The sequence below is a fragment of the Phoca vitulina genome, unplaced genomic scaffold (assembly GCF_004348235.1).
Source record: "Phoca vitulina isolate PV1807 unplaced genomic scaffold, GSC_HSeal_1.0 scaffold8, whole genome shotgun sequence".
Classification (NCBI taxonomy): domain Eukaryota; kingdom Metazoa; phylum Chordata; class Mammalia; order Carnivora; family Phocidae; genus Phoca; species Phoca vitulina.
In genome coordinates, this window is record NW_022589711.1 from 71153738 (window position 1) to 71426097 (window position 272360).

General features: G+C 39.1%; 4 protein-coding genes and 2 pseudogenes across 15 annotated transcripts; 2 read left to right on the forward strand and 4 right to left on the reverse strand.

Moving 5' to 3' along the window:
• The first annotated feature begins 1212 nt into the window (after nt 1-1212).
• On the forward strand, nt 1213-2265 carry LOC116633587 (annotated as a pseudogene).
• A 4038-nt stretch (nt 2266-6303) lies between these two features.
• On the forward strand, nt 6304-74313 carry PHC3 (polyhomeotic homolog 3). Of its 8 annotated transcripts, XR_004299836.1 has the most exons (18): nt 6304-6366; nt 9282-9447; nt 13634-13789; nt 14905-14982; nt 27399-27557; nt 29595-29693; nt 37603-37849; nt 43970-44841; nt 45131-45178; nt 49260-49410; nt 53979-54229; nt 57457-57616; nt 64002-64116; nt 67131-67263; nt 67355-67586; nt 67762-67889; nt 71178-71307; nt 72853-72940. XR_004299836.1 is itself a non-coding variant. In XM_032407232.1 (16 exons), the coding sequence occupies exons 1-16, from the start codon at nt 6353-6355 to the stop codon at nt 73005-73007; spliced, it is 3036 nt and encodes a 1011-aa protein (XP_032263123.1). In that variant the 5' UTR covers nt 6304-6352; the 3' UTR covers nt 73008-74313. The 8 variants fall into 8 exon arrangements, 6 of the variants coding, with proteins under 6 accessions (XP_032263123.1, XP_032263125.1, XP_032263127.1 ...); XR_004299837.1 differs by lacking the exon at nt 71178-71307 and having other exon boundaries at nt 72853-72939; XM_032407232.1 differs by lacking the exons at nt 67762-67889; nt 71178-71307 and having other exon boundaries at nt 72853-74313.
• Nucleotides 74314-82554: 8241 nt separating this feature from the next.
• GPR160 (G protein-coupled receptor 160) lies at nt 82555-129660 on the reverse strand. 5 transcript variants are annotated; one of them, XM_032407240.1, is made up of 6 exons: nt 129455-129660; nt 128622-128753; nt 127636-127686; nt 122485-122571; nt 87980-88084; nt 82555-84055 (listed from the first exon to the last, which is right to left on the reverse strand). In XM_032407240.1, exon 6 carries the CDS (start codon nt 83981-83983, stop codon nt 82967-82969), a length of 1017 nt encoding a protein of 338 aa, XP_032263131.1. In that variant the 5' UTR covers nt 83984-84055; nt 87980-88084; nt 122485-122571; nt 127636-127686; nt 128622-128753; nt 129455-129660; the 3' UTR covers nt 82555-82966. The 5 variants fall into 5 exon arrangements, with proteins under 5 accessions (XP_032263131.1, XP_032263132.1, XP_032263130.1 ...); XM_032407241.1 differs by lacking the exon at nt 122485-122571; XM_032407239.1 differs by lacking the exons at nt 122485-122571; nt 127636-127686.
• A 21101-nt stretch (nt 129661-150761) lies between these two features.
• LOC116634127 lies at nt 150762-156355 on the reverse strand (annotated as a pseudogene).
• Nucleotides 156356-159091: 2736 nt separating this feature from the next.
• Nucleotides 159092-185980, reverse strand: SEC62 (SEC62 homolog, preprotein translocation factor). Its single transcript, XM_032407245.1, is given in 9 exon segments — nt 159092-162725; nt 166521-166640; nt 169107-169167; nt 171541-171633; nt 172095-172130; nt 172132-172300; nt 176741-176846; nt 178073-178181; nt 185909-185980. Coding segments are annotated over 9 exon segments (1200 nt in total). The 5' UTR covers nt 185945-185980; the 3' UTR covers nt 159092-162255.
• A 20785-nt stretch (nt 185981-206765) lies between these two features.
• On the reverse strand, nt 206766-224685 carry SAMD7 (sterile alpha motif domain containing 7). Its single transcript, XM_032406622.1, has 7 exons — nt 224600-224685; nt 223190-223314; nt 219796-219874; nt 218007-218638; nt 216887-217008; nt 210683-210793; nt 206766-206963 (listed from the first exon to the last, which is right to left on the reverse strand). The coding sequence occupies exons 1-7, from the start codon at nt 224683-224685 to the stop codon at nt 206766-206768; spliced, it is 1353 nt and encodes a 450-aa protein (XP_032262513.1).
• Nucleotides 224686-272360: the final 47675 nt, after the last annotated feature.

A 272360-nucleotide genomic window follows, 5' to 3' on the forward strand; every position in this document is an offset into this window, starting at 1 on the left:
GCCAGAGGAGGGGCTTACAGAGGTCAGGTGACTGGTGGAATTTGGTCTCAGCGCTGTCTCACTGTGCGCCCAGTTGGTCTTCAACTCTATCTTATGGTTCTTTCTTCAGTTCTGGAATACATACTTGGAATAGATATATTTAGCAGCCCGCAGAATCCCCACATTGGTTCCCTGACCTGTGGAGTGAGGGCTATTATGGTGGAAAAGGGCAAGTGGTAGGCCCTGAAACTGCTTCTACCTAGAAAAATAGTAAGCCAAAAATCAATAGCCCTTTCCTGGAGGGATTGCAGAGATTACTGCTACCGCAGACCTATTCAACTCCCCTAGTTGGCCTGGGCTGAAGACAGAAGGAACCTGGAAAATGACAGTGAACTATCATGAGCTTAACCAGGTGGTGACTCCAGTTGCAGATGTAGTACCAGATGTGGTTTCCTTGCTCGAGCAAATTAACACATACCCTGCTACCTGTTGCATAGCTATTGATCTGGCAAATGCTTTTTTTTCTTGATACCTGTTAGTAAAGACCACCAGAAGCAACTTACTTTCAGCTGGCAAAGCCATCAGTACACCTTCACTGTCCTACCTTGGGGGTATACCAACTCTCCAGCCCTATGCCATAATTTAGCTCCCAGAGATCTTGATCACTTTTCCCTTCCACAAGGTATCACACTGGTTCATTACATTGATGATATTATGCTGATTGGACTTAGTAAGCAAGGAGTAGTAACTACTCTAGACTTGTTAGGAAGGCATTTGCATGTTACAGGGTGGGAAATAAATCCAAAAAGACTGTGGGGCTTCTACCTCAGTGACATTTCTAGGGACCCAATGGTATGGGGCATGTCAAGATATCCCTTCTTAAGGGAAGGATGAATTGTTGCATCTGGCCTCCTACAAACAAAAACAAGGCACAATGCCTAGCGGGCCTCTTGGATTTTGGAGGCAACATAATCCTCATTTGGGTGTTTTACTCCAACCCATTTACTGAGTGACCGACAAAGCTGCTAGTTTTGTGGGGTTCCAGAACAAGAGAAGGCTCGGTGACAGGTCCAGGCTGCTGTGCAAGCTGCATTGCCACTTAGGTCTTATGATCCAGCAGATCCAATGGTGCTTGAAGTGTATGTTGCAGATGGGGATGCTGTTTGAGGCTTTTGATAGGCCCCTATAGGTGAATCACCGTGCAGACCCTTAGAAATTTGGGGACTCTAGTCTGTCAGAGAGTGTTACTCGGTGGCCCAGAAATCCAGGGAAGTCGTTGTCGTTTAATTTTTGCAGGCTCTCAAGTGCTTCCCCCCTGGCGGGTGGGAGTGCAGAGAGGAAAGTGCGAGATGAGCACCATGTTCGCGGACACACTGCTCATCGTTTTTATCTCCGTGTGCACAGCTCTTCTTGCTGAGGGTATAACCTGGGTCTTGGTTTACAGGACAGACAAGTGCAAGAGACTGAAAGCGGAGGTGGAAAAACAGAGTAAAAAACTGGAAAAGAAGAAGGAAACAATAACAGAGTCAGCTGGTCGACAACAAAAAAAGAAAATAGGCAAGAAGAGAAACTGAAAAATAACAACAGAGACCTATCCATGGTCCGAATGAAATCCATGTTTGCAATTGGCTTTTGTTTTACTGCCCTAATGGGAATGTTCAATTCCATATTTGATGGTAGAGTGGTGGCAAAGCTCCCTTTCACCCCCTTTCCTATATCCAAGGACTGTCTCATCAAAACCTGCTAGGGGATGACACCACAGACTGTTCCTTCATTTTTCTGTATATTCTCTGTACCATGTCAATTCGACAGAACATCCAGAAGATTCTTGGTCTTGCTCCTTCACGAGCTGCCACCAAGCAGGCAGGTGGATTTCTTGGTCCTCCACCTCCTTCTGGGAAGTTCTCTTGAAATCAAGAAGAACCCTGTAATTCCTGTCATTCTTTTTAAACATTCAAATTAGACTGGCAACTATTTTGTAGCAAGAGCCATAGACAGCCTTAGCACTTGGGCCACTTTCTAGTTCTGAGTTATTTGTAGACTTTTTGGATTTGATTCAAATGAGAATGGCACCCAGCAAACATGATAGTACTTTCAGTCACAGATTAATTTTTAGAAAAATAAGTTTGTTGGTTAGATAAGTTCAGGCAATGTTTATGTAATGAGAAGCAAATAGCATCTTTCTTGTTTGGCTTACATGGATATTTTCTGTGGGCCAGACTCTCAAGTCTGTGCTGTGTGCCATGTACCATGGAAGTTGGCTCTCCATGAGCATTTAGAGATCTGGAAGAAAAATTTAGTTTGTGATATATATATATTTTTTAAAGATTTTATTCATTTGACGAATAGAGACACAGCGAGAGAGGGAACACAAGCAGGGGGAGTGGGAGAGGGAGAAGCAGGCTTCCCACTGAGCAGGGAGCCCGATGCGGGGCTTGATCCCAGGACCCCGGGACCATGATCTGAGCTGAAGGCAGACACCCAACAACTGAGCCACCCAGGCGCCCCTAGTTTGTGATATCTTAATTGGAACTATTTGTTGTACATTGTTTCCAAGCCAAATATATGACCCAAGATCAATAAAGAGGCCAGAATTTTAGCTACAAAAAAAAAAAAAAGAATTTTGGGGAAAAAAAGCCCTACCATCCTCTGCAGATAACTTCTTTTCTTTTCTTTTTTAAAGATTTTATTTATTTATTTGACAGAGAGAAAGATAGCGAGAGCAGGAACATAAGCAGGAGGAGTGGGAGAGGGAGAAGCAGGCTTCCCACCGAGCAGGGAGCTGGATGGGGGACTCCATCCCAGGACCCTGGGATCATGACCTGAGCCAGAGGCAGACGCTTAACGACTGAGCCACCCAGGTGCCCCAATAACTACTTTTCTTTTGAGAACCAGCTCTTGGCCTGCTCCTGGGCCTCAGTAGAGACTGAATGGGTTACCCAGTTACCATGAGACCTGAGCTATCATAAACTGAGTATTATCTGACTTTCTAAGCCATAAAGTTGGGGGTGCGTAGAAGAATTCCATCATCAAATGGAAAGGGCCCAGCAGGCCGTGAAGGCACAAGTGGGTTACATGAAGAAGTAGCCCAAATGTCTATGGTCCCCATGTCTGATACACTGTGAGGATACAACAAGGAGGCAGCTGTCTGCAAACTAGGAAGAGGGTTCTCACTAGACACTGAATCTGCTGGCACCTTGATCTTGGACTTCCCAGCCTCCAAAACTGTAAGAAATAACTGTTTGGTGTTTAAGCCACCCAATCGATGGTATTTGTTACAAGAAGTGGCACCAACTGACTAAGGCAGAAATAGTGGTTTGCTAGTAGAGTCCAAACTGGCACTGTCCAGTAGAATTCTCTGTAATGATGAAAATGTTCTATATCTGCACTGCACAATATAGTTGTCACTATTGAGCACTTGATGTGTGACTCATGCAACTAAGGAACTAAAATTTTAATCTAGCCCTTTCTTCCACTCCTGTAGCCTTTACCATTTCTCTTAGGATTCATACAGTGTCTCAGTTAGTTGCCATGTGTCCATTTTCATTTTCTTCCAATCCATTCTTCACAAAGCTAGAGGGGTTTTTCTAAAATCAAATAGGATCCTAGCACTTCTCCAAGGTAATGGTTCCTGGAAACTTTAGAAAGAAGTTCAACCTGCTAGCACACCATACACATCCTTTCCTTAGGAAATCACAAAGAAGTAAAACACCTTCCTCTGTCTGATCAGGTAAGTGACGATAAATTTCTCAAGAGTAGTCCCTTATCATACGTTTTCAATTCTAACATATCTCACAGTGGCTTGCTGAATGCTGCTGTGAGAAAAAAAAAAAAACAATAACTTGGCTTTGGAGATGGGAAGCTTAAATTAGAACCCTGCATCTGGTACATTCGAGCACAGACACCATGGGTACTTAATCACCTCACTATACTTCTGTGCTAAATGGGAATGATGATAATTACATCACAGGGTTGTTGCGAAGAGTAAATGAGTTTGTGAAAATCCTCTGCACTTAGTAAAACGCTGTAGAAATGGTTGATGTTATAATAACTATTGAGTTTGGAAATGTTCTAAAAAGCAATACTGGTCTGACTTTACCTAACATCCATCTGGAGTTTTAAAGCCGATCTTCACTAGGTGACAATATAGACATAGGCCTTAGATGTTCAAGGAAAAGACGGATGAAAGGAACAATTTTGCCCCATTTATTCCGAACACTCCTTTGAATTATGCATTTTCCATCTTTAGGTTTAAGGCTGTGCTTTCTTGGGGCCCCTGGGTGGCTCAGTTGGTTAAGCGTCTGCCTTTGGCTCAGGTCATGATCCTGGGGTCCTGGGATCGAGTCCCACATCAGGCCCCTCGCTCAGTGGGGAGCCTGCTTCTCCCCTGACTGCCATTCCCCCTGCTTGTGTGTGCGCGCTCTCTCTCTCTGTGTCAAATAAATAAATAAAAATCTTTAAAAAAAAAAAAAGACTGTGCTTTCTTCACTTTTGTTTCTCTAAACAAAAATTTCAGCAATACCAATGGACAGTTGATTCTTGAGAGTCAAACGACAATGACATACGGGCAGGTCAGAAAAGAAAGAAAAAGTGGTAATATCTTATTTTTAAGTATCTACAGGGACTTTTCAAAGGGGACTTTCTCAGGGAGTTCTCCTAGGAGTAGTAGGAAAGGCACTGCTCTCAGAGAGGAAAATAAGGTAAAGAAGCCACATTTTCAGGGGTGCCTGGCTGGTTTCGTCGGTATAGTGTGCAACTCTTGATCTAGGGGTTGTGAGTTCGAGTCCCACGTTAGGTGTGGCGATTACTTAAAAAATAAAGTCTTTTAAAAAAATAAAACAAGGGGGGGTGCCTGGGTGGCTCAGATGGTTAAGCGTCTGCCTTCGGCTCGGGTCATGATCCTGGGGTCCTGGGATCGAGCCCCACATTGGGCTCCTAGCTTGGCGGGGAGTCTGCTTCTCCCTCTCCCTCTGCCTCCCCCCGCTCATGCTCTCTCTCTCTCTGTATCTCTCTGTTTCAAATGAATAGATAAAACCTTTGAAAAAAACAAAACAAAAACAAAACAAGGGGCGCCTGGCTGGCTCAGTCAGTGAAGCGTCTGCCTTCAGCTCAGGTCACGATCCCAGGGTCCTGGGATGGAGTCCCCCATCCAGCTCCCTGCGCAGCAGGAAGCCTGCTTCTCCCTCTCCCTCTGCCCCTCCCCACTGCTGTGCTCTCTCTGTCTCTCTCTCTAATAAATAATTAAAACAAAACAAAACAAAACAAAAAACCCATGTTCTCAGAGTGGGGGAAAAGATGTAAACTGACAATTAAGTTTACATTGGAAGTATTCTTTTCCCTACCCTAGGGAGAGCTGAAACACAAGATTTCTAAGATTAAGTATACTTTTCATTAGACCACATTACACTTTATGATGGATTTATATCAATATTTCCTTTCTCAGGTCTTGAAATTAGCGCAGTTCCACTATCTTAAGAAATACCAAAAGAAGACATTGCTTGTGATCAGTACACTTTTTTTTTTTTTTTTCTGTTAAGGGTAGTAAAGATTGATTATTCTGTGAACTTAAGGTTGCCAAAGCACTTAATGGATCTGTTTCAGAACACTTACGTTGCACGGATATTTCTACAAACCTCTCTCCACTCTCCAGATTAAGACTTCCTGGAAGACAGGGACTTTTTGTACTCATCTTTATCTCATTCTGCCTCAGAGTACTTGCCATATATACTGTGCCGTAAAACATATTAGCAAACTGGTGGCCTTTCCTGCTTATTCTCTCTGATATTCAAGTTTGCAATCCCTACCGAATGCTCAGTAAATTCGTGTCCTAGACACGAATGGTATTCATAGGGTAATCAGGGTGATTCCTTAACCTCGCCAGCGTCTGGAACACTATCTTCGAGCCTGAGACAGGAACCGCTGGTTTGGACCCACAACTCCACTGAGCCCCAGGTAACAAGCCCTGCAGCCACCACAGCATTTCCTTTCCCACTGAAACTTCAAGCTTCCAATCTTCGTTGTATTTTCTTTTCATCTCACTCTCTGCAATTTACATAGGCTTTCGTATATTTGAGATGTCCTTTAAATTTGTAATTTAACAGTCTAAACAGAACTTTTTATATCTTGGTTACAGACCCCACCTCAAGAGTAAGACCTTAGGCAGGAGAAATCGAGGGGCTGGAAGGGAGACACTGGTGTCTAAATTGGGGAAACCTGCTCACTTCGCAGACCGAGCAAGGCCTCACGTGGGAGGGGGGATTGGAAACCGAGGACGCCACGTGACCTCGGGGGCCCCAGGGCTGAGTCGACCCCGCCCCTCCGCTCGCCGCCGGGGGGCGCATGCGCAGCCCGTGTTAGTGATGGAGGAGAGAAGATGGCGGAAGCGGAGTGAGTGACTTGCTGGTGACTGATGTCGTAACCGGGGGGCGAGTGGGGCAGCGACATGTCCCCTAAGGGGAAAGCGCAAGGCTCTTTAGCGGGCAGTGCAGGGAAAGGGATACCCAAGAGCTTCCTTAGCGTTGAGGATCCCGCTTGGCCCAAATCGGGGGGCGGAGGCCAACTGTAAGGGTCTAGTTACCTCCAGGCGGGAGCGCCCCTTCCGCCGTCTGATCCCACATCGGCGGGGCTCTGCGTGCAGAGTCACCCCAGGGACCCCGATTGCTGCGGTCTTCCGAGAGCTGAGCCCCGGTGGGTTCCTCAGGCGCTGTCATCCCTGCAAGTGGGCCCCGCGGGCAGCCTTGTCACGGATGCCCGCGCTGGGGGCCCGCGGAGGCTGGGGAGGGTTGGGCGGGCACTGCCAGGCCTCCTTCGCGCTTCCCTCCTTCCCGCCCCGGCGTCACCCCACTCCTCCTCGGTGGGAGAACCGGAGACGAGGCTGCTCACCGCCCTCCCCCGGGAGGCGTGGAGAAGGTGTCCCAGCGCGGGCCTTGGAGTGGAGGGGGTGGGGGGGTCGTGTTCCTGCGGGTCTGGCCAGGAAGAAAACACCCCAGATAGAAGGACCTTGTTTCCCTTGGGTCTCTGGCTGCAGTGTCGATGCCTCCTTAGAGGGCCATATTCTTGTGTGGCGGTGTGGTGTGATGGTATCCGTAGCTAGCTACTCAAACTTAAGTGTTTCCTGGGTAGGCCTCTTGTGTACCAGGACCGCCAGCTCTATTTTGCAGACTGTACTACGCACAGACGGTGGAGTTAGCAAAATTGTTCTTTTGTGCTAGGTCTCCAAATACAATACAATGGTTTGGCCAGTTCTACTCATTGATATTTAGACTTGTGCCTAGAATTTGGATTATCTGTGACCATTTTTGGTTTGTTACTGAACAAATCTACCCAGGGGTTTGAGTTTGAGGACATGGTTGCATAGAATAGCACTCTAAAAGGACCAGAATTTAAACTGGCTTTTTGCATATCACAGCTACTGCTACGTGTTTCAGAAGTGTTAAGACGTTCAGTAATTTGGTAAAAAGTTTACCTTATCTACCACTAAATCTGAATGATGTTGAACAGTTACCATATGATGCTGTGATTTGATGATTGGAAGGCAGTTTGAAAAACTATAAAAAAAATAAACCCCAGAGAAGCATAAAGATGTGTGAGTCATTTACTAATCAGAAAAGTGAAGTCACCTGTTTTCCTCCACTGTTTTCCTTTCACTTTTCCTTTTATTGAGTTTTTTCTTTACTTCCTTGAAGAACATATAAGTACTATTTACATAAATGATGTAAAGAACAAAGAATATTTGTACATAAAAGGACACCATATGGGAATAGCGTATGTATGCACAATTAGTGCCAAATTCCTTTGTCTTTTCATGAAGTAGAAAGTGTTCTTGTTACATTCTTGTCAATGATGCTGATGTGATGTGTGTCAGATTTTGTTTCTCAGAAGAAAAGAGGGGTTAAGAAAGGCAGATAAAACTGGTGTATTCTCAAGTGTGCATTTCACCATTCTGGTGCATTTCTAACCCTACAAAAGCTATTGTAGTTCTAACAATATTGAGGCCTTCAGAATTGACTTAAAATACAATGTTGTTTGAATATATTCAAGTAGATTCAGTGTTAAGTGGAAGTTTATACCCAATAATGAAGTGAGTTTGCAATATTAGAGGGGAAGGAATCAGAAAGCCTGGTACAAAAATATACTTTATGAACTTTACTGTTCACACATGAGGAAAGTGACATAATTATGCTGTTTTCAGAATTTGGAGCAAATTTTTGTGAAAAGAGGTTTTTGTAAAGAAGTGTAAAGAAATTGTTATCAGCTGCTTCTCTGATTTCCCAGCGTAATATGCTGATAAGTATAACCAGAGTTATTAGATGTAGTAAGGACAATGTTGTAGACTAATTAGGGAAAAGCCAGTGTGAGTTAATAAAAAATTACTATTTTTACTTTTTTTTTTTTTTTACGTAAGTTCTGTGCCCAACGTTGGGCTTAAATTCAGGATGACCCTGAGATCAAGAGTCGGATGCCCTACCCACTGAGCCAGCCAGGTGCCCTTTAGAGCCCCATGTTGGATGTGGAGATTACTTAAAAAATAAAACCTTAAAAGAATTATTTTTTAAATTAACTTATTTAATAAGAGAACATATTTTTATTTTTTATTTTATTTTTTTAAAGATCTTATTTATTTATTTGACAGAGACACAGCGAGAGAGGGCACACAAGCAGGGGGAGTGGGAGAGGGAGAAGCAGGCTTCCCAGCCAGCAGGGAGCCTGATGCGGGGCTTGATCCCAGGACTCTGGGATCATGACCTGAGCCGAAGGCAGATGCTTAACGACTGAGCCACCCAGGCGCCCTGAGAACATATTTTTAAAGCAGAGTGCATATGGTAACCAGAAATAAGCCAATTAACAAGTCCTTAGGCATCCTATTTTAATGTGTAGATAAGAATTACTTTAATTTGTAATTAATATGGGCAAAAGAATGTAAAGAAATATTTTAAAGTACTCTGATGCTGCTTAAGTATTTATTTTTTAGGTAGTTTAGTATTCTCTTATAAACCTGTTTTGGTTTCACTTATCTTTCAATAATGGAAAGATAAAGTTTAGGCCAGGATTTATTTAAGCTGCATATCCTGAATCAATTGAACGCAAATTTAGTGGATATTAATTTTCAAATGTGCTACATATTTGTGAAGTACTTTTCCTTTCTAAGTGTTTATGGTGACTGTGTGTGATCCATGCCATTTTAGGAGGGTCTTCTTAAAAATTTAGATTGTTGCTGATTATTTCTTTGAAATAATTAAATATTCTTTAAAGCTCATGAAATAATGCTTTTGCCAATGCAAATCCTGTGTGTTATCTGACAGATTCAAGGACCACAATACAGCTATGGATAGTGAGCCAAACCCTGGCCCATCTTCTGTGTCGACAACAACCAGCAGCACTACCACCACCACCATCACCACCTCCTCCTCTCGAATGCAGCAGCCACAGATCTCTGTCTACAGTGGCTCGGACCGCCATGCTGTGCAGGTATTTCAGTTAGAATGAGGGGTAGGCTGGGACTTAGCATGTCATTACTTTTCTCTGAAGCCGGATGAAGCTATTGTTTCACACCCTCAGATGAGTCACATGATATTCTCTAAATGAGTACAGTTAGGGTTGTTAACGTTTGAAATAATCAAAAAGTTATTTAATAATCATTCTATTGAGAGGGCTTATATTTGTCAGCATGTGGCTTATAAAATGATAGGTCAGGACAATTATAATTGGAAGATCTCTAGGTGCTGCTGCAATGTGGAGACACTCAACCTACAGCCTTAATGTGCAGAATGGCTCTAGGTTTTTCTGGGTTCTTTTGTATTTGAACCCAAAATAGAGACTTAGGAAGATCTATTCAGGTCTGTAGATGTGTTAAGAGGTTCATTTTAAACTCAAGTGGCCTAAGAACCTAAGTAGGAGGATCCATTTAAAAGCTCCTAGGGGCAGAGGGGGAAGGAATATTTAGGAAAAGTTTTAGGTCTTCACTTGGTTGAGAAAATTAATCTTTATAATAACGGAGGTTGAGACAATACAGTATTGCATAAAAAGGGCATGGGCATTGCAGTCTGATATGCTCTGTGTTCGAATTCCATTTTCTTAATCATTAGTAGCCATGTAGTGTTGGCTAAGGGGCATGATCTCTTTGCGCATCAGGAAACTATAAAATGAGGATGAGACCACCTAGTTCCTTAGTTATGAGGATTTTTAAAAAATACTTTATTAATTTTATTTATTTATTTTAGGGAGAGAGCAAGTGCATGAGCTCAAGCGAGGGGAGGGGCAAAGGGGGAGGTAGAGAGAGAGAGAAAATATCCCAAGCGGAACTCCCAGCTGCGTGCGAACTGGTCGTGGGGGGCTTAATCTCATGACCCTGAGATCATGATATGAGTCCAAACCAAGAATCAGAGCCTTAATTGACTGAGCCACCCAGGTGCCCCAGTTATGGGGATAAAAGGAAGCATTAGAACTGTGTGGAGCACAATATATATGCCCAGTCAATAATAATAGCTAATATTTATTGAACAGTTGGTATGTGCCAAGCATTTGATGAATGCTTTATGTGGATTATCTCTTTTAATCCTCACCAGACCTCTATGAAATAGATACTATTATTATCTCCATTTTACAAGTGGGAAAACCGGTGTTTTAAATGGGTTAAATAACTTTTCCTAAATTCATATAGCTAGTAGATTGTCTGGTTTTAGAGTTGTGCTTTTAACCACTCTGAGTTTTTATTTTTTTCGTTATACCTGCTTACTCTCTCTACGATCTCCATAATTTCATTCTACTCTGAAAATAACTTATTGTTTGCAACATATTCCTCTCTCCACTCCATTGCTATTTAACTGTTCTGTTGTTTAGGATTCTGAAGTTACCATGGGGTGGAATCAGAATTGTTGGAGACTGAGTCAGTTCAGCAAAAGTTCAAACTGGAATGAGGAATGTGTTTTTAATGTTCTTCAGCTTTCTTTGAGGAAAAGGACATAGGAAAGAGTATCTAGATCTTTGAGCATACAGATAATGTGGTATTTTAATGTGCCATTTTGATCTCTAGTTTTTATCTAAGCTGGATATGTTAATAAAAAATGAAGTGTTACTGGAAATGTGTAGATATACATGTATCTCACAAATAGCACTAACACTAGTTCTAATGAGGTCATATAAATGCTTCCCCTAAAATGTAATCAAATCAGTATTTATTGAATTACCTAAGGAGTTCTTTAATACCTTCCAGCATTCTTTTTCAGCCCTGTGAATTCTGTTTGCCCTCTTCATTTCTTTAGAGGAATAATAAATGAACAGTGTGTTGTACCTTTAACTTGTATTTAAAGAGTCTCTCCCATGAGTGTATGGTTGAATGGTAATGAAAGACTATGCTGACAATAGAAGAAATAACTACACTCTGCCAAAAATGTGTCAAATAGATTATTCATTTCATCAAACTGAAATGTTTGATTTTAGTTTTGTTATGTAATTTAAAGAGCATATATAGATTTACCTGACCAAAAAGACATACTGTTGTAATTCTAAATCACTTAATGCTGGTCTATAGTCTTCTGCAACTAGGGGTCAAAAGCCTACATTGATTTTGTGACAAGAGTCTGTGCAGGTTTAGTAATCTGTAGTTGGAGAGATGAGATATGAATACATGAAAGTAAACACAGGGAAATATGTTTTCTTGGAATTTGGAGGAAAAGATTCATTTCTTTGTGGTTCATGGTGTCCTGACTCAGACCTCAAGCTGTAGGATTATGGCTCTATTACTCCCTTAGCTCTGAAAACTGTGGTTTGGTGCTCAGATTAGGGTTCTGTGCTGTTTCATAGTCACTGTGGGCATGATATGACTTTGGGACGTGGTTGCAGAGGACTGGCGTAGTCTGACTTATGGGTTTGGACAGATAAAGGATTTTTCTCTGTTTTTAGAATACTTGACTTTTTTACATTTATTTATGAAGTTTTAGGCTCAGATTTTATATTTCATTAACAAATATTGACAGTAATTTACACTTTTTCAGGAATTCTTTTTAGTTAGAATAGTTTTAATCTATGTTGAAAGGAATCTGACATTTAAAAAACATCTAAAAAAGTCATTATTTAGTAATTTAAAACATGAAACAGCGTTATAATTTTATGTGATTATTAATATAATACTACTCAGATGTTTTTCAGACATTTAAAGAAAAGTACAAATGAGAAGGTAAAAATCACCTTGAATCTAGTTATCTGTTGGTAGTCTTTTAATGTTTTTCTGAATATTCTTTCAAATATTTTAATATAAAAATGGTATCTTATACACTATTTAGTAATCTGCTTTTTTCACCTAATGATATATTTGGGAATTTTTGTTCTTGTTGATAAATGTAGATATGTCTGTATTCCATACACAGTAGCTCCTAGGTACGTGTGGCTCTTTATATTAAAATTTAGTAAAATTAAAAACTGATTTTCTTAGTTGCATTAGCTACATTTGTAAGTACTCAGGAGACACATGTGTCTAGTGGCTGCTATATTGGGCAGCATTGATCTACATTACTATTTTTTTTTTTTGAGAGAGAGAGAGAGTTGGGGAGGATGGGGGAGAGGGAGAGAGAATCTTAAGCAGGCTCAGTGCCCAGTGCAGAGCCTGACACGGGGCTCAATCTCATGAGCCTGAGATCATGCATGACCTGAGTTGAAATCAAGAGTCAGAATCACAGACCTGTACCCCTGAAACAAATAATACATTATCTGTTTAAAAAAAAAAAAAAAGACCCTCAACTGACTGAGCCACCCAGGCACCTCTATGTTACTATTTGTAACGACTGCAGGGTTATGCATATTCCTCTCTACACCCAAGCCCCAAATTCAACTAAGTTTTATCTAAAATAGTTACACCAGGGGCGCTTGGGTGGCTTAGTCGTTAAGCGTCTGCCTTCGGCTCAGGTCATGATCCCGGGGTCCTGGGATCGAGCCCCGCATCAGGCTCTCTGCTCAGTGGAGAGTCTGCTTCTCCCTCTCCCTCTGCTGTTCCCCCTGCTTGTTCTCTCTCTCTCTCTCAAATAAATAAAAAATCTAAAAAAAAAAAAAAAATTAAAATAGTTATACCAATTTACATTCTTACTAACACTGTATGGGAGTATCTGTTTTCCCATTTAGTGGTAATACTCTTTTAAATCTTTACTCATCTGGGGCACCTGGGTGGCTCAGTCGTTAAGCGTCTGCCTTCGGCTCAGGTCATGATCCCAGGGTCCTGGGATCGAGCGCCGCATCGGGCTCCCTGCTCAGCGGGAAGCCTCCTTCTCCCTCTCCCACTCCCCCTGCTTGTGTTCCTGCTTTCTCTGTGTCTCTCTATCAAATAAATCAAATCTTTAAAAAAAAAAAATCTTTATTCATCTGAAAGTTGGAAAATAGTATCTTGTTTTAATTTGTAAATTTTGACTACTAATGAGATTGAAGATCTTTTCAAGTGCTTGTTTGGCTCTTTTTTTCTTTTGTGAATTGCCTCTTTGGGTGGTTTTAATTTGTATAGAATAGTGAATCTCAGTGATATGTAACTAGGAGAGAACTGTGTTAATAAACTTGACATTGACTATTACAGTAGTGGGGTTTTCAGCTGCCAGTTTTGTTATACTTTATTTTATGATTAAGATTAATGTTAAGATCATGGTTTGACCTTCGTGCAATTGGCTCATCACAGGTGATCCAGCAGGCCTTGCATCGCCCCCCTAGCTCAGCTGCTCAGTACCTTCAGCAGATGTACGCGGCTCAGCAGCAGCACTTGATGCTACACACTGCAGCTCTTCAGCAGCAGCACTTAAGCAGCTCCCAGCTTCAGAGCCTTGCTGCTGTTCAGGTGAGACTGAAATAAATTAAGAATTTGTGAGACTAAAGTTGACATTATTTGCAGATAATTACTGAAAATAAATACATTGGGTATTATTTCACAATTCTCAAATGTGCTGTGATTATTTTTTCTTAAAGAAATTAAATTAATAGGTGGCCAAGTAGCAGTTAATTTAAAAAATATGCCTGTTTTATATGGTACTCTGTCACTAGCTTTTACGCCACTGCTTTTTATCGGCATTGCAGAAATACTATGCGAGTGTCATGAATTTGTGTATAAAATTCTAGGTACAACAGTGAATACTTTGGGTTACATGATTTGTATTTACATTTCAATGAAAAAAGGTTTTTTTTAATGTAAGTAATTTACATTCATTAAAAAAAATCAAACTGTATAAAATTGTTTATAAGAGGTAAAGTGGAGGTGTTCCTTTTCCAGACTCACTACTGTTTTTCATTCTTCAGTCGTGGCCACTGTTTAATATGTATCAGTCCAGAAATTTTCTTTCTAAAATATGTATCCATGCACCTTTCTAATGTCCACACATACTTTTCCTACTGATAACAGGATAATTTTGATTAAATGCTTTTTTTAAAAAAGATTTTCATTATTCTGTTTATTTAAATAAAACTATATGTGAGATTTAATCTTAAATCTTCTTACTAGAGAAGGATCTCAGTTGACTAAACCTGAAAAAGAGTTATTTCTGTTAGAAACACATCCCCAGCTGTTGCTGCTTTTTCGTAGTGTAATTTTAAATAACCTCATGCTCATGATACAAGTTAGGAAACTGAAACCAACTGGCACTTCATGTAGCTCCAATTTCTTTTTCATAATGTTGGAATGGTGGTTCCACTTCAAAGAAGACAGAGAATTGATGAGTAAAACTGATGATGAGTGCAGCTATTAAAATAAGATTAGCCTTTGGATCCTCTGTTTTTATCATTCAGCTTTTTATTTTCTTCTTAATCTGTTTGGCCAAAGCTTAATCTATGTTGACTGTGAAATGGATTGGTTTATAATGTAGACATTTTGACTTTTATCGTGGTTTTGTGGTATCCTGGTACCAAAAGCTTTTAACTTCAGATTCTTATAGATCTATTATAAAGATCTTATTATTTTAGGCAAGTTTATCCAGTGGAAGACCATCTACATCCCCCACAGGAAGTGTCACACAACAGTCAAGTATGTCTCAGACATCTGTAAGTGCCCTAATTTTTTTCCTGGATTTAAAAATTTTAATTACTTAAGTTTTCCAAAAGTAAACTGTTACTATTTACAAAGTTGCTGTTGTGATTTGTTGATTGCTACTTAAGTAATAAGTGCCTAGAAATAGAAATGGTAAGTTTCAAGAATTCAGAACTAATGTTAAGCTTCTGAAAATCTGAGTCTTAAAAAAAATGTTTTCGTATTATTTCTTATACATGTTTTCCTACTGATTTTGTTCAGATCTGATGTGATTCAAAATGATTGCAGTTTTCAGTGTGTATTGAAAGCCTGAAATACACATTGCAAGGGGTATTAGGCCATGCATTTACTATGATATACTAAAGAATGTTAACCCTTGGTAGACATCTAAATGTTTCTAGCTTTTTCTGGGCACCTCACATTTTAGAAATTATTACTTTTCAGCTTATGTACTTATTTTGACCAAATTTACAAGTATGCATCCACGATAATGTAATTTATTTTGAGAAAGGAGTAAATCTGATTTGACATATATACTGGGAAATTGTGCAAAGTTTTCCAGTTAAAAGAAATTTGCAGGCATGGTAATACTTGCTTAACTTTTTATTTTGATGTAATTTCAAATTGGAGGGTGAGAGAAAGGCAAGGGAGGGGCGGGGAGAGGGAGAGAGAGACTCTTAAGCAGGCTCCACGCCCATTGCTGAGCCTGTTTTGGGGCTCGATCTCACAACCCTGAGATCATGACCTGAGCCGAAATCAAAAGTTGGACACTTAACTGAGCCATGACTTTTTTTTTTATTTATTCATTTGAGACAGAGAGATAGAGAGCATGAGCAGGGGGATAAGGGCAGAGGGAGAGGGAGAAACAGACTCCCCTCTGAGCGGGGATCCCAATGTGGGGCTCTATCCCAGGACCCCAGGATCATGACCTAAGCCGGAGGCAGACGCTCAAACATCTGAGCCACCCAGGTGCCCCGAGCCATGATATTTTTAATTAAAAAATTCTGTTCTTTTTTAGCATGATAGTATCCTGGAACATAAATAAAATTAGTTAAGAAATTATTTATGACTTGAAAATGTTAGACTGAAGAAAATGAAAAATTTAAGTAGTGTAATCTAGCCCTAAGCATTAATACTATAATTATGGTTATTGATGTCATGTCTGTCTTTAATACGTTGGTAGTTAAGGCAAGCACTGATAAACATTTGTGGTCTGGTTAAAAAAATTATAGGGGTGCCTGGGTGGCTCAGTTGGTTAAGCGACTGCCTTTGGCTCAGGTCATGATCCTGGGGTCCTGGGATCAAGCCCCGCATCGGGCTCCCTGCTCCTGGGGGAGCTTGCTTCTCCCTTTCCTTCTGCCTGCTGCTTCCCCTGCTTGTGCTCTCTCTCTCTCTCTCTCTGTGTCAAATAAATAAATAAAATAAAAAAATCTTTAAAAAAAATTATAGACAATTTTTTTATTCTATGAAATACTGGAATAACATTAGAGTATGTATGTATAAAGAGAGGTGTTTTCGAATTTTTTCAAATTATTAAAAGGTATCCTTTTAAACTTTTTTTTTCTCATTATGATTTATGTATTTGACTTTCACAGAAATTATAATTCCAGTGATTGTGTTTATTTTTTATGATGATGTTAGTGCTGCTTGTCATAAACCAGGCAGCCTTGTATGATAAAGTATGCCAGAACCTGTGACTGGTTGGTGGGGGAAAAGAAGTAAGCAGGGAGAACAGATGTCCAGGAAAAAAAAAAAGAAATGCATTGCATTTGCTTCATTTTCTATCCCAGCTGAATAATAATAGCTCAAGTGAGTTGACTAGCTGTCCAAATTATGATACCAAGGTAGCTTAGTGGATATGGGTCAGTCTCCAAAAGAGGAGCAGAACATGGTAGCAGAAATCTCTAGGTAATGATACTAATTACCCATGTTAGGTGGCAGTCTAGTAGTTTTCAGAGTTTTGGTTATTTCGAGGTAGGGTTCCAGATAAACAGTGAAAGCCCATGGGGAAGGGTCCAGCCTCCAGTAGAAAAAGGACTAGAAGGTAGGTTGTCGCGTCATCAGCTAGATAGACTTGGGTTTAGAGTAGGAGTGGGATCCCAGTGGGGAAATGGAATATTATTAAACAGTGGAGTCAGAAGTCCAATCATTATGACCTGGGGAAATTGGAGAAGGCTATTGTTAATTGAATATATAGGTAAATAGTGGATGCCAGCATCCTCTTCTTTCCTCTCATTAAAACAGAGAGACTAATTCTAGACACTGATCAGTAGTGAGAGGGGTGGTTTTATGATTGTTTGGCTCTAAAACTAGTTGGGACTGTGTGTTTAGGTTGATGTCTCTGTATTTTAACTGAACAGGACTTAGATTTAGTTCAATTTGATTTGTCAAAATGAAATCTAAACCAATTAAAGCATCAACAAAGTTAAAAAACACAAAATGGTTGAAAATATTTTTGTACCTTGTAGGTCAACCAGTTATATTTGTGAAATAACAAGGAATCTTTTATAGTGGTGAGATAAACAATGAGAATTCACAAAAGACCTGCACTGGTAATTTTCAAAAGAAAGACTATTTCTGGCTTTTAAACATGTGAAAATGTATTTACCATATTAGTAATAAAGAAATGTATGTAAAAATAACAATGATATCTCTCAAATTAGAAAACAAGGAAAAACATTGACCCAATATCCATTTTTGGCAAGGATGTGAAAAAGTAGATACACTCATACACTATCAGTGGGAATGTATTTGGTGCAACTTTTCTGGAGGATTATTTGACAACGTGTATGAAAATTTAAATTGTGCATTCCCTTTCACTTACCACTGTTATTTTTAGTGACGTCATTTACTAAAAATGATAGATAATTATGACAGATAATCATGTAAAAATGACATAATTATGCAAATATGTATGGTTTGTAATAGTGAAGAATTATAAGCAATATAAATAGGTGCCCATTAATTGAAGATTATAGTTAATTCATACAGAGGAATACTATAGCTAATAAAAATGCTCTATGTGTGTATACAGAGAGACTTAAATTTTCATTAGGTATTAAGTGAAAAAAGCAAAAATGTATAGTATGATCTCATTAAGTTATTTATTTAGGTTATTCTATATTTCAGTTCTAAAATTTCCATTTGGTTCTTATTTATATCTTCTGTTTGCTGAGGGATTTTGCTTTTTCATTCAAGTGGGCTCATGTTGCTTGTTCAAAGCATTTTTATGATGACTGCTTTAAAATCTATCCAATTATCATATCTCTTTCATCTTGGTGTTGGCATCTACTTATTATCTTTTTTTTTTTTAAAGATTTTATTTATTTATTTGGCAGAGAGAGACACAGTGAGAGAGGGAACAAGCAGGGGCAGAGGGAGAGGGAGAAACAGGCCCCCCACCAAGCAGGGAGCCCGATGCGGGGCTCGATTCAGGACGCTGGGATCATGACCTGAGCCGAAGGCAGACGCTTAACCACTGAGCCACCCAGTCGCCCCATTGATTGTCTTTTTTATTCAGCTTTGGTCTTTCTGGTTCTTGGTATAAGTGATTTCTGAAACCTCAACATTTTGAGTATTATGTTATGAGACTATGGATCATATTTAAACTTCGTGTTTTGGCTGGCTTCTGAAAGGGAATGTGTGCCAACTCCTTAATACTGTCTGAGGGTAGAAGTCCAGGTTATCCATTTGGTCTCCATTGACATCTGAGAGGGTGCTTCTCATAATTGCTGAGTGGGTGTGAAAGTTCTGGCTCCTCACTAGACCTCCATGGATGCGTCCCTGGCTGAACGGGGCGGGGGAGGGAATAAGAGTGCCATGTTATGGCTCCCCACTTGGTCTCCACTGATAAACCTTAGGGGTGGGGTGGGTTGGTCGTGGTGGTCTACTCCTGCATGACTGGGACAAAAGTCCTGTCTCTCTTTTCACCTTCTCTGATGCTTATCCACTGGAGGGATTAGGGGAGTTGGGTATAGGTGGAAGTCTTTGCTGGTGTGGGTGGGGCCACAGTGTTTTCTGTGGTATTTGGCTGGAGTAGAGCAATTGTCTAAAAGTTCTCTATGTTGCTAGGAAGTCTCTTTCTTGTTCCTTTGGCTAGAAAGAGCAGGCTTCTTTTGGGGCTTTTGTTTGTTTGTTTGCACCCATTTGTGTTTCTGAGTTACAGACTTTTTCAGCTCTAAGTTTGGCTTATATAAGACAAAAGGAAAACCCAGGGAGCTCACAACCACATGGTTCTGTGTGTTCTGAGGTCCCTAGCCAGTCTGCTTTTCTCCACCTTTCGGGATCTTATGCTTATTATATATGTTACATCCAGGGTTTTTAGTTGTATTTAGAGGAAGGAATAGGGAAAAGTATGTCTGTTCCATCTTTCTGGAAACAGAATTCCTGTCATTTAACTTACTTTTTAAAAAATTATATATCTGCCTGATTATTCAAGAAGAAAATCTATAATACACACAAATTGTTAATCAGTGATTATCTCTGAGGAAGCAAGTTGAAGAGCTTTATTTTGTTAATTTTAAGATTTTATTTGAGAGAGAGAGAGAGTGCGCGTGCGTGTGCAGGCGAGCGGGGGTGGGGGGGTGGGTGGAGAGGGAGAAGCAGGCTCCCTGCTCAGCAGGGAGCCCAACTCGAGGCTCAATCCCAGGACACTGGGATCATGACCTGAGCCAAAGGCAGGCACTCAACTGACTGAGCCACCCAGGTGCCCCTATTTTGTTAATTTTTATATTGCCTAAATAAAACGTGAATATACTCTTGTTGTCTAAGGGAGAGACACTACAAATGTGTGGAGTAAAAGGGACATCCCTTTTCAGTAGTCCCTTTTGCCATGAAAAAGTTTTGTGTGAAGCTTTCCTATTTTATTACTGTGTGTTTCTACACATAAATGTAAATAGATAGGCCTATGGTTAATTTTATTTGTTTTAATGTAGGTGAAGTGCTGTCATTCTCTATATGCTTTTACATCATTGGGCATTTTCAGCTGGAAAGGATTATATAGCTGAAAATTGCAATCATAAGTCTCTAAATGACTCAAGGGCTGTTTGTATCTCATTCCCTTTCTCTTTCTTTGTTGTTTTTTGGTCCTGGAGTCTACATTAATCCCAGATGTTTTGAGTTTAATTCACTGTACTATTTAGTCAAAAAGGGAAAGACCTTGTTTGTGATAGCTTTCTAGTTATGGTGCTAGACAAGATGAGCTTTTGAAGTCCAGTTAGTTTTATGATTTTTTTCATTCATACATTCAGTCATTCATACAACATATATTTATTGAGCATTTAATATGTGCCAAAACCCTTTAGGTACTGGGAACACAGCAGCACAACAAACTCTCTGTTCTTATGGAGCTAGGGATAGACAGATGGTAAACTGGTATATGTCAGATGATAAGTGCTATAAAGAAGAATAAAGCAAGAAAAGGGAATGGGATGAGGGAATTTCCTGTTTTAACTAGGGTGGTCAGGGAAGGCATTGCTAATAAAGATGGTATTTGAAGGAGGGTGAGGGAGGCAAACATGCTGAAGGAGCAGAAAGGAGGGTATTGTGGTTGGAGTAGAATGAGAGAGTGGGAGTATGGTTAGAGATGACAGAGAGGTAATTGTAATCCAATCATGAGGAGATTATAAAACTCTTTTACTCGAGTTGGGAAGCTATTAGAAAGCTATTTCAGTAGGGAAGTCACATGATCTCAGGTTTTAACTTAGTGACAGTGTTAGGTTCTAGGGGGCAAAGATAGAAGCAGGGAGACCAGTTAAATGATTCTTGTAGTAATCCAAGAGAGATTGGTGGCTTGCACCATGATGGTGACAGTAGGTGTGGTGAAAAGTGGTTGGCCAGATTCTAGATTTTTTTTTTAACAATATTTTATTATAGAAATTTATATGTTTTAAAAGTAGAGCTAATAGGGTATGCTGATGGATTGAATCAAAGATGTGAGGAAGGGTGACGAGTAAAGGATAACTGTAGTATTTTGGCCTGAACATCTGGAAGGACCTGACAAAGCAGGTGTTGGAGAAGAAAATCAGGAGTTCAGTTTTGGACATTCTGACTTTGTGGTGGATGTTGAGTAAACATTGGATATATGAGTTTGGAGTTCATGTGGAGGTCTGGTGATTAGTGATGTCTTGTGCATCTCATTGAAAACTCAAGTCCTAAGAAAAATTACATGATTACTTTACTACCAATTCTGGGTTATCATGAGAGATTGGTAGAACGGAGGAGATAAGGGACATGGATTCTAGTCCTCATTCTGTGATTGACTGGTAGCATGACTTAGGGCAAGTCATTTAGCCTCCTTAGTCATTTATACCCCAGTTTTCTTCTGTGTAAAATTCAGTTGTCTAATTACATGGTTTTTATTACTCTTTTCACCCAGATAACCCTGGGTCTAGATCAAGGAGAAGGTTCAATAGAGGGTGTTACACACTGAATTGCATCTCCGCAAAGTTCATGTGTTGAAGCCCTAACCCCCACGTGACTGTATTAGAAATTTTGCTATTATAAGTAAACCTGCATTGGATATTCTGTTATATATTTTTGTATACATATGTAGTTACTTGTTTTTAAAAAATTTCTTAAGAGTACACTTACTGGGTCAGTGAGATTGTTTTTTAGATCAAGAACCTTAAAAATGTTTGCTTTTCTCTAAAAATGTCTCAATCAGATCCACATATCAAATGAACCCATTATAAGTTTTTTCTGAGAGAAGATTACTTGCTTATAACTAGTCATTCTCAGTGGTCTATTGCTAATGTCCTCATCCTCTTACCTATTTTAGGAGGTACTTTAATCAAGCATTTTTAAAAATGTAATTTTTTTTTTTTTTTAAGATTTTATTTATTTATTCATGAGAGACAGAGGCAGAGGGAGGAGCAGGCTGTCTGCTGAGCAGGGAGCCCGACGCAGGGCTCGATCCCAGAGCCCTGGGATCATGACCCGAGCCGAAGGCAGACGCTCAACCGACTGAGCCAGTCAGGCACCCTGCTTTAGTGCATTCTTGTAAAATACTCCAATAGTACAGGAAAAGTGAAAAAGTGTTAAGTCCCCTTCAGCCTTCTTCCAGTCCTCTTCAGTCCTTCTGACTCCTCAGTTTGCTGGATATCCCTCCATATCTTTACCTATGTGTTATGGACATATATAGCATAAAGAAATGTGTGTATATGTGTTAACACTTTTTTTTTATACACTGGAAACACAGTATTCTGCATTTTGTTTTTTACACTCAACAGTTTTGAAATCTTTCTGTGTTAGCACACAAAGCTCAATCTCACTCAAGTTGTTGCATAGTGTCGCATGGTATGGATGCACTTTATTTTATGTAACCATCCCTATTGCTGAACACTTTATTTCCAGTATTTTAATTGTTTCAGCATTGCAACTTTTTTAAGATATCGAAATCTGAAAGCAAATGGGAAATTATGAGGCTTCTTGTTTTGCTGTTGTGTTTTTTTTTTTTTTAAGATTTTATTTGTCAGAAAGGGGGAGAGGGAGAGCACAGCAGGGGGAACGGCAGGCAGAGGGAGAAGCAGGCTCCCCACTGAGCAAGGAGCCCGATGTGGGACTTGATCCCAGGACCCTGGGATCATGACCTGAGCTGAAGATAGATGCTTAACTGACTGAGCCACCCAGGCATTGCTGCTGTTGTGTTTATAGCTTGTATTGCAAATAGTAGAAATAATGGTTTTCTATAATAAATAGGATTCACATTTTATTTCATATTATTATTAAAAGAGTACAGTCTCTTAAAGGAAATCTTTCATGGGTAGATATTACTATTTGAAATTTTAATATAGCATTTTATACTTCTGGATGCTTGAATTACTCATATACAAATCCCCACTGAATAATGAGGCAAGAAAATGTATACACTGCTTTAAAGTGGTAAAAACAATGTATTAAAGTAAACATTAAAAAAAAAAAAAAGAAAATAGCATTTCCTCTCTGATTCTAAAGTTCATACCTACACAGAAAAGACAAAAAAGATAAAAGAAAACACACATTATCCCAAATTTTACCCCTCGTAGACATTATTCACCTTTACATTTTGGTGATGATTCTTCCAGAATGGTGTATGTATGCCTATATGTCTATATCAAATTTAATCATATACAGTTTTATGAGTGTGCATTATTGTGTGTATATACAATACATTTGTTTTTCTCTCGACATGTTTTTCATATGTGATATGTATTTTTACATGGACACATTTTTATGTGATTATATAAATGGGATTGTACTGTATATGTTATTCTGTAGTTTTTTTCATTCAGCAGTGGGTTATAAAGATATTTTCATGTCACTGAATAATACAGGTATACGTTATCCTTTTAATGTCTGTGTACTATGTTTCTATAGATATACCTGATTGATTTTGATCAGTCAAATGGCAGCAATGGTTCTCAAATGGGCTTTGGTTCTAGGGAGTACTCTGGGCCAGAAACCCTATGTAATCTCGTTTTGGAGGGACACCAAGATGTGGTTGTGAGTTAAATGGCTTTTCTTTGTAGACATGGTTTTCTCTGGTGACTCTTGGAATTAGTGCTTCCAACTGGGGAGAGAGCTTCCAGTAATAAGGGCTCAAAGAGTGAGTTCCTTTATGGAGTGTGGGGCTTCAGGTATGAAGTGACAGGATTGGCCAAGGGTTTAAAGTGAAAAGGAATTAGGAATGTTGGGATGGAGACAGAGAATATAATGCAAACAATTAAGGCCTCCGGTCCAGGTCAGCAGAACAAAGCAGAAAGTAGAGGAGAGACGTATCAGTTGTGGAAAGGAAGGGAAGTTTTGTTTTTTTTTTTCGTTAGGCCAGTTGTGGAGATGGACTTCTTGCAGAGATATAATTGCCCTCATTCATGGGTTGGGCATTTGTGAGTAGACACTGCCTGAAATGTTACTTGCTATATGGAACTTAAAAATAAACATGATATTGGTTTTTTGATCTCACAACTTACACAAAATGGAATGCAGGTGGAAGTTACTATTTCGTTTTCTTACTTCCTTTTTTTCTTTTTTAAGAAAAAGAAAAGCGTTCTGTTCGTACTTTGTGTTCTGCTTCCTTAAAGAGCACTCTCAGGCATTTTAGCTACCAGCCAGTCATTTTTTAAAAACACTTTTATTGTGTTTCTGTTTAAAGACTGTGTGGTCTATCCTGACTAGAGTTCCTTCCTTCTTTCCCTCCCTTCCATCCTCTCTTCCTTCCACTGTCTGAAAAAAAGTGCCATGGCACTATTATTGCAGTGACCCAAATTCGCAAGCTATCAGGGTGTAGGAAACCACTCTGAATGCCAAAATATATGAGCCAGAAAACCTGGGTCCAGTTTTATCCTGCTAAGTGATTTGATCTTTGTAGCAAGGCTTTATCCAAAGTGTCCATTTGTAGAGGTGTAGGAAAATAGTAAGTTTTGGGGGGGCTTACTAATGATTTATTATGTAGCACATCAAAAATAGAATTGAATTAATATCACCACACTGTCTCTGCATTTTTACTCTGCTTTGTTAGGGACTATCCTAAATTGGGTTTTTTTCTCATACACACTCACACTCTTTATGATGAGCTTATATATTACATTAAAACTATGAAACATGCTTTAAAATAACGTGGCATTCATTAACTTAATAAACTTATTGAATGAAAGTACTTTTGTAGATACTGGGTATATGAAGATGTAAATAGTTCATGATCCCTACCCTTACAGAAATTATTGTTTAGAAGGGTGAGATAGAAGTATATGAATGATAACAAGCAAAAAGGAAGGGAAATAGTTCTGTGGGATGTAGGGATGCCTGAAAAAGCTTATTAGAGCAGATGATTTTTGAGAGAGGGTTGTTCACTACGTAGGTACAGATGGGGTGGGGCATGGGGCTAGGGGGATGCTCAGACCTGTCCAGAGCATTTTTACTCGGACCACAGAGACCTTGGACGTTACGATATTGCAAATAGCTTCATATAACTAATGTGAAAGGTGTGTATGGAGGAGTGGGAGGAGATGATGCTAGAGCGCTAGTCAGGGGAGGTCAAATGTGATCCAGATTTTTAAATGGTTAATTAATTAAATCAGGGAAAGATTATCTGGCAAGTATAAGGAAACAAGATTTCAGGCAGGGAGGTCAGTTTGCAGCTGTTAAAGTAATCTAGCTGGAAGTGCCATAGGCCCAGACTCTCAAACTAAGTGATTAAAATGAAAATGAAGAAAATAAAGGTGTATAAACAGTAAGATGTGACTGATTTTGTATGTGTGGTAAAGGAGAAGGAAGGATCAAGATGACTTACAAAACAAAATCTGTTTTGTAGGATTTTAGGAGATGCCAGTGACTGATTATTCGAGGAGAAGCTGGTTTAAGAAGGAATAATAATGAGTTTGGTGTTTGAACATGTTGAATATGAGTTGATAAGGGATATCCAGAAAGATATGTTCTGTAGGTATGTGGATCTGGAGCTCAGAATGAGTTTATAATTAAGGATTCAGAGTCATGAGGTTTGGTTTTTTGACACTAGGAGTGTGGATGTGCTAATCTAGCAGTTCAAGAAGGAAAGTGTTGGGGGCAAACATTTTGGGGATGGGCCTGAAAGAAGAGCTGGTAAAAAAGATTGAGAGGGAATGGTCTGAAAAGGTCCATTGAATTTGTCGGATGGAAGGCGTTGGTGATTATTGCTAATGTGACTTTACTGGTGTGCTAGGAGTAAAAACCATATTGCAGAATAAGTCTGTGTATTGTATTCATTGCCTTTATGCACTGAATTATAGATTTAAGTACAATGTATTTTATTAAAATTAAAAATACTTATGTAGATAAGTTTAGAGAATTAGTTAACCAACTCTTGTGTACCCCATACAGTTTTTTTCAGTTTTTAAAAAACTTCAATTTTTAAATAATTATAGACTCATAGGAAGTTAATGCAAAACCAGCACAGAGAGGTCCTCCAGTATTGCCTTCACTTAGCTTCCTCCAGGCACTTGTTCAGTTTAACAGATTGTCTTACTTGTTCAGTTTAACAAATGTCCTGGACTGGTTTAAATGCTAATGTTTTGGATAGGATATGAAATTGCAGGTAGGGTACATTTGGATTTTGTACCCCCCACATGGCGCAAGCCTGGCATTTTGATTCTCATAGGAGGCTTTCTCCTTCCATTGCGGGCAAGGCAGATGGCAAGCTTCCTTGCTGGTTCTTAGGGCCAATGAGTGGAGCTTTTCCTTTTCCCTTCTCACATACTGAGTACCCCTTTTAAAGATCTTGGCTCAAAATAGGGGTTTTTACCTCCAGCTCTTGCCTGAAATAGGCTCAAAATCAGGTCTTCTATCCCAGTGTCCCCTGAGATTGCCTTGCTGCTTCTTGTCAGCTAGAGTTTCTTCCTTTCTGCAACCTGGGAATTTCCCTTTCCCCTCCCCTTTTAGGAGTTCAGTTGTGTTCTAGTATTTCATGTTGATTTGGCATTTCAGTGAGTGTATTTGGGCATGGATGTATTAGTCCTGTCTACCTTGTTGCTTGAATCAAAAGTCTAATAAACTATTTTATAAATTCTTATTTCTTAATTTTATTCTTTGTCCACAAAAGTACTTGAGGTCAGATTATATTACGCATTAAAATATTTATTTTTAAAATGGATAACACATAAAAATGAAAAAAAAAACCCAAATAGAGAAATGAAACACAAACAAAAGAAGAAAAAAAGGATAATATGCATGTGGTGTGAAATTGGAAAGATAAAGGGTATACTTATCTCCCTTTGCCCTCTTCCCTACCTGCCTCAGCTAGTTTGCCTTCACAGATAAGAACCATTTATGAGGTTCTCATGTATCCTAGAGATAGACTCTGAACTGGTTTTCTTTTTTCTAACAGCAGTTTTAACTTTAGAGTAGTGCTTATAATTTAATTTTGTAACCAGAATTCAGGATTTTTCCATCTGTTTGACAAGTAGCAATTGTATTTTCTTCTTTGAGAGCTTTTGAGAGAGAACGTTATTCTAATTATATGTTACATGTATGTTTATATATATGTGAATGGATTATCTGTGTTTTAATTTTTGTTCACTTGAGAAACCCCTCAAAATGTGACAGAATCTGACAAAATAGTATAAACTCTTGATTCAGATGTTTTAAGTTAGTATGTGGAATATTTAAATAGTGGAACATTAACCCTAATTTTTGGGAGGTAGTGGAAATGATATTTTAAGATAGTGGAATCTTACTGAATGAAACACCTTGAGGATATCCTTAAAAATTATCCTAATTCCTAATCAGTACATACTGTTGTTTGCATATGTGCAAATAATTGCCCAAAGAAGTGAGGGGGGCTCTGTCAAAGATGAAGCCCCCTCTTTTAGGTTCCTTAGCCATAGTTTATACCATTGATAGCCTAACTGCAGCTTGGTGAAATTCACTGGCATGGAAGCAAGAAATGGAAGCCTATGACCTAATATGTTTTCTTCCTTAGATCAACCTCTCCACTTCTCCTACACCTGCACAGTTAATAAGCCGTTCCCAGGCTTCCAGTTCTACCAGCGGCAGTATTACCCAACAGACTATGTTACTAGGGAGTACCTCCCCTACCCTAACGGCAAGCCAAGCTCAAATGTATCTCCGAGCTCAAATGGTAAGATATGAGCTACCAAATTTTTTCAGTGTTTAAGGACTTGAGAGAGATCGAAATGTTTCTTGATTTGATGCAATAAGAGGCATTTTTAATATTTCAGAAATGTTTAACAAATTTTTTATATGTGTGTGCTTAGCTCTTATACATTTATGTCATGAAAAATTTTACTTTTAATTGGTAGGCCTTCTTGGTGTATCAAATAGTAGCAACATTGGGAAGCTAACAGATTCTGTAACATGGAGTGACTATTTTTTAAATATCAAATTTTATGGATTTCAAACCTTTTTCACATCTTAACATCTCTGAAATTGAGATGCATTTATAATTGATAACATCTTACAGTTATAATTAATATTTGCAGTGAGATATATATATGTAAAATCATTGTATATCTTGGGCATCTTAAATTTGATGAAATAGTTAGCAATGTTAAAAAGTTAGTGGTTAACTATAAGTTAGAATTTATACTGTGGGATCTTCTTAAATCTGGATTGGAGTTCCTGGTAATTTACCAGATGATTTTTAGCTTTGGTTATTCCCATCTCAAAATTATTAGTAAGGTATTTGTGTTCTTATGTTCACTTTGATCTTTTGTTAATACAGGAATGTTAATTTGGCTGGTCTATATTTGAGTACCTACTGATTTCCTAATTTACCTGTTGAGCTTCTTTAAGGAATTGGTTGGCATTTATTTGATGTCTTTACAGGTAGCTAGACAAGAGCTTTGGTGTAGTATATATTTACTTGTATTCTTTTTTGTCCAATGTACTGAATATATATCTGGATCCCCAGTTCTCCACTAAAATTACAAAGAAAGTTTTCCATCATATTTCTGGCAGGAAACAGTGACATGACCCACCTTTTATTTATAGATTATTCAGTGGACATTACCGTATTTTTGTTTTTTTTTTTCCTACAGGAGATCTTATTTAATTAATAATATGCTTTAAAATTAGGCTGAATCATTTGAAATGACCACTTTTGACCTCTTTATAAAACTTGCAGTTACCTATGGTTCAAGCTAAATAGAACAAACATCATCTCTTTATTTTTAGTGCTTTCAGCTGTTTGTTCTGGCAGTTACCTTCTTGTGAAAGTTATACTTTGTTGTTTAATTCACTTAAATTTAGTATTATAAAGAACTGAAATTTAAAAGATCCTTTAGTCAGTAATTTTAATTTAAACAGGAATGGCTAGAGGAACTAAGTAACTCCTATTGCAGTTTTGAAATAGAGTATTTACACATTGTGTGAAACAACTGTCATAATTTACTAAATTGGATAATCTCTGAGTGGATTGTAGTGCCTTTTTAAACTAATGGCATTCTGTTTCAATATTGAAAAATAACATTTGAAGAGATGGTATTAAGTAAATAAATCGAGTATGTCTTTTCTTCCTTATTTATTTGTTGTGAAGCTTTTTTGCGGGCTGTTTTGTTGTTGCATTTTGACATGTTGTGGCATTTACATTTGGAATGAATATTTCTTTATGAATAGTTTTAAAATCAAGAGCAACTTAGGTTTGTACTATAGATCCCATGTAGCTGAGTGAAATAGTATAGTATGGGGCATAGTTATCTTTTGTGATAAAGAAGACTGAAAAGACTTGTGTTTCTTTTCAGGTTTCTCACTGAAATTTGTATACATGAGTGGTTGTCTATTAAAAATAACTTCCATTTTAGGAATCCTGCCATAGTAGTTTTTGAACTGGGAAAAGTTTGAGTATAATAATAGCTTATTTGGGGCAAAATTTGGTATGAGGATTTCATATTACCAAAATACATTTTCTTTTTTGAGCACTGATTTATTTTTCTACTCATCAGAATCATGAGCTGTTTCAAAATGTTTATGCTTTTTTTTTTTTTTGAGTTCTCTATTAGAAACTTTTCTTTGTCACGTAAAACCTTTTGCTTAGGAGATAATCCTAAACTGCATTGTCTTTCTGTCACAAATTTCAGTCTCTCTTGCCTGCTATACATTGTGTGTGGGACACGTTCTTTTGTCTTAGGGTATTTTTTTGGTTTTTCTGTCTGTACAGCTGATTTTCACACCCGCTACCACTGTGGCTGCTGTACAGTCTGACATTCCTGTTGTCTCGTCGTCATCGTCATCTTCCTGTCAGTCTGCAGCTACTCAGGTGAGCTTGTCTGCTTCGTAATGTGGTACTTGAGGTCTGGATCTTCAGGTTAAAGATAAACGTACATTGTGTTTAAGTTACCGATGATTTTAGTGCTCTTTGTCCTACATATCGGATTGGAATTTAATGAAATACTGTGAATGAAATACTTCAAGAAAGTTTTTTGGTTATATAGAAATTATATTATCATTAAGCACAGATATTTAGGTTATTTGACATTAGTGAAAGTTAATGAGTTTTTGCTATCACATGGTATGTTTAGTTTTATTATAAAGCAGGCTTATTGTTCTTACTATGAGAGTTGTATTCTTTTGTGTAGATTCCTTTGCAAGCAAAGGAAGTCAAGATAGATTTTAAGTTTAAAAATGAATTGGGGAAATCTTTAACTTGAAAAATGGAATAGAGTATTATTTTGTTTGGTACTATGAAAGAAACAAACATTAATTTTCTCCTCACACCATTCACAAAAATGAGCTAGAAGTAAAATACAGACTTAAAGGTAAAAGCCTAAACTATAAAACCTCTAGAAGAGAAGATAAGGATTATCTTTACAACTCTAGGGTAGGCAAAGCTTTCTGACGAGATTGGGCACGTTCAGGGTGGTATGGCCCCTAGACTAGGCAAAGTTTTCTTAGGACACAAAAAGCGCTAACCATAAAAGAAAATAATAACACATCAGAATTTATCAAAATTAAAATCTTCTTCAAAAAACAGTTACAGAAGTGAAGAGGCAAGCCACAGACTGAGGGAAAATATTCATAATACATATATCTGAAAAAAGACTTGCATCCAGAATATACAACGTAATGCTTACAACTCAGTAAGATCATGAGCAATTCAGTTAAAAATGGGCCAAAGATTTAACATTTCACAAAGGAAGATATACAAAGGGCCAATAAGCTCAGGAAAACATGTTCAACCTCATTAACCCTTACAGAAATTAAAATCAAAACCACAATGAATATCGCTGCACACTCACTAAAATGGCTGAAATGAAGGAGACTTACAGTACCACATGTTGGTGAGAACTTGGAGCAGCCATAATTTCATAATATTGCTGGTGAGAGTGTAAAATGGTGCAACAACTTTGGAAAAGAGTTTGTCAATTCCTTATAAAGTTAAACATATACTTAACATGTGACCTATCATATCTGCTTATAGTTGTTCACTCTGAGTGGTTTGGAAACATATATCCATATAAAGATGTGTAAAAACAAATATTCATAGAAGCTCTATTCAGAATAGCCCCAAACTGGAAACAGCCAATGTCTTTTAACTGGTGAATGGATAAACAAATTTAAGAAATAAAAAAGGACATGCTCCTGATGCATCTTAGAAACATTATAATAGCAAAAGAAGGCAGACACCAGAGAGTACCTACCCTGTGATTTTTTTTTTTTTTTAAAGATTTTATTTATTTGAGAGAGAGAACGAGAAAGCATGAGCAGGGCAGAGGGGCAGAGAGAGAGGGAGAAGCCAACTCCTGGCTGAGCAGGGAGCCTGATGCAGGGCTTGATCCCAGGACCCTGGGATCATGACCTGAACCGATGCTTAACCAACTGAGCCACCCAGGTGCCCCTGATTTTTTTTTTTTTAAGATTTATTTATTTACTTGAGAGAGAGAGCGCACAAGTAGGAGGGGCAGAGAGAGAGTGAGAGAGAATCCCAAGCAGACTCCACGTTGAGCGTGGAGCCTGAGGCGGGGCTGTATCTTACAACCCTGAGATTACAACCTGAGCTGAAACCAAGAGTCGGGCACTCACTGACTGTACCACCCACGTGCCACTCCTGTGATTCTTTTTATATGAAATTCCAGAACAGGCATAGCTAATTTATAGTGAAAAAAATTGGATTGGTGGTACCTGGGTCAGAAGGTGGGAGAGATTGGGGACGGGCATGGGTGAACTTTTATAGTGATGGAAATGTTCCATATTTTCATTAAGGTGGTGGTTAACATGGTGTTTACATATATCAGAACTCATTGAACTGGTTCATTTTACTGTATGTAAGTTACACCTTAGTAAAGTTGATTAAAATGAATTAAATTGAATAAGTTTTATTTTTTAAAATTTATTTTTTTTAAGATTTTATTTTTTTCAAGTAATCTCTATACCCAATGTGGGGCTCAAACTCAGAACCCTGAGATCAAGAGTTGCACGCTCTACTGACTGAGCCAGCCAGGCAACCTGAATAAATTTGAAATTAAAGCAAGTAGAAGGGGCGCCTGGGTGGTGCACTCAGTTGAGCATCTGACCCTTGATTTTGGCTCAGGTCATGATCTCAGTGTCATGGAATCGAGCCCCACTTCAGGCTCTGTGCTCAGTACGGAGTCTGCTTAAGATTCTCTCTCCCTCTCCCTCTGCTACTATCCCACACACACTCTCTCTCTCAAATAAATAAATCTTTAAAAAAAAAAAAATCTTAAAAACCCAATTGAGTAGGATATTACTTTGTATGATACTATTTTGGTATTTTTTCCATAGCTAATGTTTTAGACTACATATGGCAGACATAGGTATAACTTAGAGTCATCCTTGGCTTTTTATTTTTAATTTAATCTCGATTTTTTTTTTAAAGGTAAAAAATGAGAGAGTAGTAATATTCTTTGGTACTTTTCATAGAACCTCTTTACTATTTTATTGAATAATAAAGGCCAGTTTTCATATATCAGCATATAAAGATGGTGATTAAACTCAGGTTTCTCCTAATGTGCTCTCTGACTATCCACAATTCCTTAACTTTTTTGTATTTTAGTTTCCATATTTACAAAATGAGACCTTTCTTACCTTTAAGGTTCTTTGAGCTCTAAACCTTTATGATATCTCTTTGTGGAGTGATTTGTTAAAGTAATGATCTTCCTGTTTTCTTTTGGTTTTATAAAACCTAATAAAGATAGACCATTATCAACCTTCAGAACATGTTAAATTTTATTTATTTTTTTATTCTTGACTTTGTTCCAACTAAGATTTTAATTGATTTACAAGATGTATACAATAAAACAAGATAAAAGAAATTGAAAACATGCATAAAAAAAGCAGAAATAAAAATAGAAAAGTAGCATAGAGTTAGGAGTGAGGTTCCTTTTCAAATTACATGCATGAACTCCTCCATGGATTTGATTTCAGCTTCCACTTCAATTATTAGTTGTATGACTTTAGCCAAGTTATCAAACATTTTTATCATATATATATATACATATAGTCATATATACTTGTAGGGTAAATTGAAGAATGAATAATAGATGTATTTAGTGTCTAGAACATTATAGGTACTCAGTACTTTTTTTGCAAAGGGAGGAATTGAAAGACTTGGGTTGAAATTCTGACTTCAACTGCCAGCTCTGTCACTTGCCAGTTGATTGATTTTGGACAAGGTCATAGTGTAGCATACTGTTACAAGTTTGGGCTCTAGAGGCAGACTCTCCTGTTCAAGTACATGCTCTGCCACTTTTTCATTGTATGTCATTGACCTCTCCCCTCAGTTTCAACAATATAAAATAAATATTTATAAAATGCTTCATAGGGTCGTAGTGAGGATTAACTATGTTAATAATTGAAAAATAAGGGGCGCTTGGGTGGCACAGTCAGTTAAGCATCTGACTGTTGGTTTCAGCTCAGGTGGTGATTGATCTCAGGGGTTGGGCTCCACGCTCAGCAGGGAGTCTGCTTGAGATTCTCCTTCTCTCTGCTCCTCCGTCTCTCTCTCTCTCAAATAAATGAATACATCTTTAAAAAATAATTGAAAAATAGAACAGTATCTGATACTTAGCACTCACTAGGTGTTAGTTGTTGTTATTATCTATGCTGAGCCTCAATTTTTCTTTTTTTAAAGTAAGCTCTACACCCAGTGTGGGGCTTGAATGCATGACCCTGAGATCAAGAGTCAGCATGCTCTAGCGACTGAGCCAGCCAGGTGCCCCGAGCCTCAGTTTCTTTTTTCTTTTTTTTTTGGACATTTTAAAGCTTTTATTAAAACATAATATATATCCAGAACATATTTTAAGTGTTCAATAATCTGTACCAGAATACACTTATATCCCAAGCCACCCAGTCAAGAGGGAGAACCTTACTAGGACCCAGAGAAGCCTCCCTGATGGCCCATTTTGATCCTGCCATTACTGCCCCTCAAGGATCACACTATCCTGACCTATGTTAGTTTTGCCTGTTTTTAAACTGCATTTAAATGAAATTATGTTGGATATAATTTCTTAAGCCTCAGTTTCTTCACTGTGAACTAGAATAGCTCAGAGCTGTGAAAAGGAGTAAATGAGACCATACTCAAAGTATTTAGCATAGTGCCTGGCACATATCACAAGCCACTAATCACTATTTTTGTTATATATTGTCTAAAGATAAGTCATGAATTCAGTTCTTAGCTTTCAAGTAGCTAATGGTGAAGAGAGAAAGACAGCCATTTAAATGATTCACAGTTTCCAAGGTAAAATAAACCAGTTGTTAGAAAAACAACTAACATGCTCTCTAGAGAGTGCTCTAGAGTCTGTCTTCTGGGTTCTCATGGAGAAAACATCTTAGCGGTCTTTAGCAGTACCTTTAATGTGAGCATAGTCAAAGTAATTTTATAAAAGTGGCTCTTTGGGGTATAGTTTGATGTGGTACAGGTATGTGGCTCTGTGATAATCTGACTACAAATTTTTTTCTTTGCTGTGCTTTTTGAAATGGCAGTGAATGAAGCTGGCAGTGGTAAAGGATGCTAATACTTCGCATATTCTAGTGGTAACTCCTCAAATTCGGGGCTGTTAGTTTTGAAAAAATTTGTGCTCCACTTTGTTAATTTTTAAACTTATATGAAATTTTTAAAACAATGAATTTGTAATTGAGAGATGCCAATTTTATTTTAATGCTCTTTTACATAAGTCAGTATTATAACAGTTAATTTTTCCTTAGTATTAAAATTCATTTGTAGCATACTGTCCAAAAATAAGAAATTTGGAATATCTTACCCTTATTTACTATTTTAAATGCTCCATTCCTTCTCCCCACCATGACCAAGAAAATAAAAATAAGCAAAAAATCTGACTTTCAGAAAGATACAGGACTAAAAGTAACAAATCTTACTTACCAAGGCTATCTGGGGAATGCTTTTAGCATTGAGAAGAAAATAGCCCTTTGGATTTAAAAACTAGAAACTCAGCTCTACTCCTGGCAATATGACATTAAATCTTAGTTTCCTCATCTGCAAAGAAGGGATGCTACACAGTAATTTACACAGTATTTGTTAGAACCAAATTAGATAATAGCTGTGAGAGTATTTGAGTAATCCACTATAAAAATGTAATGTGTGAAATTAGCAGAAATGTCATGTGCCACCAAAGTTAGAATGTTTCCATAGTTTGATCATAGGAAAAGTTCAGATGAAATGAAACTTGGACATTAGAGAACTATTCTGTATCTAGAAAAGGGTGGGTTCTTCTCAAAAGGCAGGGTCTGTCAAGGACATCTGAATATGTGATCTTTCTGTTAACAGCTAAATTAACTCTAATATACTTCAGGAGTATGGTTGACATGTTTTGAAATTTATTTTAAATATGTAAGCCAAGATGACCATAGCTATTACGGCCATATTCCAAAATTTATTCATATAAATAATGTATATAATATATATAATAAGCACACACATACATTTTCTTTCAGAATTCTGGAGAACAAAATTAGAAGAAAAAGTATATTATTCTATAGAAATGGACTGCTTCAGGTTTAGGGTTCATTGTGTGAAATCCTCATTTACTGTGAATATGCTTTTTATTTGAAAGAAAGTTTTCAAGTTTTTCAGATTATAATTTAGCCTTTGGATATCATTATGATTTGGTTCATTTTATAGATCATTTATGGCAGATGTTAAATTTTATGCTGTTTTTTCCCTTGCTTCCTGAAAGATTTTAATGTGCCTCCACTAGAAATTTGTTGAGATTTTTTTGGTTGAATATGAACAGATTTTACTGCTTGCCTAAAAAGAACCATAAATAGAACTAAACACTTAGCAAAAAAAAAAGTTAATATATATTTTAAAATCAGAAATAGGAGAATATCTCAGACTTGTGGAGTTTCTGTTATGTCTGTAGCGCTCAACGGTGGGGAGTACAAAAATGAATGTCAGGGATGAGAGTCTGCCAGCGAGTGTCTCAGCATTTCACAGACACATTAGTAATTCTAAAATAAGCTAGACATTTGTCAGTGCTGTAGGCCAGTATGATCCAAATTCTGTGGGAAAGGCATTGTAGAGGGGAGGAGAAATTATTTCTAACCAGGGACTTTGGAGAGGTTTCTCTGGGAGAGAGTGGGATTTTTACTGGGCCTTGAAGAAAGGATTGGGCTTCAGGAGACAGCTATAAGGAAAAATGGCATTTTAGGCAAGAGAAACTTGAGCAAAGGCTCTAAATGGAGGAAGTATAAGTTGTGTTTGGAGAAGGGTGAGCAGAACAGTTTGGTTAGAATGTGAATATTGTGGATTGAAGTAGTGGAAGATACGGCTTGAGGTGGTTTGGGCCTTGACTGTGGAGGGCTTTGAGTGGCTAGCTGAGAAACCTGGATTTTAGCACATTTTATTTTTGTATTAAATTTCAGTAATACAACTATTATTAGTCCACTTACATTGCTATGAAATATTTGACAAAAATCCGAGAAGACGCTCCATATGGTCTCAGAAAATTCTTTCAGTAGCTTAGAATAGTCTGATCAAGCCTCAACTGATCTGAAGTGAAAATTTGTTTAGCATCTGCTGTTGGCTACCCACTGCATTTGGCACTTGGGAAGAGAAGGTTTAGCCTGTGAGTATCAGTTAATGATAACAGGTGTAGAGGCAGAACACACATGAAAACTGAAGAATGTTTATTAAGCAGCAGTATCTCATTTGCTTTGTCACTTTAGAATCTTTTGCTTCAGTTTCCTTCTCAGGGTCAGTGCTAGCATAAATGTATTTAATACATTCATTTCCAGATAGGTAAAAGGTCAGGCAGCTATTGGAGAGGCATTTTCTGCCTTGCCATTTGGGAATGTTATAAACCTCAGGTGAAAGTCATTGGGATGATCTTGCCACCACCCGGACTGGTGGTATGTTTAGAATAGCCCCAGGTGTAGACAGGAGCCATGACGTAAGCCATTTCAAGGCCATGCACAGTCTTTTCAGTTCATCAGATCTAGTTCTCAAAGCCAAGTGAGTATTCCATAACAACAACAGGATTTTAAAAAGGAGTTGATAGGAAATGCTTTTCATAATTATCATAATGGGTAGGTGATTTGATGAATGAGTTTTCTAATTTACAAGATGAGTGTTCCCTTATAATCTCTGTAGAATGGGTAGCTTTTTTTTTTTGCAGTCCTCTTTCTGATCTTTATGAGAATGACAGTATTGTATATGCATACTCCTAACTGTATGTAGTAACTTCTCACAAGAGTATAAAGCACTTGTAACCTTCAATGTTTCACAGTCCTGGCCTGGAGAAGTCAGAGCGGAGTTGAAGGAATTGCTCCTTCCCTAATGCATCCTGGGCTCTTCTGCCTCTGAGGCTTTGCTCAGGTTTTCCTTTTATCTGGAGTACCCTTTTCTCTCCTTCCCTTTGGCTATCTCTGAGCTGGTAACTTCAAAATGCAGTATGTTGCAGAGTGATTTCCTCATATTCATAGTTCATTTGATATATATGTATATATACTGTTTTCATTTTGTTCTTAATGATTCCCTTAATGTCTTTTTAAAAAATTTTTACTTAATATGATTACTTAGAATAATAACTCCCCTTTCTTTTGGAATGAATCAGTCGTTTCAAGTGCTTGGAACTTGATGTGTAAAAAAACATAATATAAATGTATTGTCATTGTTGTTATAATGGTAATGATTATCACATCTCAGTTAATACCATCTGTTTCATCCTTATTTTTTGTTGTGTGGTTCTTAGGTTCAGAATTTAACATTACGCAGCCAGAAGTTGGGTGTATTATCTAGCTCACAGAATGGTCCACCAAAAAGCACTAGTCAAACTCAGTCATTGACAATTTGTCATAACAAAACAACAGTGACCAGTTCTAAAATCAGCCAACGAGATCCTTCTCCAGAAAGTAATAAGAAGGGAGAAAGTCCAAGTCTGGAATCACGAAGCACAGCTGTCACCCGGACATCAAGTATTCACCAGTTAATAGCACCAGGTGGGATAAACTTGTTGAAAATAGTTGCATTCACTTTATTAGCAGGCAGAGCAAAACAAAAGATGTTTATTACTTGAACAAGAACAATACTTCTAAAACATTTTTTAATGTGAGTTTCATGAGTTTAAAAAAAATCAGTATTGTAGCTTGAAAAAAGAGAAATCAAAAGAGCCCAACAGCTAAAACAGATAATAATAATATAATTTTTTTTGGTTAATTGACATTTGATTAACATCTTCATTATGTGCTGGTCTTCCATTGTATTGGTAAAACCAATAGCTTTTATTTTTTATTTATTAATTAAAAAAAAGTTTAACTCCTGTATAGTTAACGTACAATGTTATATTAGTTTCAGGTGTACAGTATAGTGATTCAACACTTCTGTATATTACTCCCTGCTTATCAAGAAAAGTGCACTCTTAATCCCCATCACCTATTTCACCTGTTCCCCCTAATCCAGTCCCCTCTGGTAACCATCTGCTTGTTCTCTATAGTTGAGAGTCTGTTTTTTAGTTTGTCTCTATTTTTTTTTCTTTGTTCATTTGTTTGTTAAATTCCACATGAGTGAAGTCGTATGGTATTTATCTTTCTCTGACATATTTCACTTAGCATTGTACTCTCTAGCTCCATCTATATTGTTGCAAATAGCAGGATTTCATTCTTTTGTATGGCTGAATAATATTTCTGTGTGTGTGTGTGTGTGTGTATCACATCTTCTTTATCCATTCATCTGTTGATGGACATGGCTGCTTCCATAATTTGGCTGTTGTAAATAATGCTGCAGTAAACAGTGATGCATGTATCCTTTCAAATTAGTGTTTTCATATTCTTTGGGTAAATACCCAGTAGTGTGATTACTGGATTGTAGGATAGTTCTATTTTTAATTTGTTGAGGAATCTCTATACTATTTCCCGCAGTGGCTGCACCAGTTTGCATTCCCACCAACTGTGCCATAGGGTTCCTTTTTCTCCACATCCTCGTCAACACTTGTTTCTTGTAAAACCTTTTAGTTTAAAAAAAAAAAAAAAAAGATTTGACTGTAGTTTATTTAATATGCTTTAGTGGAACAGAACTAAAAGCTCTTAAGAAAAACATGTATATTTTTGTTGTCATTAATGAGTGGAGTTTACCACTTTCCAAAAATAAGGATTTTGTATAATTATTTTTCTTACCATGTTGCTTTTTTTCCCATCTCTGATTTCATCTCTGAGAGAAAGATGTCAGGCAATCAGCTGAGTCATTTTCATTCACCTCCACCTTTGATTCCCACATGTGCTCCCTCTGCTATACACAAGATCCTCTGCTTCATGGTTTTCATGCTGAAAATGTTGGGGCCATTCAGAGTGAGTTTCCTTACCACCCATTCTGTTCATCTCAGAATTACTCAGTGTTGAGCTTTCTTTACTTCTAATAAGATAAGGAGTTACTCGTTTTCTGCTTTAAAGTTTACACTGCTTGTGTCATTGATTGCATCTTTTTTTTACCAGCTCCTAACCTTCTGTAGTTGTTATAGCATCTTTTGTCTCCCTCATGCTGAATCTTTTCCTTTGCTTCTCAAGCATACTTGGATCTCTTCTATTTGTAATATATTTGCCTATGTTTTTATTCCAGTCCAACTGTTGTTTATTGAAAGTATGTGTGTGTGTGTCATGCACTGGGCTGGACACCACATATGTTTCATTAAAAAAAAAAAAATCCTCCCTTGATTCAACTTTATCAAGTAAGCACCTTCTTTCTGTCTTTTTATAACTCTGTATTGCTTTTTAAAGATTCATTTTATACTACTGAAGTCTGTTTTTTGTCCACCTAAACCTGTTTCTCTTGCATGTTTCCTCTGTGCTGATATTGCTTGCATTCTCTGTAGTACCCAATCTCAGTGTCTTGGAATTGTTTGAGTCCCCTAGTTAGAAATCTCTCATCACTTTGAACTTGTATAGCGTTTTTATACTTTGTGGTTCTTTTTCTTTTGTAGTTATTTATATACTTAGTGATCTTAGCTTTTCTACTGTATAGTAAGCTCTTTGAGAGTAGGATAATAATAATGAACACTTACGTGTCAGGTACTTTACAGTTATTAACTCCTTTAATCCTTTTTCACTTTCACCTTTTCATCCTTTTATCTTGACAGCACTAAGTTGTGTCTTATATGTACTTATCTGCAACAAGTGGCCAGTAAATATTTGGTGGATTAATAGTTGATCTATTTTTCCATTTGAATTTTGGAAATTACAGCACAATTTTTTTCATTCAAACTCATTGGGTATCACTGCTTGGAGTTTTTAAATCTGAATCTTTAGATAAGTTCAGGCTTTGTTGTAATGTATAAATTAATAAATCCATTCATAGTGTAGTGTGATGTGAATTCTTTTTTATAAACATCTGTGTGCCTAGGTCCTGCTCTCTGTATGGCTTCATAACAGGATTTTTGTACTGTACTGTCCAGAGTATTTTCAGCCTCAAACCAGCCTCTGGCCAGTTTTGATAGGAGTCATTGTGGAGCAGTAATGACCCACTGCACTTGACATGACTGCTTGGGACAATTTTTACTTCTTCTTATAGTTTTGATAGATTATAATGGAGGGTACGTTAATTTCCTTCCAAAGAGAATGCTACCTTCAGATAAAGCTAGGACGTCTTGCAGGGTTAGTTCAAGCAAGGAGATCTACTTTTAGATTTTCAGTTCTCCTGAACTCCCAATACCTGGTTCTAAGTTGACAATTACTCTTCCCCTTTTCTTTCATTGATAGTGTGATAGGATCTCTATTGTTGCCTTCCTCTGATGGCCAATATTTTATGTAGGTATGGAGGAGACCAGTAAGCTAAAACTATCAGACTCTAAGGATGATTGCAATTCCAGATTTAGATCTCTTAAGTGTATTAACCAAACTCCGGTTTCCCATGTGGTGTTGATTAGAAATAAAACCAGATGAAATACCCTAAGCCACAAAAACCATTGCAGTTACCAAACTTATAAATTCACTCAAGCTTTACACTGCAGTTATTCAAAGCAATTTGTATCTTCTGGCTAGGCAATAGCTGGATTTCTCTACTCTTAGTTTTTCTGCTCTTGTTGAGAGCAGAAAAAGCCTGAAGCTAAATTGTTTTTCTTCTTCTTCTTTCTTTCTTTTTTTTTTTTTTTTTTTGAGATTCTTGGTAATTTATCCTGTTCCTTAGTTAGAAAAATGCCTATGTATATAGGTCGCTTTCAAATATGAAAAAATTTACTGGTGTTCTGTAGTAGAGACTAATAATTATTATAATGGATATGGTTATTGTTTCCTTAAATTTATTTCTAAGGTGCTAAAATCATTTGGTTTTCTTCATTTCTTCTTGAATGTGTAGCTCTCACTTGATAGTTAATCTATTTTTAATATATAAAATAAAGGTGAGTTTTAACCATATGACTGGAAATTATCATGAACTGTATTCGAGTTCAAGTTTTTATAGTAGTTTTTAGAGCTTTTATGACATTAGTTGGAAAAAAATATGTACCACTTTTTGTAGACATTAATATGTAGTGAAAAGCCTATGCTAGTCTGCTCAGGCTGCCATAAAGGATATCATAGATAGGTGGCTTAAACAGTAGAACATTATTTTCTCACAGTTCTGGAGGCTGAAAAACCCAAGATCAAGGTCTGGCAGTGTTTGGTTTTTGGTGGGAGCTCTTTTCGAGGCTTGCAGATGGCTGCCTTCTTGCTGTGTCCTCACATGGCCTTTTATCTGAGTGCCAGGAGGGAGAGGATAGCGAGCTTTCTGATATGTCTTCTTTTAAGGGCCCCACCCTTCTGACCTCATTTCACCTTAATTACTTCCATAGAGGCCCCATTACCGTATAGTCACGTTAGGGTTAGGGTTTCAACATATGCATTTTTGGGGACTCAAACATTCAGTCCATAATAGGAACCCAGACTCATCTAGTACTTTGGGTTCTTTTAGACCCAGGGCTGCCCCTCAAAAGCCAGGTGATTTCAGGCAATGCACTTAACTGCCCAGTTTCTTCTCCAATGATATATTGGATTAATGTAGTACCCTGTCTACCTCATGGGGTTGTTGTAACTACTTAGTAAAATAATATGTTTAATAATTTATAATATATTTAATTGTAAGTAATTATATAAAGAGTTCTATATATGTGAGAGATGATACCAATCATTAATTCTCCAGATAAAGGCCATCCTGACAAAAATAAAGGGTTTATTAAAATCAGAGAAATTAACAAACATGGTATCATTCTCCAGAGCACTAGGGCTTTTCTTATACAGAAGTATCGTTTCAGATATCCTTACAGTTATTCTCTAATAGATATGATTGTCAGTTGGGCTTAGGGACTAATATAAAATATATAGACTCACTCTGATTTCTCATCAAAGAAAAATTTAATTTAGGTGAAAGTATTAATTGAATACTATTGAATTATCAGCTCTAGCATATAAAAAAAGATTGCTTACTAACTAGAGCTGAGAAAGAATTTTTATTACTATAAATATGATGTACATTGTACATCAAGAATATGGTATTTTAATTATAACTTAAAAAACCGAATTAAAGTGGGCTTGAACAAATGAGAGAGAAATGTGAAAGCACCTTGAGCTCTTTGGAGGAAAGGCACTCTAGGATTCTGGGATTTTGTTGAATGCTCTATAATATAGAGAGAGTCTTTATTAACACATTTACAAAGTGCTGGCATAAAATTTTCAGTCTGAGTTTGAAGTGCTAGTCTAGTTATGTGAAAATTACTTTGTTAGGTGGAATTTTAGACCTATCTCTGTTTTTTTTTAAAAAAATACAATTTGTGGGTATTTTTTGAACCTTTTAAATGCCTGTCTTTTGAGATGTTAATCAGATGTTAATTTCCTTAAAGGATCTCCAAAATTTTAAATGATAACCAACCAAATGGAAGAATGTTAAAAAAAAAAAAGTTGTTACAAGTTTTTATAAGGCCTTTGTCACAAATGTGGTTAACTGGTTAAGTATAAAAATAGATGCAAGGTGTTATAGCCTTTATCTTAACGTTCTGAGATTAAGAAAAAAGTTTTGCCCTCTCTTTAGACCTATTTTAAATGCATATAGCCTTTGTAGGATATTAAGCAATTTTTTCAGTTTATCTTCTAGTGAAGCCCGTTTTCCATTTTTCATTAGACAGGATTTCACCAGCATCTCCCTCTGTGTAAACGTACGCACTAGTATGCAGAAGAGGCATAATAATGGAACAACTATTTACTACTTGATTTTGCTAATTCTTATATATATTATCCCTATTGTGAGTGACTCTTCTGTGGAAAAAACGGATACTGTCATTTATAGATTACTGTAGGGTTTTTTGTTGTTTTTGTTGGCTTTTTTGGGTGGGGGCAGGGGAAGAGTAAAACAGGATCCTTTATTTAGACAGCATGGACTTCTGATTGCCTCATTCTCTCTGCAAGCAAAACTAGTGCTCTCCTGGATTTGGAATGGCCCCTGAAATTTTATTTCTTAGTTACAGTGCTATAGAATTCACACATGTGTTTTGCTTAGCTGAATTAACTTGTTATACAAAACATTTTCTCTTCCTGGGTCAAGTAATACCAACTTTTCATCTTGGCTCAAATTTGGAAACATATTTGGGAAGCTTTATAAATAATTACATTGACTGTTAGTTGGAAGACTATTTAGACATAGATTAGAAAGTTATGAGACCTTTATGAATTTTGATATTGCATTTTTATGATTTTGAAGTTATTTTTATAGATCTTATATTTGTTCAGGGATACTCCTCTTCTCCCCAAAGAAGGAATTCAGATGGATAAACTTCGTTAAAAGTTAATGCAGATATTCTGATGACCTCTAAAATTTAATAAGAATAAATCATGTGTATATTTCAGATTTATGAATACATTGTTTTAGGCAGTTTTTTCTTTTGGAGCTTATCACAGTACAGTTTATTTCATGAAATTTTTATAGTTTTCCATGGAAAGGTTGTTGTCATTACATTTTCAAATCACTCTTGTCGGGAAGACTTGTAATAGATTTCTGGTGATTGTGACCTTCTGATGTGAAAACTTTTCCTCTTTTAGATTTATTTATAAATTTCTAGGATATTTTTGGAAAAAAATACTAATTGTCATTTTTTTCTCTCACAGCTTCATATCCTCCAATTCAGCCTCATCCTCTAATAAAACATCAGCAGATTCCTCTTCATTCTCCACCTCCCAAGGTTTCCCATCATCAGCTGATATTACAGCAGCAGCAACAGCAAATTCAGCCAATCACACTTCAAAATCCAACTCAAGACCCACCCCCATCCCAGCACTGTATGCCACTCCAGAACCATGGCCTTCCTCCAACTCCTAGTAATGCCCAGTCACAGCATTGCTCACCAATTCAGAGCCATCCCCCTCCTTTACCGGTGTCTCCTAGCCAGTCCCAGTCAGCACAGCAGTCTGTAGTGGTGTCTCCCCCACCGCCTCATTCACCCAGTCAGTCTCCTACTATAATTATCCATCCACAGGCACTTATTCAGCCACACCCTCTTGTGTCATCAGCTCTCCAGCCAGGGCCAAACCTGCAGCAATCCACTGCTAATCAGGTGCAGTCTACAGCACAGCTGAATCTTCCATCCCATCTTCCACTTCCAGCTTCCCCTGTTGTACACATTGGCCCAGTTCAGCAGTCCGCTTTGGTGTCCCCAGGTCAGCAGATTGTGTCTCCAACATCACACCAGCAGTATTCAACCCTGCAGTCCTCTCCAATCCCAATTGCAACCCCTCCGCAGATGTCGGCATCTCCTCCAGCTCAGATTCCACCACTGCCCTTGCAGTCTATGCAGTCTTTACAAGTGCAGCCTGAAATTCTATCCCAGGGCCAGGTTTTGGTGCAGAATGCTTTGGTGTCAGAAGAGGAGCTTCCAGCTGCAGAAGCTTTGGTCCAGTTGCCATTTCAGACTCTTCCTCCTCCACAGACTGTTGCGGTAAACCTACAAGTACAACCAGCAGCACCTGTTGATCCACCAGTGGTAAGCCCTTGGAAGCTCTTTGACTTTCTTACTGAACTGAGAGTAAATACTGCTTTCTCCCACATTATGTTATATTGCTAGATCTAAATGCCTATGAATTTAAAAAGCTTGCAATTTCCATCTGTCAGTGTCTGACAAACATGCTGTATGGGAAAAAAAAAATGCCATTTGTTGTAGTATGGTTGCATGCTTGATAATTTGTGATGGTTATTAAAGTCCCTCGTTAATTTTATTACTATTTAAACAAATCCATCTGCTATCTTTACAGAGTTGATTTTTTTTCCCCAAGGGAATGCATTTGAACCAGTGTCATCTGCACAAAGTTTTTTCTCTTAAGGTGATTATCCTTCATAGATCCCTTCTGTTGGCTTGTATGTTCTTAAACGTATGGTTTATCTACCTAACCTTTTTGGTTGTGTGCATTTTGAAGTCCTGGGCCTTTAGGGGCTTTGGTTTCATGGTGGAGGTATGCTTGTATGATGTAATTTTGGGGTAAAATTATATTTTGTAAGCAAATTTTGTAAGAAAGACATTTACTCTAGGAAATAATCCAACTTTGCAAAAAACATTAACTGTAACCCATCTTTTAGAATTATTAAACTTCTGATTTTTAAATTTCTGTATGTAGAGAAAATATATACTTTACATATTTCTTATTTAAAAAGCTAAAAAAACTGAGTGGATGAATTGAATAATGAGGATGGAAAAATCTATTGGGAGGAATAAAAGTTTTGAATAATTGAGATTGTGGTGAAATTTATCAGAATAAACCTCTAGCAATGGTACATGTTGCCTAGGAAAGAAAATTAGCTTGAGGAATGTTTTTCTTTAAAACATTCTCTAAAAGACTTCTTAAATTTGTAAAATAATTTACAATAAAAATTGAAATAAGGTCTCTAAATGTTTAGGCAGAAGGATCAAATTAATAATTTATAACTGAGGAAAACAGTCTTCCCAAAGGAGGTTTCATATCAGATTTCACTGAAGAGATTTTATCACTTAAAAATTAATAACCATTAACTCAGGAAAGGAGTTTCAAAGTCTGTTCCTTAATGGTTTTCAGGATGCAAATTTATAGATTCTTTATTCTTGTCATCCTCATTGATGTTAATAGGCAAGAGATTGAGTTCCACTTCTAATTTTTTATAAAAAACAACTCAATAGAAACAACAATGGGCATCTAGAAATAAGTTTGTCATTCAGTTCTCATGTCTATATTTTCTTTTAGATTTTTGAAGAATTTACAATGGATATTACAAAACACAGGCTTCAAAGTGTATAGTAATTTCAAAGAAATCAAATTTAAATTTATATTCTTTCTAGTTCAGTGAATTGGGTTTTAATAAGTAAAAAGTAAAATTTCTTTGTATGCCTTCTAATTTTCTAATTGTTTTTGTTAGGGGAAACTTTGGAGGAACATATTTGGGATAGAAATATCAACATAATAAGACATGAAAGCTAAAAAATTTAAGGTCTTGTTCTTGCTGTCCTCTCTTAAAAAAAATTTTTTTTTTAATTTATGTTATCTCATATTTTGAAGTTTTTGTTTTCCCCCATGAAAATAGTAACTTTATCTGCTGTCACTGGTGTGGTCATACTTGCTATAGATGTTCCTATGTTATTTTTCTTATCTTTTATCTTTCTTTGAGTACCATAGCCTATTTATTAAGTTACTATGTTTTTCTTTTATTATCTTTGATCACATCTTACTTTTTTTATCAAATCATGTTTCTTCATGAATTACACATTTCTTCACAATTACCTGGTTGTTTCAAATATTTAAAGATAGTAATATCTATTTACTTCTTAAGAGATTTGAAGTTTAAAAGATTAACTATGAATTGTCAAAGTAAAAGTAGATTTTTAAAAAATATATAAAAGATACATTTATAAAACTAAAATTTGTCATTGACATTTGAGTATAATAAACAGTTTGTTTAGGAAAGGGATACAGATGGGACTAATGTATTTTATTGAGGTAAGTTTGGCAGTCATTGCTAGTTTTAGAATAGTTATGAACTAAACAAATTGCGTTGCACAGTCTCCTAATGATCTTGTGAGTAAAACCTCTATTTCTTTGCTTTATTCAGTATTTTAGTTGTTGCACTTAGATTTTTTTATGTTGATGGTACCAGATGTCTGTGACAGATCTGTTTTTGCCTACTTCTTTTATTAACTTATTTTGCCTTTACATAGCAGATTTGAAAGAAAGTTTGTGTAGTTAGGCTTACCTATAAAGAATGACAAGTATTTTATAATATTCTTTGATGGATTATTTCAGAATATGCTGTTTATGTTATGACTCTTACCCTTTAAAACTTTTTCATTATTTTTTAAAAACCAGAGTTCTATGCATGATCAAACTTTGATTCCTTAAAAGGTACTGTAGTAGGTGTTTGAAAAACTTGTGACAGCATTAATATTAAAGAGAGGATTTCGACATTTTAAGAAAAGATAATATCTAATAAAGGAATGTTACACAGATACAATTGAACTTGTTGGTAAAACCATACTTGTCTAATTACCTCTGAATCAACATCCCTACCACTGCCAAATTAAGGTAATCACCACAACAGCAGATGCTCCTCACTAGAAGATTGTTTTTGTTTTTGTTTTTTTTCCCCTTAAACCCCCAGGACATTTCTTTTGGATGACTTTCCCTGTAGTGGACATTATCGTCGTTTAAAAAAAATTATGTGAACAGATACTAGCAGCTATCGTTGTACTGTAAGGATCCAGACATGAGGCAGGGAATCTCTTGGTGAAACAGGTTTCCAGATGCAGGGTTGGGAGCAAATAACTTTTAAAAATGTAGCCTACTTAGTTGAATCAGATCACAGTTCTGGATATTATATTTGGTATAAAATCATCAGTAACTGGACGATTCCTAATTTTTTTTTTTTTAGGATTTCTAAATTTTTAAAAAGAGTTTTTTTTTTAAGAAATTTTATTTATTTATTTTTTTTTTAAAGATTTTATTTATTTATTTGACAGAGACACAGCGAGAGAGGGAACACAAGCAGGGGGAGTGGGAGAGGGAGAAGCAGGCTTCCTGCGGAGCAGGGAGCCAGATGCGGGGCTCGATCCCAGGACCCCGGGATCATGACCTGAGCCGAAGGCAGACGCTTAACAACGGAGCCACCCAGGCGCCCCAAGATATTTTATTCTTAATGGAGGCTTGGAGAATTAGGTGTTTTTTTTTTTAAACTCTGTCACTGTTGCTGGATTTATGCCTTTGTAGGTGAAACTTGATAGTCCTTTCTATAACACATGGTTTATGCTGATTTTAATAATCTTGACCATTTTTATATTTAACTTTATATACTTCAAATCATCAAACTTTTTCAGTAGTTTGATTAAAAATATATACAGTATTAGATATCACAAAGTTTTTTGTGAATGTTGAGAGATTTTTGTTTTCATGTTTGTTAGAAATATAAGTAATCTTAAAAACTCATGACTTTTGAAAATTTAATAAGCTTTCTATATAAAAGAAAGGAACTGCTTTGTGGCTTTGTTTTTAGTAAAATGATGACAAAATAGTCTAAAAGTGGCCTTTGAAAACAGCCTTAAGTTTAATGAAAAATTAATAAGTTATTTTTAGTTACATAGTACCTTCTCAGATTGAGTCCATGTTTTCTTCTTACAGTATGCTCTTTAGCATTAGATAACAAGGTTGTTAAAAACTTAAAAACTTTAGAAGTATGGAGTAGTATTAAAGAACTAAAAATAATGTGTCAAATGGCTTAGGAGGGGGGTGTGTGTGTGTATGTGTATTACTTCAAGGACATATATTTTCTGTTTACCTGGTACTAGCTTATAAAAATTCATTAGATTCTTGAGTAGATCAGAAGATTAAAGAATTAAAGATATAATTGCATACCTTTTTTGTATGTTTTCAGACATTACTTTTCATAATTTAATCTTCAGTTCACATAAATATAACAAAGAAGAGAGCCTGGGGTGTCATCCTTTAAGCAGTTCCTGATACACGTCATTTTGGAGATTTACTTAGTGTGCTTGTGAAAAATACTAGTATTTATTTTGATTTATGACAGTTGAAGTTAATAGAAACAATAGTAAATTCCCCAAATAGTTACTTTGTATAAAATCAAAACTTTTTTTTTAATTCTCAAAATTAAAAATATGTTCTGACTTGACTTTCACCTTTTTGAAACTTTAGTAATTTGTAGCTTAGATACTGATCCACAACTTGCTTTTAGTGAAATATTGTCAAGCATTATGGAAAACCTCATTTGAGCTGTTTTAAAGTTTTCCTTTCAGCCTATCAAATAATCATTTTGCCTTTTTAAAATTTAAAACACTTAGAATTTATTATTTTTTTTTCAGTTAAGTTAGAAACACCTAGTAAATGTATTTTTAGAAACATTTTAAGGCAGTGTGGTTTGTCGTTGCAGGTTTATCAAGTAGAAGATGTGTGTGAAGAAGAAATGCGAGAAGAGTCAGATGAATGTGTCCGGATGGACAGAACCCCACCACCACCCACACTGTCTCCAGCAGCTATAACTGTGGGGAGAGAAGATTTGACTTCTGAACATCCTTTGTTAGGTAAGGAAATATCTAAATTTGGGGGAATTTTCTATTAGGTAAATGTTAGTAATAAAGTTTAGTAAAGTTAGTGAAGTTTAATAACTGGAGATGGTATTAAGCTATTATGTAATTGCAGCAAAATATAAGTAGAATTCAAGATTTTTTTTAAATGAGGAACAATTAAAACAGTTGATGAGGAACCACCCAAGTAAAAAACATTCTTTAGCTTTCTAATTTTTAGTGGTTTGCACAGATATATTTTATATGCCCATTCAGATTCATCTGTCAAGCTATTTCTAAGCTTAAAAATTAGAATAAATCAGAGTTCTATTAAAAGATTTCAGTTACGCTTTCCAGAAATCACAAAGCATTCTGAGTCATATCTGACATTCCTCATAATTGCTTGTGATCTAGGCTGAGTATGTTTTTAAAAGTGTTCTTTCCCAGACAATTCTTAAATTAAACCTCACTAATTCTTACTAGAGACATGGATTAAAAAATCCTTGGCCTTAAGCATTTAAATTTTTATTCACTACTTTAGTGCTACTCATGAGATGAAGTAAATCTTCTTTATGCTCCTCCTCACAATATTAAAGTGATTGTGAATCCTAGGTGTTTTACTAAAACATTAGTATGACCTAGAGCCCAGTGTCTAAGTCTTTTTTTTAAGGACCATGTAGATTTTTAGTTTTATTTATTTAATAAAAGCTTTTCTTTTTTTTCCCCTTTAAACGTGGGGCTCGAACTCATGACCCCGAGATCAAGAGCTGCATGCTCTACTGACTGTTAGATTTTTTAAAAATTTATGAATAATTTATTTAGATTGGGGTTGGCAGACTATAGCTCATCCTTTAAATCTTTCCTGCTGCCTGTTTTTGCATGGCCCACAAGCTGAGGATGGTTTTAAAATTTTTAAATTGTTGAAAAAAAAAAATCAAAAGAAGAGTAATATTTCATGCCATGTGAAAATTATACCAAATTCAAATTTTATTGTCCATAAATAAAATTCTGTATAACACAGCTGCCTTTCTTTACTTGTTCAAATATTATCTTTACTTTTGTATTACTGTGGCAAAGAAGAGCAGTTGCAGAGCCCGTATGGCTCTTTATAGAAAGCTTGCTGACCCTTGACCCAGATAATCCTAATCTTGATTCAGTCTTCCTTATAAGAATTCAGTTTTCTTGAACTTCTCATGGCCCTGGTGATTATTTACAGTAAACAAGACCCACTGTCACCTACATGGAAACCAATTGTAATAGGACACTGACTTTGCTACCAAAGCTACCCTTGCCCTCCCTCTCTTTTCAAGTGTGCCAGCACTCTAACCCTTTCTTCTAAGGGTTGACTCTTGGTTTTGGCTCAGATCATGAGCCTTCTCTCTGATTTTGTCCCTTACTCTCATTATGAATCTCTGGAAAGCACAGAAGGGGGAAAATCAGTTTTCTTCCAATATTTTCTCCCTCTTGAGAAATAGAAAATGTTTAGTCAATAAAATGATATAAAATATTTAAGACAAGTTTAATAGTATTGCCTGTGTTTATTCATAATAATACCACAAAAGATAGATTTAGGAACATCTATCGTATTAAATCTTTGTAGTTTCTCTGAACTGAAATGTATTTAATGTTGCTGCAGATTTCCTGGAGTTTGATTTAAAGGCAGAAATAAAAGTTTAATTGGATACTAACCTTGCATTGTGACTGTGATTTAATTTACCTAAAAAGCATTACTAATGGTAACGCAAAGAAAATTTAAACACTTCTGAAATATTGGAACACAAGAACATCTTCACGTTTTTTTCCTCAAGGATGCAGGGCAAGATCCTATCAAGCAAATCCCTCTGGCTAAATTGTCTGAGTGCAATGTAGAGTTCTGAATCTTCCTATAATCTACTTCATACTTATTACTGTGTGTATGAGGGGGAAAGCAAGCACAAGTTGATTTTTAGAATAACTCTTATCACATCATGAAATAAACTGACCTGCAAAAATACAGGGATTTGTTTCCATCCAGTATTCAGTTTTCCTAAATCTTTAAAAATTCTTTAAAAGTGAAAAGCATCCATAAAAAAGGTGGAAAAGCTCATAGATCTTGCTCAGAAAATGAGACTGAATAGGCAGAGAGTACCCTGTGGCAAAGTTCTGTCAGTTTTGTTTTCTCTCACAGTTGTCTTAAATCTAGAGAGTGTAATAATTGTGTTTTTGTTCTACTGTAATACATCAGTGTTTCTCAGTTTTATTTTAACAGCTGATTATACACTGGCAAGTAATAGCTATTAGCTTCTTCAAAAAGTCACTAACTTACAGCTCTAGTTTTAAAACACTTAGGATGTTAAAAAATGGGCACATACGATATAAAAATTAATTAGAACATGTACCAAGCAGTATTTTCTTAACAAACCATATTATACTTAATGCAACTTTATATATATATATATACACACACACACATATATATATATATATACACACACACATATATATATATATACACACATATATATATATACACACACACACACACACACACACACACATATATATTTTAAAGCTTTTATTTATTTTAGAGAGAGAGCACGAGCCAGGTGGGGGGGAGGGGCCGAGGGAAAGGGAATAATCTCAAGCAGACTGCCCTGAGCTCGGAGCCTGACATGGGGCTAGATCTCACAACCCTGAGATCATGATCTGAGCCAAAACCAAGAGTCAAATGCTAACCAGTTGAGCCACCCAGGTGCCCCAAGGCAGCTTTATATTTCTTTTTTTTTTTTTTTTTTTAAGATTTTATTTATTTATTTGAGAGAGAGAGAGAGAGAGCACAAGCAGGGGAAGAAGCAGGCAGAGGGAGAGGGAGAAGCAGGCTCCCCGCTGAACAGAGAACCCAATGCGGGGCTCTATCCCAGGACCTGGGATCATGACCTGAGCCGAAGGCAGATGCTTAACCGACTGAGCCACCCAGGCGCCCCAGCTTTATATTTCTAAAGTAACAAAGTATCTATAAATCTGTAAGGGACATTAAAATTTTATTTTTCAGTACCCCATAGATTTATATTTTCCTTCAAACAGGAAAAAAACCTTTCAGTCCCACTTTAGAGTTTTATAATTTTTATCCCTTTTCCTCTAGGAGTAAATGTGAAGATTTGGTATGTAGGATAGGATTTTCCTGGAGTTCCTCAGTTTGGTAATGCATGTGTACAATACTGTGTTCCCGAAATCAAACTAGCATTTTCTGTTGACTTGTTTAATTTTTAATAAGGGATTGTGTAATTTTAAACTGTTTTTCCAGTGCAGTTTATCTTGGTGGATTATTTGATGGAACTAGGTTAATAAATGCCTTATAATAGTGCTGTGATAAGCTCTATTATATTAATCACAATTCCTGAGAGTGAATTGTTAGAGCTTTTCCATTTCTGAGATTATACAGATGATCAGTACACTATTTTCTTAGCTGAAATTTTTATTCTTTAGGGATTCCTATTCTTTATCCAGCTGGGCTGTATTTTGAGCATCTTTGATAGTGGTGTCAACCCTTTTCTTACTAGTGGAGAGGAGTTACCACAGTAATTAAGAGCACTGTCTGAAGAATTGACTCCCTGGGTTAGTATCCCAGCTCCATTACTTAATTAGTTGTGTGCCCTCGGGCAAGTTACTTTATAAAGCTTTCTGTTTCCACACTATGAAATGGAGAACAACAGCAGTACCTACTCTTGGGCTAGTTTTGAGGGTTAAATGAGTTACAGCATGTGAGGCATTTACACAGTACTTGGCATGTAAGTGCTCAGTAAGTTGTAGTATTATCTTTACACATGTGCTCTTTTTTTGTTACTTTTCTTAGACATCTGTACTCACTGATATTTTTAGCTGCCAACCGGTTCCATCTTTCCACTTTAGTACAGTCATACAGGTTTGGTGCGATCATATGGGTAGGTAAAGTCTATCATAGGCTGTGGGGTCTCTCTTATTGTGGTCTTCAGAGTTTGAAGGGGAGGGATCACAGTGATCCAACCCAGTATTTTGCAGTTGCCTGGTACTAAAGTGTTCCCCCAAATTGACATACACAGTGTCACTGAAGAGTTGTTTAAAAAAAAAAATTGTGCATGGATTTGGATTAGCCTTACTACTTGAAATAAAGGTGATGCTGTGTAATCCTTTAAAAATCTCTACTTATTCTGTGGATTTTATGATCCTTTTTTATTTAAGTATACTTTCAAAGTACTTTTTCCCCCATGCCATCTGGAATATATAAACAGGAACATAGGGAATTTAATATTTGTGTAGCTTGAAATTTTTTTAAAAAGTAACAGTTTTCATAATTCTTAAATTGACATTCTGAAACACTTTTCATATCTTATGGAATAGTTCTTTTTAACCAGGGTTGGAATGATCACTTTGAGCAAGTTATCCCCTTCTGTAAAGTGGGGATAATAGTAGCTTCTATCTCATAAGATTAAATGAGATTAAATATAAAGTTCTTAGAATGGTGTTTTAAAGCACCAGGTGTGGACGGTTATTGTTATTAATGTTTATTCTTGGTTTTCTTATTTGCCTGCACAGAATGCTAAAGATAAAAAAATGACTTTTTTTTCCAGAGCAAGTGGAATTACCTGCTGTGGCATCAGTCAGTGCTTCAGTAATTAAATCTCCATCAGATCCTTCACATGTTTCTGTTCCTCCACCTCCACTCTTACTTCCCGCTGCTACCACGAGGAGTAATAGTACATCCGTGCCCAGTAGCATTCCCAGTATAGAAAACAAACCTCCACAGGCTATTGTTAAACCACAGATCTTAACCCATGTTATTGAAGGCTTTGTGATTCAGGAGGGATTGGAGCCATTTCCTGTAAGTAGTAAGCAAATTTGTATTTTTAAAATTATTCATGTAGCATTATGTTTAATTGTAGTGTATTGTTCTCTAATAAAATGCTTATAATTTTATTTCAAAAAAGTTGTTGATCCCTTATCTAGAATTTCTCTACATATTATTTATATATTTCCAAATATGTTTCTAGAATTTTTATGCTAGCTATATATAAACTAAGGAAAAAATTTCAGGCTATTAAGGATATCAATTTTATAATTTTTAGACAAAGATAATGGGAAGATTACTCCAGTGAAATAAATTTTTTCTTTTTTTTTTTAAAGATTTTATTTATTTATTTGAGAGAGAGAGCGAGAGTGTGAGCGGGGGTAGGAGCAGAGGGAGAAGCGGGCCCCCAGCTGAGCAGGGAGCCCGATGCGGGGCTCGTTCCCAGGGCCCTGGGATCATGACCTGAGCCCAAGGCAGACGCTTCACCGACTAAGCCATCCAGGTGCCCCTCTTATTTCTTTTTAAGGGGACTGAAATGACACCTAAAGTGCATTATTTTTTTTAAAACGGTGTTTCTTATATAACGTAATACTTTGTGAACTTGAGTGCCTAAGATAATAACTTCCCAACCTGATAATTCTGAAGTTACTCAGTTGATGGTTTATAATTAGCAAATAGATTTTCTCATCCTTACATCTCAGCCTTCAGTCAGATTTTTAAAATGCCTTAAAATCTTCACTTAACATTGGAGGTGCTATTTTTCTATCACTGAAAGTCTTATAAGTTGAGACTAGCAGTACATAATTTCTATGCTAATATCTAGAGATGGACATTTTTCCTTAGAAAATAAAAGACAAGTGGCTGAAATCAAAGCCAAAATCTAAGACAAGAAAACAAAAGAATTCATTTCAAGAGCCTTTGAATTATACCTGGTATTTTAGATTCCTGGGTGGGGAAAATCTTGCATTGTGATAGTGGGTTGCCTCATCATTTGCCTTTGGCTTCAGTTAACTGTGTGTTTTAAATTTGGATCTCCTGGGGCGCCTGGGTGCCTCAGTCTTAAGCGTCTGCCTTCTGCTCGGGTCGGCTCGGGTTATGATCCCGGGGTCCTAGGATCGAGCCCTGCATCGGGCTCCCTGCTCTGCGGGAGGCCTGCTTCTCCCTCTTCCACTCCCCCTGCTTGTGTTCCTTCTCTTGCTGTGTCTTTCTCTGTCAAATAAATAAACAAAATCTTAAAAATAAATAAATAACTTTGGATCTCCTGTAAGAATTCTGATAGTGGAGCAATAGTCTCTTTTCCCTGCTCCTCAGGGTTTGGATCTTGGCTGTGCTGCATACCGTAACCTTTGTTAAGTCACTCAGCCTTTTTGATCTTAATTTTTGCTCATCTGGCAGGTGGAGATGACACTTGGCTCTGAGGGTTGTGGTGGGGATTAAATGTGCAGTTCCTGGCACGTAGTACCCATCGCTGCTATTACTCAATCACTTGTGACAATTACACCTTTTTTTTCTGATTATAAAATTAATAATGTATTATTTTAAATGGAAAATATGGGAAATGTACAGAGCAAATCATCCCCAGTAATACCACAATGTGTATTTTTTACATATATGTTTCATATGATCAAGATTATTATATATATAGTTCTGTTTTTGTCACTTAGTATACTTAGAGCTTTTGTTTTCTCGTATGATTAATAGTACTTTGGAAACATTTTGAAAGGTTACATAGTACTCCACTTTATGGACAACCATAATTTATGTAATCCTTGCATTATTGTTGGACATTTTAGGTTTCCATATTTAGTAATTTCTTTAGCACGAATTCCTTGAAGTACAGATATTGAATCACATTACATATGTATTCATAAGGCTCATGATATATATTGCCAAATTATTTTCTGGAAAGATTATTTATTTGCTTTATTTTTATTTTTAAAGATTTTATTTTTAAGTAATCTCTACACCCAGTGTGGGACTCAAACTCACAACCCCAATATCAGGAGTCACATGCTCTTCTGACTGAGCCAGCCAAGCGCTTCTGGAAAGATTATTTAAATATATTCACACAACAGAAGTGTAAACTCTCAGCAGCACTGAGTATTACAGTTCTTCAGCAATACCTTTTGTAAATTTTACATGAGGTATATTAAATATACTAACTGAAATGAACACAATTTAAAAGTTCATGAGTGATTCTTCTCTGAAGTTAAATGTAGAAATTTACAATAAGCTGACGTTCACCATCTGTGGCAGATATCGGAGACTTAACCGGCATTCTTAAAGGAGGTTCTGTTTCAGATTAGCTAAAGGTTCACTCGCAAATCAGTAAATATTTTTGGTCTGGATTGTTTTTGCTGAAAACATTTCTAAAATAAGTAGTATTTATGCCTTAACCAAGTATATTGAATATAAGCAAATATTTTGTTGTTGATTTTCATGTTAATGTTTGAGGATTTTTCCATTTGTTTTTGTGATTATAGTGGATTAGGTTGCCGGACTAGGAGTCAGGAGATCCAGTTCTAATCCTCATTCTGCTTTTGTAAAGAAATCACCTAAACACTTAGAACATTAGTTCACTTATCTTTAAAATACATACAATAGTGATCTATCCTGAGGAGACAACCCTACGAGTAAAAAGCTTTGTACATGAAAACTAAATCTTAAAAGTTGTTGCAGAAAAAAAATAAGGATACTGGCTAATCAAAATTTATTACTGATTTTTATTATTTTTTTATTTTTAAAAAGACTTATTTTAACGAGGAAGAGAGCATGAGCTAGCACAGGGGGTGGGGAGAAGGGGTCGAGGGAGAGGGAGAGAGAGTCATAGGCAGACTCTGTGCTGAGCGTGGAGCCCAATGCAGGGCTTGATCTGATCTCATGACCCTGAGATCACAACCTGAGCCAAAACCAAGAATCAGATGCCTAACTGACTGTGCCACCCAGGTGCCCCATTACTGCTTTTTAAAGACATTTTTTAACTACTTGCCTAAACTAGGAAAAGGTTCCATTTGACAGAGACTTTGAAGCATCTGCACTGCTGAAGACTTGAAATACAACTGTTGATGACTTGAAATACAACTGTTGATGTCCAGATTGCCTAAAATTTTCTTAAGGAATAAAGCACTTAGTGAATCAGTTCAACTGATCAGTTGAACAAGTAAATTAGTACAGATATTATTCATTCCAAGAGGTTTTTTAACCAAGTTATTTCTGAAAAGCCTTTTAAAAGATTATTTTATTCTCTATCTCTTTTGAAGGTGAGTCGTTCATCTTTGCTAATAGAACAGCCTGTGAAAAAAAGGCCTCTTTTGGATAATCAGGTGATAAATTCTGTATGTGTTCAGCCAGAGCTACAGAATAATACAAAGCATGCAGATAATTCATCTGACACAGAGATGGAAGACATGATTGCTGAAGGTATGTGGATTTTATTTAAGATACTGTTTAAATTAACTTTGACTTTTACCATTTGAAACAGGATACGGATTTTTATTCTACACATTTTCACACACTAGGAAGCTATTCACTTTTATTCTTATATAATGCATTATTTAACTGAGGTAAATGGAAAGCTAATCAGACCTTTAATGGCCAAATAATTCCAATAGAAAGATTGATGTTTAATTGCATAATGTCAGTTTGACTTTTGAAGGAGTGTGGGAGGGAAAGTTCCACTATATATGAAAGTAATTTAGAATTTTAGCACCAAAGCAACCAGTTCTGTCTTTTTTTCCTAAGCAGACTTAACTAAGTGACTGTTTTACTGAGTTTGCTTAAAAATTTAAAGCTTCTGGGTTGTTTGGTTTTAGACTTTCCACATCCTGATGTTTGATGTCAGGTAGGTATTACAGTTGTATTAAGGATGTACTTGTCAATCAAGAGGTGATTAAATTTGTTCAAAGAGGAAAATATCACTAAATCTTCTTAATGTCAGAGATTCCTTTTTTATAGACTTAAGTCTAATAGTGAAATATTCCAGAAAAGTCAGTTGTACACAAAATGACTATAGGAAAACGAACACAAATAAATGCAGAAGTGATTTATTTTTTATTGATTCTGATCATGGCCCTGTAATTGTGATACAGTTTAATCAGATAGCATTTCGTGTAGTCAGGGCTCTACAGTAGTGTTTTAGTTAACATCTGTGTCTAAGTAATTATCCTTAATATCTTAGTATATTTTATCTAAAATTAATTAACTTTCACATGTTTATTGAGCATATACTGTATGTGCCTGAACTTTGGTAAGTTAAGCAAAACAGCATGCTGGTAAACAAAATAGTCTTTGCCCACGGTTTTCCTGTTTGTTCAAAGGAAGGCATCTCTGTTTGTTAGTAAGTTATAAATTGTTGAAATCTATTCCTGGTTTACCTTTTATTTGAACAGCAAAGAGTATGACAGTAGTATAAAATTGGGTTTTTGCTGCTAACTTATATTGAGATCAGTTTGATTTTTTTCACTTTAAAAGAATGTTAACAGTGAAAAATTTCAAACATACATAAATTAGAATTGTATAATGAATCTTCACTCACCCAGACTCAACACTGCCCAATATCAAACATCATTTTTGCCATACTAGCTTCATCTATCCCTTTTGTTTTCCTTCCTCCAATTCCCCGTCTCTCTTTCTCTTCTTTTCTTCCCTCCTTCTTTCTGTTTTTTAAAAAAATCATAGTCCTCATTTCATTTCACTGGTATATAATTCATTGTGCATTTCTAAAAAATATACATTTTCTTATGTAAGTATAATGCTATATCACACAAAACAATAGTAATTCTTTGGGGTCATCTAGTACCTGGTTCATATTGAGATTTCCTCAATTGTATTATAATTGTATAAATTGTTATAAATATCCTTTTATAGTTATTTTTCAAATCAGAATCGAGGCAGTGCCTACATTTTGCCTTTTGTTATGAACTTAATTTCATTTAATTCCTAAATACTTTTAGTTATGCTTATTACTATTTTATCTGAGAAAATGTTTCATTTGAGATGAAGAGTAGTAAAGTTGAATATGCAGGGATTTTTCTTTCTTTCTTTTTCTTTTCTTTTCTTTTTTTTGGGGGGGAGTGGGGCAGAGGGAGAGGGAGAGAGAGAATCTCAAGCAGGCTCCAGGCCTGGCGTGGGGCCCGATGCGCGGCTCAATCTCACAATCCCAAGAACATGACCTGAGCCAAAACCAAGAGTCGGATGTTTAACCGACTGAGCCACCCACGTGCCCTGCAGGGATTTTTTTTCTTGCCTATAACTACAAGAAGTGTATAAATGGAAGTTCTAGGCTAAAAAGCACATAATGTGCCCTATTGTGTGTAATGTGCCCTATTGTGTGTACACATTGGAGAAAAATGGAAAACCGCTTAGGAAGCTTCACAGCATATGTCATGATACTCGTGGTTTATAATATAATAGACATACAGCATATGTTAGACTGTAGTAGAACCTGAGAGGAGCTTTCGATCTAGTAGGAACTAGCGAATTTAAGATAACTAAGGAGTAACATGTGGTAAGTTTTAAATGAATTGTACAGACGGTAAGAACTTGGGACTTTAAAACTGATTTTAAAACCAGTTGAGATAAACCACACTGTGGTTTTAAAACCACAATGAGGTATCACCTCACACCGGTCAGAATGGGTAGTAGCAAAAAGACAAGAAATAGCAAGTGTTGGAGAGGATGCGGAGGAAAGGGAACTCTCATGCACAGTTGGTGGGAATGTAAATTGGTGCAGCCACTCTGGAGAATAGTGTGGTGGTTCCTCAGAAAACTAAAAAAAGATGTACCATATGATCCAGTAATTCCACTTCTGGGTATTTATCCAAAGAAAATGAAAACACTGATTTAAAAAGATACATATATATGTACTCCTATGTTTACTGCAGCATTATTTACAATAGCCAAGATATGGAAGCAACCTAAGTGTCCATCATCAATAGATGAATGAATAAAGATGTGGTGTGTATGTGTGTGTATGTATATATATATACATACACACACACAAAATGGACTATTTCTCAGCCATAAAAAAGGATGAAATCTTGCCATCTATGACAACATGGATGGACCTAAAGGGTATTATGCTAAATGAGATAAGCCAGACTGAGAAAGACAAATACCCTATGATTTCACTCATATGTGGAATCTAAAAAATAAGACAAGCAAACAAATAACAGTAGAAAGAAACAGACTTATAAATATGGAGAACAAACTGGTGGTTGCCGAAGGAGAGAGGGTGGGAGGATAGGTGAAATTGGTGAAGGAGATTAAAAGGTACAAACTTCCAGTTATAAAATAAATTGTACAGGATAGGGAATATAGTGACTAATATTGTAATACACTTGTAGCAAGTATTTCATAATGAATATAACTGCTGAATGACTACATTGTGCACCTGAAACTAATTTAATATTACATGTCAATTATATTTCAATTTAAAAAAACCTGGTTGATGGAATGTTCTGAATATGTCTGTTAAATCCATCTGGTCCAGTGTGTCATTCAAAACCATTGTTTTCTTGTTGATTTTCTGTTTGGATGATCTGTCCATAGTGGAAGTGGGGTGTTAAAGTCCCTTACTATTATTGTATCACTGTCGATTATATCCTTTATGTTTGTTATTAACTATTTTATGTATTTGGGTGCTCCATGTTGGGTGCATAAATAATTACAACTGTTATATTTTCTTGTTGAATTGTCCCTTTTATTATATAGTGTCTTCTGTCTCTTCTTAGTCTTTGTTTTAAAGTCTCTTTTGTCTGATTGCTGTCCCAGCTTTCTTTTGACATCCATTTGCATGATAAATGTTTCTCCATCCCCTCACTTTCAATCTACAGGTGTCTTTCTGTCTGAAATGAGTCTGCTGTAGGCAGCATATAAATGGATCTTGTTTTTTTTATCCACTCTATCACCCTGTGTCTTTTGATTGCAGCGTTTAGTCCAGTTACATTCAAAGTAATTATTAATAGATAGTACTTATTGCCGTTTTGTTACTGTTTTATGGTTGTTTCTGTAGAACACTTGAAAAGAATGCAAACTGGTACAGCCACCATGGAAAACTGTATGGAGGTTCCTCAAAAAATTAAAAATAGGGGCGCCTGGGTGGCTCAGATGGTTAAGCCTCTGCCTTTGGCTCAGGTCGTGATCCCAGGGTCCTGGGATTGAGTCCCACATCCGACTCCCTGCTCAGTGGAGAGCCTGCTTCTCCCTCTCCCTCTGTACCTCCCCCTGCTCATGCGCTCTCTCTGTCTCTGTATCTCTGACTCAAATGAATAAGTAAAAAAAATCTTTAAAAAAAAATTTAAAATAGAACTACTTTATAATCCAGCACTATTAGGTATTTACCCCCCAAAAAACAAAACCACTAATTCAGAGGGATACATGCACCCCTGTATTTATTGCATCGTTATTTACAATAGCCAAACTGTGAAAGCAGCCCAAGTGTCCATCGATGGATGAATGGATAAAGAAGATGTGGTATATACATATAGTGGAATATTACTCAGCCATAAAAAAGAATGAAATCTTGCCATTACAACATGGATAGAGCTAGGGAATATAATGCTAAGTAAAATAAGTCAGAGAAAGAGAGATACCACATGATCTCATTCATGTGGAATTTAAGAAACAAACGAGCAAAGGAGAAAAAGAGAGAGACCAAGAAGCAGACTCTTTTTTTTTTTTTTTTTTAAAGATTTTATTTATTTATTTGAGAGAGAGAGAATGAGAGAGAGAGCACATGAGAGGGGGGAGAGTCAGAGGGAGGAGCAGACCCCCCGCAGAGCAGGGAGCCCGATGCGGGACTCGATCCCGGGACTCCAGGATCATGACCTGAGCCGAAGGCAGTCGCTTAACCAACTGAGCCACCCAGGCGCCCAAGAAGCAGACTCTTAACTATAGAGAACAAACTGGCTACCAGAGGGGAGGTGGGTGAAATAGGTGATGGGGATTAAAGAATATGCTTATCATGATGGAAAACAACAACAAACCTGGCTGAGATTATTGCCAGTTTGGTAAGTTTTCTGTAGAGATGGGATTTGACCTGGGTCTTGGATGATAAAACATAGATAACAAACAGGAAGAACCTTTCAGGTTGGAACCATGAATAAATGTACAAAGGATGTTCACATAACTTCAGGAGGGGACAGTGAGGAGTAGACTGTGGGCTTAGAGAAATAGTGAGAAGTAAGACTGACACAATCAGTGAACTCTTGCTAGTTCATGATTTGATCAGTCATGTTGATAATATTTGGCTGTCCCTTGAGACTGCAGATATTTCACAGTATGTTTTTTAGTAGTTCTTGCTGTCTTGTCTTGATTTAGCACTTTGCCATTTGCTTCTTCAGTAACACTAGGATAATGTGACTGCCTAAATTTTCTGAGTACATGTCATCCATGTTTACATTTCAGAGTCCCCTCTTTATCTTAATAAGCCTTTGGTTAAATGAGTAACATAGAAAAGCACACAGGGGACTCATAGCTAAAAGCTTTAGTTAGTAAAGTATGCTTTTTTACGTATTCTACATGACTTGGCATAGGAATTATCGTGATGCAAGAACATGGCAGAATATGATGGATTTAAGAATTTAACAGTTAAAAAAAAAAAAGAATTTAGGCTACCTGGGTGGCTCATTTGGTTAAACGTCTGCCTTCAGCTCGGGTCATGATTCCAGGGTCCTGGGATCAAGTCCCGCATCAGGCTCCCTGCTCTACGGGGAGTCTGCTTCTCCCTCTGCCTCTCTCTCTCTTTCTCTCTCTCTCGTGAATAAATATAATCTTTAAAAAAAAAAAAAAAAGAATTTAACCATTTTTATTTCTTAAGTACTTATTACAGGTCTTGGTACTCATAATTCTTATGTGGAAAATAGGAAACGGAACTGTCACTTTTTTATGCCTACTATCTACTGGGTACTCATGAAGTCTTCATTGCAGTTCTTTGGGAAAGGTATTATAAACCTCATTTTACAGATGAAGATACTGTGGGTCATGAAAATAAAATTTCTTGCTTATAGGTGATTGCTGCTGGATACTTGAGGATTTAGGTAGAAAGTTTCCTTGGGTCTAATAATATGGCTTGAAGAAAATTATGGCTATGGAGGTGGAGGGAAGGACATTCTAACTTAATAGAGAACACTCTGACAAAAAGGAGCAGAGGTTAGAAATTACAAAATTACTTGTGATTTTTAAGATTAAACTGTTTTTGTTTTAATATGATATACCTCAAAGGGACTGCTTTACAATTAGATATGTGTATCTATATTTTCTACTGTACACTGCAGACCTTTGAAAATGTTCTCTTACATGCTCCTCTAAAATCAAGCATATCAAAAGTTCAGCTTCTTTTTGAAGTCATCCTCATTCTCTCCAGTTACATTAAGTGTTCTCTGCTATGTATCTTCGTAGCACCATGCACCAAAATTCATATCCTACGCAGTGCTTTTGAGAGTGTTCCTCCTGAAGGTTGTTACTTTGTCTTATTCATCTTCATTTCTTTTACACTGCTCAATAAAGTTATTTGCCCATTTTAGGTGTGTTGGATTCTTAGCAAAATGAACCTTTAAAAATGCATTGCTTATTTATACAGAGAAAACTCCATAAAATGTTTATGGAGGAGTAAGAGGGAATTGGTGGTTGCAGTTGTTTTTGGAGTATTTTCCCTGCCACAGTGGCTATGGATTGAAAAGTTAAAAGACCATTCCTTTAAGTTTCCTGGAGGGACTGAACTAGCTGTATCCAGCTGAAGTAGATGCTAAAAGAAAATCTACCACAATTAAATTTTTGGAAGTTTTTTCCTTTGTTTCTTTTTTAGAGACATTAGAAGAAATGGACAGTGAATTGCTCAAGTGTGAATTCTGTGGGAAGATGGGATATGCTAATGAATTTCTTCGGTCAAAACGATTCTGCACTATGTCCTGTGCCAAAAGGTATTTCTATTCCCTTGACTTTCCTGAAGCAGAAACCAACAACCATTGTAAGAAACCCAAAAACTTGTAGAGGTTACTAGTAGCCCAAACTAGATACTATAATATACAGGAAGAATATCAAATAGGCATTTTCTGGAGCTACTTTGATATTTAGTTATTAAATTTTGCTCTGTGAGAGTTACATATTCATAACGTTTACAGTGAGTTTTACCACATATTCTAACATTGAAGTAGCAATCTCCTGGCAAGAATATGCTTAGGAGAATGTCTCCTGTGAATAGACCTACTAGTCCTTAAGGTATCAAAACAGTATTTGTTTTATCACCTTATTGTTTGATCAGTATGAAAATACCAGGATTTACTTTGTTTTGTTGTAACTTGTTTTCATTATATCCTGTTTATCCTAGGTTTTTAAGTGGGACAGCTGCAGCACAAGTTCCCCACATTGTTAAATCATGAGAGAGGAAAATAGGTCTTTTCTAAATCTATTATCAATAGTAATATTATAGGTAAACCGTGTTCATAACTAAAGGAATGTTCAGTATCTTCATTGTTCTCATCACAGGTTTAGTATACATAAAAAAAACCCACAAAACTCCTCTGATTCTGATAATAAATCCTAATATAGGTATTTACCACTAGAGGTGAAGTGTATGCACAGGTTATTTTGAAGTTTGTTCTCTGTTCCAAAAGGTGATATTCTCTCAAAGAATATAAGGTCTTAATTGTTTGTATCTAGGGATTTTTCTTGCATGAATATATTATTTTGTATGGTGCCACTACAATATACTTAGTAAATCTTTTTTTTTTAAGATTTTATTTATTAGAGAAAGAGAAAGAGAGTGCACGAGAAGGAGTAGGGTCAGAGGAAGAAGCAGACTCCCCATTGAGCAGGGAGCCTGATGTGGGACTCCATCCTGGGACTCCAGGATCATGACCTGAGCTGAAGGCAGTTGCTTAACCAACTGAGCCACCCAGGCGCCCTATACTCAGTAAATCTTAAGTTAAATAAATAATAGGAGTATTTTCCTCCAAAAATGGCTTCATTTGGTTTCTCAGTTGTTAGTCTTCTATTCACATATTATCTCGTGTTATTGATAGCCCTAACCAAATTATGTAACTCCTGTTTTAACTTGGGAGTTTTCCAGTTTGCATACACCACAAAAAAGATGAGTAGCTCTCTGATTCTAAGGATTAACAACTCTGAGGGAAAAGGATGGCCTTTCAGAGTATTTTAAATGTCTTGACTATTAAATATTTCAGAACATTTAACACTACCACCACTCCTCCCAGGGATGATTGCTGAGTTGTCAAGTTATTATACCTTTAGGTGAACCTCTTTCAGGGGGTGAGGGATCCTAATATAAGGGAAATGCAGATGAGAGAGCAAGGAGGAAAGGATAAGTTAGGTTGGGGAAGAACTGCTATCTACATGTCTGCCTTGGAGATCTAAATATTTAGGGACTAAATAGCAAGTGTAAGGTTAGTCTCTCTGTTCTCTAGTCAGTGGGGAAGGAAGTTTTGTAGGTTGCTGTGAATGGAAATCAGAAACGTATAGAGGTGAGCGCACAGATCAGCATATTGAACACAGCAGGAGCTTGTTGAGTCGTTTAGGGTAAAATGAAATGGCCATCTGGGCACTTTTTAAAAAATCTATTTTTAGGGAAAAAGCCTATTCATTTTCATAGTACTCCTTACTTCCATTTCCTGATATTTTCATAAAACATAGATGAGGAAAATTTGTTTTGGTATCTGTATATTGGTCCTAGAATAGTTAATCAATAGCAAAGTTCATTGGGATTTATTCTTGTCTTTTTCCTGAGAAATCTTCTTAGAGCAAAAGAGTTTTGAAAATAAGAAATTACAGTGGCAGCTTTATGTGTTTAAGAAAGGAACTATATGTATTTTTCTATGCCTTTGTTTAGCTTTTCAGAAATTTGTTTCTTAAATTATTTCTTTTCACTCTTCTTTCTAAGGAAGGGGTTGGCAAACTGTACCCAGGCCAAGTCCTTCATGTAGCCTATTTGTGGATGATGCCTGAGCTAAGGATGGTTCTTGAATTTTTAGATGGTTAGGAAAAAAATGAAAAGAATAATATTTCATAACATGAAAATTATGTGAAATCCAAATTTTGGTCTAAGTAAAATTTTATTGGAACATGGCCATGCTCATTCATTATTGTTTATGGCTGCTTTCATGTTACAGTTGCAGAGTTGAGTAGTTGTGACAGACACTTGTATTGTCCACAAAGCTTAAAATATTTACTGTGTGGCCCTTCGTAGAAAAAGTCTGCCAGCCCTATTCTAGGCCTTGAAACCCAGTAAACAGCATAGGACTCTTTTAAACTGTCATCATGCCTTATACAGGTCTATATTAAAAAAATACTAGTCTATTTTGATAAAATGAAAATAATCTTTCAGCTAATTTTAAAGAATTACGTGTATTTGAATTTCCTCAATAGTGAGAACTATGAATTCCTTGTGTAACTCTGAAATCTCAACTTTACATGTTCACTCTTTGATTTCAGTAATATTTGAAAAATCCTTTACTAGCCATTTGAGATTTCCCCTTCTCTACTCCCTTAACTTCTTTATATTAATCTCTCTTTAGAAATTATTACTTGGGAAAACATCAGTGTGAACATCTACATAATTCATAACTTGGTTTTCTCCTGAACCTTGAATTATTTTGCAAAAAATCAGTTATCCTCTGTATTTTGCATGAAGTTTCCCACTGTCATACTGTTATTAGGAGAAAATATCAGTACCTTGTTATAGGTGTCCAGTAATGTATATTACTATATTGTGCAATATTATGAAATATACAGAGGCCATTTTTTGACTGTCAGCATAAGTAAATCCACTGAACACTATGGTTTACTTTCTGAGGTATTACAGTCCTTAATGAAGTATTTGGCACTTACTGATTCACAAGTGCACTTTAAAGTCATAATTAAATACTAAATGGAGTGTTCCACATATCTCTTAATATTTTTTCTTACTTGAATTTCTTAGGTACAATGTTAGCTGTTCTAAAAAATTTGCACTTAGTCGTTGGAATCGTAAGCCTGATAATCAAAGTCTTGGGCATCGTGGCCGTCGTCCAAGTGGCCCTGATGGGGCAGCAAGAGAACATATCCTTAGGCAGGTCTGTAGAAACCTTGCTTCAATGTACTATACCCTTTTCCGAAATGCAAGGAAAGTGCAATGCTGTATTTTACTTGTACTACATTTTCCAGCTTCCAATTACTTATCCATCTGCAGAAGAAGACTTGGCTTCTCATGAAGATTCTGTTCCATCTGCTATGACAACACGCCTGCGCAGGCAGAGTGAGCGGGAAAGAGAACGTGAGCTTCGGGATGTGAGAATTAGGAAAATGCCTGAGAACAGTGACTTGCTACCAGTTGCACAAACAGAGCCATCTATCTGGACAGTTGATGATGTCTGGGCCTTCATCCACTCTTTGCCTGGTATGTAATTCACCACTTTGGCCTTATATTTTTCTTGTGCATTCACACACAGGAATGATATTAGATCCATCCACACCTATTGCACAAAAGGGCTAGAGAAGTACTATGTATATGTATTAATTAAATGGCATTTGCTATTGAAATGTGATCTGTTTCCTCTTGCTTATTCCCTCAGCACAACTGGGTATTTTCTCATACCCCCCAAGTCGATAAAAACTGACTAGTCCTGCTTCTGCTGTGACACCTCAGCCGGTGAAGATATTAAAGGTGCTCTCTTCTCTTCAGTCTGATTTCTCTCGAGAGGTCAGTAGAGAGATTGAGTCAGACACTTCTTCCCTTCTGCTCTTCTATTTTTCTATTCTATTTCCTCTTTATTTCCTAATTTAACCTTTTTTAAATAAAATAAGAGAGACTATATATATATAAATTTTTGCATTTTTGAAAGCTAATCAAGACCTTTTAGAATATGATAACATTTTGGTTTCTTTTTAAAAAATCAAGCTGGTTCTTTTAAAGGAAGCTGCATTCCTTGATTCTTTTCAATAAGTAGCCATCAAGAACACTTCTAAAATTTGATTTTTTTAAGTAGACAACTAAAATTCAGTTATGATATTCCATTCCAATATTGAGGGTAACTTTCTTATTTATGTTTTCCTGCTCTCATTTTGGTACTCTTTCCATCAGCTTAATTCTTTATGTTCTTTATCTTTTTTCTTTAATGCAGCAGTCTTTTATTAAATCTACTTTCTCCATGGGGCTGGTTACTAAAGATAACTGCACCATTGCTCATGATGAGACCCACACTGATTATGTATGTTAAGACTTTTTTTTTTTTAATCAAATCTTACTCATTTTAACCTTACGAATGTGGAAAACAAGGAGATTTTTTAAATGTTTGCTCTGTTTTGATTTTATTGTGAATCACATTATTTCTCTTGATACAAGCCTTCCAGAAAAATATATCCCCTTTGAACTCTACAGACTTATTAAAATTAATCCAGCTATTTTTGCTGATTAATCTTTCTGTGAAGGTAACCACTACCTCAGAAGCAAACTTACAGTTAATGTGCTGAATGAAGAAAGTATATTCAGAACTATTACTGCTTTAAAAAAAAAAAAACTGCCATTTTACCTTATATAAACAGAATTCTATGACATTTTATTATTTTTTCAGTAGCTTGTTTCAGAAATGCTAAATAAGTTTTTTTTTTTTTTTTTTTAAACAAGATATGGTCACTTTTAAAGAAAGATTGCAGTTGTTTAAATAAAGAGAGGATACATTTTTCATGGAAGATTTTTTAAACACGCACCTAAGGAAACTTAGGTATGAGTTAAGTGCTAACCATATAGGTTTTGAATCTGCTTTAAAACTGATATGTTAGAAGATTGTGAGTCTTCACTGGTTGTGGTTTTAATATTTAATGACATAAATTTTAGTTTTTAGACCAGTCTAGATATCTTGAGAATTAACACCGGACTCTCTACTGATTCCTTGGGGTTGGACTTTGATTCTGTCATCTTCAGAAGTAGTCTTCATCTTCCACATGGGGTGTGTAAGCTGTTAGCCTGATTTCTCATTTGGGGAAACTATTTCCTTTCCTTTGGGGAGGAGCATTGGTTCATATCCTGAGGAAAGTAATTGGTCAAATAATTAACAAATAATAGGTATCCGATTCTTCTATCATTTCATATACTTTTGTTAGGGCTAATTTTCAAACTTTCCCCAATACCCATTTGCTGTGAGGTTATTCTTGGCTGCTATATTAGAACAAAGGCTAAACTCCTTTGTCTCATTCTTGCTTCATTTCAGTTAAAAAAAAAAAAAAAAAGTGATTGCTTATATTTGAGATGCTTGTCTTAGTTCATCAAGACAATTTTGTTGCCAGTTGTTTAGAGAACATTACTTATCATTAAAGGGAAACTGCTTTATAATTTAGAATTGTTTGGTGCTGTGTAAGAGTCTGCTTTCCTTTAACTGATTAAATGGGAGTCCTTCCGAACTGCTTTGACAGGCTAACAGGCTTATTTGTGTGATCAGTTATAGCTTCTTTCTCAGTGTTTCTGAATAATCCCTGTGGCCTAAAGTAAATCTCATATCAGAAAATGCTTTTGTCTTCATTTCTCTATGCTCCTCTGGCCTTTGTAAACATCTTTTGAGCCTCTTTCAGGCTCATTCGGGACTGCATTGTTTTTCTTCCAGGCAGTCTACTTCCAACCTTTTCTTATAGAATGAACAAGCTTATAAATTTTGTAATCTCTGTATTTTCTTTCTTTCCAGTTGAGATAGGCTTCCCTCTTTCATCAGGGCACCGGTATTTACTCCTGGAGTTTTCTCTTTGTATAACGTCATCTTATAAACCATCCTGGTGGGACCATATTAAAGCTGTATGCTGTATATCCAATCTCAGAGCTGCTACACAGTGAAAAATTTTCTTCTGGGGTGCCTGGGTGACTCAGTCAGTTGAGTGTCTGACTCTTGGTTTTGGCTCAAGTTATGATCTCAGGGTCTTGAGATTGGCGCCTGCTTAAGATTCTCTCACACACTCTCTGTCCACGCCACCCCCCCCACTCGTGTGCGCACTCTCTCTAAATTAAAAAATATCTATTTTCTTCTAATTTTTGTGCATTAAAAAGTTCTCTATGGGAATGATTCTTCTTTTCAATTAACTGTAGTATCTTAACTCGATCAGTGCAAAGGTCAGTTTATTCTGTATTTACTAATTTGTGAATCTGTAGTAGATTTGGTTTCTCTGTAGGCATATAAAGTAGGAATTAGCCTAAAAACATATGACTATTGGTTTTCATAATACTAATATTGGGACTTGTTTATTATGTAATATTAAGTGGCAGGTGATATATTTTCACTAGCCTTACTGAGATCATTTTTGTGCAGTGTTTTGTTTTGGGTTTAGCTGGAAAAGTGACTGGACTGAAAAGTTCAGTTGGGACTCGTCCAGTTGCAGAGGTCCATGCCCATCCTGATAGCTGCTTCTGGTGACATAAAGCCAGCAAGGCTGACTGGGTGCTGCAGTTGGGATATATTTTGTACGAGTCCCTGGGGCACCAGTCATTTTACAGAAGTAGATTCTAATGTCAGAAACTCATTGAACTTTTAGCTCAGTATACCTTGAGCATCTAAACATTTTTTGAAAATTCATTTTTCTTTAGTGAGTTTCGGAAAAATATTTGCTTCTGCCTTTTTTTTTCTTTTTTAAGTAATTTTATTTTTTCATTTCTATACTCATGTATAGTATAACTGCTCTTTGTTGTGGTTGGCTTATGGAAGTTGTGATCTAAAATTCTGAAGATAATGCATTCCTACACGATCATGGTGTTTCCCGAAACATTTTTTGTTCTTTATTATTTTGCTGATACATTTAACTTACTACAAGAAGACATCTGAAGAGAGATCTCCCAGTACAGAGGAACAACACGTGCTATGTATTTCTTCATGGAGAACTCCTTGTTTCTATTCCCAAATGTAGCTCTTACCATCCTCATTACTTCTCATTGCTCCTGTTTTCTGAATCTAAGTAAGTCCCGCCCTGTCTTTCTCTCTCTTCTTTTCTTTCCTGTGTTCTTGTAAGTAAGACTGAAGAGAGAAGAACATTAGTTCTTTCATAAAAAGAAGGATGAAGTCACAACTAGATGCAAGATTAGTCAGTTTTGTCTGCCCAGTTTTGAGAGCTACCTCTGGGAAAAGAAAGGGAGCTTTTCTATGGTGAGTAATCCCGTTTTAACTGTATAATTTCTTTTATATGGTAAATGGGCAAAACCATCACATTCTGCTTAGGGTACTTTTGAAATGTCAGTTTTTTAGTCTGAGAAATTAAAATAGAGAAATTGAAAAGCTGGCTGCTATATATGAAACAGGAAAGAAACAACAGAGAAGATGGGAAAAGAAATAACCAAGAGAAAAGATGCCCATACAGCTGAATACAGAAGAAAGTGTATTACTCTTACAAATAGCTCTTCCGTAGCAGATCCTGTTTTTGTTTATTGTTTGTTTATTCACTCATCCATTCATTCCTTCACTTATACAGAAATGTATGTATTTAGCACCTAACAATGCTTTGTGCTTGGTACCGGGGTTATAGGGATGACATCATTATCTTATGTAAACAAGTGGATGACACATTTGAAGTAGAAAGGATAATCATTCCAGCAAAGTTGTGCTCTCCAGCGGTGTAATGTAACCATTTCCATTATTCGTTATCTTTGTGTTTTCTCTTAGAATGCTGATTTGAATAAAATAGACTTGAAGCTGTTAGTTTTTACTCTTAAATTCATTTTTATAATTTCACTGTCTCTTATAAGGAAGCTTCCACATTATTGCATTCTCTCCTTTCTTGGTACCTTCCCTGGTTGTTTCTTTACCCTTAGTGGGGAAGTTTATTGAGTAACCTGGCTGTGCAAAATTTGGTAGATAATAAAAACGTTTGAGGTTCAAGTATATGTTAGCATTGTTACCTGCTAAAGCACCTGGTTTACACTGAGAGATAAAATATTTGGCAAGAGATTAGGGGGCAAGTTCATAATTTCAATGGGAATTTATGTTTTCTTATCAAAAGTAGAGACATATCCAGTGATACTAAGATTTGAAGTTGAAATTACAAGTCAAGCAGTGTAATACATTTCAGCAGCATTGCAATAGATTGATACTACAATCTTGTTGGTTTGGTTCTTTCCTGAGTAAAAAATAAAAATGTTTTACATGTGCTTGGTAATTGAAGGTTGTAAATTAGAATAAGGTACAAATGATAATGAAAGTGGTACTCTGGTACTTGAGAAAATATTTCTAAATTGTTACTCAAATGACAGAACATTGTATTTTATTTCCCTACACCTGTATGTGAAGGGTATATTATACAAAGAAAAGTTCATGAGGTATAATAACTAGTTAATCCAAACTTGTTCTATGTGTGGCATGCTTTGAGGTAATACCATTGTCTTTTTTGTCAAGGTATGTTATATCTGAACTGATGAACCTACATTTTTCCTGACTCTAATTATTTCTATAATATTTTTAGAACAAGAATTCCAAGTAAATTGCTTTACCTGATTTTGAATTAATTCTTATTTTCAGAATTCCAAGAAATACTCTCTTCTTCAGGAGTGAACCCAGGACTACCATAAATAAATTTCATTTGTTTCTCAGCCTGTATTTCAGATACTCAGACCCACTGAGAACATAACTGTGACTGTTAGAAGTAACATCTAATTATTTTGTATTAATGCTAACTTCCGTCCTCTGCTCAAATTCCAGGCTGCCAAGATATCGCAGATGAGTTCAGAGCACAGGAGATTGATGGACAGGCCCTTCTTTTGCTAAAAGAAGACCATCTTATGAGTGCAATGAATATCAAATTAGGCCCGGCCCTAAAGATCTGTGCACGCATCAACTCTCTGAAGGAATCTTAACAGGATCATGAGGCTGTGAGAAAACAGCAGTTTTTACTTTTCTTAAACAGACTTGTAAGGTAAAGGCTCAAGTTGGCCTAGAATATTATCATATATTGTGGTGGATAGCCAAGCACATTGGGATCTCCACATCAAAAGCTGACATTTCTTCTACAGATATAATTCATCATACATTTTCATAAGTAGCCAACATTGGTAAAATTAATTTTACAGGTTACATGCAACAACGAAAGACTGATATAGAGGGCCATGATATTTTTCAAAGAAACGTGTTATACTAGATAATTTTTTAAAGGTGATGTTTATCATTAATATAAAGAATCCTTTTAAAAGTAATTTAATGATTTACATTTCTCCTCTTTTGATTCGGTTTTCTTACACATTTTTCTACCTTGTAAGTTTTCTATAGGTTGTCATGAGAGATATAATTTAGGAGTAATTTAGGAATAGTTTAGGAGTCCAGTGACTGGAATTGTATGCAATGAGATATCAGTGTGCATTTAAAAAAATGTCTGTCAGACGATTGCTTTGTCTATAAAAAAAGGATTGCATTCTAGCATGAATAATACTGATCTGGAAGTCAGAAGAGTTGGTTTCTGTTCCAAACTTGACTAAGAATTTGGTGCGGCTGAGAAAGTTTTCCTCTTAGTTTTTGTACATTTAGATTAGTGGTTCTCAACAGAAGGTCAGTGTTGCTGCCCAGGGGACATTTGACAATGTCTAGAGACATTTTGGTTGTCATAGCTTGAAGGGGCTGGGTGGGGTTGTTATTGGCATCTAGACCATGGAGGACAGGGATGTTGCTAAATATCCCACAGTGCACAGGACGGTCCTCCAAAACAAAGATTTATCGGGTCCAAAATATCAAGTAGTGTCAAAGTTCAGAAACCCTGGTGTAGGAGTGATAAATGTTGCTCTTTTTTACCCAAAGGGATAATTTGAAAAGATGGAGCACAATAAGGAATACATGATACAGTGGATGTATTTCAGATAGTATTAATGTTCTGCTGAAGTATTTTTCCCAGTTTTATGCATCCTAGAAAAAAGGGAAAAGTCCACTAAATTGACCTGTAAAATAAGGACTAGCATACAAATAATTTGACTCTCCGAAAGTACAGATTCCTATTAATTATCTTTCATATCTGCTTTTCTGCACTGATGAAGGCATAATGTGATTATACCTTATGAACCAGTGCATAGCCTTACAAGGAGTCCAAGCTTACCTGGCATGACAGTAGTTTGTAGTGGATATGTGGTTGGTCTTTGGATTTTTTTCTAACCTTGAACATGCTGGGTCTAGCTAGAATGCACATTCCTTTTTCTTGACTAAACCCTTGCATGCTTCCTACAAAGTACCCACCTTGGATTATCAGACCTAATTTTGTAAGTACATGTTTTAGGGAAAAAAATTTTAAAGCAAAATTTTTCACCGAATAGTGTCCTATCAGAATTAGGACAATAAAACAAAATTGTTGTGGGAGCCGTGAGAGCCTGATAGTCCTGGACATAAAAAATTTATTTTAATCTTTTTTTTTTTTTATCTTTGCCACACGATGGAAATGTTTTAAAATAGAAGGAACATACGTAGATATTTGGCAGGAGTTCAGTAAGTGGGGAAGGAAGAGTCCATGGGTTTCAGTCATTGTCACTGCTCTTTTCAAAAAGATTGTGTTGAGCTAGTAGAGGACTAAAGATGTCATTAAAGACATCACAGATATTTATCTTTTGGCTTTGTGTACATTAGAGAATGTTGATTATTTTTATACAAAAATACAGCGGGTAATTTTTTTAATCTTTAGATGCCTCTTGTTTGAATGTATGCTTTGTGGGATTCTTTTGTGTAGTAATGTTTTAAAAGAAGATGTTTACTGACAGTTATGTGTAGGATTAGAATGTGTAATATAGTGTAAGGCTCATTTTCCAGACCTACAATAGCTTGTAGTCTATGTTACATATTTCTTTATATCACATTTTTAATTATTGGATTAAAGTTTCAAGGTAAGGTAGGTACTCTGTAGTCAATTTTCATTTGTTAGCAAGTTAATCGTTATGACAGAGTTGTCATATGCTTGACTTTCCCCCCCCTCATCTTGCGGTTTCAGAACACAAGTATAGGCTGAGCATTAGTAGGAGATGGTCCACTGTAGGGGTAGGGAGGGCGTGGAGGGCACAAAGGAAAATCTCCCCTGGAATTAAAACTTTTTCGTAGATAATCCACAGGCAGTTGATTATTTGGGGATAGACTCCCCTAGCAATAATGATTACCTCCCATAACTATATTATCTATAGCCTTTAAGGTATTAACTTTGAACTATGTACAGGTTCTCCTTTTATTTACTCCCTTTTCTAATTATCAGTCATTATATACTAACTGAAAGCCCCCGTGCCTAGCACTGTGTTAAATATCCAAGAAAGCTTATAAGAACAGCGGGGTGGGGGGGGGCTCCATTTGATGAGAGCACCTTATAATCTTAAATCTTGTAATAATCTCAAAAGTAGTCCAGATCTTCTCTTGTGCTCACTCAAAACATACCTAGAAAATATACTTGGTTTTTCAAATGAGCTATTTTATTCAGAAATGGCTCATTTGCTCAACTGGTAGTTTTCCCTGTTGATGCATCTGTTTCTTTCTAGAGAATTAACCATCTTAAAATCAGAGCTTCAGTTATATATGATGGATATGGACGATAACACTGGGCATCCACCTCTCTCCTAAGTTCTGAGCACAGTTTTGGTATGATGTAGGTGGGGAGAGTGTTGTTTTCTTTTTTCTTCATGCTAATAATTGTTTTAGGAGGAGAAAGAATGACAAAAAGGGGGCATGGGAAGTTCTTTCTACTTTTGCTACCTGAGTTTGCATCTTCTGACTTCTTTAAACTGTTGCACTCTTTTCCCATTGAGGGAAATAAAACCTATATGTTTCAGATTTTATTTGCTTTAAGCCATGTGTTCCTAAGAAAATAAACACACTCAGAGAGCTGGTTTGTAAACATTTTTACATGATATGGATTTTCATCAAGCCTTGTGTCTGACAAGCTATGCAGCTTTGATATAATCACTATTGTATAAGGCAGAGTGCTGTCCCCAAACCTGTCACTTTTTAATGGCATATAACTATTTCCAGGATGCTGTGGCATCGCTAAACAGATGCTTTTCTTAGTACCAGCTTAAGGGCTGTCACATAGGAGTAGAGAATGTGGAATGGGGAGAAGACATATTAGCGAAGAAGCTTGAGAATGGGAGAGAGGCAGAAAGAGACCTGCCACTTTGCTTATCCCACTTCAACACTGAACAAATTCCTGCACTTTTGAAGAAGTTAATATTCATGATTTACCTAGTTTTAAATAGAAATGATTTTTTTAGGTAGCCCATTGTTTGTTTTTGTTTCCTAGTGTGTTTAAACACTTAATTAGAACTGTATGAAGTATTGTTGTGCCCATACCTTTGAATAATTTTTGACCTAGCTAATCTTCATATATCAAGTGTGAAATTATAGTCAGACATTTATTCAAATACCGGTCTGATACTGAAACCTGTCACAGTGTCCCATATTAGAGACTTGTTCAGTTAAATGTTATAAAGTCCTGTTATTTGCATTCGGAGGGTTCTGGTACCATCACGGCGTAAGTATGGTAGGAAGGCAATATATAGATTGCATACTCTTAGGTTGTGTTTACATATGTGTAAGCCGTTTTGGAAAGAATAAACTATTATAGATGGATGTGAATGATGCTGTCCTCACAGCTGTACTGAGTAGCTGAAATCCTGATTGGACACACTGTTAAAAAGTTGTAAAGACATTTTGAACTAGAACCTTGTGATTATATTTTGTGGTTTGAAGATCCTCACCCCTAATGACTGGCAGGAATGCATGCTGCCTGTGTGCGGCTGGCCCTGAGCCTGAGCCGACAGCCTCAGAGGGCCTCCCCTACTGCTTCCCTCCCCTACTGCTTTCCTCCCCTACTGCTTCGCTTCCCTCAAGCCTGTTCTAGCCCCGCGGGAACCATGGGAAAACTTCTTAGAGACCTTTGCCTGAAAATCCTTAGAGAGGATTTTGTAGTAGAGTTAATTTTAGGAAGGCAGTTGGGGCAGGACTTTCTAAGACCTAACAGTCACGTTTCAATGAAACCTTTGGGCAGTGGGAACTGGCCCATCGACACACAATGTTCAGTCTGTTTCCTGTGCACCGTCTATGTAGCTGGGCCTCAAGGAAGGTTTTCCAGGGGGAAGGACAGGGAAGTGGAGGAAGAGACAAACAGGAGGAAAAGCATTCCAGACCCAAGGGGATAGTACAGTTAACGGAGTAAGGGTGTGTAGTATAGATATGACCTTCAGTAGTTCAAAATAATACAGTGTAATGGTTGGGTCCGTTACAGCAGTAAGATTCACCTGTAATCATACTCATTCTTTCACTATCAAATGATCCTGCCCTAGGAGGACTTCCTGCCCCTAAAAGGACTATTAATAAATAGTTCCAGTGATATATAAGTTAGTGATTTTTTACTTCAAAAAGTGACAACCATTGTACTTGGAGAGTATCTGTCAAAAACTCAAAAGGTTAATTGTTATAATTGAGTTATTGGAATTATAGAGGACAGTATCCATTTTCAGATACCACAGTTGAATCAACCTTACAAGGCTGATTGTTATAAAGGCATTTTAAGATAGTATTTTATTTGTTAGGTTGTATCTAAGAATTGGATGACTAGAGAGCTATAGCTTTCTTGTTATTAGTATGGATTTCAACAGAAGCCTACCTCTATTTCTTTGATGCACAGTAGTGTGGATCATGAAATGAACTGTTTAATTCACATTCATCAATATTGGTATTTTATGAGTCTATTTAAGAGCATTTGATTTAATCTTAAAGATTGTGATTCAATTTAGATAAGCACAAATACAGTATTAGAAAAATAAATATGCAATCTTACTAAAGTTTAATTTCAACCTATTATAAACTGTACATCTTAAAAAAATTCTTTGGGAAGATATTCCTTTTTTGTTAGTTCATAATATGTACCACTATATAGTTTCCTTCATAGCAGCAATACAAGCCATTTCTTCAATAATAATAAAAAAAAGTTGAAAATTATATTATCTTCTTTGGAAAAAGTTTCCTAAATTTTTAAGAATTTAAAGTTTTACATATTATTTTTTAGAGCTTATTTAATCTATTTTAAAATAATACTATGAGAAAGCTTTTTTTGAAAGTTGTAAAGCACTAATACAAATTAGCGTCATTTTCCAGAGCACCATGTTTGGCTTTTTCTGAACTTTCACTTGAGCTCACAGACATTAAAAGGGCGCGGTCTCCCTCCTCTTCAGCTCTGAAGCCCAGCTTCTCTTCTAATGAAAACCCCATTCTGCTCGAACTCATGAACACACACCTCCTTCAGTGCCATGTTTATGGGTCCTTTTAGGAAAGGTTTTCCATGAATGTTTCATTTTTTTCTTTTTTTATAGCTTGTGAACATTTAATTTTATTTAAAGATGACAATTTTAATCTCAGATGTTGGAGAAGAGGGTACATTAGAGAAGTATTTGTTCCCACTGCTTTTGTGAAAAGTATAATTGCTCTCTGATATTGATGTCAGTATGAATCCATAGAAAGAAAACCTTTACAAGGGTTTTAAAATGTATTGTTGAAAAGAAGTCTAGTGATGAATTTTAAGTCAGAAAAAAGAACTTAATATAAATTTAACATACTGTTCTGCTAACATGGCATAGTTTTAAATATAAGCAGAAGTCAGTAAGTCCTTTGAGACCGCCTACTTCAACTGACTCCAGTCATCATCTTAAGAATTGATAGTAGCCATCAGTTATTGGCTGAAAAGTTATGCTCTAGGGAATATTATCAGTGTTAAACCCATGTTTTGTGGAGCTTTAATTAATGGAGGTGAAGAAGTTGGTGTTTATAGGATAGTGGTGGGGCTGGTAGTGAAATAAACGTGAATCTGTTCTAGAAAGAAGGAACTTTTTTTAGTCTTGCCTCAAGCAAACCAGAAGTGTCCATTGCTTAAAATCTTTATTTAGAATGTGTTGTTAAAGTCTTAATTCTTTTTGTTTTAGGTAGTACTAAATAGTCTACTTCAGTAGTAAATAAGAGATGAACATAATCATTAAATGAAAGAAGATAAAACGCTGGTTGGGGGGGTGGGAGTTTTACTTGCAGTTGGTGACTTAGCAGCGTGTGACACCTTCAGCCCTTCCTTTGCTTTTAATCTGTTCCATCTTCTGAATACACAGTATGGAGCCTCTACTACTCAAAAGGCTGATTTTGGTTTAAATCATCTTTAAGGTACCTCCCAGCTCTAAAACTATGATTCTAGGCCACATAATGGGGTATTTCTAAAGTTGCTTCTACTTAATTCTCTTTCCCTTTGGAATGGTTCATTTCATACTAAGAGCTTTTGCTAAAAGATAAATGTTAAGCATCCACTTCCTGGGCCACCTGCAGTTTTTGTTCTCTTACGGATTAAAGTAGAGAAGGAAAATTGTACAGACAAGCAAATGAGGGCATTTTTGTAAATGCTTCCTACTAGTTAACCACTGAACATACAAATACATATGAACATTGTCATTCATGCATTTATCCATTCATTTAGTAAACCATTTGAACACTTACTATGTGCAATGTGTGGTATACATGACTTAAGGAACTGGTAATAAGTACACAGAATCTTCCCAAACAGAATTCTGATTGTGGCTTTAAACAAACATGGACATTATTATTACTATTACGTACTGTACTGAATGTGAAGTTGGAACTGAGAGGGAAATTTTTATGTCCGGGGTAAATAAAAGTATTAAGCTAGATGACATCTAAGGGGTCTGAGTGAATCACAGCACAATATTCCTAAAACACATTTCACATACTAATTATAGTCAATCATATACCTGATTATCGGTTACAAAATCAAGGGTACCTGATAAGGATTGACATTTTGAGACTGTGGTGACAGCTCATAGTTCTCAGAATTATTCTGACCCCTGAATCTGTTCCAGAGGTGTTGCTATACAGGGTGTGAGACAGAACAATACAGAGAAAGAAGCTGGTGCTGATTTACTGTACATTTGTAACTACAGAAGCTCTACACCCAGTACTGACAGTGGAGTAACTTTCTAAAACTGAAGTCTCAAAGGAGATCGCTAAACAGGTTTGTTTTTTATTGTCTTTTGTTGATAAAGCAAGAAATTACACAAAATTTATTGTTATTACAAATACTTTTTAGAAAGCACACATGTATTACATAGTTAAAAGGGTTTCCTTTAAAATGCAGAACTGGTCAACATAAAACCATTCCATGCTTGAATTGACAGCTATTTGGAGAATAAATATTGAATGGCATTGATTAACTGGGTAGTTTCCTTACCACTTGGGGGTTCTGTGAAATGCTCTAATTCCTGTTGTTCCAGCAATACAGATTAACATCATGCTAGCATTCTCCATAAAGATACAAAATGAAAATATCTTTTTTTCCTCACCCCCTCAAAATAAAAATACCTAATATTAAAAAAGATCTTTTATGCATCATCGTTGCAGCTTTTAAAGCAGGAAAATGTCCCAATACATGTTAGATTAGAATCTAAAACTGATTGAAAATAGAACACTGACACCCAAGTAACCAAATAGTCTGGGTTTAAAAGAATTTTCCATGGTCCTGGTTAAAATTTACTTTTAAAATGTTTTAATTCACCTAATTTTTCAAATATTTTATGGTGTTAAAATATCTATAGCATACTTTTTGTATATGTATTCTTGAATTTTAAAAAGCTAATGCAGTGTGCATAATTATACATGTCTGATTGCCAGTACACTTAGATTCCCAATCACCTCATTCAGAAGCTTGGTCTTGTTTTTTTCCATAGGAAAAAAAAAGTCAAAGTGAGTTCTAAAAACTATCCTCAGAGTGAGGAGTGAGCTGTGGTGAAGGCTGGAGTTGTAGACACAGTGTGTGGAGGGGTACTGACAGGAGAGGCGAGGGTGGGCATTTCAAGCCTCTGTTAACTGCTTTTTGTCTTCTTGCTTGTTAAAAAAAAATGTTACTTTGTTGATTTAACAAAGGCAAATTGTTGTAATTTTTTTTTTTGATGCTTCAAGCACACATTAACTGATTTTTAAATTCCTTTTGGTTCCTCCCATTGTTCTAAAATAGGACTTTCATATTACTAAAACCTCAAAAGCTCATCTACCCAGGTTGAACAAAGCATCACCAAGGGGAAAGGAAACCTTTTTTACTTTTACAAAAAACAGATGTTAAGATTATATATAGATGTATTCTTTCCATTGGATATTGTATTAGAGTCCTCCTTACAGGAAATGAAATAGTTTTAGCACTCTTAGCATTAGCGTTCCTAGATTGGTGTCTATAGCTACAGTTTTAAAATGTATAACCTGAAAATGAAGTTAATTTTGCATTATAAGAGCACACCATGATCTATGTAAAAAGACTGTCCATTTGGTGTATTTTTTTAAAAGAGAAAGCACTTTCATATTAACAAGTAGCATGTGTATGAATTTTAGATTTTCATATTTGTTGTGTCTGTATTCAGTGAAGTAAAATTGAGCATTCAAATGTTTGTTGATGGCAACATTAACTGTTAAATTAAAGCACCTTATACTCTGCTGCTTAAACTTGCTTGTAATTGCACCTTTGTTACCTGCACATTTTCATATAGAATATTGTTGTTAACATTGCCTCATGTGGGTCTGGATGGAAGGTTAGTGGGCCTACAGGATCATTTATTTATATTGTTTATATTACAATAATATATTGTAGACCAGTTGTAAGTTCATTTCTTTACAAATAAAAGCCTCTTCCATTTGGCTGGTCGATTGAATAATTTTTTCTTTAAGCTTATGAGGGCTTTGAAATAGTTACAAATTTACCTGTTTATAATCTGCAGAGTGTAAATCTTTACTAAGTACAATATATTTTAAAGTACCTCAGTCCTAGGTAATGGCCAGTTAGTTAGAAAGTGGTACAGTCAGAGGGAAAGTAACCCAGAGAAGTAGAGGGGACGAAGTTTAGAAGTGGTGACAGTTATAGACAGTATCTACGTAGTTGAACAAAGTGACTTCAGTTGTTGATTTCTGCCACTGAGATGGCTTTACTCTGGCAGTTGTGCCCACCAGGGGAGGTTTGGCAGTGTCTGGAGATGTTTTGGTTGGCGTGCCTTGGGCAGAGGGAAGGCACGCTGGTGAAGACCCTGCAGTGCACAGGGCAGTCTCCCACAACAAAGAAAGAATTATCCAACCCAAAATGTGAACAGTGCTAGGATAAGAAACCCTTCTTTACTTTTACAGTGTGATACATTGCCCATGTGATTATGATTTGACATGCAAGTATGTGACATATAAGTTATAAATGAAAATGAATCTGATATGTCATGGAAAGAAACCTAGTCACTACTCCCAGTTCTGTAAGGTGAGCAACTAAAACTTTTCTTCCAGGAATATCTGTATTAAGAACAGAGAGATATTTTTGAAAATTACCTAAATTTAAATTGAGCTAATTTTTAATTTTCCCTTTATGTTAAAGGAATATTTACACCAAATAATTTTAAGAAAATGATCTTGATTTTCTTGCTCTGAATTTAATAAAAATGTTTATTTACATTTGTAGATCACTGGCAGAGAAGCTCAGATTTACATAACAATTTGCATCCACTAGTTTTTTGGGTAACATGAAATCAGTATGGCCAAATATTAACTCGCTTCACTTCTGTGTTAAATTAATATTGGTAACACGCAGTGTTCCTGAACAGGTATAAAAAATTTTCTTGGAATTATTTTGTTTTTAATACCATAGTCCCAAAAGACACATTCTGAAAAGGTATGAAAGTTGGGGCCGGGGAGGGGAGCCTCAGTTCAGTTCAATCTTTGTATGTCCTTTCCCTTTGTAAAATTATGATTCCTACTGTAGTTGTCAGTTTTAATTAGTTTTAACATGGCAACATTAACAAATTATTATTGATATAGGCTTTTCAATTTGCTCAAGATTATGAATTGTAAGTGGAATGAAGCAGCATTTCCAGTTGACGAATGGATCCACAGATAATGCGATGTCTCTTAAATTAAGCTTGTGACAATTAAACCAATAAACTGTAGCAATGAGAAAACTATTGACAAAGTACAACCACGGAATGTTCATCTCAATAAATGCTGGAATCTGTACTTTAAGTAAAAGGATAATTACTTGAAGTAGTACAAATGGTAACCAGGTACCGAGAAAACAGATAATGAACTTGGGCAAGAGTGTTTTTTTAGAGCTCAGAGTATAACTACAATGGGATGAAAAGGGAAAATATAGGATAGTCTCATTCATATAGGAAGTCATCCTAACAGCCTGTACCAAGGCAGTAACTTCTGACCAAGAGGTTAGAAAAGCCATAAATAAAATCACCACCATGGAAAATGACAGCCAGTAACTCTGAATGCTAATGTAGAAAGGACACTGGTAAGAATAAACATTCTGTGCCTTCAGGCTTTGGTAGATAGCTGGATCTCCCAAAACGTAAGCAAGGACTGAAATCCAAATTAAAATTACTATAAAGAAATAAAATAATTTTTGACACTTAAATGCTAGCTTTGTGGTTTTGGAGAAATTCAGGTAATAATCTATACAAGCTATCAGGAAAACTGGATAATGCAGAAAACCATAAGTGAAAGAAATAATTTGAGTAAATAGGCAGATGTGGTATTTAGTAAACCTAATGCCTAAAAGTACAAAATCCCTGAAATAGGATATAATGGAAATGTTTACTAAAAGTAAAAGATCGATGAATGCTAGTGAAACGCAGAAATATTCCATAAAATTTTGATAGGTGATTTTTCTTCTCATTCCTAATGTGAGGATATTCAGTAATATTTTCCCAAGTATAATCAAGAATAGCAGACAGTTACCATCTAGAGGCTGATTTGCCTGATGTAACTGGTACTGAAAAGAGCAGTTCTCTGAAGAAAGAGCAGTCATGGTTTTAGCTGAATTGCAGAAGGTCTGCCGAAGTACATAGGATAAAACACTGCTTCACTTTCGCTTCCATCCCTGTAAGGAAAAACGAAAAGAAAACCTCATGGTATGTCTAATTTAAAGCTTTATTCTCAGGTGCAGGTCTGCCTTCGGCTCAGGTCATGATCTCCGGGTCCTGGGATCGAGCCCCGCATCGGGCTCTCTGCTCAGTGGGGAGCCTGCTTCTCCCTCTTCCCCTCCCCTTGCTTGGGCCCCCCCCCATGTCAAATAAATAAAATCTTTAAAAAAACAAAACAAAAAAAACTTTATTCTCAAATAACTAATTTAATCCACTCATTTCCCAAATAATTACAGTTGATTCTTGAACAAGGAAGGGGTGCTGATCCCCTGTACAGTCAAAAATCTGTATATAACTTTTGACTCCCCCAGAACTCCACTACTGATAGCCTACTCTTGACCAGAAGCCTTACTGGTAAGTCAGTTAACACATATTTTGTATATGTGTTACATTACTGTATTCTTACAGTAAAGTAAGCTAGAGAAAAGAAAATATTAGGAAAACCATAAGGAAAATACATATATAGCACTGTCCCATATTGGAAAAATCTGCATATAAGTGGACCTTTGCACTTCAAACCTGTGTTGTTCAAGGGTCCACTATAAATATATAAATAGGAATTTATATTTCTCATAATACAGAATATGATCAGAAAGAATGTGTACACTTTGGTCATTTTTTGAGACCCAGATGGTCCAGAACTCTCAGATCTATAAGCAAAATTTTACATATAAGTTACTACAACTTCTGTAAAAGTACAGGTTTTAATAAGTTGTAGAGATAGAAAAGTACTTTTATCTACCAGAACCAAAACACAGGATTAAAATAGCAGCCTGAGAGGAATAACAGTAACAATCACTGATGGCTGTTAACCCAGTTTTACTCTCGGACCATGAACATTATTATCCACCCAGCTTTCTTTTTGTCAGTGAAATGTAGGATAGCATTTTGCCGCAGGATCATCATTCTGAAACTCGAAGATATAAAGCAGATGGTAAAGCTGAAAATACTGGGGACATAGGTAAAGGAAAGAAAATCAGGTATGGCACCTGGACAGATGACGGAATCCGAGGAAGGAATAGGGGTTGAGTATGGATACCAGAGAACATTAAGAACTGCTAGGTAAAGGCCAAGGAACAGGAGTTGAGGCTTGAGGGACTAAGGCATTTGGAGGCAGGAAAAGAAGATGAAAAAGGTCAAAGGGGAAGAAATCAGAAAAAGGATGGAAGGAAGGTGCCTGGCTGGCTCAGTTGGTAGAGCTTGCGACTCTGATTTCAGGGTAGTGAGTTTGGGTCCCACATTGGAGGTAGAGATTACTTAAAAAAAATAAAAACAAAGGATGGAAGGAAATTCAAGAAATTTATCATTAAAAAAAAAAATCACAGGGTTGACCAAAAGTTGTTTCTGTAAGGCTGTTCCACCAGTGTTTATAAATAAATGAAACAGTAACAAACCCACTCACAATGTCAACAATTGGAGATGGGTTAAAAATACATGGTACATCCTTACGATATACTGTTAGGCAGCTATTAAAAATGCTTCTCCAGATAGGAGGAAGACTTAGTTTTCACTCTTCCTCTTTTGTACTTGTTAAATGTTAAGCCTAATGAATTTGTTACATGTTAAAAAATATAAATTTCTACAGTATGTTTAGTTAAGTGAATTGCAGGTTACAAAATTATGCAGCATCTAATTATTAAGACATTATGCATGTACAGAAAAAGACTAAAAGGGTACTCATCGAGTTATAGGTTTCTCTGAATTTCTCAAACTTAAAGGTAAAAAGTAAGGGAATATCAAGTCTGAAAAGTAAAAAAAACTGAATTTGCCTAAAACCAGATAAATGATTAAATAATTTCAAGGGAGTAGTTGAGGATATTGTCTGAGGGTAAAGAAAAAAGATCAGGGTGAGGGAAGGCTATCCGTTCTCTTTACAGACTGAACCCTATCTTGACAGTCTTTCCATCCATGTTGAGAAGAGAGTTCAACTGATTTCTTGAGCTTCCATGTTCATCTTTTCATTGTCCAACTTTATCAAGAATCCTGCTGAGTGAGGTTAGCCAGACTCTGTCATTCTTAGGATTTGACCTCTTTCAATATCTGATTGGGTTCCTTATCCCACATCATCTTCCAATGATGACCTATCACCCTGTCCTGACTTTAGCAAGAATCCCTTATTATCCCTGATGTTTCCTCAGTAATACTCCACCCACTGACCTCCACCTTGCTCCTTGGCTATAAATTCCTACTATTCCTTGTTGTATTCAGAGTTGAGCCCAATCTTTCTACCCAACTGCAAAATCCCATTGTAGTGGTCCCTACACCTAGCACAAAGGTCCTGGATAAAAGTCTGCCTTACTGTTCTTTAACAAGGGTCATGGATGATTTTTTCTTTAACACACTGTCATGGCTATAAATCTACCATTTCATAAGCTGACTTACTAAGGTACACAAATTATATATATATACACATACACACGTGTATATAAAAAAGTAACTATAAAGACAGTTATAAAAAATCAGTTAATACCTATTTTCATAACTATAAAAGAACCAATGAAACAAGTTCTTTTGTATGCTCAATTTTTTTCCAAATTATATATATACTTTAACTTGACCCTTTACCAAAAAGCTCCATTCAGATTTGATGTACAAAGGCATAGACTCATGGCTACCACCTTGACAAATGCCACTGGCTTTATAAGTGGTGGTGTTTGGATAAGGAAGCCCAGATGGGATGAAGAATATATGACGTCCTCCTTGTGCCAAGAAAAAAAACAGGCTGTTTTAAATAGTCAACGTTGTTTAGAAGGGGTGTGAAGAAGGTAAATAGAGGAGGTTCATATTTATAAAGACCCATCTAAAAAAAATAGGATAAAAGAAACAGAATTATCTGTATAAAATGATTTTATCCTTTATAACTCTCATCCGAAATTAAATAAAGCTAAGGAATCCATGTTTAAGTGGTCAGCATCCAAGGGATATTTCCGGAGTGTCCATTTCCTCACTGGCTCTGAGAGAGGGGCCAACTGGAAGGACAGAAAAGCAGGCTAGTTGGAAGAAGAAAGTAACTGAGGAGAAGGATGATCAGCGATAACCACCCAAGGCACCAGCCATGAACCTCTTTAGAAGAGGAGTGGAAGAATAAAGACAAGTTTGCAATGGAATGTGTAAGAGAATCAGAAAGCTGTAAGAAACGAGAGATGAGGGGGAAAAGGCCCTGGGAAGAGACGCAACTCGAGGCAATAAAAAGCAATCAAAAGGAAGGATATCGGAACACGAGGTTCTAGTCGTTTTACACTGGTTCCTGAATATTGTGATCCTGGAAACCAGTCAAAACTTTCTCATGATACCAGTTTTATGCCACACTTCCCCATAAACTACTGAAAGTATTCAAAATTCCAGTATTTTGTTCTTTAAACAACCTCCCAAGACAAAAAAAATCCTTTGATAGGCTACCTGTACTGAATTTTCCCTTGAAGAATGTTCACCATAACTGCAGGAATCCAGAGATTTTTAGAAGATACAGCTCTTTTCCCAAATGATTTTTTAAACTATGAATCAACTCCTATGTTTCACATACAATGTGAATAGTTAATGTGGAAGTCCTTTTAAGGCATCTTTGGGCTTGCTCTGCGATCTGGCCAGTTTAGAAGAATTAGCAGGAAACAAACCATGATTTTTGGATCAGTCTCTGGGTTCCTATTTAAAGCCCAGGGGCGCCTGGGTGGTTCAGTCGGTTAAGCGTCTAACTCTTGATTTCCGCTCAGGGCATGATCTCAGGTTTCTGGGATCCAGCGAGCCCTGTGGCCCCTGTTGGACTCCAAGCTCCACTCTGCTTGTCCCTCTCCCTCTGCCCCTCCCCCTGCTTGAGCTCTTTCAAATAAACAACAACAACAAAAAACCCCAATTCTTAACACAACGACACTTAACATACTTACTTTGCTTTCTCCAGTAGGTCTTTCTTGGCTGATAATCTCAGTTTTACTGCCTTCAGTAATCTCACTTTTGGTACCTGGCATTCCAAAATGCCAAGCGACTAAGCTCTGTGTGAAAGATAGAAAACAAATAACCATCATTAATAGCAGTGGTAGTGGGACTTCAGTGTATCTAACTGGCTCCAACTCTCTGCTTAGAAAAACTAACTTTCTGTGGGATTAGAGCCAGTAATTAACTGCTTATATTCTTTTTTTTCCAGAGAAAGGAAGACAGGGGATACATTTAGGTTGAAGCCCCCAAAGACCCTGAGATATGGGTACATATCACATGGCATCTATTTAAAGAAGTCTTGCTTGCCTTGCAGTTCTTGCCCTTAGCCTTCAGAGTCTAAACCAGTAGTTCTCAAACTATTTGGTTTCAGGACCTTTTGACACTTGTTGCATGTAACATAAGTAACATTTTAATGAAAAATTATATTTTCCCAAAAGGAAAAATTTAGTGAGCAGAGTGGCATTTTTTCACATTTCACAAACTGCTTTGGTGTTCAGCTCAATAGCAGGCAGCTGAATTTCTCATCTGTAATCAGTTGTAATATCACACATTATGTAGCTTTTGCAAAGTCATGTGTTACATGATGAGAGTTTGAGAATAAAAATACATAATACTATAATCAAAGAGTTGTGTTATGCAGTCTAGAGAAGTCTGACAGAACCATTTGCATCAAACAGCAGTATATAAAGAGGAGCAGGGTTAACATCCTGGTCTACTCTTGTACAGAAAATGGAATTAGCACTGTAGCTAGATTTGCTGATCCCAATGAATGGAGAAAACCTATAGTAGAAATACCATACTGAGCCTTGTTCAGGGATTTACATGCCGTTTACCTAATAACCCTTACAACAATCACAAAAAGGTAGATATTTTTCCCCATGAGGAAGCAGATGCAGGGGTAAATAAGCCCATTTCCTGAGGGTGGATGACTGATAAATGCTGGAGCTGAAATTCAAGCTCAGGTCTGAATTCAAAGCTCATATTCTTCAGTAAGTTACATTATGGCTCAACTCACAACTGGAAGTGTAGAAAGGGATCAACTTAAGTATGTAAAAAAGTTCTGAAAAGGTAACATCCAAATAAAAGTGACTATGTGATTACTGATAACCCAAAGGACCGTAACTAATCTATGTGGATAATGTAATTTTATTCCTTCAAAAGGTAACTGTAAAGAAACTTTTCAAAATATGGTCCTTGCTTGATGATAGGTCAAAGTTCAGTTAAAAAATAAAATGTCATTCAACTCTGACAACTTCTTTTTTTTTTACTGTGTTCTCTTTCCCAGCTTTAGTGAGGTATAATTGACAAATAAAATTGTAAGACATTTAAAGCATATGGCATGATGATTTGGTATACATATACACTGAAAGGATCCCCCTGTCAAATTAAGTAATCAGTTGTGATACTTATCTCACATATTTTTGGTCGTTGTTGAGAACATTTAAGTTCTTCTCTCTTAAGCACATTTCAGTTATCCAATACAGTGTTATCAGTTACAGTCACTACGTTAAACATTAGATCCTCAGACCTCATTCATCTTATACTCGAAAGTTTGTACCCTTTTACCAGCCTCTCCCTGTTTCCCCTACCCCGCAGCCCCTGGTAACTACTTTTCCACTCTCGGTGTCTGAGTGGAACTTTCTGTTTGTTTTAGATTCCCCATATAAATGACACCATCTGACAGCTTTTAAAGAAATATGTTTTCATTCATTTACACAGTATAATGAAATTCAATATAGAAAGTTAAGAAAATACAGGAAACAGGTTTTTATTTAATTTGTTTTTAAAAATAGGTAATATAATTTACATGGTATAAAAGTCAAGTTATAGAAGTGCATGCTGTGAAAATTATTCATCCTGCCCACTCTTTCAACACCCCTTACTCCCAACTCCTATCCAGTCCAGTTCCCTCCCTAGATAAAACTATGGTTACCAGTTACTTGTCTATCTTTCAGAGATACTCTAAAGCAAGGTTTTAAAAAGAAACTTGAAATTTCCATGTTGCTAAGGCAGCTAGCAAAGATTTCTTGATTTGCCCTTCCCCAAGTCTCATTTGTATACTGATAAAATCACATAAGAGCTGCAAAGGTAGAACACAACAAAATATGAATCAATGATTCGTCAGATCACAGGAGTAATTCCCACCAACCCCAAACATAAGGCTGGCCGTGAGGAAGGGCAGCGAGGCCAGGCAGGACGACAGGAAGTAGGGATTATCTCAGGGTAAGATGACAGGTGATCTGATTTTCCTGGAGTATAGAATTACAGTGCTCACTCCTACCTACTTCTCTGCTTCTGGGACCATGGGGAGATTTCAGTTCCTTGACCCTTAAAATTAGGTGGGCCCATGATGTGGCTATTTCTAGCCAAAGGGTTGAGGCCAAAGCATTTAATTGCAGAGGACAGCCCCTTCAGTGTTCTCTTCTCCTGCCACAGGGAATAAAGAGACCATGTGTTCCAGATGGTACAGCTTGAAATGGTGGGGCCTCTTTCAACCTGGGTCCTTGAGTGACTGTGTGGAGGAAAGCCCCTGATGATGCACAGTGGATGTATGGTATACGCAAGAAATTACAGTCTGTCACATTAAGCTGCAAAGATTTTGTGATTATTTCCTATGGCCTATCTGAACACATTTCCATAGAATTTGAAATTTTTCAACAGCATGTATTATTTATATTACCAGATTTTTAAAAAGCTATAGAAGAAAACAACTTTGAAAAGCAACAGTGCAAATGTCAGAAAATTGGTAAAATAAAAACTCAGTTTTAATTCCTAATACATTAACTGCCTTTGCATTGTTTTGTTCTGATTTTCTTTATATTTGTCTATATTGGAAAAGAAGGTCTCAATTCAATGACCTACTAAGTTTCTACCTTAAATAAAGGGTGAATTAAACCCAAAGTAAGGGCGCCTGGGTGGCTCAGTTGGTTAAGCGACTGCCTTCGGCTCAGGTCATGATCCTGGAGTCCCTGGATCGAGTCCCGCATCGGGCTCCCTGCTCGGCAGGGAGCCTGCTTCTCCATCTGACCCTCCCCCCTCTCATGTGCTCGGTCTCTCTCATTCTGTCTCAAATAAATAAATAAAATCTTTAAAAAAGTAAGCTAAAGGAAGGCACTAAGAGCAGAAAACAATGAAGTTTATAAAACAAACAGAACAACCAGTGAACCAAAAGCTGGTTCCTTGGAAAAACAACAACAACGAATTGATAAAACTTCAGCCAAACTAAGCAAGAACCTAACAAAATTAGGAAAGAGAGGACCTCACTACAGATCCTACAAACATTAAAAGGATAATAAGGGACTGTTATGAATAATTTTAATGAGACTACTGTCACAGGACATAAATTTCTGGAAGGACACTACCAAATCTCATTCAAAAAGATCCCTAACAATCTCTATTAAACCGATCTTGCACTTAAAAACCTTCCCACAAAGAAAACCTAGGCTCAATGTAGATGAATTCTACTAACATTAAAGGAAGAAATACCAAACTTGGAAGAAAACAGAAGATAAAAATACCTCCTAACTTCTTTTACCAGACTGGAATCACCCCGATACCAAAGGCAAAAACATTTCAAGAAAACTAAATTATAAATCAACATCCCTCAAGAACAGAGTCAAAAACCCTTAACAAAATATTATCAAATTAAACCCATCGATATATATATAAAGAATATACCCTAATACATCACAGCCAATGCAAGCTTGGTTTAACATTAGAAAATCAATGTAACGTAATTCACTATGTTAACAGAATAAAGGAGAAAAACTGTATGATCACCTGAATTGACACAGAAAAAGCACTTAACAAAATCCAACATGGTTAAAACTTCCACAAACAAAAAATAAGAGGGAACTTGGCAACCAGATAAAAAGCAGCTGTGATAAACCTAAAACCTACATCTAACATCATGCTTAGTGATGAAAGAATGGCCATTTACCCCCCTAAGATCCACCCTTCACTCAACATTTTTTTAGAACCCCTATCCAGTGCAGTAACGCCTTAAGAGGAAATAAAAGCCATGAAGACTGGAAAGAAAGAAGTAAAACTGTAATCATGGATCATGTACTTAGAAAATCTAAATCTATAATAAAGCTACTAAAAGTAACAAGTAAATTTAGCAAGGTTGCAGGTTTTTTAAAAATCGTATTTCTAGACACGTGATAAACAACTGAAAAATAACATGTTAGTGGTAGCATTAAAAATATGAAACATTTAGGGATAAATTTGACAAAGCACATGCAAGACAGTATTCTGAAAATTTTAAACAATACGGAAAGAAATTGAAGATCTAGACCAATGAAGATATATACCATGGGTTGGAAGACTCAGTGTATTTTTTGGTTGTTGAAACTGGCAGGCTGATTCTACAATTTATATAGAAATGTAAAGGCCTGAGCAGAGCCAAAATAATTTTTAAGAACAACAAAGTTGGAGGACTTATACTACCTGATTTTAAGACTTGTTATAAAGGCACAGAAAGAGGGAAGAGGGGATGGTATCAGCATTAAGGACAGTCCTATAAATCAGTGAAACAGAAGAGGATCCAGAAATAGACACACACATTTATGGTCACTTGATTTTCAAAAGCAAGGTAATTCAATGGGGCAAAGGACAGCCTCTTCTAAAAATGACGCTGTAAAGTGGATATCCATATGGGAAAAATTACATCACATCATACACAAAAATAAACTCAGAATGGATAAGACTAAATGTGTGGGGAGGGAGATGGGTGAAGTAGGTGATGGGGATTAAGGAGTGCACTTGTGAGGAGCAGTGGCTGTTGTATGGAAGTGTTGAAATCACTATATTGTACACCTGAAACTATTATTATATATACCGTATGTTAACTAGCTGGAATTTAAATAAAAACTTAAAAAGACTTAAAAATTTTTAAAACTTAAAAATGCCAATGTGAAATGGAAATCGTTGTGATCCTGGGTGGGTGTATCTGATTCCTCGGCCTGCCATAACAAATTAACCACCGGGTGGCTCAAAACAACAGGAATGTGTTCTCACAGTTCTAGAAGCCAGAAGACTGAAGTGTCAGCCACGTCACACTCCCTTTGAAGGCCCCCGAGAATGCTCATCTCTTCCAGCTTCTGATGGCCGCTGGCGATCCGTGGCCTGTAGCAGCACACCGCCAATCTCTGCCTCTGTCTTTACATGGCCTTCTCCGGTGTGTCCGCTCTTTGTAAGAACGCTACTGCATTTAGGTCCACCTTAATCCTATATGACCTCACCTTAATTACATCTGCAAAAACCTAGTTCCAAATAAGGCTGCATTCCAGGTGGACGTGAATTTTGGGGGGATCCTAGTCAATCCACTAAAGTAGGCATAGCTTTCCTTAGGACATCCATGTGCATATACACAAATTGAAAAACTGGGCTTGTTAAAAAAGAAATACTTCTCTTTAAAAGCATAGTTAAGAAACAGAAAAGGAAAGCTACAGACTGGGAGAAAATATAATAAAGATGTGACCAGTGACTTGAATCCAGAATGTAAAAGGATTCTTACACATGTAAAAGGACTCTTACAACTCAGTAAGACAATTAGCCCATTAGCAAAATGGGCAAAAGGTTCGAACAGACACATTGAGCAGACACAAATGCAAATGAAAACCACAATGAGATGCTGTTGCACACCCACGAGAATAGTAACATTTAGAAGAACTGACAGTACATGTGCGGCAAGGAAGTAGAAGGACCAGACCTCTCAAACACTGCTCACTTTGGAGCCTTCTGACAATGTTAAACATTCAATTACCATTTCATCCAGCTATTTACCCAAGAGAAATGAAAACAGATGTCCACAAAATGTGTACACAAATGTGTATAGCAGCTTTATTCACCATGGGTCCAAACTGGAAATGTTTCGTATGTCCATCAATAGGAGGATGAATAAACAGATTGTAGTGTACCCATATGATGTACTTCTCAGCAATAAAAAGGAATAAAAAGGATATATGCTACACAGGGATAAATCTCAGAAATGTGCTGAATGAAAAGAACCTGATACAAGAGTACAGACGGCAAGATTCCATGGAACTCCAGAAGGACAAAACAAATCCATGCGCCAGACAGACCATCAGTGGAAATCTGGGGCTAGGTTGGGGCAAGGGGGCACCAGGGAGCTTTCCGTAGAGATGCAAATGTTCTATACTTGGGATTGAGGTGGTGGTTCAACAAGAGGATACATTTTTCAAAATTCAAACTGTACCCTGAAAATGAGTGTTTTTATTTCTTAAGGATGTTCATCTCACAGTATTGGATATACGAGTGAAAGCCCAGAATTAATTTAAATATCCAACAATAAGAAATTGTCTATATAAATTATGTTACAACTTCCAATGAAAGATGGCATTTTGAATAAATGCAATTACCTCTACTTGCTCTCATAATGCCACGAAACTAACAGTAAATTGAATTTGTACCTGATTCTAAAACGAACAAGCAAACCTAATTTGTTACATGTGAGGACACTAGAGAACCAAGTCACTATGTTTTTAAACTGGTAAAAAGAGGAAACAATCAAGCATTTTTTTCTGCCTTTTTTTTTTTTTTTAAAGATTTTATTTATTTATTTGACAGAGAGAGAGACACAGCGAGAGAGGGAACACAAGCAGGGGGAGTGGGAGAGGGAGAAGCAGGCTTCCCGCGGAGCAGGGAGCCCGATGCGGGGCTCGATCCCAGGACCTGGAATCATGACCTGAGCCGAAGGCAGACGCTTAACGACTGAGCCACCCAGGCGCCCCTGCCTTTTCTTTTTTTTTAAACTAACTGTACCACTAGGTGACAGAATAGGGAGGGGATGTTTACTTTTATAGAAGCTCTCTAATAAGTGAATAAGGAATAATAAAATTTGAAAATCACCATTCTGTAAATCCTGATGTATTAATGGAGGCAGCCAATAATCATCAGTAGCTACTAACATCCAAAGGGAGAGATGGAAGGATGTACCACCATCTCTATGAAGTAGACTTGCCGAAAACAGAACCTGACCAAGCCTGCAGATTCAACTACTTACTTAGAAAAAACAGAGGACAAAAGAACATGTCACATAGCTCGAGGAGATGCAGTAAGCAAAATCCAGATGGAGGTCAACTCTCCAGGACAAACAACTTGTATGTTCAGTAAACTGTATCAATAACAAAAGATGAGACTTCAGGTACATCAACTAAGTGCAACGTGTAGAACTTACCTGAATTCAACGAAACGATTACATTTATAGCGCCTGGGTGGCTCAGTTGGTTGAGTGTCTGCCTTCGGCTCAGGTCATGATCCCAGAGTCCTGGGATCGAGTCCCGCATCTGGCTCTCTGCTCAGCAGGGAGTCTGCTTCTCCCTCTCCCTGCTGCTCCCCCTGCTTGTGCACACTGTCTCGCTCTAATAAATAAATAAAATCTTTAAAAAAAATTACATTTATAAGAAACTGGAAATTAGAACACTGCCTAGAAATCTGAGGTATTAATGAGTTATTAATTTTTGGCATTATAATGGTATTTTGTGATGGCTGAACTGTGGTCCCCAAAATTCGTATGTTGAAGCTCTAATCTCCAGTACCTCAGGATGTGACTGTATTTGATTATGAGGCCTTTAAAGAGATAATTAAAATGAAATGAGGCCACCTGGCAGTGGGGGGAACCTTATCCAATCTGATTGGTATCCTTATAAGGAGAGATTTGGACACACACAAGAGACACCTGGGCTGTGTGCACACATAGGAAAGACCACGCAAGGACATGCCAAGAAGGTGGCTACTGCTAGCCAAGGAGTGCAGCCCTAAACAACTTCTATGGTAATTCAAAAAATGTAAAAATACATACTGAAATATTTACAGATGAGATATGTTCTCTAGAATTTGCTTCAAAATAATACAGTATATGTGTTTGGCCAGGGTGGGGGTTGATGGGAGTATAGATGGGGCAGGACTGACCACAGGTTAATGGTTATTCTATTTATTTGTATGTATGTCTGAAATTTTTCATAAATTTTTTAAAAGCAAAAACTTTCGGGGCACCTGGGTGGCTCAGTCGGTTGGGTGTCTGCCTTCCGCTCAGGTCATGATCCCAGGGTCCTGGGATCGAGCCCCGCATCGGACTCCCTGCTCTGCGGGGAGCCTGCTTCTCCCTCTCCCACTCCCCCTGCTTGTGTTCCCTCTCTCACTGTCTCTCTCTCTGTCAAATAAATAAATAAAATCTTAAAAAAAAAAAAAAAAAGCAAAAACTTCCAACGACAAGAATTTATAGCAGACACCAGGCAAAAAAAAAAAAAAAAAAAAAAAGTCCAGAGGCTGGAAAATGAATGGATGAATGGTAAATGACTTAGCATCCTGCTACATAAAGTGTGGTCTGAGGAGCAGAAGCATAGCATCACCTAGGAGCTGTTGTTATAAGTACAAAATCTCAGGCTCCAACTTGGACCTACTGAATCAATCTGCATTTTTATTTATTTTTTTAAGATTTTATTTATTCATTTCAGAGAAGAGAGCACAAGCAGGGGGAGAGGGAGAAGGAGACTCCCCGGTGAGCTGGGAGCCCAACATGGGGCTCGATCCCAGGACCCTGGGATCATGACCTGAGCCGAAGGCAGATGCTTAACCAACTGAGCCACCCAGGTGTCCCTCAATCTGCATTTTTAATAAAATCCTCAAATGAACCCCATATACTGCTAACAGACCGAAGAAAGCTAGCAGGGGAACAGGCACAGTGGCAACCTAATTTCTACCTCAGGGCCCTCAAAAGGCTCAGGAATTGCTGGCTCAGGTAACTTTGGAAAGGGATGCAAAGGTGGGGCTAAAAACAGGACTGTTGTAAATGAAAAACAGATCCCAGATCCCTTCCCTGACTCAATACAACAGCTGACTGCCTCTTCATGGAATAACAATGGAGGTTTTCTCCTCTGGCAAGAGTAAAACAGATGGTCTCTGGACTCTGGAAAGAGTTCAGAATGGAAGGATACCATGCTGGAAAAAGAGGGAGACCAAGGAAAAATACACATATTAAAAGTTGAGACCTCTCCAGCCTTCTTTTCCCCACTTGGATTTTTGAATACCATTAATCACAAAAATATCTAATGATACTGACCTTGAGTCTTCCCTAAGGAAATATCCTAGACAATGCCCTATTGATCAATATGATTACATATCCAAAGATCATCAGACATTCAAAGAAAATCTCCACTATGAAAAGTCAAACCCACAAGGAGAAAAACACAACTTGGAGGAAAGAGACGCAATCAACATTAGAAGAAAACTTTATTTAGAAACTCCTTGTTTTCAGGTAGGAAACACTACATCCATGAAACAAGAAGAGAGGCTATTTAAAATGACAACAGAAAACAAGAAAGTACTCTTGGAAAATAAAAATATGATCATTCAAAGAAATGAGAGCTGGGTGGGTAACACCTGTTGAAAACAGGTAAATTAAGGGGAAGAATAATTTAACCTACCCCACATGAGATATACCACTGGGCAACCAAGTGGCAGATGAGGGGAAGTAGCTCTTTAAAGAGTGATCCGACTTAAAAATGAAAAATAAATTGTAGACTTAGAATTCCAATCATTTTGCAACCAGCTCTTCTTCCCCAACCTCCCACCCGTGAATTAACAGGTATAAACCTTAAGCAACTATTGCTACCATCATCGCAACAGGAGAGAAACCAGACATTCAGTGTCTCCTACAGACTGACCTGGAGTCTGATAAAAATCTCCAGCTCAGCTGCCAATTTGGAAGAAATACAGAGGATACAAACTGGAAGTAATCCAAATTTATATCAACAACTGAATGGATGAACAGTAGTGTATCCACACAATGGAATATTACTCAGCAATAAAAAAGGAAGAAAGTACCCAAACTTGCAACAGGGATGAATCTCAAAATAATGATGCTGAATGAGAGAGGCCAGGCCAAAAGAAAAAAAAAAAAAAGAATGTGCACTGTATGATTCCATTTATGTAAAATCTTAGAAAATACAAACATACCTATAATAAGGAAAGCAGATCCTCAGTTGCAAAGGAGATAGAGAGAGGCAAAAGGGAGAAATTACAAAGGGGCACAAGGAACTTTTGGGGGGTGATAGGTGTATTTATTATCCTGATGCTGGCGATCTTTTCGTGGGTGCAGACATATGGCAGAAGGTCTCAAACTGTACACAATAAGTATGTGCTGTTTACTGTATGTTAGTTATACTTGAATAAAGCTGTTTTTAAAAAAGGAAAGAAACGCAGAGGACAGAGGGACCTACTGGGTGGTACCATGAGCATGTAATCAGCAAAAGTCACACTGTGGAAAACTCTAAAGGTCAAATGGTTCAATTCTTCAACAGAAGAACAGGGGAAAAGGGGAATGGAGAAGTAATCTATAGAGCAAAAAAGAGACTTAAGACATGTCAGGGGCACCTGGGTAGCTCGGTCGGTTGAGTGTCCGACTCTTAATCTCAGTTCAGGTCTTGATCTCAGGGTTGTGAGTTCGAACCCCACGCTGGGGCTCCACACCCAGTGTGGAGCCTATTAAGAAAAAAAGACATCTCAAATCATTTTTTTTAAAAGAGTAAGACTAAAGTCTCCAGGGATACACATTTGGGTGATTAAACCATCTTTTAGAAATACAAGAAAGTGACTGCTCTGTGAGCCGTGTTACTTTGGGGGAAAGGAGCTGGGAATGGGAGAGGCCACACAGAAGGGCTGCATGGGGCCGAGGCCTAGGTCTTTATCTGAGTTGTAGTCACAAGGGTGTTCACCTTATAATCCATTAAGCTATACATTTGTGTGTACAGCACACCATCTAAATTAGAGCAGGGCATATGGCTACGGGAGAAATTTCTAGAAGATGGACATTCCAAATACCTTTGAGTGTACTTGAAGAGATTTACAGAAGAGGAAGAATTTATGGTTGAATTAGTGACAAATATAAAGAAATAAAGAAAAAAGACCAAAGGAAAACAAAAATGTTGTTCAGGAAAGGAAATGCAACTGTAATATACATACAACATTGGTCAGCTGTGGATGGTTTTTGCAGAGTCCTACTAATGTTAACACTGGACACTGCTCTAAACATGATTAGAACATGGTGATGTTGACAGCACGGGGCCTGGGAAATGTGCATGGGTACAACGACGATGGCAGTGGGGCTTCCCAGCAAGACAGAAGAGGCCTGGATAATCACCTTCCCTTCAGGAAGTAAACAGCTAATGCTTAAAAGTGAGAAATGCCGAATGTATAATAAGCACATTACCAGAGGTATGAAGGTAAATACCATCAGCAAAAGGAACTGAAGTTGCCCGTGAGGAGCAGAGGAGCAGGCAGAGAAAGGACTCTTTTTTTTTTTTTTTTTTTTTTTTTTTTAAAGTCCTGGAATAAGCCTGTGACCCAACCAGGTAATCCTTTTGAACAATGTACCTTTGTTACTTGGGTAAAAATTAAAGTTGTATTTGGAAATGACAATAAGGAAATTTTACTTTAAAACAAAAGTCTGTATTTCACCTATTTTTAGGGTACACTGTTCTCCACCATTTTTTATCTCTTAAGCCAGGATGCTGATGGCCTCTTACAGTCACTGTCCTCAGCATGAAACATTTTTCACAGAAACACTAGATTATGCAACCCATTGTCAGTTTGTCTCGTAACTGCTCCTGTGAAGCTAGATCGTTTGACTGAGGTGTGTGTCATACTTCTCTACCGTAGGGGTACTTTCTCCCTTTTGTAATCAGTAAGTGATCTCCAGGCTAAGCCCTTGAGACTGTCAGACTGTGCTGTTCCGCAACAAAGTTTCACCTCATGGTTTATCATCCATTTATCATCCTTGCCTGAATCAATTAACATATTGGGAAAACAGTGATTTTTCTAATTCTAGGATTCATTCTGCTTTCATGAACTAGCAGTTTTTCTTTTTTCTGGAAATACATATTCGATTTGTTTTTATTCAATGTGTTATAATCCAGCACCATCATTATTCTTTTGAATGCCTCATTTTTTCCCAAATTCCTCCTGTCAAGAGTTCCTTCAAGCTAGCCCCTGTGTCCTCTTGATGGGTCTCTGAAGTGCCTGTTTGCTTTCTGGCATCTTGAGCTTCTGCTGACCCAGAGTCATTTTTTTTCAAAGAATCCTAGTTCCTTTTATTGAAAAAAAGGTACTGAAAAAGCAACATCTGAGCTCCAGGTACGCACATTACACTGGGGTGTCACTGTGTCTAGGCCCTTTTGGTAGGTGGGGCTAGAAATTTTTTTTAAATCAAGACTTCATACTGATAACCTCCAATTCAAAGCAAACATCACAAGATTCTTCCTTTCACTTTACCTCATTCCGTATTTTTATCTCCCTTCTCCCATAATGAGAACCTGGTTCCCAATTACATTAGCATGTCGATTTATTTGTTCTGACTATAATACGTACTAAAGAGTTTCGGACTTACTGCACTCACACCACTGCCTATAACTAACCAGGAAATAAAGAGCAACATTTCTTACCCACTCTTCTTGTCCCCACTATGGTGTCCAGTCAGAGCATTGTGATAAAAGTTACCCAACTAGCTTTTGGTTTTACTTTGTGTTTATGTAATCAATTTGTTTTTATTAGTTGCTCTTTGTATATTCAATTAGAGGATTTGCTTTGTTTTCATTTTATTTTTTTTATATAATTGAATATGTAAGATATTTACATGGTTTAAATTCAAAACTATATATAAAAGAATACTAAGGAAAGTCCCATTTCCATTCCTTATCCCCCTCCCAACCATATCCACCACCCACTTACCATTTGTTTCTGGTTTATAGTTCCTAAGCATCTTCTGCGAAAATGATTTGTGGAGGTGTTTCCTCTGGAAGAATTACTAGAAGTGAAACTGCTAGGTCAGAGGGTAAATGCTCATGAGCTTTTGTTAGGTATCACCAAATTCTCTTCCATAGTGACTGCTGACTTCCTTTTTCTTACCACAATAACTGGTCATCATTTGTTACCATACCACATTGTTACAATATTATTAAATATATTCCCTAGGCTGTACTTCTCTTTTTTTTCTTTTTCTTTTTTAAAAAAGACTTTATTTGACAGAAACACAGCAAGAGAGGGAATACAAGCAGGGGGAGTGGGAGAGGGAGATGCTGTACTTTTCATTTCCATGATGGACTGACTTTATAACTAGAAGTTTGTCCTCTGAATTTGCTTTCCCAATTTTGCCCATCGCACCACCCATCTCCCATCTGGCAACAGCCAGTTTGTTCTCTGTATTTAAGAGTTTGCTTTTTGGTTTCATAGTTGGGTTTTTTAGATTCCTCATGTAAGTGAAATCATGTGGTATTTTTCTTTGTCTGACTTATTTCATTTAGCATAATACCCTCTATCTCCATCCATGTTGTCACAAATGGCAAGATTTCATTCTTTTTTTTAATTTTTTTTAAAGATTTTTTTACCGTCGAGCTATATTCCATTGTGTATGTATACATGTACCTTCCTTTTTTTCTTTTTTAAGATTTTATTTATTTATTCATGAGAGAGAGAGAGAGAGAGAGAGAGAGGCAGAGACAGGGGGAGAAGCAGGCTCCCCAAGGAGCAAGGAGTCCGATGTGGAACTCGATCCCAGGACCCTGGGATCATGACCTGAGCTGAAGGCAGACGCTTAACCATCGGAGCCACCCAGGCACCCCCCATGTACCTTCCTTATCCATTCATCTATCTATGGACACTTGGGTTGCTTTCATATCTTGGTTACTGTAAATAATGCTACAATAAACATAGGGGTGCATGTATCTTTTTGAATTAGCGTTTTCATTTTCTTTGGGTATATACCCAGTAGTAGAAGTACCGGATCATATGGTATTTCTATTTTTAGTTTTTTGAGAAGCCTCCATACTATCTCCCACTGGCCGCACCAGTGTGCATTTCTACCAACAGTGCACCACGGTTCCTTTTTCTCCATATCCTCACCAACAGTTGTTTCCTATGGTTTTGATTTTAGCCATCCTGACTAGTGTGAGGTGAGATCTCATTTGGTTTTGATTTGCATTTCCCTGATGATGAGTGATGTTGAACATCTTTTTACGTTTCCTTTGGCCATCTGGGTGTCTCCTCTGAAAGATGTCTGGGGGCGCGTAGGTGGCTCAGTCCGTTAAGCATCTGCCTTTGGCTCAGGTCATGATCCCAGAGTCCTGGGATCGAGACCCATGTCGGGCTCCCGGCTCCACCCAGAGTCTGCTTGTCCCTCTCCCTCTGCTGCTTCCCCTGCTTGTGCTGTCAAATAAATAAATTAAAAAAAGAAAGATGTCTGTCCAGGTCCTCTGACCATGTTTTAATCGGTTTGTTTTTGTTTTTTTTGGTGTTGAGTTATAAAAATTCTTTATATATTTTAGATATAAACCCCTTATCTAATATATCATTTGCAAATATTTTTCCCATTCAGTAGGATGCCTGTTTGTTTTGTTTTGCTGTGTAAAAGCCTTTATTTTGATGTAGTCTCAATAGTTTATTTTTGTTTTTGTTTCCCTTGCCTGAAGAGACATATCTAGAAAAATGTTGCTAAGGGCGATGTCCAAGAGATTACTGTCTATTTTTCTTTTAGGAGTTTAATGGTTTCAGGTCTCACATTTAGGTCTCTAATCCATTTTAAATGTATTTTTGTGTATGGTGTTAGAAAGTGGTCTAGTTTCATTCTTTTGCATGTAGCTGTCCAGCCTTCCGAACACCATTTATTGAAGACTGTCTTTTCCCATTGTATATTCTTGCCCCCTTTGTCATAGATTGACTATTTTACCTGTTCCATTGATCTGTGTGTTTATTTCTGTGTCAGTACTATAGTACTGTTTTGAGTACTATAGCTTTGTAGTGTATCTTAAAATCTGGAATTGTGATATCTCCAACTTTATTCTTCTTTCTCAAGATTGGCTATTAGGGGTCTTTTGTGGTTCCATACAAATTTTAGGATCGTCTGTTCTAATTCTGTGAAAGATGCTACTCGTATTTTGATAGAAATTGCATGCACTGAATCTGTAGCTTGGGTGGTATAATTCTTCCATTCCACGAGCATGGAATATCTTTCCATTTGTGTCATCTTCAATTTCTTTCATCAGTGTTTTATAGTTTTCAGAGTACAAGTCTTTCATATCCTTGGTTAAATTTACTCCTAGGTATTTTATTCTTTTTTGTGCAATTGCAAATGGGATTGTTTTCTTAATTTCTTTCTGCTGCTTCACTTTTAGTGTATAGAAATAGAAAAGATTTCTGTATATTAATTTTGTATCCTTCAGCCTTACTGAATTCATTTATTCTAATAGTTTTTTGGAGGAGTCTTTAGGGTTTTCTATATATAGTACCATGTCATCTGCAAATAGTGACAGTTTTACTTCTTCCTTACCAATTTGGATGCCTTTTTCTTTCTTTTTCTTGTCTTACTGCTGTGGCTAGGACTTCCAGTACTACATTAAATAAAAGTGGTAAGAGTAGACATCCTTGTCTTATTCCTGATCTTATAGGAAAAGCTCTCAGTTTTTCACCATTGAGTATGATGTTATAGCTGTGGGTTTCTCATAGATGGCCTTTATTATGTTGAGGTATGTTCCCTCTCAACCTACTTTGTTGAGGGTTTTTATCATCAGTAGATGTTGTACTTTGTCAAATGCTTTTTCTGCATCTATTGAAATGATCATATGGTTTTTATCCTTCCTCTTGTTAATATGATGTATTACACTGATTGAGTTGCAAATATTGAACCACCCCCACATCCGTGGAATAAATCCCACTTGATTGTGGTGAATGATCCTTTTTTATGTATTATAATTAGCTTTGCTAATATTTCGTTGAGAATTTTTACATATATGTTTATCAGGAATATTGGCCTATACTTCTGTTTCATTTGTAGTGTGTCTAGTTTTGGTATCAGGCTAATGCTGGACTCATAAAATGAATTTGGAAGTTTTTCTTCCTCTTTTATTTTTTGGAATAGTTTGAGAAGAATGGGTATTAACTCTTCTTTAAGTGTTTGGTGGAATCCCCCTGTGAAGCCACCTAATTCTGGACTTTTGTTTTTTGATAACTGATTCAATTCATTACTAGTAATCCATCTGTTCAAATTTTCTATTCTTCCTGATTCAATTTTGTAAGTGTATATTTCCAGGAATTTATCCATTTCTTCTAGGTCGTCCAATTTGTTGGCATATAATTTTGTATAGTATTCTCTTATAATCCTTTGCATTTTTGTGGCGTTGGTTTTATTTCTCCTTCTTCATTTCTCATTTTATTTATTTGAGTCCTCCCTTTTTTTCTTGGTGAGTCTGGTTAAAAGTTTATCAATTTTATCTTTTCAAAGAACCACCTCTTGGTTTCATTGATCTTTTCCGTTGTTTCTTTAGTCTCTATTTCATTGTTTTCCACTCTAATCTTTGTTCTTTCTTTCCTTCTACTAACTTTGGGTGTTGCTTATTCTTTCTCTAGGTCCTTGAGGTATAAAGTTAGATTGTTTGAGATTTTTCTTGTTTCTTAAGATAGGCCTGTATTACTCTAAACTTCCCTCTTAGAACTGCTTGTGTTGTGTCCTAAAGATTTTAGATTCGGGGCGCCTGAATGGCTCAGTCGGTTAAGCATCTGCCTTCGGCTCAGGTCATGATCTCAGGGTCCTGGGATTGAGCCCCACATCGGGTTCCCAGCTCAGTGGGGAGTCTGCTTCTCCTTCTCCCTCTGCCCCTCCCCCTGTTCATTCTCTCTCAAATAAAATCTTTTTTAAAAAAGATTTTAGTCCCACATCGGGCTCCTTGCTCGGCGGGGAGCCTGCTTCTCCCTCTGCCGCTCCCTGCCACTCTGCCTGCTTGTGATTCCTCTCTCTCTGTGTGTCAGATAAATAAATAAAATCTTTAAAAAAAAAAAAAAAAAGATTTTAGATCATTGTTTTCATTTTCGTCTCCATGTATTTTTTATTTCTCTGATTTCTTCGTTGACCCACTGGTTGTTTAGCATCATGTTTTAGCCTTTATGTGTTTGTGTTTTTTTGTAGATTTTTGTGATTTCTAGTTTCATACCATTGTGGTCAGAAAAGATGCTTGAAATGATTTTGATCTTCTTAAATTTACTGAGACTTGTTTTGTGACCTAACATGTAATCTATGCTGGAGAATGTTCCATGTGCACTTGAGAAGAATGTGTATTCTGTTTTTTGACAGAATGTTCTTTATAGATCTGTTAAGTCCACCTGGTCTATATGTGCCATTCAAAGCCATTGTTTCCTTGTTGATTTTCTGTCTGGATGATCTATTCATTGATGTAAATGGGATTTTAAAGTCCCCTCTATAATAGATTTTATTACTCTCAATTTCTCCCTTTATATCTGTTAATATTTGCTTTATGTATTTAGGTGCTCCTATGTTGGGTGCATAGATATTTACAATCATTATATTCTCCCGATGGATTGATATCTTTATCATTATTTAATGCCCTCGTCTCTTACTACAGTCTTTGTTTTAAAGTCTGTATTCTCTGATATAAGTTGCTACCTCAGTTTTTTTTGTTTTGTTTTGCTTCCATGGAGAATGTCTTTTTCCATCTCTTCACTTTCAGTCTGTGTGTGTATTTACATCTGAAGTGAGTCTCTTGTGGGCAACATATAGATGGATTTTTTTTTTTTTAATCCATTCAGTTACCTTATGTCTTTTGATGGGAGCATTTAGTGTATTTAAAGTAATTGTTGATAGGTACATACTTACTGCCATCTTGTTCAGTTTTCTTTTTTTTTTTTTTTAAGATTTTATTTATTTATTTGAGAGAGTGAGCAAGAGAAAGGGAGCCCAAGAGGTGGGGCGAGGGGAGGCAGAGGGAGAAGCAGACTCCCTGCTGAGCAGGGAGCCCGATGCAGGGCTTGATCCCAAGACCCTGGGATCATGACCTGAGCCAAAGGCAGATGCTTAACTGAATGAGCCATGCAGGCACCCATTGTTCACTGTTTTCTGGTTGTTTTTGTAGTTTTCTTCTCTGTTCCCTTCTTCTCTTGCTCTCCTCTCTTGTGGTTTGATGGCTTTCTTTAGTGTTATGTTTGGATTCCTTTCGAAACTTTATTTTTTTGTGTATTTATTTTAGGTTTTTGATTTGTGGTTACCATTGGCTTCATATATAACATTCTGTGTACAGCAGTCTATATTAAATTAATGGTCACTTAACTTTGAACACATTCTAAAAGCACTAAACTTCTACCCTCTCCACATTTTATGTATGTCATATTTTACATCTTTTTATTTTGTATATCCCTTGACTAATTTTTTTTTAGATACAGTTGATTTTACTACTGTTGTGTTTTAACCTCCCCTGACTTTATTAGTGGTAAATCTGCTACCTTTACTATATGTTGGTTTTTACCTGTGAAATTTTTTCCTTTCATAATTTCCTTTTACTTATGGCCCTTTCTTCCTACTTAAAGGATTCTGTTTAACATTTCTTGTAAGGCTGGTTTACTGGTGATGAACTCCTTTAACTTTTGTTTGTCTGGGAAACTCTCTCTCTCCTTCAATTCTGAATGACAGTCTTGGCGGAGAGTATTCTTGCTTGTAGTTTTTTCCTTTCAGCACTTTGAGTATATCATCCACTCCCTTCTAGCCCAGAGAGTTTCTGCTGAAAACTGAGCTGGCAGTCTTATGGGGTTTCCCTATATATAACTCTTTTCTCTTCTGTTTTTAAGATGATCTTTATCATTAATTTTTGCCATTTTTATTATTATGTGTTTTGGTGTGGCCCTTCCTGGGTTCATCTTATTAGGGGATTTCTATGCTTCTCGAACCTAGATGTCTTTTTCCTTCCCCAGATTAGAAATTTTCAGCTAAGATTTCTTCAATTTTGTTTTTTGGTCCCTTTTTTCTCTACTCTTTCCGGAATCCCTACAATGTGTATGTTATTATGCATGATGATGTCACAGAGTTCCCTTAACCTATTCTCGTATTTTATTTTCCTCTTTTCTTCTGGCTGTTCAACTTGGTTGTTTTCCATTACCCTTCTTCCAGATTGCTGATCTATTCTTCTATACCCTCTAATCTGCTGTTGATTCCTTCTAGAGTATTCTTCATTTCAGTTATTGTATTCTTCAGCTCTGACTGGTTCTTTTTATATTTTCTATATCTTTGTTGAAGTTCTCACTGAGTTCATTCATCCATTCTTTTCCCAAGTCCAGTGAGTATCTTTATGGCCATTACTTTGAACTCTGTACCAGGCATGTTGCTTATCTTCATTTCATTTAGCTCTTTTTCTGTGATTTTTCATTTAGTTCTCTGTTTCTTCATTTTGTCTCTCTGTATTTGTTTCTATGTATTAGGTAGATCAGCTGTCTCCTATCTTGAAAGTAGTGGCCTTGTGTAGAAAAGGTCCTGAGGTTCCCTATGGCATAATCCCCAGTGGTCAACCATACCAGTTCTCCAGGGGTATCCTCTATGTGGGTTGCATCAAACCTCCCATACTGGCTGTGCCACAACTGCTGTGGGCATGCTGGTGGATGGGCTGGCCTTTAGCCCAGCTGGCCGCAATGACCTGCTTCACCTAATGTGGGTGCACTAAGCAGAGTTTACTGCCCATGCTGTTTAGAGGCCCAGCTGCAGCTGTGGTGGGCTCACTGGTGGGTGGGGCTGGCACACAGCCCAAGTATCTGCAATTAACCTCTGCCATAGCTGTAGGCACACAGAGGGCAGAGCTTGCTCCCCAAGCACCTACCTAAGAGGCTTGGCTGCAGAAACTAAGGGTATGCAAGAGTGTGGGATTATTTTCTCTGCCTTCCTAGGGCACGAATCACTTTGGAGTGGTGCCTGCAGAGGCAGGAGGGCTGCGTGGGGTGGGTCTGCAGGGGAACTCTGGACCAGAGCACACAGTGCTAGGTAGATGCAGAGTGTTAGAATTGGCTCCTGCAAGTGTCTGGCTATCTAGGCTAAGGCAGGGCAAGAAAAATGGCACCCACCAGCACTTTTGTTCCAGGAGAACTCTCCTGCAGATTCCTGTCCCTGCAGCACATGTTGTAAGATTCGTCAATAAATCTCCTTCAGGTACACCCCAGGTGCCTTTCAAACTGCAGCTTCTGTGCTATGTCTCTGGGCAAGTTATTTATTTATTTTTTAAAAGATTTTATTTATTTATTTGTCAGAGAGAGAGAGAGTGTGCACAAGCAGGGGGAGCGGCAGGCAGAGGGAGAAGCAGGCTTCCCGCTGAGCAGGGACCCTGATGCGGGGCTCAATCCCAGGATCCTGGGATCATGACCTGAGCCAAAGGCAGAACACTTAACTGAGCCACCCAGGCGCCCCTCTGGGCAAGTTACTTAGTGTGCTGGCTCGATAAGGGCAAGGACCTGGTTTCCTGTCACCCACTGGCTCTCCCAGAGTTAAGCCTGGGCTGATTTTCAAAGCCAGATGTTAAAGGGTCTTGTTTTCCCAGGGCAGGTCCCCAGGCCCAGGGTGCCCAGTGTAGGGTCTGATGGTCTCACTCTTCTATGCTTGTGATGTCCCTCCTGTTTGTAGTGAGTCACAGCAGGGAGTTTGGTTCCAGACTGCGTTTCTACCCATCCAGCCCGTTCTGATGTGGCCTTCTCTCTGCAACTAGCAGATTTGTTCTGCTAGTCTTCAGGTTTTCAGAGTTAGTTGCACAGATGTAATGGTTGCTTCAGTGTGTCTGTGGGACAGAGTGAACTCAGGATCCTCCTACTTTGCCATCTTTCCCCTCATTCTTAAATGATGGTTTAACTAATATTGAATTCTAAGTTGAAATATCTTGTGCTCTAAATTCTATTGTTGATGAGAAATCTGCTGTCAGTTTAGCTATTGTTTCTTAGAGGTATGGCAGAAACTGTTAGCAGCTCTCAAAATTTATGTCCCCTTCTTTTTTTGAAGCCCAGAGCTGACCTGTATTTCCCAGGTAGGGAAACTCCTTTGCAGTTAGGTATGGACACGTAACTGATTTCTAGCCAAAGGGATGTAAGCAGATGTGACATTACCCTCTTCTGGGCTGAGCTCATCCCCCCTTCCTGTGGGCAACGAGAACAACTCTAAAGAACACATGGTGAAGGTGGCAGAGCTACCATCAGCTGGGGCCCTGAGTATGCAGAGCCCCCCAGTAACCTGACATACCCACCCAGGACTGTGACATGAAAGAAATAAGCTTGTACTAAATTTGAGCCATTACATTTCTGGTCTATTTGTACAGCATTTTATCCCATTCTACTTAATACAATATACGTCTATCTAATTGGTTCTTCTTCGTATCTTTCCCCTCTTGCTACATATATCCCACTTCTATTACAAAATTTTTATTCACTGTATGCCTTCAGTATATCTTCTGCCTGCTGTCAGCCTCACATAAATATTCCGAACCAGAGCACTGATTTATGTAATGTGGTATTCCGCATACACTTGTATTACGGTTATTGATGGCTCAACTACCTTGTGATTCACCATGGCGCAGGGGCTTTTTCTGCCAAGAACAGGCACAAAGCCAATCATTTAGCAATCTGAACTTCTTACTTTATAAAATTAACTAGCCTTCATTTGACTTTGTCCAATTTATAAGTACACAATTTATCTAGGTTATTTTGACTTGTTTCCAGTATTTCTGGCATACAAATACATATACGCAGTACATCACTAGTCATGGATTAAAACTGATTAAATAAAACTGGGTCCCAGCCTTACCTCTGAAAGGTTAACTGATAAAAGCTATCCATACCAGCACAATATCCTTTATAATATCTCTGTATGACCTTCCCACCATCTAATCGTGGTATCATCTGAGCTAAACTATGTTTCCCTGGGTTGTTGATGATTACATTTCTCATAATTAAATCAACAGCATGAGAAAATCAAGATATATGTGCCCTGCTTCCTCCAGATCCTTCCAATGGTTCTTGAGAAAATTAGGTTATACTGATATGATTCAGTTTTCCATACAGCTACCATTAATTTTTACCCAATGCTCTATGTTTGCTTAAATATAGTAAATTAATATCCTGGTGATATATATTTTAACATATCCCTCCCTCACAATGTGACTGTGACTTCTTACTTACTTAAAATTCCACACATATATTCACCTCTCCAACATTTTGGTGGAAAGAGATAATTAATATAAGTACAATGCTCAGAATTAGGGAAAAGGAGTATTAGTTGTTCGCTTTTTGCTACCGAATTTTAAGATATCAATAAATAGGAATATACCTAAAGAAATTAACAAATATGGTAAAGCTATTCATAACAGCAACAGTTAAAGAATAAGAATGGGGGTTGTTCGAAAGAAGGATTTATTTGTTTGGGAGCTAGTGTTTGCACCGCCACCAGAAATGTCCAAATACAGATGGGATGGCTGCTTAGCAAACACGCTCACATTTTGTTGTCAAAGCACATTTGAACTAGAGACTGCTTCTTAGTTCTTAGTGATTATCATCAACTTTAGTCTTGCTCTTAAGCAAAGGAAGAGTGACCATTGTAGGAAGTACCAATCAGAAATATATGCTCAGTAGTTGCTGAGACTTTGCTCAGAAGTCCCAAGCTACTGAACACAGTTCCTGGGATGACTTAAGAGCCAAAGAGATGATGACACTGCTCAAGTTCAGTTATTTATGGCTTCCAAAACCATGGCTCTGTTTGTCATTGCTAAGAAAGTGAACCAAGCCAATCACCTGAGGAGAGCCTTTTCTCAATATCACACAATCTGGGGTAGCCTCGCCAGTCAACCACAAGGGCATCGAAGTCCTGCACCAGCTTACTCTACTACCATAAAAACTTGGCTCCTTTGTTTCCCTTCCCTCAGGGTTCAGAAAAGATGAAATACACATCTCCTCAGACTGATTTTTTTTCTTTAAAAGCATACACTAATGGTGAAAGTTTCAGAGATTAAGACAAGTTTTGGGGGGCAGGCAGATCCCGTAAGTCAAATAATTCTACCTAAATATATATGGTACTTTTCAGTTTATATTTTACGGAGATTGTGTGATTCAAAGTGTCTAAATCATGCTCCTAAACCTATATTCCATGAATGATACCAAGATGTTCAACTGTTAAAATTGAGTAATAGTTTCTTTCCTTCCCTACTAATTTTTCCTTAATTTGAGGAGAAAGTCCCTATGAAAAAGAGACATATTCATATTAACAGAATAAAGGAAAACAAATCATATGATAATCTTGAGAGATGCAGAAAAGGCTTCTGACAAAAATCAACACCCATTCATGATATAAAACCTCTTAGCAAAGTAAGAATTGTGGGAAATTTCCTCAACTTGAGAAAGGACATCTATCATCATACTTAACTGTGAAAGACTGACCACTTTCCCTTTAAAACTGGGAACAAGGCAAGGATATCTGCTCTGATCACTTCTATCCAACATTTTAGGATGTCCTAGCCAGTTCAGTAAGGCAAGGGGCGGGGGGAAGAGCAGAGACTAGAAAGGGTAAGTAAAACTATTTGTACGTGATTCATATATACAGTTGACCCTAAACCTAAGGGTTTAAACTGTGCAGGCCCATTTACATGTGGATTTTTTTTCTTTCTTTTTTTAATTAACATATAACGTATTATTTGTTTCAGGAGTACAGGTCTGTGATTCATCATCTTACACAATTCATAGCGCTCACCATAGCACATACCCTCCCCAATGTCCATCACTGAGCCCCCACATCCTCCCCACCTCCCCTCCATCCAGCAACCCTCAGTTTGTTTCCTGAGATGAAGAGTCTCTTATGGTTTGTCTCCCTCTCTGGTTTCATCTTGTTTCATTTTCCCCTCCCTTCCCCTATGATCCTCTGCCTTGTTTCTCAAATTTACATGTGGATTTTTTTCAATAAACGTATGGGAAAATTTTTTGGACATCTGTGACAATTTGAAAAAACTCAGACACAAACTGTGTAACCTAGAAATATCGAAAAAATTAAGAAAAAGGTATGCCATGAATGCATAAAATATATGCAGATATACTAGTCTGTTTTATCATTTACTACCATAAAATATACACAAATTTATTATAAAAAGTTAAACTTAATCAAAACTTACATACACACTTACAGGCCATAAATGGCATCATTTGCAGTCAAGAGAAATGTAAACAAGCATGAAGATGCAGTGTGAAATCAGAACGACATAAAATTAACTGTAGTATATACTGTACTACTGTAATAATCTCACAGCCACCTCCTATTTGGAGTAGGCTCAAGTGTTGTTGAGTATTCACTTAAAATGCCATGTGATACTAACCTAATCATCTCCACATGAGCAGCTTGCCTCTCCAGTAAAAGGCGTATCATAGTAAAAAATGATTTCTCACAGTTCTTATTTTTCATCATGTTTACTGCAATCCACAAACCCTGAATAACACGACAGAACCCATATGAACCCCAGAACCCCATCAGTTCAACACCAAGGCATTAAAGGGGCCCACCTGCCTCCAAACACAATGTCTCTAATTCAGCCTCTAGAGCAGGGGATCATAGGGACCATTACGGCTCACTGTACACGGTACTCTATGGAAAGGAATGTCAGTGCTGTGGAAGAGAACTCCAATGGGAGAGAACAGCACGGAAGTCTGGAAGGATTACACCATTGAAAGTGCCATCAAACCTGAAACAAATTCCTGCTGGAGAAAACTGTGTCCAGATGTTGTGCATGACTTCACAGGATTTACAACAGAGCCAATGAAAAGAAATGAAAGAAACTGTGGATACAGAGGAAAAAAAAAAAAAAGGTGGGGGTAAAGGGTTTCGAGATATGAATTTTGAAGAAATTCAAGAGCTAATAGACACCACATCAGAGGAATTAACAGAAAATGACTTGAGTGCTTCCAAACCTGTGCCGAGACGAGGAGGAAAAAGATGTATGCAGAGCAAGCAGTCCCAGCAAACAAACTGTACCCGCCAAGCTGGCAGATTAGACAGTCCGGCAGACAAGAAGGGTTCTGCTTATTCCAGACTGCTATTTACTTTTATGATATGGACTCTTCTATAATACTAGCACAGAGGCTAAAGCCAATGGTGGAAGGAGGATCGGTACCTTACAGAAACATTTTTAGAGAAGTAACAAAGCAAAAAATATCAGACAGAAATTCCGATGTACTTCCATAAAGTTACCCCATGCGTGCCTGACTCCCCTTCCACCTCCTCTACCTCTGCCGTCCCCTCAGCCTACTCGACGTGACGGTGACAAGGATGAAGACCTTTACGTGGTCCACTTCCACTTAATGAGCAGTAAATAATCATCACACTGTACAGTTAATAAGTCTATCTGGTGTGTGTGTGTGTGAGCATCTTCGTGTGAAAATCTAATAACTGTATGGCAAGAACTGTAGGACACATTTTTATGTCCTCATCAACAGCATCACCTAAGTATTCATCATATAAAACATCACGCACAAGCTTGTATGCAAGTGGATGGCCTCTCCTGCACAGGCATAAGCTGACTGATATTTAACGTAAAATTAATAATGTGTTGTTCTTCATATTGTTTTATAACTTTGTTTTCAAAGAATAACACTACCATACAGTATGACCCTCCCTCTCCTACTTGGAGAAACTGTTATCAGCCTATCACCACAGGTTAAGCTGTTTAAAAAAATGTAACATTTCCAACACTGCATTTCAAATATGACAGTAATACTGTATGCCAGAAAAATTTTAAAGACTATTTATTTATCTGAGAGAGAGAGAGAGCGTGAGGTGAGGGGGATGGAGCAGGTTAGGAGGGAGAGGGAGGGGGCAAGAATCTCAGGCAGACTTCGTGCTGAGTGCAGAGCCAGACACAAGGCTTGATCTCATGACCCTGAGCCAAAACCAAGAGTTGGACCCTTAATTGACTGAGCTACCCAAGCTCCCCTGCCATAAAAATATTATAATGATTTATTCATTAGCATATAGGCTAAGCTACCAAAAACAATCATATTGTTGCTTGTTAATCATTATACCTGTAAATAAACACGAATTTCTTTTTCACATTGTCTTTCGTTTTTGATGTCTAGTGTTAGCAGTATATATAACAGCTACAGTGTTTTTACCATATAAAACAATACTGATGTAGGTACTGACAGACAAATGATTCACCTTGTAAGCAAACATCAACTTATGGTATCAACAGAGTACTGTAAATGTATTTTCTCTCATGATTTTCTTAACATTTCTTTTCTGTAGCTTACTTTATTGTAAAAACACAGTATATAATATATATACAAAATATGTGTTAATCAACTGTTTATATTATTGGTTAGGCTTCTGGTCAACAGTAGGCTACTAGTAGTTAAGTTTTAGGGATTCAAAAGCTATATGTGGATTTTCGACTGTGGGGAGAGGTCAGCACTTCTAATCCCTGCACTGTTCAAGGGTCGACTGTATAGAGAAAATGCTAAGGCAACAACTTACTGCAATTAATAAATTAATTTTATTAAGGTTGCAGATCAATTTAAAAAATTATATATATACACATGTGCATATATATATAAACAAAAACTTAAGATGTAAAAATATCATTTTTACAATAGATTCAAAAACATCAAATATGTAGAAACAAAACTTTTAAACTATGTACAAAACATCAATGCTAAAAACTATAAAATACTGCTGAGAGAAACTGAAGACCTAAATAAATGACAAAATATACCATGTCCATGGATAAAAAGACTAAGATAGCAATGCTCCCCATATTGACAGATTCAATATAGTCCCGATCAAAATCCAACTATGCCCTCTTTATAGAAAAATCAACCAAACTGATTCTAAAATGTATAAGGAAATACAAAGGACTGGAATAGTCAAAAATTTTGAAAAAGAACAAAGCTGGAAGGTTTACAATACCTGATTTCCAGACCTTTTAACTGCAGAACCAAAGACAAGTGTGGTACTGACTTAAGAACAAGGAGAACAGATTAGAGGGCTCCAAGGGCCCATTTGATTTACGAGAAAATACCAATGCAATTCAATGGAAACAAATGGTGTTTTCAACAAATGGTGTTGGACCAACTGGATAAATGTGTGGGGGAAAAAAAAAGGGACCTCAATCCCACCTCATACCACACACACAAGTATTAATTCAGGATGGATCACAAGTTTAAACATAAAAGCTAAGATTAAACCCTCTAAAAGGAAAACAAAGGAGAATATCCTTGCAATCTTGGGGTAGGAAAGAATTCTTAAGCAAAATACAAAAGCACCAACCATAAAAGAAAAAACTAGATAAAGAGGACTCAATAAAATTTAAATCTTCTGCTCGTAAGAAAATGAAAAGGCAAGAAACACGCTGGAAAAAATAATTCACAATATGTATATCTAACAAAGGACTTGTGCCCAGACTACCAGATTACATATATATATGTATATATACATATATATAGCCTACAAATCAAGAATAAAAAGACAAACACTCAAAACAAAAATGGGCAAAGTACTTGAAAAGACACCTCAAAAGGAAAATGTACAAATGATCAATAGCAAGTGAAAAGGTGCTCAACATCATTAGTCATCAGGAAAAAGCTAATTGGAACCACAATGACATACAATTTCACATCCGTCAGAATGGCTAAAATTAAAATGACCAATACCATGTACTGGAAAAGACGTGGGAGTGTAAAATGGTATAATCCCTTGGAAAACAGTTTGGCACTTAAACACACACCCATCCTATGATTCAGTACTTCCACTCTCAAGTATTTATTCAGGAGAAACCAAAATATATGTCCACCAAAAAACTGGTGTGACAACACCGTATGCTGGTGAGGATGTGAAGCAACAGGAACTCTCACTGCTAGTAGGAATGCAAAATGGTACAGCTACTCTGGAAGACAGTTTGGCAGTGTTGTTTTTTTTTTAACAAAACTAAACATACTTTTTTAAAAGACTGTTTTTAAGTAATCTTTACACCACTATGGGGCTCAAACTCACAACCTGGAGATCAAGAGTCACATGCTCCACCAACTGAGCCAGCCAGGTGCCCCTAAATGTATTCTTACCATACAACTGTCCTCCTTGGTATTTACCCAGAGGGGTTGAAAACTTACGTCCACACAAAAGACTGCTCACTAGTGTTTACAACAGCTTTACTTATAATTGCCAAAATTTGGAAGAAACCAAGATGTCCTTGGATAAACTGTTATTATTCAGTGCTTTAAAAAGAAAAATGCTATCAAGCCACGAAAAGACATAGAGGAAACTTAAATGCATATTACTAAGTGAAAGAAGACAATTTAAAAAGGCTACACACTATATGATTCCAAGTGAATGACATTCTGGAAAAGGCAAAATTAGGGAGACAGTAAAAAGGTCAGTGGTCACCAGGAGAAGGAGGGGAGGGAGGGAAGAACAGGCAGAGCACAGAGGATTTTTAGTATTACTCTGTATGATACTGTAATTGTGAATTGTGTATGTCTTTCTGGATGTGTCCAAACCCATAGAATATACACCACCAAGAGTGAATTGCAATGCAAACTGTGGATTTGAGGTAACTGAATGTATCAATGTAGGTTCAACAACTGCAACAAACTGACCACTCCAATATAGCAAGGGAGGCAGTGCATGTGTGGCGGTAGGGCGTAGACAGGGAATCTCTTTGGGAAATTGTACCCTCTGCTCAAGTTTGCTGTGAATCTAAAATTGCTCTAAAAGATAAAGTCTACTGGGGGCCTGGGTGGCTCAGTTGTTAGGTGTCTGCCTTTGGCTCAGGTCATGATCCCAGGGTCCTGGTATCGAGCCCCACATTGGGCTCCTTGCTCAGCGGGAAGCCTGCTTCTCCCTCTCCCACTCTCCCTGCTTGTGTTCCCTCTCTCGCTGTGTCTCTGTCATATAAATAAATAAAATCTTAAAAAAAAAAAAAAGATAAAGTCTATTAAGAAAAAAGGCTTGTAGGTTAGGAAATATCTCTTAGATATGGAATTAAAAGCACAAACCATAAAAGAAAAAAAACAGGGAACTTAGACTTCATCAAAATTTTAAACTTTTTCTATAAAAGGCACCATTAAGAAAATAAAAAGCTAAGTCACAGACTCAGAGAAAATATTTGCAAATCATATATCTGATAAAAGACTTTTTAGGAGAATTTTTAAAAACATGAATATTTTTATTAAACATTTTAAAGAATATTTTTAAAATTTTGAAACTAAGATAACAATGAGAACCCAATTTTAAAAATGAGAAGATTTAACTAAACATTTAGCCAAAGAAGATATATGAATGACTAACGAGCACCTGGAAAGGTGCTCAACATCATTAGTCATTAGGGAAATGTAAATTAAAACTGCAATGAGATATCACTACACATCCACTCGAACAGCTATAATCAAAACAACAATATTGAGTGTTGGCAAGAATGTAGGGAAATCAAAACCCTCATATATTGCTGGTGAGACTCTAACATTGTACAGCCACTTCTGGGAAAAGTGTGGCAGCTTCTTAAAAGGTTAAATATAAACTTACCATGTGATCCAGTAATCACACTCCTAAGAATCTACCCAACAAACATAAAAACATAGGTCCACATAAACACCCATACATGATTTATAATGGCCAAAAACTGGAAACAATTAAAATGTCCATCAACAGGTAAATGGATAAACAAAATACGGTACACATCCGTAAAATTAACTACTATTCGACAACACAAAAGGACAAGCTACTGATCTTTGTGGCAACATGGATGACCCTCAGAACTATTACACTAAGTGGAAGAAACCAGACACCCAAAACTGCATATTCTAGGATTCCATTTATAGGAAATATCCAGAAAAGGCAAAAGACAGAAAGTAGATTAATGGCGTCTTGGCTGTAAGGTGGCATGAGCCAACTTTGGGGTGATAGAAATGTTCTGAAATTAGAATGTGGTGATGGGTGTAAAAGTCTATAAAAATAAAAGAACTGTACCCTTATGATGGATGGATTTTAGGGCATGTAAATTATATAATAAAACTTTTTTTTTTAAACTTGTACAAGAATGTTTATAACAGCTTTATTCAACATAATAGCCCCAACCCAAATGATCTTCCAAGGAGAACAGATAAATTGTGGTATAATAAAAAATGGAGTATTATTTATTAATAAAAACCAAATTACTGAAATACACAACATGCATGAATCTCCAAAACATGTTGACAAAAAGAAGCCAGTTTTGTTCTGGCTTCATTTCATTTATATGAATTTCAAGAACAGGCAAAGCTCACTTATGTTGCTAGAAATCAGGGCAGCTTTTGCCTCTGGGGTAGGGAGACTGACTGCAAAGGGGCAGGAGAGAAATTTCTGGAGCATGAAAATGTTCTATATCTTTTTTTTTTTTAAAGATTTATTTATTTGAGAGAAAGAGAGAGAGAGTGAGTGGGGGGAGGAGTAGAGGGAGAGAGAGGGAATCCTAAAGCAGACTCCCCTCTGAGCACAGAGCCCCTACGTAGGGCTTGATCCCAGGACCCTGAGATCATGACCTGAGCTGAAGTCAAGAGTTGGATGTTTAACCAAATGAGCCACCCAGGCACCCCAAAAATGTTCTGTACCTTGACAGGGATGTTGTTTATCTGGGTGCATGCACTGATCAAAACACAACACTTGGGGCGCCTGGGTGGCTCAGTTGGTTAAGCGACTGCCTTCGGCTCAGGTCATGATCCCGGAATCCTGGGATAGAGTCCCACATCGGGCTCCCGGCTCGGCAGGGAGCCTGCTTCTCCCTCTGGCCCTCTCCCCTCTCATGTTGTTTCTCTCTCTCTCTCTCAAATAAATAAATAAATAAAATCTTAAAAAAAAAAAACACAACACTTAAGAGCTGTGCATTTTATTGTATGCACCTCGATGAATTTTTATTTTATTTTTTTAAAGATTTTATTTATTTGACAGAGAGAGCACAAGCAGAGGGAGAGAGAGAGAGAAGCAGGCTCCCCACTGAGCAAGGAGCCTGATGTGGGACTCGATCCCAGGACACTGGGATCATGACCCAGGCCGAAGGCAGCCGCCCAACCAACTGAGCCACCCAGGCGTCCCACCTCGATGAATTTTTTTTTTTTTTTTTAAAGATTTTATTTATTTATTTGAGAGAGAAAGACTGAGAGAGAGAGCACATGAGAGGGGGGAGGGTCGGGAGGGTCAGAGGGAGAAGCAGACTCCCTGCCGAGCAGGGAGCCTGATGCGGGACTCGATCCAGGGACTCCAGGATCATGACCTGAGCTGAAGGCAGTCGCTTAACCAACTGAGCCACCCAGGCGCCCTCGATGAATTTTTAAATGATTAAAAATGCCCTCCAAAACTCCACCAAAACCTTACTACTAGACAAACTCTATCACGTTTATTTTCTGAAGGTATGATAGTGTCTATTTGGAAACCATAACATGTCAAATAGTTAATAAAAATGAGTGGCTAGTGATTTAATACTCTTTTTCAAATGTTTTAATTATATCATATAATACATACATATTTAACTTATGTGTGTTATGGAACAGAATCAAACTCATTTATTCTTTGCATATTCATTCACTCATTTACTCCAAAAATATTTATGGAGGGCTAAAAATATTTTCCAGGCATCCAACTTCAAACTGCAACTCAATCACAAACACAATATTGATAGTTCACTTTTTCTTCATGTCAGAATCAGAGTATACCTTTCAGAACGATGTTTGGTTACCATGAGTTTCCTGGTCTGGTAATGGAAAGAAAAAGGGTCAGACAACCTAACAGTCTCAGACTTCTGAAGCAAAACCACATTTGGTGTCAATCAAGTCCAGCAGATTCAGGACTAGCAAATGAGGTGGTCATTTTGGGCTTCCACTAACCACAGGTCCACACACCCACCCACACTCACACCCACACACCTGCTCTCCTCCGCCCTGAAGCTGCTGCCTGGACAGTGGCATCTTTAATAGCTCATGACTCAGGCTAGGAGGAAAGGAACGCTGCCACCACAGGAAACCTCCACCCTTCCGCCCCCAAGCCCCCTCAGAGGCACAGCTTAGAGTCTGCGCTAAGCCAGGCCTGGAGATGCGATGATGAATGAGTCTGTCTACAGCCCACACTGGCCAGTGCCCAGGAGGGTACAGTGTCAGGGTACTTCCTACACTCCTCGTACTTTCTCAAGACCGTTTACAACGTTTATGGCTTTTGATCCAGTATCTCCACTCCAGGAATTTATCGTAAGGAAATAATCAGAGTTGAAGGAATGAGCAGCTCACTTTGGCATACTTGTAATTGCCTACAGAACACTCTCAAGCCCCCAAAGAATCAAAACAACTTAAATGCCTGACAACAGGGAAGTAGTCAAATGAATCATGATGGTCACACTACCTGCAGCCATGAAAGACAAGCTTTGCAGGAAAGTGTACTGGAAAATGCTGACAATATAATGTTAAATGACAGAAGCAAGCTACACGCTGTATATATCAGGGCTTCTCCCAGGGGGCAGAGTGGAATTCCCCCTGCTTCCCAGAGATTCTGCTGATCCCGGAATCAGTGTTACTGAGGGGAGTGAGCTCTTGTCCTCAGACCATCTTACAGTAGGGGCGGATGGGAGACTGAAAACCAGTGGTACAGAGAGGACTATCCCAATACTGGGTGAATAGGAAAAATGTATGTGTACAGACAGATCAGGGGTAATCAATGCCAGGCTCCCTGTGATTGGTAAGATCGTGGTCTTGGAAACCAATACTTCTTAAACCTGTGCGGGTCTTTTTAAAAAATGGATTCTGAGGGCGCCTGGGTGGCTCAGTCATTAAGCGTCTGCCTTCGGCTCAGGTCATGATCCCAGGGTCCTGGGATCGAGCCCCGCATCGGGCTCCCTGCTCCGCGGGAAGCCTGCTTCTCCCTCTCCCACTCCCACTGCTTGTGTTCCCTCTCTGTGTCTCTCTCTGTCAAATAAATAAATAAATAAAATCTTTAAAAAAAAAAAAGAAAGAAAGAAAAAGGTAAAAACACGGTCTTTACTCACAACACTTCTAGCACCAAATATGAGGTTTTCCACACCAAGCAGTTCTGACACTGCCCAGAGTTAGCGCAGACCCCCCAGGGTGCAGGTTCAGCTCCCCCCCCAAGAAGGCTGCTTCCCATTCCAGACGCCAGCCACAAGTCCAGGTTGTCACTTACACTTCTACCAAGCTAAAAATTGGGGGTTCCCACAATGCCCCCCTCAGGTTTAACAATTTAACAGCTCACAGAACTCACGGCAACACTTTACTATTACTGGTTTATTTTATTATAAAGGCTACAATTCAGGAAAAGCCAAATGAAGAGATGCACAGGGCAAAGTACGAGGAGAGGGCGCAGAGCTTCCAGACCTGCTCTGGGCACATCACCCTCCCAGCACCTTGATGTGCTCACCAACCTGAAGCTCTCCAAATCCCACTACCTAGGCATGACTGATTAAATAATTGGCCATTAGTGATTAAGTCAATCTCCAGCCCCTTGGCGGGGGAGTAGAGGCTGAAAGCTCCACCCCTCTAATCACAGGGTTGGCTCCTCTGGCAACCAGCCCCCATTTGGTAAGAATGACCTCATTAGCACAAACTCCCTTATAATGGAAAGGAGCTTATTCTGAATAACAAAAGATACTCCTCTCACCAGGAGCTCTGTACCAGAACTGGGGATGAGGACCGAGTGTATTTATTTCTTATTATATCACAGAATCAAAGGTTTATGTATATGCAACTTAGAATGATTCACAATATCAAAAAATAAGCACCCACCTAGTTCTCTAATAGTAAGGGAATGGCTCAAAAAAGGTTGAAATAGCATGTTGTTATTACACACCGTATTTGTAATGACATGAAAAAAATGCAGTGGTAAATTTTAATCACAGTATGAGAACTTTGTTAAAATGCTAACATAAAATGAAGTAAATGTTTATAACATGTTAAAATCATTATTTTTTTAAAAAAGCGAAACACAACAAAACTGGCAAGAAATATGCCAAAATGTTCATGTCTTTGGGTCCTTGAACAGTGGGCGTAATAGAGGATTTTTTTTTTCCTTTCACCTTTCCAAAATAAAATAAAATGGAAAGGAAGGAGCCTGCGCGTTGTGAGGATAAAGGGATGCAAGGGTACCCATGGAAAGTGGAGGAGGCGGTGGAGAGAAGCCCATCCAAGGGCCGGTGACAGAGAGCAGGCTTGGGGGCTTATTAGCTGGGGGGTGGGGTGCGAGTGTGAGGCTGTAAGAGAACTCACTGGAACACCTGGCTGGGGGTGGAGGGAGAGAAATGGGAGAAGGAGGACAACTGGTTTAGTGCAGGTAGGCTGGACTGCTGAAGCTACAAGTCTGGATATGGGCCAGGAGGAGGAAGGGGTCCAGCAGCCCACTCCCTTCCTCCCTGACCCCCAGCTGGCGCTTCCACAAGTAGGTCTGGGCAGAAGCTGTCAACAGGGGAGCCCGCAGCCTCAGATGGTTGGAGGGGCTGCCTGTGCCTCCGCCCAGCCTCCCTGGACACAGTGGGTGCTTTCTGCTTCCTAGGAACACCCCGACTATCCATCTCTCCCTCTCCCTCCCCAGGATGTCAGGGCTCCTCAGAATTCCTTAAGGGGGTAAGGAATACACACTCACCTTGACCTCCTCTAATGAAGCCCAGTGCTATGTTCCCGCTCCTGGGCTCATTTCTGGCCCGACTCTCACTTTGCTTTGGCACCTCTCCTGGTAGGCAACGAAAGGCAATAGAAACAAATACAAATAAATCTGCACCACTGGTTGATGATCAAATTAGCTCCTCTGAAAACTACCAAGTGCCATGTAAGTGTTAGTTAATAGCATCTTCCTTACTTCTCCGAGTTAAAGGGTAAACCTGCCAGTGTACCCGCTCTATGATTTCACTTCTAAACAGGGGGCAAGCTGGACACAGGGCTTCATTGTACCTGTGTCAGGATTTCACAAAATTTTTGTAAGCCTCTCCCAACACTCCTATGAGACCCACTTATCCCCAGCTGACGGAGAGGCACTGGTCGCACAGAGTCCTCCATCCGCCACAAGCCACCAGAGAAGGTGGCAGAGGTGGGGCTGGGACTCCTGCGTCTGTCCCTCTATTCCGCGCTGACCTCAGCCTGTTCTTCCACCACAGGATGGAGTCTGCACCCACATGGAATGCCAGGAGATTCCATCGCTCTCCAGAGTCAGTGCAGATTTTAACTCCCCCAACAACAGAGCCAAAGCTCAGGGTTCACTGTCATGGGCTCAGGCCTCGCTCTCTTTGTCAATTCCAAAGCTGCTGCCGCATCAAACACCCTGTTAGCATTTGTCATGGATAACATTTCTCTAAGGCTACAAGGCTGCTCAAATGGGCAGCCCTTGGCTCACTCTGAAAACAGAGGGGTCAGAACTGGGAACCATCTCTCCCCTGTAGCCTGCCTTCTAAAGCCATGGGGGGAAATGCTGCAAATAAAGGCAAAAGTGAAGGAGGCAGGGCTCTACCAACAACAGTAATAGCTAAATCCCGGTGAATCCTTATTCTGTAAGGCTTGATGTGCTATGGAATCCACATAGCTCTACATGATGGGGATTATTATTACATCCGTTTTACAGAGGAGAAAACTGAGGCTCAGAGTGGTTAAAAAAAAAAAAAATTGGTCAAGGACACACAGCTAGGTAGAAAAACCAGAAATAAATCCAGAGATCTGGCTACAGTCCACACCCAGGATCCCTCCACCTCACCTCTGTTAGGTCTGGCCAATAACCAGTCAGCCGCTTTCCCTTGCCATCTGTCTGTTTGACCAGGGACTCAGTAATCTCCTATCTGAGGGAGCACGCACCCACAAACCTGAATCTGAGTTCTGAAAGGATCCAATCAACTGGCTATTCTAGCATTTCCCAAACACCTCAGTCTCTAAACTTGTGTCTTTCAACTAAACAAGGCATTCTACTTACAGCCCTCACTTGTTCTTTTCTATCACCTTACTGTACGTATATGCCTACAGACAGTTCTAGTGACAAAGACCCCAAAACATCACCTGACATTTCCTCAAAACCACTCCACGAGGTTCCATTTGTGGTATTTTCTCTTCCTTTTTGACCCTCCCCCCCACACCCGATCTGTGAACACTCAAGACTTCAGGGGAAGGAAACAAAGATCAAAACAGAAGCTTCAACTGTAATAAAACTCCAGATATAGACAGAGGTGAGAACATCTGTTCCATGACCCTTAACTGAAAGTGTCAAGATGAGGAAATTGGGCCATCCTTCAACTTGTATCACAGAAATCTCTCAAAGGCTGGGCTGTGGGCATCTCAGTTCCTCATTCCTGCAGAGCCCTGGGATGGGGCTGTGTGTAAGCAAGCAGCGTGTAGCAGACCTGTCCCAGGCTGGAGATGCGCGGGCAGGAACGGAGGGTGGGGAGTACCCTTGCAAGTCCTCAGAACCCTCAGAGCAGCTCCAGAGAGCCAACACCCAAGCTCCAGGATCCACGTGGATCCCAGTGTCAGGCTGCTTAAAGAGGGAGGCCTTCTTGGTGCCCCATCCCCACGGGACACCCTGGGGAATCCCAAGGTGCACGAGACCCATACTCCCACTCACAAAGAGTTAGTGGTTTGGGTATTGGGGGCATTCCTTTTCTCCACTGTGGCTTGCCCACAATGCAGCACTCCATCTGTGTTGTAGAGCAGGGGCAGGAACTAAAGTTGTGTGTGATAAGCCCAAGCAGGCAGGGTGCAGGGAAATGACGTACCTTGTACCTCTGACATGCAAACACTGCAGAGAAAACAAGACTCTTCATTCCCTCAAGTGAATATGCACTTTCCCATTTTTCTTGGGACAAGAGCCTCTCGACCTATTTTTTTTTTAAAGATTTTATTTATTTATTAGAGAGAGAGCGAGCACACAAGCAGGGGGAGCAGCAGAGGGAGAGGGAGGAGCAGACTTCCCGCTGAGCAGGGAACCTGATGTGGGACTCGATCCCAGCTGGGATCATGACCTGAGCCGAAGGCAGTGCTTAACTGACTGAGCCACCCAGGCGCCCCTCGACCTATTTTTGTTATTCCCTTTTGGACAGAGGCATCCACAAAAAGACTGCTCACTGTGGGAGAAACAGCACCACTGATGTGTGGGGCCCTGCCTCGAGATGGCAGACGCTTCAGGGAGTAGCGGAGACCAGGGGAACCCGGGGCACTACTCTGCACCAGGGAGGAGGCTGCTCTGTACTGCCTTTGGGAATCCCTGGGCACAGAATATTTCAATCTCCCAATCTGCACCACTGGTTCAGTTTTAACTCTGCTGACCTGATAAAACATCTGTTGGTTGAATATGGCCCATGCCCCCAGTTTGTAACCAAGGCAGTTGAGAGTGGTCAATAAAAGACGGCTTGCCTAGGCTAACCAACTCGGGTGTGGAGCTCAGCTGTCTGCAAAAGGCAGTATTCTTAATTTCAGGAAACAAACTGAGGGCTGCTGGAGTGGTGGGGGTGGGAGGGATGGGGTGGCTGGGTGACAGACACTGGGGAGGGTATGTGCTATGGTGAGCGCTGTGAAGTGTGTAAGACTGTTGAATCACAGATCTGTACCTCTGAAACAAATAATACATTATATGTTTAAAAAAAAAAAAGAAGATAGCAGGAAGGGAAAAATGAAGGGGGGGAAATCGGAGGGGGAGGTGAACCATGAGAGACTATGGACTCTGAGAAACAAACTGAGGGTTCTAGAGGGGAGGGGGGTGGGAGGATGGGTTAGCCTGGTGATGGGTATTAAAGAGGGCACGTATTGCATGGAGCACTGGGTGTTATGCACAAACAATGAATCATGGAACACTACATCAAAACCTAATGATGTAATGTATGGTGATTAACATAACATAAAAAAAAAAGAGGATAGCAGGAGGGGAAGAATGAAGGGGGGGAATCGGAGGGGGAGACGAACCATGAGAGACGATGGACTCTGAGAAACAAACTGAGGGTTCTAGAGGGGTGGGGGTGGGGGGATGGGTTAGCCTGGTGATGGGTATTAAAGAGGGCACGTATTGCATGGAACACTGGGTGTTATGCACAAACAATGAATCATGGAACACTACATCAAAAACTAATGATGTAATGTATGGTGACTAACATAACATAATAAAATAAAAAAGGCAGTGTGGACAGCACAGAGGCTGGAGAATCATGTAAACGCTACAATTCAACAGATCTGAGTTTGAATCCTGGCTCTACTCTTACTAGATGCAAGGCCTCAAGTGAACTATTAACCAACCCCTCTTAGCTACAATTCCATGTGCAAAATGGCTGATGATACCCAACTCTGAGAGATTTGTGAGACTTAAAAAAACGTGTGTGTGTGAAGACTACCATGAACCCTTCATAAATGCCAAATTTCTTTCCCCCATATCTCTAAAGAATTGACGTGGCTGAGTCTTAGCTTCTTTAGATTTCATTGTCCTCATCTGTTAGAAACTAGAATCATGCTCCAGCACCGCTTTCTAACCCCACAGGATGGCATGAAGTGGTGCAGATGAAAGCAGGGTGCTTACAAACTAGAGAAGTATGATTGACCTGATTGCCAACACCTTTTCCTCTCATTTCAAGGCCAACAAAGCACTAATTTGCTTCCCTAATGTGTTTCTACCCTTCCATAACGTGATGCGGGCAGAAGATGGAATCACAGTTGTAGTCATTCCTTAAAACTGCTATTAGCAATCAACTCCTCAGGGCTGAATCCCCCCACCCTCACACAGAGGCCAGGAAACATTAGGTCACTGACCGGTCACTTAAGGGCCCAGCAAGTTTGTTTTCTCTCTCCACGTTCTTGTTTCAGAGAACTGAGGTAGAAAATAAAGTCACTTAACCAGCTGCATCTTTCTTTTACCCACACAAAGAAAACTGAGCCACAGGCCAAACGGCTACACTTAAGTATCATCAAGAATTCACTATGACATTTTCCAACTGTAAGGGATTTTTGTCAGTTCTCATTTTCCCACACCCTGTGACAAAACTGGGACATGCTTTGGCATTTCCTCCACGGACTGACTTATGGCATCTTTACAACTTCTTTCCACTAGTGGAACCACACCAGCAAGGGCTAGGTTGATCTAGCACTTCAACTTTCAACGATCACAGTATCATTTACTTAGTTTTTCTCTTAAAAGCAAAGAGGCATTATAGTCAGTTCCACCGAAGGTACTAAGAAATGCAGGTTTATCCTTTAGGAGTATGCCTCTCCCCAACCCAAATTTTAACAGCCCCCTCACGCAATCGCCACATTCCCAAATTACTGATCAAGCATGACAGAATGAGTAGGAATTGTATGATAAATCTAGAGAAAAAAAATGAGCAAGTTGGATGACTGTATAGATATTACTGCCCACGTCCCTCTCCTTCAAAGCAGGTTCTTGGAAAGCAAAAAGAACAGGGCAGAATGTTTTAGGAGTCAATTCTTTGCTAAATATTTACACATCATGATGCCTGAGGCAAACAAGGTGAAAAGGACAATACAAACAGATAAGATCTCTTTCAGGCAGTAAGTACATCTCCACTGACCCTGTGATTTGTTTTTATAATGTACACTTTTTATTGATGTATAGCATGCTTCCGCAAGTATACACACATCTTAAGTGGGTAAGTCGTGTGTTTACTACTCTGAGCTCTGTTTTTCTGATGAGCATAACTTGGAAAGTATTTGGGCAGTTCACAAAAACTGCTAACACATTCTACACAACCTGTCTGTTGGCACACAATTCAATCCCCAGCTTGCTAATACTCTGTATAAAAAAAGCTGACCCAGCACCCACCTGCATCAACTTGATCCCCTCAGCTCCGTCACACTCAGCAACACGCGATGCCTTCAGAGCAAAAAAACCCAAAGAATAATAAAGCAGCTCCGCGGGAGGGAGAAAAAGAAGACTTTTTAATGAGTCTGGAGAGGCAGGCTTTACACCCGATTTACAAAGAGTGAGGGTCTGCAGAACGAAGGTCTGGAATCTAGAAACACCAGCAGTGCCTTCCAAACCTACCTTCTGCAAAAATAAAGTTCCATCGGTGGTGATGGTGGTGGTGTTACTTTTAAAGGAAAATGCCAAACATACCAAAGTAGAGACAATAGTGTAAGGAATTCCATACCCCACCCTTCATCCCGTTAGCGACAACTCACAGCCAATCTCCTTTGGAGCTCCCCCCCCTCACTTTTCCACTAGCAGCGCTCCCCCAAACTAAATTATTTCGAAGCAAATCCTCCACCTGTATTTCAACTTCAGTATGTATTTCTAAAAGATAAAGCTTTAAAAAAAAAAAAAAAACCATAATCATAATGCCATCACCAAAAATAACAAAACCAATCTTAATACTATCAACTAGCCAGTAAAAATTCCTTTATCAGCTCAATTTTTTATGAACTTTTTTCCTTCAGGATCCAACCAACATTCGCACATTGCATTGCGTGTCAGATCTCTTCAACAGTGTTTAAACTGCAGGTTCCCCTTCCCAGTGATTCTCAGAGCGGCCAGGCTGATCTCTACTGGCAATTCCCAATAATTCAATACCGCGGATACCACAAAAAGATTCCAGTCTTAGAGGCTTGTCAAGAAAATCAGATACGTATATTAAGCAGTCGTTTCTATAATTAAAGAAGTTTAAAAAAAAAAATCTTTAAAGTAGAATTGAAACGATTTGACCCGAGAGATTATTAGCAATTCTCAGAGCCAAACGCTCAATCACGTGTCCTTTGCAATTCTGATCCGTGTGGGTTTATTTCTGGGGTTTGAGCACACCCCCGCCTTACCCGAGTCATTTGCACAAGGTGGGGCGAAGCGAGCGCGTTTCCTCCCTGCTGGACCTTCCTCCGCCGGCTGGGTCCTGGAGGTCGCCTCTGGAATTCCGGGGGTGGGCCCTGCTGCCGAGTCCCTGGGCTCACCTGCTCAGGTGAGAAAAGGCAGCTTCAGCTAACGAGTTCCGGAGGGCAGTCCCAGGTTATCGAGGGAGAATTTTGAGCCAGCCAGGACAGAGGAACCAACCAGGACGCCACGGTCTCCGCGAACAAACAGCCCCGCAAAAACCTTGAGGCTTAATCCCAGCGCCGGGCGCGCGGGGGCACAGTCCCCAACGCCGAAGGGCGAGGAGAGGGAACGCAGAGTCCGCCCCAACGAACACACGTGCGTCTGTGTACGTGACTGATTACACCCACCCCTGGGTGCCAGAAGAATAAAAATTACATACATCATTTCTAAAACATCACCTATTTTCTCATGTTTAAAAGCTATCTCCACTGGAGAGACAGGGTGCGAGTATCTGGCCAACCCAGGCCACCGGGTTTCATCCCCGGGCCCCCGGACCCCAAACCCACGACAGGCAGCCGGCGCGGAGGCTACGCGATAACCCCCAAGCCCAAGCGGTGAGGCTCCCGCGTCTGCAGCTTTCCGCCAAGGGCCCCCGCCCCACTCCACGATCTCTTAAGTGGTGGAGAAACCCCAGCCTCTGAATCCCTGAAAGAGAAATTCGTCTCCCTCCTCGACGCGCCCAGCGCCCGCCGGAGAAGCCGCGAGCGGCTCGGGTGGAACGGACCACCCGAAGCCCGGGGCGGGCAAGCAGCGGCGAACCGCCGGCCCTCGCACTCACCCGACGCGTCGAGGCTCCCGGCTCGCGCTCCGCGTCCCCGGCGCTGGGCGCCAGACCAGACACCTGCTGCGCCCGGCCCCAGGTGACCGCCGGCGGAGGGGCGGGAGCCCCGCGCGCCCGCCCGGCTCCGCCCCGAGCGTTACCAGGAGGAGGGCGGGGGCAGCGAGCGCGGCCCCTGGGATTGCGGTGGGATCCCGCCGCCTCTAGGCCCGTTCCGACCAGGAAGTGCGGGCGTCCGAGCCGGGCAGCCTGTGAGCGCGCACGCCCCGTCGCGACCCCGGTGGGAGGCTGGCCGGAGGGACGCCGCCTGCTGGCGGGGGGGCGAAAGGCGATGGAGGATGGGGAGAGCCGGAGCCTCCCGCGGCTCAGTGAGACCCCCTTCCGCGTACCAGGCCTGGAGGCCCCAGCCCCAACCCAGGGAGCTCCTATATCTGCAGGGTGGGCAGGGGGCCATTGGCAGTTGTCTCCAGATGAAGGTACACACAGGGTGACAGAGCTTGAAACATGCATGCCACCAAGCAGCTGCCTGTAGTGCACTATGAATTCACCTTTTTATATAAAAATCTGCAAATAGCACATTTGCAAATAGCACAATTGCATTGCATTGTCTTTTTTTTCGTCAACAACGGTGCTAAAATGTTGTATTTATTCAGTAAGTATTTGTTGAACACCTACAATTTGCCAGTCGTTTAAACATTTAAAATGTGGCACAATTTCCTCCTCCTTTTCATGCAGAGCCCTGAACGAGGGGAGTTGGCCTGAGCCTCTCTTAACCTCTCAGAGAGCCTGGCCTGGCTTTACAGGGAATCTAGTAAACGCCCGCCAGAGGGTGCAATAAGAACCGAGCGGTGGTAGAAGTAAGTGCGCGCTGCCTAGGGAACCGAGGACCTCCCCAGAGAAGAGTTCCTGAAGAAGGGGAGAGGAGAGCTGTCATGAAGGACTACAGGATTCACCGGCATGTGAAGCGTTCCAGCCGGGATTCCACCGTGAGCAAAGCCAGAAGCAGAAAGCTAGGCAGGGCGTGCATATTCTGATAAGAGGAATGGTATGTGAGTCAGTATAGCTGAGAAGGAGAGGATGTGAGCTGAGTTAGAGCCGGGGCCGTGGGGGGCCAGATGATGCTCCTATAAAAAAGAACAGCTGCCATCTATGGCGTGTATATTAAAACAGGAGCTGGACATGCATCACTTGAAACTAAGCTCACACCCGCCCTACAAGGTAGGGTTATTACTCCCCCAAGAACGAAATGAAGACTTACTAGTGACAGAGTTGGGAAGAGGTGACTCTGAGGGGCTAGCCTCACTCTTACTGACACTTTCCAGGCCAATCCAGCAGGCTGAATTTGTCTTCAGGTGCTCCCAGCATCCCCAGATATCCCCGGAGTGCCTTCTGCTTTCCCTCCATTCCCAAAGCCTGTGTCAGCAACTGCCCTCAGACTCCGCCTGTCTGGAAAAGATTCCAGAGCTGGTGGCTGTGCGCATCAGACGCCTTCCCAAGGAGAAACCCTGTCTCAGGGGCCTGTGGAGGGACTGAGGCAGAGCCCTTGGTTGTTCCCCAATGTCTCTTCTCTCCTTCCATAATAACAGAACTGAAGCTGGATCCTAGGACCACTTAGAACAAAGACTACATTTCCTTGCCTTTCTTGCAACAAAATTCAACAGTGGTGCCCAGAGCCCCTAGAATGCCCCTGATCCTGTAGCACTTCTGAGGTAACTATTCCTCCCCCAACATCTTTGATCTGCCAAATATTCTTCATGGGGCAGACATTGCTCACTGCCTTCCTGATCTCCATTTCCCCTTTCTAAGAGAACCCAGATTTTGTTCAGAAAGGCAATAGGTGGAGTGGGGGCGGCGGGGGGGGCGGGAATGCTCATCTTCCCACAGGTCTTTGCGGGACAGTCAAGATGACTTGATTCTGGCCACTGAGATGTAGGAGGAAGTTGCCTAGCACATCCTGAGATTTTACTTTCCTAATACAGTTGCCACCGCATTTCTCCTTCTGTTTCCTTCCTGCTGTGAGGTGCTTGTAAAGTTGGAGGAGGAGCAGCTGTTTTAAGACACAGGGCAACACACCAGGGGGTGTGTCACAAGCAATTGAATACAATCCTAATGGATACGCTATTCTTTCCCAAGAACAAGCCTCAAAGATCAATCCTGATTAATACCCTCCCTGTTACAGAGTAGTGATAGCAGAAAGAGGATGGGTTTTGGCATGAGATAATCCAAGTATGAGTTTCAGCACTTCCTTTTTTTTTCTTTTTTAGCTAACGACTTTGGACAAATTTGTGAAATTAGATTATGTATTGTAAAGTCAGAAGTTGTCATAAAAAACACAAGGCACAGTGCCTGGCATACAGTTAGTGATTAATAAATGATCACTGAGATATTGAGATAATTCTTATCTAATGGTTTTTAGCCTCCACCAGATGGATACCTGGCCTTATGTGGATTCAGAATCACATATCCACTTTCCAGTTTCATCCCTTAGACAAATCTTTTTGCCTATTCAGATCTTAGGTGCTTTGTAACAGCGAAGCCAATCTTTAAGTAAAAACCATCATTTGTCTAGTATCTTGTTTCCTCAATTTCTAGACTATATTTGCTGTACCAAAAATTGTTTTTAAAAAAAGAATAGAGAGGCGCATGGCTGGCTCAGTCCGTAGAGCCTGCCACTTTTGATCTCCCGGTTATGAGTTTGAGCCCCATGTTGAGCCTACAGTTTACTTAAAAAAAAAATAATAATAATAATAATAATAAAAAAGAATAGAAGTATGTGCTTTGTAGTGACTAGTCATGAATTACGGTACCCTAGTTTGACAAATGCAGGTGCATATTTGTTTGACTCTTTTTAAAATAAGAAACTCTAATTTCAATGCTTCTAGGTTTGCATTTTTAATTACCAAACAAAATGATTTCATGGTCCAAAAACATGCTTTTGTTGAAACTGCATCATATCCCTCTTTGCTGAAATTGAATAGCATTAAAAATGAGTATTATTCGGGGTGCCTGGGTGGCTCAATCGTTAAGCCTTTGGCTCAGGTCATGATCCCAGGGTCCTGGGCTCCCTGTTCCACAGGAAGCCTGCTTCTCCCTCTCCCACTCCCCCTGCTTGTGTTCCTCTCTCGCTGTGTCTCTCTCTGTCAAATAAATAAATAAAATCTTTAAAAAAATGAGTATTATTCGCTTAGATTTTTAATTAAAAAATATGCATGCTTTCAACTACTGCAGGTTTTTTAAATTTAAATTTTAGGTAGTTAACATACAGTGCAATATTGTTTTCTAGAGTAGAATTCAGTGATTCATCACTTACATACAACATCCAGTGCTCATCATAAAAAGTGCCCTCTTTAATTATTTTTTATTTTTTACTTTTATTTTCATTTTTTGGGGAGGGGGCAGAGGGAGAGGGAGAGAGAGAATCTTAAGCAGGCTCCATGCCCAACACGGAGCCCGATTCAGGGCTCAATCTCACAACCCTGAGATCATGACCTGAGCTGAAGGAAATCAAGAATCGGATGCTTAACTGACTGAGCCACCCAGGCACCCCTATAATTTTTAACTTAAAAAAATTACCATAATTTAACCTGGTTAATTATTTAACCTGCCTTCTGTTACTAAACATTTAGGTTATTTTTAGTTTTTCACAATTACAAACAACATTGCCTTGAACATCTTTGTCCCTACACTTTGGCCCATTCCTGTAAGCTGACCACATCTCCCCACTCCACTGCTACCTTCCAATCCTGCCAACTCCAAGCCACTATCCATTTGTTGATTGGATTATTTGAATAGCCTCCTGAATGGCTCCCTGTCCTGCCCTCTTTCAATCCAGCAGCTGGAATAGTCATGTTAAAATGTCAGGTCATATATTATCCCTCTCTGCTCAAAACTTCCCAGTGGCTTCCTTCTCAAATTCAGAGAGAAACCAAAATCCCTACAATGGCCTATAAACCTATACTGTCTGCCCCCAAAGCCATTACCTCTCTGAACCATATCCCACTCTGCTCCAGCCACACTAGCTTCCTAGTGGCCTGTCTATTTTTTTATGTGCCATGTATGCTTCTGCCTCAGGGCCTTTGCACTTGCCATCTCCTCTTTTCGTAACTCTTTTCTTCCAAATACCATAAGACTTAATCTTTTACCTCTTTCTTTTTTTTATTTATTTATTTATTTATTTATTTATTTGACAGAAAGAGACACAGTGAGAGCAGGATCACAAGCAGGGGGAGTGGGAGAGGGAGAAGCAGGCTTCCTGCTGAGCAGGGAGCCCGATGCGGGGCTCGATCCCAGGACCCTGGGATCATGACCTGAGCCGAAGGCAGACGCTTAACGACTGAGCCACCCAGGCGCCCCTCTTTTACCTCTTTCAAGTCTTTACTCACATGAACATCTTCCCTGGCCACAAATTACTAAGTGCCTAACACTTCCTGGTTCCCCTTCCTGCATTCTCCTTTCTCTTTAGCACTTTTCACCTTCTAACATACTGTATCTTTGAAGTGTTTACGTTCTTTACTGTCTGTTTTCTCTCCACCATTCCACCTCAGGATGTGAGTTCCAAGAGGGTAAGGATTTTTCTTTTCTTTTCTTTTTTTTTTTTTGAGAGTAGGGATTTGTTTGTTTATTGCAGTATCTCCAGGACCTAGCAGTTTTCAGTATAGACTTGTTGAGTGATGAAAGTGTGTTTAAATATGTAAGAGAAGTTCCTAGAATAGAAGTACAATTTCTGGGTCACGGGGATTTATGTTTAAAATTTTCATCAACACTTCCAAATTGCCCTTTCAAAAGGTTGGAACAACATTCCTACCAACTGAGCACTGTTTTCCCCTCACACTTACCACTTTGACCACATACCTGTGTTTCTTAAATGTTATTTGAAGGGCTTATCAGACAGAGTGTCAATGACAAACAACAGAATCCACTCTAGCTAATTTAAGCAGAAAAATAAATTTTTTAAAGGGAAGCTCACAGAATCTCTGGACAGACCAGAGGGCCAAATGCACCTCTGCAGACAGGAATAATGCCAAATTGTACCTTGGTGACTGCGCCCATGAACACCCCACTGCTGGTGCCTCTGGGCCCAGATGCCCAGCTTGCCCTCCTGGACCACCTGGTTGATTGTTTACATTGATGATGTCAACCCTGCAACTCATTGTAATAATTCTTGTAATAATTCTTGCTATTGATTACCTTAGTTTGATATTTAAAGGATTCACTGCTCACCAACGATCCATTAAGGAGGCAGTGTCTTTCCCATTCTTAATTCTTTATCTTAGACTGCCTTTTGATTGTCTCAATTTTGCAAGTAACTTTTCCGAGAAGGGTTGATGGGTGCCATATTTTGAGTCACCTCTCCTTATATCTATCATCTCAACTCATTGTCTTTCCTTTACCTCAGGCTTCTCTATTTTCTCAAGCCCATCTTCCAAGTCACTGATTCTTTTTTTCAGACATATCTATACTTCTTACCATTTCTGTTGTGGTTTTTATTTCCAAAATGCTTTCAATGTTACATTTCATTTCTTTCCTGGTTGATGCCATTTTACTTCATCTTACTCTCTGATCTCTTATATCTCTTCCTGAAGCTCTTGAATCATCGGTTCTTTTTAAATTCTTTGGGAGAATTATTTTTCTTAAATATCCTTCCATATGTGTCTCTTTCTTTTAGTTGTGCCAATATGACCTAAGTTGCACTTTCTGTGTTCAACTTACCTCCAGATATGAACAGTTATATCTGGGTCTGCCTGTTGTTCAAAAACAATTTGGAGAGGGTCAGTGGAGTGAGCCGGCATAGTGGGCAGCTTCAAAGTGAAAATGCAGCCTCAGAATGCTCTTGCCAAGTTATCTGTATTGTCCTTGTTCTGGGTGGGAGGAGGTTGCCCAAGTGGGAGAGAGTTGTAATGATTCCTGGATGATAGCTGGTGATTTGGGGTTTAACCGTGCTTCATGGGCTCTGGTCAGCACCTGCCAAGCCAGCTTTGGTTTCCTCTCCCTTCTCATCTCCAAGCAATTTAATTAGATTAGATTTCAGAGAAAATAAAAATGACTCAGGAATTCAGTTTTATCATCAGCTCCACTTTCTTCTGGGTCTGTCCACAATTCTGTTGCTGTTGGGTTTGTTTTGTTTTTGCTTTTAATGGTTAACATTCATGGAGAAGTAAACATGGGCCAGGCATAGTTCTAAGTGTTTTACAGATATTCCCTGATTGAATCCTTCCAACCACCCTCATTTTTACGATCCCCATGTTACAGATGAGGAACCAGAGGCACCAAGAGATGAAAGAACTTGCTCAAGCCACATGATGTACAGAACAGAACAGGGTTTGAGTAACCAGGGCCACTGCACTTTGCCATCCTTGTAAATGAAGAACCTCTCAGGAACCACTAACCTGTTTCTACACTTGCTCTAACCTTGCTCAAGATCCAAAGAGCCACATTTCTTCATCACCCGGGTTTTGGAGGTTGTAGTTATTTCGTTGTTTTTAGATGGACTTGTGTAAGTTTTTTTTTTTTAAGATTTTATTTATTTATTTGACAGTGAGAGAGCACACAAGCAGGGGGAGTACCAGGCAGAGGGAGGGGAAGAAGCAGACTCCCTGCAGAGCAGGTAGCCCGATGCAGAACTCGATCCCAGGACCCTGGGATCATGACCTGAGCTGGAGGCAGACACTTAACCAACTGAGCCACCCAGGCGTCCCTAAGTTTTTTATTGTTGCGTTTTCTCTTGTTCATCTCAGTAGATTTCCTGGAGAAGCCCAGCATATACATAATATACTTCAACTTTTACCAGAAATCTTCAGTAGCATTATTTTCAGGTAAATTGCCAAGTGGCCATTGCCTCCGCTGCCCTGGGATCTCTGGGGTTACTCTGCCCCTATGGCAGCCACTAGTACATATGGCTGTTAAGCCCTTAAAGTATCAGTGGTTCAAACTGACATATGCTGTAACTTCAAAACACACACTGCATAAAGGAAAGAATGTAAAATATTTTCATAATAATTTTGTATATTGATACCATATTGGAATGATAATATTTTATATATATTGGGTTAAATGAAATAGAGAATTAAAAATTAATTTCACAGGTTTCTTCTCCTTACTCTTTACAATGTGGCTACTAGAATATGTAAAATTCTACCTGTGGCTCACATTATATTTTGATCAGATAGTGCTGCTCTAGGGGTCCCTTTTGTGAAGCAATGGTTTAGGCAAGACAGGAGGCAATATGGATCTACAAACAGATGACTTAATTACATTGGTGGTGAACATGCCGGAGAAGAAGAACAAGAGGCAGAGGTGGTATGTTCAAGACACTTACAGGTAGATGCACCATATTCCCTTGTCCACAATCAAAACTTTGCCCCATGGTGCCTTCTTGTCTGCTTGTGCAAACACTGCCAATAATCCACGCCAGTCCTCCCATCTTTTCTGTGCTGCTCCAAACCATACAACTTACTCCTCTTTCTTGTCCCTGTTTCCCCAAGTATCTTGCTGACCAAGTCATGTTTATTTATTCTATTGATTCCCTACATTCTACATTTTATCAACAGAACATAGCATTCAAAATATCCCCAAACGTGTTTGCTTCAACACAAAACAAGAGGGGTAGAAAGTCGATGGCAATATAAATGAAACAGATTGGTTATGAGTTGGTCATGGTTAGAGCAGGGTGATGGGTACAAGGGGGTTTATTATATTATTTGGACTACTTTTGTGTATGATGGAAAATTTCCTTAATAAAAAATTAAAAACAAATTCCCAAATATGCATAATTAATACAAAATTGTTTTTCATGGTTCAGAGTGCACACGTGTCATTTACCCTAACAATTTCACCCTTTTAAAATACAATCAGTTTCCTTTGGGTCAGAACCCATCTGTAGGAAATAAGCAGACAAGATCCACTGCACAATGAAGGAAACAAGCGGAGCTTTCAGTTTGGCCGAGAAGACAGGCTAAGTTCACAGCAGGTAGTGTCTTTACAACTTGCGAGTTTCTAGTTCATATTTCTTTATAGGAAAGATTTGGTACAAAGTCCAAATTCATGGTTAGAGCCTTGGGCCCACAGGACCCTGACCTTATCAGTAACAGGTTTTTCAACAGCTGCTGTTTTCCTATGAAAGTGTGTACACATAGCTCAGAAACCAGGACACCTAGTAGGAAGCACTGATGAATTGGAAAGTGTCCTTTATTTTATTTTTTCTTGCAGCAGTACTCAAAGATTACTTGTTAGCCCCAGCAAAGAGTGTCAGGGCCTGCCATCTGGAGTTGGATTCCCAGGTTTCAAATCCTGGGTGACTTAGAGTTATCTAAGCTTTTAATGTCTTTGTAGTTAAAAAAAAATTGGCAAAATGGGAATAAAGCATATCTCAAAGGGTGTTATAAGGATTAAATGACAGCATGTGTGAAATGTGCTTTTTTATCATACCTGGACCAAATGAAGGACCCAGTAAACGTCAGCTATTATTTTTATAGCAGTTTATGTTTATTCTTAGTTGTTTGACACTTTACAGATTCTCTGGCTAATTAAATATTCTGATTCATATATATAAAACATGAGAAATTACCAATTTTCAAACAATTAGACTGTCTTTTCTACTAGACTCAGCTCTTTGAGGGTGGGATCCGTGTATTATTCAGCTTTGAATCCTTAGTGTTTAGCATAATACAGCTCATAATATTTTTTTAAAAGTCATATTGAATATAACATGTAACACATTGAACAGAATAAAAAAACACTGAAAATTAAAAGCATTGCTCTTGCAGTTATAAAAGGTTTAGGACATTGATCTCTAAGCAATTTATAACATGAAATGCATTGGCTTTTGTGTTTACCTTTCTCGGGCACCTCATTCAACAAATACTTATTAAGTGCTTCTTATACCGAAGGTATTGAATTGCATGCTGGGCCCCTCATCAGGGACTAGGACAGACACAGTTCTTATGCCCATGGAGTTGACTTCTAACAGGGGAGACGACTTTGCATGACTACTTACACAATTATGTCTGTATAACTGGAGGAGAAGCACAGGGTGCAGACATGGGGTGCTGAGCCCCAGGGTTGGGGCCTCTCAGAAGTGATGTGCAGGGTGACAGCAGAAGCAGTAGCAGCTGACGCCGAGCAACAAGGGCAAGAGAAGGGAAAGGAAGGGCTTTCTGGGCACTTGAAAATAGCCCAACGTGAAGGCCTCCAGACCACAAGGAGACAACCGAAAATGCTGGAGGAACTGAGAGAGGGCTAGTGTGGCTGGGTCTGGGAAGGGGGGAATAGCAAATTGTGATCTGTAGTTGGAGAAGTCGACAGGGATCAGATCGTGAAGAAATTCGAATTTTATTCTGAATGCATGAAAATATCCCTCCAAAAAGCTATGACTTCTGGATTTGTTTTAAATAATCCTAGGACATTGAACCAAGTGGGTGGAGTATATATGAAACAAAATTGGCCATTCATTGATCATTGTTGAAGCTACATGCTGGGTACATGATACTCTTTATTTTTGTGAATATTTAAATTCTTCCACAATTAAAAAAAAAAATTCCTCCAGCTACAATGAACAGAAAGGATTGTAGAGGGGTCAGAACAGATGTGAGGGGAACTGACTTTGCTGCAGACCAGGTGAAAGAGAAGATAAGATCTTGAACTGAGGTGATAGTGGTAGGATTTGAGGGAAGTGAAAGGTTCTAGGGGTAATTGGGAACTTGCATAGATAGAACTTGGTGATTGATTATATCTAAGGAAGAGGAAGAGGGAGACATCACCAGTGGGTCCTTGTTGTCTGGCTTGAACAATCAGGTGGAGAAACTCTCATGAGGTTGAGTGACCTGCAAAGGGGGGGATTCTGGGATAGTCCAACTACTTCCTCCCACTAACTCTATCTACCACCTCCAGGTTTAATGTAATTCAGCAAACATTTGTTGCATTCTTACCATGGGCTAGGTACTCTATTGGGAGATATGGAGTGGGCTAAAGAGAAACGCAGTAGGGTACCATTAACTGTCTGTGATGGAGAGGGATTTTATGTACATTTACCCAAAATTCTCACAGCTTCCCTGTAAGTGGATATTAGAAGGCCCTTTTATAGATGAGGAAATTGAGGTTCAGAAAGGTTATGCAACTTGACCAAAGTCACACAGCAGGTGCTGAAATGGAAGTCAAGTCAACTTCTTTGGCTCTAAAGTCTGTGGTCTTTTCACTACATAGTATTGCCTCACAGGAGTGCTGAAAAGGCAGGTGAAGACGTTCCAAAGAAAATTCTATCCATTTCTCAAGTTGTTTTTCTCAGCTTTGTACTGAGGCTAAAAACCACAGTTTCATGATCCAAAGGGTTTCTAATGCTAATATGCTGCCTGGAAATTAATGCATAAACATTCTGAGACAGGTCAAGCCAGTTCATCACTTTCATCATAAAGAGCCACAGTCATCCCTTAATCAAGTTAAGCTGTCTTTTCCCAAATGATATCTTTAGCTCTTTGAATCAAATTACTGGAATGATGTTCTAGAGTTTTATTGTTTCTTCTCTGGAGGACAGGACCATTATTTTTTCAAGATGAGCATCAGTCAAGATATCCAGCACTTTCTCTTCTCTGCTGTGACTCCAGTGACCCTAGAAAATGACTGTTTTGTCAAATATCTGTATGCTTGCATTTATTTTTTTAATCTAGGCAATTTTTATTTTTTTTAAAGATTTTATTTATTTGAGAGAGAGGGAACACAAGCAGGGGGAGCGGGAGAGGAAGAAGTAGACTCCTCGCTGAGCAGGGAGCCCGATGCAGGACTCGATCCCGGGACCCTGGAATCATGACCTGAGCCGAAGGCAGACGCTTAACTGACTGAGCCACCCAGGCACCCCAAGGCAATTATTTAGGGAGTAAAATATATCCAAATGTTAAGTTCCTTTCAGTGACATAAAGTGAAACATGAGGCCTTTTTTTCCCTTAACTTTTTTTATTATGGACGATTTTAAACATGCAAAAAATAGGATAGTATAATGAACCCCCCATGTTCCCACCCCCCAACTTCAGTAATTCTTAGCTCAGGCTTGTTTCATCTCTACCTACCCACTTCCGCCCACGTTTTGTTCAGAAGCGAATCCCAGACTTTGTATCATTTCATCCGTAAATATTTCAGTATGTATTTCTGAGAGATAAGGACTCTTTCGGAGCTGAATATTTTGTTAAGCATTTCCTGAGACTGGTTTGTGGGGACATTTGCCAAGGGCTCGCATGCTTCCCAGAAAACGGGCCCTGTCAGTATCTTCACCCTACCTTCCGGTCCAGCCAACCAGGTGCCTGGCATCACATTCCTGTAAAGAGAGGGAAATGCCTCATGAAACAGAGTCTGTCAGTGACCGTTGATAGAACCAGAGAGTGGAAGGCTCCAGGGGCAGAGCCGTGCCTGCCGGAGCCCGGTGGAAGGGTGGCTAGGACGAGACAACAGCATGTCAGGAGAGTGATGACAGGGGCAGCCTCTATGGCAGAAGGGTTTTGACAGAATAGCAAGGAAGGGATGGATACAGAGCACAGGTGGTCCCTGAGCATGGGTGAGGGAGGCAGGTAGCATGCTAGGGTCACAAAAGGACCATTGTGGCCACTGGGGAGCATTTATGAGCTACCTAGGGACTCCTTGAACAAAAAGGAGGGATTTGGGGGTTGGGCTCCAGGTAATTTTGGTGGTTGGGTCTGCAGCAGACCATTTTGTTCCTCCCTATCTGCACTGTTAGGATTTTAGCCCTAGAATGAGGAAGAGTAGGTAAGGGGGTTTCAAAAGCAAAATGAAGCCTTTTGTAGTGGGGCTAAATTGTCATATCAGAAGTCTAGTGTGGCTCTAAGCTTTTGGTTACTGAGCTGGTTGGTGTAGTTTTGAGAGCTAGGGTTTTTTTTTTTTTTAATCAGAGGCCTGTCTGTGATCTCCCATCCCTTGTGGGGAGAAGGTGACTTCAAAACACCAAATCCTTCAACATGGGGTATGTCATAGGCCAGCTTGTTTTCCACCTGAAAATCACCTTAAAGGTGATGGTGTGTTTTTTCTCTAAAAGACGGGAAAGTTACTATTTCAGACCAAGAGACCAGCTCTTTGAATCACCTGGCTTTGCAAAGCAGCAATAAAAAGTGTGGCTTTCGTGGGGCGCCTGGGTGGCTCAGTTGTTAAGCGTCTGCCTTCGGCTCAGGTCATGATCCCAGGTCCTGGGATCGAGCCCCGCATCGGGCTCCCTGCTCCGCGGGAAGCCTGCTTCTCCCTCTCTCACTCCTCTGCTTGTGTTCCTGCTCTCGCTCTCTCTCTCTCTGTTAAATAAATAAATAAAATCTTTAAAAAAAAAAAAAAAAAAGTGTGGCTTTCGGCAGCACGATTTCAGTCCCAGCCACCTCTTGGATGTTTGCATTTGCTGGCAGCAGCCCTGGAGGAATCATCTCTGACTTGCAAGAAACCGGCTTACTTGAGATCTGAGCTGCTCTCCAAAACAGTACGAAGGGGGCTAAAGGAGGCCAACTAAGTTAGGAACCCTGCAGCTAGGAGGCTCTTCGAGCATTCATCCTGTCCTTTTGGAGAAGTCTCAGAGCTGATGTTCTCAGGCCTCCACCTGAGTTGAGCAGCATGCCCTGTGGGTCATCAGTCATTTCTTCATTAATCAGGCACTTGCTATGTGCTCAGTACTGTGCTAGATGCTTTGGAGTAGATGAATAATGCAGAAGTATTGGCATAGGAGTTGAGAGACTGGGTTCTTTCTCTCTGGCTCCCCCTCACCCCCCATTAGTGAGCTGCAGGACCTTTGCAAAGCCATTTAACCAAATGTTAAATGTCTGTGCAATTGTTTCCTCATCTGTAAAATGAGAGGGGGCAGACTCCATACCTTTAAAATCTCCTCTCGGCTAAAATCTAGATTCTAAGGAATAGAAAAATCATAACTAGATATTTTAATTGGATATCTACTAAATGCAAGATACAGTGAAAATATTAAGATTTCCTCAATTCTTTTGTTAAAACATTAGGGAATATTGTTTTTGAGGTTATGACATAGAAGGACCTTGCAGATTATGTGACTTGATTAACAAAATGTTCTACCCAGAAGAGACTTGACATAGGAGTTAGGTGCTGTTTCATTCTAGGACCCCTGCTATGGTGAAGGTTAGACCTGCAGGTCTCCATAGCCATCCTGCCCATGTCTTGGAAGTTGTATCTCATGGATGATTCCGTCTTAGATCTCTGATTCATTTTTAAAAGGCAACAACCAACTCAAATTGAGTTAAGCAAGAAGGTGAAATACTTTGGCACATGACATGGAAATGTCAAGGGATTGGCAGGGTTTGGCATAGTTTGATCCAGGAATTCAATGATGTCCTGGTTCTTGGCTTCTTTCCATTTCTCTTGTCTGTTTGTCTCCATGTTGGCTTCATTCTCAGGCTCCATATGGTGGCAAGGTGAATGCCAGGAGCTCCAGGCCACCTGCCTATCTGGACTGATAGCTGCCACACAGGTCCTGGAATTCACTCTGATTAGACTAAGTTGGGAATGACTTAAAATAAGGAGTGACATTTGAGCTGGAGCTTAAAGTGTCAGAACTTGTGAATTGTTGGTGGGATGGAGAAAATAGCCCAGGCAAAGGCAGAAAGATCTATGAGAGCTTGGTGTGTTTAGGGAAATCTGAAACTCCAGTTCATCAGAAGCATGTGTGGTGGTCACTGGGGGAAGTGAATAGTGGTGTGCCCAATTTTTTATTTGAGTTTTAGACAGCCTCTTTACTTGATCTTCATAGTTCTGGCAAAAACCTTTCCTTCTAATCTACCTACCTCATTTAAATTCTTTTTGTAAGTTGAAAATGTCACCAAATAAACTACAAAAGCTTGATTGACAAAGACTCCCACCCCCGGAGTTACCAAGTTATATTAAGTTCTGAAGAAAAGTAGCCAATGAGTTCATATTTCCAGACCAAACCCTTGGTTCTTTCAGAAAGGATAAGTGTCACTGGAAGTTTTGACCCTGTTGTAAGAAGGTGATCATAGGCTCTGGGAGTGATGTTTGCCTTTAAACCTGGCAAGGGCCTGCTTGTTTGTCTTGACTTTGGGTCTCCTGGAAGCAGGCCCTGAGACAAGGATTTGAGTGCACCTAGTTTATTGGGCAGTGATAGCAAACATCAACTGGGGAGTAGGAAAGTAAAACAAAGAAGGTGTTAGGGGTTGAACTGTTTTCCCCCAAAACTTATTTTGAATTCCTAACTCCCAGTACCTCAAAATGTGACCTTATTTGGGAATAGGATATTACACATATGATTAGTTAAGTTAGGATGAGGTCATCTGAAGTGGGATGGGCCTTAACCCAACATGATTGATGTTTTTTTAAAAGGGGAAATTTGAGGGGCACCTGGGTGGCTCAGTCATTAAGCGTCTGCCTTCAGCTCAGGTCATGATCCCAGGGTCCTGGGATCGAGCCCCACATCAGGCTCCCTGCTCAGCGGGAAGCCTGCTTCTCCCTCTCCCACTCCCCCTGCTTGTGTTCCCTCTCTCGCTGTCTCTCTCTCTGTCAAATAAATAAATAAAATCTTTAAAAAAAAAATAAAATAAAAGGGAAAATTTGAACACAAACACATACAGAGATAGAAAACCACACGAACATCAAGGCAGATCAGAGTGACACTTCTGTAAGCCAAGGAACATCAAAGATTGCAAGCAAACCATCAGAAGCTAGCTTAAAAGAATGGAAGAGTTTTTCTCTGTTTGGATGAAACCAAGATGGACAGCACCTCGATCTGGACTTCCAGCCTCCAGAACTGTGAGACAATACATTTCTGTTGTCAAAGCCCGAGTCTCTACAACTTTGTTCTGGCAGTCCCAGCAAACTAATACAGAAGAGAAGGTGCCGATAAAAGATGTGCTATCAAGCAAGTTACCAATGTGCCTCAAATGCACAACTCTGCAGACCATGGGGAATGTGCATCTCAAAACTGTCCTGCCAGACTCAGCAATAAAAAGGCAACTCAATTTAAAAATGGGCAAGAATAGATATTTATCCAAAGAATATATGTAAATGGCCAAAAACTACAAGAAAAGATGTTTAACATCCATCTTAGTCTGTTTGAGCTGCTAAAACAGAATACCATAGACTGGGCGGCTTAAGCAACAGACATTTATTTCTCACAGTTCTAGAGGCTGGAAGTCCAAGATCAGGGTGTCAGCATGGCCAGGTTCTTGGAGAAGGCCCTCTTCCTGGCTTGCAGATGTCTGTCTTCTCATTGTATCCTCATACAGAGGAGAGAGAGAGGACTAGCTCTCTTCCTCTTCTAACGACGAAACTAATGAGGCTCCACACTCATGGCCTAATTACCTCCCAACATCCTGACCTTCAAACACCATCCTATTAGGGCTTTGACATATGAATTTTGGGGAACATAAACATTCGGTCTATAGCAATATCATAAATAATTAGGGAATAATGGCTAATAATAAAAAAAATGGACAATAACAGGGGTTGATGAGGATATAGAGAAGTAGGAACCCTCATTCCTTGCTGGTGAGATTGAGGTGCAGCCACTTTGGAAAACAGTTTTCCAGTTCCTCAAACACTTAAACATAGAGTTATCATATAACCCAGCAATTCCACTCCGAGGTATATACCCAAGAGAATGGAACATACATGTCCACACAAAAACTTGTACATGAATGTTCATAGCAGCCAAATGAAACAGAAACAATGCAAATGCCCATCAGTTGATGAACGCATATACAAAATGTGGTCTATCCATAAAATGGAATATTATTCAGTAAAGAAAAGAATGGAGTACTGATACATGCTACAACATGAATGGACCTTGAACACATGTTAAGTGAAAGAAGCCAATCACGAAAGGCCACATATTACATGATTCCATTTATTTGAAATTTCTAGAAAGAAATCCATGGAGACAGAAGGTCCATTAGTGATTGTTAGGGGCTAGAGGGAGGGTGGAATGGGGAGTGGCTACTAATGGGTATAGGGTTTCTTTTTGGTGTGATGAAAATGTTCTGGAATTAGATGGTAGTGATGGTTGCACAGCTGTGTGAATATATAAACACCACTAAATTGCACACTCTAAAGTGTGAGTTTTAGTGGTGCCTGGGTGGCTCAGTCAGTTAAGTGTCTGCCTTTGGCTCAGGTCATGATCCCAGGTTCCTGGGATCCAGCCCCGCATTGGGCCCCCTGCTCAGCAGGGAATCTGCTTCTCCCTCTCCCTTTCTCAATAAATTATCTTTATAAAGTGTGAGTTTTATGGCATGTGAATTTTTTCTCAATGAAAAAAGAGAGAGAGAGAGAGGATCTTTAACAAAACTATCCTGCAGGACGAGGGATCTGGAATAGTTATCTACCAGCCCCCAACAGTTGGTTGAAAGCTGCTCCTGAGATGTATTAATTCTCTGGAACTTGTGACCAGATTTATACGTGGAGTCCAGGACTCAGAGAGAGCCTTTGCAAATGTTGGGACTTGGAAGTTAGGGATAGATATTTTCAGGAACTCTCCATTTCAGAAGGGTGGAAAATTCCCCACGGCCTCATGGGCAAATGCTACTTGCCTTCTGGGGTTATGTGGTATTGACTTCTTACTGCTCTGGGCTCATACAAGTCAGAGTAGTCCCTCAACTGGGAAGATGAAGCATCACATAGGGAGGGTTTTCCATGAAGTGCTTGGGGCTTGATTTGTTTTGAGATCACCCACAGTCACTTTAGCCGCAAACAATAGAAATCAACCCTGTAATAAAACCGTTGGACGGTGACAAGTGCAAGGGAGGAGGGGGCTAAGGGAAAATGAACTGAGAGGCAGAGTCCATGTGGCTCTGATACTCATGGGAAAAGCTGGAGCTCAAACAGCGGGCTGTAGCGGGAGAAGGCACCCTGCGGCGGAGCCCGCGCTCTCCTGTTTCCCAGGCCAACATCTTCAGCGGTTCGAGCTTGAAATGCATAACATCTCACATCGTGATGTCTAGGGGGAGGCCGGACTGGGGGGATTTCGAGTCCGGGGTTACCTGAATCCAAAGTCCCACACTCTTGTCTTCTGCAAGCGTGCAGTTTCTTTAAAGTAAAACGGATGCGGGATGGTGGAAAGGTAACTGTGAATGCCGATTCCGCCAGGGACGAGGACAGTGTCCCTATGTGCCGATGCAATTTATTTATTTATTTACTTACTTTTTTTTTTTTTAAGTTTTTGTTTTGTTTTGTTTTTGTTTTTAAGCAGGCTCCGTGCCCAACAGGGGGCTTGAACTCAGAACCCTGAGATCAAGAGTCACATGTTCTACCGCCTGAGCCAGCCTGGCGCCCCCGATGCAATTTAAATGATAGTATTATTAAATGCAGCCGCAATCGGCAATCATATCTGTGTCTCAAACAACTCATTGCTGAAGTTGCCGGGCAATTATATTTGCCAGGCATAACGGGTCCACGGTGAGCGGGTAAATGATTTACCCCGGAGACAATCTCAAAGCTTTTGCCCTTCCTTTATTTTGTGCAAACCTCCAGCTTGGGTTTTCTGGATCTTATGCTGGCTGCCTCATTTCTAAAGCCTTTCCTTCATCCCTTTTCTCACCACATGGCTCCTTGTGTCACCAAACCCTCATTTTCATCATCTTCGTCAAGGGCCTTTACATGCTAAACTGCTCTGGACAGCACCCTCACATTTTTTTTTTTGGTCTCAGGATTCCTTAACTAATCTTAAAAATGATTGAGGATGCTAGAAAAGCTTCTGCTTCTGTGGATCATTCACTGCATTGAACATTTGAAAAGCAGAAATTAAAAAAAAATTATTAATTAATTTTAAAACAACAATGAAAGAGATTACAGGTTAACCTGAATCACATAAATATGTTTTCCAAAATAAATCCGTACTATTTTAAACAAATCTCTTCAATGTCTAGCTTCATAGAAGAAAATTAGAATTTCTTTTCTGCCTGTGTATTTATGCTCTGCCATATCACACTGGAAAACTCCACTGTACACTTCGAGAAAATGGGCATGGAAGGGCAGGAACATATTAGCATTATTAGGAAAATAATTAGAACCTGCAGACCCAGCAGTATTCAGACAACCAGCAGTCCCCAGACCAGATGTTGAGAACTGCTGCCAGTTTTGGTGTTCTTCATTCTTTGTGTGGATCTATGCTTCCATCTGGCACCATTTTCCTTTTACATTTCTTGCAACGTGGGTCTGTTGGTAATGAATTCTTTCAGCTTGTGTATGTTTGAAAAAAGTATTTTGTTTTGGCTCTTGGAAGATATTTTCACTGGGGTGGTAGATTTCTCTGTCGACAATATTTTATTTCAGTATTTTAATGGTGTTGCTCCACTATCTTTTCACTTAAACTATTTCTTTTTTTAATTGGCATATAATTACAATTAACATATAACATTGAAACAGTTTGGGGTGGATAGCATAATGATTCAATATTTGTATGGAATTGCAAAAGAATCACCACAATAAATCTCGTTAACATCCATCACCACACATAGTAACATTTTTTTCCTTGTGATCTACTCTTAGCAACTTTCAAATATACAATAGAATATTACTAAGTATAGTCATCATACTGTACATTACATCTCTACAACTATGTTTGATAGCTGGAAGTTTGTACCTTTTGACCACCTTCGTCCATTTCAACCACACTCCACCGTCTGCCTCTGGCAATGACTAAATCTATTCTCTGTGTCTGAGTTCAGGTTCTTATTTTATTTTTTTTAGATCCCACATGTGAGCTCATACAGTATTTGTCTTTCTCTGTCTGACTTATTTCATTTAGCATAACGTCCTCAAAGTTCGTCCATGTTGTTGCAAATGGCAGGTGTTCTTTTTTATGGCTGAATGATATTCCATTGTATTTATATATACCATGTCTTCCTTATCCATTCATCCATTGATGGGCATTTAGATTGCTTCCATGTCTTGGCTATTGTAAATAATGCTGCAAGGGAAGTGGGGGTGCAGATGTCTTTTTCAAGTGAGTATGTTCACTTCCTTCAGATAAATACTCAGAAGTGGAATTGTTGGATCATATGGTAGTTGTATTTTTAATTTTTTGAGGAAACTTCATACTATTTTCCATAGTTGTAGTACCAATTTATATTCCCAACAGTGCACAAGGGTTCACTTTTCTCCACATCCTCGCCAACGGTTGTTATTTCTTATCTTTTTGACTTTCTGACAGGTGTGAAGTGATATCTTATTGCAGTTTTGATTTGCATTTACCTGATGATAGGTGATGTGGAGCACCTTTTCATGTACCTCTTGTTTTGTTTTTTCAGGTTTTTATTTAAATTCTAGTTAGTTAACATACAGTGCTTCATATAACTTTTAGCCATCCATTTGTCCCCTTTGGAAAAATGCCTATTCAGATTCTCTGCCCATTCTTTTAATCAGATTGATTTTTTTGTTATTGAGTTGTATGAGTTTTTTACATATTTTAGATATTAACCCTTTATCAGATATATAATTTGCAAATATTTTCTCCCATCCAGGAAGTTGCCTTTTCATATCGTCGATGATTTCCCTTGCTGTGCAGAAGCTTTGTCGTTTGCCGCAGTCCCACTTAGTTGTTTTCGCTTTTGTTGCCTTCACTTGCATTGCTTCTGATAAGAAATCTACTGTCATCTCTATTTTTGTTTCTCTGTATGCAATGTGTTTTTTCTACTCCTGTGTTTAAGATTTTCTCCTTATCCCTGGTTTTGAGCACTTTGATTATGCTATACCTTGGTGTAGGTTTTTTGTTTTTTTTTTTCTACTTCTCACGTTTCTTGTGCTTGGGGTTTGTTGGGACTTTTTGATCTGTAGGTTTAAAGTTTTCATCAAACTTGGAAAACTATGGTCATTAATTCTTCCTATGTTCTTTCAGTTGCCCTCTCTCACATTTCAGGGATTCCAATTATACACATATTTGATTACTTAAAGTTGTTCCACAGCTCACTAATGCACAGTTCATTTTTTATAACTTATTTTAAAATAATTATAGTCTTACAGGAAGTTGCAAAAGCATACATAGAGTCCCTTGTACTCTTCCCCCAGTTTCTCCCAAAGGTATAACTGTAGTGCAATATCAAAGCAAGGAAAATAACATTGGTATAAATCTGTTAATTAGGCTACAGATCTTATTTGGTTTTCATCATTTTTAACATACATTTGTGTTTGTGTGTATGGTTCTTTTTTTTTTTTTAAAGGTTTTATTTATTTATTTGACAGAAAGAGAGAGAGTGAGCGCACAAGCAGGCAGAGCAGCAGGCAGAGGGAGAGGGAGAAGAAGGCCCCCCGCCGAGCAGGGAGCCCAATGCGGGGCTTAATCCCAGGACCCTGGGATCAGGACCTGAGCTGAAGGCAGACGCCTAACCACTGAGCACTCAGGTGCCCCTGTGTGTATAGTTCTATGCAATTTTATCTTACACATAGATTCATGTAACTACCACCACAATCAAGATATAAGACCGTTTTATCACCACGAAAGAACTCCCCTGTGCTACCCTTCTATATGCAACCAGTATCCCTGTCTCCTGGTAACCATTAGTCCATTCTCCATTTCTGTAGTTTTGCATTGTGAGAATATTATATAAAGGGAATCATAAAGTATTAACATTTTTAAATTTATGAGTATAACTATCTGAACCTGAAATTTTCTGTATGGGAAAGTTCTTAAATACAAATTTAGTTTTTAAAAAGGGATATAAGAATATTCAGGTTATTTATTTCCTTTTTTTAAAAAAAAAAGATTTTATTTATTCATTTAACAGAGAGAGACACAGCAAGAGAGGGAACACAAGCAGAGGAGTAGGAGAGGGAGAAGCAGGCCTCCCTGCAGAGCAGGGAGCCCGATGCGGGGCTCGATCCCAGGACCCTGGGATCATGACCTTTGCTGAAGGCAGATGCCCAACAACGACTGAGCCACCCAGGCCCCCCTATTTATTTCCTTTTGAATGGGCTTTGATTGTTTGTATTTTTCAGGGCATTTTATTTCACCCAATTTATCAAATTTATTGTCATAAAATGGTTCACAATATTCTCTTACTATCTCTTTAATGTCCATAGGCGTCTGGTATTTGTCATTTGTTTCTTGATTTCTTTTTTTCTTGCGTTTCACTAGAAGTGTACCCATTTTAAATACTTTTAAATAACTTGTTTGGTTTCATTGATTTTACTATACTGTTTTCATTGATATCCCTTTTTTTCTTTATGGTTTCCTTCTACTTGCTTTGGGCTTAATTTTTTTTTCTAGTTTTTTAAGGTAGAAGCTTAGATCATTGATTTGAAACCTTTTTCTTTTTCTTTCTTTTTTTTATGGATCAGTTATTTAATTAGGTTCTTTGCAAGAAATTTAGAACATCAATTTGTGAGAATAAACTCCATTTGTGAGAGAAAACACAGAGTGGAGGTAGCCCTGAAGCTGAGGAATGGCTTTGATTTTTGGCATAATTTGCAAGTCCACAGTTTTCTGATCAACCTTGCACTGCTCTGTAATCTCATATTTCTCTTTCTTTGTGTGGAAGATCTCACCCTCCTGGTGTCTGGGGTTATGTGGGTTCTTCTTCTTGAAGTAAGCATCAGTGAGATGTTTTGGGATTTTCACACTGCTGATATCAATATTGGTGGAGGTGGCAATGATAAATTTCTGGTGGGTTCTATGCAGAGGAACTTGATTGAGGGCCAGAGGTCCGGTCACAGGGAGCAAGCCACTGCTCAGTTGCTTTAGGAAAACCACCCTCTTTCCTCTGTGGTGCCCAGTGAAGATGATCAAAATGGTCCCAGGAGTGATGCTAGCTCACAGTTTTCTCACATGCGGACTGAAGGGTTTTTTGCCATGGCTCAACAGCATTTGAGGCACATCTTCAGTAAGATAATACCTAAGCATTTTGCAAAATTTAACCACTTGGGTACCACCATTCTCATTACCACCAACTGGTTTTATAACAGTAGCAAGAACCTTTTCCTTCTTTTTCTTTTCAACCCTGGATTTAGCTGCTTAATACTTCCTGTCATATGTACATGGCCTTTCTGGAATACACAGCCGATGGGGAATAGCTGTCAATTCCTCTGACTAGGACAGGGTTTCGGCTGCAATGGGGCTTCCCCTTCCTTGACGTTTTATCCTTGAGGTTATACTTCTTAACCTTGCCACTAGTATCAGCAGTCTTGGCTTCAGATTTCTTCTCCTTAGTATCTGGCTTCTCAGCTTTTTCACCTACCGTCTTGCAAAATGGGAAAGAGCAAAACTTTCTCTTTTTTCTAATATAAACATTTAGTGCTATAAATTTCTCTCTAAGCACTGTTTTAGCTATATGCCCCCAAATTCTGATATGTTTTATCTGTATTTTCATTTAGTTTGAGATATATATATATATTTCAAATAGGCTCCATGCCCTGCATGGAGCCTAAAGCAGGGCTTGAACCCATGACCTTGAGATCAAGACCCAAGTCAAGATTAAGAGTTGGATGCTTAACCAACTGAGCCACCCAGGCACCCCCAAAATATTTTCTAATCATTCATTTGACCTCCTTGTAGACCCATGGGTTATTTAGAAGCATGTTGTTTAACTTCCAAACATATGGGGATTTACCAGCTACCTTCCATTTTAGATTGCTATTTTAATTCTGTTGTAGACAGAAAATTTAGTATGATTTCAATTCATTTAAAAAAGGTTTATAGCTAGAATATGATTTATCCTGGTGAATGTTCTATGTGCACTTGGATAGTATTCTGCTGATTGGACAGAGTGTTCTATAGATGGAAATTAGATCACATAGGCTAATAGTGTAATTCTCTTCTACATCTTTTCTGATTTTTCTACTTATCCTGAGACAGTAGTGCTGAAGTCTTTATATCTGTAGTATTTCTCCTATCAAGTCTAACAGTTTTTGCTTCACGTATTTTGAAGTTGTGTTCTTAGGTGCATCCATATTTAGGATTTTTTTTTTAAGATTTATTTATTTATTTTGAGAGAGAGAGAGAGAGTGCTCTTGTGAGAGCAGGGGGAGGGGCAGAGGGAGAGGGAAAGAGACAGATTCCCCACTGAGCATGGAGCCCTGAGCAGGCTCCATCTCATGACCCTGAGATTATGACCCGAGCCAAAAACAAGAGTGGGATGCTTAACTGACTGAGCCACCCAGGCGCCTCCAGAGCAATTCTTAATCGGGATTGAGCTACAATGGTTAGCAAGTTCTCAGGAAATTATTATTCTAGCCAGGAATCCACCGTTGGTGGAGAATGGCAGCTATGCTTATCCAAAGTTACACTGGGAGATGAGGAAATGAAGTTGCACTTGGAGTCCCAGTCTGAGGAAAACCTCACACTCATCTGTGTCATTCTCTCTCCCCTCTAGGATGTGATTATTTGTCAGGGTGGAGAAAATGTGTGCTGCTACACACAATATAGATCTCATGATGTTGAAAAGTCCAACACAGAAGACTACATATGATGATTCCATTTACACGAAGTTAAAAAGAGGCAAAATTAATCCATGGTGTCAAAAGTGAGTACTGTGGGGAGAGGAGGAGTCAGGTGCTTGGGAGATGCATGGGGAGCTTCTAGATGCTGGTGTTCTACTTCTTGGTCTGACTGATGTCACAAGGGTAGGTTCCCTTTGTGATGATTCACTGAGCCATGCACTTATGATATGAACATTTTTCTCTAGGTATGATACACTTTAAAAGTTTGTTTTAAAATATTTGTTGTGCATGTATACATTTCTAAATTAATTATCCAATTGAACTGTTCTAGCAGCAGAACATTGAAAAGCAACAGGAAATTGGTCACACACATTTTTTTAAGCTTTTATTTATTTATTTGAGAGAGAGAGAGAACAAGCAGGCAGAGGGGGAGAGGGAGATACAGACTCCCCACTGAGCAGGGAGCCCTATGCAGTGCTCAATCCCTGGACCCTGGGATCATGACCCCGAGCCGAAGGCAGACGCTTAACCGACTGAGCCACACAGACGCCTCTGTCACACACAACATTAAGGCAAACCGCCTTCTCTAAATGCACAGTTCTTGGCTGCCTTCATCTGCCGGGGGATCTTATGTTGCTCCAGCAGTGATTAAGTTTTAGAGCACAAATGTATTTGGAAAAAAATTCCCATAATTGCATATCCTATTAAGAAAAAAAAAAAAAAGCACCCAACAGGAAGGAAATGGAATTGTTCTCAGCAGCCTAGAACAATGTCTTGGGTTGCTTCCTCTTTGTAACATGGTGGGTGGGAGTAGGGTAAACAAAATGAGCATCCTGGTGGATTTTATTTTAGGCAAGTTTAACTTGAGCTATGATAAGTGCAAGAAACTTCAGAGAGAACTGGAATGCTTAGTTGATATTGTCCTAGATGTTATGGCTTGGTGCTGGAAGCCTCTATCACAGAGGTCCAAAGAGTTATCCTTTTGTCCCTTTCCTTTCTACTCCAACAGTTAGTGGTTATTTTTCACTTGGATTTGTAAACTCCTAGAGGGCAATATTCTCAGTTTTGGAAAGCATCTGTTGATGGCAAAAAAGAAACAGAGAGGGGTGCATGGGTGGCTCAGTCGTTAAGCATCTGCCTTCGGCTCAGGTCATGATCCCAGGGTCCTGGGATCGAGCTCTGCGTCGGGCTCCCTGCTCAGCGGGAAGCCTGCTTCTCCCTCTCCCACTCCCCCTGCTTGTGTTCCCTCTCTCGCTGTGTCTCTCTCTATCAAATAAATAAGTAAAATCTTAAAAAAAAAAAAAAAGAAACAGGGAATGAGTGATGGCAGCTGTAAAATCCTTGCTGGCTGGACAAACACGATCTCATTGGTCTTTTCTTTTCTTTGCCTCCCCAATCTCGCCTTCCGGTTCTCTCTCTCCAAGTCCCACAATCATCGGTGTTTTGTCTCTAGGGCACATAGGGTTTGGCTTTGTAGTTGCCCTATCCCCCTCCAGACTGGAAACTTTCCAGTGCCAGAGACCATAGCTCTTTGAATAGAAATTTATCTCCTGCACCTTCTCTGTTCTCGCATGGTGGAGGCTCTTTCTTCGCTCCTTCCCTGGACTCTGAGCTGCCTGGGGGCAGAGGCTGCAGGTCCCTTATGTTGTATTTCCATTGGTACCTAGCAGGGGTTCAGGAAGTGCTGGCTGGCTGAATGAAGAAAAGAAGGGTTGGTTGGGGCGCCTGGGTGGCTCAGTTATTAAGCGTCTGCCTTCGGCTCAGGTCATAATCCCAGGGTCCTGGGATGGAGCCCCGCGTTGGGCTCCCTGCTCCTCGGGAAGCCTGCTTCTCCCTCTCCCACTCCCCCTGCTTGTGTTCCCTCTCTCGCTGTGTCTCTCTGTCAAATAAATAAATAAAATCTTAAAAAAAAAAAGGGGATGGTGGATCAGGTCACTGTTAAAACTCATATGCATCTTTCTAAACCCTTATGTGTGTGACATGTGTCTGCATGTTCACTGAAGTAGGAAAAGGTACTAAGCAAATGAGATCATACCATATGTACCTTGCACTTCAAATATACAAAAATCAATAACCTGGAAAAAGAACATGTGCGAAACCAAAGGTTTAGTATTTTTCCAGAAGAACAAATCACTGATCAGCTTATGATTTTGAATCATATTCCTATTCATCAACTTAAAACTTCAAAATGCAAACTTGTGTTAACCTTAGACTAGGTGAATGCCAAATGCATGCCACAGACAAGGATTTCCACATTGCAGTGTGTTCGATGATCAATGTAAAAGGGGATCAGAAGAAGATTTCATCATTAACTTTCCCATATCTTCAAGTATACGCCCTCACCTCTTACAATTATGAGACTTTATACTGGAAATAAGAAGTAAAATCACTATCAAGCAAATTAGTCTAAAACTGAGGGAAAGCAGTGTGTATGTAGAAACTGGTCTACGAACTTCTGTGAACGTGCAGACACATGCCACACACATAAGGGCTTAGAAAGATGCATATGAGTTTTAACAGTGATTGTCCCTGGAGGGTAGGTTTGGGAGTTTTCTGTTTCCTTATTTTTGCTCTTGAGTATTTTCTAAGTTTTCTGTAATAAGAAAAAATCTCAAGTTATTTTGAAACAAGAGGGGGGTTGTGGTTAGTACATGCAAATCTGAGGATTCTTAGAAATATTCAGAGAAGGTGATGGTCACTCCAATAGCCACATCATTCTCCTTCCCTCTGGACGTGCCCATTTCTAGTGGTCAGTGTTGTCCATGATGCAAATTTGATGGTGTTGCTTCCCTGCTTTGAGTCACTCCCCTCCAAAGGGATGTCAGTATCACTGTTCATATTTACTGTCCTATGTAAGTCGGTCACCTTTCAGTTCCAAGTGACAGAAACCTCACTCAAAGTAGCTTAAGCAAAAATGAGGAATTTGTTTATTCATGTAACTGAAGAGTCCAAGGTTGGCTTTAGGCAGGGCTAGATTTAGGAGTTTAAAGATGGTATTAATACCTATCATTCCTAGTCTTGCTTTTTCTCATGTTAGTTTTATTTCTAGACAGGCTCTGTCCATGTGGAAGCAATACAGCCATTGGCAACCCAAGGTCCTTCAAACTCGGATCCTGAGGAAGGGAGAGGCCTGGGTTGGGTCATGTGCTCCTCCTTGGCCAGTCACTCTAGAATGGAATGAGGCATACAGCAGAGGAGAATGGGTATTTCTGAAAGGAAAGGATTCTAGGCAAACCATGACCTCTTCCCTCTCCAGACTCATCTCTCTCTCTCTCTTTTGGTCCTGCCAGGACCTTTACTGGATGGTTCCTTCCAGAGGGGGAGAACACGTGCCCACGTGGCTGTGGTCAGCAGGGCAGCGGGAGGTTCCAGCACGGTCACTTCTCCAGGCATGCAGACTTGAGCAGCTTCTCCATCAGGTTGGTGTGGGCCAGCCCCCTCGTGTACGGGCCTGCAGCAACCCCATGTAGGCCTCCCACTTGTCGGCGATCTTGCTACGGTGAAGCAGCACGTAGGGATGGTCATGGCGGCAGCATGGCAGCAGGCAGGTTCCCTGGGCTGTCCGACCATCAGTTACACTCCATGATTCTCCAGACTCATCTCTTTCCCAGCTGCACCTGAACTGTTTTCAGTTCCAGGAACAAGGCAAACTCACTTCGTTGTCTTTTATTTTGTGCATCTCATTGCATTGGCCGCAAATAGCCTTCCTCTATTCTTTACCTACTGCCAACTCATCCTTCAAGCTCTTCCTAATCCTCCGTGTCTGGGCTGGGTATACATTTATGTGATCCCACAAGCATGTCCTTGATACTCTTGACATCACACTACACTCTGTGGCAAGTACTTGTTTCCATAAACACTTGTCCCTCACTGAACTAGCTCCTTGAGTTCAGTGATTGTATAATGAATGGCCCACGAATGCTTATTGCATGATTGGAAGATAACCTCAGTATGAATAAGATCGTGCCCTGCTTCCCTCATTTATAAAGTTCCTAAAAAATAATCTTGAATTTTGAATATTTTACTTATTTTAAAGTAATCTCTATACCCAATGTGGGGGTCAAGCCCACAAGTCCAAGATCAAGAGTCATACACTCTACCGACTGAGCCAGACAGGAACCCCAAGGTATAATCTATTTTAAATAAAACCTCACACATGTAATTTGCTACATATGTGTTAATGAAGTAGACATGAGATGTGAATATTAAATACCAAATTATGCTGTATTAAGTATCACTGGCCATTGAATATAATGTTACTGTCCTATTTGAAATATTGCCACCAATATCTGGTTAGCTAGGTCAGGGAATCTTAACCCGGAGTCCAGACCTCCAAGAGATTTAAGGGTAGAATTCAGAGGATATATGCACTTGCATGGGAACAAGAATTATTTTTTCTAAACTGTAAGTGGAATTTAGTATTTCTTCTGCGCATAAATACAACAATGCAGAGCTGTATCAGGCAGTGACTGTGACTCTGTCAATAACAGAAAGCAGGTATTTTCATATCTCATTAGTTGTTGCAGAGATCTCAATATAGTGTTTATGCTACTTCGAGGTCAGAGCGGTTATTAAATCTCTTGCTAGATGTGGGTATTAAATGAACACATTTATTATTGTATCACACATTTATGTATTTTGATAACTTACACTTCAATATAATTGGTTTTCTTTGTAATCCCATGCATTTCATTTTCTGCACTTAAAAATATTATTCTGAAAAAGGGTCCATGGTACAAAAAAGTTGAACGGATCTTGGCATTCGCTTAACATGAAATGAGACCAACGTGTGGTGATCTGACTTGAGAAACTTTGCCCTCTTGCCCTCTGTACTGCCAGGCTAAGAATAGAGATTACAGGCCTTTTGGACAATCCTAAAACTATAGATCTAAGAAAAGATGTTCTTTCTCAGATTGAGAATCTGTTTGGATGGAAAAGCCGTGTGACTTACTTCGTTTCAAAGGGTCCCCAGGGTAGGCTGGAAGAGTGGAGTAAATGCATTTAGATCTACTCATAAACTCACAACTAAATGCTACAGACATTGGCTTAAGAGTTTGTCCAAGAAAAATTCATTTCTTTGTGTAGTATCTGCATAGATATCTACTAGAATAGGATATGGGTTATCAAAACTGTTAGGACATACTCTGTAAAGTTATGAGATCCTTTCTGATAATTGGTGACAAGGACCTGTCAGAGATAAACTCATTGGAGTATTTGTTCTCTAGGAATTCCTCTTTGGTTTCTTGGTCTTGGTTCCAAGAGGAAGCAGATGGTCCTTAAATTAAGATACTCTGAGGAGATACTGTACAAAGGCATTGGTGCAGGGAGCCGTAACAGGAAGCACACTAGCTTTAGCAACCCCAGGTTAGTGGCAGCAGAGCTGACATTACCCCTTGGCCAGAAGGGAAAAGCACAGGGAACGGCAAATCAAAGGAAATTAGTGAAGGTAAGTTTGGAAGAAGTGATGACAGAGCCAAAAGAATCGATACCCTGACCATCTGTCTCTCTCTGACCAGGACACTCCTTGACCAAACCCACTTAGAAGCCAGGAGGCAAAGGAGCTCACTGCTGTGGTCCATATATCAGCTTCATGGGGGAAGAGGGTGGAGAAAAGATGGAGGGGGAGAGATACCCAGCACATTTGACCAGTCCCTACCAGAAGACATAACATACTATTCGATGGGCCAAGAGGGCAGAACTGTAATTTTCAAATTCATGGCTGTGCCTAATAAAATTCTGGCACACAGTAAATGCTCAGTATTACTGAATGATTAAACTGAGAGCTGAAATGCTGCTGAAACTAAGAGTAAAAGCAAACAGGTGGGAACTAAGTATTCAGTTTTAGACAGTGGACATTTAAAATATTAAGGAGGGGAGATCCTCTGGGTGGCTCACTTGTTAGGCTTCCAACTCTTGATTTCGGCTCAGGTCATGTCAGGATCATGAGATCAAGCCTCATGTTGGGCTCCATGCTCAGGGGAAGTCCTCTTGAGATTCTCTCCTTCTGTCTCTGCCCCGCCCACCCCCTTTGCATGCTCTAAAATAAATAAATAAATCTTAAAAAAGTCATGGAGGGGCACCTGGCTGGCTCAGTCAGGGGAGTGCGTGACTCCTGATCTTGGGGTTGTGGGTTTGAACCCCATGTTAGGTGGAGAGATTACTTAAAAATAAAACCTTTTAAAAAATTTAAATAAATGTTATGGAAATACAGGATTCAGCAATATATTCTGTAGATCAGGCAGACAGATAACATAGCTTTGTAATATAATTAAGTACAATTGAGCCTCATTATTCATGGATTCGGTGTTTGGATGTTTGCCTACTCTTTAAACTTTCCTGGTGTTTTCACGCTCACCTGTGGAGTGAAAATTTTGACTTGCTCAATGCATATGTTCCCACTTGAGGTTGAACAAAGTACTTCAGCTCTCATATTATAAATGAGTATCCTTTGCTCTAGTTAGTGCCACGTTTTTTGCATTTTTGTCCTTTCTTTGGTGATTTCCCTATTCAAAATGGCCCTCAGATGCAGTGCTGAAGGGTGTCTAATGCTCGTAATAGGTATACAAGAAGGCTGTGACATGCCTCATGGAGAAAATAACATGTGTTAGATGAGCTTTAGTCAAGCGTGAAGTTACAGGGCTGCTGACCCTAAGTTCAATGTTAGTAAATCAACAAAACACAGACACCTGAAACAAGCTTATGTATTGTTTAGTTGATAAAAATGTGACCAGAGGCTTGCAGAACAATAGCCCTGTATTTCCCCTAGGAGCAATGGTTCAGCATTAATTCTGTGTTAGTGGTGACTATAAAATCTAACTGCCACGAAGAACAACAATCAACTGTACTTGCTATCTTCCAGTTCCTAATAAAGATTCAAAAAAGAAAATTCAATTTACAAAAGATGATTTTGCTATGTCAGCAACTAACTGGTACTTATAATGCAAAACCAAAGGGGCGGAGGAACATTAAAACCCATCACCACTGCATAATTTTGATGTGTTACATTAAAATTTATTAGTTTCTGAATAGTATTTGACTAAATCCAAATTATTTCAATTCAAGTTGTCTAGAAGGCCATATAGTTGGAAAATTAAAATTAGTGGGAGGGAAAAGTGAAAACAGTCTAATACATTGACTTTAAGAACAATTACATATGCTTTATTCTTATTACCTGGACTCAGCTGGTTAATTCAATCCTTAGTTAGGCCAATTTGTATCTACTCCACAATAAATCCTACATTATCCAAAAGCTTCATGCTTCTACTTACAGTAGCATAGCAAACTTGAAGTTCCTTTAAAAAAAAAAAAAAATCACCATTTCATTGACTAATGTAAACAGCTCCTCCATGCTCTGGCCTAAGAATATTTAATGTTAGCCAACAAAGACAGCCAGCTATTCTTCTGAGGTGTCTGATAGTGGCAGCCTTTTGATTTTTATAGTTGTTTAAAGTATACAACCTTGAATAGAAGACACTGAGCTGAAATTTCTAACTCACTTTCTAACCATAGTAAGAATGATATTTTTCCCCAGGGACCACCAAATATATATAAAAATTTGTACTAAATTCTGTAAGAATCCACAAACATCAATGAGAAGCTGACTTTCTTGCCATGCTCCAGATGTCTTTAAGACTAGACATACTACATATATTATAAGAGCTTTAGGATAAATATTGAGTGCCTGGGTATTATCATAGTAGTAAAAGTTAAGTCATTTTTTTATTTTTGAAAAAACAATTTTGGTACCATTACCATACCCCAAAATAGGTATTAGTGCTACTGGTGATTAAGAAGCTCAGAAGCTATAATTATGCATACTCTTACTGTGGAAGTAAGCAGTAGAGCTCTGAAAATGTGAGGGGGAAAACACCCAGGCACTTAAATCAACGAACATTTGCTAGGAGGAAACTTTTAAAATGACTGTTTGCAGCCTTGACAGAGTTGCATTAACATCAAATAGCCATATTTCTGTCCACTTACAAGGAATACTATAAAGAAGCAGTCAAGCCATGTTTAATAAAAGGTGTCAGTATACAGAAAATGTCTTTTTTCACAATTAGAAAAATTTAACATCTTTAGTCAAACACTAGATGGTAAACAGCCTAAAGAAAAAAAAAGACCTACCCATAACACCTATTTCAACTACAAAGCAAAATGCTCTGTGACTGAAGGAAAATAATTTAATATTCATTATCATTTTATAAGAGTAGAAGTCCAAGGAATGATATTATGCTCATAGGTAAACACAAGATTTTTCCAAAAGATTTGTAACTAAGGTATGCAAGACATAAAATCAAACTGCAAAACTAGTTCAAAGCAATTAGAGTCCAATGGTTCTCTTATGTTTTCTTTTATGTTCTTTATTTTAAATTGATATTTTAGAACAGTAAATTATCTTTCATAGCAGTGCCTCCTGGTCTGATAATATTGTACCTCCTTTCTGAATGTAGAGATTTAAGATAAATCAAAATGAACATTAAGGCATACAAACAGCTACTTTAAGTCTGCTCTTATTTAATAAGGATCTTTTTAACTCATATTCAAATACATGGAATGTTGGCACAAAACTGAAGCTGCTGTAGAAAGATCACAGATGTTCTGTGGGTTATTGAAACTTCCATTTCTCTAAAAACATACCCTTACATGGTCTTAATTTTACAAATTTAAGTGTTGAGAAAATGTCTAAATAATAAGTAACAATTAAAATAAAATGTTTATTTGTAAATTATGTACAGAATACATTTTACTTTACGACAAGGAAATGGGAAGAAGAGCCATCGCCTTCCAACCAATGCTGTTTTGCTTTCTCTGTTGGAGATGACTATCTTTCTCTGAGTCAGATGTACAAATCAGTTTGGATTTCCTAAGTTGGAAAAGGAGAATTTGTAGCTAAACTAAAAGTGCTGCTGTATTACTAGTTGGCTTGTTTCCACAAAATGCTTTTGAACCCTGCTAACTCAGAATCTTAGAAATTTCCTGGTATACTTTTATACTCAACCAAAGCTTAACCATCAAGAACAAGGAGTTTAAGCATTTCATTTTAAAGAAACTGTGAAATGGCTATATAACTATGCATAATCTGAAATGTTGGTGTTTCTTTTTTATCCCTTTTATTTTGATTAATCTAATAGTAAAAAGCCATACAACTATCAAAAATGCCATTAATCTAAATATCATTGTGGAAAATGCATTTTTGATAACTATCAAAACGAATAAGACCTACTTATTGTAAAATTATCAAATAGATACAACTTATAAATGGCTTCAGACTGTACCAATAATAATATTCTATGAAATGAAGGACTGAATATAATTGTTTGGATTTCAGCAAATGGATTTAAAGAATGCTACAAATGTGTACATTAGGATGATCAGCCAACATAGAAAATCCAACCTCTTGCACTTTTAGTCCCAAATTAGTCAGGTTATGATTTTTCATGTGAAGATTTAGTTGTTTCTCCATCATTGTCTTCTTCTTCCTCCTCTTCACAATCCCCATCTGTTTGCTGTTCCAGTTCCTCTTTTGTGATCATTTCAAAATCATTCCCATTTCCACTACTGTGTTGGGATCGGTCATCTTCCCTCCTGTCACTGTCTGTGTCTGAATGCCGTTCTCCACCTGAGCCTTCTGTTCCATGATTCCCTGGTCCTACTTTACCCTCCTCATCTTCCTTTTTCTCACTGTCTGACTTTTCCTCACTGTCGGACTTCTGTTGCTTTTTGGTTTCAGATTTCTCATCTTTCTTGAAGTCTGCTTTTGGTCCTTTATATTCATGTGTGTACAGAGGCCTGAAGGAGTCGATGAAGCCCACGTCAGCAGTCAGGTTTGGCAAGAACCAAAAGTGGTGCCTTCCTCCAGTTATGAGCCAAATGATGAGAAACAGAATGCAACGAGCTGTAGGAAAAAAATGTCTCTAACTGAATAATTCAAGCATTGACTCAGATAATGGGGAATATTTAACAAAAAACTGAAAAAACATTCATAAAGTTTATTATTTGCACATTACATGTACCTTGAATATAAACAATTAAATCCTGGCTAGTTTATGGCAGCAACCACAGTATCCTTGGTGCAGAGCATTCTGCTCTGATCCTGAGGGCACACTTTGCTATGTCGTAGATCAATAAGCATAGCCTCAGTTGGACGTTTAAGTATGCATGAGACCATGGTATAAGAAAAAGGAAATAAATGTAGTCAGGGATGAAGGATATTTTAAGAAGCCCTTAAAAGGGAAAAAACAAGGCTGCATCATGACTTTCCTGGACTCTAGGCACTTTTGCCTTTGTGAGGCAATTCCTCCATAAAAAAATATTAAAAATTATACTCTTTATGACCATATTGGTATAAATACAAATATGCATAGGTTCATTACTATATACATGTGTACATATTACTACTTCTGATTTTAAAAGAAATGAAAATACATTTCTACAGGGCCCTAAATATGTCACGGATCCAAGGCATGTGCCTACTCTGCCTGAACGGTAAGTCTTCTAAGTAAAATTACATACTTCTGAACATACTTTTCCTGGCTACAATTTTGTTAATTAGTTATCTAATTTCTGCTTATTTAGGGACCATTCCTCTCCTAATATTAGGAAATAATAAAACAGTAGGGCTTGAGGTTACTCTCAAAACTCAAACTCAAAACTGTGGTTAGATAATGGAAGGATTTGAGAATTTTAAAGTTTATAGTAATGAGTTTTCACAAACACAAGCCTCAGTATTTCATATAGTTTTCTCTTAATTTACCAATTGTACAGAGCTGTGTGATTTTTCCTGTTTTTGTTTTTTTTTTAAGGTCATAATAATTATGTGAATGTTATGGACAAACAATTATGACAGATTTTGGTTTGTTTTGCTTTTCATTTTCTTTACAATTATATCACCATTTTCATGTCAGGTCTGAAAAAAGCTCAGCTATCTGTGCCTCCTCCATTAGTCTGCTTGGGATAACTAAAAGGAAATGGTTATAATTGCCTTGACTTTTATGAAGTAGTAATTACTATTTTCACAAAGAACATAAATATTCTAAAAGTCTGTACACGTTGATATCTTTTGAGGTACAAAGAGAAAAGGCAAATATGTTTGAAATTATGATTTAAGAATAAATTTCACTGATAAAAAGAAATAATGAATGTTTTTTAAGGAGACCACATATTTTTTTCTCCAAATAAAATTATGATACTATAATACTCCAAATAAAATTATGACACTATGATAGACGTTGTAGGGTTATAAGACAGATGGTCCATAATTGGAAATCTTGACTCAAGTCCATAATTGGAAATCTTGACTCAAATCCAAAAAAAAAAAATACAGAAATGACACAAACTTAAATTCTCCACATATATAAATTGCGCACAGCAAAATTCCAACAGGTTTTATGTGGCATTAGATTACCAGGGGCAAACATGGAACAATCATGGGAAAACCACTGTGTATGTACTGCCATACTGCTCTTATACTAAAAAGGACACATTTAGAAAACTGTCAAAGGCCTTATACATATTCAAAGGCGCACCAAATATAATTTTGACCAATATATAATATTTCACAGGATAATATAAAATAAATATCTAGTTTATAAGTGGGCTACAGATGAAAACTATTTGAAAGTATATTTGGACATGTATTGCATGGAGCACTGGGTATTATACGCAAACAATGAATCATGGAACACTACATCAAAAACTAATGATGTAATGTATGGTGACTAACATAACATAATAAAATAAAATTTAAAAAAAAAGAAAGTATATTTGGAATTGCATTTTCTAACATAAACAAAATGTTGGGTTTGTTTTATAGTTTAATTCACAAGATTATTAATCCACAATGCATTTTTAAATTCATAGTATATTTAAAATGAAAAATGATAAAAAACTACTAAAAAATGGTATTTTTAAAGAGCAAAATGATATAATAACTATAACTTATTGTGAATACTAGTTTAAATAAAAGATAAGTAATTCTATTCAGTAGAGTTAAATCTTCACTGAAGTTTTTCAAAGAGCTAAATTTTCAGGGATTTGAGAACCTGAAGATAACCAGTTTGATCCTATCTAATGTTAGGTCAAAGTTTATAGCTTCTCATTCTTGACGCGGGTAGTATACTACCACTAGTTAGCTGCTTCACAATCTTAAATATAATTTCTTGGCCTACAAATGTGCTGTGTTATATGCAGAAGCATCAGGGGATTTCCTCAAGGTGACTAAGTTAGAGGAGGGAAAATATGAAAGGTGGGTGAAGAAAGCTTCACACAGTCAGAGATCACAGAGAGAAAAGGGAGGCCCATAAACATGATAAATTTAATGAAAATACTACATGAGCCACTGGGTCCAGGGATGGTGGCACTAACTCAGGACACCCTGATGTCCAGGGTGAATGGACATGCAGAGGAAAATTGCTTAGGAATAGATGAGTAATGCTTTATAATATAGGATATTATATATCACAGAACCTCAGAATAACATGTGCTCAGCTCGGATAATCAAAGTACGTCCTCTAACAACAGACGTTGGGTCAATACTGTGATGTTGTTTTTTCTTTCTGTACAGGAAGTACTTTCTCATGTCTTGGTGGAAAGTGGATTTGTCATTTGGGGAAAATAATCAGAACTTAGTACCATATGCCAATATAAACTCTACAGGGACCAAAGAATTATATATAGAAGTTTAAAAATCAATATACAACTTTAGATAAGCTGAGAAAAATTCCCATTTCTTTCTCAAAGTAAAAGTTAAATTAGACCTGCTCACCCTATATGGGAAAATCTTCAAAGACTAGGATTTTAAGTAAAATAATATTTGTTGGTTTTTTTCACAGTTTAAGTAACATACTCACTGTAAAAAATACAGACAAGTATAAAGAACAACCTTAAAAGTATTCACAACTATCACCACTATTTATATTTAGGTGTATTTCCTTCTAGTCAAACCCTCCCTGGCATTGAGTATTTCCATTTAAAAAAAAAAACAAAAAAACTTCCTAATTAAACAGGCAAAAAACTACTTCATTATCTTAATTTTATTGTTTGATTACTGGTGATGAGAATTTTTAATGTATTTATTAATCATTTGTTTTTTAATTTCCTCATTTGAAGTGAGTTATTTTTATATTGGTTTGTTTTTAGCTATAAAGACCCTATTCATCCAGAAGTGTAAAAAAACATTACTTATGCTTTGTTTGATTTTTAAAAAACATTTTAAAACCCCTTAATGCATCTAGAATTTATTTTGGTATACGGGTGCAAAATTTTTCCCCAAATGGCAAATCAATTGTTTAGAATCATTTATTGAATACACACAGAGAACTTAAATATTTAATACAAGTTTCATTTGCCTCAAGTCAATATATAAAAATGCTTTACCTAAAGTATTGCGCCTCATAAATGATCAACCCCTGTAAAAATATTAAAGTCTTTGTGGTGGCTAAACTTTAAAACAGATCTACATGCAGATTAAGAGACATTAAATACTTTTTCTTCACAATAGACCAAATTGAATTAGGTACATATTCTATTTCAAACTCGAGTCAGTTTTGGGATATGACCCAAAAAGTAGGTCCATATACTTCATTTGTCTACATTAGTTTTGCTATTAAGCTTTACTTGAAGCTCCAGACTGCAGTCCCAACTGCTTGGTATCTACCTTACTAAGGTCTAATTTACTGATAACAATACTTACCAACAGCAAGAAGAAGAATGCTGGCTACAAAACAGCCTGCACCCACACTGAGGTAATAAACACCTACTCTCATTTCTGCTGGCCAAAGAGGGAAGAGGGTGGCTGCTATCACTGCAATCACTAGAACGAGAAATGACAAAGTTACACAGATAACTCTGAGATTAAAATTTTAAATGGCGTGGTTGCAATAACAGAGAGTATTTTCCTAGGGGGCACAACTGAAAGGCAAACACACTGAAACATAAAAAACTGCCATTTTTATAGGTAAAAAATGGTAAATTACTAGCCATTTCACATAGTTCAACTTAACATTTTCACTATTGATTTTAGGTTAGGATTTTTTCTAGTACAAATTACATATGGTTAGAAAAAAGTGTCTAAAGGGGCGCCTGGGTGGCTCAGTTGGTTAGGCAACTGCCTTCGGCTCAGGTCATGATTCTGGAGTCCCGGGATGGAGTCCCACGTTGGGCTCCCTGCTCAGCGGGGGGTCTGCTTCTCCCTCTGACCCTTCCCCTCTCATGCTCTCTGTCTCCCATTCTCTCTCTCAGATAAATAAATAAAATCTTAAAAAAAAAAAAAAAAAGAAAAAAGTGTCTAAAAATGTGAAATTGATAGCTCCTTAAATGATCAACTGCTACTGTTTTCAAGCAATGTCTGTCTTATTTTTTGAATTATCTGCCTACTGAATAGGGCAGCTTAAAGAAACAATCACCAAACAACACTAACTAAAAAATGATTCCAAAGATCCCTCCCTCAGGGAGGGGTGAGTCTGAGGTGGAGCTTTGACATTTACAGACTGAAAAGCTCAGCAGGTGATTCTGATAGTTTTTTGGTAGTTAGGGAAACTGGATACAAACATCTCCAGTTTTTTTCCAAGTACCATGGGACCACATGGAATAATCAGAATAAATCGGAAGTCTGGTTTTAGGTCTTGAGAGCAACAGAGACCAGGATTCAAATTCTAGTTCTATCATTTTTAAGCTAAGTAACCCTGGGCAAGTTATTTAACCCCTTCAAGGCTAAGTTACTTTATATTTAATATGTGCTTCTTCCTCTTTTTTAAAGGTCGTGAGGATGAAATGAAACAATGCATGTAAAATATTCAGTGAAGTGACTAGTACATAGTAAGTGATCAACAGTTACTAGCAATTTGGGTAGTATTTAACGGAGTTATTTTGAATGGGATCCTATGCTATCATATTGATCATGCTTATTATTTGACTATTTTTTTCTACTTGTTAAATACCCTCCTTCCCAGGCTCCCACCTTGAACTTATAGGAATAACACACACCCGTGGTAAGAAAAACAATCCAAAGGTATAAAGTGAAGTCTTCATCCAATTATTGGTCTACCCCCAGAGATTACTACTATTATGTTTCTAATTTATACAACCAGAGACTGCCTATGTATAATTAAAACTAGCTACATGGGATATTTTTTCTACAAAAATGAGCTTATATTCTTCTTACATTTATAATTTTTTTCATTTAATCTATTTTAGATATTTTTCCATCAGTATATCCTACCTAATTCTTAAAAGCTGCATGGTATTCTAGTGTGCAGTTGTGCTATAATTTATTTCACCATTCTCCTATGCAGGAACTTGAATTGTTTCCAGTTTTATTCTATTACAGACAACAGTGCAACAAATACCAAAGTACTGTACATTTGTGCAACTGTGATTAGGGTAGTATACATAGGATATTCATAGGATAAATTTCTTGAAGTATAATTGTTAGGTCAAAAGGTATAGACATTTAAAATTTAAAAGATAATTGCTAATTACCCTATATAGTCTGAGGGACTTGGATTAGAATATGTGTCAATGAGGGGCGCCTGGGTGGCTCAGTTGGTTAGGCGGCTGCCTTTGGCTCGGGTCATGATCCCAGGGTACTGGAGCTGCATGGAGCCCTGCCTAGAGCCCCGCATGGGGGCTCCCTGCTCCCTGGGGACCTGGGGAGTCTGTTTCTTGCTCTCCCTCTACCCACCCCCCTACCCTGGTCAAGTGCATGAGCTCTCTCTCAAATAAATAAAATCTTAAAAAAAAAAAAAAGAATAATGTGTCAATGAACATTTTTGAATACTTTGTATAACTGTATTAAGAACAGTCATGGGATAAATTCCTAGAAGCACCACAGCTGCTTAGTGTCTGTGCATTGAAAATCTGAAAGACATCACCAAAATGTTCTCCTTAAAACTAAAACAATGGACATACAATCAACTGTTGGAGAGTGTTGGTTTTTGTTAAATGTTGGACCTTCACTAAGACTCGGTGCTATGAAACTTTGTAATCCTCTTAATCATGGTTGCTTTAATGTATATTTATTATGTGTGATTACGTTTTGTTCATGATTATTGATCACTGTATTTTTTTTTCTGTGGGCTACCTTTACTATTTTTCTACGGGGTTGTTAATCTCTTAATGTTTGCTTTCATGTCTTGTAACTATTTTCCTCAGCTTATCATTTATCTTCTGACTTTACTTAAAGTATACCTCTTTTAAAATAACTATTTTATGTTGAATATTTTTCTTTATGGCTTTTGTATTTTTATTTTCCTTTCTAAATTTTAGAGACTGTACTTACCAAGAATTAATCCCATGACAAACGTTTTAAAGTGAACTGGGTCATAGATCCACACAAATACCTAGAAAAATCAAGAAACCCCAGTGCTTAAGGTTACATTAGAAAGTTAAGCTTAATTCTATATCCTCTACTACAGTTGCTTTCAACTTCTTAACATATAAGAACTACTTCCTAAGGTAAACAAATTCCCAAGACCCTTCCTTCAGTAGTAGGGTTTCTTTAGGTATTCATTTAGTTAGAAAATTATTTTCAAAATTATAACTTCTGTAATACACTTAAGTAAATTTCCACATACTTACATGAACTTAACAATTTGTTCATGTGTGCCAACCATTACTTATTCTCAACCCAAAGACTAGCAACTGTACAACTTTTTGTCCCTAATGTAATGGTACAGTTGTATAAGTAGAAGCTGTCTGGGCTAAGAGCACAGTTAAGATAGATCCAGCCAGGCCCTATTACAGATCCAGCAGCAATCAACTCTACCTTGTTGACTCGATCAATGAAATGCAAAGAATCATTAATGAAGTTCATGCTTACTGAACATAAAGATTCTATGACTACCTGCAATAATTACATTGCCCACTCCCTTGGGGAGGGTCTGTAGCCTGTAAGTTGGGAACCACTGCTTTAAAGCTTGATTTACTTTTACACGAGAGAAGTTTACCTCATTTAGAACAATCAGAACTCTGCTCAATCCCCATCTAAAACTCCTAGTTTTATCTTAGTTTCTATAAATATCAGTACTCTTCCATTTCCTGATTTTATTTTGACCAGAGTTCTTCGTTATTGTCTTTTTGACTTGGTTCTACTTCTAACACAGGGGATTCCACTCCTCTTTTTTAACTGCACATTTCCCCTGGAAATCAGATCCACAGACCTCACTTCTGCCAGTTAGCATTCTAAAAACCAAGATTTTAAAGACATTTCCCAGCTTTAAAAGTTTAAAAGCATGTTGCTTTCTACAGAATAAAATATAGTCTTTTCAAGAATGCAAGCACCCCTGCTTTTGCTCAGGCTGTTTCCTTCACCTAATAGATCTGTAACTCCTTCCCAGTGTACCTGGTAATCTGCCAGTCGTCCTTCAAAGCTCAGCTCAAGTGTTCAAGGTCTCCAGACTCTCCTTATCCTGTCTTGATTAAACTTAATATTCTTAATTGATGTTCTCAAATCATAACACTCACCACACTGTGATACAGTAATGTGTAAAAGCTTGTATCTTTGCTAGAGTATAAAGCACTTCCAAGAAAAGAATTTATCTTATTTATCATGCTATTCCGAGCACCTATAAAAATGTCTTTGCATACAGCTAATGCTTGATGTTTAACTGAAGGTATTTGACCTTTCACATTAGGGAAGACCTGTGGTCTTCTATTACAGTGGTTCTTAACCAGGGGTTCACATCAGAATCACCCTGGAACATATTATACAACAGACACACACACACACACCCTTAGATTCCGTACTATAGATTCTCATACAAGTATGTCTGGAATGAGCCAAGAGCACATATCTTCTGAAAAGCCTTCCCAGAATTTCAAACTCATAGTTCTAGGAACCACTACTTTATATATACTACTTTTATATTAAGTATAACAGAAAAAATAGGTCTTGAAATCCACAAGAATTCAATGGCCAGTATATAACTAATGTTTTTGTATTGGTTAAATGACTAAGCAATCTTCATGGAAGGCTACCATCACACAAATCTCCCATTACAAAAGAAATAAAAACAATTTCCTTGAGTAAAGCATCAAGTAATGCTGAAAATTTTAGGCCCCTAGTGTGTCTGATTATAAGAGGCACAAAACTGTAGGTGTTCTCCATTAACCCTTCTACCCATTTTTCTTTGATTGTAAAGGAAATACTGCATTTTAGCTGGGCAAATGACCACCAGTATAAAAAGCACATTTCTAAGACTTTACTGCAGGTAGGCCATGACCATGTGACTAGGTTTTGGCCACTGGAATCCACACAGAAATGCAACTGCTAGCTTCCTGGAAGGTGTCCTTAAAGAGGAGGCATGTCCCTCATTCTCCTTTCCTCCTCTGGATGCAGCTATGAGGCTGGCAGTCATTTTGAACCATAAGGTAACCTTTACTAATTGCCTCAAACAGCTCCACCATAGAGCTGCCAGATCTGTACTACTTACCTTCAGACTTCACTGATTAGAGGGAAACAAGCATCTACTTTAAGTCACTGTTATTTCAGATTTCCTATCACTCATAGACAGCTAAACCTAATTCTGACTAATTTTCTTATACATTTTTTGTAATTCTAAATTCAGAGAAATTACTGATTTTTTTTTTAAAAGAGTAGTATCTACATGGTTAGATTTACCAAAAGTACTTCTTTTCTTAGTAAAGTTACCAAAGATAATTCTAAAAAGTCTTATGGAAAACTGGATTTCTATTTATAAGCTAGATACTCTCACCTCATTTCCATCCAGAAAAACTTGATCATCATGTGGCTCAAGTTTGAATTTTTTCTTAGTTTCCTTCTTTTTGGGAGTTCCTGGAGTTTCCTCCTATTAAAACACAAGTTAGAAGAAAAAAACACTGGGCGCCTGGGTGGCTCAGTTGGTTAAGCGACTGCCTTCGGCTCAGGTCATGATCCTGGAGTCCCTGGATCGAGTCCCGCATCGGGCTCCCTGCTCGGCAGGGAGTCTGCTTCTCCCTCTGACCCTCCCCCTCTCATGTGCTTGCTCTCTCTCATTCTCTCTCTCTCAAATAAATAAATAAAAAATCTTTAAAAAAAAAAAAAAAATAGAAGAAAAAAACACTTACAAAAAGCAAAAAACAGTAAGACATTCACAAAGTCAAAAAAAGTTTCACTTTTGAGACACAGAGATAAAAATTCTAAACCATGGTATTTATAAGAACCCTAATATAGTTATCTTTTAAGTGCTTGTTGCACAGCATTTCAAAAGTGCTCATATGCCAGTGATCATATGCATGTAATAATTTATTTTTACTTAAATGTAATCACCTTTTTGGGTTCTTCCTTTTCGCCATCTTTTTTTTTTTTCTTTTTCTTTTTTCGTCTTTTCATCCTTTAGATTTTCTTTCCTGCTCTTTTTATCTTCTTCTTTTCCACTTTCGGCCTTTCCTTTCTCTTTTTCTTTTTTTATGTCTTTATCATACTTCATTTTCATTACTTTTAGTGCCCGGTGAAAAAACTGCTTCTTTAAAAGCCTATGGAAAAAATGGTATGACATTCCGTTCCTTACCAACTATACAGATAACAGACTGAAAAGAAAAAAACACCAAACCCAAATAAAATGAGCAAAGACTACATTGGTAACTCACAAAAGAAATTACAACCAGTAAATCAATGGAAAAATAGTTAACTCCACCTCTAAAAAAAAAAAAAAAAACCCTGTATTGCCAATGTGATTATATAAAATTTTTGTCAACCTAATTTTCATCATTTTTCAACTATATAATTTAGATATAACAGATTATAGGCTTGGAATTATCCTTATGAAACTTTTCTCTGAATTCATAAGAGTAAATCAAGATTCTGTTTTATTTAATGTTAAGTCTCAAATTCAAGAGCAGACATAAGAAAGGGGAAATTCAACAGTTTAAGAAATGTTAGCAGATTAAAAATGTGCCCATGATTTGACTGACCTAAATCATGTCTTCAGCTGTCTTTCTTGATGTTCCCTCACTTCCTTCAAGTCTTCCCTCAAATGTTACCTTCTCAACTAGCCCTATCCTGTTTAAAATTACAAACCCACCCCAGCCCTCCCTCTGGTTTCCTCTTATCCTATCCATAGCATTTATCTTCTAACTTAACATACAATTTATGTCTGTCTGCCCCCTTCACTAGACTATAAACTACTTAGGAGATCTTTGCTTTATTCATTTCTTTATCTGATAAACTTAGAAGACCCAAAATTAAGTCAATCTAGGTGGTAGTTCCTTTCTAACCTCATAATCCTACTCAAGAAACTGGGTTGCCCTTACCTTTGTTACCTAAAAGCCATCCTTTCAAATCTTATGTTCCAATTTCAGAGTTCTTGGTTTGTTCCTTCATTCCTTCCTTGATAATGTACAACTACCCAAACACAACCTATAAGCTAGGTCTTATTGCCACTATTTGTGCCTGTTGACTACCCACCTTTCTACCTCCACTAATACCTGCTCCAACACATCATACCACTTGTTAAGTTTATGCTTCCTTCCAGCCCAGTGACCACTTATTTCTGGTCATTATGCTGTGCCCTCTGAGGCATCTGTGTTTTCAACTGCCTGGTTGGGCTTTATTCTGCTACCCAATTAGGTCCACCCCATGAACATCTCCACAAAACTAACTTTTAGGTCTTCTCATTTGGACTTCTACTTGTTCAGAAGATCTATATAGCATAAAATTGTGCAACTGTCTGAAATGTCCCAAAGACTCTACCATTAATACCTATTAACCCAGGTGCAACTGACCCTTGAACAACACAGGTTTGAACCACGCACATCTATTTACATGTGGTTTGTTTTTTGATAGATACAGTATGCACTGTAAATGCATTTCTCTTTCCCATGATTTCCTTTTTTTTTTTTTTTTTAAGTATTTATTTGACAGAGAGAGACAAAGCAAGAGAAGGAACACAAGCAGGGGGAGTGGGAGAGGGAGAAGCAGGCTTCCTGCTGAGCAGGGAGCCTGATGTGGGACTCGATCCCAGGACCCCGGGATCATGACCTGAGGAAGGCAGATGCTTAACCGACTGAGCCACCCAGGTGCCCCCCATGTTTTCCTTAATAACATTTTCTTTTCTCTAGCTTACTTTATTGTAAGAATACAGCATATAAGACATGTAACATACAAAATATGTGTTAGTCAACTGTTTGTGTTATCAGTAAGGCTTCCGGTCAACAGTAGGCTATTAGTAGTTAAGTTCTGGAGGAGTTGAAAATATGGATTTTTGACTGTGTGGGGGTTGACATGTTCAAGGGTCAACTGCAGACTATTAACCAGTCAAACTGGTGTTGAAAAGTTCACATTCAGGTACATGAGTTCAAATACCATGTCTACCACTTAACTAACTGTGTGGGTTTGGGTAAATTACTTAATTTTAGTAAAATTTCTAAAATGGGGTATCTACCTCACAGGGGTTTCTAGGACTAAATGAGAAGCACACAGATTGTTTATAGCATGGTGCCTGGAATATATGTACTCAAAGTTAGCATTATTATTGCTATAGCAAAATCTTAATTTTGTTTAATAGTTATGGAATACACACACACACAAACACACACACACTTTGGTTTCATATTATTACATTACAGCATCAATCTATTCAGTAATAAGTAAAATTATTGACTTATTCCTTGGTAGGTCTTTAGAGAATGCCTAATTCAATTCACTCTATGGCTGGAAAAGTGAGATGATATTTACTATTATAATAAAATCAGTGTCTCCATTTATTTAACACATCATATAGTACAAATCACTCAACAAAGCTCTCTTACATTTTCACAGAACTACTTCCTTCTCCCAGTATGTTCTGTCCCCTTTGCCAGGATTGACTGTCCTTTCTCCCATTGTTTCCTAAGTAATTACCTATTTATGTTTCAAAATTTGATTAAACATTTTCCCTGTGAAGCCATTCTTGAAGTTTTCTCATCCCTGTCCTCTTTACAGAACGCAATGCACTGTAATTAGTCATAACTCTTCTCTAATAGGCTAGAATATGTACTTTGGAGATGGGGACCAAGTCACAGTCATCTTTGTATTCTTGGGGCTTGGAATACAATAGATATTTGACAAATTTAAATGGATTGTTAAAAGCATCTTGTACAAAATTATTAAATTGCTTATATTTTTCCTCACCTCTTACTTTTTTTTTTCAGGTTTTATAAACATTTATTGAAGCCAGACATGTGTTTAAGACTTTCACCTATGTGGCAATGGTGAAGTTTTATTAAGTGGTATATGAATGAGAGTGAGAAGGACATTACTGGACTAGTGGGTTGGAGATGCAAAGTCACATGGAGTTAGAATGGTGCTAGATCAAAGGTTCATACTCAAATCAGGCCATTAAGAGGCACAGAGCATATTAGGAAAGGCTGCTTTGTACCATCCTACACCTTCCTGTTCTCTTTTGTTTTTCTTCAGACTCCCTCAAGTCCACTTATCAGCTTCATAAAATGAGACTAGACAAATGTCCCTTCCTGGTTTTGTTTGTAGTCAGGCTGGAACCCATGAGGGCTGGCCATGCTTGTTATCAAAAGTGGCTCTGAAGAATTTAGGTGGTTATGCTTCTCTATTTTAGTGCAGAAAGGACACAAACAACCTGACATGAATGGGAATAACATATACAATGAAAAGTGAGTGTATCTCTAGGTCTTTAGGGCTTTTCACAGAACATGGTATGAAGGTTCCTAAAATGACAAGAGATGTGGGTTAATACTGGCTGCTCTGTCTGGGTTCACAGATTTAATATTCAAATAGTATTCACAGACGAATCCTTCATCTTAGTTTTTGTTTCATTAAATGCATCCTCGTTTTGTTGGAGGAGACAGTATACCACAGTGGTTAAGAGCATGGACTATGGAGTTTGAGTGCTGGATTTAGAATTCTGGCTCTACCACTTACTAGCTGTGTGACCTTGGGTAAATTACCTAACTTCTCTGTTTTTGCATGTATAGCATCTCTTAATTTTCACACCATATATACAAAATAAATCTACTTTGAGGCAGGCAGGGAAATTTGCACTTTGGAGTTCTACATAAATGGCTGTAGAGAAAAATGCCAGTTATACCACTGTTAGCTCATTCCTGCCCCACCAGTGAAACTTCCATTGTTTTTGAAAGGTCCAATAGTGACTTTAGTTTTTGGCAATTAAGAATTTTAAGAAATATTTGATAATTCTTTAACTTCACAGTTTTAAAACCAGGTTGTGAAACAGTGGTTTTTAAATGGGTCTCATCTGACTGATACTTTAAATGCCATTAAACAATACATTAGTAAATACTTTGTGTATCTCACTACCAAGGCTATAAAATAATTTGAAATGTTAAATTCCTACTGATTATAAACTTCAGTTTTGATGTTTCCCAAAGTACCAATTATGAAAAACATGGACCTGTACTGAACTATCGATACTTCACCACGGAATCAAGAAAAGGCAGATGTTGTAGTTGCCTTGATTTTACCAGGAAAACATGAGCAATCACTGAACAAAATAAGGAAGGGTACCTGACTAATAACCCCGTGCAGGCACAAAAATAACCAACCAACCAACCAACCAACCAACCGAGGGATAACAGGTCTATTAAGAATCCCTGCCAAAGTTCTGGAAAAGACTCCCTAGCCATTTGCCCTAGAAAAGAATTTTTTGGTTACTTTTGGCACTGGTATATGATTTTTATTGCTGATCTTTCAGTTCAGTCAGCCTGGCAAATGTACAAACATAATAGAACACAAATTAAAATTATGAAAATATCATATCTAACACCAAATAAATGCCATTTCCAGAGGTACTGAAAAAATCCAGGTTGCATGTAAAAGTTCTATTTGAGCTATGCTGTAATATCACTAGATTTAATAATAAAAATGGGTAAGGAGCTTCTGGACTATGGCAAGTATTTTGATATTACTACTTATGTTATCCGTCACTAAGAAATAAACACTACCTGTTGCAGTAGTCAACCACAGACTCCCTTGTTGTAAATAAAGCTTCCTCTCCTTTCTTGGCCTTTGCCCACTTTGAATCCAAAAGGCAATCCACTGCTTTTGAAGCTGAAGAAGAAATTTGTCATTTTAAATTTAGTATACATGGGAATTTATGTCTGTCTAAATAATAATTTATAAGACAAATATCAACATTCTGGCATCAGAAAATAAAACCAAATCCAGAGGAAAATGAGTTGGACATGATCACGATAAATAAACAGTTCCTCAAAACCTCAATTTATGAAACAAAGCAATAAGGGTCTTTTTAAAGTAATGCTGGGAAATAACTGACATTCAAAAATATTAAGTAAAATGTTATGGGAAAATGTTCTAAACAAAAACATTTAAAATAAATATAAGTATCACTCTTAATCAAATAATCACAATTAAATGTAGGCTAAACAAACCAAAAATCTTCCTCTCCCATGGTAATGGAAATTCTGTTATCAAGCTTTACTGTTACCCACTGAGAAATAAGCTCTGTGAAAAATCTACTGCTACCACCAGAAGAAGCTAAATATATTAGATCGGAAGAGAATAGCATTTATTTTTATTTTTAATGAACATCAAAATCATTAATCGTAACACTAAAGAAAGGGAAGATAACAAAATTTCTTCTTTGTAATGGCAATTCAATCTTAATCAATGAGACAGGCAAACTCAACCATTTAGTGGTTAGTGGCTGAGTTATGGGGCTATACTGTAGATGACATTAGCTTATAGTCATGTTCTTTGGATTATGTGAAGAACCAAAGCTCCCACATTAGTTCCAACAGACTTGTTTCACGCTGAATTCTACTCCAGAGTTTTAAAGAAAGATTATTTTCAAGTACATATACTATCTGAACAAAAGGTAGTATTAATACTGAAAATAAATCTTATTTTTAAAATTTGCAACAAATGGTATTACAAAGCACTTTCTTTTATTTATTTATTTTTTTTAAGAGGGAGAGAGCAGGGGAGGGTCAGAGGGAGAGGGACAGAATCTTAAGCAGGCTCCATGCCCAGTGAGGAGCCTGTGCAGGGCTCGATCTCACAACCCTGAGATCATGAACTGAGCTCAATCAGGAGTTGGACAGTTAACTGACTGAGCCACCCAGGTGCCCCTTTTATCTTTTGCTATTGACATTTCCAATCATAAAAGGAAAGAAGAGAATAATCAATTGTCATATGCCCATCACCCAGCTTCATCAAGCATACTTGGAAAGCACTTTTAAAACATCTACAAAACTGATATTTAATTATCTTCATAAAATATGTACACTAGTATCATTTTACTGATATAATCCTACCAATAAAATAATCAACTCGGTGCCCCATCATATTGGTGGACTTTGTTGGACAGTTGAATCGAAGATACTTGGCTACAGCCTTCTCTTCTTTAGATGGTTCACCAACTTCCTGCAAAATAAGAATATTTAATATAATGATTTACTTCACAAATTCACGCACTGAATTTACAGATGTGTTTGGCAAATCTTTTAAAGTGAAGTATAAGTCTTTCTTCAAGCTTTCTATGGAGCAGACCTCGTAATGTATACAAAAGACAGAATAGAGATTTTTAAAATTACACGTTTTTTAAAATACATGTTGATAGGGTCAAAACCTGCCTCTTTGCCTCAGCTACAAGGCATTTATTTATTTTGAGTTGTTTTTCCAGTATGGTAACTACTTTGTACTACACCTTCACTCTTGCCTGATCTCTTTATAAGCCACAAAGCAATAATTTAAAAGATTAAGAGGTTGCCAATAGTGAGTGCCCAAATGTCAAAGTAAGTAGAAACAGGTGCCATAAATAAATATTAAATAATAGTCAAAGCTATGAACCCTGAACAATGGACAAAAGACTGTAGGAGGAATTCTCAGATTAACCAAAGAGAGCTGTCTCAGTGTGGGAGCCATAAGACTATTTGAGACTCTTTTCTCACCTTGTCTTTCTTTTCTTCCCTAGTAGGGGTGAAGCAAAAATAAAAATGCAATAAACAGATAAATTATAATCTAATTTAACTCATTAATGGAAGTACACAAAGAGTTTGGAAAGGCTGCTTTAATCCTTCCCTGTTTGCTTTCTTCCATTCCTTTCTCCAAATTTTCTATTACTTTCTTCATTGTTTATCATTTCCTATCTTCTTTTTATTTCCTTACATTCTGAACTACTCCTTTAAGTTGACAATTCCTCCTGTGTACTTATTCTCACCACCCATATACTGAAGAAAATGAAGGCAGTCTACATTTGTATACATCTTCAACTTGTATAAGTTGTCTTATTGCTATAAGCTACGGTAACAAAAGTACTGTCTTTAATTTCATGTTTAAGCATGATACATACTCAAGCACTATTTCCAGCAATGTATTATCTAAATGTGAATGATTTCAGGAAGGTCTGTTTCTTAACTAAACGAAGTGCCAAATATTAGTAAAGAATTATCTGCCAAGAATCTAGGATGCTGAAAACAATTAATGCTACTAAAGACAGTTATGTTTTAGACAAGACATTCTAATAACACAAAATAGAAAAAATGATCTACTCAAATCATCTGTCTTTATGTCAGTTTTCCTACAAATTTTAGGTAAGTCTGAATTCAGTTATGTTTGATGAAAATGAGGAAACAAAAAACCAAGCTTCCAGCTTCAATTTTATCCTGAAAAGGAATAATTTGTTGAAGTGCAAGCCTGTGCTTTGGTTGTTAAATCAGCTGGTAGCTACTTCTCCTATTTCTTCCTCTGCATTTTCCAACTCCTCTACTTCCAATTGCCCAATTAATAGTGCATGATTCTTATACTCTGCTAGTAACCCATTTGGGGGTTATATGTGACAATAAAAATTAAAAGCTCAAACCATTCAATCCAAATGAAGACTACAGTAAAAACCAAATATCTGTGTGAATAAAAAGCCTTTAATTTTATATAAAAAATATGTATCACAGAAAAATAAAATCTTAAAAATTTACAAATTCAAAATTAACACTATTAACAAAATTAATTAACAAAATATAACACTCCAAGTTCACTAACAGCTACAAGGTTCATAATGATTTGGAGCTTAGCCACAAAATATACTTTCTGACAAACTAAACGGTGAAAAGTCTGTATTTCAATTTTTGAAATCACACTAAAATATATTGATATGTATTAATATCATATGTTAAATGGTAGTATTTAATTGTGCTTGTATAATACAATGCATTTCTAGGAGGCTCATCTATTAGTAAATAATATCCCATATATTCATGGTACAGCCAAAAAAGTAATACTATAAATAGTTGAAAATAATGCGATACTATAAATTAGCTTATGGAAACAATTCTATTTTATAATCACACCCACATATGCTCAATTTTTTTCTCATTTGATACATCTGTTGTCAAGTTTTATGTAATTAATAAGTTGTTACTGGGATATGCTTGATTGAAAATGACCATGTGACGTAAGTCTAAATAAACATAGATTGTTCAAATACATACTTACTGTGTGTATACCTTAGAATACCTCTGGGTGTTTCAGTTAATACCAAAATTTGTAAGGTGTGATACCTATACTCTATTACAACTATCCAAAATAGCAATTGTTATTTTCCAGAAACATATATTTTCCAAGCACATCAACTTTATATGTGACAAGTTTATACTCATACTATACTAGCACTCAAACTATTTACTAAAGAGAGGTATAAATGTACTAATCTAATGATTTTTTGACAGAGGCATCACATGTAAAATCTGATATAAGGATACATAAGAAATGCAAAAGTTCATTCTATTATTATACAGTAGGGAATCTGATTCTACATGAATCCACAACACTTTTAAACCTCATTTTAACAATTAACTTCAAGTTCACCAAAGTCTTCAAACAACCTCAAGATAGACTCAAGTAATCTATTTTTATTCCTTTCCCCTCCTTGGTAAAGGTACTACTAAATAACAATGAACAGAAGAGACCCAGAAAACATGGACTTAGATAATCTTTCCCAAGTAGACACAGTTACTTATACATTGATACTTTTTTAAAGTATCAGTAACTTCCTTTGAAAATGATAAGAAATGTAATGAAGTCTATCAAGATATTGGTATAACAGAACTGATAACCTTCCTTGATCCTTAATAAGTTTCTATTTTCTTTTGTGAATTATGAAATGTTCATTATATCACATGTAAGTTATACATATTGTAGAATGCCTTTAGGTGAAAAGTATAGAATTTGTGCCATCTGCTGGGGCTCTGAAGACAGAAAGAAAGATTGCTATAAAAGACTACCAAGAGGGGCACCTGGGTGGCTCAGTCGGTTAAGCGTCTGCCTTCAGCTCAGGTCATGATCCCAGGGTCCTGGGATCGAGCCCTGCATCGGGCTCCCTGCTCAGCGGGAAGCCTGCTTCTCCCTCTCCCACTCCCCCTGCTTGTGTTCCCTCTCTTGCCGTGTCTCTGTGAAAGAAATAAATAAAATCTTTAAAAAAAAAAAAAAAACTACCAAGAGAACATGACCGTGGGAAGCTGGTTAGATAGAAGATCTTGCCATGGAGTCTTCACTCTCACTGCTCCCCTGCTGCAGCCTAAAGAGTATAAAACAGTCTTATCCTCTTCCTGTTTATACATTAGACTATAGTACTTCCCTTCTTTGTTCCCTTTTGATGTGAACAAATCTTCAGAATATTTTCATAACTTTTCTAGAAACCTTCTAACAAGAAGTGAAGGCCTTTGGGAATAGCATCAACCACTAATAAAGAGAAGCCAGCTCATCAACCCTCAAATGAAAAGAACTTCATAGCTCAATCAGTGAGCTCAAATGTCTTAGAAAGAGAAAGCAAAGAAAGAGCCAATAGGTTTTGAGGCTGGACTGCCATCTTTGCACCCAAATACCAAAATGCTGGCTATCGCAACTCACAATCCAAAATTATATAAGTTGAAAGTTTGGTTAGAACATTCTTTTTAAGTTCCTTAACAAGTACTATTTTTACTTTAGATCAAGATGCAAATACAATAATGAAATAGGGGTGTTACCATTTTTAACTATATATTATTTTAGCCAGTACCTATGATAACCTTTTTGAGAAAAAATATTAGATAAAGAGTCAATAAGGGGTGCCTGGGTGGCTCAGTTGGTTAAGCGACTGCCTTCAGCTCAGGTCATGATCCTGGAGTCCCAGGATCGAGTCCCGCATCGGGCTCCCTGCTCGGCAGGGAGTCTGCTTCTCCCTCTGACCCTCCCCCCTCTCATGCTTTCTCTCTCTCAAATAAATAAATAAAATCTTTAAAAAAAAAAAAAAAAAAAAAAGAGTCAATAAGCCAGTCTTCAATCTTATAGAATTTTTTAAATTGCTATATTCAATAGAAATAAGCTTGGTTATTTGTCAAGTGAAGGAAGCAAAAAAGAAAAAGATTAGTTCACAAATCATAAATTTGTATCTTCATACAAGCAGTATAAAATATTTGTGAAATGCAAATAGATTAACAGAGTAAAATCTGAAAGTTGGAGGGGACCTTAGATAAATCATTTGCTTAAAGTCACACAGCATATTACTAATAAAGCTTTTCAAGAGTCTCTGTATCTTGACTATGACAGTGCCCTTCTGTAAATACCCCACTGTTTCACTCCTATTGCAAGCCCTTCATTAAGCCTCTGGGGGAGTTTTCAGACTTAGGACTGGCTTCTTGGGTTCCTTCTATTTTCTTCAGAATGTCTGAGAGAGTCAGATTGTATGGTCACAGACTTTCTCTTTCCTTCCCTTTTCTGAAATTAAGCATCAAGGCCCAGGATATGTCAGGGTTTTACTGCCAGGCAGACAGATGGGTGCAATAAAATTAACTAAGATGAAGATTATAAAAGTTCTAAGAATTAGTAAGCCATTTAAATGTCCCAAAACTCAACTGAATACACGTAAGCAGAATACTAAATGGGATGTTTCTCTCTTTAGCAGGGACAAGTTATGTTAAAACTTTATGTTATATAATTTAATATAAAAATTTTAGGATTAAAGCATTTCGGAACAATTTATTTTTATTTTATCACTGGGGAGGTGGAAAGAACACTCAATTGGGAATTAGAAGACTTGGTCTAAGTCTGGTTTTACTACCTTGACGAGTGACCCTGGATCAAATCACATAACCTCACTGAACCTTAGTTTATCTATAAAATGATGGTGACATATTAGATCAATAAGTTTTACACCTAGCAAACTTTTAGATGTTGGTCCTAAAAACAGCTTAAAGGACCCTGAGGTATGGGATGATGGTAGTGGGGTACTGAGGTGACAAGGCTTTGGGCCCATCATCCTGCTTTTACATAAGAACTGCATTTGTGCAAAAGGATTCCAAACAAATTCTATTATCTGAAAATCCTTCTCAACTCTAATATTTCATGATACCAGCATTCCAAACCAGTAAGCACTTTGTTAGCCAACAAGCACATACTGTATATTCTTAAAAACTTACATAATTCATTTCTTAAATCTTAAAATTATTTATTTTCAAATGGTCCATTAATTTGATTGACATCATTCTCATTTGAGAATCTCAATCATTAAAATTTCCTATTATAACGTTAATAAACATGTAGCACACTTCCAGTTTTCAGTGATCAGTAAAGTGAATCCAAGAAGAAAATGTGACAAAATAGTCCCCTTCCTTCCAACTTTGATGGGATATCAGAATCTGAAATTATGTAACACTAGAAAAAGCAAATAAATTAGCTACTTTTCCAAACCCTGAAATTGTATCAATCATTTCTCCCAATGTACAAATTACAATTCAAGGTCACTTGAACCTATTAAACATAAAAATCTTTTCTAAACATGAAACATCAAGTAACAAACAACAGGAAATTCAGTTGATATTACAGACCTTTTTGCCCAAAAGTCTTACAATAGAATCTCTTCTGTAACTTAAACTCTGAACTTTGTCATTACATTTGATCTTTTTGTCTAAAGCGATGCCAATATTATAGTTTCTGATTTGGGGCGGGGTGGGTGAAGAGAAACCCAAGGATGTTATATTTTACATTTTTATTAATTTGCTAAACACTGCATAGTAGTACTCCAAGTAGCACTCTCAAGATCTCCACAACATTCTAGCGCAGCTATGTATAAACTTCCAGGATGGAAAAAAATAAATGTTATATATTTTCATTTAGCAATATGTCAAGCTGATTTTTAACAATAAGATCCTCACGTATTTATCTGATCCTCAAATAAACAATATTAGGTAAATAGCTATACTTTATGGAACTCACAACCTAATGGTTTATTTACTGGATAGCTGTTAATCTTTCTTCAGCGTATCAGAGTGGTTAACAAAAACCAAAACAAACTATCCTAAATCCTTCCTCCTTTTGGAGAAGGGAAAGGAAGGAGTTATATGCCAAACACTCTTTTACTAACTTCTACAACCTTTAATAACAAATTACTGACTCACCTATTTTTCACAATAACTCTACAACCCTTTTTTGAGGTACATATCCTTTTTTAAAATTTGTAAATTGAAGTAACTTGCCCAAAGTTACACAACTAATAATTAGTCAAACTAGGGTACAAACAGGCAGTCTGGCCCAAGTTTTAGCTCCCTGCCACTGCCACTACCACACAGCTTCTTCATCTACCTTACTGTTTAATATAAGATCAAAACTGAAAAAAGAGCAGCTATTCAAAAGTGAGTAAGGATCACCTTTACAACAATGTTAAACGAAAGTTGAAATATACAAATAATGTCTATTAAAGAGTATAACATGTACTATATGCATAAATTTAAGTAATTACAAATCTAACCAACAACTTCAATACAAATTCTAATGAAAGTATTATATATCCACACCCAACCAATAATCCTAAATTCTGAAACTAGGAATAGTATAATTAGAAACTTCTTCCATAATAACCTTAAACCCTGGTTTGATGACCTGTTGGAACTTGGGGGAATTTGCCCCTTTTGACTGTCTTCTGTACTCTGTTAGGAACTACATTCTTACTTCCGCTCAATTCCAAAATTCCAAATTTACTTATCACTGGCATCTTTTTTTCTTAGTACTTCACAGTTTTCCGGAGATTTTTAACGTGCATGGCTCAAATCACCTGTATAGGCCAATTAAGTGACAAAGTTTTTTTTTTTTTTAATGGAGGAATAAAACACTAAATAGAAAAAGTCATTCTAAGCAATGAAACACTAAGAAACAGAAAGTAAGTGTAACCATTTGTGATTAGTATATTAACAAATTACAACATTTTATCAATTTATGATGACATATGAAGGTTTCTAGGCAGATAAAATAAGACAACTGACTAATAAAAAACATCCTGAGTCTAAGATGTTCCACTATTTAATCCTCTTGGCAAAAAGCTAGAACAACAGGGGGAAAACTGCAGGGAAGAAATGCACAGATAACATATATGTGGAACAAGGGAGGGATGTTATGTAGGTTATGAGGCTAACACACTAGCATGTGAAAGGTTTCTGCATGACCAGGTCGCTGCAGTACCAACGAGGTTGTGTTTATTTACACTGTATCGCCTGAAAGAGCCGGAAAGCTTCGACTGGGCTATTAAGTTAATAACATTGAAGAGAAAGGAGGGTATACGCAACTGAACATCTGGATAGGCAGACCGTCGGCCGGGCCCCGGGGCAGCTGACCGAACCCAGATTACTCCCTCTCCTACGTTCCTCCTATTTATTTGCGCACAAAGAACCGGCTGCTTTAGGTCAACCAGTCCTCCATCTCCTTCTACCCTAATTACCATGGCCTTAATTTCGGGATAACTAAGGCGAGAGAATGAGGCAGAAAAGGGAGGGGAGGAGCCCGGGGAGGTCGGTGTCTGAGCTCGGGAGGAGGCCGACCTCTCAGCGCAGGCCTGCGCCGGAGCAGTCACAGAAACCCTACGCTGGCAGCCGCGCCTCCGCGGCCGACTCCAAGCGGCGCCTTTTGCTTTCCGCCGCTGCCCCACCACGTCCGCCTCGCTCTCCTCCGTCGCCAACACCGCCCCCCCCCCCCGGCCCCTCACAACGACGCAGCCCGCACCCGGAGACCTCGCAGCGGAACCCCAGCTTGTGTCGCCCTCGGTTTCGCTCGCCCTTCCAGGGGCTTCCCTCGCTTCTCCTACTGCCGAGCGCCCTGAAGTCCCCTACCCCAGGGCTCGCCTTTACTACCTGGATCCGCTTCTTGTGTCGCCTGCGTTCCGCCATGTTGGCCGCTCCGCCCGGTTCCCTCTGACGTGGAGCGAGGAGGGGGGCGGTGGAAACCTCGCGAGAGCGCGCGTGGGCCCGTTATGTAATCTGGCGGCTGGCGCCCGGCGCCGGGAGCCCAGGGAGGGGGAAGGCCGGCGAGAGGCTGGGTCCGCCGGGCGGGTCTTGTTGGCTTCTTCTTTCTCCTCTTCACTCCTTTTGTTGCAGGAACTGGAAATCTCTGGGACCAAGAAGGGAATTGAGAAGTGGTTCAGAGAACAGGAGGGCTGGAGAGTCCTTGGTTCTCAGACCCGACTGAGCATCTGAATCACCTGGGAAGTTACTAAGATACAGATTCCCGGGCCCCACACCTCTCAGGGTCTACGTTTGGGGTGGGACCTTTCACAGAGAGATTTACTAAGGGCTACGGAATTCCGGACGTCTCTGTGGCAATTCCTATCTTTTCAACGAGTTCTGACCCACCAACGAGACTTGACCCATGTGTAAATTCTTTTAAACCCATTTAAGAGATGGGAAAACAACTGAGGGGCAGAGATATGAACTGATTTACCTAAGTCTCCACAGTTGGTAGACCGGCGGAGCCGAGACCTAAACCAATTTTCTTTTTTCCATACAAAGTACGGGGTAGTAGGGCTCATCTTAAAGTTTGGATTCTCCATTCCATTTTCTACCTTGTTTCTCGAAACTCACCTTTAGAATCCGAGAGTCAGAATTTAGGGAAGTACAAGCAACTAGTAAGATAAGTGGGAGAAAGAGTCTAAGAAGTTGGGAGTGAAGAAGACGGCAGGCTACTTAGTCTGGTGAATTACTCTTACTACTCCAACTATTATTATTTTAGAGATTCTCAGTCATGCTTACAGCTTAATTTCAAAATATATTGCATGAATTTTATTTCTGTCTTCTGGATATTTCCACTGAATGTCCAATTAAAAGACCATTTCCCCAACAAAACCTGCCCCTTTGGCTGTATTTTAAATCTCTGATAACTTTATCATTGTTCACTCAGTTACTCATATTAGAAACCTTGGAAGTATCCTAAACATGCTTTTCTAATCGGTTACCAATCCAGTTGATTCTACAACTGAGATGTTTGGAATTCTTTCCTTGCTCATCATTCCTACTGCCATTTCTTTGTCAGGTCTTTATCATTACTTACCCGGACTATTGTTGCAAGAGCCTCCTGATCATTTGCCCCAACTCTACCCTCTCTGCTACATTCCAAGTGTCTTCCACTCCCTCATCCCATGGCTCTCCAATTGTGTACAGCATTCATGATAGCTAATGTTCACACATACAAGCCAAATTTCAAATTTCTTCTATTTAGTATGTATATAAAAACAGCTCAAACACTCTTCCCAGCACTCCATTTATATATTTGATGGCGGTAGCAGGGAGTTTCTCCTGGCCACTTCTTGCTCTGCTTTCCCTTTGAATTTACAATCTCACCCCTGTCATTTGACTGTTCTTTCTTTCCCAAAGGAGGAGCATTGCCTCTTTTCCTGTGTTTCGCCAAAGCAAAACTTTTCTTTGCCCCTGCGCTCTGTCACTTCTTCTCCCTAGGGCTCCCTCTGAAAATTAGATTTCTCTTGCTTCATAGAATAGAGAAATTGAGGTCTTCACTCTTTACTGGATTCCTTCGGGCATATAGATTAAAAGACTCATTACTATGCTCTACTAAACAAAGGGTTTTCCACTTTGGATCCCGTCTCTGGAGGACTGATGAATAGGTGGGGGTTGAAAAATTCAGTTTCTTGGGTTCTACCATCCCAGTAATTGGAAGGGAATAGTATATAGAAGTATTCCCATTGATAAGACTTAAGTAAACTGGAAACTGGTACATTCAGATTTTTGTTTTAAATAACACTTTCTTTGGGTCCATTTTTTATGTTAAACATATATGTGTGACTAAATCAAAAGGAAAGAAATTATAGGGAAGTATAGCAAGTAAATGGACAGGCCTTTCTGGGGCATGGTTTTTATTTATTTACTTATTTATTTAATATTTTTTCTTATTTATTTGACAGAAAGAAGGAGAGAGAGAGAGCACAAGCAGGGGGAGAGGCAGGCAGAGGGAGAAGCAGGGTCCCCGCCGAGCAGAGAATCTGATGCGGGGCTCGAACCCAGGACCCTGGGATCATGACCTGAGCCAAAGGCAGACGCTTAACTGACTGAGCCACCCAGGTGCCCCTGGGGCATGGTTTTTATAAGAGCATTTAAAAATATGTAGTTAATAATGTCAATGACTTAAAGCTGTTATTACAAAGAAAAATAAATTTAATATAAATATATTTAATATATTTAAAGGGCCAGTAAGCCCCATTTTATTTGAAAATTGATTTAATATTTATTTTTTTAAAGATTTTATTTATTTATTTATCTCAGTGAGTGAGAGAGAGAACAGAAGCGGGGGAGCAGCAGAGGGAGAGGGAGAAGCAGACTCCCCACTGAGCAGGGAGCCCGATGCGGGGACTCAATCCCAGGACCCCGGGATCATGACCGCAGCTGAAGGCAGACGCTTAACCAACTGAGCCATCCAGGCGCCCCTGATTTAATATTTTAAAATAAATTGATTCTTTAGACTTCTAGCATAAATAAAAAATGGCATAAATAAGACATTGAGCCTGTATCATTGAAAAACAAGCACAGATATTTTGTTTTGAAAAAGTGCTATATATTAACATGCTAATATTTTTAAAAATATATATATACTATGTGTGCAAGGGAAATTCACTGCAGCAGCATTGCTTAGAATAGTAGAAATGGAAAGTAGAAATGGAAAAGGTGTTCTTAATGTTAAATGAAAAATAAAAATGTTTCGGATCAAAAAATGTATATTTTTATGTTAAATATTTAAAAATCACTTTGTCGGGGCACCTGGGTGGCTCAGTTGGTTAAGGGTCTGACTCTGGGTTTCAGCTCCATTCATGATCTCAGGGTCATGAGATTGAGCCCTGCATTGGGCTACACCCTCAGCACAGAGTCGGCTTGTCCCTTTCCCTCCCACTCTGCTCCCCCCAATACCCATGCTCTCTTTCTCAAATAAATACATAAAAATCTTAAAAAATATATAAAAAACATAAATAAAAATCACTTTGTCTTTTTTTTTTAAGATTTTATTTATTTATTTGACAGAGACACAGCGAGAGAGGGAACACAAGCAGGGGGAGTGGGAGAGGGAGAAGCAGGCTTCCCACAGAGCAGGGAGCCCGATGTGGGGCTCGATGTGGGGCTCGATCCCAGGACCCTGGGATCATGACCTGAGCCGAAGGCAGATGCTTAACGTCTGAGCCACCCAGCTGCTCTTCACTGTCTTTTTAACTGAAATGGTAATTATTTTGTCATTTCAAACACAAATGTTAGCAGTAGCAATCTCATTCAGATAGATACCAGATACTCACGATTTCCTTTACCCTATTAGTTCGGGTTCAGTGCACAAAAGAGAAACTAATCTAGGTATTTTAATAAGAAAGGAACTCAGTTAGGGGAATTAGATGTTTCCAACATCCTTGAAAGACTGGAGGAGCAGATTCAAGTCTGGGGCTGCCTGAATGACTGCCAGAACTGTGCAGCATAGACCAGTTAGGGAAATCTACCCTTGGGGAGACAGGAATCCAGAATTAGCAACACTGAGCTCAAGAACCTACCAGGATAACTGTGACCCAGCTGTTAGAAAGCCAGGATCAGAAGCTATTGCCAGCACGGCTACAACTGCCTCTTAACTCCCACACTCAAGACTGGACACTAGAAAAACCCTGTGTCTCCATGACCTTACTTTGCCAGCAGAGTAAAGGCCAGTGTACCAGGAAGATGGCCTCCCCATTACTTTTGTCCTGATCTCCTGCCAGTGCATTGAATTAGAACCAGAATTCTAATTGTAAGGGAGTCGGGAAATGAACACTTTAGCTTTCCTCTTCTACTGTGTGCTAGTTGACCACATGCAACCATTATCTTCTTCTTTAGAATCACCTAGTTCATGTCTACCTTTCCTCCTTCATCTTTGATACGGTGAGACTGTTGCAGGGTCGTGGAGTGCAAGGGCCAGGAAAGAAATCTCGAGACGTTTTAGGGTATAACTTAGTAAATTTACTGAAGCAGCACAGAGACAGGACCCATGGGCAGAAGGGGCTGCACTTTTGCTGTATGAAGCTGATGGTTACATGCTTAGTGCTCAAGGGGGAGGGAATGTGCAGGAGTATTAGATCATAAATATCTTCTTTGAATTTCTATTCATAAAACTACTTTTGCAAGATTTTAGTGCTCAAGGGGGAGGGAATGTGCAGGAGTATTAGATCATAAATATCTTCTTTGAATTTCTATTCATAAAACTACTTTTGCAAGATTTCTCTGGTGCTTATCATTCAGTTTGATTTTGACTATCAGTGAGATATACAGGCAGTCATGAGACCCTTTAAGAATGTAGCAACCACTGTGTATTTGATCCTTATCAAAACTATGCAGGCTATAGGTCAGCCTTCTGGGTGAAAGGTAAACATTTTTCTGCTCCTATCCCTCATCAAGACTACATTTCTCCTCCTACTCCCCCATCCTGCCTGTGCACTTTCACACTCACATGTTTCCCATTTTTTCCCCCTTCCCACTTACCATATCCTTCAAGAATCAGTTAACACGTCACCTCCACAGTGAAACCTTCCCTGAATTAATTCTTCAGCAGACTTAATTGTGTCTTTCTCTGGCTCTTATAACATTTTGTGCACTCATTGCTATAGTATATAAATTTACATTATTTGTTGTTTTTCTTTCTACCAGACTGTGAAACACTCAGACTATTCTCAATGTCTAATCCAGTGCCTAGTTCAGAGTGAATAGATGTCAATGGAGTAGATGACAAATGATGAGAATGACAGGTCCTTATTCTCTGGAGCTTTAATAAATGAGAGGAATATTCTTATAAGGCAGACAAAATTATGTTGGGAAGTCTTCATTATATCTCAAGGCTTCTACTATCTCTATAGTCCTCTTGAAATTTAAAAGGAAATCAATTTAATAAGAAGCTCCCCTAGATTAGGTTGAGGAGGCACTTTTCCATACAAGAAGAGAGAATCTATCTATCAGTCATTTTTCCCGGTTTCCTGTGAGTGTAGTCTTATCTGAGAAAAGTGACATGTGAGGATCTACCCTTTCAACCTACCTCCAACCCAGCAATCTGAGAGGAAATACAGGGTTTGACAAAGCTAAATGCCTCAGATTAAAGCCTTTTGGACACGGAAAGGCAGCTAAACCTCAGAGGTTATTAGTATACCTAGAACATTTTTTTTGTGCAAACCCAACATCTATGAGGATTGGAAGAGAGGAGAGGATTGGCAATAAAGAACAGAGGTCCAACTGGCACAAAATTCATGGAATGGAAGTGAGGAGGGCCAAGAAAACCAGGGCTCCCAGACCAGGACAGCCTGGACATTGGGATAAAAATCCTAACCTTTTCCTTTCTTATGTTGGCCTCAGATAATTTTCTGACAGCTCTTGTGCTTGAGTACTAGTTCAATAATGCTGATTTCTCTGAAATAAAAAGAACAGGCCAGTAAATCTTATAGATTGGACATTTTAACTTTTATTTTTTTTGTTTTTTAAAGATTTTACTTATTTATTTGACAGCACACAAGCAGGGGGAGCAGAGAGAGAGGGAGAAGCAGGCTCCTTGCTGAGCAGGGAGCCCAATGCGGGGCTCGATCCCAGAACCCTGGGATCATGACCTGAGCCAAAGGCAGACATTTAACAACTGAGTCACCCAGGCGCCCTGGATATTTTAAGTTTTAGGTAGTTATCTAAATAACTTGGTGGAGGCTGTGGTAATTATGGGTCTAACCCCAAATTAAAGCTACAAGCTATTCAATTATTTTTCCTTGTATATTTATGTAGGCAACTGTTCCTATGTGACATGTAAGATATTTTGCTTCCCATGGCTCCAATTATTGTTATCTTTTTTCTACAGGTTGCTCCTAAGTTATGCAGCCTCTCCCTTGCCCCCCAAAAGAACTCATTGCATTTGAAGTGATATATTTCAAGGTACACAGCAAAAAAAGTACTAGGTTCCTTTCCTAAGCTATACGTTGTAAGGAAAGGGATATGGGGAGGGGTCTTCATTTTTTAATCTGCCAGTTGGGAAAATGTCCTCTTCTATCCACCTTCCACCCAGGAATTGCTGATCTGTAGGTCAGTGTATTTAGAATTCTACTGTCATAATAAAACAATTCCCACCTGAGGTCTATTCATATTGTTAGAAGGACAGACCTGAATTACCTAAGAAATTTCACATACAATTGCTATTCTGATATTCAAGTTTTGGTAATCAAATAAATGCTAAAAGCTTAGTGTGTGCTTAAGAAATGCCTGAATAACTCCACACCTGACTAATCAAAGGAGACTTGTCTAGTCTTAAATTCAAGAGTGAAGTTATTTCTTTTAATTAACATGTATATTTTTATTTTGTCCAAAAACCAATATTGTAATAACTGAATTTTGCTCCACCATGGTGTTTAAAACATTTAAAATTTTTTTCAACAATCCATTTTGAAATATTTCAGACGTATGAAAAAGTTGCAAAAAATAATAATATGAAGAATTACCATATACTCGTCATCCAGCTTACAAATGTCAAAATTTTATGTAACCACAGTACCATTTTCAAAGCAGGAAATTAATTTGACAGAATACTACCTAGGAATCTACAGACCTTATTCACATTTTGTCATGTCCTACTAATGTATCTTTTTTCTGCTCAGGATCCAATCCAAGATCATGCACTTCATTTAGCTTTCATGGTTCATTAGTCTTTAATCTTAAGAAAAATAAAATCCGGGCGCCTGGGTGGCTCAGTTGGTTAAGTGACTGCCTTCGGCTCAGGTCATGATCCAGGAGTCCCGGGATCGAGTCCCGCATCGGGCTCCCTGCTCAGCAGGGAGTCTGCTTCTCCCTCTCCCGCTCCCCCCTCTTGTGCTCTCTCTCTCTCTCACTCTCTCTCTCAAATAAATAAATAAAAATAAAATCTTTAAAAAAAAATAAAATCCTCAGTTTTTCTTTGTCTTTCATGACTTTGGACTCTTTGAAGAGGACTGGCCAGTTAGAATGTTGCTCAATTTGGGTTTGTCTGATATTTCCTCATGATTACGTTCAGGTTATACATTTTGAGCAAGAATGTCAGAGAAATGACACTGTGCCTCTCAATGCATCCTATCAGGAAGAACAGAGTCGATGTGTCCTATCACTGGTGATGCTAATTTTGATCACTTAGTTAAGGTGTCATCTACCAGCTGCCATTCCACCACTGGAAAGTTACTGTCTTCCCTTTGAAATTTATAAGCATCTAGTGAGGTGATACTTTGTTGTTGTTGTTTTATTATCCATTTGCCAGAGAGAGAAAGAGAGAAAGAGAGTGTATGAGCACAAGCAGGGGGAGCGGCAGGCAGAGGGAGAAGCAGGCTCCCCTCTGAGCAAGGAGTCAGATGCGGGACTCTATCCCAGGACCCTGGGATCATGACCTGAGCCGAAGGTAGATGCTTAACCGACTGAGCCACCAGGTGTCCTGAATGAGGTGATACTTTGAAACTACATAAATATTTTGCTTTTTATCATACTTTTGCCCACTTATTTTAGGGTCCATTAATTATCTCTGCCTGAAATAATTATTACTATTATGTTTGCCAAACAGTGATTTTCTATTTCCATCATTCCCTCTACATTTATTAATTGGGATACTACTGTAGGGAATAGTTTATTTATTTATTTAGTTAGTTAGTTATCAGTTTGGCTTGAGTCTCTGAGACCATCACTTAGGAATGGTCTGTGAATGAGACAACACAGTACTATGTTCTCTATTCCACCCCATAACAACTACTTCTTTTGTGCTATTTGTGCAGTTGTGTTGTGGGGGGAGGGTCTGGAAAAGAGCTCGTGTGTTTTTGTGGGGAGGACCTAGAGAACATCTCTCATTATGAATCTGTTTGCATCCACTCATCTACATCGAAGCCAGACATCTTTGCAAGAAAAAGACTTTGAACTCTGTGAAAGCATGTACAACATGTGTGATGGACTGGCAGGGTCCTCCCAGGAGCCAGAATTTTAGAAGGAATAATGTGCAGCATGAGAGCAATGGGAGCATCTTACAAGAGAAGAAGGAGCCTGGTCAGGGAAGTCAGACCCAGTAACAAAGCTTCAGAGGGGCTGGGGATTTTAGATCATTGTTGTAGAACTTACCTCAACATGGACCTCTGGCAGTAGGTATGACCCTTGGCAAAAGATGTTTAATGTATTCATTAAAATAACTGTGAAACTAAGTGCACAAACACTTTGGATCCATGCAACCTTACTGTGGGGCCCAGTACTGCTGCTCCTGAGTGTCACCAAGGGAATATTCTCCTTCTCACTTTGTGAGATCGATATTTGGACCTCTCCCGTCAAGGACAACTTTTCGATTCCAACTCCACCAGACCAGCGACACGACTCTAGCTCAGTAACACTAGAGGTAGCCCTAGGCATTGTTGAGTTTCTGCTCCACCAGGATCCAGGGGGCAGCCTTGGGTGCAGGGGCAGTTTCAGTTCTGGGTGTCACTTCTACGGAACCATTAGCCCCCAAGGTTGCAATCCTAGTCGAACTCACCAGAATGGCAATAAATGGGCATTACGGACACATGGACACATGGAAGATCCCCAAGGATTCTAGCAAATTTCCAGAAAAAAGGACACTTAAAAATTGGGCCTCTTACAGAGAGTTGAGCAAGTGGGAGTGGGTATAATTGAGATTCAGATATTAATATCAATTGGGCTTCATTTGTACCTGTTGTCTTAAGATAATGAGGCATCAGGATCTAGGGTTAGAACAATAATCTGCCCTAGTTTGCTTGGTCTTCAGAGCACACATATTAGCTATTTCCAACCCATGAAACAAGCAGATCTTCATGAAACATTATCTTCCTGTTGCAAATGAGTAATAGTAATGGTGTCATCCTTATTCAGATCATTTTCTTCTATATGACTTTAATTGTGCTAATCCAAGGTCTCGATGATGAACTTTAAAAAATGTATAAAGTAACCCAGAGGCAATTATGGCTATGCAGCTGAGTGCTCACCTACCAGAAAAATCTAACATGGGGTAAGGCATGTACAGTCATGACTGAAAACCTTTATCTTTCAGCAGCTTGGAAAAGTCCAGAGACAAAGTAGAGAATCTGAGGAACGAGTTCCAAAAGAACATGAGATTTGCCATTTTGTGAGCACACTGGGTGTCTTCTCTTGCTTTTCTAGATCTCCATTCCACCCTTCTCCATTACTTTGTGATCAGGAGGCTAATCAGTGGTCTCCTTCCCACTCAGGCTTCTGCGCCCATTCAGAAGAGTGCTGGCAGGAGATTGGAGGGAGGGTAGAGAGGGTCAGGTTGCTTAGTCTGCCAGTTCTCTTCCCTGCTGGGAGGCAGTGGTCTGGTTGTGTCCTTGGCTGAAGATCACAGCTCTTGCTAGGTGGCCCTCTCCATTCAAATCTCTCAGTTGGAGTTCTGGAAACAGTTCCTTCCCCTTGGCCCTTCAGGCTTAGGCATAAGGTAGGCTCCAGTTGCTACTAGACTGAGGACACAGACAGAGAGCTCTCTAGGAAGAAGAGTATCAAGAGGGAGGCAACAATGGATGCCGGTGGGTGGGCTGGCCTGATGAAGGAATACTGGGGTCCATCTCTCCTCCTCTTTAGGAGGTAGAATGAACAGGTTCCTCCAGTAGACATTTTTGATACTTCCTATATGGCAAGTATTACCAGTGAAAACTATACTGATATTTTTCACCTATCACACTAGCAAAGATCAGAAGTTTTAATAAAACAGTTGGCAAGAGTGTGGGGCAATAGGCACTTACCCATTGCTGGCAACAGTGCAATATTCTGTTACATTAAAAAAAAAAAACCAAGTGTAGTATTTTAATGCTTTCATAAAAAGGGGATAAAAAATATATGTACATTTTTGCTTGTTATGGGAGGGTGATTAATAGCTGGAAGACAGGACTGGAGCAGAGGTTTTTTACTGTATACCTTCTTGAGCCATGTGACCCTATGCACTAATTTTTTTTTTAACCATAAAATTCAAACTCTGAAATATTTAATTCAAAATCAAGGCTTTGTTTTAAAACTTAGGATAAAGAGGGGTGCCTGGGTGGCTCAGTTGGTTAAGCATCCAACTCTTGATTTTGCTCAGGTCATGATCTCAGCGTTGTGAGATCAAGCCCTGCATTGGGATCTGCGCTGGGCATGGAGCCTGCTTGAGATTCTCCCTCTCCCTCTGCCCCTGCCCCTGTTTGTGCATTCTCTCTCTCTCAAATGAATAAATAAATAAATAAATATTTAAGATAAAGAATAACAATAAAATGCAAGAATTCTTGTGAAGATTCAAACACTTTCCATGAATATGAAAATTTTTTATTTAAATATAGTTTGTTTCAATTATCTTGTTTGGGGATGGTATGTCAGTTAGGGTGCTCTATGATGCAACTGCTGTACCTCTCTGTTCCCAAATACTTCCTAAATGCTGGCTCCTCTTGCTGAATTTGGGTAACGGAGAGACTGAGGAGGCCAGGAGCACTACCAGTAAATGATTTTAACCAAGGACAGCAAAACATACACCAGGTTTCATTTTTTGAAATTAAAAGACTCACTGTACACACAATGTTTCTAATAATACTATAATGTCAAAGTTCAAGAACAAGATAACATAAAGTATGCTTAAACCTTTCCAGTTGTTTCAAGAACTTTGTTTTTCCCTGCATACAATGGACAGAGTTGCCCTCATTAAACTTAAATGCTTCTGTGAGATTTAACACAGCTGACCTCTCAAAAAAAAAAAAAATCATCGTTTCTACTTTCTAAGCTAAAGAAAGATTTTAAAAATGTTTTGACTCTCATTTATCTCTTCCTTGGGTAACCAATGAGTGCGTCCCTGTTGTTCCAAGCTGTTCCAATGACAGCAGTTTGGCCCTTATTTAGCATAGACAGGTATAACAAGTAATGTGACCGTGAGAATTAGTGCAAAGCGCTTGATGTCCAAGAGGTGGCAGATGGGGTAAGATAGGGCCACGTGGATACAGGAACAATGCCCTCCCTGTTCATGCTCTCATTCAGCCAGGGCTTCCCAGAAGCTGCAGCTTTGGGAGAGACTCCAGAGCACTGAGGACACTTCAGCCTGGGGCTTGAGAACACCAGCGCACAGCCCACCTGGCTCTCTGAAGAACTCACACAGCATATCTTAGTCAGTTCTTAAAACTGAAAATAACTTTTTTTCCTTATTCCAAAAGTAATGCATGTTAGGTATGCAGAATGCAGAAATTTAAAATTAACCCCTGCCCTCAAACAGGGGGTGGGAGGGAGTAGCCCTTAATTCCCCCTCATTCCCCGGCACCCAACGCGCCCCCCCCCTTTCTTGGTTAACATTTTGGTGTATATTCAAAGTTTGCTCACTCCTCTCCCAGTCTCTCTGGGATCTTATTTTAAATATTCTTTTGAGTTTCTTTACACATTATTAATTTTATTAATCTTTCATTTCTCGCAGACCCTAACACAATCCTCCCTGAGTAGGTATTCAGTGAAAGGATAAATAAGTGAATGTCCAAACCTGCTTCTTTTTTTTTTTCCCATATACTACTGGAATTAATATAGCAACTGCTGCACCACATCTGTTCCCACGTGCCTGCCAGAGGAATACCAGGGACTGGCATTTATCTGAAACCATCAAGAAACCACAGTATTTACTAACTCCCTCAGAAAATCCCTCCTTAAAAGGAATACTTCACAGGGTGCCTGGGTGGCTCAGTTGGTTAAGCGGCTGCCTTCGGCTCAGGTCATGATCCCAGGGTCCTGGGATCGAGCTCCGCATCGGGCTCCCTGCTCCGTAGGAAGCCTGATTCTCCCTCTCGCACTCCCCCTGCTTATGTTCCTTCTCTGGCTGTGTCTCTCTGTCAAATAAATAAATAAAATCTTTAAAAAAAAAAAAGGAGTACTTCATAAGTGGAGAAGTCCTTAATTTGGAGCTAGAAGATCTGAGTTGGAATTCCAACTGGGTCATTGTATTTCTCGTTTTACTTCTTTTAAACCTCCACCTTCTAGTCTGTGAAATGAAGACATTGACCTATAGGGTCCCTAGCAGTTAATATCCTATGATCTATCAACCACCTACTTGCGTTTCTATGCAAACGTACACACACGTATGTGTATAAATATGTTTTATTTTTTAGTGAAGAAAGGGGCCAGAAACTAACCTTTGAGGTACTGGTATGACAGATTCTGGTTTTGTTTACTTATTTTCTAAAAACTGAAAATCTTTTTTTTTTTTTTTTTTAAAGATTTTATTTTATTCATGAGAGACAGAGAGAGAGAGAGAGAGAGAGGCAGAGGGAGAAGCAGGCTCCCAAGGAGCAGGAAGCCCGATGCGGGACTCGATCCCAGGACCCTGAGATCATGACCTGAGCCGAAGGCAGACGCTTAACCATCTGAGCCACCCAGGCGCCCTGAAAATCTTTTTTTAAAAAATATTTTATTTATTTATTTGAGAGCGAAAGAGTGAGTGAGAGAGAAGGAACAGGAGGAGGGGGAGGGGCAGAGGGAGAGGCAGACTCCCTGCTGTGCAGGGAGCCCAAAGTGGGGGCTCTGTCCCAGAGGAACTCCAGGATCATGACCTGAGCCAAAGGCAGACCCTTAACCAACTGAGCCACCCAGGCACCCCTAAAAACTGAAAATCTTATAGGAAATAGGCCTATAAACACTTTCCATGGCTGGGGCGGCTGGAAGGCTCAGTTGGTAGAGCATGCAACTCTTGATCTTGGGGTAGTGAGTTCAAGTCCCACGTTGGGGGTAGAGTTTACTCAAAACAAAACAAAATAAAACAAAACCAAAAAACCTACTTTCCATGGCTAAGTTGGGAAAACTGAAAGCATGAAAACTAACAAAGAAAAACAGAACAATAAAAACATCTATGTGTGTGGCTTTTACTAAATTTTAGTTCAATTCTCAGATGAATGTTATAACTTTGTCTGAGGCTCCCTCTCTTGTTTCATGGCTTTACAGTCTGTTGTGTCATTTCCGAAATATCTGCCTCCCCCCACCCCATTCCCAAGGTTACAAGCAGAGAACAGCTCTTCACCAATCTGTGAGTGATGAGCTCTGTTTGGCAAAGGAACTTAACAACTGAAGCATAGAAATCCTAACATCAAAACAGGTTGAGACAGGAAAATGATTAGTAACACAAGTGTCTGGGTGAAGAGAGTAGGAACCATCACTATTCTTTCTGGCCCATCAAGCTTGGAGTCATTTTTAAACCCCACACTCATTCCCGGAGAGCATTTAAGAAATGAGATGTTTCCAACATGATCTGGGCTATGCTGGGGTCTCCTTCATGCCCGTGCCTCTTCACCTGCCTAAGTGGAGAGTAGGTGAAGTGTGGGGGAGAGAGGTTCCACGAACCCTCCTCTTACTCAGATGGTGAGAGAAGCAGTGGACCCCTGAACGAGATGGGACTGTGGTGTCTTTATTGGCTGGAGCGTCTTCTCTCAGGACAGGTGTGCTGTTTGCCAACTCGGCCTGGAAGACTCTCACGTAGGTCTGACTCCTCAGCCCTCGGGGTTGCCCGATTTGCCTGGCAGCCAGGACAGGACCAAGAACGTGAAATGTCACACGCTTACACTGGTTTAGCTGCATTTGACCATGACTACTTTCAAGTTTATAGAAAAATGTTGATATTTATGGTGAGACCAATGGAGCTGTGATAAATAAGGCCCTCTCTGCCCACACACAGTGATCTGGGCTATGCTGGGGTCTCCTTCATGCCCGTGCCTCTTCACCTGCCTAAGTGGAGAATAGGTGAAGTTTGGGGGAGAGGGGAGATTGGGGAGAACCATGCTGGGAAAACCCTGCTCCTGGAAGTTTGTCCACTCAAGTGCACCAAGGCTTTGGAACTCACGACCTCCAGTGTCTGCTTTTTCCAAATGACCAATCGGAACAGATTTGTCCATTCCCAATCTGACTGGAATGCACCCAATTCTTACTCATTTCCTTTAGCTTGGGACATTTTGCCCCTCTGCTCATAGCACTGAGTGCCAGGCCTAGTCCGAAGTGTTGTCTTTGATTCCTGGGGTCTAGGCCAGGTCTTGCTGATCCAGTTATCACTAATGTGGCCACCAAATGGGATGTGGGCTTAACACCTGGGCCCTTCTGTTCCTGCAGTGGTGGGGGGCCAGTGCTGCTTCCAGTGGGCCTAGGAAAGCAGTCCTCTGTCTTCAGCTACACCTACAGCTGTTCCTCCTCCTCCTACTTCTTTTGTTTTCTAATTTGAAATTTTAAAAAATATTTAATTAATTAATTTATTTAGAGAGAGAGAGCATGCATGCAGGGGAAGAGGGGACAGAGGGAGGAGGAGAGAGAGAATCTCAAGCAGACTCCCTGCTGAGCATGGACCCAATGCAGGGCTTGATCTCATGACCCCAAGATCATGACCAGAGCCAAAATCAAGAGTTGGACGCTTAACTGACTGAGCCACCCAGGCACCCCTTTTATCCTAAAATTTAAAACAAAGCCTTGATTTTGAATTAAATATTTCAGAGATAATAATCATAAGAAGTAACCCAATCAGACCACTTGTTTTGGAAAATTCTCCATAAGGAAAACTATGCTTAGAATCTGTTCTGTGGATGCCATTTGCCTAAAGTGCTGGTCAGTGTAGACAAAGGCTGGTGAATAATGATTTTTTATGCCTCTGGCATGGGAACAGTTATCAGGCCAGAAATAAGGAATTTTTTTCATATGCTCCCAGCCTTTTATGGATTTGTCCTTTGGGGTGGCTAATGTTTATCTTAGGTACGACCTATACAATCAGATGTTGGCTGATTCATTCTGATTCTTGTGCTGTGAATCCTTATTTGCTTGTTCACTTAAATGAGTGGTTTTAGTGGCAAACCATTGACGTTAATATAAAGTACTAAGAATCAACAGATTTAGGAAAAGCAGTGTTAAAAGGTTCTAAGCCTGTTAGATGACCATAGTGATTCCAATCTCATGAGACTGTGAACCAACCACCTGTTCATCTAATTTATAAAAAAAAAAAACGAACAAAAACCCAAAACCTAACATGGAGAAAATTGCTTTCTGATGTTTGAATAAAGTTATTTCTATTTATTCAGTGTCTGGGGACCTAAATGTGTATCTGAAAAGAAAATATTGCCTTTTTTCAAAAGAAATCTGCAATTGGAGTCTTTTTTTTTTTTTTTTTTGATTTTGATTTATTTGAGAGAGAGAGAATGAGAGAAAGCGAGCACATAAGGGGGGGAGGGTCAGAGGGAGAAGCAGACTCCCTGCCGAGCAGGGAGCCCGATGCAGGGCTCGATCCAGGGACTCCAGGATCATGACCTGAGCCGAAGGCAGTCGCTTAACCAACTGAGCCACCCAGGTGCCCTGCAGTTGGAGTCTTAAAAATATCAGCAGAACTGTTTTCAACTATAATTTATCAAATGTACCAATGCTTTTTGTAAACACTGGTAATTTCTGTCACGTAGGTGAAAAAACACTGCAGCAGGGTTCTGTTATCAAGGCAAAGCTCAGCGCTGTATTTGGCATAACTCCAGCAAATATCGTGCTTTCTTCATAGAACTGGTTGGATTAGTCATAGAACGTCAAAAAACAGGTTGACAGTTAAGCATACTATCTGCCTGGCCCATATAGAAAGCACTGAAATTTCAGGTTTCCACAGAACACTTTGCAGTGTTCAGAGAACAGTTGAATGGCATTGCTAGTTTGATTCAAGGCAGTCGGCAGCACAGCCTACCTTAGGGAAGAAACAGGCTTCTGATGTACAACATGCACAGAAACTTTGCCTTATAGATTCTGCACAATGTGTCCAGTTAAATTCATCAAATAGCTCTACAACAGTATGGAATAAAGACTTAGAAATGCTTAAAACAGCATTTGAGGACCCAGATAAGGAGAGAGAAGCAGCAGAATGGATTGCAGACACAGAAGGAAGGCTGTTTCAGTGCCACATGATAAATATAGCTCATAGATTCTGCATCCGTGTGTGTGTGTGTGTGTGTGTGTGTGTGTGTGTGTGAAGAGGCCTGTTTCCTAAAGGAAAGAGGAGATTCTGATCCTGTCTCCCTGGAGTTATTTCCTCAGGACATCGGGACAGTGAGTGGGAGACTGCTTGAGGTGACCACTATAGGAAGATGGAACAATTTAGAAGAAATGTTAACAGGAAATGCTCAGGAGTGAGGTAGGCTGAATTTAGAATGGGTGGGCTGGTGGCCTAAGGAATTTAGAGTCAAGAGTCAGAACAAAGGATGCTGTCTGTCAGGCTGGTCCCTAGGATAGGGAGGGACATCCCTCCACAGAGTGGAATGGGTGAGACTTCTGAGAACTGAGATTCTCACAGTGGGCAAAACTCTTTGGGGTGAGTTTGCTTATCTGGGAAAGGCAGAGCCAAAACTCAGAGCCCTTGAATTCAGGAGACTGTGGAATGATTTCAGTAGGAGGAAGTGCTGGGAAAAGGGGAGGGGCCATGAGCCAAAGATGGATGTCCATCTGCCAGGCACTATCCCAGTGGCATTCATCTTCCCTGGCCATGTGACTAGAAAGATTGAATCCAAATTAGTGGGTTCCTCAAACTCAGTGCTCGTCAACTGTGAAGCAAGACACTGCATGTGCAGGCCTCCTCTAGACCCATCTTTGTTACTCCTGTGGCACTTGAGAGCAAGGGAAACCAACACAAATATGCTAAGGTTTGGGCTGCTTGTTGTGTCATGAGTAATAAATACTCTGACTCAAGAGTCTTGAGTATTCTGCCAGCCTCCATAAAATACTAAGTGGGTAATTTATTAGGTTGTAGTTAAGGTAAAATCAAACACCAGATCCAACATATATCATTTTAGCCGTACATATTTCAGTATACATTTCTAAAAGATGAGAACTCTTTAAAAAAGAGATAAGTTCTAGAGATCTGCTATATAACATTATGTCCATTGTTAACAATATTATATTGTGCACTTCAAATTTTGTTAAAATGAACAATTTTACTTTCAACGTTCTTACCACAATGAAAAAAACCTTCATAATATTATTATCACATCTAAAAAAAGGTAATCATTCTTTAATAGTACCGGATATCTCTGATTTTATTCAAATTTCCCCAATTGTTTAATTTTTTTTTTTTACAGTGCATTCTATAGGCATCCAAATAATTGTATTGGGTGATTTGAATCTTAAAACAAATTTTTTGTGGATATATATAACAAAATTTACAATTTAAACCATTTTTTAAAAAATTTTATTTATTTATTTGACAGAGAGAGACACAGCGAGAGAGGGCACACAAGCAGGGGGAGTGGGAGAGGGAGAAGCAGGCCTCCCGCGGAGCAGGGAGCCCGATGCGGGGCTCAATGCCAGGACCCTGGGATCGTGACCTGAGCTGAAGGCAGACGCTTAAAGACTGAGCCACCCAGGTGCCCCCAATTTAAACCGTTTTTAAGTATACAATTAAGTGGCATTAATTACATTCATAATGTTGTGTAACCATCATCACTACCTGTTTCCAAAATGTTTACACCTGGGTGATTTGAATCTTTACCATCTTTTAATCTATTGATTTTCCTTTTTCCTCTCTCTGTTTTTCTTTTTTTTTTTTAAGATTTTATTTATTTATATGACAGAGAGAGCAAGAGAGCACAAGCTAGGGGAACAGTAGGAGGGTGAGGGAGAAGCAGGCTCCCCGCCAAGCAGGGAGCCCGATGCGGGGCTCGATCCCAGGACCCTGGGATCATGACCTGAGCCGAAGGCAGACGCTTAACCATCTGAGTCACCCAGTCGCCCCTCTCTCTCCGTTTCTCTTTGCAATTTGTCTGTTGAAGAAAATCAGGTCATTTCTACTACACAGTTACTAAATAGTTTCTACTGTGCAGTTTCCCACAGCTTGGATTTTGCTATTTTCCTAACTGTTTCATGGACTTCCATAAGGAGGCATGTAATGTCTGGTTGTTTCTTTTTTTGTGATGTTAGCAGCCATTCATGATCATCATCTAGATCCTTTATTTTTCAGGGGTGCAAAATGATGATATTCAAATTCTATTTTTGCTTTTTAATAGCTGTAATACTTTGGTAGGGGAAACAGTTGCAAAGTATTCCACTGTATGGGTGTTTATTCAATCTGTCTAAACAGAATATTTCATAAGTCAAAGATCTTATTTAGCAAACACAGTTTCATTGTGACTGGTTTTCAAACATAGGAGATGTCTTTTGGTTGCTGTCATTTGTTATATTTCCAAAAAGGGTACAGAGTATGCTCAAGACTAAAGGAGTATTTGCAGAAAAGTTAAATACTATTTCTATATGATAACCTGAGTGAAATTTTCATCCCCCAATATCATTTCTGTGTCTAAAGTGGATCTGTTGTTAAAAAGTACCCTGGAGGGGAGCCTGGATGGCTCAGTCGTTAAGCTCTGCCTTCGGCTCAGGTCATGATCCCAGGGTCCTGGGATCGAGTCCCACATCGGCTCCCTGCTCCATGGGAAACCTGCTTCTCCCTCTCTCACTCCCCCTGCTTGTGTTCCCTCTCTCGCCCTGTTTCTCTCTGTCAAATAAATAAATAAATAAATCTTAAAAAAAAAAAAAGTACCCTGGAGTTATTCATCTGGAAAGAAAGTAACCTGAGTATGGACAAGCAACTCCAGCCTTCTTTTCTTCCACAGAAGAGTGCAAGGAGCTGGGGACCACTTCCCTCACCTGTGTCCTCTGCTTCTTTTTTTATGCAGGGATCTAAGATTAAGCACAGTGCTTTTTTTGGTGATAGTACATGCCAGGAAGGCATATCAGAACACTTTCTCTAGAACAACATTGAGACACATCTGTTCAAGTGAATCAGTTACCAACTCAGCTGACTCATTTAGCGGGGATAAGAAATTCAAAACCATCATATGGATTGAACCACGTGATCCCTTTGCCACTAAAAATATTAATTAAGCTTTCCTTTTTATCCCCAACCATAACATCTGTTAACTCACATTTGGTATCCTGCGAAACTTCTGTACACTGAGAATCGTAGCCGTTGAAAGGTCATATGACAAAATTTCTTAAAACTTTGAAACTTGGAGGGATTATTTCTCTTTCTCTTTCTCTCTCTCCTCAGTCTCTCTGTCTCTCTCTCTCTCCATAGAGGGTAAACTAGCAAGTCACAAGCATATTTCAGAGTATAGTATAATTTTTGTTGGCAAAAAACACTGCTGTCTTCAGATTAAAAGTGAAAGAAAGCAAAGCTGAGTTATGTTAGCATGGCTTGTAGGAAAATAACTTCAAAAGCCCACTTTCCAAATCAGAAAGTGAATGTGGGTACCATGCTATACATGTTTATCAATGCAATTTATTTGTTTGTTTTAGCGACCTATTGCTGTGAAATAAATTCCTCCCAAATGTAGTGGCTGAAAACAACACATTTATTATTTTGCAGTTTCCGTGGGTCAGGAATCCAGGAGCAATTTAGCTGGGGCCTCTGATTCAGGGCCTCCATCAAGCTGTGGGCAGGAGCTTTGTGCATCACCATTTCGAGGCTTGACTGGGGAGGAGCCACCTGCAAGTTCCCTAGTGTGGCTGTTGACAGGACTCAGAAGATTCATTTCCATGTTCGATCACTCAGGAGGCCTCTCCACAGGGCTGCGTGGAGACATAGAAGCCGGCTTCTTCAAGAGCCGGGATTCCAAAGAGAGAGAGAAAGAGCGCCCCAGACAGAACCACAGATGTGACATCCATCATGTTTTTCATGCTGTGTTCATTAGAAGAGTCAGTCAGTCCAGCCCGCGTCAGAGGGGAGGGCATTGCACAAGGGGAGGAGTGCCTGGAAGCAGGGATCGTTGGGGGCTATCTTAGAGGCTGCCTGCTACAGTTTCTTTATTTTGAATGTAAATTTTAAAAATAGAAAATGCATTCTCATCTTTAGACATTTAGAATGTACAAGAGGGTACACAGTCAGTTCCCCTCGCATCCCTGTTACCGGGCCCCTCCTTGAGCAAACTCCTAGCAGTTTCTTGTGTATCTTTTCAGGGGCTTTCTGTCAAATGGGAAGTTGAAAGGCACTCCGCAGGGACAAGCAGAAAGCCACTTTCATCTTCTTGACTCCCACCTGCCAACTCAAACCTGCCTTGCAGAGATAACTCTACCCCACCCCTCCGGTGACATCTGAGGTGGGCACTATGACTTTTCATCTCCCTCTCAGATAACCAGGAGTTATTTTTAGTCATAACATAGTTCCATGCTAGAAAGAAAATGTTGAATAACCGTCACTCTGAACTTAAAGATCCAAGCTTCTGCTCTTCCCTAGCTTGGTCCTTCTTCAGCCCGGAAGCCTGAAATGAGAAAAAGTGGAGGTCTTGTGGTGAGCTTCTCTTCTCTTTTTTGCACTTCACCACTTTTTCTTCTACCTCCTTTTAACTCCTCGGGGTTGCCTTTGTCTCTTTCTGGGTTGGGGGATGGGAAATGAGTGAAGAGAGATAAGGAGCTCTTTTTTCAGTATGGGTTCTTTTGGCTTCTTCAGAGATTTCCACATGGAAACATCAACTAGCTTTTTTTTTTTTTTTTAGTGTTCGCAAATTCTCTCCATCATTTAGCATTTGCTTCCAAGGATACACCTCCAGCCACTTTGCTCCGAGGTCACTTTAGGAAACCTTTCAGGCAAGGCCTCTATGAGCTCCAGGAGGGCTGGCTTCTCTCCCTTCCAGCCTCCATCTCATCCTGGGGAAACCTTGACACACCTTTCAGAATGTCCTAGACTCTTTGGAAAACTGATTAAGATCGTTCTTGCTCCTTGAGGGTTTTAATTTCTCACGCTATCTCGTTCGATTCCTTTAGGAATTGTTATATCCTGGGAACAAGGAATGTCCAATGTATTATCACCCCAGGAATTAAAATCCAAAAGAGGGGATGTATCTGCTGGTTGATCAAGTGCTTGTTTTGTTTGGGTAGGAAGTGAAAGACTTTTCTTGTACAACATACTTTCCACATGCTGAGATACCTTTGAAGACAAAATGGTGAGAGTAGTTAAGGCTAGAGATTCTTTCAATAATCCAGCATACTCTGCTTAGCCACAGAGGGTAGGAAGGTTGAGGTCATTTCAAGCACGGGCCATCTATATAGTTGTGAGGGACACCGATCTAGGATGTGGTGGGCTTTTTCTTTCTCTCAGAAGCATACAGTGTTTATTACTATAACACTAGATATCAAGGTGGTAGTAACTTTCGAATTCCCATGCCCGGGTCTGCTGTGGTTCATCTGTGTACACCATTATTTCATTATTTCATTCTGAGTTCAGTCCACCTCACCCTTTTCTAACAGTCCCATAAGCGATCCCACAGATACACCACTCCATCTTTACCAATGGCCAGCTGGTAACTTCTCCAAGCCCAGGCTGCAATTCTTTAGGCAACTTCAGCACACAGCTGGCTTTAAGTTGGCTTAGTGTTGAGACATAAACACTGCCGCTTTGGGCCTCGGTGCCCCAGTATTAGTCATTGGGCTCCTACACTTACGTGACTCTCACGGGGACCCAGGAGATTTCTATGTTGTTCACATTATCAGAACTCAAACCCAGCTCCCTCCATTCTAATAATATCTGGGTTCTCAAATTCCAGTAACTTTTCCCTCTCCTATCCCTTTCCTTGTATCCAGGTCCAGGTCCACCTTCTAAGTTTCTGGTCTTCTGGGTGGGTTTCCTTCTTCTTAGCAGGGCTCACTGTAATGGAATTTTGCCCCTGCATCCCATTTTGGAGATTGAGACTTTGTTATCTTATCCACTGATGAATTCATGGCCACTCACCTCCTGGGTCTTCCAGATGTTACCCAGAACCTTCCAATTCTGCTGCTTCAATTGGACCCCTCAAAGTTCTCAATCCCAAGGACTCTACAACTGTTCCGTTTGGTGGAATGTGTGGCATCAGTCAGACCTTCCCCCACAGCTTCTGTGGGAGCCCTGTCCTGTTGTGCAGGCAGACGGAGCCCGGACATTAGAACTCAGCAGGGCTCCAAGGAGGCACTTAGACACATCAGGCAGGAGCCCAAGGAATGACTATAGCCCTCAGAAAATGATTTGGTTGTTAATACTAATGGCAAGTGAGAAGAAGATTAAGAAGGACTTGGAGAATGTAACATTGTATGCCAACTATACTCAAAGAAAAAAAAAAAGAATGACTTAGAGTTGCCACATTGTAAGGACAAAAAAAAAAAAAAAAGAAAGCCAAAGAAAATCGTATTTGAGAAAAAACCATGCAGTGTCATTATAAAGTATGCCAAGAGATACACTATCCTCATTAAAGAAAAATAAATTATTTAAAAGTGAATACCAGAGTGCCTGGGTAGCTTAGTCCGTTAAGCACCTGACTTCAGCTCAGGTCATGATCCGAAGGTCCTGGGATCAACCTGTGTTGGGCTCCTTGCTCAGCAGGGAGTCTGCTTGTCCCTCTCTCTCTCCCTCTGCCTCCACCCCTGTTCCTGCACTCTCTGGCTCTCTCTCAAATAAATAAATAAAATCTTTTAAAAAAAGTGAATACTATATTGTACCAATGTTAATTTCTTAGTTTTGACAAATGTGCCGTATTATGTAAGATATTAACATTAAGAAAAGTTGGGTGAACTCTCTGTACTACCTTTGCAACTTTTCTGTATCTAAAATTATTCCAAAATAAGAAGCTGAAAAAAAGAATACCAATAGAAACATGAAAGTATTCACATAAAATAAAGAACTTCTTTACCCTAAAATTTTTAGGCAGATAGAAATGGTTTTTGAAGAATATTTTGAAATCTCATTGTTCTTTGCATAAACATGCATTGTAGAAAGGTGCAGTCCTGTATAAATTCTGGAAAGAATTAGTTGATGCTTCTTGGTTTCACTTTTAGGAAACTCACTCTTTCAATAAATAATTTTTTACCTATTACAGGTCTTGCATATTCTAAGGATACATCAGTCAAACAGATATATCAGTCAAACAGATAAAGATCTATGCTCTCATGGAGCTTACATTCTAGTGGGGTAAGGGGAAATCAACAATAAACATGAATATAATAAATGAGTTATATTGTATGATTGATAGGTGCTATGGGGGGGACAAAGAAGAGCAGAAAAGGGATAGCAGTAGTATGCATGGGGGTTGGGCTGTGTACACTTTTATTTATTTTATTTATTTATTTTTTGAAAGACTTTATTTATTTGAGAAAGAGTGAAAGTGATCACAGAGGGAGAGAGATCATAGAGGCAGAGGGAGAAGCAGACTCGCCGATGAGCAGAGAGCCCAATGTGGGGCTCGATCCCAGGACCCTGAGATCATGACCTGAGCCAAAGGCAGACACTTAATGACTGAGCCACCCAGGCGCCCCATGTGTACACTTTTAAACAGGGTGATCAGAGCAAGCTCCATTAAGCAGATAGAGGGGAGCAAGATGAAGGAGATGAGGGAACAAAGCATGAAGATATCAGGGGAAGAGCATCCCAGGCAGAGGGAATGGCCCTACGGTGGAACATGCCTACACGTTCAAGCAGCATCCAGAGGCAAGTGGTCAAAAACAGTAACTGTGGGGGGAGGGAAGGTAGAAAGTAGAAGATGAGGTCAGGACGTTAACGATAGTGGTAGGTGGAGAGGAGCACAAATAATATAGACCTTCGGCTTTTCCTCTGAGGAAATGGGGAGCTATGGCAGACTTTTGAGGAGAAGGGTGACACGATCTGTCTTATGTATTAGAAGGATCATCCTTAACTGTTTTGTGAGTAGGTGCTGGGAGGGCAAGGGCAGAGCAGAGAGAACAGTTAGAAGGCTAAAGTAGTAATCCAATGAGAGACAATGGTGCTTTAGTCCCAAATGAAGCAGTGGAGATGGCAAGAAGAGGTGAACTAGAGTTGGCTTGTTCCAGTCTCAAGAGCCAGTTGAGAAACTTCTTGGAAGTTCGCAAGCCAGTTGTTAAGCATGGCATTATTAAAAATTAAATTATATAAACTTACAATTAAATACATTATATTGAAAACTCAAGTAATAAATACTCAAAAACTCATCACTTCTTAATTGTTTTACCAAATTATTTTACTATTATTTATTATTATTGTTATTTAGAGAGAATGTGCACGCGTGAGCACACATGAGCGGGGGAGGGGCAGAGGGAGAGAGAGAATCTTAAGCAGGCTCCAGGCCCAGTGCAGAGACCAACGTGGGGTTTGATCTCATGACCCTGAGATCATGACCTGAGGGGAAATCAAGAGTCAGACCCTTAACTGACTGAGCCACCCAGATACCCCATACTGTTATTTATTATTAACTTTGCTCCTAAGGTCATTTATGTCTATCCGTAGAGTGAAAATACTCTCAAATGGGGTACTGCTGTGCATCTCTTCCCAATTCTGTATTCAGTGACATTATGTTAGGAGTTTGTCAGTCATACTGGGGGTATTTACACCACAGAAATTAAACGCTACAAATCAGGATTCATTTGGTTTTTAAAGAGAACTAGTTGTTAAGTATTTACCAGCACACCATTGCTTTGTGCCTTCCCAACTATAGCTAGGAATGGGTACCACTACACCATCCAAAGTGTTCAGGTTCCCTCACTCCTATCATTTCCCCACCCACAGAGGGGCAATGCTTCATAAAGAGGTGAAACAGGTATTGTGCATATTATAACAGGAGAAAAATAACATATTTCTCTTAAGCCTCATACCACTGATGCATATTTAGTTACGAGAACTCACCATACCTGTGATTGAATCTTTAGTGCCGGCCCTAGCTTTAATCCCAGAGTGCTTCGAAGATGCTCCTCTGTGAGTAACAGCAAGGTTTCCCCATCAATTGCATGGTCTTTAAATACCTTATTAAACACAAAAGATGTTAACTTTGTCTATACGTCTTTTAAAAAAAATTCTTGTTTTATATATAGGTATTTTAGTTTTGGAGGAAACATTAAGACTGCGGAGGATGACACAAAATGTTATAAAATTTCTCATTTTTAGTTGTTCTCTCTTCCATGCTCCAGTAGCAAGTTGTCTATGTTCTTTAATTACTCTCAGAGTACATTGTAATTCTGTTTATGGGACTCAGTTCCAACCTGGAATAGTTACTATTTGAGGGCAGGCCCATGTCTTATATACCAGCGGCCCTATAATGCCGAGGCTGACACATAGTGGATATTTCAGTAGGTGTTGCTGGACAAATCAATGAATGCACTAATAGACTGAGTAAAGGGTTGTGGATAAAAACCATGGCAAACAAGTTTCACCTCTCACATGGACAGGTGCAGCCTCTATCCACTGCCTTGGACAAACAGCAAGGGGAGGAGAGGTAATGCAGGTGAGAACTGTCATTCTAGGCCTTTCCAGGAGCCCTCCCTGTTCTGACTGTGGAGTAGATACCACCATGCCTTCCTTACTTTCAGAAACTAGGAAGGCTGCTGGTGGACAAACATTCCAGGCGGATAAAGAGATGAATCAAAAATCTGGGCAGACTGATAGTACTGTAATTTCATGATCTCCAGCTTCAACCTACCCGGCAATCCTTTATTTACTGATGAGCTCTCTTTTTTCTATTTTCAAGCTTCCTTCACACGCTTCAAACTTAAAACCTTACAGAATCCGTCCTCATTTTCAGCAGACCATATAACTTCTTAATTGAGAAGGAAGGAAGAAAGGAAGGAAGGAAGGAAGGAAGGAAGGAAGGAAGGAAGGGAGGGAGGGAGGGAGGGAGGGAGGAAGGAAGGGAGGAAGGAAGGAAGGAAGGGAGAAAGGAAGAAAGGAAAAGAGACCAGTAGGTAAGAACTTCCTTGGGGCGCCTGGGTGGCTCAGTTGGTTAAGCATCTGCCTCGGCTCAGGTCTTGATCCCGGGGTCCTGGGACTCCCTGCTCATTGGGGAGCCTGCTTCTCTCTCTGCCCCTCCCTGCTGCTCTGCTCTCTCTTGCTCTCTCTCTCTCAAATAAATAAATAAAATCTTTAAAAAAACAAAAACAAAAAAACTTCCTCTAATTCTGCCCAGCAACCTAACCACAGATGTTTTCTCCTTTGTGCTGATGTGGTAGAAGAGGGTTCTCCATGTGTGAAGACAGTCTCTTCACGTATGCTGTGGGTCCCTGCCCCTCCCACCTCAGGCTTCCCTCAGCGGATAATCCCCTCTCTCAGAGTCAGTCTCCCCTCTTTGGCTCGCTCCTTCCCAACGGCATTTACGCAAGTCTCCATCCTTGAGCAAACAAACAATAATAAAGCACTTACACAAACGCTACCTCACTCTAACTCTTGATCCTGCTCCATATTTCTCATCCCCTTCACAGCCCAATTTCTCAAGAGTTTGGATCCTCCCTGCCTCAATGTTCTTCTTTCCCAGTCATTTCTCCGTCTCAAGGAGTCTGACTTCCACCCTCACTAGTCCGTTAACCCTGCTTGCTTCTGGGTCCCTCGTGTCTCTGCTGTTACCAAATGCATGGATATTCCTTGTGCTCCTGGCTGCATTTGACATTGTTGACTACTTTTTCATGAAGAAATGCACTTCCCTTGCCTTTGTGAGGCATCCCCCTCCTGGGTATTCTGTGCCTTTCCTTCCCAGTCACTTCTGAGGCTACTGTTTCTTTATTTGAGTCCTTATGTGTTTGGGCTTCTGAGGCTTCTACTTCAGGTCCTCTTCGGTTTTCCTGATTTACCTCAGTCTTTGGCTTCTGTGAATGTCTCTCTATGCCGAAGGCTCCCTAATATATATCTTAAACTTAGAAGCTGAATCATGCTAATTCTGCCTTTTAGATAGTCTCTTTTTCTTTTTTTCAAGATTTTATTTATTTATTTGAGAGAGAGAGAGAGAGAGAGAGAGCGAGCACACTAGTGGGGTGGGGTGGGGGCAGAGGGTGAGAAACAAGCCGACTCCCCGCGGCCCGATCCCAGGACACGGCGATCATGACCTGAGCCAAGGGCAGATGCTTCACCGACTGAGCCACCCAGGCGCCCTAGATAATGCTCTTATCTACCCGCCCCTCTGCTGCTACCCTGGATCTAGTGCTTCCCCACTAGTCTTGCCACCTTCAACCTATTTTCATAAAAAGCAACCTAAGTGGCCATTCTGAAATATAAAGCTAAGCATGCCACTCATGCTTAAAACCTCAATTGCCTTCAGGATAAAGTCACAATCCCTCATGGGGTCTCCACGGCTCTCTGTGACCTAGTCCCTTCCCCTAGTCCAGCCTCCTGATTGCCATTCTCACCTGTGCCACTCTTGGTTCTGGCCCCCTCAGTGCCACCAGGAACTACTCTGGAAATCCCACCTGTGCTGAATTCTTTCTGGTTCCTGGCCTTCTCCTGGAAATTCCTCCTTTGCCTCTCTTCCACCTCACCGCCCCCCTCAGCTGGTAAACTCAGTCAGACGCCTCTCCCTTCAGGGAAGGGATACATTTTCAAACAAAGGCAGGTTGGCAGCCAGGGCCTGATCCTCAGCCCTGGTGGAGGAACCTGGCCCCGAGGCAAAGTTGCAGAACCTTCCAGTGTCACTCAGTTGTCCCTCCCACCTCATTCTCAAGATAGCAGTGGAGGCCAAGAGCACCATATAAACATACATATAATTTTAGTGATTTCAGTTATTTTTAGAGAAAGAATATTTTATCTGTTGAGTCACTTAGGACAAACAAGAATCACTGAACACTACACCAAAAACTAATGATGTACTATAAGTGGCTAACTGAACATCATAAAAAATAATAATAATAATAATAATAATAATAATAAAGAATAAACAAGATGTGTTGCAGGGTCTCCTGGACGTCCTTGAACAAGTGAGCTACCAGCCCTCTCTCTACATCTGTTTAAAAGAATTCATTTGCACAGGGGCTTTGGGCTTTAGTTCTGGTTCTTTTTTCTGGATTTCTTTTTATACCTATGGGAGGCAGGTGGTGGGAGGCTGCTGAGTAGCAACCACCCAGAGATGAGAAAGAAGAGGACAGGGTGGGGGGAGAGGGGGAGGACAGCGAGTGTAACGCTGGGGTAGTCCCAGGCTGCGACATACTAGACAGGGGTTTTCATGACTCCTGTGCCTGAGCTGTGCTGCTCTGAAGCTTGTTACAGTCTGTTGCGTCCAGGGAGATTCTCTCCGTCTCTGCACATCGTACTGTCCCCAAGCGCAGCAGGGTCGTGCCCAGCAGGGCAGCGGCCTTCTTGCGGCTGATTTCACAGCAGTCCCAGGGAGGGAATAGACTGATGAGGAAGCAAGAGCAGAACTTGATCCTAACCACATTTGAGAAACACCTAGAAATAATTGTACCCCTTCTTGGGGTGGGGAAAGGAGCACTGACATCCTGTTGGTGAGAGATAATGAGTCAGCCAAGTTTGTGGGGTATTCGTGTTTATGTGACTTCTATGTACCTGCAAGAGGACGTTGAGGATGATAAAGTATGAAATGCACACGTGGTGTCATTCATTACAGGAGTGGTTATGATAAAGAGCACTTCTATGCCTGTGGATCACTGGATGATTAAGAATGATAAGCGTTCAAATAGATTCAGTCTGCCAGAAGCCAGCAATCACATGCTCCTTACACACAGGGTTGCTTATTTCTGGCTGTTATCAAAATTTGGTAACTTCACTGTACTGGTGGTTGATGAAGCACCTGATAAGTGGAATAGACAAACTTAAAAATGATTGCCCCATGGTGAATGACTAATAAGAAAACAATAATATTATACTTGCTGAATAGGAGAGAACAGGACAGGAATTTTTATCAAGTATGCAAAAAGACAAAGTAGGTGACCTGAAGAATACACCTTGTCTCGTAAGTAACCTGAGGTTCCATTCTCTTGAGGATCCTCTGATAGAATGATGGAAATTAATGTTTATCAAGTACTTATAAGGTGCCAGGCCCTCTTTATGGCTTACAACAATCCTTTGAGAATATATTATACAATTATCCCCATTTTACAGATGAAAAACTGTGCACCAAGAAGACAGGCAACTTGTCCCAGGTCACATGTCCAGAAAACACAAAAGCCAGGATTTGAACTTGTACTTTCTGGTTTCATAAGCATATTCTTTTTTTTAAATTTTATTTTATTATGTTATGTTAATCACCATACATTACATCATTAGTTTTTGATGTAGTGTTCCATGATTCATTGTTTGCATATAACACCCAGTACTCCATTCAGTACGTGCCCTTTTTAATACCCATCACCAGGCTAACCCAACCCCCCACCCCCTCCCCTCTAGAACCCTCAGTTTGTTTCTCAGAGTCCATAGTCTCTCATGGTTCGTCTCCCCCTCCAGTTTCCCCCTCTTAATTTTTCCCTTCCTACTATCTTTTTTTTTTTTTTTTAACATATAATGTATTATTTGTTTCAGAGGTACAGGTCTGTGATTCATCAGTCTTACACAATTCACAGCGCTCACCATAGCACATACCCTCCCCAATGTCTATCATCCAGCCACTGCATCCCTCCCACCCCCCACCACTCCAGCAACCCTCAGTTTGTCTCCTGAGATTAAGAGTTCCTCATATCAGTGAGATCATATAATACATGTCTTTCTCTGATTGACTTAATTTCGCTTAGCATAATACCCTCTAGTTCCATCTACGTCGTTGCAAATGACAAGATTTCAGGTTTTTTGATGGCTGCATAATATTCCATTATATATATATACCACATCTTCCTTATCCATTCATCTGTTGATGGACATCTTGGCTCTTTTCATAGTTTGGCTATTGTGGACATTGCTGCTATAAACACTGGGGTGCACGTACCCCTTGGGATCACTACATTTCTATCTTTGGGGTAAATACTCAGTAGTGCAATTTCATAAGCCATATTCTTAATGACTACTCTATCTAACTTTTCCATAAGTCCCATAAACAGAAAAAAAAAAAAAAAAAAAAGAAAATGTAGAAGAATTAACAGCATTACACTGATGTAAAAAATGATCATAAAACCAAGATATGAAAAAAGTTATTTCTAACATCAGTTAATTATGTTAAATTATAAGGTCCTTTCCTTGCTTTCTTTTCCTTTAATATATAAACCAACGATAATGACACCAGATTTACTAGGCAAATTGTTACTTAAAACTGTGTTATTAAATCACTTGCAGGGTCCCTGGGTGGCTCAGTCGGTTAAGCAGCTGCCTTTGGCTCAGGTCATGATCTCAGGGTCCTGGGATAGAGCGGCTCAGCAGGGAGTCTGTCTCTCCCTCTCCCCCTGCTGCTCCCGCCAGCTCACGTACTTTCTCTCTCTCTCTCTCTCTCTCAAATAAATAAATAAAATCTTTAAAAAAATAAATCACTTGAAAAAAATAAACTTTATGTATGAAAATATAGCACTGACATAAACTTTAAAAATTGACCAACCCATTTTCCCAAATGAGTGAAACTACTCTTCTTTCCAACTGTCCTGACAGTTCATTATAACTCAAAAAACAGTATTTTATCTACCAGATTGAATTATCTCTGTGTATGCACTTTTGTAAATTGCCCCAGCATTAATATAGAATTTTTAAATAGTTATTTTCTTATTTTTCAGATCTATTGTCTTGTTATCCTGTTTAGAATGAAGAAGATATTTCTATTACCTATTATGAGTAGCCTAAAACTTCTGGTATGTTTGTTATATGGAAGAGTAGGGAATGTAGTAGAAATTTCTCACTGTTTTTGGATGTTTGGCCGCTGAATCTCCTAGTTTTGGGTGAATTCCTACCTCCCAGGAGTCTCGATAGAACAGAAACTAAAGCCAGACAGGCATGGCTCTCCCGGCCTCCCTGCAGGTGGGGTGTGGAGACGGGACCCAAGCTCCACCAATCCCAGACTCCTGTCCCAGGTCAGCCGATGACACATGAAGGGGTAGATTATTAGGAATCCTCTCTGAGAGAAAAATGCAAGTTTGACAGAACTCATTAGGAAGGAAATAGATTTCAAAGTGCCTTATTTTCATGAAAATATTTCAATGTTAAGTCACCTGGGCATAGTCTGAACAACCTGGAAGGCCACTAATGAAGTTGTGCACGTCGTCCACAGTCCATTTCTGAATATCTTCATCCAAGGACATGTTTTCCCCAATTGTAGCCAGTGGGTGTGCTCCTTTAAAAGTGGAAAGGAAATTATTTGGTGGTATAAAATTTCCAGGGAAAAGGGGGGAGCTGACAGCACAGTTTTATGTACAGTTACCTTAATTTCCTCATATTCTATTACCACAGAAGGTCTCTTTAGGTCCCTATAGATCTATGTGTAAACTCCTTAAAAGATACTGAGAGACATTTTCTTAAAAGTTGAGTAATCTCCTTTCTTTTCTTCCCCTAAAGGATCTTTAATGACAACATTATTGTAAATAAAGAAGTTGCCGACTCCTCTGTTTCTCTGTGATTCCAAGAGACATGCCTTGTGGATTTCATCCTCCAGATGAATGCTATTGTGTTCTATGATGTTATGTGATTTATCATGCTCTCTAGGTGATGTGAGAATTTAGCTACGCATTCAACAAAAATGGCAAATTAACACTTTGTAAGGGAAGCAGTTGTTTCAGTGACTACAGCCCCCTCCCTACCAAATCCCTGTTTTAAAATATTTTTATCTAAAGAAGTTCTAGAAAACTATTCAGTGTGTGTTTGGGTGGGGTAGGTAGTGTGCTAATGCTTTTAGGTAAGAAGGTATCACCACAGTAATGGGCACTGAAAGTTCATGCTTCTGTTTAATTATTTATAGTTTTCTACACTTAAATACAGGGGAGATAGAATTCATACTTTTAGGCAAGAAGCCCCTCTATATTGTGTTGAAGAAATTAAGAGCTAATTAAATTAAAAATTTAATTTAAAATTCTGGCAGGTTTCCCCATCCTTCCTCATCCTTGCCTTCCTAGCTTTTGCTGAAAATTCTCTCTATAGCAACATATGAATAGAGATGAATGTCACTAATATGGCTTTATTGGGACTAACATAATAAAGTGACTTCAAAAAGTTCTAAATAGGACTAAGAAAAGGAAGAATAAAAGGAAACATGATGGGTATAGTGCATCATGGAATAACTTAAGGACTTGGTGACCTGTGGCTCATTAGGATCTGCCATTGGCCCCTGACACGCACCTGGCAGAGCTGGTCGAGGAATTGGAGGACAAACACCATTCTTTTCCCCACAGGCTGCAAAGCTCTGCTCTGAAGGCTTCTCTTTCGCACCATCCCAGGAGGCCTTTGCTTCTAGAGGAGCACCATGAGCTCCCCAAGGTTTTCTGTGGGTGGGGTCGAGCTCCCCACAGGTGTTGGCAAGAGCTGTAGTTGGCTTTTCATTGGTTTCCCTTGACTTCTGATTGTTGAGAGCTTCAATCTCTGGTTCCTTTACATATTCATCCTCTTCATAGGGAATCACATGAGTCTGGCCTAAGAGTTTTTCTTCTACTTGACTTTTGGAGCTCTCAATATTGCTGTCTAGAACTTTCTGATTCCCTGTACCTCTCCTGAGACGGCGACATTTCTGACCCCAACTCTCTAGAAAATGTGGACCTGTCGCCACTAGTGTGGGGTTTCCCTGAAGATTTCTCAGGGTGCTTCTGTGAAAATGCAGGTCACCAGCAGGGAGCATGCTCCTGCCGTGGTAAGTGGCTGGGCCAGGTGGGATACTGGAGCCATAGAGGAATGGTATCCCTAGGCCTGCTAGTCCCTTGGGATTCACTTTCTCTATTCTCCTTTGTTGGTAAATGGCATGCATTTCCATTTCCATCCTAAAAACAGAACAATATGTTTTATACACCCCAAGAAAACCATTAGAAATATAATCTTAATGGACCTCTGCCTTCCCTGAGATGGAACCTCTGCTTTTCCTGAGTCTTCACACTGCTTATCTGAAGTGTGTTGGGTGGAAACACGAGCTCCCCCCAAAATTCACTGGGAAGGAGAGTTTGGAATAAAGATCTGAGGGTGAAAGGTTTGGCTGAATCTCTCGACAGAAGTGCAAGGTCAGTTTTTAAAGCATTACCTCTAGCAGGTCTGGCAAATTTAGCAGGAATGGGGATAACATGGCAGAGGGTAGTTTCTTGCCAGAGATTAATCTTCAAAGAAAATAAAGTTCTGGGAAGAGGTTTTTAAACCCTGCAGTATAATCTTAGTGGGACTCAAGGAAGGCGGTAAGCCAATACAAGTCTCAACCGTGACAAATCGGTGCAACTGGCAGGGGTTGTGCTGGAGGACTTGGTGGGGGTTTTGCTTACTTTGCTTATGGATTATCACCTGACTCATTAGGGTTCAGTGATGAGAAAACTGAGGATAATGCCTTCTTGCACCCCAGGGCCATGCCTTATCATTATTGCTGTCTTTTCTTTCTAGTTGCTATAGCTGAAGGCTACTGTTGGGGCCACTGACATGGGGCTGTCTGGGCTCTGCTCGCAGAGTCTCAGGTGGGGTTGGCGAGCGTGGCTCCTATATTTGGGCAGAATTGAAGTCATTTAAAACAGAAGGGCTGATATGAATTTCAGAGGTATCACACCTAGGCATTTTAATTGTGAGACATTGTTAAACTGGTATGATCTACAGGCTTAGCTTCACTATGTAATTTCTAATCTTGCTTTTATCTTTAACCAACCTGAATATATGTTTGTATATATTTCTTTTTGTAATATTCCTGAAATACTTTTTGTATGTAATCAGATATCTATCAAATATACGTAATAAAATATGTATATAATTAGAGTGTGTATATATATATACAAATACTATATACAAATATAACGAATGAATGTATGTATATAAAAAGTATCTCTATATCATCTATCTGTCTTTCTATCTTTCTGTCTATCTTTTTATCTATCTATCTGTCTAAAGCAAATGAATAAACGAACAAGTGAGTGAATAGAAAATAAATACAACAACACTGTTATGTTACCTGGCAGTATGCTGCCTTTGAATCATTTCATTCCTTCTGGCTATTGCCTTTATGGATTCAGGTGGTAAAATGCCCCAACCTTAAAAAAGAAAATCATCATCTCACCCCACAAACAAATTAACAATTTCCATTTAAAAATAATACAAAAAAATATAATGATTTAAAACAGCATCTATAAAAACCCACCAGTAGAGCAAAATGTTGGAAACAGTATCAGATAATTGCTGTTCAGCATCTTAGGGTCACTTTGGTGATGGAATGATAAATACTAGATAATTTTATTTTTCTTTAAGTATGGGTCTCATGATTGGTGACATTTTCCTGCCATACTTCGAAAGGAAAAGAAGATGAAATAAGTTATGGATCTCTTCATTTCTAGCTTTTGATGTAAAAATGGATAACTTTTTTTTTTTTTTTTTTTGCTATAGGAGAAATTAGTTGACCTTTAAAAAAAAAGTAACTAAGTGCTTCTTATGCACCAAAATCCCTGGAAATAAATGCAATGATTTAATGGGTAAAATATAAAGCTCTCTATGTGGATTTTTGGCATATCTGAGGAAGATACTTTTTCCAAAATGTTTTCAATGATGTTGGGTAGAAATTACATTCTTTGTGTCAGTCTTCTAAAATTTCTTGAAATAACAGCAGCATCATAGATTTCAAGGCTCTATTCTTGCCTGGTAACTTTATGCTCTATTGACTTTCTTCTTTCTCTGTACTCCTAATGAACTTAGAGTCTATACTGATGCTTTTCAAACCATCTATGGTAAAGGACCATTTTTTTCTTTTAAAATTTCCAACCATCATGGACCAATACTTTTTAAAAATACAACATAATGAACTTTTATAAAATTGAAATGAAAACAAGGACAAATACAAGGTAAAAAAATATTAGATCAACAGAGAATTACCCTGTCAAATTGCTGCAAAATTTCTCTATTTATGTATTTATTTGCACAACCTCTTCACAGACCAGCACAGGTCTACAGAACACACTTTAACATAACAGACACACAAATTGTACTTCTTATATGTAGTTTTGTTCACTGATAGTTTTACATGTGAAAATCTGTTCTCCTTAACAAGGGGGATATCATGGGAGCTAGAACTGTTTCTTGTACATGCTTTGTACTAAGCTAGAGAGCTCATTTAACTCCCATTAATAACCTATCTTGAAATAAATCATACTATATGTTTTTAAAGGAGATTTTTTGTCATTTGTAAAATTCAGAGATTAGATGAGGTGACCTCTAAAAAAAAATCCTCCTAACTCTAAAGCTCTATATTTTTATAATTCAGTGGCTTCAAAATACTCTTCTTTAGAGAGCCGGTGTGCATGACACTTTCAAGCCAGGATGTATTGCCAAAGGATGCAGAGCAAGTTCTCAGGAGAAGTCCAGTATAGAGGGCACCGTTCTAATTACCTGGATTTTAGGACGCTCTGAAATTTGGAATCATCAAACCTATTCCAAGTTTCTTTCTCTTTCCCAAATAGATGACATCAAACGTAGTGCTAGTCCAGCTGTAATAATCCACTCTCTACCTAACATCCAATTTTTGAAAGATATTTCTGTCTTAGTTTCTGTTTTGCTAACTTACTTAGTAGCTCAGTTTCTGTATGACTGAGGCCCTACTTTCCCCTAGCTTACTCTCCTACATATCAGCCTTGAGGCAGGAGACCTGACCTATGTCCCTGAGATAGGTGGTCAACTTGCTTGCGTACATCCAAATGTTGGCAGGTTCTGGATTTTTTATCACTAAGACGGGCTCTCTGAGTCAGCAATGAAACTATTTCACTGGTCTATTTATGTGTTGCCTGTAACCATGGGCTGTAGATTTACTGGGTTCTTGCTGCCAGATGGGGCTTTTATCTGGGATCAGCTGTTAGAACAGTCGTTTTGGTCCTTGGATCACTCCAGTGGGTGTGTCTAGTTTCATATCTGGCCCTGGCTTGTCCACCCAATCCCAGTGGATCCGTGCACAACATGCTCAAATCCAGGCAGTCTGGTATCTTCAATGGCCCTGGCACCAATCATATTTCTTCTTGTGTCTTCACTCACATTGTTCTTATCTATTGAGAGTTGTTGGAATTGGAGAGCAGGGACAAACAGAAACTCAGCAATATAGTTTTGGGGAGATAAGATACATCAGTTTGATTCAATATTGTGAGGAAACTCTCACTTCCTAATCTCTCTCAAGCCCCCATCCAGTCATGTTTTCAGATACCACTCTACTGACTGCTCTTATCAAGATCACCAGTGAGCTCCACTTAGCTAAATCTAATCATGTATTCTTTGTTTTCATCTACTTGGCACACTTGACACAGATGCTTTCTCTCTCTCCTTACAACTTGTTCCCTTGCCTTCAAGGCCATCAGGCTCTCCTGGGTTTCCTCTCACTGGTTTCTCCTCCTGTTCTCCTCCTGTTTCTTCCCTTCTCATCTTTTGGATCTTGTTGGTATGTCCTAAGGATCATTCTTTTAACCTCTATCTACCCTCGTTCTATGGGCAATCTCATCTAGTCTCATCTATGCTGATGAGTTCCAAAATTATATCTCCAGTTTGTCTCCAGAAGTCCTCTCTGGGATCTAGCTGCCTTCCTGACATCTCCCATTAACAGACTGTGAGGCATCTCAAATGTAATAGGAGCAAAAATGTGCCTGCGACATCTCTCCACCCCAAGAACTCTGTTCCTCTCACACTCTTCCTCAACAGTGACAGCAACTCTACCAAAACCAAGACCAAATTTTTGCTGTCCTCCTTAACACCTCTCTCTCAGACAGCTCATATCTAAACTGTGAGAAAACCTGTTATTTCTGCCTTCAAAATAATTACAGAATCCAACCACGTGTTACTACTGAACTGTCACCACCCAGGGCCAACCCATCATAATCTTTTGGCTATTCTAATAGCCCATTAACTCCCATCAGTTTATCCTCAGAACTTTGATCCTATCAACTTTGTCCCAGACACAGCAGCCAGAGTGATCCTGGTGAAATGTAAGTCAGAAAATGTGGCTCCTTTGCTTCAACTCTTCAAAAGCTTCGCCTCTTAGAATAAAAGGTGAACCCCCACCATGACCTGTCAGACCATATCTCATCTCCTCATGACCTCATTTGTTCCTCACGTGTAAGATAAGACAGATAGTAATAGTGCAACTTATCATGTTATTCCCCAGGAAACTGATAGTTGGAGGAGTTAAGGAACTTACACTCAGTCACACAGTGGTGGAACCATGATTTAAATCTAAGTCGCAAGGGCAGAATCTACAGGCATAACTGCCACACAGTTCTGCTGCCAAAACTTAGCAGTAAATTTGATGGCATGATGGCAAGCTTAAGGCAGCCATCCAGGTCACAGTGGCTCCACAGATCAAAGCCATCTTTTGCTCATACCTGAGTAGACACGATTGGACAGCATGTTCGGCATATTTGCATTTGGTAGAACAGAAGATCCAAATTGGGAAGGAACGCAAAACTGTCTCGGGTCAGTAGGAGCTACAGTGGAAGGCAATAAATCTCTAGGGGAAAAAAGATATAAAGTAGATAAAATGAGGATGGAATAGTACAAACTTCCCATTGCATAGGCACTGAGATTTTTTAATTGCCAGATAGGATTCTATCATCTCTTCCCAAAATGAAGTGCAAAAATCCTGCCGCCTCTATTGGTTTAAGTAGAAATGTGGTAAGAAAGGTCTACTTTGGTAGAGCTATGTGTTGAGTGAATATATCAAGGAAGGATTGACCCAGCTGACAACACAACAGATAAAGCAAGAAAAGAAAGTTTTAGGGATGTCTAGAAAAAAGATCTAATCAAATTAATACTGCTCTCTGATTTCCCATGACCAACATACTGTTCTGACCACAACATTCTTTTCTCATGTAATGGACCTACTTTGGCTTGGTTTTTGCCATCTGGGATCAGTGTTTGACTCCCTGGGTGACAGTTTATTTATTTTGCCATGCTCAAGAAGTCCAAAGTTGTTGTTCACTGCTCCATGAACAACAATAAATAATGGATATAACTTTCTTCTCAGAATGTCAAAATACTCTAAAGAAGGGAAAATAAGAAACTGCCAGATTGTACATCTTAAGCATTGATAATGCCACTTTTATTGAAAAGAGAGAATCGTTCTATCACAGGAAATCCAGGGTACTTAATTGTTGTGGAGTGAGTTGCGTTTCCCCCAAATTCATGCATTAAGGTCTGAACCCCCAATGTGATTATATTTGGAGATAGGGCCTCTTAGGGGGGACTTATGATTAAATGTGGCCATAACAGTGGGGCCCTGATCCAATAGGACTGGTGTCCTTATAAGAGGAAGAGGTAGCAGGAGTGCATACACAGAGGAAAAGGCCAGGGGAAGGCACAGCAAGAAGGCGGCTGTCTGCAAGGCAAGGAAAGAGGCCTCACCACAAATCAACCCTGCCGACACCATGATCCAGGGCTTTTCAGCCTCCAGAAGTATGGGAAGTCAAATTCTGTTGTTGAAGCAATGCAGTCTGTGGTATTCTGTTAGGGCAGCCCTCACAGACTACATCAATGTTTATATACACATGATGCCTGTCACAGGGCAAGTGCTCGTTAGCTATGTGTTGAGTGAATATATCAAGCAGGCCTCAAATGAGAAGTGACAGGATGTGTGTTGGAGGTGTGGCCCCCTGAGCATCTTGACACGAATAAGTGCACCACAGTTCATGGAAGTAACATTAGACAAGAAAACAACACTGGAGTTACCATCATTTGAAAAGTTAAGGATCATCCATTTTCTCCTTGGACCAGATTAGTATACTGGAAAGAAATACCTATCCGCTGTTGGAGGTTCAAATGGTGAAGGAACCAGTGGCGTTCTCTGCTGCACTGATGCTGTCAATAAAGGGTTCATGGCCATCATGGGATTTATCATCAATATCTCTCGCCACTGATGGAATTCTAGAAGGAATCAGGTAGATATGTTAACAAGTAACTCTATGTTTTGTGAACTATTTGAATTTTTCTTGAACACCTTTTGTATTTTCCCAACATTTGGGGACACTGCTATAATAAGCTTTCAGTTACACAAAAACCCCTCCATTTCAAGCACCCAGATACAACTGTAGAACTTAGTGATTTATCCATTGGTCCTTGGAACTTGTTGATGAGCCCACAGGAAATACCATATCACATGACAAGTGATAATAAAATTAAACCAACCTTGCAAGATTCCAGAAATACCAACCTCCTTTCTTACAACTTATTTTGATTTTTAAAAAGATTTATTCATTTTAGAGAGGGGAGGGGCAGAGGGAGAGAGAGAGGAACTCAAGCAGACTCCATGCTGAGCATAGAGCCTGACGCAGGGCTCCATCTCACGACCCTGAGATCAGACCTGAGCAGACCAAGAGTTGGCTGCTTAACCAACTGAGCCACCCAGGTGCCCCCCTTATTTTGATTTTTATATTTCCAGAGGTACAAATGCATATATTCTCCCACATGTTCAATCTTCAGAAAAATATTCCTATTTAATTGATAAGATTAAAACAGAAAAGAAGGGGAAAATCTTTTTAATGGCTAAAAATATATCTAGTTAGAGTGGATACGGAATAAGACTGTGTTTAATTAGAACAAGTGAGCAAGTTATATCCAAATGTACATAAACACAAGGATTCATAACTTTATCTGCAGAACCAAGTGATCAGAGAAAGGGACCATTGTTAAAAGGATAACATTTTGCTTTCCATCTTCCTGTTAATTATTAATGTCCTTTGAATAATTTTAAATATTAAAAAAGTACTAGTCAAGCAGGTCATTTTAGCTTCTCCTTCATCCTCAATTGTCACTTAAAAAAAATTCAAGATACCTACAACTATATTTTATTTTTTAATTTTTTTAAATTTTAATTTTTTTTAAAGATTTTATTTATTCATTCATTTATTTGAGAGAGAGAGCATGAGCAGGGGGAGTGGTAGAGGGAGAGGGAGAAGCAGACTTCCCGCTGAGTGGGGAGCCTGACGGGAACTCAATCCCAGGACCCTGAGATCACCACCTGAGCCAGTCGGATGCTTAACCAACTGAGCCACCCAGGCGCCCCTTATTTTATACTTTTTAAGATTTTACTTATTTATTTCAGAGAGAGAGAGTGCGAGCTGGGGGAGGGACAGAGGGAGAGAATCTCAAGCAGAGTCTGCACTGAGCTCGGAGCCAGACCTGGGACTCCAGGTGCTGGGCTGATCTCATGACTCTGAAATCATAATTTGAGCAGAAACAGAGTCAGGCATTCAACCGATTGAGCCACCCAGGCCCCCCACACAACTACGTTTTTAAAAAAGGAAATTAGGAAGAATATGCTCTGCTTTTCAAAGTAGTGATCTTTCTTTTTTCGTTTCTCATATGTATATTTGACTGAACTGTTAAACAGTTAATATGTTCATATGGTTCAAAAACCAAAACTATAATGGTATTTAAATAAACAATCACTCCTTTAGCTTCTTTTCTAGACCGAAACCTACTGATCAAGTCCACAGTTCACCTGACATTGGATTTCGCCATTCATATACTTAAAAAACTTCTTTATGTTGATTTATTTTCACTGTATTTCTGTGAGATCAGTACAGTTTCCCCTCTGATAGTGGCCTCAGAGAGTCTAGTGACCAGTCAGGATCAGGATAAAAATAGCTGCCAGGTGCCCGCCAGCCATAGTGAGAATGCCAGCAAAGTACACAGGTGGGCTCTATGTCAGACATGGGCTTGCAATTCTGGCACGGACACTGTTCGTGCCTTGAAATCTCAGGTCCCCCATGTGAGATCAGGTGCACAGCCACCTTCTTCCCCCTAGTTCATTGCACAACAGAACAATGTGGGACACAACTTGGTGTTCCTGAACTTTGATTGGTGTCAAAAATTGTCTCTGGCAGAAGTTTGAATTTACCCATGAGTGAGATAGAATCTTTAAATGAGAAAATATAGTGTTTATCTCGCACTTTATGTGATGCCGGAGACAAATCAGGAAGAAGGAGAGGAAGAGAGGGAGATGTACAGAATCCCTCCAGAGCAAGAATTGCCTAGATGCTGACCACTCCTCTTCCTCACACATGTCACCTGAGGGAAATGCCATGGAGATTAGTCACCAAAAGCAGATGAGGCTATCTTATTTTGGCATCCCCATGAGCAGGCCTCAAGACAAGGGCTTGAGTGCAGGTACTGATCCCAAGAAGCCCACGTGAGGGAGTGGGAAAGTGGAATCAGGAAGGGGAAAGCCAGTAAAGGGTGAGTTAATGTGTGGGTTACTACTGTGGGCAACTGGGGCTCAGCCCTGCTGGGGACCTTCTAAGAAACGTCATGGAACACACCTCAGAATTGTCCCAATGAAAGACTAAGAGTTGGGTAAATAGCCATTTGGGTTATGCCTGAGCTAGATGCAATGAACTCCTGGGGTGCAGAGGGAAGCCTTCAGATTGACAAGCTGAGAGGTGCAGGTGCTTGAGTTGGGAAAGGCCCCCCATGGTTGTAGGTGAACTCGGAAGGGGGCCCAAGGGATATGGAATAGGGCAGCAACAGTGTCTAGTGCTGTCGAGGCGATGTGGTTACCTTCTAATGTCATTCCATTAGATAACTGGCACAAATGCCTTTCTTCTGGAGTGCCAGGCTCACCAGGCATAGGCATATTTCTACAAGGTTCTGTAGGGTCCATTGTCTGCAACAACACAGCAGGATTTTTTTTCACTGTTAGTCACACGTTTATTGAAGTAAGCAGTGAACTCAAGGCTATCAGGTTAATGGAGATGAAGAAATGAGGCATCAGAGACAAGTCTCATCTAATTTAAATCTAATTTAATGCCCTCCTTGGTAACATAATTGTTCTGGATTCTATGGTTCTTGGCTTTCTTTCTTTTTGCAATGCTAACCAAGGAGATTGAATGTGATCTATAAAATTTTGTTACACATCTGATAGAGTGGTTTATTATTTTTTAATCAATCCTCCAAGTTCTTACCTAAAATGTAAGCTACTTGCAATGTCTAGAGAAGTATCCCCATGCCATGGAGGTCCCCAGGAAGGACGAGTCACTGACATCTGCCACACCCAAATGTTCTCCGCTCCATTTGGAGCTAGTTTCTTTTCATCCTCACACATGTGAGCAAGTGCTTTTTTACTTACCACCATCATATTTCTTGGGGCCCAAATTTTCTTTTATAAATATCACTGTCTGATGTTATAGACTGAATTTTTATGCCCCCCCTTCCTATGTTGAAACCTAATCTCCAATATGATGGTATTAAGAGGTGACTCTTTAGGGGGTGATTAGATCATGAGGGTAGACCCCTTATGAATAGGATTAGTGCCCTTAGAAAAGAGACACCAGAGAGCTCCCTAGCCCCTTCTGCCATGTGAGGGTACAGCAAGAGAGTGGGCATTAGTGAACCAAGAGGTGGGTTGTCACTGGACGCTGAACCTGCTGGTGTCTTCACCTTGGATTCCCCTGCATCCAGAATTGTAAGAAATAAATTTCTGCATTTAAAAGCCACCCAGACTATGGTATTGGTATTCTGTTATAGCAGCCTGAATGGACCAAGTTATCTTTTTGAGGCTATGTTGTTGTATTTTGAATGTCCCAAATTTTATATATTATATATATATTATATACAGATATTTTATTTTATAAATATATTTATTATATATATTATATATATTTTTATGTATATACATTTTATATATATTTTTTGATAGACTTTATTTTTAGAGCAGTTTTAGGTTCACAGCAAAATTGAATAGACAGAACAGGGAGTTCCCATTTGTCTCCCCCTGCCCCACATGCATAGCCTTCCTCACTAGGAACAGCCCACACCAGAGTGGTACATCTGGGAAAGTGGTATCATCAGCGAACCCACACTGACACATCACTATCTCCCAAAGTGCACAGTGTACCTTACTTAGTGCTCACTCTTAGTGTTGTACATTCTATGGGTTTTGACAAATGTAAAATGACATACATCTGCCATTATTGTGTCATACAGAATAGTTTCACTGTCTTAAATAAAATTATATTTCAAAGTCAGGAGACTTCCAAGGAAATATTTGGGGGTTGACCAGATCTTTCCCTTCATCAGCAAGGTACATGTTTGAACTCTAAATCTAAGTTTCTACAAATTTACCATTTGGGGAGTCATGGGATCAACCCATAAGTCTTTTTTTTTTTTTCCAAGATGACATTTTAAAAACCCATAGGTCTTTAGATGTCACTTTTCACATTTTCAGGGTATCTTCTTCTATTTTAGAAACATCTAGACGACTTGTGAACCAAGGTCACTTTGGCACGGCCGATGAAATGCTCTTGAGAGCACATGCAGATGGGGATATGCACTCTGAATGCAGTGTGTCTGGTAATCCCAAGTGCGTGAGGGCACCGATGCTTAGGTTTGCATTCAGGAAGGATTTCTCTGACCCAGAGCTCTAATCCTGGATGCCCAGCACTTTAGGAGGATGAGGACTCCTTAATCTCTGTCTTCAGACTCTTACCCTCAACAAACCCCTCCAGGCAGCACACAGACGATTTAGCCAGTGCTAATTCTGTCTCAACTGATTAGGGCAGTAGTAGTAAGACATGAACTTCATGAACTAAAGCTCTTGCCAAATCAGCAGATATTTACGAATGCTTGCCTTGTGCCTAGTAGCCAGGTGCCAATTTGATTCTATTTCCGTCTCTCATTGGCTGCCCTGTGACCATTTATTAAACTCGGTGCAATTTGAGTTTGGCCAAGCCCAAATTTGAGCAATTACCTATTGAATATTTGTTGCATGTAAGAATGCTTGAATTCTGGGATTTTATTCATTGAAATAAATGAATGTTTAAATAACTTCTGTATGTGATAAGTTTTTACATTTGAAGGGTGGATTAGTAGAATTAAATGTTTCTACAATTCTGAAAAAAATAAATTCTTAAAACTAGCGGGAGATATTTACAGAGTTCTTTTGTTTAAGGTATAAAACAATCCTTAGTAGCTTCACACATTCACTATTCTAGTTGTCCTATATTAATGTGGGTTCTGAAAAGCATTTAAATACTAAAGCATAATTCACACTTCTTTTTAAGTATATTTTCAGGGTTTTTTAATAAAGATTTTATTTATTTATTTGAGAGGGAAAGAGAATGAGAAAGAGAGAGAGAGAGCACATGAGAGGGGGGAGGGTCAGAGGGAGAAGCAGACTCCCTGCTGATCAGGGAGCCTGATGCGGGACTCCATCCCGGGACTCCAGGATCACGATCCAAGCCAAAGGCAGTTGCCCAACCAACTGAGCCACCCAGGCGCCCTATTTTCAGTTTTTAAAAATAATAAACGATCCTATTTTTAAAAAATAGGAAGGCCAAGGAGCTATCCAAAAGTATTTCATTATCAGTACCTGTATCAGAAAAATTCACTGTGAGAAGAGCAGTCATGCTAATTTCTCACAGTTACAGTTAGAAGTGTGAACAGTCTATTTTTATATCCAATAAGAAAAAAGTTTTAAAAAATAATTACATAAAATCTTGTGTAAAATGTAAATAATTGTACTGATATTCAAAGTACATTTGTTAATTGAAATAAACCTTAACGTAAGACTCAATGAATAAATTGGCATAAAATATTTGACTGTTTCTAATTGTAGATACACATAATTTCCTGAGATTACAAGGGAATCTAAAATTATTCAAGCCCTTATTTCAAGTGAAAGAAATACTTACATTTAAAGTATCTTTACCCCAAATGTGCATCATGGCCATTTATAACAGGACAAATGACATTGCTCCTTAAAATCTGAGTGGCTGATGTCACCTTAGGCCCCATCCCACCTCTTCCGCAAGGTCTCTGCCCTTTCCTGAGGATTTCATCCTCGTGGGCGCTCTGGCTCTGAGTCCATGCTCTTGTGGGATTCCCAGTCTACCCCATGGCCCACCTCCTATAGCTCTTCCTTCCTCACGGCTCTACGCTGACTCCGAATGCCATCCATTTCCCTCAATATCCACATAAAACCACCCACACAAGCCAACATGTGTATAGTCAACTGACCTAGATGTTGGCCAATTGGAGGTTGGGGGGAGCAGAGAGTGTTGTGTCAAAAACAGTTTAAAACTGGACATTAAATTTCTCCACCATAAAACATTCTTTTGAGGACTTTTGCCATTTCAGGCCCAGGCTTCTCATTCTTTTTCTTGGCCTTCTCTCAGCCAGTCCCCCAACAATGCCAAAATTCCTCCTGTTTCGTTTTGCAGAGGACCTCTACACCTTCCTCCTGATTCTGCTCTGAGCCTCTCCTGGATGCCTTTGATTCTGGGTCTCTGCATATTCCCTCCCCTCCCCACCCTTGCCAAGGATAGCGAAGAGACTTAGAGACTTCTACTGGTTTGAATTATGCCACGAACATCCCACTTTAGAAGGCGGCTAGATGTAATTTTTGTTTTAAATAACAAGTCTTGCTCTGTTATACCAGCACCATATAAATGAAATGAGTTCTCCCTGCAGTGGTAAGCAGTACTGCCGACAAAGGCAGTTAATACCGAGGCACTGGGCAGCGGCCCTAAAATATATCTCACTTTTACAAAAGGCGCCACAGATTTAGTTAGCACTTGGCTAAACGCACCGCATCACAACGCATACCCTGGAAAGTGTCCCATGAAGACTGATGATGTGTGTGCTTCCCTCACCTCTCCTTTCTTTTCACTCTGGAAGCTCATTGTCATTTCAGCCCTGCATGCCTCCTTGAAATGTAAAGTGCTAGGCACGTTTGCAAGTGTCGTAATGAAAAAGACTAAACCTCTGTCATCGTTAAATAAATGGACATGATGTAATAGCTTTACTACTTCGATATAATTTATGTGTCACTATAGGTTGAATAAACCATGTTCACTTTCTCCAAGAGATTGTGAGGCAAAACGCGTTGTATATAAATTTGTATGAGAACCAAAGTGAAATCTAGCAGCACCCTTATAACCGAACTGAATTTTAGATATTTTAGGTAGATTGTTGTAAAGAATGAGTGAAGAAATATTAACATAGTGTTTTTCATGATTATCATTGATTGTTCCTCAATTTTTTTTTCCTACAGGTTTCTACTCTGACATTTCGTAGTCCATACATCATGACAATTTTTGGAATATAGTTATCTGCAGTAATGAAAGGCCATTAAAATAATAATGCATTGTAAATGTCTGGCAGCAACACAAAGAGAGGCAGGTACTTAATCTATTTGAAGATGAGAAAACACTTAATAAATTTACATACAACTTTGAGCTGACTTTATTTTAAATAAACTTCCTTTTGCTTTTACTTAAAAAAAAAAAACCTCAGGCATGATAGTATTTATTTATTTGGCATGAGCAGTATATCATTAGTAACTCTTCAGTAAGTTCAGCCAAGTAAGAATTTATTAGCTAACATATTGTTAGCAATAAAGGAGCCAACAAAATTTATAGATAAACCTAAGCATTTCTTTATAAAAACTTATTTTTCTGAAGTCTAAATTGTTTTGTTTTTATAATGTACCCAGTGATTTTGGCAGGAATGCTGTTGATGGTATTTATACAAGATTATTTCCTTACTTCTCCATCGGGCATTGGATGAGCATATATTTGCATTCTTTTTAAGATAAAAGTGTCCTTTTATTTTATATGTGCATTTTACGAAAAGCAACTAGCCTGAGTTTGGACTAATTAAAGTGTAGCTGTATATACTTACATCCTCTGTGAAGTCTCCCTGGTTTTGACATTGCTCATGGAAGAACCATCCAAAGACTTCACTTGCAGAAGCGATTCTGGCTGCAGATTTAAAAGCACATCTGACAACTGTTTCAGAAACCGTCTTAATTAATTCACCTTGCCTTAAATACGAACTCAACTAAGTTGATTAGTCCTATTTCATGACAGAAACGTTGCCCTCCGATATCCTCTAAAGATAGGGGAAAAGACGCTAAGCCCCAGGAAAGTGCACTGCAGTGTACATAAACCTGTCTCAGAGTTTAGTCTTTAGTTTAATCCTTCCTTAGCCTCTAAGATGCTTTGTGGGCATTCACTTAATGCCCCTCTTCAATTTGACACAAAAGGAAAATACACGGAGAATAAGTAATAAGTTTTCTTTCATGGCAATATGACCTATTTCATATTTCCAACAGGTTTTGAGTGGGAAAATTCCTTCACAAGTAAGGAAAAAAAACCAAGTTATTTTTCACAGAGCTGCAAAATTAAACAGAAGAGGCAATCTATTTAGGGAAGAAGCTTCTAGGAAGTACAACTGTACTTTCTGATAGACAAGAAGAAAGCCCTTCACAGTCTGTGTGAGAGCTGCGATCTGTATAAAAGAGAAAATATGGAACTTTGAAAATGTGATCTGTTTTATTTACTAGTGAAACATTTGTAGCTTTGAAAAAGAACATCAATAATTTTTATTCCTAATAATTTGCTAGTGGAAAGTACAAAATAAGAATCCAAGACAAAAATTAGAATTATGTTACAAGTAGTGCTTTAGGTTTCCTGTTTGAAGATAACTTGCTTCTTTGTTGACACACATTTTTTTCTTTAAGATTTTATTTATTTATTTGAGAGAGAGAGAGAGAGCACACACAAGTGGGGGGAGGAACAGAGGGCGACGGACAGTCAGACTCCCCACTGAGCAGGGAGATGGACTCAGGGCTCAATCCCAGGACCCCGAGATCATGACCGGAGCCGAAGTCAGACGTTTCACCGACTGAGGCAGCCAGGCGCCCCAGTTGACACACATTTTTATCATTGGCTATTGAGGTCACTAAAAAAAATACCGTATGGGATGCACTGATTTCACTCTGGGGTTCTTTCTCCTGAAACGGCAGTCAACAGCAGGGATTTACATCATTAACAGACCCTGTCACGTCTCAGGCCCGCCATTTGTGAGCTTGATGACCTGCCCAAGTCATTGAACTTCTCTGAGTCTCAGTTTCCTCATCTCAGCAGAGTCTCATAGAGTTTCTCTGAGACATGAAGGCAACAATGTAGACAAAGTATTTGGTAGTTCCCACTAGGTGCTAATTATTATGTTAGATAATGACATTATAATGGAGTCCTCTGTTGAAAAGCCCTGGGAGAAATTTTTCTCAGCCTACAGTGCTAGGAATAATTGGGCTTTTCCCTGAGAAATCCAGCCAAAACAAAATCTCAAGGATCATGTATCTAGTGCATGTCTTTCTTTACATTGGCTACTAGGAAGCTCAGAGCCAAATTTGTGGGGCCTGCCTTTAGGCATGCATTTTAAAACTAGAAAATATCCATGGCTTTATCTTATTTTTCCTAATGTGGTTTTCCTTTTGCCTTGATTTCTTTACTCAACTGTCTCTCTCTTTGTATCATATGTGCATATTAAAGTCTCTGCTAATAAATAATAAATGCATATAGATTTTCATTACCCTGATAGGCCTCAAATTAGAAGAGCCTGTGTCTGCAAGGCTTGTCAATACCCTGCTAAACAAGGACTTATAAATGCACTGCTTTCGTACAAGCAACATCCTAAAGGGGAATTCAGTTCCTGGCCAGCCCATAAACACCCATCTAACAGTGTAACAGCAGTCCTCATTCCAAGATAGAGCTACCATATATAGTCCTGTTCTCTGGAAATGTGATCAGAGTCCCGGTCGGGTTCATGAATGACACGGCTTCTCCTGGCCTGGCCCTGGATGCATGTCTCTGCCCCACGAGCAGCTGTTACTCCTTTTACTCTTCAACACCAGCTCCTGCTATATGAAGGAAGGAAGGAAGGTGAGGAGCTCTGACAGGTGGAATGGGGGGATGAGGAGAAACAGTGGCTTCCGAAGGGTCTGGGGGCTCCAACTGGAAGTGGGAGAGAAGAGGCAGAAGCTTCTGGTATCCAGTCAGCACACATGGGTCTGATTGTGCCAATTGTTAAAAAAGACTGAAATCTCCTGCTCTGGTTAGAAAAGAGTGAGTGCCCCGAGCCCCCAAGTATTCCTCCATCCTGTTGTTCCAGGATTTCCCCCCAGACACCCCCACCCCACGGTACAGCATCTAAAGAGAAGGCTCCTAACAGGCAGAGGGCTGTAGGTCGCTGCTCCAGCACCCTGGCCAAAATCCAGTCAGACTGGTCTGTACTGGAGGTGACTGCCTCTGAACGAGAGAGAGAGAGAGAGAGAGAGAGAGAGAGGAGAGAGAGAGAAAGGTCACAGTGCTGAGAAGGAGTACAAGTAGGAGAAGGAGAGCAATGGCTGCAAAAGAGAGAGAAAGGGAGGACTGGCGGGGCCCTGGCGATTTGGGGAGAAGCTAGAAGAAGCTCCACAGGCAGAGAGGAACGGGCGAGGATAAGACCAGCCATGGGCATGCACATTATTTGTTAGGCAGTCAGGAGTGTTGGAAGTTTGCACCCTACACTCAGTATGAAGAAAAGCCTCTTTATTTTCTTGCAGTTGGTCTAGTCTCCTTCAAAAGTCCTATTCTCTAGGTAGGAGGTGAGAAACTACATTTAGTCCAATCTGGTAAATTCAAACGTACCCAACAATGCAAAGAGACCATGTCTCTCGGGTAATTTAGTTTCTTCTGAGATTAAATTGTCTCCTTTGGATCTTTTCTCCATCTCCCTTTCTTCCTTAAGATGGTGCATGAGTTGGGCCTGGGCAACATACAGTGTCCTCGTGGGGGAAGGGGTGAGTTGAGGGACCCTATCCTGCCCTCTGGCTCTTGGGTGCTGCTTCAGGCTGGAGGCTCTGCTGGCTTCCCATGGGGACATCATGGCCTGGTCTGCTCGCCAAGAGGCCCTACCTGCTGACTCAGCGTCTGACACAGCAAAGCCTCTGAGGTTTGGCTGTTCATCCTCCGGCTGAGATGGTCCTCCCTGCAGCTCCTGACCACAGAGTCATCTTTGCTCTGAGACTGGGGACCCACTCTAGCAAGCTTTCCAGACAGAGCCTCTGCCACTTTCATATCATCTGAGGGGATGCAGGCACTTCTAGATCCCTCCTTCCACACCACTCAGGGTCACTCAGGAAAGCTAACTCAGGTCCCTGGTATCAAAGCATAGACCACCTTCTTCCTTACTTGCTGGGACTTCCCTGATGTACACCTATGAGCAGGGACCGCAGTCCTCACTCTTGATATGCTCACCAAAGGGGACGATCTGGAATTGGGCTATCCATCCTCTCTCTACAAACTCTAGTTTTAAGGACAAATGTCTCAATTAAGCAGATGAAAAAAGGAAGTTGGGGACTCAAAACCAGCGCCCTCCCACCCTGACCCCCACCCTACGCACGGCTCTGATGATGCAAGTTCTCCCCCTCCCCCTCCCTGTGGCCCTAAGCCTCATGGCTCTGCCTCTGGGCCATCTTGCTGCCTTTATATTATCACATCTTCGTATTTTCTCCATCTATTTTTTTAAAAAATAAAGTTAGCTTTCAAACTTGGTTTATTACTAAAGTTCTTACTGACTTACCATCAGTGACTTCTCTAAATGTGGAAAGGATACACTGAAATATAAAGATGGCCTTAGAACTATTTTATATCGTTTGTTTTGATACTGAGACACTTCTGATCCACCATGCACTTGAAATTATTTCCTCCTGTAGGGTTGAGAGCTCTTTTCCTGGAAGATAAGCATGTAAGTATAGAGATGGAATGTAATAGTATTTGTTCTAAAGACATGTTTTCTATGTAAACAAAAGACTTCCAAAGAAAGAATAGGAAATATTCCTTCTTCCTCTGTATTTCCCTTTCCTTGCCCAGAATGTAGATGGTGATTATTTCACGATCTAAGGAAATTGTGAAAAATTGAGATCTCTAGCTTAATGAGATTTTGATTCATTTATTAAAAATATGGTAGCATTAAATAATTTCTTCTGAAATTGTTATATGCTAATTTTTAATGCTTCACAATTTACTTGCTTAACAATTAACAGAAGACTATTTGGTATAAGCCTTGTATGCATGAAAGTATTTGCTTATGTAAATAACTGAGCTGGAAATAGCAAATGTACTTTACATCAATTTGCATATATTCAAGACTACGAAATATGGTACTATTATAATGGCAATTCCATTGAATCAGTGAACTCTGGTTTACTTCTTACTCATGCGTATTTTACAAGTGGACAACAATTTGGAAATGGTAAGACAAGAAAGATAATCAACAGAGGTCCTCATTTCTCTAGATGCTAGTTTTACTTGCCGTTTTCCTTCATGTTATCAATTTTTAAAAGCTCACTTTCCTTAATATCCCCATTCAAAAATAATTACTGAGATTTAGAAAGCCATGAACCCTGAAAATAAAAATAATATTTAAAAATTATTTTCTGCATAGCAATGTGCTTTTAAAACATCACTTGATCTTAAATAATGCTTTTTTTTTTTTTTTAAATGGGGAGCTGAGGGAAAGGGAGAGAGAGAGAATCATCTTAACAACTCTTCTAGGAAATTTGGATCTAGACTACTTGGCCTTGTCACAAAACTTCTGGGATTGAACACATTTTTGTTATGTGGGTATTAGTTATAATGGAATTTGATTCCAAAAAATTATTAGCATTTCTCTAAATAATAAAACTCTTCCCCACAAAGGATGATCATGGAAAATGGGAACTACAGTTGCCGTGCTCTTGAAGCTCTATAAAATATTGAGCTCTTTTGCTGAGTGTCATTATGATTCACGAGTAACATATTTTTACTGCCATTAGAACACTTGCAAAATTAAGCTAGAATTACCTCAGTTGACTGCTATTAGCCAAAGCACCAGCATTCGGTGCCAAGAATAAATCCTTGTAATGAGAGACTTCAACAGTTGTACAAAACAGGCTTTTAAAGATTGGTTTCTGGAAACTAAATATTACTTGCTGTGACAAACGGCCTATCATTAATAGATATTTAGCCCCAACTAGTTAAATGGACTTAACAATGTAAAAATGTTTACAGAAGTCGCATAATAATACCAATGATATATTTTTTTCTTTTTTAAAGATTTTATTTATTTATATGAGAGAGAGAGTGCACGTGAGCATGAGTGTGCACGGGTGAGTGGGGGCAGGGGCAAAGGGAGAGACTCTTAAGCAGACTGAGCTGAACACCGGAGCATGACTCAGAGCTCCATCTCACCACCTCGAGATCATGACCCTGAGATCATGACCTGAACTGTAGTCAAGAGTCAGATGCTTAACCAACTGAGCCACCCAGACACCCCTATTTTTTCTTTACTTACAGTCTTCTTTTTGGTAAGGCACCACTGTTGTTTTATAAAGATTACCGCATTCATACCAAAAACGCTTAGGGTTTTTTTTTTTAAAGCAGTAAGAGCATTTGATCAAATCCTCAAAAGGTACAATAATGCAATAACTGCATTTCACATGCAGTGCATCATTGATGAAATCAGAAGTGACCCCAGGTTCCCTCACTCCTCCAGCTTAGTGCTCGGACTCCTAGAATGAACAACATCCTGTTGCGAAGCAATCTTGGATGTCTATATTTTGTATCTAAATAATGAATCACTCTTATGAGTGCCACATGGCATGAAATATCTTTTTTTTAAATTGTGGTAAAATACACTTAACGTAAAGTTTATCATCTTAATCATTTTTAAGCACACAGTTTAGCAGCAAGTTCATTCACATTGTTGTACGACCAATCCCCAGAACTCTTTTCATCCTGCAAAACTGAAACTCTGTTCCCATTAAAAAAACTCCCCTTCCCCATCTCCTCCCCCTCCCCCCAACTCTCGGCAACCACCATTCTACTTTCTGTTTCTATGATTTTTACTATTCTGGGTACCACATGTAAGTGGATTCGGTACAGTATTTGTTCTTTTGTGACTGGTTTATTTCACTTAGCATCATGTCCTCAAGTTTAATTTCCTCCCTTTTTAAGGCTGAGTAAAATTCCATTGTATGTATATACCACCTTTTAAAAACTCATTCATCCATTAATGGACTTTTGGGTTGCTTCTACCTCTTGGCTACTATGAATAATGTTACTATGAAAATGGGTGTGCAAGTATCTCTTTAAGACCCTGTTTTCAATTCTTTTGAGTATATACCCAGAAGTGAAATTTCTGGATCATATGGTAATTCTATTTTTAACTTTTTGAGGAACTACTCTATAGTTTTCCACAGCAGCTGCACTACTAGATTCCTGCCAGCAAGGCACAAGGATTCCAATTTCTCCACATCTTTGCCAACACTTGCTATTTCTGTCTTGTGTATGGAGAGGTGTGTGTGTTTTATAATAGTGATCGTACTGGGTGTGAAGTGGGATCTGATTGTAGTTTTGATTTGCATTTCCCTTGTGATTAGTGATGTTGAACGTATTTTCACGTGCTTGTTGGCCATTTGTTTGTCTTCTTTAGAGGAATGTCTGTTCAAGTCCCTTGCCCATTTTTTAATTGAGTTGCTTGTGTTTGCTTGTTGTTGTTGTCTAGTTGTTGGAGTTCTTTACATATTCTGGGTCTTAGCCCCATACCAGATATATGACTTTCTCCTGTTACTGCATGGTATCACTTAGATGTAGAATTGAAAAAGAAGAAAGAGAAAAAAAAGGTCAAACTCATAGACACAGAAAGTAGAAAAGTGGTTGCCAGGGGCTGGGAGGTGAAAGAAATAGGGAAAATTTGGTAAAAGGGTACAAGCTTTCAGTTAGGATGAATAAGATCTGAATATCTAACATAAAACATGGTAAATATGATTAATAATACTGTATTGTATAGTCTGGATTCGCTAAGAGCATAGAACTTAAATGTTCTCACCACCACCCCCCAAAAAAGTAAATATGTGGGATAATGGATAGGTTAATTAACTTGATAGGGAGAATACTTTCACAACATGTATGTATATCAAATCATCACATTGTACATTTAAATATCTTATAATTTTGTCAATTATACCTCTATAAAGCTGAAAAAATTTATAAATATTGAAAGAATAGTTCCTCAATTTTTTGTGCTATTCTCTAAGTAATGGCTTCTCAGAGACATGACACTTAACATTTCCATCTGGATTATTAACATTTTCTCTATCACCCTCTTAAGTCTATGATCAACAAAACAATATATCAAACTCTGATTCATAGCATTCTCTGATTTCTGTGGCATCCATACTCCCACCATGGCAGATCTCAAGCCACCACCGTCCCTGAAGAGATGCACAGCAGTGCATTGTTATGCGTTGTTTCCATCATTCTGATAAGTAGATGTAAATCATCTCAAAAACATAGAAAATAGTAAAATGTGGTAAAATAATTAGGAAGAAATAAGTTTTGGGTATGTATTATGTTTATTTTTAAGACAATGGATTCAATTATGAGTCTGTATGATTCAATTTTTAATAATGGATATGTTTAACAACCAACATGCAAAATCCCTAAGAATTTTTTTTTTAGAGATTTTATTTATAGATAGAGAGCACAAGTAGGCAGAGCGGCAGGCAGAGGGAGAGGGAGAAGCAGGCTCTCCGCTGAGCAGGGAGCCGGACATGGGGCTCGATCCCAGGACCCCAGGATCATGACCTGAGCCGAAGGCAGCTGCTTAACCGACTGAGCCACCCAGGCGCCCCCAAAATCCCTAAGAGTTTTATAATCAGCTCTTGTGAGTTGCTGTAAGCTGGCCCAGCACAATGCTGCTTAGACCACTTCTGCCCTCAAACGTCCGCACTCCTTCCACCCCCAACATTCTGCTTGGGTTTCTAAAATAGTGTATAACTTTGGCCTCTCCTTGAAAGCTTTTAAATAAGTCTCCACTAATTGCTTTTCAAAGTCCTTCGAAATCCGGCCCCTGCATCCTGCTTGACTCTGGGCCCTGCTTCCTCCCCATTTCTCTGGAAAGCCTTCCTCCTTTCTCACCCAAGTTCAACCCTTCCTTCAGGGTCCAGCTCCAATTCCATAGGCTGTACAAAACCTTCCCTGGGTGCCTCAGTCATTTCTCTTATCACGTTATTGCCCTTACAGTTTCTACCAGGAGATGCACCCTGAATGAACTCGTATTTTCATTGACACTATTTTGTTGTCACATGTTGTTCCTCATTTTCCAGTGATAATGTATTAGATATGGCCAGCATCTCCAATTAGAAGGTCAGGGAAAGACTGGTGTTTCATACGGCTTGAGTACCCTCGCTGGGTATCTTCATGCATTCAGAACTATTTATTGAGCATCTACTATGTATCAGGGGCTGTGCTAGACATCAGGGATACATTTGTAAAAGTCTTTGTGAAGGAAGAAGACATAAGCTTGTCTTTGCCAACCTCAATGGAAAAGCACACACCAGGCATTAAAAATAATTAAATTAAGTTTGGAGGGTAAAGTATATAAACAGAACCACCAAATTTTAGAACTAGCAGAGATCTTAAACCAGGCATTCTCACTGGAGACAATGATGTCTCCACAGGGACTTTGTGGAACACTGTTGAAGGTTTTTGGTTGTTCAGTTGTTTAGAGAACTTACGGGATTTATGGGTATTTCCAGGGATAGGAGACATCCTGCAGCATGTGGATAGTCCCATTCAACAAAGGACGGCATTACCTCACCTGATTTTTAAGAGTTTCACTGGGAATTCACAAAGATAAATTATAATTAGCAAAGCTCAGAATTAGAACTCTACATGAAATACAGAGCTTTCTCTTGTGTGGTTTTTGAAATACACAGATTTTTTTTTAATTTAAAGATTTTTTTAAAAAATTTATTTATTTGACACACACAGAGGGAGAGCACAAGCAGGGGGAGTGGCAGGCAGAGGGAGAAGCAGACTCCCCGCTGAGCAGGGAGCCCGATGCGGGACTCTATCCCAGGACCCCCGGATCCTGACCTGAGCCGAAGGCAGAAGCTTAACGACTGAGCCACCCAGGTGCCCCACCCTTGGCACTTATTATCCAGCAAACGCACCGCCGCAGCCTCCAGCCTCCTCAGGGCTCATCCCCTTCCCCCCCACACCTAAACACAGGAGTCCCCGTTTTGCACAAGCAGTGCTTCGTTTTCATTTTTTTGTAGTGTCTCCCTCTTAGATCTCTGGTCAGAACTGCAGCAAAGATTCACACAAAAAATTTGAGAATCCAACATCCCCAACTTTTAAGTAAACAAAGTCACCCCTGACCAAACGTTTGCACTTTGTACCCCCACCTGGGGCCGCAAACCCAGGTTCTCTGGATTGGAAGAAGAAACATGCTTCAGAGCAAAAACAAGCTGCAGCTGGTGACCGTGCTGATTACCCAAGTGGCTTCCCCGAGTTCGACCCACTTAGGAAGTGCCCAGAGGGGACGCTGGGGCAATGAGGGACCAGCCAGCGGAGCCAAAACCAGTCAGGAAGAGAAGTCAACTGCAAATACGAGCAACTGCCGGTATGTCAAATAATTTTCTGGCTGAATTATGAATTCTTTAGGTACAACAAAAAAGTAATTTTTCTCTTTTGTCCGTAAGGTTAATGCATCACTTTTTCATGTTGCTAGTTTTTTGACTTTCTGCTCATCTACTGTTGCCCTTCTAAAGACACACTAAGAGAAACAAGGGTGAGATCTTATCTTGTCCGTCTATTATAATGCAGAAATAGTATTGCTGCCTCTACCCCTGTCAGAAACCATGGCAACAGCCTTGGTTGAAACCAAAGCCCGGAAACCTGGACGCCAGCAGCTAGAGTTTTCCCCTTCTTACTCTTGAAGAGAAGGCTGCCTGTGTCACTGCCCTCCATTAGAGAGATCTCCGTTGGGTTCAAGTCCTTCTAGGCATGCCTTTTGGGACACGGTTCCAATTTTGTGGACGTTTCATTTTCTTTGGTGAGATTGATGAGCTAGCCACGTTCTACTGAATTGTCGAAGGCGTAAAGACAGGGAGATTCTGAAATGTGACATTGGAAGATGCATGCACCTCCACCTTACAAAATGCCAAAGAAATTCGGCAGTTTTGCCCTGGCCTCTGGGGGAAACGTGCCAGCATGTTTTTCATAGAGTAACACTGACCTCAGGTGCTGATTTGAGTTGAGAGAGGGAATTCTTTGTCCATAAATGCAGGTGGCTCAGGCTAAACCGGTCACCTCTGTTCCTCCAGCAGAACAGAGCCATGGACTTCATACAACAATAAAGCTGAGAGCTAACGTTTATTGAGTCCTTACTCTGTATTAAGTCCTGGGCCATGTGCGTCTCACACACTGTCTCATGCATTCATCACAATGAACCTGTGAGGCGGTACTATTATGACTTTCATTTTATAAACGAGAATGCTAAGGCAAGGACACAGGTGGGTTCGCACTGCTGGTTAGAGGCAGCTGGGATTTGAACCCACATCTGTCTGGCTTTACAGGCTTCTCACCCCCACCCACTGCCTTAGGTTGGAGTTGAATGGATTGGCGTAGAACACCTTCCCTCCCACTCCCCACCCCTGCTCCCCAAGTCTGTGCCATTGGAGGCTCTGGGCCTTTTCTTGGTTCTCCTGCTCCTAGTCCTGTCTCCCCAGGCTAGTCATTTTTTCTTCTTGCAATTGAGGTCTTGGCATGCAATTATTACTATTGTCTGGTGACCTGGAGTATAACTGTCCACTCTCAGAAAACACAAGGGGAGTATACGTTTCTTAAGGTTCTATGCTAATGATCCTTGGCACTCTTTAGCTAAGGGGACATGAGTGCACAGCTGTCATCTTTCTAGCTCTAATTTTGGAAGTACTCTGATTAAGAATGTAGCCTATCAGGTTGGGCGTCTATATATCCAAAAGGACAAGGCTTTCCTTTGTTAGCTTGCTCTGGGCAGAGACTACAAACAGCAGGAATGATAGTTATATGAAGATGTAATCCTATAGTGAGAGCTAGATGGCCACTGGTTTGCACACTGGCTGTGAGAAATCTGGAATATCATAGCCGGTTACTAGGATTTCTGTTGCATGAGAACCCCTCAGGGTCCTGGAAAAACAGGGAAGTGAATTTTGAGAAGTTATAAACTCCTAGACCATTAAGAAGAGGAATCTCAAAGATGTGATGAAGGCTTCCTTCAATTTAGGGGGACATGGGTACCCTGAAAAGCAGAGCATGTACCATGTCTTGAAGGAAAACTGGTCCCTAAATAAGGGCTCAAGGTCAATAGGGGAGAAATACTCTATTACCTGCCCACATTTGTCTAGATCTGGGAAATCTTTCCCAAGTTCCTCCAAAAGGAGCAGGCTACCTTTCAAAGAAAGCTCAAAGAATAGAATAACCAGTGTAAGGCCAGGCCACAGGAAGTTAATCCAAAAAAGGTTTGCTGGTAGAGAAGAAACTCTTCTTTAGTGTTAAGGATCATTGCAGTGAAAGAAGAGGGAGCAGAGAAGAATATTCCAGTGACAGGGAAGTAACAGCCACAAACCCAGGCCACCAAGAGCCAGAACAGGCAACATTAACTGCCGCCATGTTGAGAAAGCTTCAGAAGCAAGACCAGGAAGACTACTGTGGAGCCAATAGGGAAAGGAAGAGAGCTCGAGACCTTGTCATCCAGTGACTTCCTTGGAAAACTCAGTCTAAGATAGTGTAATTGTCCCTGAGGACAGGGAGGCCTGGGAAGATAGGGGATACCCAGTATTATGGGTTGAATTGTGCCCCTCCAGAATTTATGTGTTGAAGTCCTAACCCCTCCCCCCCCCCCCCCCCCCCCGCCCAGTACCTCAGAATGTGACCTGATATGGAGATAGGGTTTTACAGAAGTCATTGCCCAAGTTAAAGTGAGGTCATTAGAATGGGCTCTAATCTAATGACTGGTGTCCTTATAAGAAGGGAACTTTGGACATAGACATTCAGGGAGAATTGCTTGTGAACATGAAGGCAGAAACCAGAATGATGCTTCTACAAGCCAAGGTATTATAAAGAGTGTGAGCAAATCATCTGAAGCTAGGTGAAAGGCATGGAACTAACTTCTTCTTACGGTCCTCAGAAGGCACCAGCCCTGCCAACACCTGGGGGCTAGAAGTCCGAAGATCTTGGACTTCTAGCCTCCAAACTGAGACTAAAAATTTGTGTTGCTTAAGCCACCCAGTTGTGAGGCTTTGTTAGAGTAGCCCCATGCAACTAACATACCCAGTAAAGCCCTCAGAGCACCAGTAACGGAACATTTTAGTTCTAATAGCAGGGAACCAAAGGGACGGCAGGTCCCACTATCACGATAAAGTTATGCCCCTTAAATTGTGTTCTCCATTCAGGCCATGTTCTGGTGAATCACTAGAATGACCTCTCTCCTGTGGCCTAAGTGTAAATCCTATGAAACACTCAAAGCACAAATTTTCATTCAAAGACCGCTTACAGGCAACCACTATATGCCCAATGACCTTGCAGATTTTAAAACATGACAAATGAAATGAGGTTAAATACTGAGTCATCTCCTTTTGAAAATATTTTAATAAACAGATTTATTGAAATCCATCTCCAACATTGCTGCCCTGGCCAGCTCTCCAGAGGGAAGTTGGGGTGGGGAGGAGAACTGACATAGCAATCAGGGCATGCAACAGGGTGTCCTTTGTTTCAACGATGCTTTATGGTTCCTGTATGGAATGTTTTCTTGAAAGCACTAAATGCTGCAGGATTTCCCTTTCCAGAGTGGAAATCCTGTATGGAACAATCATCAGGATAATCATGGACTCTTTTGCTCGGCTTTCCCTTAGAGGTGAGATTGGAGCAGAGATTCATTGGTCCACTTCATCTAGTTTTGTTGGATTCCACTAGAGCATTTGAAATTCTTGTTTCTGAGGAACATTTTCTCTTCTCTGGTGTGTGGTTTAGGAATATAGAGGAGGATGGTGGTTGGACATAGCCTTAAAAAAAAAAAAAACACAACTTCTCATTGTGGATAATTTCAAACATACTCTAAAGGAGACAGACTAGAACAATAAATGTGAATGTACCAATAATGTAGCTGCAACAATGACAAACTCTTGCCTGTTCTTGTTTCATTTATGCCTTCTGCTTCTCCTTCCCCACACTGGATTATACTGAAACAGATGCCAGCAATGATATCATTTCATCCATAAATATTGCAGTATATATCTCTAAGAGAGAAAGATCCTTCAAACTATTATCGTGAAACCATGACCACAACTCAAACATCCACAATTCTAAACATCGTTTATTGTCTAGTCAAGTTCAAGTTGCCTTGATGGTCTCATAGTTTTTAAAAAGTTGGTTTGTTTGAGAATCCAAAAAATGCCCATGTGGTTTATGTGCATTTGTTGATGTGCCCTGAGTTTCTTTGAAGCTATAGGTTCTCCTCTCTCTTCTTTTTCCTTGGAATGTATTTAAGAAAACAGGTTATTTTTTTCTGTCAGGTCTCTGGTTTTGGTTATTGCATTCCCCTGGTGTTGTTACCATGTTCCCCAGGCCTTCATATTTCTCAAATATTAGATTTAGATGCTCGATCTGATTCAGGTTTGATATTTTGGCAAGGTCACTTTATATAAAGATGGTGTTGAATCTTCCATCAGGAGGCACATCCTGTTCAGTTCTCCCCTGCGATGTTAGTGTCTGCTGATAGCCAAAACCTAGATCTTATTTCTTTTGAGATTTGCCAAATGATGGTATTCTAATTCTATTATTTCTTGAGCGTGAGGGTACAGCTCACACAGGAAAGACAGGTTCAATGCTTGATTGATTTTAGAATAATTGGTTTACTAATATCCTTCAAAGGTGACCAATGAGTTTACTTTAAAAAATTCATTATTGGGGCACCTGGGTGGCTCAGTCGGTTAAGTGTCTACCTTTGGCTCAGGTCATGATCCTGAGGTCCTGGGATCGAGCCCTGCATGGGGCTCCCTGCTCAGCGGGGAGCCTGCTTCTCCTTCTGTCGCTGGCAGCTCCCCCTGCTTGTGTGTGCTCTCTCTCTCTGACAAATAAATAAATAAAATCTTAAAAAAAAATAAACTTCATTATGAACTCATTACTTTTTAATTTATTTAATACGTTTTAATCCATTGTTGGCATTAGTACTCAAATTGTCCCATCATTGGCTATTTGGAACTGTTTCAAATTGGTTCTTGAGTCTTGGACATAAGCTTTTTAACTGCTTTTGGGGAAAGGGCACAGAGACCCTTACCAGAACTTTCACTCCTGGATCAGTGGTGTCCAAACTTTTTTGATTGTGAACTCCCATTAGAAAATATTTTCAAGGGGGGGCACCTGGGTGGCTCAGTTGTTAAGCGTCTGCCTTCAGCTCGGGTCATGATCTCAGGGTCCTGGGATGGAGCCCTGTGTCGGGCTCCCTGCTCTGTGGGGAGGCTGCTTCTCCCTCTCCCACTCCCCCTCCCCCATCTGTGTGCTCCCTCTCTCCCTCTCTCAAATAAATAAATAAAATTTAAAAAAAATATTTTCAAGCATGAATCCCCTCTATATGCTTATTTATAAATTATACACATATCCTAGGATTTAATATATTATATACATAACAAAACACCTCCAAATAGAAATCTTGGATCATAAGAAAAAGCTGAAATAAACAGTGTTTAAAAATGAGAGTCACTGGGGCACCTGGGTGGCTCAGTTGTTAAGTGTCTGCCTTTGGCTCAGGTCATGATCCCAGGGTCCTGGGATCGAGCCCCACATCAGGCTCCCCGCTCCGCGGGAAGCCTGCTTCTCCCCCTCCCACTCCCCCTGCTTGTGTTCCCTCTCTCGCTGTGTCTCTCTCTGTCAAATAAATAAAATCTTAAAAAAAAAAAAAAAAATGAGAGTCACCTAGGAGGTCACTAGACCTAGCTCTCTTAGCCAACCCAACAGGGGAGTTGGAGGGGGAAGAATCTTTGCCTGCTGAGGAGCCAGGAATCCTAGAAGAGACCAGGCTGCTGGCCTCCAGCCCCACGGCCTGGAGAGCTCAGCCCTGTGTCCTGCCAAGTGCTTGGCCATGAGCAGGGAGGAGATGCCTGACAGTGTCCTGGCAGCCCACCAAGCTCTTTCACTGGCCAGCAATCTGGCAAGCAGGCCTGGTTGGGTCAATGCTCAGGAGAGGAGGCATGCAGGCTGGCTTCACGGATATGGAAGTAGAATCATGTCTGCTTTCTTTCTAGGAAGGAAAAGTCTGAAGTTGCAAAAGTTTAACTTCCTTTAAAAAGGGAATAGGCTTTAATTAAAAAGAATTGATAAAGCAAATTATTGTAAAAGGACCTTTTCGGGGCATCTGGGTGGCTCAGTGGGTTAAGTGTCTGCCTTCGGCTCAGGTCATGCTCTCAGGGTCCTGGGATTGAGCCCCACATCGGGCTCCCTGCTTAGCGGGGAGCCTGCTTCTCCATCTCCTGTTCCCCTTTCTTGTACCCTCTCTCTTGCTCGCTCTCTGGTAAATAAATAAATAAAATCTTTAAAAAAAAAAAAAAAAGGACCTCGTCATTGGCTTTCTAGCCGATAAAACCAGAAGATGAATACTGATGACTCAGGCTGCTACACCAGTGACTTGGTTAGGTAACCTGGTTGAGACAAGCTCTTAGGTAGAGATTTGGCTCCATCATAAGGAGCAGATTCCCTCAGCTGTGTTTTTATGATACTCAGTTTAAATTGTGAGGACCCCTTACTGCCAAATTGTTTTGATATCCATTTAAATGGCAGAACTTTGTGTTTGTCAATAACTCTGAAATGTGGCTGGAAAATTATGGAACATCAAAAAGTAAGGCAGGTATTGGAAGTAATGGTGGTTTATGCAAGGAAATTGTCCTTAATCTCCTCAAAGTATCTGAACGTAAAATCAACTCCAAAATTTGCTATGAAGAAAACCATCTTTTGTTCTCCAAAACAATAAAAAAAAAATCAGAATAGCATTTGGCTTTTGAAATGATGGTTACTATTCCCTGACTCTTGGTTGTAAAAAAGCAAATTTGAATAAAATAGAATGTTCTCTTCTGACAGTTTCTAAACTTAAATATAGAATTTTGCTCATAATTTGCAATTGTAACAAGTAAGTTAAGAGGAAGAAGACCTCAGACAGTAAGATAATCTTTAAGAGGAAGTAGAAACTTCTGAATAGTTCATCATCTGAAGTCATTCCTGTGAGTTAAGGATTGCTGATCCTAGAAGAATATAAATATACCCAGGAAGTGGAGCATCGTGTTGCTAACATTTTGTGTGTATAAGTCGTGGTTTTCTACTGATCGGTGGGACCCAGGCAGAGACACTGAAACTTGTGAATGAGTCTTTTCAAAGAATGGGAAAATTTCTCACCTACTGACTTATTTTCTAAATAAGCACCTAAGCCCCATTTTTGTAACCCCAACCACTCTTACTGAAAAATAAGATATGACCAATTTTAGTATCCATATGAGAAATTATCCAAAAGTTCAGTTCACAAAATTGGGGGGAAAAAAAAGGCCCAAACTGAAACCTTAAGAGCCTTTACTCTATCACAATCACCTTCACTGGAAGGAGGGCTAGGGGGGCCCCTCAGTCATGTGGTATTAACCCACCACTCTCACTTCTTCGTTTATAAAGTGCCTTGGGATTCTAAATGATTTTTCAACAAACGCTCAGCATCACCGATTTATCAAAAAAAAAAAAAAAAAAAAGGAGACAAATAGATTACATCATCATGGAAAAATCTTCCATTCCTTTTGATTTCTCAACTGGATTAAGTGCTTAGAGGCCCCAAGGCAGGTGTTGAAAAGACAACAGTGCTGTTTCTATTATGTAAACAAGTAAAAAACTTCCAAACTACATAAAATACTTGTAGGGAGTCCAGCAAAGGATTTCTGTTTCCCATGATGATTACTTCAATTTTTAAATTTTTTTTTTCAGATATCAAATACGAACTTTTTCAGAAAAGAAGTTATTGGGTGCTTGTCTTTTGCTCATCAGCCTGTGCCTGCTAGTCCCCTCTGCGGACCTGGTCCCACATGTTTTCATCACAAAAGACCGTTTGCTCCAAAAAGCTCAGTGTCAGGATTTCAGTTTCTCAGGGGAACAGGCTCACCAGTTACTAAACAGGTTTTTATTAAGCGTTTGCTAATGCCCAGCACCGTGCTAAGTCCTGCAGGGAACTCCAAGACTTATGAGGGTGAAGATAGTGTGACATTCAAAGAGTTTATATTCAAGTAGCGCAAGACCACTTACGTAAAAAAATGAGACAACAACCAAATGTCAATTGTTGGTCAAGGTGAATGTGAAATTGAGGGCCTGGGAGGCCCTTTGGAAAGAAGTTGGACTTGTGGGTTGTGTTTTTATTACTTTACATTTTATTGTATATTTTGAGTAAATATGTATTCCCAAGGCCCAAAATTCCAAAGAGCTCCCTTTCTCCCCTGCCCTTTGACTGCAATTTCCCTCCTCAAGGCAATCAACCTGGTGACTTTTGCCTATTTTTTCAGAGCTGTATTATGTATATATGTAAATAAATATGATAAATCTTTCCTTCCCCTTCGGCGTTACAAAGGCTAGCTATTCTGTACCTTGAAGCGCAGAGTGGTAGAACGGTAGAGTTACTAGAAGCTGAGGCTCTGGAGCCTGTGTTCCAGTCTTGACTCTGTCAATTTTTACCAGGGTGACCTTGGGCATAAGTCACAGAGCTGCTTCCTGATCTCTGTAAGGGAGGCAAATACGAGTATCTGCCTCTTATGGTTGAAACAAGCTAATGTATATTAAATGCTTAGAACAGGGCCCAGCAGGTAGAAAGCACTGTAATATATGCTAGATTGTGCTATTTTCACTTAATATATCTTAGAAATTGGGTGCGGTGGGAGGGATGGGGTGACTGGGTGATGGACACTGGGGAGGGTATGTGTTCTGGTAAGCGCTGTGAATTGTGCAAGACTGTTGAATCTCAGATCTGTACCTCTGAAACAAATAATGCAATATATCTTAAGAAAGAAAAGAAGAAGAAGAATGTAGCAGGAGGGGAAGAATGAAGGGGGGGAAATCGGAGGGGGAGAAGAACCATGAGAGACAATGGACTCTGAAAAACAAACTGAGGGTTCTAGAGGGGAGGGGGGTGGGAGGATGGGTTAGCCTGGTGATGGGTATTGAGGAGGGCACGTTCTGCATGGAGCACTGGGTGTTATGCACAAACAATGAATCATGGAACACTATATCTAAAACTAATGATGTAATGTATGGGGATTAACATAACAATAAAAAAATAAAAAATATATATATCTTAGAAATTGTTCCATATCAGCACAAATAGACAAATTTATTTATTTACAAATGCTTAATATTTCATTGAGGGACATGCTATCTTGTGCTTGGCCTTGTGTGATGAAGACTGTTTAGAAAATTAGGAAAACAGTGTTCTAGGGTTTCCAGGAGGTAGAGCAAAAGTAGCAGGTTATCACTACACACCTTTATTTGGCTAAAGTTTAAAAGACTAACCACACGGAGTGTTGGTAAGGATGTGGAACATTGCAACTCTCTCACACACTGCTGATAGGAAAGTGAAATAGGGTGATCATGTTGGAAAACAGTTTGAGCATTTCTTATAAAGTTAAACACACATCTGCCATTTTCTTCAGTCATTGCACTAGGTATTCACCCGAGAGAAACAAAACATATGTCCACACAAAGACTTGTACCCAAATATACCTAGCAGCTTTATTTGTAATAGCCAAAACCTGGAAACAACCCAACGTCCATCAATGTGTGGATGGATGAACAAGTTTTGGTAAATCTAAACAATAGGATACTACTCAGCAATAAAAATGAGCAAACTAATGATAAATGCCACATGGATAGAACTCAAAGTAACGTTGTAAAAGAGTACATACTATATGATTTCATTTATACAGAACTCTAGAAAATGCAAACTAATCTGTAGTAAACAGAAAGCAGATTAGTGTTTGAGGATAGAAGTAGAAGAATGGGGTGTGAATTACAAACGGCACAAGGAAATTTTAGGGGGATGATGCATATGTTTATGATGATAGTTTCACAGGTATGTACATGTGTCAAAGCTCATCAAATTATGTACTCTATGTGCAGTTTATTATGATAAAATATACCTCAACAGACTTGGGGAAGGAAAAAGAAAACAGATGTATTCAAAACAAAAGGATTAAAGCACCCCTCAGAAGCTAACAGAAAAACTAAAATTTTTGGAATGTCCAAATTTCAGTTGAGTATGCATGCAAGCATAGCCTAATACCTAAATAATCATTTACATTTAGTTCTTCTTTTGTGCTTTCCCTTCCTCATATCCATACTAGGTATGTTGGTAGGGGAGGCAAAACCTTTCCTTCCAACCTTCTGTGTTTTCAGCTGGGCCTCTGGAACAAAGACAGATCAAAACAAAACAACCCAAGTTTGTTAGCATGTATATCTCATATATGCATGGGAGAAACTCAGAAAAAGAGAAACTAAATAAAAAAGGTGGCTTAGGAATCCTACTTATGCAGCATCTTTGGCATAGAACAATAAACGTTGGAAGAAATGACAGGACCCAGGAAGGCTGTGTTAGCCTTCCAGGGGAGACAAACTGAGGGAAGGAAATACAGGGGTGGAAGCTGATGGAATTGGATTTGTTGGCAGATTCCTCTGGTGCTGTCTCTGGGCTGATGCGAGTCTATAGCCATCTCCAAGAAAGGGGAATTGGTATACTGCCTTTAGGCAGAGAAGGTGGAAGGTAGAGAGTTTTCCCGTGTTTGCTGCTGCTTAATTGCCTTCAGCTCAACATAAGAGCTCAAAGAGGTATATTTTGGGGTGACATACTCTGGTTTCCTCCTTCATTGCTCAGTTGGGGGACTTTTTTCTTTCAATTGCTCTGATGAGTCGCTTAATATTTACTTATTGAATGAAACTGTTTTTTTTCTTAAGTAAGAGATGGGAAAGAGCTCAGTTGGTGTGTGTGTTGTGTGCTCTTCAAGGTGGGACATGTGGAAAGGAGGCTAGTAAATGGTAGGGACGTCTCAACATTTCCCTTACACCAGCAATTCTCAAACTGTTTTTGGTCTCAGGATCCATTTTGTTCTTAAAATGTATTGAGTGCCTCAAAATACTTTTGTTTAAATGGGTATGCATATCAATATTTACTGTATTAGAAATTCAACCAAGAGAATTTTTAAAAATATTTATCAATTTGGGGCATCTGGGTGGCTCAGTCAGTTAAGAGTCCAACTCTTGATTTCTGCTCAACTCATGATCTCAGGGTTGTGAGATAGAGCCCTGCATCAGGCTCCGCACTGGGCATGAAGCCTGCTTAAGATTCTCTCTCTCGGGGCACCTGGGTGGCTCAGATGGTTAAGCGTCTGCGTTCGGCTCAGGTCATGATCCCAGGGTCCTGGGATCGAGCCCCGCATCGGGCTCCCTGCTCAGTGGGGGGCCTGCTTCTCTCCCTCCCTCTGCTTCTCCCCCTACTCATGTTCTCTCTCTCTCTCTGTATGTCTGTGTCTTGAATGAATAAATAAAAAAAAATCTTAAAAAAAAAAAAGATTCTCTCTCTCTTTCTAACAACAAAAAATTTAATTAAAGAAATATTTATCAATTCATTTAAAAAACAATAAACCCCTTACGTGTTAATGTGAGTAAGATATTTTTATGAACAATATCTTTTCAAAAAAAATTTAGTGTGAAGAATGGCATTGTTTTCCATTTTTGTCAATCTCTGGAACATCTGGCTTAAAAGAAGACAGCTGGATTCTCCTATCTGCTTCTTATTCCATCTGGTGTGACATCATGTCATGTAGTCACTGGCAAAGTCCACTGTACAATCATGAGAGTATGAGAGTGAAGCAGGCAAATAACCTCTTAGTGTTGTTATGAAAATTGTTTTCACTTCAAGGACCTTAATGGAAGGATTTTTATTGGCCCCAAATCTCTTCTCTGGGAGAGGCTTTGAGCCCATGTCTTATAGGACCACATGTAAGTCACAGCATACAGCTAAAAATCTATCCTGTTTTACAAGAGTACCTTTGAAAGAGAGTCAACAACTGTCCCAGTTTTATAAAATATTTGCCAGATAATGCAGCTGGAGCCTGAGAAATGTTAGGCTGGAAAAAACAGATATGAGGCCAGAGATGAAAAGGAATGTTTGTGTATATATATATATATATATATATATATATAGTTAACGTTTACCCCCAAAACCTTAAAGAATGTATCTAACACTGGATTTAAAAAATCTTTACTATGGCCAGACTACTCTGAAAATTGACCCACTAAAACATCCGGGAGTTGCTTCAGCAATCAAGGGAAGAGTCCCCTGACCACATTTTTCTTGAATGGCAACAGAGTTTCCACTGTTTTCCTAGACAACAACAGTTAGTCATTAAGGGCTCTTTTAGGGCAGAATGTGGTCTCACAGTCATGCCCAAACCAGTGGATTAATTTAAAGTAATTATGTAGTAGAAACCCAGTATTGTGTTTAAATGATACTGCTCCTAGCCACAGAATTTGGGAATTGGTGGTGATTGCACCTCCAGAAAAGATCTAACTTCGCTTAATGTATAAATGACATAAAGCTTATTTGAGGAACAAAACAGACAGTAGGTTTTTGTTGTGCGTTGGTTCTTAAGGTTAATTGCATAATTTCTCAGTGGGACAAAAAATAAAATATATTAAAAACCAGAGCAAAATCCTCATGGCAAAATCCCTCCTTTCCCACACTCCAGGAGTTCTTTCGGATTGTTTCTGTTTCCATTCAACCATGTGTAATTTTACCCTGTCAATGCTGTGCAGAAGATCTGTGATTGATAGGTATCCAGTGCTGGTCCCGAGGGCCTTACCGGACCCAGTGGTACAGTCCTTGGCAACTAACTAATTGAGGGGGAGGGGGAGGGTAAAGGAGCTTGCTTTCCAAACCTAGGACAAAGTAACAATATGCATTGTGGGGATCAAATAAATAAACGTAGGCAAAAGAAACCTACAAAATTCTAAATTGTTTCATCATCAACAGATGTTTATTGAAGCCCCACTATGCATTCTGCCAAGCAGTTATCAAAGTGTTCTGTGCTGGGCAAGGTGCAGCATGGATCAAGGTGGAAGGTACCTTCCAACTCTGGATTTTACACTCTAGTTGGAGAGAGAAGCACACAGGTAGTATTAGACCAGATCAGAGGTGTGGGGGAACATTTCACAAGGCTGAGAGATCCCTTCTGCTATAGACTGAATGTTTGCATTCCCCCAAAACTCATATGTTGAAACCTACTCCCCAATGTGATGGTATTTGGAGGTGGGGCCTTTGGAAGGTGATTAGGTCCCTCATGAATGGGCTTAATGCCCTTTGAAAAGGGGGTCCAAAAGAGCTCCCTAGCCCCTTCTGCTGTGTGAAGGCACAGTGAAAAAATGGCTTTCTGGGGACCAGGAAGCATGTTCTCACCAGACACAGAATCTGCCTGTCAGTACCTTGATCTTGGACTTCGCAGCCTCCAGAACCTTGAGAAACAAATTTCTGTTTATAAGCCACCCAGTCTATGGTATTCAGTTAGAGCAGCCTAAATGTAAGACAGCTTTTGTCTGGAATTGCCCGAGAAAGTTTTGTGGGTATGGTGTGATGTGAGTACTCAAGGTCTGGAAGAATGTGGTCCATAGGATATTATTAACACCAATATTATTATTCATGATTTCCTCACCTGAAACTAGGTTTTTGGTTATATTAAATGTTTAAAATACCTGGTATAAACTTCTTTACTCTTTTTCCCACCAAGATTTAAAGAAGAAGAGAACCACAAAATTTCCATTGTGAAATTGTTTAATGAGTTAAGTGTAAATGATTCAAAAACATAAGGATTTTTATTTCCCTTAAAATACACAAAGATCCCTGGCCAAGGGGAAAATGTGTGGCCCCAGTGTAGCTTGCTGTTTGCCAGAGAGGGCACGTTTGGGCAGAGAGTGAATTGGGGGGGATCATTTGACCAGGGTCCTGGCATGGTTTCTCTTTGCCACATGTTGAGCCAATTGCTGTCAAGGACACTTTTTGTTATTGAGTCAATTGATGGGTCTTCCTATTTTGTTTGATTAAATACATTTCTTTTTTTAAATAGGAACTTTATGTTTTTATTTTTTTTTTCTGTTTTATTTTTTTAAATTTTATTTCATTATGTCAATCACCATACATTACATCATTAGTTTTTGATGTAGTGTTCCATGATTCATTGTTTGCATATAACACCCAGTGCTCCATTCAATACGTGCCCTCCTTAATACCCATCACTGGGCTAACCCATCCCCCTCCTCCTCCCCTCTAGAACCCTCAGTTTGTTTCTCAGAGTCCATAGTTTCTCATGGTTCGTCTCCCCCTCCGATTACCCCCTCTTCATTTTTCCCTTCCTCCTATCTTCTTCTTCTTCTTCTTTTTTTCTTTTTAACATATAATGTATTATTTGTTTCAGAGGTACAGGTCCGTGATTCATCAGTCTTACACAATTCACAGTGCTCACCATAGCACATACCCTCCCCAATGTCCATCACCCAGCCACCCCATCCCTCCCACCGCCCACCACTCCAGCAACCCTCAGTTTGTTTCCTGAGATTAGGAATTCTTCAATCAGTAAGATCATATGATACATGTTTTTCTCTGATTGATTTATTTCGCTTAGCATAATACCCTCCAGTTCCATCCACGTCATTGCAAATGGCAAGATTTCGTGTTTTTTGATGGCTGCTATTATAATATTCCATTGTATATATATATATACCACAGCAAAATGGTGGAGGAGTAGGAAATGTGATTAAATACATTTCTCAGGAAAGAAACTGGATATTATTTTTTGAGGGATTTATTTATTTATTTGAGGGAGAGTGAGCAGGGGGAGGGCCAGAGGGAGAAAGGGAATCTCAAGCGGACTCCCCACTGAGCCCGACATGGGGCTCGATCCCATGATCCTGAGATCATGACCTGAACCAAAATCAACAGCCAGACGCTTAACTGACTGAGCCACCCAGGTGCCCCCCAAAATTGGACATTATTAATTAGATGTTTCCCAGAAAAATTTTATGGAATTGATTCTGTTTTTGGTACTGCGTGCCGAAGAATCTAGCCTTTACTCCAAAAAGAGGTCTGGTCTCTGTCCTCAGCTTCCTGATAGGAGTGTCTTTGTTTGCCTGGGGACCCTGCACCAGACAGATAGTCACAACTCGAAAAAGGTTGGGGGATTTGAGCCATGTGATATCAGTTGAACTCCCAAGGGGCTAGAACCGAAGATCGCCCACTGGATGGGGCCCTAATAGAGACTCTGGACCCCAAGGCTTGGGTAAACCTCCTTGGTTGGCAATACTCACTGCATATTGTGTCACATCAATGCCAAGAAAGTGACAGTGTCATGGGTTCATGGGGAGAGGACAAAAGTTCAGGATTTCGTACTTCATCTTGACTTCTGCGCTAGGTACTTCTTCCCTCACCTGATTCTAATCAGTACCATTCAGCTGTGTTATAACCTAACCATTGCATAATAGCTTTCAATGAGTTCTGTGAGTTCTAGCAAGTGATCAAACCTAAGGATAGTTTTAGGTACCCCTGAACTTACAACTGGTATCAGAAATGAGGGTAGTCTCTTGTGCAGACTGTTTGTTCTAATTTCTCAGTTGGCTAAACTCACACAGGTATAAAGGCACATTAGTATGTCCTACAAAACTCCCTGTGAGTTCAACTTTACTGCCTGAAGGCTGTCCATCCTGGCCTATCCAAATAAAGTACAGACTAGGATTTTTCTCCCCAACATTTTGGTCAGGAGAAATCATATTAAAATGAAGATGAAGGGCAGTTTGGGAAAAGAGGACACATACACATATAAAGATGTCCATTGGGCTTTTGGCTTTCAGTTCAGAGGAGGAGGTGAAGATGCAACTGTCTTTGGTCATCCTGATTCTGGGCTCATCTGACACCAGCCACTTCCACCATGCCACCTCAGTTCAACCTCAACAAGATCAAAGTCGTGTACCTGAGGTGCACCCATGGGAAAGTCAGTGCCTGTCTTCCCTGGCTCCCAAGATCGGCCCCCTGAGTCTGTCTCCCGGAAAGGTTGGTGATGACATCACCAAGGCAACTGGTGATTGGAAGGGTCTGAGGATAACAGTGAAAATGACCGTTCTGAGCAGATAGGCCCAGATTGAAGTAGTACCTTCTGCCTCTGCCCTGATTATGAGAGCCCTCAAGGAACTGCCAAGGGACAGAAAGAAGCAGAAAAACATTCAGCACAGTGGAAATACCATTTTTGATGGGATTGTCAACATTGCCTGACAGATGTAGCACTGATCTTTAGCCAGAGAACTCTCTGGAACCATTAAAAAGATCCTGGGGACCCCCCATTCTGGGGGCTGCCATGTTGATGGCCGATAACATCAACACTGTTGCACTGGAATGCCTCACTAGTTAAGAACTACAAAGGAAAATATTTCAATAAATATTTCAGTCAATTTGATGATGCCCCCCAAAAAAGATGTCCATTGAAGTATTTATCATTAGAATGAATAGAGAACTGATTATATGAAGTATGATATTCTGTAGAGTGAATACTATTTTAAAAATTAGAAATATATGTACTAATATGAAAAGATCTCCAATATAACTTATTAAATTATAAGAGCAAGGTGCAAAGAATTTGCTTTTTTTTTAACCTCAGTAAATAACCCTGAGGCAAGGGGGTAAATGTTTAATGATGAAATAAATAAACAAGTTTATTATTTATTTATTTATTTATTTTTAAAATAAGCAAGTTTAAAGAGTTTTCTTTCCTTATTTGGGCATGAGGACTTACTTCTTTGGAGACCTGGAAGATGAAACAGAAGGAGGAAAAGCCAGTCCAGAGTGTGTTAAAGAGGGCAATGGTGATTCACTCCCTCTGGGGACCCCCTGTGGAAATATGTAAAACACCCTCAGAATTGTCAGCCCAAGAGACAGAAGAGGGGAGCATGTATCTGCTGCATTTCCTCCCCGCCGAGTTCCCCTTTGGCTGAGGTTTGCCCCAGGGGTGCTAACTCCCTGGCACTTGAGGCTTGTACCCACAGAAGAATGTCTGGGCAGCTTCCTCCAGCATCTTTCAAGATGGCAGCAGAGCTCCAGAGCAGGGAAGAGCCCTTGGGTTCGGCCGAGGCAGTGCTGTTAGGTTAGGCCTGCTCATGCCTGCTTGTGGCAGCAATGGCCAGGGCGGCCATGGGCTGAGAGGATGTCAGACACACACAAAGATGTTTGACGTGACATAGGATTTGGATATTAATCCCAATGCTGGACTTCCTAGAAGACCTTGAGTTTCTGGATTCTCAGGTGCAATTATGACCTGAGGACAACCCGACATCAGGACTGACATGGCTGGACCAACTGGAGGCCACCACTGGGCTAAGTCCCCTGCTTTCAGTATTTCTCCCCACTGCTTTGGCAGCATCCTCTCTGCATCCATTGATGGTAAATGTTCTCTCCCTATCACTGTTGCTGATCATGCTACTCTCTGTCCTCTCTCAGGCTCTCCATAGGGAAGCCCAGGCCTGGTGGTGGGGTGGGGAGAACCATACTCTGCTTGCTGAAACCTACCACCCCCCATGCACAGATCACTTTCCACATACCCCCACAGACCTGACTATACAACACTATGTGGAATTTTCTTGCCTCTGAAATTCTTTTTATTGCCCCACCACTGAGTCTGTGTTTAAATTTACATGGCCATGAGTTTAGGCGATATTTAGGGGGGTTTACATCTTGTTTTCTCAGCTGGAGTTAGTTCCTTGAGGACAAGAGCCATAAATTGTATTTCTTTGTACCTCTTAATACCTAGTAAAGGAATTATAGGTAACAGATGTTCAATAAATGTGTGGTTGATTGTTGCTGCAGGCCCCATTCTGCAAAGCCCAAGAACAGCCAATTTCAAAGCAAATGAATGAAAGCAACAGTACACCCATGGTTCATGTGTAACAAAGGGACTAAATCTGCTTGTCCTCATTAAGGCAATGAATAGATGATGAGCCAGCTTGGGTAAGCGAATTCTGCTATTGACCTAAAGTTCATTTTCACAGGGACATTTCTGGTAAAGCCCTGAGCTTAGGACTGCCAAGATATGAATGCACATTAGCCAGTAGAGAACATAACAATAAAAGTGAAATGGGAAAAATGTGCCTTAGAACAAAGAATGCAATGTGCTTGCTTTAGGAAGTAAAACTCAAGCCACTACTTACAGACTAATCAGTTCTTCTCCCTATCCCAGCCTTAATGTTTGGGTTAGCCTCTCGGGTGGGGAGCTGCAACAGGCCAATATTTGCAGTTCTCTTCCCATTCTTGATCACCCTTTTGAATGTAGATGGCCTCGTGACTTGCTTTGGCCAATGAAATGTTAGTGGGAAGGGATGCATGTCACTCCCACGCAGAAGCATTTAGGAACCTGTGGCCGATCCTGCAGGCTATCTTCCCTTGCTGCAGCAATCTGGGGGCAGGTATTCAGATAGAGATACAACAAAATTGAACCAGGAAGATGGAGCGCGTTCACTCAAACTACACTTATTGAGTACCAGCCATGTGCAAAGCATTGTTAGACACTTTGAATATGCTAGCCCACAAGGCAGTTTCTGCTCTCATGAACTTCCTTGTCTGCAGGGCAGACGTCTATTTTTAACTTCCATAAATCAGTCTTTAATTCTGGCTGTGACTTATTATGAAGGGAGATAGAACATGTCAAGAGAACACCTAACATGAACATGCCAAGGTCTGACATTTGATGGGAGGATTGACTTAAGAACAAGTAGGAGTTATCAGTTAAGAATGTCCCAGGCTGGGGTTCTGAGGCAGAGAAGGGCATAGTGAATCTGAAAAAGAAAAGGCCAGCATGGCTGGGCAAGAAAAAGTGGGGGAACGGTCCACCAGGCTTGTGAAACACAGAGAAACCACACTGGATGGGCCTTGTGGGCTTTGTTAAAGATCTCAGTATCTCGGGCGCCTGGGTGGCTCAGTTGGTTGGGCGACTGCCTTCGGCTCAGGTCATGATCCTGGAGTCCCTGGATCGAGTCCCGCATCGGCCTCCCTGCTCGGCAGGGAGTCTGCTTCTCCCTCTGACCCTCCCCCTTCACATGTACTCGCTCTCTCTCATTCTCTCTCTCTCAAATAAATAAATAAAATCTTAAAAAAAAAAAAAAAAAGATCTCAGTATCTTATTCTAAATTCATTTGGGTTTTCTTGAAACAAACAGTGGTCATGCATCACCCTTCCATAATCCTTCTCTTTACCCCAGCAGCCCCTGTGGAGCGGCACTGAGTTCCTCCTTGTTGGGAGGCACAGAACCAAGTTGAGAGATTGAGCATGTCCCCCTGTCCTGAGTTCAGCGAGTGGTGTCTCCCACTCCTTCAGAAGTTACCATCACCTCCTACCATCGGAGGTATCCAGCCTGATCCAGTCTGGCTAGATTGGTAGAAAGGCATCTGTTACAGGTATTAAATGGCTTATGGAATCATGGAGAAATGGGTTCTACACTGTGTTTCCAGGAAGAACCTAGAGCCACCCCACATGACTGGCCCAGCAAGAATGCCACTGCCCTGGAGCCATGAGGATGCTGCTTGTGAAACTGGAAGCAGCTGTCCCAGCTGCTGGCTTGAAACCACACACATCAGGAAATTGGGCGTCACGTGACCTGCCCCTGTCCCCAAGTACCTCGCTTGCAGAGTCAAGGCTTGCACAAATGAGAGGGATCAGCAAGACCTAGATCACATCCAGAACCTCACTTCAGTGGAGGCTGGGAAAAGTCCTTTAAAGTTTGTAGTCTCAGGGCTCCTGGGGGGTTCAGTTGGTTAAGCGTCTGACTCTTGCTTTCGGCTCAGGTCATGATCTCAGGGTCGTGAGCCCCCGAGTGGGGCTCCACCTCAGCATGGAGTCTGTGTGAGATTCTCTCGCTCCCTCTGCCCCTCTCCCCAGCTTGCATGTGCTCTCTCTCTCTAAAAAATAAATAAATAAATAAATCTTTTTTAAAAAAGAAAAAAAAAGCTTGTAGTCTCTGCAATATGGAAAAGCTGCTGGAAGAGGGTTGAAGGAGATTCTGAATGTGCAAATCATGGTGCTCATCACACCATGTCTCAGAGGAACCAAGTTTAAATAAGAGCCCTGCTTTCGAAAGCCTTCCCAGCTCTCACTTTAGCTTTTGCAAACCCTATACTGATCTGCATTTATTTTATGCAGAATTGACTCCCAGGCCATAAGTTTTTGTTTCTTCAGTTTCTTCTGGGATATCTTGTTCTTCTGTACGACCTCCTCTTCTGGTTTAGGAACAACCTGCTCTTTTTCAGTAAGGATCATCATCTTGATGTGGCAGGGAGAGCTCATGCACGGGTTAATCTGACCAGGAGCCCCATAAGTTCTACACTGCCTTGTAGGGGCTTTGTTTTCCTGGATGTGCTTAATGACCAGAGAATCTACATCTAAACCCTGAAGTTCAACATTACTCTCTGCATTTTTTAAGCATGCTCAGCACAAATTCAACACTCCTTTTGAGTCCACAAGCCTGTGTCCAGTCCCACTGTTTGGCCCAGGCATACCTACTAGGTCCACCACTGTAGGGATGGAATGGCACACGTGGCTTCAGATACCTGGTGGCTTCTCGGATCTGCATACCCTTGATGGCCTGGGCAGTTTCACATGTGTTCTTAAAGTGAACACGAAGATTTGAAACTCTTGCGTGATTTTGTAAGGTTTTCTGGGTCAAGCGAATAGCGAACCATTTTCAGAGATCACCTCAGGCCACTTAGGGGAAGCTGAAAACCCTGTACGGATCTAGTGCTGCACTTGTTGTCTTTCGTCTTTTCTCCGCCAAGAGTGAAACCACTGTCTTTCTCCATTTCTTCTGCATTTCATTAAAGCATGTACCCTTCTGTTTATCTGTTCCTTGTTAGGAATGTTAGAAGCTATAAGAGGACGAGTTCATCAAGGGTGAGCTTTGTCAGAACTCAGTGCTGTGTAGTGTATATACACATGTTTATCATACAAATGTTGTTTGTCTCATTAAGTTCCTCTGTAAGGGAGTCACTACTCCAGACTGCTTGGAGAAGGTTTAAAAGGGAGTATAAGGAATACAGTTGGGATGAGCTACATTGAGCATCTAGCTTAAGGACCAGAGGGGAGTAGATGTTTCAAACCTCTCTGGACCTATATAATTTTCTGTGACTAACCGGGCAGTGTTTTTACAGCTTTCTAATTCTCTTAAAGCATTTTCTTTACCTTAAGCTGATTTCACGATCAGGCTTTGTCTAGATAGACCTTTGATGTTTGGGATTTTGTCTGAGTTTTAATGTTTTCCTGGCACTGAGCACAGGGGAACTGCTAGTTTATTGTCCAAAGTGATTGTGCCCCCCCCCCAAGAAAACAAACAAAAACAACAAACAACAAAAAAACCCAAACAAAAACAAAAAAAGCGAACAAAGTGGTTGTGCCATTTTCTGTTCCCACCAGCAGTGTATGAGGGTTTTGAATTCTCCACATCCTTGTTATTATCTGACTTTTTGATTCTAACCATCCTAGTGAATGTGAAGTGGTATCTCATCGTAGTCTAGGTTTGCATTTCTCTGATGACTAATGATGTTGAGTGTCTTTTCATGAACTTATTGGCCATCTGTCTGTTTTCTTAGGAAAAATGTATATTCAGATCATTTGCCCATTTTAAGTTACCAATTGGGTTCGTCTTTTTATTATTGAGCTGTAATAGTTCTTTATATGTTCTAGATACCAGTTTCTTATCACATAAATGATTTACAAGTATTTTCTCCTATTCTGTGAGTTTTTTCACTTTCTTGATAATATCCCCCAAAACTCAAAAGTTTTAAATTTTGATAAAGCCCAATTGATCTATTTCTTCCCTTTGTTGCTTTTGTTACTTGTGTTTTTGGTATCATATCTACGAATTGGCAAGTCAAAGTTCACAAAGATTTACTCCTATGTTACCTCTTAAGAATTTTATAGTTTTGCCTCTTACATTTTTTTAAAAAGATTTTATTTTTAAGTAATCTCTACACCCAATATGGGACTCAAACTTACAAACCCAACATCAAGAGTCACATGCTCTACTGACTGAGCCAGCCATGTGCCCCACCTCTTACATTTTAGGTCTTTGATGTGGATGGAACTAGAGGGTATTATGCTAAGTGAAATAAGTCAGTCAGAGAAAGACAGTTATCATATGATCTCACTCATGTGGAATTTAAGAAACAAAACAGAGGAGCATAGGGGAAGGGAGGGGGAAAAAAAGATGAAATCAGAGAGGGAGACAAACCATAAGAGACTCTTAATCATAGGAAACAAACTGAGGTTGCTGGAGGGGAGGGGTTGGGGGGATGCAGTAACTGGGTGATGGGCATTAGGGCACTTGATGTGATGAGCACTGGGTGTTATATATATGACTGATGAATCACTGAACTCTACTTCTGAAACTAATAATATACTATATGTTAATTAATTGGATTTAAATAAAATAAAGTTAAAAAATAAACTAGCTGAACCACAAAAAAAACTCAAAACATTTTAGGTCTTTGATTTATTGAAATTAATTTTTGTAATGGTGTGAGATGAGGGTCCAATCTCATTCTTTTGCATGTGAATACAGTTGTTCCAGCACTGTTTGTTGAAAGAACCTCTCTTTCCCATTGAATAGTCTCAGCACCTTGTTGAAAATTAATTGACCATAAATAAGTGAGTTTATTTTTGGACTCTCAATTCTATTCCATTCATCTTTGTGTCTATTCTAATGCCAGTAGCACACTGGCTTGATTATTGTTACTTTGTAGTAAGTTTTGAACAGGGAAAATGTGAGTCCTCCAACTTTGTTCTTTTTCAAGAGTGTTTTGGCTCTTTTGGGTCCTTTGAGTTTCCATATGAATTTTAGGATCAGCTTACCAATTTCTACAAAGAAGTCAGTTGGGATTCTGATGGTGATCGTGTTGAATCTTTGGACCAATTTGGGGAATACTACCATCTTAACATTATTAGGTCTTCTGCTCCTTGGACATGGAATGTCTTTCCATTTATTTAGATATTCTTTAATTGCTTTCAACAATGTGTTATAATTTTCAGAGTATAGGTTTCACACTGCTTTTGCTAAATTTTTTCCCAAGTATTTTATTCTTCTGATACTATTATAAATGGAATTGTTCTCTTAATTTCATTTTTGGATTGTTCATTACTAAGTTATAAAAATTCAATTGATTTTTGTATATTGATCCCACAATTTTGACAAACTTAATACTTCTAATAGTTTCTAATAATTGTTGCAGTTAATTTTTTTAAAAATGTTTCAAGTTAAAAAAAAAGTTTCAAGTTTCTATTTAAATTCTAGTTAGTTAACAGATAGTGTAATATTAGTTTCAGGAGTGGGATTTCGTGATTCATCACTTACATATAACACCTAGTGCTCATCACAAGTGCCCTCCTTAATACCCATCACCCATTTAGCCCATCCCCCCACCCCCCTCCCCTTCAACAACCCTCAGTGTGTTCTCTATAGTTAAGAATCGCTGCAGTTTAAAATTTGCTTTCTGTTGTACTTATTACTAATTCATGCACAGACTCTGGCAGAGCTTCAAAACTTCCTCCAATATGGCCAGATAAATCAGAAATCACTCCTGCCCGTTTTTTGTTTTTTTTTTTTAACGGAAAAATCCCTCTTAAAATCCTCTGTTTTTGACCACTAATGGACTGATTGACCCTAAACCTAGGGCCTGTCATTCTGGGATTTCCCTTTGTAAACATCTTGGGACTTTTTCCTTTCTGGATCCTATGTTTTTTCTTTATCTTGGCTAATTGCCTCATTTTCATGGAGCACATAATCCATTGGCTTCCTGAGAAAGTATACATGAGAGGGAAATTTTTTTGAGACTTAATTTTTTGATGAGCTCTATCCCTTACCTTCCACAAAACAGGGTACTTGGGAATGTAGACTTCTACGTTGGAAATAACTTTCCATAGAGTTTTGAAGACACTATTCTATAGTCTTTTAGCTTTTTTTAAAAAAAAGGTTTTATTTATTTATTTGTCAGAGAGGAAGAGAGAGCCAGAGAGAGAGAGAGAGAGCAAAAGCAGGGGGAACGGCAAGCAGAGGGAGAAGCAGGCTCTCAGCTGAGCAGGGAGCCCGATGCGGGACTCGATCCCAGAAGCCTGGGATCATGACTTGAGCTGAAGGCAGACGCTTCACTGACTGAGCCACCCAGGCATCCCTATAGTCTTCTAGCTTTTAAAGTTAATGCTAAAAGTCCAATGCCAGTTTGAGTCCTGATCTTTATGGACCTAAGTTTTTCCTCTATAGCAGCTTCTAGGATCCTCTATTAGTCATTGTTTAGAAATGCCAGGAACAAGTGCTTTGATACAAGTATTTTCTTCTTCATTCTTTTAATGACTACTCGGCAGGCTATTTCAATGTAGAAACTCATACTTTCCAGTTCTGGGAAATTTTCTTAAAAAATTTCTTTGCTTTTTTTCTCTTTCTGGAGAGAATAGACTATTATTGATAGTTTTACTTGCAGCTATTTCTTTTTAGCTTTTTCTGTAATACAGAAACCATATTCTGTTATACTATAGTTGCTATTTCTTTTTCATAGTTTTCATAATTTATTTATTTATTTATTTTTTTTAAGATTTTATTTATTTGCGAGAGAGAGAATGAGAGACAGCATGAGAGGGAGGAGGGTCAGAGGGAGAAGCAGACTCCCTGCTGAGCAGGGAGCCCGATGGGGGACTCGATCCCGGGACTCCAGGATCCTGACCTGAGCTGAAGGCAGTCGCTTAACCAACTGAGCCACCCAGGCGCCCCATAGTTTTCATAATTTAATATTCATAATGTCAGAGCACACAACCATTAAATACTTGGTCTCCCTTAAATGTATCAATTACTCCTAGAACCACACATAAGTATACATTCAGTGATCAACATCAGTTAGTCCTTATGCTGATGTCATTTCAATTACTTCTGTTGTCTAAAGATCATTCTTTAGATTAAGATTCCCCCAGGAAGAGTTCATGGCAACAGTATTTCCTTATTCTTAAATGTTCATAGCAGAGTTCAACTTGGCTAATTATAAAATCCTTGGCTCATTTTCTTCCTTGAGTATTTTAAATATGTATCCCACTATCTGGAAAAAATAGTAAACTATTGTTGAAAAGTCTGCTGACAGTCTGATTACTTTCCTTTACAAATGACCTCATCTTTTTGCCTATTCTTTATTTCTTTTTTTAAAGTTCATTTGTCTTACTCGAATATGTCTTGGTGTTATCCATTCCAGGTAGATTGTCCTGGGTATGCTCTGTGCCATTTAAATATGCCAGTTTAAGTCTTCGTTGAGAAGTAGTTTCATGAATTAAAGGTTTTAGTATTAGCTTTGGGTTTCTTCAGGGAATCCCCTTATGCAGATATTGGTTTGTCTTTGCCTATCATCTATTTATATCTCTCACTTTCTAATTTTTTTTAATATTGTAGGACAGTTTTTAATGTCCACAAATTCTTTTATACTCCTTCCTTGAAGGGGTAGAACCTAATTTCCCTTATCTTGTGTGAGGGCAGGACTTAGTGACTTACTTTTAATGAATAGAATATGATGGAATGGATGGTGAGTTACTAGGTCGCCATAGGCCTCACAGCTTTCTCCTAGCTCTCACTCATGAATCATGTGCTCTTTTTGTGAGCTGCCATTTTGTGAGAACACATCAAACAGCCCTATGAAGAGGCCTACAAGGTGTACCTTAGGAGAGGAGAGTGAGCCAGGACTGCTTCCCTAGCTCAATGGCTATTCTGTTGTTATTATAAAGAGTTAAACCTGGGCGCCTGGGTGGCTCAGTCGGTTAAGCATCTGCCTTTGGCTCAGGGCATGATCCCGGGGCCCTGGGATCGAGTCCCACATCAGGCTCCCTGCTCAGCAGGGGGTCTGCTTCTCCCTCTCCCTCTGCCGCTCTCTCTCTCTGACAAATAAATAAATAAAATCTTAAAAAAATATTGCCTTGTGCTTTTTGAAACTACCTTTTCTGCCTCCTCCCCCACTTTATCTGGATCTTCTCTTGCCTTTGCCCACAGTGTCTCTGTGCTGCTCTATTTAGATTCTACTCAGCAGACTCTCCTCCGAGAGGGACTTTGTTCTGCAAAGGAGATTCCATTGGTTAGTGCTGAGACTTCAGAGGGCCTAGACCATCCCATACAATGTAACCTTTCTTTTGCCTTCACCCTCAGGAATCCCTTTCCAGCTCTGGCACCGTTCCCCAAAGAGTTCAATTAGCTTTCAATGCGGAGTGGGAACATTTACATTTTGGGATAAATACCTTTGGCAGTTTGATTATGAGTTTGCTGGCACTCAGTGCCACCAGAAATCCTTTCTTTGCCTGCTTTCTACTGTCTCCTTCCACTTGATGATATCATGTGGGTCTTGCTGCTGCCAGTTAATCAGCCCTCTCCTTGTACTTGGAAACTCACAGGATACCTTATTGCTTTTATAGTAGGTCACTGTTGTGCATTTGTGGTGGTGATGGCTATTGTTGAAGGATTAGGTAGATTCAAAACAATACCACTTTACTCTTATACAGAAAATATCACATTTTTCATTTCTAGAAGTCCTTCTGTTCTCTGGATTTTCCCTTTCTTACATCTTCTGGTTCTTGGTTTATGGACCCTCCATCAACTCTTAACTCTCTAATAGTGATTTTTAAAAAATCTTTTAGTCTCCCTACATTGTCCTTATTTTCCCTAAGTTCCCTTTCTCTTCTTGTTTCTGCATCTCATTTGCATGTCAGTCTTCCCTCCACTATCTTGAGATTTTTGGCCCTCCAAGCATATATAGAATTTAGGCATTTTTTCAGGAGCTCTGTGTATATATTTGGGACTTCTCAATCAGTGAGCATCTCTGTAATTGCTTGGCAGAGACAGATTTATGTAGTTGAGGGATGCTGCACAGTCAGTATTGGTTTCCCCAGATTGGTGTCCTCCCATATGCCGCTTTGGGTTGGGGAAGTGGGGGATCCAGCTTGGTTGCCAGTGTATTCTTAGTGGAACTGAAGGGGGAGTAGGGAGGCGTCTCATGGTTCAATATACAGACCTTACTTAACTTCCCTATCCAATAAGGTACTCAAAACATGACCAGTGTTTGAGTCCAGATCCTCTATGTTTCAACCTGTCCTGAAAATAAACTTTCTATCTTTTGCCAGGGTGGGGGAGAGGCCATGTCTTGTCTGCCCTGGTGTGAGAAATGAAATTTAATTGTTGAACCTCTCACAGATTGGGGTGCCTGGCTGCTCAGTTGGCCGAGCATGTAACTCTTGGTCTCGGGTTTGTGGGTTTGGGCCCCATGTTGGGTGTAGAGATTACTTAAAAATAAAATCTTAAAAAAATAAAAACCAAAAAAAGGTCTTACAAATTTTTAACTAATCACTCTGTTTTCAGTCCACCCATACTCACCTCTTCCTTCAGAGTTACCTGGTACAATTATTGGTTCCTTTACCAGTCTTTCGGGATACTGAATTTTTAAAAATTTGTTCCCCAACTCTTGCATACACTTAACTATAAAGTCAGTTCAATTCTTCTTATGCTCTCTAGATTCCAAAACTTTGCTGGCATCTATCCAGTTCTCTTTATCCTTAGAGATTTATGAAGTGGGTTTTTTTTAACCCCTTAATTATTATTTAAGTGGGGTTCAAAAGGATGCAGGCAAATACATGTTTACCTCTGCCATCCTCCTAATAAATTCCTTTTCTGCTTAAACTGAGATTAGTAATTTTAACAATAATGCTAGAAATATATCTACAAATAGTGTGTTTTCTAGAGAAGAGTTCTGAATAGGGCTGAACTAAGTCCATCAGATATATAACTCAAGACACCATAATACTTTTTTTAACAATTACCTAGGATTTTTACTTTGTACTCAATAAAATATATTTTAAAAAATCATATCACACTTGTACATACATAAGGAAAGTAAAAGCAGAAATTAAGGTATTTCTAAAACTTCCTTACATTTAGTGTTCTAGTCCTCTGAGTCATATATATAAAATGTGTAATTGTGGTAAAAAATCCACATTACATAAAATTTACCATCTTCACATTTTTTTAAAGATTTTATTTTAAAGCAATCTCTACACCCAACATGGGGCTTGAACCCACAACCCCAAGAGTTGCATGCTCCACTCACTGAGTCAGCCAGGTGCCCCCCATCTTAACCATTTTTAAGGGTACAGTTCAGTAGTTTTAAATATATTCACATTGTTGTGCAACCCATCTCCAGAACTTTGTCATCTCGTAAAACTGAAACTCTGTACCCATTAAACAACTCCCCATTTTCCCCTCCCCTCTACCTCTGGTAACCACCATTCTATTTTCTGTTTCTATGAATTTGACTAGTTTAGATCCCTCAAGTAAGTGGAATCATACTGCATTTGTCTTTTTGCGACTGGTTTATTTCACTTAGTATAATGTCTTCAAGGTTCATTCATGCTGTAACATGTGTCAGGACTTCCCCTTTAATGAAGCACATTTTGTGGAGAAAGAAAAATGCAATTCCCTTTAACAAGCAACAGTGGAGATATGATTCACTCTGAAACACTGGATCAGAAATGTTAAGTAAGTGTTAAGCCCAAACCTGAGGATGGAAAAGAAAGAAAAGGCATTTCTCACTTTTGCAAAAATAAATAAAAACAGCTTAGATGCAAGAGAAACAACATGCCAAATATGTATTACCTTGGGGTTTCATGGCAAATAACCTTATCTAGTGATAATATAGTAAATATAAAAAAATAACTGCTCAATTAATGTTAAGTTGACTTGGAGTACCAGCCCTTAGTTTTCCCATAGGGCTCTTAAATGAATGTGTCTGATCCTAGGAGAAGAGACAAAGCCCAGTTTTTAGCTGCTGTAGTCTGGTTGTTATGTTGTGATCTGCAAATTTCCCAATTCTGTTTCCAGGCTTTGCCTTCACACAGTAAAACCCAGCGCAGGGACAAGGGGAAAATGGAAGGTCTGTGTAAGCCTGAATTGGTACAGGAAGCTGGAGTACTTGTTCAAGTTTGTATATAGAGAGAAATTTCCTGAACACATATTGGAAAAAAAAAAAAAAAGATGTTTTTAGAGTGAGCATGGTAACCTACTACTCACCCACTGTAAGTTAAGCAACGTGCAAATGCTTTCTGCTTGACATTGACACGTCTGCCTTCCTTATACTTGGTCCTTTTCTATCTCCCTGGCTTCCTGTCTGTTGTTTCTTACCCTTGCCTTTCTCTTCTTTCTGCCTTCCCCCACCGAACTTCTGTTTGCTCTTCTGTCCCCTGAGTCCTGAGTCCTGCATCCTGGGTTGTGTCTTGCCTCCCCCGCCCCCTCTGGCCCTTCCCATTCTGCCTGCAAGGGCTCTCCTCTGCAGAGGACCTGGAGGGGCCTCCCAAGCTGGGTGGGGTTTCACTTGGCTAAATTACCACATCCTGGAGCACCATCCAGCAGTGTTTTCTTAAGACTTGGAAATTGAAGTCAGCGCAGTTAGTGGGGGGAAGAGTGAAACCATTTCGTGGGATGACACTCCAGAGAATGGCTCTGTGTTCATCTCTAAAAGGTGCAGTTGCATGACAATGACCATGGAGGTAAATCTTTGTTGGGGGGGAGGGCAGAGGACCAGCCAAAGGACAAAGGCCCCTCAGGTGAGGGTGGAATCAGGATGGGACAGCCAGCGCTGCTGGTTGTGGCTGGGTTCATTGCCAGTGGTCTTTTTTTCTTTCCCACCTAACCCACTGACCTTGGTCAGCTGTGGGGCTGTAGCGGGGGGCTACTGTCTTGTTCCATTGCTGTCTGTTCCTGGGTAAACCTGGGCCACACCCTGCTCTAATTTGAAAAGAAAATGCAAAAAGAAAAAGATGCCCAATTGTGACGTCTAAAATAGTACTCCAGGTATTTTGAATATCCCATCTCCCTGGCATGGAGGTGGGCTCTCCGAGGTCATTTTTAGGAGCCCCTATGCAAAGGTTCTTGAGTCATTCTAGAACATAGTATTACAAAAAGACCTATTTTATAGGGAAGAAGCCATGAACAATGTAATTTCAAGAATACCTATTAGGCTCTGTCCCAAGGACAGGATCTAAATTTTATTAACAAAATCTAAAATTCCAGGAGGGAGTCAGGGATGGAGTAACTGGGTGATGGACATTAAGAGGGCACGGGATGTAATGAGCACTGGGTGTTGTATAAGACTGATGAATCATTGAACTCTACCTCTGAAACTAATAATACACTACATGTTAATTAATTGGATTTTAATTTTTTAAAAATGCCAAAAAAAAGATCTAAAATTCCATTGATGGTTTTATCCCCAGTTTAAGTATTCAACCCTCCCTTAAAATGTAAGCAAATCCCAGGAGGGACAATAGATTGACCCTTATGAATCTTTAGCCTCAAATCACACCAGACCCATTCCTTACCTCCATCCCCTACATCTTTTGCGCCAGGTAAACCAGAATTCACTGCTGGAGCCAACCCTAGGCTTTTTCCAGCCTTCATTCCTGGAGACTTTTGAGCTTGTTTTTTCTACCTGGGACACTCTTCCCTTTCCTCTTTTTTTAGCTAACTCCCCAGGCTAAAAATCCAGGCTCCAAATTTGTTCTCCGAGGCAGGCATAGTCCATTGGAGCCTTCCCTGACTATCTGGGTCCCTCCTCCCTGGCGGCCCTTACCCCGGGGTGTTCTCTGGCTTACAGGTTAAGCCTCCATCAAAGACAGGAGCTGTGTCTTGCTCCTCTTCGAATCTCCCATCTGGAACAGTATCCGACCTGGAGTAGGCTCTGCTTATGGAGTGAGCGAACGTTTTACTGCCAGTGTGTTTTTTGTGGG

Coding starts and splice junctions, on each gene's coding strand:
- SAMD7 (XM_032406622.1), bottom strand. CDS start 224,685: ATGGCCATGAACCCTTTATTGACAGCATCAGTGCAGCAGAGAACGCCA. Junction 219,875..223,189: donor GTCCAATCGTGTCTACTCAG/GTATGAGCAAAA, acceptor TTCTTTTTTAAG/GTTGGGGCATTTTACCACCT. Junction 218,639..219,795: donor CAAAGGCAGCATACTGCCAG/GTAACATAACAG, acceptor TTCTGTTTTTAG/GATGGAAATGGAAATGCATG.
- PHC3 (XM_032407232.1), top strand. Junction 27,558..29,594: donor TGTATCTCCGAGCTCAAATG/GTAAGATATGAG, acceptor CTGTCTGTACAG/CTGATTTTCACACCCGCTAC. Junction 54,230..57,456: donor AGGGATTGGAGCCATTTCCT/GTAAGTAGTAAG, acceptor TCTCTTTTGAAG/GTGAGTCGTTCATCTTTGCT.
- GPR160 (XM_032407239.1), bottom strand. CDS start 83,983: ATGACTGCTCTTTCTTCAGAGAACTGCTCTTTTCAGTACCAGTTACAT.